The 271,951-nt window shown below is 47.9% G+C and overlaps 8 protein-coding genes and 2 long non-coding RNA genes across 24 annotated transcripts; 6 read left to right on the top strand and 4 right to left on the bottom strand.

Moving 5' to 3' along the window:
• The first annotated feature begins 9,566 nt into the window (after nt 1–9,566).
• Tmem120b (transmembrane protein 120B) lies at nt 9,567–52,418 on the top strand. 2 transcript variants are annotated; one of them, XM_046446130.2, is made up of 12 exons: nt 9,567–9,763; nt 25,595–25,713; nt 27,455–27,571; nt 31,864–31,923; nt 32,584–32,679; nt 38,120–38,209; nt 46,765–46,830; nt 47,299–47,360; nt 49,362–49,454; nt 50,720–50,784; nt 51,199–51,267; nt 51,740–52,418. In XM_046446130.2, the coding sequence occupies exons 1-12, from the start codon at nt 9,695–9,697 to the stop codon at nt 51,788–51,790; spliced, it is 957 nt and encodes a 318-aa protein (XP_046302086.1). In that variant the 5' UTR covers nt 9,567–9,694; the 3' UTR covers nt 51,791–52,418. The 2 variants fall into 2 exon arrangements, with proteins under 2 accessions (XP_046302086.1, XP_046302084.1); XM_046446128.2 differs by having other exon boundaries at nt 51,677–52,418.
• Nucleotides 52,419–54,529: 2,111 nt separating this feature from the next.
• Nucleotides 54,530–76,399, bottom strand: Rhof (ras homolog family member F, filopodia associated). Of its 4 annotated transcripts, none has more exons than XM_058579849.1 (8): nt 75,406–76,399; nt 74,485–74,590; nt 72,534–72,641; nt 66,418–68,757; nt 66,062–66,149; nt 57,331–57,440; nt 57,111–57,245; nt 54,530–56,044 (listed from the first exon to the last, which is right to left on the bottom strand). In XM_058579849.1, exons 4-8 carry the CDS (start codon nt 66,547–66,549, stop codon nt 55,880–55,882), a joined length of 630 nt encoding a protein of 209 aa, XP_058435832.1. In that variant the 5' UTR covers nt 66,550–68,757; nt 72,534–72,641; nt 74,485–74,590; nt 75,406–76,399; the 3' UTR covers nt 54,530–55,879. The 4 variants fall into 4 exon arrangements, with proteins under 4 accessions (XP_058435832.1, XP_058435833.1, XP_058435831.1 ...); XM_058579850.1 differs by having other exon boundaries at nt 66,418–72,641; nt 75,406–75,558; nt 75,656–76,399; XM_058579848.1 differs by having other exon boundaries at nt 66,418–72,641.
• Nucleotides 76,400–76,697: 298 nt separating this feature from the next.
• Nucleotides 76,698–102,051, top strand: Setd1b (SET domain containing 1B, histone lysine methyltransferase). 4 transcript variants are annotated; one of them, XM_046446124.2, is made up of 18 exons: nt 76,698–76,774; nt 77,479–77,666; nt 77,863–77,961; nt 78,557–78,827; nt 80,932–81,044; nt 81,926–83,158; nt 86,980–87,801; nt 88,045–88,125; nt 89,223–89,484; nt 89,581–89,960; nt 90,053–90,143; nt 90,853–91,368; nt 92,638–93,900; nt 94,675–94,841; nt 96,612–96,743; nt 96,830–96,949; nt 97,023–97,160; nt 99,516–102,051. In XM_046446124.2, the coding sequence occupies exons 2-18, from the start codon at nt 77,493–77,495 to the stop codon at nt 99,687–99,689; spliced, it is 6,036 nt and encodes a 2,011-aa protein (XP_046302080.1). In that variant the 5' UTR covers nt 76,698–76,774; nt 77,479–77,492; the 3' UTR covers nt 99,690–102,051. The 4 variants fall into 4 exon arrangements, with proteins under 4 accessions (XP_046302080.1, XP_046302079.1, XP_046302082.1 ...); XM_046446123.2 differs by lacking the exon at nt 76,698–76,774 and adding an exon at nt 76,895–77,026; XM_046446125.2 differs by lacking the exon at nt 76,698–76,774 and adding an exon at nt 77,273–77,376.
• A 3,047-nt stretch (nt 102,052–105,098) lies between these two features.
• LOC124093593 (4-hydroxyphenylpyruvate dioxygenase) lies at nt 105,099–113,891 on the bottom strand. Its single transcript, XM_046446116.2, has 14 exons — nt 113,764–113,891; nt 113,624–113,650; nt 113,134–113,196; nt 112,728–112,832; nt 112,258–112,300; nt 112,023–112,105; nt 110,774–110,863; nt 109,715–109,818; nt 109,235–109,312; nt 108,381–108,543; nt 108,188–108,259; nt 106,727–106,849; nt 105,476–105,592; nt 105,099–105,398 (listed from the first exon to the last, which is right to left on the bottom strand). The coding sequence occupies exons 1-14, from the start codon at nt 113,764–113,766 to the stop codon at nt 105,288–105,290; spliced, it is 1,182 nt and encodes a 393-aa protein (XP_046302072.1). The 5' UTR covers nt 113,767–113,891; the 3' UTR covers nt 105,099–105,287.
• A 41-nt stretch (nt 113,892–113,932) lies between these two features.
• LOC124093597 (uncharacterized) lies at nt 113,933–119,577 on the top strand. The gene is made up of 2 exons (XR_006852005.2): nt 113,933–116,500; nt 119,383–119,577. It is a non-coding gene; the product is annotated as an uncharacterized LOC124093597 (long non-coding RNA).
• Nucleotides 119,578–132,240: 12,663 nt separating this feature from the next.
• LOC124093596 (uncharacterized) lies at nt 132,241–159,575 on the top strand. Of its 2 annotated transcripts, none has more exons than XR_009226912.1 (3): nt 132,241–133,994; nt 156,524–156,582; nt 157,742–159,575. It is a non-coding gene; the product is annotated as an uncharacterized LOC124093596 (long non-coding RNA). The 2 variants fall into 2 exon arrangements; XR_006852004.2 differs by lacking the exon at nt 132,241–133,994 and adding an exon at nt 154,259–154,530.
• On the bottom strand, nt 135,398–145,559 carry LOC124093594 (4-hydroxyphenylpyruvate dioxygenase-like). Its single transcript, XM_046446118.2, has 14 exons — nt 145,484–145,559; nt 145,344–145,370; nt 144,854–144,916; nt 144,448–144,552; nt 143,980–144,022; nt 143,745–143,827; nt 142,336–142,425; nt 141,294–141,397; nt 140,823–140,900; nt 139,960–140,122; nt 139,767–139,838; nt 137,864–137,986; nt 135,766–135,882; nt 135,398–135,688 (listed from the first exon to the last, which is right to left on the bottom strand). Exons 1-14 carry the CDS (start codon nt 145,484–145,486, stop codon nt 135,605–135,607), a joined length of 1,155 nt encoding a protein of 384 aa, XP_046302074.1. The 5' UTR covers nt 145,487–145,559; the 3' UTR covers nt 135,398–135,604.
• LOC124093595 (4-hydroxyphenylpyruvate dioxygenase) lies at nt 159,295–170,233 on the bottom strand. 5 transcript variants are annotated; one of them, XM_046446121.2, is made up of 15 exons: nt 170,130–170,225; nt 169,990–170,016; nt 169,606–169,827; nt 169,433–169,495; nt 168,796–168,900; nt 168,314–168,356; nt 168,078–168,160; nt 166,836–166,925; nt 165,703–165,806; nt 165,244–165,321; nt 164,418–164,580; nt 164,225–164,296; nt 162,173–162,295; nt 159,667–159,783; nt 159,295–159,589 (listed from the first exon to the last, which is right to left on the bottom strand). In XM_046446121.2, the coding sequence occupies exons 5-15, from the start codon at nt 168,874–168,876 to the stop codon at nt 159,506–159,508; spliced, it is 1,038 nt and encodes a 345-aa protein (XP_046302077.1). In that variant the 5' UTR covers nt 168,877–168,900; nt 169,433–169,495; nt 169,606–169,827; nt 169,990–170,016; nt 170,130–170,225; the 3' UTR covers nt 159,295–159,505. The 5 variants fall into 5 exon arrangements, 4 of the variants coding, with proteins under 4 accessions (XP_046302077.1, XP_058435829.1, XP_046302075.1 ...); XM_058579846.1 differs by having other exon boundaries at nt 169,661–169,827; XM_046446119.2 differs by lacking the exon at nt 169,606–169,827 and having other exon boundaries at nt 170,130–170,229.
• A 7,784-nt stretch (nt 170,234–178,017) lies between these two features.
• Psmd9 (proteasome 26S subunit, non-ATPase 9) lies at nt 178,018–193,166 on the top strand. Its single transcript, XM_046446115.2, has 6 exons — nt 178,018–178,261; nt 182,479–182,581; nt 186,207–186,418; nt 188,076–188,177; nt 192,383–192,471; nt 192,790–193,166. The coding sequence occupies exons 1-6, from the start codon at nt 178,124–178,126 to the stop codon at nt 192,815–192,817; spliced, it is 672 nt and encodes a 223-aa protein (XP_046302071.1). The 5' UTR covers nt 178,018–178,123; the 3' UTR covers nt 192,818–193,166.
• Nucleotides 193,167–194,628: 1,462 nt separating this feature from the next.
• Nucleotides 194,629–266,868, top strand: Cfap251 (cilia and flagella associated protein 251). 3 transcript variants are annotated; one of them, XM_046446301.2, is made up of 22 exons: nt 194,629–194,905; nt 196,347–197,020; nt 197,846–198,229; nt 205,635–205,775; nt 208,571–208,680; nt 215,902–216,013; nt 216,271–216,351; nt 221,886–221,963; nt 223,496–223,546; nt 225,948–226,162; nt 228,632–228,826; nt 229,548–229,798; nt 230,122–230,273; nt 231,488–231,661; nt 232,749–232,933; nt 237,595–237,709; nt 238,479–238,642; nt 242,556–242,646; nt 242,847–242,990; nt 260,367–260,595; nt 261,471–261,572; nt 262,901–266,868. In XM_046446301.2, the coding sequence occupies exons 2-22, from the start codon at nt 196,367–196,369 to the stop codon at nt 262,999–263,001; spliced, it is 3,729 nt and encodes a 1,242-aa protein (XP_046302257.1). In that variant the 5' UTR covers nt 194,629–194,905; nt 196,347–196,366; the 3' UTR covers nt 263,002–266,868. The 3 variants fall into 3 exon arrangements, with proteins under 3 accessions (XP_046302257.1, XP_046302258.1, XP_058435827.1); XM_046446302.2 differs by having other exon boundaries at nt 194,629–194,918; XM_058579844.1 differs by lacking the exons at nt 242,556–242,646; nt 242,847–242,990; nt 261,471–261,572; nt 262,901–266,868 and having other exon boundaries at nt 260,367–260,557.
• The last annotated feature ends 5,083 nt before the right edge of the window (nt 266,869–271,951 follow it).

Below are 271,951 nucleotides of genomic sequence, written 5' to 3'. Positions count from 1 at the left end.
TAGATGGACAGAATGCCTTTATTTTATTTGTTTACTGTAATTTTTATGTGGTGCTGAGGATTGAACCCAGTGCCTCAAGCATGCTAGGCAAGTTCTCTGCTGCTGAGTTATAGCCCCAGCCCCTCTTTTTTTTTTTTTTAAGGAGACTTCATTGCATAGGCATGATTGCTGGTAGACTGGGTGGGAAAGCCCAGCAAAGCCTGCTGATTCAGATTCTTGGCCTCTCCATGGAACATGGAACATTCCTTCCTCCAGGGCATGAGGCAGGACCCCTCTGGAATGAAGGGGGTCTTATGACCTACTGTTGGAAGAGGTAGGTCAAAGAATTTCTTTACAACCAGCTCCAAGCCAGAAAGGCAAAAGATTAGTTTCATGACCTGCCTTGGGGTGGGGGGGAGGAGGAGGAGGAGGAAGATCTATTATTTACTTTATAAACCTGTGAACATATCAAGGTGGATTTTTTTTGTTGTTGTTATTGTTGTAGTTGGACACTTTATCCCCTCAAGGTGGGGGTTTTAAATTACCACTAAATATATGAATAAGTGGGGCTGGGGATGTGGCTCAAGTGGTAGCGCGCTCGCCTGGCATGCGTGCGGCCCGGGTTCGATCCTCAATACAAACAAAGATGTTGTGTCCACCGAAAAATAAATAAATAAATATTTAAAAAAATATATATATATATATGAATAAGTTTACCAAAAATGTTACCAATATTATGTTGCACTAAATTTACTCAGATGCATGAATTTCAGGGCACATGAATTATCATATAACTTTAATCAGTATGAACATGTTATATTTGGTCCTACTTTAAAAAAATTTAACCAAATGTGATTATTTTTTTTTAATGAGTCACATCCTAGTCCTTTTTATTTTTAATTTTTGAGATAGTGTCTCATTAAATTGCTTAGGGACTTGCCGAATTGCTGAAACTGACCTTAAACTTGTGCTCCTCCTGCTTTAACCTACCGAGTTACTCAGATTATAGTCTTATGCCACTGCACCTGGCCCAAATGTGATTTAATATATCTGTTTATAGGTATCCATTTAGTTCCCATAATTATCAGTTTAATAGCCATATAGCATTACATGATATAGGCAAACCATACAGGTAAAGCTTACTCAACCATTTCCCTAGAGCTGGGCATTTGGGATGACTTCAGTTTGTGGCTGATCTGAAAAGTGCTGCTATTATCTTTACATAAATTGCTTATTATAATCTTGTGGACTATTTTGAACAAGAACATTTGAGGAAAGAAGATGAAGGAAAAGTCTCTGTATTTTTTTTTCTTTTTTTCTTTTGGCAGTACTGGGGATTGAACCCAGGGTCTTATACATGCTGGGTAAATCCTCTACCACTGAGCTACATTTTCAGAAAGTCCCTGGAATTTTAACTTTGCCTTGGACAGGTGTACTTTTTTTTTTTTTTAAGAATTGGCACTAAGTATTTTTAGCCACGTATAAGTTAATTCAGCTATTTGTAGTTGGGTGATCTTGGGTAATTTCCTTTACCTAGTTATACCTTGGTCTGCAGCATTGTCTGGGAGTTTATAGAATTATAGGATCTTGGGCTTCTCCTAGAATCTTCTGAATCAGAATCTGTATTTTGTGGTACTGGGGATTGAACTCAGGGGCACGTTATCACTGTACCACTGGGTTTCATCCTCATCCCTGCCCCCCCCCCCCCAACTTTTTTGAGATATAGTCTTACTAAATTGCCTAGGTCAGCCTCCAAAATGTCCTTCTTTCTCAGCCTCCCTAGTGGCTGATATTATAGGCCTGTACCACCAGTGATGAGTCAGAATCTATATTCTAATAACATCCCCAGGAGGTGGCTTATGGGCACCTTAAAAGTTGGAGAAATTGGGCTGGGGATATAGCTCAGTTGGTCAAGTGATCATCTTGCATGCACTACTAGGCCCTGGGTTCGATCCCACAAAAAAAAAGGAGAAATCAACCTGGCATGGTGGTGCCCTAATCCCAGCAGCTTGGGATGCTGAGGCAGGAGGATCATGAGTTTAAAGGTAGCCTCAGCAAAAACTGAGGTGCTAAGCAACTCAGTGACCCTGTCTCTAAATAAAATACAAAATACGGTTGGGGATGTGGGGCTCAGTTGTCAAGTGCCTCTGAGTTCAATCCCTGGTACAAAACAACAACAACAACAAAAAAAGAACAAAAAAAAACAAAGTTGGAGAAATCAAACCTGGTGTGCACTGGCATACATCTGTAATCCTGGGTTCAACCTCCCAGGAACAACAGTAATAATAATAAGTTGGAGAAATTTTGCTTTAAGAGTACAGATAGTCCCCCACTAATTATGGTTAGGCTTTAGATTTTTTGACTCTCTGGTGGAGGGAAAGCAATATGCACTCAGTAGGAAACAGCTGACATGCTACAGTGTGCTATGTTGCTACACTGTAATGATTGGTAGATTAGGTGTATTAAATGCATTTTGGACTTAAAGTTGTTTTCACCCTATGAGGTGTTTATTAGGATGTAACCCTGCTGTAAATCAGTGAATGTCTGTGCTGTAAATAATTATGGTCCTTCCATATAAGGTTGTCATGAAGAGTTAATGCACATTATATGGTATATAGAGGAGCACAGCACATATCGCTATGCAACCTTTTTTATTTTTTTCTTTTCTTTTTGAGACAAGGTCTCACAAAGTTTCGGAGGCTGGCTTTGAACTGTAATCCTCGTACCTCAGTTTCCCAAGCTGATGGGAAACTTACAGGTGTGCCCTGCCATCCTGGACAGCTGCATACTGCTATGTGTGCTTCTTGTGACTCTCTGCAGTTGCTAAGTCCTCAGGCTGGTGGTCCTTAAGTGGAGTGCCTTATAAGAACAAATAGGGGGACTGGGAATGTAGCTCAGTGATAGTTTCCTTGCCTAGGCTTGTGAGGCCTTGGGTTCAACTCCCAGCACTGAAAAAAAGAAAGAACAAAGTGGCTTAATGGCGCATTCCTGCAATTCCAGAGACTCAGGAGGCTGAGGCATGAGGATCAAAAGTTTGAGGCCAGCCTGGGAAACTAGTGAAACCCTGTCTAAAAATTAAAAAATTAAAATTTACTGGCAGTGTTACTAAGTGGTAAAGCACTTGACTAGCATGTACAAGACTGTGGGTTTAATCCCCAGTACTGCAAAACAAAACAAAAGAAGACAAAAGAAACCAGGAACAAATACATGAGAATTCCCTTGGTAGTGTGGGCAAGGGGTGGAGGAGGATGGTCTTACTACATACTTTCTCACTCATCATAATCAAAGTCCCTAAGAAGAGTCAGATTCAGCCCCAGGTTATTTATGAGTAAGTCTGAAAGTGCCTGGGACAGGAACCCAGCCAGGGCAGCAGCCAGGTAAGACTTGATACTGCTGGCACCTGCGGAAGTTAATTTGATGGGAGTGTCCAGCCTGTGCTATCTATATCAAGGGCTCATGGATAGTGGCACATGGAGTTCTGATCCCACAGAGAGAACAGTCCCTCAGGTTTGCAACCTGACCTGCTGACTAGCCTGCCCCATGAGGTGGCATATTTCTAGATCTCTCTCTGGGGGACAAGGCCAGCCTCTACTGCCCAGGGGCAGTTTGTAGCCAAAGGACCTGTTCAGAATGTGCAGCTGCAAGGGGAGGCAAAGGGGCATCTTCCCAAGTCTTCTGTGGAGTAACATTTTATTCATCCTTTAGAACACTGTGTTTTCTTTTGATTCTGTTAATCCCAATTAAGTAAATCATTTCCTGCTTCCTGGTATTCCAGTGATGTAACTAGTTTTTGGAATCTTCATGACACATTAGTTCAATATCTTCAGGAATCTCTAATTCATTTATCTCCAGAGGCCAGAAGATAACATGAATACATGGAGTAGGCTGGGTCAAGACAATAGAGCTCAGTGGGGATGATGGCAAATGACAGGCCTTGTGTGAAGGGGCATCTGTTACTCCCTTCTTGAGGCCAGTGTGATCACATCTTTCAATTTATCAAAAGAGACTGAATAAACCCAGAGTGATGGTGCATGTCTATAATTCCAGCTACTCGGGAGACTCTGGCAGGAGGATTGCAAGTTTAAGGCCAGCCTCAATAATTTAGCAAGGTAAGCAGCTTAGCAAGACCCTTTCTCAAAATTAAAAATAAAAAGGTCTGGCAGTGTGGGTCAGTGGTAGAGTGCCTCTGGATTCAATCCCCAGTAACAACAACAATAAAAAAGAATGTCTAGATTTTTATATAAAATCTTTTTTTTTTAATTTAGAAACTCTTACATAAATATTTATAGCAACTTTATTAAAAATCAACCCAGCGGCTGGGGTTGTGGCTCAGTGGTAGAGCACTCGCTTAGCGCATGTGAGGCCCTGGGTTCGATCCTTAGCACCACATAAAAACAAATAAATAAAACAAAGGTATTGTGTCCAACTACAACTAGAAAATAAATATCTTAGAAAAAAAATCAACCCAAACTTGTAAGAACCCAAAGTCCCTCTACTGGCCATTAAACAAACTGTGACATACGCACATAATGAAATTGTGCTCAGGAAAAAAAAAAAGAAGAAGAAAGGAAAGAGAAGAAAAAAGGAATGAATGGCTAATATAGACAGGAGCATGGATGAATGGCAAATGCTTTATGCTGACCAATATGTAGTATCAGGAACCAGATTTACTTTCTTACTGGAAAGAATTCCCCAAACAGACAATGGACATCAGTCAATGAAGGACAGTGATCCCTGAAAGACTGGAAACAAATGGATTTAGCCCTACAATTGCCCCAGCTTCCTGGCTTGAGAATTTCCAGGCTATAGGCAAGAGTGGGGGATTCCAGGTGGAATCTGGCAGAGGCCCTGAATTGAGAAGACAGGGCTGAGAGTCTGGGAGGACCAAGGAGTCTGGAGTTCTAGAGAGGAGACGGCTGTATTCACATAATTCCCGAGGTCTGCAGTCAGCTCCTGACCAGCAGTCAGCTGAATACTGTCTGGCTCCTTCAAGTGAGGGCAGTGACCCAGGCCAGAAAAAAAAAAAAAAAAAAAAAAACATCTGAAAAGGGTAGAGGTATAAGTGTGTGATACTTATGCACATCAAGGAGAGTGCTTGTACAGCAGGCAGCCTGGAAAACTTTATGATTCATGGGACATCTGTCTTACCTCAGTAGTGGGGAAAAATTAGCTCTTAACTAGGCACTGTTTGGGTTGCACTTAAATTTTAAAACAAGATGTATGGGTGGTGACACACACCTGTAAGCCAGTTTCTTGGGACTTGCAATCTTCCTGCTCAGTCTCCTAAACCTGGGATTATAGGCATGTGCCTCTGTATCAGCCCATTTTTAGCTACTTGGGAGGCTGAGGCAGAAGGATCACAAGTTTGAGTCCAGACTTGGCTATTCAGCAAGACCTTGTCTCAAGAAACAAAAAGGGGGTTGGGGCTGGGGCTTAGCAGTAGAGCACCCACCTAGTGCGTGTGAGGCCCTGGGTTCAATCCTCAGCACCACATAAAAAGTAAATTAAATAAAGGTATTGTGTCAAACTACAACTAAAAAATTAAAAAAAAAAAAAAAAAAAGGACTGGGAATGTAATTAGTGGTTAAGTGCCCCTGGTATCCCACCTCACCAAAACAACAACAACAACAAAACCCAGAAACCAAAACTGGGAACTGGGGATGTAGCTCAGTGGTAAAGTGCCCCTAGGTTCGATTCCCAGTACCAAAACAAAACCCCAAACAGAATATGTTTAGAAATTCCAAAATACAAGAGAAGAAAGGAAGGATGAGGAAGGAAGGAGAAAGGAAAGGAAAAGATGAAGAGGAGGGAGAAGAATAAAAAGGAGAGAGGAAATACCTGAAAAGGAAAATTCACAGATTCCACAGTGTCTGACATACAGTCAATAATAACCAGACATTTTATCAAGAGAAAAATAGATTAATCAAAATCACACAGATTGCCAGGCATGGTGGTGCACGCCTGTAATCCCAGCAGCTCAGGAGGCTGAGATAGGAGGATCGTGAGTTAAAAGCCAACTTCAGCAACGGTGAGGCACTAAGCAACTCAGTGAGACCCTGTTTATAAATAAAATACAAAAATTGGGCTGGGGATGTGGCTCAGTGGTTGAGTGCCCCTGAGCTCAATCCCCAGTACCAAAACAAACAAACAAAAACAGAAAAACAACAAAAACAAACAAAACCTATAGATGTTAAAATTAGACAAGGAATTTAAAATAGTTACTGTGTTTCACATATTTACAAGATCAAGTAGTGGTATAGAAGATATAAAAAAAGATCCAAGTATAACTTCTAGTTGGGATAGGATTAATGGTGGATTAGATGTTTTTAGAAGAAAAGATTAACAAACTAGAAGACCACTAGGAAGTGAACACTAGGAACTGTCCTTTTTTGGTTTGTGATCACATACATAACTGTGTATTTATCAAAACTCATGCAACTGTACATCAAAAAGAGTGAATTTTATTATATATAAACTTTACTTCACTAAATCTTACAAAAAGTAATTCTTCGAATATGATGTCTGAAATTTACTTGAAAATAATACAAAAGGCAAACAAATGGGTAGAGATGTAGATAATATAAGATTGGCTATCAGTTGATGTGTTGAAACTGAGTGTTGGGCGCTGTTCTTTCTGCTTCTGGGTATGTCTGAAGTTTTCTCTATAAAGACAAAACAAAACACAGCACTGAGGATGTAGCTCTGAGGTAGAGTATTTGCCTAGTATTCCTGAGGCTGTGGGTTCAATCCTTTTCATTACAAAAACAAAAACAAACAAAAGCCCATAAATGCTTTAGGTTGGGTTTTTAGACTGTCTAGAATCTAAACTCTATGAGGACAGAAGTTTTTGTCTTGTTTTGTTAGTTGCTCTATCCCCAAAGCCTGGAACAGTGACAGCCACAGTAAATATTTTTAGAATAGATAAATGAGGGATTGTTTCTCTTCAGTTTCTCTCTCTCTTTCTTTCTAGTACTGGGGATTGAAAACTAGGGGTGCTTTACCACTGAGCTTATAACCCCAGCCATTTTTTTTGTTTTGTTTTGTTTTGAGACAGTGTCTAGCCCAGGATGACCCCAAATTTGGGATCATCCTGTCTCAGCCTCCTGACTGGCTGGGATTACCTATATTCACTGTGCCTAGCTCAGGTTTTCATTCCAGCATTGGATCCTGGAAAGTACTTATGGAAAGACAGCAACCAAACTTCATGAACTTTATGCACTACCCACCCTAGGGTCTGACACTCACTTGCAATACAATAAACAGTTTCTGAATATGATTGTCCATATCCCACCAATGAGCTTGGGGATATTTGATTTATTAATTGATATATTACTTGTTTGGGAGTCACATATTAGAACCTTAATTCAAAATTATTTATTATTTTTTATTATTATTTTTTTGTACCAGGGAATGAATCCATGGGTGCTAAACCATTGAGCCACATCCCTAGCCCTTTTTATACTTTATATTGAGACAGGGTCTTCCTAAATTGCTTAGGGCCTTGATAAATTGCTGAGGGTGGCTTTGAAATTGTGATCCTCTTGCCTCAGCCTCCTGAGCTGCTAGGATTACAGGTGTGTGCCACTGGTTAGATCTTAGGAAGATTGCATCCCTTTTTAGGCTCAATAAGGTTTCAAGTGCATATGTGTGCATATGTGCTTTTTTTGGGCAGTACTAGGGATTGAACTCAGTGGCACTCTATCACTGAGCCACATCCCTGGCCCTATTTTGTATTTTATTTAGAGACAGAGTCTCATTGAGTTGCTTAGCACATTACTTTGGCTTTGAACTCATGATCCTCCTGTCTCAGCCTCCTGAGCTGCTGGGATTATAAATGTGCGCCATCACACGTGGCTCATATGTACATTTTTTCTCATTCTTGGAGGCATCTATAAACCCAAAACATTGTGAGTCTTTCTTTTTCCTCCCCCTCCCCCTCCCCTCCCCGTCCCCCTCTTCCTCCTCCTCCTTTTTCTTTTTTGATACTAGGATTAAACTCAGAGGGGCCTACGCACTGAGCCACATCCCCAGTCCTTTTTATTTTTTATTTTGAGATAGGGCCTTGCTAAGTTGCAGAGACTGGTCTTGAATTTGCAATCCTCCTGTCCCGGCCTCTCGAATTGCTGGGATTACAGGCTTGCACCACCACACCTGGTAGCATTGTGAGCCTATGGTGGGTGATCTTTAAAGTTCATTCCTTCCATTCATTCAACAAATATTAATTGAGTGTCTACAATGGCTGAAAATGGAGATTCAATGACAACCAAGACAAAAATGAGTTCCCTGAGATCTCATGGAGATTATTCACGCAAACAGGAGATATACAAACAGGAGATACAGATTTGGGAACCAAAACACTTCATATAATGGTTAACTTGCATGAAGGAAATAAAGCAGGCAATATATCAAGTGACTTGGGGGGAAGTGTGAACTTATGGTGGTTCATGGAGGGTCTTTGCTCAGAGGTGATAATTCTAACCTCAGAATGTGACCTTATTTAGAAATGGAGTCTTTGCAGATGTGATTAGCTGAGATGACATACTAGAATAGATAACAGGAGAGGACACACCAAAGGCCATCTTACACAGATCTGAAATTGTAGTGGTGAAGCTACAAGCCAAGGCACACCTAGGATGGAAAGCCACCACCATAAACAAGGAAAGATTCTTCCCAGAGACTCAGAGGAAGCAAGGCCCAGCTGACACCTTGATTTCAAACTTTGAGCCTGAAATACACGTGAGAGAAATACATTTCTATGGTGTAGGCCACCTAGTTTGTGGTATTTAAATCATCCAGTTTGTAGTTACCGCAGCCCTAAGAAACTAATACAGGTTTCAACTGAACTGAGACTCTGGTCATGAGAAAGAGGGAACCATATGAGGATTTAGAGGGAAGAGCATTCCATGCAAGGCCAGGAGGACAAAAAACAATGGCTGGAGAGCAAGATCTGTCATCAAGGTAGGAGACGGGACTGAAAAGCCAGGTTGGGACAGATCTTGTAATTTTGCAGAGGAGGGAATGTAACTGGATTAAATTAGTTAGGAGGATGTTGTGTCAATCAGCGAGTGACAGAAACAGCTGTTAAGAGTCACCCAGTGTCTTAGAGGGCAGGAATCTAGAATGTATAGGTTGCAATAAATAATAATATGAAATGACAGGCTTCCCTGCCCTGTCCCCAACCTTGCTACTTGGTCAGTGTCAACTAGCATTCCAGGGCACTGGCCATGGGCCAGGTTAGCAATGTTAAAGGGTACTGGTGGTAGTAGTGAACTTTCATCTCTCCCCAAATCTTTTTAACCCCCACCAGCCACGCTTCCCAAATCACAACCTAAGTAATATTAGCTCTGTAAACGCAAAACTCCTCAGCCAGCCCGTCCGAGAAGGGAGGGATCCTGGAGGCGCCGAGATACTCCCAAGGAGGCAGCGGCAGACGCAGCCAAGCCCAGGAAAACGACTTAGTACCGGGCGGGCACTCTGAGCGCACTACGGAGCTGAGAGGCGTGTGCGCACGCGCGGAGCCCAGCCTCTCAGGCGAGGGGGTGGGGCGGGCGCCGGGGCGGGGACCGTGACGTCAGGTGTGCGCGTGGCTCTGGCTGCGCAGGAACAGCTGGTGCTTCTGAAGACGGCCGGCTGGTGGGCAGGCGTGAGGTGTTGGTGGTGGCGGGGCAACGCTGCGGGAGCAGCCTCGGCCGCCACCGCCTTGCACCATTGCACCATGTCGGGGCAGCTGGAGTGTTGCGAGCGCGAGTGGCACGAGCTGGAGGGAGAATTTCAGGAACTGCAGGTAGGGCCGGACCACCTAGTCCCGCAACTCTGCTACTTGCAGTGCCGTGTCTTCCCCTTCCCTCCCGCGGAGCCGGGGGGGTGGGGCGACTAGGGACCCGGAGTGCCCCTGGTTAGCCCCTGGGCGCTGATAGTCTGCATGGACCAACCCCCTCCCATCTCCCAGCGTTTCAGTTCTTTACCCTCCTGGGGCGCCCTTTCGAAGACCCCATTCTCCTTCCATCTCACCTGCTCTTTGCTCTGAGCACCTTATTCGCTTTAGAAAGTTGGTCAGTGGCCTCCGAGAGCAAATTCCAGGTTGTGCCCATGTGGATCAAGTCTGAGGAGGCCGGTAGGTGCTAGGGTTCAAAGGGAACAGCTCAGCACCCACTGCCGCAGGGGTCTCTCCTAATGCCACCCACCATATCTGCTTTCAGCAGCTTGATCACTCCTCTCCCTCTGGCAGGGCAGCTCTCTCCTTCTGCAGCTCCGTTTTGGGAGATGTGTTTCACCTTGAACCCCTAGACTGTGCTTGAGGATTAGGGATCCCCATTTCCTGTCTTTGGGAACTCTAGTTTGATGCCTGCCTCTCTAGGCTGCTGCAGGTTGTGTTTGTGTTGTGGTTGGCACTTGTCAGTTCTGACAGCTGGGCTGCCTCACCCAGTCATAGAGGCTGCACCCAACCTCACCTTTCTGGCCCAGAGCTGTACTCAGGTGGGGTGAGGGTGGGTGTATGATGCATCCTTAAGAGAAGGACATTGCTGTCAGGAGTCCCATCGGGAGCTTTGTTCCTGATAGAGGCCTCAGCTACCTACTTTGATGACTAAAGATGCCCCAGGAATCTTGGTGATAGACCAATAAGGACCCAGGGACTATATTTGATGTTCATTCCCCAGCCTCAGGGTTTTTTTCCCCCAGGGGTTATGCTTTGTTTGCATGAAATCACATCACACCCCTATTCCACTCCCCTCCTCTCTTCAGTTGGAGCACTGACATTTTTTCTGTCCATGTAGCTATTGTCTGTAGTTGGGTTACACTGTCCAGAGCAGGTGAGAGGAGGTTGCCAAGGGTGTGATGGGCCTTTCTAAACATGAAACTGTAGGTCCCAATCAGTGGATAGGGGGTGCTGGGAAGCCTGGGCAGGAAATGAGGTGCTGTTTCAGCCATGTGTAGAAGAGAAGGTACCCAGGACTGTCATCCCTTCTTGGCTTCCAGCATATGTGGATTGGTACCTTCTCTTCAGGTCTAGAGCTTGGATTCCTTCTGGTTCTTAGGGGACACTTTTGGTTCCACCTTCATGGAGAAGACTAATTCTGCTTTTTTAGAGATGTATATTGCCCAGTCTGGCCTTGAACTCTTGGGCTCAAGTGACCCTCCCACCTCAGCCTCCTCAGTAGCTGGGACTACAGGTACATGCCACCATGCCCAGCTCAGCAACAACAACTTCTTATTTTTTTGGTACTTGGGATTGAACCCAGGGCACTCGGTGGAGCTACATCCCTGGCTTTTTAAATTTTTATTTTGAGACAGGGTTTTGCTAAGTTGCTGAGGCTGGCCTCTAATTTTCGATCTTCTTGCCTCAGCCTCCAAGGCACTGCTATTACAGGCGTGCACCACCACGCCTGGCTCTCTTAGTCATGTCTTAAGGCTTTGTCCCACTGAACTCTAAGCTCATGTCCAGCCATGGAGTCACAGAGTAAATCTTAAGGTCAGGAGCAGAAAAGAAGAAGAGATGTGCTGTGTGGAGCTTTTGTTGTTGTAACTCCTTTCCTTTGCCCTGCCTCAGACTAGGAGGGGGTGGAGGGGAGGAGGAGAAGCCTTACACTTCAGAGCTATGCAATTATTGCAATTAACAGCAATTAGAAAGCAAGTCTTGGCAGGCAGAGGTTGCAAAGGAGTCCTTTGATTTGTTGTTATGTTCCTTTTGATGTCTTGGATGCTCAGGTGTGTCAGGGACAGAGGCATTGGGAACTGAGTCTGGACTTTATCCCTTGGTGTTCAGCAAGGGTTGTAGTGGAAAGAATGACAGCTGCTCAGTTCTGTAGAGATGGTAGACTGGATCTTACTTTGGGGAAGAGATTACAGCCTGGTTACAGGCTTTGGTGGTCAGCTGTTGGGTCAGAGGCTGGTGACAGATGGCTTCCTGGGGGTCCAGATCATTGACTGGCCAGGCATGGTGGCTCATGCCTGTAATCCCAGTAACTCAGGAGGCTGAGGCAGGAGGATCGTGAGTTCAAGGCCAGCCTCAGCAAATTAGTGAAGCCCTAAGCAACTCAGCGAGACCCTGTCTCAAAATAAAATACAAAAAAGGGCTGGGAATGTGGCTAAGTGGTTAAGTGCCTCTGGGTTCAATCTCTAGTACCAAAAAAAAAAAAATCATCGGAGCAAAGCACCATCTACATCTTTAATTCACAGATGAGGAAGCTGAAGCTTGGACATGCTCATTGACTGAGCTGGCCTCACACAGCTATTTAGAGGTAAAATTAGTTCTTCATATGTTGGGAGGCTCCTCTCTGTCTTCTATACTTCTGAGATCTCTGAACTCCTGGTCTGAAAGTCCCTGGAACTGCATGTAATGAGTCGCGTGTGTGTTGTGAATGTATTGGACAGAGACTCTGACCTGAGACAGTGATTGAGGAACAAGGAGGTAACACAGGGAAGGGTGAGGTTGGAGGTTACAACTAAGAAGGTAAACAATTAGAAAGGACTTTTTTTGCACCAGAAAATCCTGGTCGGTCTAAATTTTCCTACATCTGCCTGAGAATCTGGGATTTGGGGGTTTCATGTTTGCTTCTGTCTGATTTTGGTGTCTTTGTGTTTTATCTGTTTCTCTTTTTTGAAATGAAGGAAAGAGGAAGCCCAACTCTCAGACTCTGGAGGATTTGAAAGGTCTTTGGAACTCCCCCTCCTTCACAGAAAGCCCCAACAAGGTCTGGGACTTCTAGCGGAATGTTTTCTAGAGAATCAGTTTTCTTCAGGCTTAATTTGCATCTGGCCTTAACTGGATTCTGGGGAAAGTTGTTGCCATGATGATATAGTTTTTGAGCAGTTGGGTTTTGGCCAATCTGGTGAATTGATTATCAGCCTGAGAACCTGGCCTTCTGACCTATGGTGTGACCACAGAAGGTCACTTACCAACTCGTGGCAGGTAATTTAATGAGCAGTTCCTTTCTTATATCCCTGGAAACCTGACCCTGTCCCTCCCAGCATAGGAAGAAGTAGTCTAAAGTAGCCTTTCCTAAATCCCGACCTCACAGGGTGACAGGGACCTTATGAAGACCTTGACTTTTTACTGTCAGGTGAAGTGGGCATCTCTCTGGCTGCTGTGTATAGGATACACAGGGAAGGGCTGGGGTTATATCAGTGGGAGAGTACTTGCCTAGCATGCATGAGGCCCTAGATTTCATTCCCAGCACTGCCAAAAAAAAAAAAAAAAATACAGGGAGGTGGGCTAAAGGCAGGAAGTTCAGTACTATCTCATTAAAACCTCATAAAACAGATTCTATTACCCCACAGTTGCACTTTTTACTGTCAGTTGAAGTGGGCATCTCTCTGGCTGCTGTGTATAGAATACACAGGGAGGGGCTGGGGATGAATAGGGGAGTATATACCCCCACTTACTACTCCTATTACAGATATCACTAATCGATCCTAGCACATGACTCAGAACCTTTCTCAGTAGAGAATCAATATATTTCATGTGAACTCAACTTGCCAGCCCGGGTAGTGTTTCTGTGGTGACAGGTCCTAGATAAGTATAGACAGCATCCGAAAATCTATTCGAAGATGATTTCTTAGAAAGCAAGCTATATAAAAGTAATCTCATGAAAATTTACTACCAGCAAAAAGCACATCAGAAGGCACCACATTTTGGTGGTAGCCATGGCTCTGTTGTAATTTACCAGATTGCTACCTTCTAACACTCTTTGGCCAGAGCCCTGTTTGTAGATGCCATGAGATTCCTATCTGGCAATTCTTTTTTTTTTTTTTTTAATATTTTTATTAGTTATTGATGGACTTTATTGATTTATTTGTTTTATATGTGGTGCTGAGAATCAAACCCAGTGCCTCACACATGCTAGGTAAGTGCTCTACCACTCTACCACTGATCTACAACCCTAGCCCATGTCTGGCAATTCTTACAAGAAATGTTGACTCCAGAGGTTTGAGTCCCACGTTCTGGATCTCATGACTCAGCCTAGTTGTGTTAAGAAAGTGCTGCCAGATGTTTCACAGCCTTACTGGGACCTGGACTCATTAACCTCATCTTCCCTCTGGGGTGGAGTGTGGGACCTCAAAGGACAGGGGAGGTGGCAGAGCTCCCAACATCCTATGTTGGAAACTTGCTTGTTTGTGTTTCCTACATATGGAGAATGCTAATTAGACATGCAGGAAAGACGCAAGGGACATTGCAACTCACAGAGCTGATGTTAGCACAATTCCTTTTATTTTTTTTCCTAATCCAAATGGAATCCTGTCTACATTTTTATAAATAATATATATACATACAGTTGAAAACTTTGTAGCAGATCTGTACAATAATGTTTATGACTGAACATGCAGAGTAGAGGTATCAATAGAATAAACTGTATGTGTATATATATATATATATATATATATATATATATATATATAATTTTTTATAGTTGTAGATGAACAGCATGCCTTTATTATTTTATTTATTTATTTTTAATGTGGTGCTGAGAATTGAAAGTGCCTCATATGTGCGAGGCAAGCACTCTGCCACTGAGTTACAGCCCCAGCCCTGGACCTAGATATATTAATGTTGAACAAAAAGTTGCAGTTGTAGATAGGTATGTACAATATGCCTTTTATAATAAAGGTAAAAACATTCAAAACAACATTATGAATCAGGAAAGGTTGTGTTGCCTGTAATCCCAGTGATTTGGGAGGTGGAGGCAGGAGGATCCCAAGTTAGAGGCCAACCTCAGCAATGTAGCAAGATCCTGTCTCAAAAAAAGACTGGCAGTGTAACTTAGTGGTAAAGTGTTCCTGGGTTCAATTCCGAATACCCAGCAAAAACAAAAACAAAAAGCCAAAACAAAACAAAAAGTAACTATGTTTTATTTAATGATACATATGTATGTAGTACAAGTGTAAAGACTTCAGGGGAATGATAAAGACCAAATTTAGTGTAGCAAAGCCCTGGCAGGAAGCAAACAATTTTGTCAAAAGCATCTTACTGAAAAGAAAAAAATGATTTTCAGAGGTGTGGGCAGTTTAAGGGGGAGGCTCCTGTAGTTGGCCACAGCAGGGAGTCATTACTTGTCCTGTCCCTAAGAGGAGAGCACTGGGAAGGTGGAGTCATCTGAGCTGGCCATTGCTTGTCGCTGGGGAAGAGGAGCTGCAGTCAAAAGCTGTAGTGGTTGAAGGATATACTAGAACAGGAAGGAAGTAGGAGGAACAAATGTTCCAGCTTCTCTCTCCTCTCACCTTCCAGTCCTCTGCTTGAGACTCCCATCGGCTAAAGCCAGCTCAGGGGCAGAGCCAGAGCAATCCTTAGGGAGAAGGGAGCAATGCTTAGGGAGAAGGGAGCAATGCCTAGGTGTCAGAGAAAGAACCAGTATAGGGTGCAGAAGTGAGGTTGTGGCAGAGCATTTACTTAGCATGCACCATCCCCAGCACTGCCAAAAAAAAAAAAAAAAAAAAAAACCAGAAAAAAACCCCCATTTTTGTGGGTGGAGATAGGAATACTGTCTAGGAATAATATAGGTCCTTTCAACTCCCTTTGCACTACTCTTAAGGGTGAGAAGGTAGGTGTTAATTATGGGATTGTCTGTCTTTTTTGTATGCCTGAAATATTTCATAATAAAATAAGCAGTAGATTAAAAAATTATAAAGAAAAATAGCTCTGTAGGTTCAATGTCAGTCATTTGTGAATTAGGACCACAATAGGACATCATTTATGACAGAATCAAGTCGTGCATTAAGATTCTGTTTTTGTTCTTAGAAAACTAAACATGTTAGCATTTGCCTCATTGCTGGAAATGTTTTCTTTATAGTTAACCCCTTCACACACAACCCCAGCTCCATCTTTAGGTGTTCTATCAAGTGTTTATTTGTTTGGATTGGTCTTGAACTAGATAGATGGGGGACTGGGGCCTGTTTTGGGCTGCAGAATGGAGTCCTTTCCTCCATAGTTGTCTGTCTGCATTGTTGCACGGGGCACTCCGGGTTATTTTTAGAGGTAGCAACTTGATGTGGGAGTCAATCACATTTAATAAGCTGGTTTAAGAAGCAAATGCCTCTGTCTGCAGAGAGCTGACTCCCAGTTTGGGGTGAGTGTCTCCTAAGATCCAATCCAAATGCTTCCAAGGTTAGAAATAAAAATAACAGTTCAGCAGTTTTGAATTTTCTTTTAATTTTTTTCTTTTAAAATTGGTACATGGGGCATTTTACCACTGAGCTACATCTCTGTTCCTTTTTAATTTTTTTTTATTTTGAGACAGGGTCTTGCTAGGTTTCTAAGGCTTGCCTCAAACTTGTGATCTTTCTGTCTCAGCCTCCCACGTCACTTGGATTATAGGCGTGTGCCAGTGCACCAAGTTAGAAATTTACTGTACAAACCAGCAATTCCATTTTTAGGTATCTACCCAAAGAAATGAAAATACATGTCTGCACAAAACTGGTACATGAATGGGCATAGCAGCATTATTCACAATAAGCCAAGAGTAGAAATAAGCCAAATGTCCAACAACCAGTATATCTGCTGATTAGCAATAAAACAATACTGATATAATCTATCATAGAAAAACCTCAAAAATTATGCTAAGTCAGAGAATCCAGATGCAGAAACCACATATTATAATGATTCCAATTATATGATATATCCAGAAAAGTTACATTTATAGAGACAGAAGGGATTAGTGGTTGCCAGGGGCTCGGAAGAGGAGGAAATGGGGAATGACTGCTGATAGACATTCTAAATCTTATTGGGTGATGGCATGAATGTTCTAACACTAGATGTTGTGGTAGTTGTAAAAGTTGGTAACTGTATAAAAGTCCCTAAATTATACTCTTCGAATGGGTGAATTTTATGGTGTATAAGTTATCCACCCCTAGGTGGGAGTTCATAACCCACTTGAATCAAAGTGTGGAATATGATATGTCAAGAAATTTGTAATGTTTTGAACAACCCACAATAAAAAAATAAAAAAATAAATAAAAAAATGGAAGGGCCAATAAATATATGAGTAAATGCTCAACAACATTTAAAATTAAAGAAATAAAAATGAAAAAAAAAAAAGTTATCCACCCCTGAAGTTGTTTAAAATAATGCTTTAGAGTCTTAGTTGGTAGAAAAACCTGGTGTTGGGTGTTCAGAGATATGTATTTTGGGGTGTCTATTTAGTTGCTAGTTTGATGAAGGGATCATTCAAGCAGGCTTCAGGTCCTTGGTTTTGGTGTCTTTAAGTAGGAGTGCCTTGGGCAAGAGGTGGTAATAATGACTCCAGGGTTCTCAGCTTCTCTTCTTAACTAGCATGGTTAAGTTTGCCCAGAAGGAAACCTCCCTTCTTTGCCCGCTTTATCTGGATTCTGACACTTGCCTCTGCAGTGAAGACTCTAAACCCAAATTGGCAAAGCACCATGGGACAGAATGGAATATGCTTCTGCAATTGGGAAGTCGAGATGCACTGTCTAAAGATGGAAGCAGATTCAGGGACTCCAGGAAAATCACTAGGCTCAAGCTTCACCTCCCTCTCAGCCTCATTTTCCCAAGTTGGATTCATTCTCAGGCAAGGTCCCCAAATGTTGTCAAGACAGCCCCATTATGAGCTCTCGCCTCTAGCTTGCCACCTTCAAAACTACCAGGAACAGAGCTGCTGCTTCTCAGCAGTTCTCATACAGGCCCTGTACTGACTTTTCTTGGTCCGAATGTCATCCTTGAGTCAGCCAGCTGGGTCAGGAGGCTGATGTTTTGGTTGGCCAGGCCTGGTTCGTGTGCCTTCCTCTGGAGCCTGGGGCAGGGCCAGCCCCACCCTAGCTAGATCTTGTGGACAGAGTATGGGGAGCGATAAGTTTCTAAAGACACTGGGAATGTAAACCAGAGAGGAATAACTGCCTGTTAGCAAAAAACAACAGAAGGCCTCCATCTGGCCTGCCGGCTCCATCCGAGGAGGGCAGGGTGGTTTGGATGAGAGGCAGGCTTGGTTTGCTTTAGTTGGCTCATCTGCTTCTGAGAAAAGAAGCTCACAGAACAGGTCCCACTGAGGGTGTGACGGAGACACTCTTGTGTGCAGAGGGAATATGGGAATAGTTTCATCTGTACTTGCTAGGAATGCCCATGGACAATGTATCAAGAAACAATTAAAAAAGGGTGTTATCAGCTGGGGACCATGGCACATGCCCATATATTCCTAGCGCTCAGGAGGCTGAGGCAGAAGGATTGCAGGTTCAAGGTGAGTCTGGGCAACTCAGGAAGACCTTGTCTCAAAATAAGGAAGGGCTGGGGATGTAGTTTGGAGGTAGAGCACTCGCTCAGCATGTACAAAGCCCTAGGTTCAATCCCGGGCACTGAAAAAAAGAAAAAAAGGAAAAATCTAAAATAAACTGATGTAGCCATTGTGGAAAACGGGATTGTGATTGCTCAAAAAATTAAGTGTAGCATTACCATATGATCCAGGAGTCCCACTGCTGAGTATATACCTAAAAGAATTGAAGGCAGGATCTTGAAAAAAATTGTACATCCACACTCAGCGGCATTATTCACAACAGCCAAAAAAGTGGAAGCAGCCCAGGTGTCCATCAGTGTGATGCACCCTTACAAGGGGACATGGTTCAGCCTTAAGAAGAAAGGAAATTCTGATACATGCTGCAGCATGATGCACCTTGAACACATTATGCCAAGTGTAAATGAACCAGTCACAAAGGAAAAATGCTGCATGCGTCCACTCACATTGTGCCTGGAGGAGGCAGATTTGTAGAGACAGAACATAGAATGTCAGTTGATGGGGGCTGGAGAAGGGGCAGTGGAATTATTGTTTGGTGGGCTCATTGTTTCATTTTCACAGGAAGACAAGTTCTGGATGGTTGCACAACAGTGTGAATGTACTCAGTGCTACTGTATTGTATACTTAACAGTGGTCAAGATGATTAGTTCTGGGCTGGGGATGTGGCTCAAGCGGTAGCGCGCTCACCTGGCATGCGTGTGGCCCGGGTTCGATCCTCAGCACCACATACAAACAAAGATGTTGTGTCCGCCAAATACTAAAAAATAAATATTAAAATTTTCTCTCTCTCTCTCTCTCCCTCTCTCTCCCTCTCTCTCACTCTTTCTTTAAAAAAAAAAAGATGATCAGTTCTATGTTATGTGTGTTTTACACAATTAAAAAAATGAGAGGGCTGGACGTGGTGTATGCCTGTAATCCTAGCAACTCAGGAGGCTCAAGCAGGAAGATGGCAAATTGAGGCCAGCCTCAGCAATTCAGAAAGGTTTTAAACAACTTATTGAGACCTTGTCTCAAAAAAAAAAAAAAGAGTTGGGTATGTGGCTCATTGGTTGAGTGCCTCTGGGTTCAGTCTCTAGTATCAAAATAAATAAATAAATAAATAAAATAAAGACAACTCTCTGGAAAAAAGTAAGGTTACAAAACATTAATCAATAACTTTTTCTATTGCTTGCAAAACTAGCACAAGGGTGGAAACTACAAAGACTCGGTATAGGTAAGGAGTACTTTAGGGACAGAGTATTTCACATAAAGTTCTTTGTTTCTGACTCTCCCACCCAGTTTGCTATTTTTATGGCTAATAGATTCTGAGCCTTGGAGCCAAGACTTGGAGTGACCAAGTATGTGGCCCACGTGTGTGGTCTCCAGGATGGCATCTCCCTAGGAAGTAACTCTGGCCTTTGGCAGAGTGAGACAATTGCAGGGGAGTAGGAATGACCCCATATGCCAGAGGACAAAACTATGGGAAGGCCTGTGGACTTTCTGTCCCTATCCAGTCTAATGCTTTGGGGATGAGCTGAAAATATCAGTAGTGGAACATTAGAAAAATGGGAAAAATTAAATGTCGATAGTGTCGAGTGTTTGTGAGGTGTGTACAACTGTCACATGCTGTGATGGGAGTAGACATTGCTATAGCCAGCTACAGGGCTGTTAGATCTGTTAAAGCTAAAACAAGCCTGTTCTCTCTGGCCCAAGAACTCTATTTCTTTTCCCCAGAGATTATCTTCCCCAGAGAGATACTTGCTCGTACGCCTAGAGAAGCTATGCAAGGATATTATTCAATGCTGTGCTGATGGTTATAATCAAGAGCCCAGGAACAACAACAACATCCAACAGCAGGGGAATGACTAAATCAGCTATAGTGTACCCATATCTCGAAATACTTCATAACACTAATAAGAGTGAAGTATGTGCTTTAGGGTGTAAGCTATTCTGTTGTAAAGGAGATTCCCAAAATGAAACCACTTTAAGGAGGTAGTGTATTTGTTTCTTTCTTATTGACAACATAGAGGAAGGTGAGGTACAGGTGAGTGAGGTTTCAGTTGTCTGTTGCTGTGTAAAACAATAACTGTATCAAACTCTTTGATTTTTGTGGGTCAGGGATTTAGGGCACAGTAGGGGTGCTTAGCATGCTCTGTATAAATACCTGGGGTCTTAGCTGGGAAGACTTGAAAGTCTGGGAAAAACTCACCTGGTTGGGACTGGAATCCTCTGGAGGTTTCTTTACGCTCACATCTGGCACCTGGACCTCCATGACAGGAAGATTTGTCTTAGTATCATTGATTGGAGTGTCCACATGTGACTTCTCTATATTGTTATGGTTCCCACATGGCATGATGGCCTCAGGGTAGCTGGACTCTGCTCCAAGAGTGAATGTTCCTGTGAATAAAGTAGAAGCGATGTGACTGCTTGTGACTCTGAGAAGTCAAATGGTGTTTCTTTTCCCACATTCTACTGGTCAGATTGGTCACAGTCTATCTAGATTTGAGGGGTGGGAACAAAGACTTCTGTATGTGAGGAATGCTAAAGAATGGGTGGCCATGCTTTAAAACCATCATAGGTGGGAAGCTTTGTCACATGATGCCACTCTAGAACCCAGGATGGTTTGGTTGGAGAGGGCACAGTGTCTTCTGCCATTTTCATCATGTAGCTTTCATCTCTGGTTTCAAGATAAATTGACCCGTTGTTGCTGCATCACAGCCAGAGAACCAGAGTAGAAGGCAAGAAGTTCCATATAGAAAGTAGTCATTGGTGGAGTTTATACTTTGCATGTACAAGTCCTTGGGTTCAGTCCTCAGCACCATGAAAACAAAACAAAAGGAAAACCTTGAACATATTGCTCCTGCTTACATCTAACTCTTAGTTGTGCTGCTATACCTAGCTGCAAAGGAGGCTGGGAAATGTAGTCCCTAGCTGGATAGCCATGTGCCCAGCTACAGCTTGATGGAATACTGTTACTAAAAGGAAACAAAAGAGACCAAGTATTGGGGACAGTAATTTTTTTGCAACAGTATGTATTTTTTAATGTCTGAGTGTGTGTGTGTGTGTGTATGTGTGTATTTTTTTTCATGCATATAGAAACAGATCTATATAGAATATAGAATACAGGGAGTAGGGAGGTAAATCAAAGGGTACATTGTTTCAGTTGTACAAGATGAATAAGACCTGAGGCATAGTATAGTGCCTACAGTTAACTATACTGTATTATATACATACACATGTTCCAAGAGGATAGATCTTTTGTTATGTGCTCATATTACATAGAAGTGGTAATAAAGGGGCTGGGGTTGTGGCTTAGTGGTGGAGCGCTCACCTCGCACGTGCCAGGCCCTGGGTTCGATCCTCAGCACTACATATAAATTGATAAACTAAAGGTATTATGTCCAACTACAACTAAAAAAAAATAAATATTAAAAAAAACCCAGAAATACATGGACCATAGCTTGGCAGAGTACATAGAAGAAGGGCTAGCCAAGTGCGGCAGTGGACACCTGTTTTCTAGCTACTCAGAAGGCTACTCAGTAGGAGGATGGAGAGTTTGAGGCCAGCCTTGGCTACATAGTGAGATCTTGCAGAAAGAAAGAGAGAGAGAGAGAGAGAGAGAGAGAGAGAGAGAGAGAGAGAGAGAGAAAGAGATATGTTGGGGAGAGGGGGAGAGGAAGGAGGGAGAAAGAAGATCTAGAAGAATTTGATAACAATGGTTATTCTGGGAAAGAAGGATATTCAAAGAAGAACTTGCAGTTTTCTTGCCTCAGCTTCTTGAGTTGTTGGGATTATGTGTTCATTTTTTTCCACATGAAGCAATTTTTTTTTGTATTTTTTAATGAGCTCATGGAAGTGATGACAAGTCCTGGTTTTGTTCACAGCCTTGAAGGGAGTGTCTCTGTCCTGTCCCTCTAAAGCAAACACAGCTGGGCAGATGAGCATTTGGAGTTGATTACCAAGTCTTCCTGCTTTCTTGAAGCCAGAGAGGTTCTATGACATAGCGTTTTAATTTTTAACAAGGATAATGTCTTCATGTTTTACTTGTGAAATTAAATATTAATTCACATTGAGGAGGGCCTGGTGAGCATTTGGCTGCTGATTGTGTGGCCTTCACCTTATCTCTCCATGGTGGAACCCAACACCAGAGTGCTGGGAGGCAATGTGGCCCTTTATCTCCCTGGAGCTGCTCATCTGAAGGTCCCACCTTGTGGAAGATTTCTCTCTGTTCCAGTGATCCCTCTCCTGTTCTGGTGGGTTTCCTTTGTTACTAGCAGATGTTCCTTGCACTTGAGGGCTGTGTTTCACTGAAGAATTCAGAAGTGATTCACACATAATCTTTCTCCACACAGATAACTTATTTTATTTATGTATTTTTGGTGCAGGAAACTTGAACCCAGAGCTGGCACTTGTGAGGCAAGTGCTCTGCCACTGAGCCTCAGCCCTGAGATAACTTGCTAATTACAAATAGAGTTGGTCACTGTGAGGCTGGGGTATGTCTCAGTGGTACAGTGCTTGCCTAGCATGCATAAGTCCTGGGCAGCCCCGAAAAAAAATAAATAAAGAAAGAAAGTTGGTCAGTGTACAGTGAATACTCTGGTAGATGGACACCTTCACCGTGTAATCACAGTCAACATCACAGGCACCATGTCCCTTCTGACAGGAGGCTCTGGAGACACAGCATCATGGGAGTGGCATTCCAGCCCCAGTGTATAAGCATAATCTAATCAAGAGGAAACATCAGGCAAACCTGGGCTGAGGGTTGTTCTCCAAAGCTCCTGGACTGAACTCTCTAGACACATCAATTCCTGAGGCCTGGGGCTGTGGCTCAGAGGTAGAGCGCTCGCCTAGCATGTGTGAGGCACTAAGTTCCATCATTAGCACCATGTAAAATAAACTAAAGGTATTGTGTCCACCTATAACTAAAAAAATAAATATTTAAAACAAACAACCCCATCAATTCCTGAAAGACAAGATTGAGGCACCATCGCAGGTTAAAAGAAGCTGGAGACACTAGCAGTAATAATGAAAGGCACCAGACTGAGTTGGATCCAGGCTCTGGAGGGAAGTGCCATGAAAGAAAGCGATACCAGAATGTGAATTGGCATGGTCTTTGAGGTCACAGCATTGCACTGTATCAAGGTTGAATTTTCTGTATTTGATCATTGTATTCTGGACATATAAGATAATATCGTTGTTTCTAGAGACACATTGAAGTATTTAGAAGTAGAAATTGTGTTGTTTATAACTAAATCCCAAATATCTGAGATAACATGGGAGTGGGCAAAATTTTTGGTAAAAGACCAAAAGAAGAGTTTAGGCTTTGGGGGACATATGGTCTTTGTCATAGCCACTCACTCTGCTGTTTTAGTGCCAAAGCATCCATGACCATATGTAAATGAATGGGCGTGGCTGTGTGCCAGTAAAACTGGACATATGGATACTGCAATTCCAACTGCATATAATTTTCATGTGTCACAAGATATTCTTTTGATTTTTCTTTTTCAACCCTACACAACCCATTTCCTTACTGCCCATACAAAATTAGAGAGCCAAATTTGGCCCATGGGCTGTAGTTTACGGATGCCTGATATAGAAAGAGGACACACAGAGGTGATAAGCAAATGCAATGTAATGAAAATGAAAATAGTGGGTAAATGTGGGTCAAGAATATAGAGAAGTGTTTTTTATTCTTACGATTCTGCAAGTTTAAAATTATTTAAAATTTAAAACAAAAACAAGATTTCCTTCTTTGGGAGGCCCAGAGAGAGAGAGAGAGAGAGAGGCTACTGATTCTTCTGTCTTCCAGGTGGGTGGCCAGGGTGAATCACTCATCACTGGATTTCACTCCTAATTATCTGTCCACTTGACCGACTTCACTGCTTCCTCATTTTCTGGTTGAACCTTGTATCTAGAGACCCTGCCTGGTAGGTGTGGGAGTTTAGGCTCTGTCCCCATTAGCCAACCATCCCCACCTCTGCCTTTGTTAAAAATGTTTCCTCAACAGCCAAAAAAACAGCCATTTAAATTGTGTCCATTGGCTTATTGATTTTAATTTCATGTTCCACATTTCCTATTAGTTTCTTTCCTCAAAGCAGCAATTCAAGAAATTACTGTGTTACATTCTCTCAGCATTGGGATGAAGTCTCTGTGGCTCTGAATGGTTATCTCCAGATAGCAAGTTTATTGAATTAATGTGTCTGGGGGAGGGAGGGTGGCTTTAAGGGAGGAGGTATGTTCTTTTTCTAGTTGACTCAGCACTCTCTCCCCATTGCCAGGATCAGAAACTGAAGTCAAAGTGAGTAGTAAGTGAAGGGGAATTTATCAATTCATAGAACCCAGGGTATTGGATAACATGTCTTTGAGACTTGCCTAGACCCAAGAGCCAAAATTAATTTTCTGTCTCTATAACAAAATATCTAGTTTGGGTGCTTTATAAGGGAAACAAGTTTATTTTGGCTTATGATTTTGGAGGCTGAAAAGTCCAAGCTTAAGTGGTTACATCTTGCAAGGGCCTCTTGCTGTCTCATAACATGGAAAATGGCATCAAATGGTGGAGGCATGTGTGACGGTGGCCAGTGGGTACCTGTGGAAGAGCACATGTTTAAGTGAGAGTCAGGGGAAGGTCCAACCTTGCTTATAACAATCTGCCCTCATGAGTACTAACCCAACCCATTGAGACATTACTTACTCCTGCACAATAAGCTATCCCTTTCAAGGGTAGTATTCCCATGACCTAATTACCTCCTACTTGGTCCACCCTCTTAAAAGTCCTACCACCTCTCAGCACCATTACATTGGTGACCAAGCTTCCAGCACATAAACCTCTGGGAGACAAATCATATCCAAACCATAGCAGATGCTATGAGAATTCCATCTCTTACCATCTCTCAGTTCTGTTTTCTGTGTGACTTCATTTTTAGAAAGGCTCTCCCCTCTCAGAGTCCATGTGTAACTTCTACCAGATTAGCAAACCTAGGGGGAAAAGAACATCTCTAAGCCAGTCCTGCTAGCCAAAGTCCCAGGGTCGGCTCTCACTGGGTCAGCAGGAGCCATGTGTTCAACTCTGAACCCAGCAGTTGTTAGGGAACTGGAGGATACTGGTTGGCCAGGCCAGGGTCGCATGACCACCCTTAGAGTGGGACCTCAAGTTTTACCAAAGCATCTGGACAATGAATTGATTAGACGTAGCCCCTCAGTGGCATATTTAATTGATGTTAGCATCAGAACGAATAGAACCTGGGCAGGAAAAAGCAGCAGTTACTTATGACACAGGCACTGTGTCATGCTGCTTTTTGACAGCCTGTGACCTCTGTAGCCATGTCTCCTGACCACAAGCAAACTATAAAAAACGGCCTGTTAATGTTCCCCCACAAAACTACCCTGGCCACTCCATCCTTCAGGAGACCCACAGGATCTACAGGCAGAAGCTGGAGGAGCTGACAGCACTGCAGGCCTTGTGTAGCAGTTCCATCCACAAGCAGAAGAGGCGGCTCAAGGACTTGAAGCACACGCTCCAGAGGTAGGTGGGGCTGCAACTTAGTGGTTTCCTCATTGTTTAATGACAGAATACCATCTCAAAACTGGCTTAAACAGAGAATGGAAGTTCTAATGGGAAAAAAGCAGGAGTACCTTCAGACATTGCTGGATCCAGGGATCAAAGGGTATTTGTAGGAATCTGTGTTTTTCTCTAAATTCTGTCATCCTCCAGATTTGCTTTGCACTCAGGCTGACTGTCCCCTCCTGGTCACTGAGATGGCCACTTACAGTAACAAGTTTAGATCCTCTAGCCTTCTTTCCTACTGCATTGTTTCCACCCTCCAACAGAATGAAAACTTGTCTCCCCCAGAGCTTTAGCAGAAATCCTGGGATTGATCCTCATGGGCTAGGCTTGGTCATGTGCCCATCTTTGAACCAGTCCCTGAGACTGCTTGAGTAAGACTGTGTCATATGCTCAGTCTATGGACCTTGGTGAGTGGGAAAGCCCTGCTTGATCTAAATGGAGGGGGGAAAAGAATGAGAGGAGGTTTCTCAGATGAAAGCTGGGATGCAGTTGAAAGAAGTCTTGCTGGCCAGGTTTACAGCAGGTATTCTCACAGATGTGGGGTGCTGTCCCCACCAGGGTCTCTGGTTTTGGAGGTACTAGGTTGGAGTCCCAGGTTGCGGTCCCAAGAGTACCTGAGTTCAGTTCTTGAGCCTAGATCATGTTCACTTCTCAGTCCTCATGTCTTCATGGTTTGGGAAGCTCATCTCTTGTAGGTAAGGCATCCAATGGATGCCTTCATCCCCTGAGGCAGGCAGGGAAATTGAGGCTTTAAGTGACGTGACCAGGTCACTTATGTGGGCCTCTGTTTTCGTGCCTCCTGATCAATTCTCCCTTCCTTCGCGGGCAGTTGTTGGAGAAGGTGTTGATCAGATCCCTTGGCTTGGCTGCACATTTTGGAATCAGGGGCTCATAAGGGGTTGAGGAGTAAGGGGTCATGGATCATCATGTAGACACATCGTTACCATGGCAAAGCACAGCTTTCTGATGGCAGCCTCCAGAGTCCCATCTATTTTCAGCCCAGAGTTTTTCAGCCTCAACACCATTGATTATTCTGTGCTATGAAGGACTGTTCTGGGTGTTGTAGAAGGTTTAGCAGCATCCAGCCTCTACCCACTGGGTACCAGTGGGGCTCCTCACCCATGTTGTGACAACCAGAATGTCTCCAGACATTGCCCAGTGTCCCTAGTTGTGAAGCACTAGGTTGCAAGGTTGACCTGTGAGTTAGGGCCCTAGACCAAGGACCCCTCCCACCATCCTAAGGGTGCCATGTCTCCAGACTTTGTTTTTCTAGTTTTAAGAGTTACATCTCTCCAGATGGTGACAATCAGACTGTGATCACCTGCTTATACTTCTACACATTTTCCTGTAGAATAGTGAGGGAAAAAAAAGTTTTGCCAGCTGATTATTGAGATCCTACTGTGTGCCAAGTATCATTCTGGGCTTTATACTGTGTTTACTGAATCATTCTCAAAGGCTATTGTCTATAAGGAAGGGCCTGCTTCTATCCCTACTTTTCCAGTATGGAAAATAAGGCAAAGAAATTCAAGGACTTTTCCAAGGTCACAAGGCTACTGGGAGCCAGTGTCAAGCCCAGAGGGTACAGATGGAGAACTGAGGTTGCGAGAGGCCCTGCTTGGGGTGGACATGTGGAGAGGTCCCTGCTCTTCCTCCATCTCTGAGTAATGCCCTATCTCTATGCCCACACCTCCCATTGCAGGTACAAGCGCCATGCCAGCCAGGAGGAGGCAGAGCTGGTCCAGCAGATGAGTGCCCACATTAAGGAGCGGCAGAATGTCTTCTTTGACATGGAGGCCTACCTGCCCAAGAAGAATGGGTAGGAGCGGGACCCATCCCAGCCCTGTTGTGGGACTCTCACCTCCCTTCAGGGGCCTGAGGTTGAGAGGAAATGGGGAAGCGAGAAAGGAAGGAGAAGGACGCTTCCCTACATGTCTTCTGAGTCCAGAAGAGGCCATCAGCCCCTGCCAGATGGTAGTAATGTTCCTGGGAGGACTCTTACAAGGAACTAGTACCTGCTGCATGTGTGTGCCACCTGGGGTCAAGTGGGTTGGTGTTCTATACCAAGAGAACCAGTGTGTATTGTATGCCTGTTGCACGCCCAGCATTGCACTGGAAGCTCCTATGGTATCAGTCATTTTATTCTCAATAACCTGGTGCATCAGATCATGGTATCTCCATTTTCACAGGATTCAGAAACATTATGGAATATCTGGCCAAGGGGGCTCAGCCTAGGTTCAGCCAGCCCAGGATGTGAATGTGAGACATCCTGACCTTGACCCTGTCTCCTGGTTCCCTAGTGCTGAGTCAGAGCCTCCACCCTTTAGGCCCACAGTGGGATGGAAGGCAGCTCACTAGCCCTATTACATTTTGAACCATTCTCCTAGTGTCTCCTTTTTTGTTCTATGTGGATTAAAAACTTCCGTGAGTTAGGTGGCAGTCATTTTCTACAGGATGAAAAAGCAGCCCAGCATTCTTGACCTTTTTTTTTTTTTCCCCCTCTGTACTGGGGATGGGACCTAGGGCCCCACACATGCTAGGCAGATGCTCTACTAAGCTATGCCTCCAGACCTTTGATTTTTTTTTTTTTTTTTTTTTTTTTTTTTTTGCAGTGCTGGGATTTGAACTTAGGGCCTCACATATGCTGAGCAAGTACTTTACCACTGAGCCACATTCCTGGTCCCCAATTTTTTTTTGCTTTTCACACAGGGTCTTGTTATGTTACCCAGGCTAGCCTTGGACTTATGATCCCTGTGTCTCAGTCTCCCAAGTAGCAGGGATTACAGGAATGCACCATTGCTCCTGACTTCATGATCCTCTTTGCAGTGTTGCTCAAACTTCTGTCCTTGGTTTCTCTCTCCTCAGTTCTTTGTGCATTTGACACCAGATAGAAATTTTAATGCTACAAATGATAGAAAGCCCAACTCAAAGTTGCCTAAGAACAAGTGGAGGATTTATTGGCTCCTGTAACTGAAAAGTCCAGATATAACTTCAGATATTGCAAGATCCTGCTGCTCAAATGATACTCTTAGGACTTGTCTCTTATTTAGCTTTTTTTTAAAACTTTCTTTTCTAATGTGTATATTTCATTTATAGGCAGACTTTCTTTATAAACTGGTCCCCAGCAGCCCTGGGTTTATATCCTACCTCTTAAGTAGTTCTAGTAGAGACACTCTGTTTCTCAGTGCTTCTGGGAAAGAATCTCATTGGCCAAAATTGTAACACATGACCATTCTTAACCAATCATGAGGATGTATTGCTTTAACTGGCTGAGCCAAGGTCATGTACTTTCCCCTTGGGTCTAAGTGGGGTAGTGATTCTCTTGCTTTGCCCTTTAAGAAAATAGGGATTAAATGCTGGGCAGGAGAGAATGTCCTCATTATACTTTCGCTCCCATTATAGCCAGTTGGAAATGTCTTGAAAATCAACTCATAGCTAGGAAGATGGCTTTTCTGTTTTTTTTTTTTTTCTCCTCTCAAGCTTACTATTCAAAGCCTAATTCAAATGTCACCACCTCAGTGAAGCCTTTCCAAACCACTGTCCTTGTGTGGGATTTGTCCATCCTCCCTTGAGGTCCTGTTTGTGCTTTTGTTAGTGTATTAGAGAACAGGCTTTTTTGATGGAGGCCCAACCATAGGATGGCTCCACGAGAGAGAGCCTTTCCTCTCACATGTGCCACCCAGGGATGAATGGGTCAGAGCACTGGGCTGAGAGGTCATCTGAGGACTCAGCATCCTTTAACAGACGGCTTCTCCCTCATGGGGGGTTGTCCTGACATGCATGTACAAATCTGGCTCCCCCTGCCACCCTCCGCTCCAGTTAACTGGAAGGGGAAGGAGAGCAAGAAAGCAAGAAAATCCCCTTTTACAGAAAATGTTTGCCATTTCCTATGGAAGGTGAACACATACCTACATTATGACCCAGAAATTCTCTTCCTAGTCACATACCCAGGGAAAATGGGTGTTTATATCCTCCAGAAGACTGTATATGAACACTCTTAACAAATTAGTGAGACACAAAAGATCACGTATTGTATGACACTATTTATATGAAATGTCCAGAATAGGCAATACCATAGGGACAGAGTAGATGAGTGGTTGTCAGGGACTGGGGGAGGGAGAGTAGGGAAAGTCTGCTGATGGGTGCTGGGTCTCATTTGGTGGAAATGTTATGGAATTAGGTGATGGGGATGGGTGCACAGCATTGTAACTATGTTAGAAGTCACTAAATTGTATACTTTAAAAGGACAAAATTATATTATGTGAATTATGCCTTAATTTACAAAAAAGTATGTTCACAACTAGCCAATAACTAAAAGCATATGGATAAACCTGGAGGACATTATGGGCAGTGAAATAAGCCAGATGCAAAAAATACTGTATGATCTCACTTATATGTGGAGTTTTAAAAAGGTGAATATATAGAAAAAGAGAATGGAAAGATAGTTACCAATGACAGGGGTACAGGGCAATTGGGGAGATGTCAGTAGCAACAGACTTGTTACATAGCTTGACTAAGTTTTTGTTTGTTTTTTACAGGGGTGGGGATGAAACCCAAAGTCTTGTACATTCTAGGCAAGTGCCCTCTCAGTCTTGAGGACTGACCCACAACAGTAGGGGGACTGTTCTTAAAAATATTGTCTTACATGTTGGAAATTTACTGAAAGATTTTCAGTACTCTTGCAACACACTGAACAGCAACCAAAAACTGAAAATAAACCAAATGTTCATCAAAAGTAGAAGAAATGAATCAGTGGTGGTGTAGCCACCCATAGAATACTGCTTACCATGAAAAAGAAGGAAGGACCAAAACGCCCTCTCCACCATGCGGCCTGCACATTGGTTTCATTAATGAGGTTCTTGGCATAAAAGTTAGCTAGCAGAGATCGAAATAAAACACACAGACTCAGTTACCTTTTTCTATGACCAGGTCCAAGACGGCTCCCTTCTCTGGCTCCAACCTCGAACCACCCGTAGGGCAGCAAGGATTACTCAGGGCTAGCAGGAGAGAGAGAGAGCGAGCACGCCAGGGAGTAGCCTTTTATTGGGGAACAAGAAATTCAGGGGATAATTCCATCCAATGAAGGTTGAGGGGGGCCGCACTCCAAGGTCAGGGTCAGTGATTGGGCCCCCGGGGTCAGTGGTCAGTCACACCCCCACACGGACGGGTTCTCTCATCAGGAGAGGGTCGGGAAAATTCCGACACAGCCAGAAGCCTCAGACCCAAACCAGGAGTCACCCAGTCACGCGTGAGAATGGCTCCCCACAGCCCTCCACATGGATGTAGCTTGGAATATGGAGGGAAGGAAGCCAAGTTAAAAGATTCTACCCTCTGTACATATAGGTGAAGTTCAAAAATAGGCAAAATGAATCCATGGTGATAGAAAAAAAGACTGGGGGAAGCTGACCTGGTTGGGCATAAGGGAGCCTCCTGGGGCTGGAAATGTCTTATTCTTTGACCTGAGTGTTGGTTACCTGTACAAATACATAAAAATTCATCATGCTTGTGCTTAAGACATGTATACTTATGAAGGTTATGCCTTAATTTTAAAGACAATCCTAGCTGGGCATGGTGGTGCATGCCTGGAATCCCAGTGACTCTAGAGGCTGAGGCTGGAGGATTACAAGTTTGAGAACAGCCTCAGCAACTTAGGACAACCCTGCCCTATCCCCACCCCTGCAAAAAAAAAAAAAAAAAAAAAAAAATATATATATATATATATATATATGTATGTGTGTATAAAAAGGACTGGGGATGTAATTCAGTCGTAGAGCACCTCTGGGTTCAATCCTCAGTACCACTTAAAAAAACACTTTCTAAATTGATCTAGAGATTATACTTATGCCTTCACCTCACTTCATTGCCTGGAACTTAGTCACACGCTTACATCTGGCTGTACGGGAGAAGGGGCAATAGGTTCTCTAAGCCAGCTTTGATGGGGGAAATGAGCTAATAGACATCCATGTACAAGCTGCCATATTCTTGAATTAATCATTGTTCTCATTTGCTCTGGTGCCTATTTTCTCATATTAAGTGCTCAGTGCATAATTTTGGGTGGGACGACTCTCAAGGCTGTTCAGGAATGTGGCTCTCACAGGTCTTTCCTTCCAGGCTCTACTTGAATCTGGTCCTTGGTAATGTGAATGTGACCCTCCTCAGCAACCAGGCCAAGTAAGTATGCCTGGACCTGCCCCTCCACCCAACTATTGGCTCAAAATCCAGGCATCTTGCTCTTTTCACTCAGGGAAGATAGGTCCAAGCTAGAATTTTTACATAAATCAAAGCAGGTTAGCAGTTTGGGCTCTGGCTTTTGGTCTTTCTGGCCTGGTCCTCCTTAGTGGGTAGACACCTTGGGGAAGGTTTCCTTCCTTCTTTTCCCAGAGTCAATATGTTGGTGGATAAGGTTCCCCATTTCCCATGAGAGTGGCCCCTGCTCTGTTCCCTTCATATAACATTTATTACTTCCCTTGTTAGAGCATTTCCCATGGGAAATGGGTGCTCCTGTCCCCTGGAATCTCTCCATTTCTAGGCAAGAGTGACCCTTGTGTTTCTGCTGCACCACTTGGTTGAGGGAGAGACTCTATCTCTGCCCTGCCTCTTTGCATCATGGGCCCAAAGCTCTAACCAGGAGTCCAGGGACAGGGGGACCTTTTGTAGTTGGCCCTCTTTCCTTCATTGGTCACTGCTGACTCAAGGCCAGTGTCTCCTTTAGTGGAATGTGCAGGTCCTCATGGGTTGTAGCAGTGGTGGTAGTCCTGGAACTGGCAGGGCTGGGAGTGGAGTGGAATACTAATAGAATGTGACCTTTCTTGGGGGGTTATGTCATGGCAGGTTTGCCTACAAGGATGAGTATGAGAAGTTCAAGCTCTACCTGACTATAATCCTGCTCCTGGGAGCTGTGGCGTGTCGCTTTGTCCTTCACTACAGGTAGTGGGGCGTGGCAGTGTGTGCATGAGCACATGTGGTGTGAGGAGGGGGCCAGGAGAGAGAGGTGGCCAGATGGAGGCAAGGTCCCTTATGCTCCTGGAGTGTTTGGTGTGATAAGATATAGGGGGGAAGGACCATTTCTCATGGGAAACTGTAATGCTGATCACCTGTGGAGGGCCTACAGGGCTGCTGGAGGGCCCTCTGATGCAGTAGTTAAGACAGAGTCCAGTGTGGCACATCCATACAACAGGATGCTGTTCAGCCAAAAAGCAGAATAAAACACTGACACATGCTGCTAAGTGAAGAAGGCAGACCCAGAAAACCATGTTGCATGATTGCATGGATAGGAAATATCCACGGTAGGTCAATCTAGAGACAGCTCAGGTCAGAGCCTGCTGGAGGAGGGGCTGGAGGAGGGGCAACAGGGAGTGGCTGTTCATGGATTATAGGGTTTCTTTTTGGGGTGATAAGAAAGTTCTGAAATTAGGTAATGTCAGTTGCACACAGTTCTGTGAATATAACAAAACCCACTGAATACTTTAAAAGGTAAGTGGATTATATCTGAATTGCAAAAAAAGAAGAAAGAAATTTAAAAAATACAAAAAGAAAAAGATTTAGCCCAGAATGCCTGGGTTTAAACACTGGCTTTGAGACTAACTGGCTGTTACCATGGGTGGGTTCCCCCTGGGAGCCTTAGTCTCCCCATCTGTAAGACAAGGTGACAACAGGCCATACTTCACAGGGTGGGGAAGGTTCAGTGCATCCACATTCTGTGGTTGGCAAGCTCTCCAAGGAGGGAGGTGGGGCTGCGCTGCACTGCCCTGGGGTCCTTTCTTCCCTCTGGCCTTGGTTCTTCTGCCCTCAGGGGAGGCAGCCAAGTATGGTTTTGGATTTTGTCCATGTGTCAAGAGTTTATTTTCTGCCCTTGGCTGAGAGTCCAGCTGCTGATCTGGCACTCAGGTGACCCGACAGGCTCTCGCACGCCCTGGGCTCATGTCTGCCTGCTGCGTGGAGCCTGGCCCACTTCCCTGGGGGCAGAGGCTGTGCACACCAGTAATACCTGCTCACCCTCCCCTCTGGAAGTGGTAAAAGTTCTTGGTGTGCAACCATATTCCCTTGCATGGGGACCTCTAGGGCCCTCCAGGGGAAACCTGGACTGTGTTGTCAAGTTCTTCACCCAGGGCCTGGATGGATAGTCCCATTTCTCCCCCTCCCCTATGTTTCAGTCTCCTGGGGCTGCCATAAGACGTCCCACCAACTGGGGGAGCTTAAAACCACAGAAATCTGTCCTCTTCTCTGGTGGCTCGGGAGGCCAGAAATCAAGGTGTTGGCAGGCTCCAAGGCAGGTTCTTCCTTGGCTGTCCTCCCTGGTAGTCCGTAATGTTCCTTGGCTTTAAGTCCTTTTACCTCAGTCGCTGCATCTGTTGACACATGGTTCCATTCCTGAGTGTCTCCCTCATGGCCTTCTTGTAAGGACACCAGCCATTGGATTTAGGACTCACCCTAACCCAGTATGACTTCGTTTAAACTTCTCACATTTATAAAGACCCTATTTCCAAATGAGGTCACATGCTGAGGTCCCAGTGGATATAAGTTTTGGGGGCTGAAAAAGGGGCAGGGGGTGGGACTGGGCAGGCAGCTTCTCTCTCCTGGTGACCACAGGGGAGCTTGCTATGGAGCCATTAGTACTTGCTACTGTTATTGTCACTGTCACCTTGTTTTAGGACTGGGCTCTCAGGAAGATCACAGCCAGGCATGGTTGCATGCACCTGTAGTTCAGCTACAGGTGCATGCAACCATGAGTTGTTTGAGCCCATGAGTTTAAGATCAGCCTGAAAACATAGCCAGAATCTATCTTCCCATCTGCCCCCCAAAGATCACAGCTTAATATTCAGTGTGCCCAACTAGCAGGGTTATACTTTCCCCCTTGGCATAGTTTCCTTGCTGGGTGCTCCACCCAAATGCCCTCCTTGATACCTCTAAGCTTGCAGTTTGACAGCCAACAGCTTCAGAGCCCTGGGTCCTAAGCCCAACTCTACCACTCATAGGCTATGTGACCTTGAGTATAGCCCTTCACCACTCTGCTTCCTCGTCTTTCCCATGGTCCCTAGGACCCCTCTTTTCCATGCTGCCTGGTGTTTAGGAAGATTTTTCTGGGTATCTGAGGTACCTAGAAAGTTTGAGACTTCTCTCTGCAGTCTTCAAGCCAAGAAGCTGTCAGGTCAGAACTGCTTTATGGGATTTCAAGCCAGGTCTCAAGCCTTAGCCAGCTGCTAAGCGTTGGATCTCATTCCAAGGCTTAGCAGCTGTGTGATCCTGGGCAACTCACTCCCCCTCTCTGAACCTTTGTTTCCTCATCTGTAAAGTAGGAAGTAGTTCCATCCTTGGGTTTCCTTTAGAAGACAAATATATAATACCCCAAGACAAGTATTTCAGTCCCTATGATAGATGATCTTAGGAAACACGGGTAGCCGAACGAAAAGTGAAACAAAGAAGAGCCATCCCATAGGCATTTGGAGCTCAGTGCTGCAGAGAATCCAGGACAGTACAGAACAACCTGGGATGTCCCACCTGAGGGCCAGGCAGCTGGTGTCTCGTCCTCCCACTGCTGTCCATCAGGGAAGCTAGGGACTGCTCCTAGAGGGTACTAATTCCTCCACCTTCTGATCTGCTTTGTGCACCAGAAGAGTGGCTGTGGTGGCCCAAGAGAGCCCTGGGTACATCAAGAGTGGCAGGTTCTGGCAATTGGAAGTGATGCAGGCGTGAGCGTGGTACATGTATCTGCTTTGTGCAGGGCTTTTCAAGGATTCAGAGTGACCATCCGTGCAGAATGAGCGTAGCATAGCAAGTTTCCGGTTACCAGTGCTGACCAGTGTGAGAGGCTGAGTAGTGGTCCCGTCCTCGTCTCTGCAACCTGTGAACACACTCTCTTATATGGCAAGAGGGAATTCTGCAGATATGATTGGATTAAGGATCTGGAGATGTGCAGGTTAGCCTGGGTTATTCATATGGACCCAGGGTCATCATAAGAGTCCTCATAAGAGGGAGGCAGAAGAATCAGAGTCCCAGGAGGAGATGTGATGACAGAAACCAGGATAGGAATGGTACAAGGACAAGAAATACGGCAGCCTCTGGAAACTAGAAAAGGACAGGAAGCATATTCTCCCTGAGAGCCTCCAGCAGGGATCAGGCCTGCCAAAAGCTTGATTTTAGCCTGGTGAGATCCAGTTCAGACTTTTGACCTCCAGAATGGTAGGAGATTAAATGGTTTCTTTAAACCGTTTAGTTCAAGGTGATTTGTTACAGCAGCCATAGGAAACTCACACACTTTGCCAAGCAGATTGAGGCCAGCACCTGAAGCAAGTTAGAGCAAGTGCTGGAACCATAACATTTTGTTTTGACTCCTGTCTTCATCCAGAAGATTTAGGAAGGGATTAGCGAAAATGTCCTTGTATCCACAGCTGGCTATTGTGCTTTCCTCCTGCTGGAGGTGAGCAGGAAAACCTGCATTGAAAGTGACCCTCACCCAGCTGTGTGTAGTGGCACACGCCTATAAACCCAGCGGCTCAGGAGGCTGAGGCAGGAGCTAGTTCAAAGCCAGCCTCAATAATTTAGCAAGGCCCTCAGCCACTCAGTGAGACCCCGTCTCTAAATAAAATATAAAAAGGGATGGGGATGTGGCTCAGTGGTTGAGCACCCCTGGATTTTGGTACTAGACTCCCTAGTACCAAAAAAAAAAAAAAAAAAAGTGACCCTCTGTCCTGGGATACCTGTCTCTCGCCACCCTCACTTCTCGTCCAGTCCTGTGGGCCTCTGATTCCTCAGTGATAAGCTTCTGAACCTCATTTTGCAGACTGGATGGTCTGGTACTTCCAGAGTTTTAACCCAGGACATGCACAGCTCTGCTACACTGGGGACACTGTCTTAAGCACTCTGTATTAACTGAGCTCGTGAGCATGGCAGCCCTTCACAGCAGGTGCCATTACCCTCCCACATTACAGAGGGGAAGTGTGGGCTTCAAGGAGCGGCTCACTCATCCTCAGTCCCACAGCTGGGAAGTGACAGAACTGGGATTTGGACTCAGGCCTGGAATTCCAGAGTGAATTCAGGAATCCTGACCTTCCTGAGACTATCTTTGTGGGTGACAACAGTTCAGCCCTGGGGTCTGAGGGTAACTGTCATCTCACTCCACAAAACACAGTCACATAGCTTCAGAGACACACCTAATTTTATTCATTGTTGCCGAAGTTGCATCCTCCCTCCTTCCCTCTGAGGGAAGAGGGTCTCCCACTTCAGGGAAATTGGGGTGTTTTTCCTCCCTTATCTGCAGACAGCCCAGACCCATGGTCATTTCTCCTGGGAGAAGTCTTTCTGGCACTGGCAGGTGCAGAAGAGCTTCCCTGTCAGGGTCAAAGACAGAGCCCTCCACCAGAGCCTTTGCTGGCAGGGGTGCCTCAGAGGGCTGTTTGCCACTGGCTCTTTCCCAGGACCCTTTGCCCTGGGATGCTCTGGTAGGGGGCCAGCCTTCTCACTTTACAGATGGCAAGCTGAGGCCCACAGCCCCATGGGCATCAGCAGTCCATTCTGTCTGCATCTGAGACCTGCTCAGCTGGGTTCCAGGCTACAATCACAGTAGAAGAGGCAAAGGAGTATTTCTTCATTTAGCTTGATAGCTCACATAGGCCATTAAGACTCATTTCATATGTGTAACAAATGGTTTAACCAGGTGTGGTGGCACACACCTGTAATCTCAGTGAGTGTGGAGGCTGAGGCAGGAGGATCCTAAGTTGGAGGCCAGCCTCAGCAACTTAGTGAGAGACCCTGTCAAAAATTAAATTAAGGGGACTGGGGATATAGCTCAATTGGTAAAGTGGTTGCCTTGCATGCATAAAGCCCTGGGTTCAATCCCCAGCACCACACACACACACACACACACACACACACACACAAAATTAAACAAATGAAAAGGTCTTGGGATCTGTCTCAGTGGTAGAGACACCTAGATTCTATCCCCAGTAACCCCCACCCCAAAACTACCCGGTTTGAGAAGATGGGAGGAATTTGCATCTTACCATTGAAGACAAACAACCTAAAATAGAACAGTTCTTAAAGGTCCTTCTGTTGTCATCCAGAATCTTCCCAGACAGGAAGAGTTTAGAGATGGGTTGCCTTGGGCATTGGACCAGGGAGGAGGAGATCCTCAGCTAGAGCCTGGAGTGCAGGTAGGGCCCGGTAGAAGGAAGAGCAGTGGCCCTGGACATTACAGGGAGAGAGGAGACATCCAGGGTCCAGACTGCTGCTTGCCAAGGTGGAGTAGGGGTTTCCAGAGGTAGCGCCTGCCATGGGCAGCCCTTGCCCTGGTGCTGTCCTTTTGGGGTGAAGGGCTGGCTGTCCTGGTGCTCACGTTGCTCCCCTCCCTGGGGCTGTTTCTTCATGCCAGGGTGACGGATGAAGTTTTTAACTTCCTGCTGGTGTGGTATTACTGCACCCTGACGATCCGGGAGAGTATTCTCATCAGCAACGGCTCGAGGTAACTGGGAGCCCAGATTGTGGGGGGCGCAGAGGGAGCCAAAAGGAATTCTGTCATGAAGGGGAGTCAGGTGAGGATTGATACCCTCAACCTGCATTCCCTTTCCTCTTGGGGGCTCTGTGACCCAGAGAAGAGGGACACTGCATCTGATGCTGCTGGCGCAGTTTCATGTTCATGGTTATTCTGCAGAGGTGCAAGGAATCCTACTTCAAACTGGTTTAGTGTAACAGGAAATCTGTTGTCTCACAAAATGAGCAGGTTCATTGGTTCTGACTTCAGGTAAGGCCTAACCTAGGTGTTCTGACAGTGTCATCAGGACCCATTTCTCCATCTCTCAGCTCTGCCCTCTCCTGTGTTGTTTCACTCTCAGGCTCCACACCATCACTCTTGGCAAGCAGGACATATTTCTCTGTTCCATGGCTCAGCAACTGGGTCCCATTGGTTGGGTCCAGGAGCTGACTGGGTCTCTGAACTGCTGCCCACCAGTACACTGCTGTGACTGACTAGGCTGGAGCCTCCTGCCCACCCTGCAGCCATTGTTAGCAGCACAGAAACACTTGTCAGGAGGGGAAAAGTTCCTCAGAGGAATACTAGGATATTATTTCTAGGAGGGTGATGAGTTTTGGTGTCAAGAGTGGAAGGTCCTATACAAGGAGATGGGGAGAAGAATAGACAGGTTGGTGAGGGTCTTGGGCCAAACGTATCCTGTGTTAGGAATGAGAATTCCTGGGTTCTAGTACCAGTGCTGTCACTGAGCAGCTCTGTGGCCCTGGGCAAGCCATATCCCTCTTTGGGTGGTTTTCAGGTCCCTTGGGGGAAGCGATTGCGTTAGTGTCATGAGTGAATCTTGGCATGATTGGGTGTCCCCAACTTTCCCCATCTCTAAAAGGTTCTGAGTCTGAGAAACCTCACTGTTTTTCTCTTGGTCTCCTTTCTGTTCTACCTGCCCTTGAGCAGAGTCATGGGACCTAGTTAAGATCCATTACTTGGAGGTTGGGAGTAGAGTATGTTATAAGGCCCGGGATTTGATCCCCAGCATGGGGGGTAAATAAAAGACCCATGCCTTGCCACGTAGAGGACTCATTTTCTGAAGGTCTGATTCTTTGGGGGGTGACCATGGAACAGCCTCCCAACCCCTTCCTACTTCCTGCTTTCTGGGACTGGTAAGGATCAGCCAAGAAATGAACATCTGCCAAACCCCTGAAATTATTTGCCAGCTTCTCACTTTTTTGCCTGGTGGTCTCTCATGGCAGGTCCCTGCCCTGCCGGATCTCACCCTGAACAAAAAGCCAAGAGGTAAGGACCACCATATCCCTCCTGCCAGCCCATGGGGGTGGGCACAGTGACTCAGGAGCACAGCCTATAGCACAGCTGTTTAGACAGATCAGTGTTTCTCAGACTGCTCATTCTTGTCCTGTCCTCACCATTTTTGCCATATTCATGTACAACCTGGGTGATGATCTCCTTACATTTTAAATCAATCCTCCTTTTTTTTAAACTTAAATGTATATTGATTTATGATTATAGAAAACTTTATTTCACCATCATTCATGGAAAACAACCAGCAGTTGGAGAAGAGTTCTGTAAAAGTATCCTACTATTTTCCCTGTAGAGATCGTTGATGTCAGTTATTCTTGCTTCTTGAGCCCTTGGGCCTGAAGTTTGCTCTGTGTGTGTGTGTGTGTGTGTGTGTGTGTGTGTGTGTAGCAAAAGGGGGATGAGCAGATCTCAAGAGGCATTAAAGATATCCTAGCATGTAACCCAGACTCTCCTCGAGTTAATCGGGAAAGGAGAAGAACTAAACAGTGGACCTTTCCTTGAGGTTCATTACATTTGGTGTGATGCTCTCATGTCATCCTAAAACTGGGTGGCATGCACCTATGCTTTGGGGAACACTGAAGTAGAAGACCTTACCAAATAAGTAACATTCATAGTACAATTAATTTAATAAGTAAATTCATATTAACATTAAGTTATAAGTAACATTAATTTTAGAGTGAATAGTATCTATCTTTTTTGGGATGTGGTTGGAAAGAATCCAGATGATAGGGAAATGAGACCAGGGCAATTGGCAAGACACTTTTATCACTAATTCTTTTCTGTAGCTGTGGACTTGCCATCATCTTGCTGTTTCACCCATATGCTGAGCTTCTATTAAGAGAGCTTGGGTGGGGAGGCTGGGGTTGTGGCTCAGCAGTAGAGCGCTCACTTAGCATGTGCGAGGCCCTGAGTTCGATCCTCAGCACCACATAAAAATAAATAAATAAAGGTATAAAAAAATTAGGAGAGATAACTTGGGTGCATGCTTTAACTTTAACAGTCATCCACACTTTAGGAAGAGTTATTCTGTCCAGTTTTTTATTGTTGTTATTTGTTTTTACTATGTTGAGCTGTTGGTGGGGGAGTTACCAAAGAGAAGGAGAGAGAGTCCCTGAAATTGTGGAGCTCAGCGCCGGTACTAAGGGAGGGATGGAGTTCCAGAGACAAACCTCACTTGCCTAACAGTTTAGCAGGAGCTTTCCTGGCTCCTGGGTGTTGATGCTGAAGGAAGAGCAGGAGTGTTTTCTCTGGGCTTTCACAGCAAAGCTTTCTGTACATTTGCTCTTCCTGCCCCCAAGTATGTGCTGTTCATCACATATTTATTGAGCACCAGACACTGAGTTACAAGACTCCAAGATAACTCACACTACTTTTTGGGAGCACTCACAAATTTAAAAAGGCCCTGTCCTGGTAAGTGTGGCCCAAGAAATCTCAAGTTGTGATGGAACCATTCCTCCAGGCTGTCATCCCACACTGGCCTTGGGGAGGAGAGCCTGGAATGAGGCCAGTGGGCCCAAATGAGGGCCTCAGCTTCTAGAATGACGGCAATAAGCTGTGGCTGGCTTGTGGGGGAGGGGATGAGGCAGGTGGGCTGAATCTGGGTGACTCAAAACTTGTGACTCGTTTTCAACATCTGCTACAGATTTAGTCTCCATCCTCCTCCAGCTCCTTCTCAGAGCTGATTTATCCTGGGGCGGATGAAGAAAGATGTCCAGGAGGTTTCTCCTGCTCTGGCTTCTCACCAGGGAATAGCTAAGAAACCATTCCCAAAAAGCATGGGCGGAGGCAGCAGGAGGGCCCAAGTTGGGATGCGTGCTGCTTTTCTCATTTCTTAAGTAGCCCAGAGCCAGCTCAGGAGCTTAGGGCTGGTACCCAGCAAACACCCCATGGACTTTGTTGAAATGAATTGAAGCCAGGCTCTGCAGTGAGGAAAGGTCTTTGAGACCATACTGGTATTATGGGGACAGTAGAGCAGAACCAACCATATGCACCTCCTGCAGGCTTGTCTCCCAGAGACATTTTTTAAAAAGATTTTTATTTTTTATTCTTAGTTATACATGACAGTAGAATGGACTTTGGCAGAATATACATACATAAAGTGTAACTTATTCTATTTAGGGTCCTACTTTTGTGGTCATACGTGATGGGTCCCCGAGACTCTTGTCTGTTTCCTGGTTGTGTCTGAGACCTGAATTTGGACAGAAGGAGTTCTCTGGGAACAGGCTTGGGGTGTGGGTGTATTCCCATCACAAAATGGAGCCACCCCTGCTGTGCGGGCTCCCACCTGAGCTGTAGCTCTTTGGCTCAATAAGCAAGTCAGCTTCCCTTGCAAACTTGGCAAATGATGGAAACCCACCCAGGAGGGTCTAAATCTGAGGGGGCACTTATGAGCCCACATAACTGGGAAAAGGAGAAAAAAAGCTCCAACAGTGCCCCCCTCCAACACACCCCCGGTCCTGGGGATTGGATCCAGGGGTGCTGTCACTGAGCTACACCTCCAGCCCTTTCTTATTGTTTGAGACAGGGCCTCGTTAAGTTGCCAAGACTGGCTTCAAACTTGGTGATCTTCCTGCTTCAGTGTCCTGAGTTGCTGGGATTCTGGCCGTGTACACCAGCATGACCCACTCCCAACAATGTTAACAGCCCACTCTAACTCCCTAGTGTTCTCCCTGGGCTGGCTCCTCTAAGCCCAGGTTGGCCAGGAATCGGGTCAGCAGTTCCAGAGCTGAGAGCCCCTCCTGTATCCTCATAGATCCAGAGGGAATCTTCAAACTTCTGACTGGTTAAATTGGGATGACTTGCTGGCCCCTGAGCCAATCACTGTTGCCAAAGAGCTGCTGAACACCGATTGGCCAGTTCTAAGACACGTGCTGGATACAGTCCTCAGCTCTACCAAACCAGCTGATGGTGTGAGTGGGGTGATTTCCTATATACCTGAGGCCGCGGACCAGGATGGGTGGTGATTGGCAGATGGCAAAACAGCTGATATTGGGCTGGGGATGTGGCTCAAGCGGTAGCGCGCTCACCTGGCATGCGTGCGGCCCGGGTTCGATCCTCAGCACCACATACAAACAAAGATGTTGTGTCCGCCGAAAACTAAAAGATAAATATTAAAAATTCTAAAAAAAAAAAAAAAACAGCTGATATCCACTATAGTTAGTTCTATGCCCAAATCAATAGTGATGGCAATCCAACTGGGTTGGCTTTCCTAGAGAACCAGCTCACAGTGCTTGGATCTCTGGCTTTTTCAGGGGCCTATCCTTGGAACAAACATGTAGAGGGCTGCAGGCAAGGGAGGAGTAGAAGCCATTCCCCAGCTGTCCAGATTGCCCCAACCCCAAAGCCAGAAGCGCCTTGGGTTGAACAATGCCTGGTGTGCATCTCTTCTGCACACGCAGACGTTATCTAATGTGTCCTGAAGGGAGAAGGGGCAATCTCCCTGGCATGATCTACAGAGTCCAATGTGCTATCCCTCTGCTCTGGCCCACCTGCACCTGCTCTTCCTGAGTCCTATACCCTCTGCTTCTAAGAACAAGTCCACAGGCCTTGTTTTTATGGCAAACATGGCCCAGAAAGTGACTGCTATGGGGTTTTTGCAGAGTTCTTTTTGAGGTGATTCAAAGGTTCTGAATTGATTGTGATGGTTACACAGCTCTGAGAATATAATAAAAGCCACTGAATTGTATAACTGGATGAATTTGACGGTATCTGAGCTATATCACAATCAAACCTTTATATAAAAACACACAGACACAAAACCAGCCCCGAGCCCTGGGGTGAACAGATGGACGTAGGGCTCATGAATGCTAAGCTGGGGAAGATGCAGTTTCTAGCTTCACCCCATGGTGCTGAGCTGTGTTTATTGGTGGCATCTGTCAAAACTGGGCTCTGGGCACCACTAGCTCTGAAATTGAAAGCCGCTGCTCAGTCAAGCTTGTCCAGAGTGTGGGTTTGGCCCAGGGCATTTCTCAGGGAAACTTTGGGGAGTAGGACAAAAGAGTGTCTGGGGACAAGATCTGAGAGCTCCTGTGTGGCTTTGCAGAACTCTAGAGAGGTTGCAGTGACACCTCTTGGTTGCCCTTTGGTGGCGGGAGGTCCTGGGAATTGAACCAAGGGCCTCATGCATGCTGGACAAGTGCTCTTCCACTGAGCTGCACCCATAGCCCTTTTAATTTTAAGACAAGATCTCACTAAATTTTAGGTTGGCCTCAAACTTGTGATCCTCCTGCCTCAGCATCCTGAGCAGCTGAGATTATAGGCATGCACTGCCATGTCAGGCTCTTGGTTGATCTTCAAGCTGAAAGTCCGAGGATCTGGCCAGCTGAATTTACTATTAGGAAATTGGATTCAGGGGTCCTCTTAGACTCAGACAGGCAAGAAGAGGGTAGTAGAATTGGGGCAGTGCTGGGGACAAAGATTTGGATGAATGTGATCTCCTGTGGTGGTTGGCATACAGACTAGCTGCTGCTTTCACTCGCCACACCTCCTGGATATCACGTCATTCGTGACAACATTTATTGAATGCTTGTTGTTTACCTGGTACTGTTATTGCTAGGAATACAGAGCCTTGTAAAACCTAAATCTCTTACCATAATCCTTGAGTCACACATAGGCTGTTGCCTGAACAGCTAATTGATATCCAGAAATGTCTTATGGGCTGAAAAGAGAAGAGGAGGTGGTTAAGATTCAGCCCTCATTCTTGTGACGTGCACTTTCCAGTAGGAAGGTTTTAAGATGGATCCAACCCACCTATTAGGAAATGCAAGTTAGGATCCCAATGACAAACAGCTGGGCACAGTGGCACATGCCCAGCAGCTCAGGAGGCAGGAGGATTACGAGTTCACAGCCAGCCTCAGCAATTTAACAAAGTGCTAAGCAACTCAGCGAGACCCTGTCTCCAAATAAAATAGAAAATAGGGCTGGGGATGTGGCTTAGTGGTAGAGTGCCCCTGAGATCAATCCCTGGTTCCCCCGCCCTACCCCCTCCTGCTGCCAAAAAAAAAATCCCAATAACAGTGGCAGGGGTGTAGCTCCATGGTGCAGTGTTTGCCTGGCATGTATGAGGCCCTGGGTTCAATCCCCAGTGCCCCCCCCCCCACAAAAGACATAATGAGAGTGACAAAAATTTTAAATGTTGGGCTGGGGTTGTGGCTTAGCAGTAGAGCATTTGCCTAGCATGTGTAAGGCCCTGGGTTCGGTCCTCAGCACCACATAAAAATAAATAAAATAAAAGTATGGTGACCAGCTACAACTAAAAAAAAATTTAAATGTTGTCTCTAGTGTTTGTGAAGGTTTTGGGAAACAAATCTACTGCTGATGGGAGTGTAAATTGGGGAAGCTGTTTTGGAGGGTGATTTGATAGGTATCAAGACATAACCTGCCCCAGTCGTCCAGCTTCTGATAGCCACCATGGAGAAAGTGTCATGCAGGGGACTTCCACAAGGATGTCACAACAGTATTGAGAAGAGGCATGGTGACCATTTGTGGAAGAGCCAAGTAGACTATGGCAGAGCCACTCCTTGGAATGTTGTTTGCCACATCCCCAAATAGCAGGCCTGTAGCTGCCAGTTGGCCTGGTGGTGATGACAGGAGCGCAAGCTGCAGGCTGGTTTTCATTAAAAAGAAAGCCTCATGCAGCACCCTCTTCCCCAGCAGCAGGTTCTCGTGGTTCCTCTTCCTTATAAGAGACAGCATCTGGACATCTGCCTTCTCAGTACTCTGTTCTGGAAGAATTATGACAGAACAGAGGTGATTACTATTTCCATGGCCGTCACCCATTGCCCAGTCTTTGGGAGGAAGGAGCCCAGCTGTTCCCAGGGTGCATTTAGCAGAGCTCATTGCTCCATGTGTTTGGATTGCAGCTCCCAGAGAGGAGATGGGGAGGCCAGCAGAGACCCGAGACAGATGTGGACACATGTGGAGTCTGTCATCCCTGTGTCTGCACAGGATAGCATGGCTACGGCTCTTTGTGAGTGCATATACATTTGTGTGTTTATTCAACACAGTAACTGAGCAGCTGCTCTGATCTTGGTGTCACAGATACATCAGTGAGCAACATAGACAAGATCCCTGCTCTCCTGGGATTTACAGATGAGTGGGAAAGGGGGCTCAGTAACAGAGGAGTACATAATCTTAGATGGCAGTAAGTACCATGAAGAAAATTAAACAGGAATGTAATCCAGGGTTTTAGCAAGGTGGTCAGCGAAGGCCTTTGGCGGAGGCGAAAGTTAGTCTGAAACTTGAATTCAGACCCACCCCCAGCAGGCAGAAGACTTGGAACAGAGAGAGCAGCAGGTATAGAGGCCTTGTACTAGCTGCTGGACTGCCACAGGGACTACTGTATACTGGGCATCTCAAACTACATCTTTATTCTTTATGGTTCCATAAGCTGGAAGTCCAGGGTCAAGGTGCTAGCACGCTGGTCTCTGAGGTCTTTATTCCTTGGCTTGCAGAGGGCCACCTTCACAGTGTGTCCTTTCCTCTGTGCACACTTATCCCTGGTGCCTTTTCCTCTGTGTACAACGACACCAGTCACATTGGATTAGGTCACCTTTGTGACCTCTGTTAACTTCAGTTACCTCTTTAAAGACCCTCTCTGGGGCTAGGTTTGTAGCTCAGTGGGAGAGCGCTTGCCTAACACATGTAGGGCACTGAGTTTGATCTTCAGCACCACAGAAAAATAAATAAATAAAGGTATTGTGTTCACATACAACTAAAAATATTTTTTTAAAAAAAGACACTATCTGCAAATAGAGTCACATTCTAAGGTACTGGAGTAGATATCAACATAAGAATTCGGGGGGATGTAATTCAGTCCATAATCGCCCTGAGGCAGCAGCAGGCTTGGCAAATTCAAGAAAAGGCCAGGATGCTCAGAACATCTGGGTGCCCAGAGAGGACAGGGAGGTGGGCCTGAAGGCCAGGTGATGTTAGGGATGTGTTATGAGGGTCTCCAAAGCCCCTGGAACCTGAGGTGGGTCGCTGGGATAATCTGCAGGTAGTCAGCATAGGATTATTATCTCTGTAGGATCAAGAAGGGACAGAGTATGGTTTGTGCCCATTTCCAGGCAAGTGCTCTACCACAGGACCACATCTCAGCCCTTGGTTTTGTTGGTTTCTCACTCCAAGAAGCTGTTTCCAGCTGTAGAGCAGCCCCTGCTGCATAGGTTGGAAACAGAGGCCATCACCTGTGTTTCTGTCCCCACCTGAGCATCTTTCCTTCTTTTCTCCCCGAGAATTAAAGGCTGGTGGGTGTCTCACCATTATGTCTCTACGTTCCTGTCTGGAGTGATGCTGACCTGGTGAGTTGCCCCTTGCTGGGCCCCTAGAGTTTCCCCAGGGAGTTGGATGAATTGAGGCTGGTCAATGTGGAAGGGGCCCTTCTAGGGAAGACTTTTGGGTCAGGAAGGCAAGTATGAATTTACAACTGGGCTAGAGGCCTAGCTGCCAGGGCCCTGTCAGGCCAGTTGGGAATTTCCACAGCTGGGAATATTTCACAGTTGCCTGCTGTCTGGGGCAGAGGTGACAGGGAACATCAAGGCCAAAGGAATGAACGAGGTTTCAGAATGACTACCAAGCTCTCTTCATTTTAGAAAGAATGATGGGCATGACCTGGCCCAGTTCCAGGACACATAATGGCAGAGACCAGGGACTCTGGCTTAACTTTAAAACCTTTTCTTCTCTCTTGGTTGGAGTAGAGCTGGGACAGGGACCAATGTCAAGATTTCAGAGCACCTCATCTCTTTTTTTTTTTTCCTCTTTCTCTCCAGGCCCAATGGACTAATTTATCAGAAGTTTCGCAATCAGTTTTTAGCATTCTCAATTTTTCAGAGTGAGTGTCTGAGCCCAGCTTTGGGGGAGGGACTGATTTCTTGGGGCTCTCACTGAAGGGGTTCCCCCAGTGGACATCACTGCTGGCCTGTGTAGAGGGAGACCAGGGAGGGAGAGGACCCTGACCAGAAATCCAGAAAAGAACCATTCCCTGCCCTGCAGCTGAACTCCACCCTACCTCCCCACCCCCAGCCCTAGGAGAGGGACATCAGCCTGCACCTGCCCTTTGGAGCCCCAGCCTCTGCCCAGGAGTGCAACCTTTGGGAACTGAGTGGTGTTGGAGCCACAAACCTTGTTTCCCAGGTTTAAATAAGTCCTTAAAATGGATTTTTTTTTTTTTCATTTTAGAGTAGCTCTGAAGGCTGGATGTGGTGGTGCTCACCTGTAATCCTTGTGACTCTGGAGGCTGAGTCAGGAGGGTAGAGAGTTCTAAACAACCCAAACACCTTCATGAGACCCTGTTTCAAGATAGAATAAAAAGGGCTGGGGATGTAGCTCAGGGTTAAGGTCTTTCCATCCATCGTACTGAATTCAATCCCCAGTACCAGAAAAAAAAAAAAAAAAAAAAAAAGCAGAGATTAGCTCTGGATTGGTATACAGTGAATTGATTCTGAATTGGTTCTGAGGGGGTTGTCTCCTGCCTTTTTCTTCCTCCCTCCCTCCCTCCCTTCCTCCCTTCTTTGGTGCTAGGGCTTCAATCCCCAGCCTTGTGCATGCTGAGCATGTGCTCTACCACCAAGCTACACCCCTAAGACAGGTCTTGCTGTGTACTCCAGGCTGACCTCAAACTTCTGGGTTCAAGTGATCCTCCTGACTCAGCCCCAGTTTCTGGGACACAGGTGCAACCACCATACCTGTCTCTGTATTATCATTTTTTCTTTTTTCCTGAGGTACTGAGGATCAAACCCAGGGCTTGGCGCATGTTACACAAGTGCTCTAATACTGTGCTGTATCCCCAGCCCTCCATATTACTTGGATTTTAAATAAAAACCTGCTTGCAAACAACTATAAATATATAAATTCAACAATGAAAATTATACAATAATCCACCTTTAGGGGTGATCAACATTAAGATCTATGTCCTTTCAAATGTTGTTTTTTTTAAATATTTTTTTTTAGTTGTAGATGGATACAATGTCTTTATTTTTTTTCAATTTATGTGGTGCTGAGGATTGAACCCAGTGTCTTACATGTGCTCGGCAAAGTGCCCTACCACTGAGCCACAGCCCCCTCAAATGTTTATGTATATACACACACATACATATGTATGTATGTATATACATTTCATATGTACATTTTATAATTATGGACATAGAGCTTTACTATTATAACTTAATTTTATTTTTCCCACATTTTTTATTGTGCATTATAGATGTACATACTGATGGGATTTGTTACATATCTGTACATGAACACAATACACAATATAACAATATAATTTGGCCAATATCACTTCCCAGCATTTCTCCCTATAACTTTTAAAATTTTTATCTTAACTGTTATTTTGTTATGTCAGTACCTCCTCATGTTTAGCAACTAGGAATTATCCCCTTATACGGCATCATCTCTTGTGATCTTCCACTGTGTGCAGCCTCCAGCTTAGCACTGGCATCTTACGTTCCAGCAGGTGTCTCTCAAGCGTGTACTGCGTGCCTAGGAAAATTTCATAAGTTTCCAGTCTTACTCGGGTCCTCATATCTGAGCTGTCTTTGTATTCTGGATAGAGGATAAAGCAGATTCAGACTAGTGTGGGGAGGGTGGGGGAGAGAGAAAAAAGAGAGAGAGAGAGTGTGTGTGTGTGTGTGTGTGTGTGTGTTGGGATTGGGTGGGAGAGGATTGTAACCAGGGTGAATTTTCTGCCCTCTGGCTGGTGACGTCCCACCAGCCTGTGGTTTGGTAAGGTCTGCTGAACTTGGGGGCCTTAGGGCTTTGGGGGAGAGGCAAAGTTGTCCTGTCCTCAGGTTTGTCAGCCCTAAGCCCAGGTGCTGTGCTCCCCCTGCAGGCTGTGTCCAGTTCCTACAGTATTATTACCAGAGGGGCTGCCTCTACAGGTTGCGAGCCCTGGGTGAAAGGAATCACCTGGACCTCACTGTGGGTGAGTAGCCAGGCAAGGGCCAAACAAGCCTTGGCCTGCCCAGCTCCCCACACTGAAGCATGTCCTTGCAAGGACACAAGACCTTCCATTCAGCAAAGCCAGGGCTGCCATTCTTTATCTGAGTTGCTTTTTGTAATTCATTATGGATTCTGTTTCAGTTGCCCAGTGTGAGGCTGACTGAGTGCCAGGCCCTCAGAGCTGGGCCTTGACCTTATTCTTTTTAGATATCTATTCTTTGCCTGCATTTTATAATATTCAAAATATTAGGCAGGCATGATGGTATGTGCATGTAGTCCCAGCTGCTTGGGAGCCTGAGATGGGTAGATGGCTTGAGCCCAGGACAACCTGGGCAACATAGCGAGATCCCATCTCAAAAATACACACACACACACACACACTATTAGCCTAGTATTGGTTTGCATATAATTCATGTATGACACATATATGTATAAATATGTATAAATAGGGGTTGGAGGGATAGCTCAGTGGTAGAGTATTTGCTTAGATGTGCAAGGCCCTGGGTTCAATTCTTGGCACCAAAACAATTTAAAAAATGTATAAACATTGTACATTGGAGATATGAGCTTAACCCTTTTCATCCATGGCATGCTCAATCAAAAAAGAGTTTTCCCTCATTTAAACTTTAAGGGGAAGCTATTTCTAATAAAGCTGTGCTATCATTGGAGAAGGTCATTTCTACCTGAGTACTCTGCAAAATAGGCCCTATTTGCCCAGTGCTGTGGCACATGCCTGTAATCCTACCAAGTTTGGAGGCTGAGGCTGGAGGATTGCAAGTTCAAAGCCAGCCTCAGCAACTTAGCGAGGCTCTAAGCAACTCAGCATCTCTAATAAAACATAAACAAGGGCTGGAGATGTGGTTCAGGGGTTAAGCGCACCTGGGTTCAATCCCTGGTTTAAAAAAAAAAAAAAAGCCCTACTTTAATATGATTGAAGCGATATGTGCAAACGCCCATTCCAAAATGCAAACTCCTGCACCAATTAAGGAAATTAGTGAAAACACAGTGCCTGAAGCCTCATGAGTAGTGTCGGGCCTTGTCTCATGGTGACTTGAGAGAGCAGTTGGGTATGGTGACAGGGGCTCTGCAGGTCTCTGGGTTGTTACTGCGGTGGAGTGCTTACCCACCTATAGAAGGTGAACAGTGCCTGCCTGGTGTTAGTTGCTGGCTAATCTTAGCGTACATGGTGGGGCAGTGGCCCCTTGAGTCCCCTCATATGGGCGCTTGGCTCCTTGCTGCTTTCTACAGAAGGATTCCAGTCCTGGATGTGGCGAGGCCTCACCTTCCTCCTCCCTTTCCTCTTCTGTGGCCATGTGAGTTCCCCTGCTATTTTGAGGTGCCCCTGTCTGTGCTGATCCCAGGAATAGAAGGTCTTCAGGTCTCCCCCTTCTTCACCAGTTGTTTACAGGCAGCTGAAATGTGAAGCCCACCTCTCTTCTGTCCATAGTATTAGCCCACCCCAGCTTCCCCCAGATCTGAGGCCTTCCCTGCTGCTCTTAGCCAATGGCCAAGACCAAGTCAGTCTTCTTGAAGGAGCAAGAAGCCTCAGGGATGCCCTCTGGGTCCAGGGATACTAAGGAAAGAAGCCAGAATTGGTCCTCATACCCACCCTGCCTGGGGTGCAGTTTATCTGGGGGGTATGCCTCATGCAGGTGGGATTGGAAGCTGGGGTCTGGACATCTCCCTGACTTTTCAGTGGGTGAACAGTACTGTCTTCCTGTCTCCAGTTCTGGCAGCTCTACAATGCTGTCACACTGTTTGAGCTCTCCAGCCATGAAGAATGCAGAGAATGGCAGGTATGGCGTTTGTGTGGCATGTGTGTGAGTAGGGGTGAGGCCTTGCTGGTGCTGAGCTGGCTTAGGGACATTTCTGTCCTCAGCCACTTACTTTTCTCTGCCTTGGGGCCCTATTGCTCAGAAAACTCTGGGAGATAGTGGGAGGGATTTCATGGAGCCCCTCAGGGATCTAGGGGCTAAGGAGGCCCACCCAATCAAATGCTCCTTCAGGACCAGCCTGATGCTGGGAACTCATTGCCTTTACCGAGTTTACCTACCTCTGCACCTGGAAACCCCTGCAGCTTTGCTGGGGCCCTGGGGCCCCAGGTGAGGACCTACACTTCAGCAGGGGACTTGACCCAGCTTCTCTCTCCTCTCCACCCACCCTGCCCTCTGTGCTGCTGGGCGCTGCATCCCTGTGGGTCCACAGGTGTTCGTGCTGGCTCTCACCTTCCTCGTCCTCTTCCTTGGCAATTTCCTGACCACGCTCAAGGTCGTGCACGCCAAACTCCAGAAGAACAGAAACAAGACGAAGAAGCCATGAGCCTTGGACTTGTCTGCATTCAGGGTTGGGTGTGCCAAATTCCAGAACAGAAATGAGATGAAGAAGCTGTGAGCATCTCAACTTGTGTGCCCCTGGGGTCCCGGACTTTGAGACTACTGGGGATTCCTGTTGGCACCCTGGATGCCCGTCACTGGTGGCCAACAGCAGTAGCATCTCAGGGGCCAGTGGCATTGCTGGGAGCAGGGCTAAGGCCCCCTCCCAAGCAGGACATGAGGAATGTGAAGCCCACCTCTCTGCACAGTATTAGTCTCCCTATTTATGACATATTTAATACCGGGTCCTCCTAACTTCCCTGGAATCTGAGGCCTTCCCTGCTGCTCTCAGCAATAGCTGAGACTGGGTCAGTCTTCCTAGGGGTGGGGCCCAAATCCTCAGGGAGCCCCTTTGCCCCCACCCCTGTCATTTGAACCCCCTCACGAAGGGGTTTGGATGTGCCTCACAGGGGTTGGACTTATGCTGACTTGCTGCTTACCGCACCCCAGGCGCAGGGTGGAATGAAACCTTCCAGCATCCTGTGGAGCCCCCTCCCCTGGGCCCCTGCTGTAAGCCCCCTCCGCGGCCCCCCGCCCTCAGTGATGGGGGATTATTTAAGTTCTCAGAGAACCACTGCCTGTGTTTGTCTCAAGTCTTTTGTGCTTCCTGAGTCACCTGCCTGCTGGTCCTTGGGAAAGTGGCCTTGCCTCCCTGGGACCTGAGGGCTGTGCCCCCTTGGAGTCACTGGGAGGGCTAGTCCTAGTGTGGGAGGGTTTAAGAAGTTGGCCACTAGAGGGCGCACCAGCCTCTGGGTTGTTAGAGTGGCCCAGGTCGTTGATACTGGAAGTACCAGGCCATCCTTCAGGGTTTCCTGACCCCCTCCCTCAGTCCACCTTCCCAAGTGTACTACAAGTACTCAGGGCCTAGGAGCCACATACTCAGCCCTGGCTGGGACTTAAGCATCTCGGAGATGGCTCATTCCCCACCTCCCTCAGAGGTTCTGTAATATGTGAGAAAGGGGACAGTCTGAGCAGGCTCACTCCCAGAGGCCAGCCTGTGAGGCCAGAGCTGCTGTATGGGTACCCAGCCAGATCTGTAGTGGGGAGGGTGAAGAAGCCAGCAGGTTCAGTTCAGTGCCTGCCCCTGCCCACCTATGCACAGGCTTCAGCTGCCTTTGACCATTTCCCTACATATCCACCCAGACCAGACCACATAGCTGGTACCCACAGACATGCTTCCATTGGCTTTCAGAGGTTTGTCTGTGTGTCTTGTGTCTGTGTGTGTAAGGGGTTGAATCCAGTGCCTCACACATTCTAGGGTAGCACTCTACTACAGAGCCACATCCCCAGCCCTGCCTTTTTTAAAAAAAGAAAATTTAAATTTGTTCTAATTAGTTGTACATGATAGTAGAATGCATTTTGACACCTTGTACAGAAAGGGAACACAAATTCTCCTTCCTCTGTCACACCAGTAGTGTATTGATACCTGTATGTAGAGTAATAATGTCTGTCTCATTGTATATCATCTGTCCCATCCCCACAGCCCCACCCCTACCCTCACTCCCCTCTGCATAATACAAAGTTCCTTCATTCTCCCCCATGGATCAGCATCCGCTTGTCAGAGAAAATATTCAGACTTTGTTTTTTGGGAATTGTCTTTTTTCACTTAGGATGATATTCTCTAGTTCCATCCATTTACCTGAAAATGCCATAATTTCATTCTTCTTTAAGGCTGAGTAATATTCCATTGTGTATATGTACTCCATTTTCTTTATCCATTCATCTGTTGAAGGGGATCTAGGTTGGTTCCATAGTTTAGCTATTGTGAATTGAGCTGCTATAAACATTGATGTGGCTGTGTCCCTGTGGTAGGCTGATTTTAAATCCTTTGAGTATGAACTGAGGAGTAGGATAGCCATCCCCAGCCCTTTTTATTTTTTACTTTATGTCAGGGTCTGGCAAAGTTACCCAGGTTGGCCTCAAACTTGTGATACTCCTGCCTCAGCCTCCCAAGTAGCTGGGATTACAGGTGTCTGCCCCTGTGCCCTGCTCAAAGGGGTTTTAAATTATTTTAATTAGTTACATTTAAAAAACAATGCCCTCCCCACAGTGAGATTTCATATTAAAATCCAGATTTCTACTTCCTCTAGAAAAATGGAAAGAGCTGGACTCTGTGGTGCACACCTGTAATCCCAGGCACTCAGGAGGTTGAGACAGGAAGATCACAAGTTCAAAACCAGCCTGGGTAACTATAGCAAGAAAGTGTCTTGAAAAAAAAGGTTGGCAGCCGGGCAACAGTGAGGTGCTAAGCAGCTCAGTTGAACCCTGTCTCTAAATAAAATACAAAAAAGTGCTGTAGATGTGGCTCAGTGGTTGAGTGCCCCTGAGTTCAATCCCTGGTACCAAGGGAAAAAAGAAAAGGGCTGGGGATGTAGCTCAGTGGTAGAAAGCCCCTGAGATCAATCCCCAGTACCCACCCCCGACACACAAACAAAAGAAAAGATCCAACAGCATTCCCACAAGGTGAGATCAGGCACCTGCTCTCTGGTTTGGCAGTCCCGCCGTTCCCTTTACCCCTGCCCTACTCCCCTTGTTTGGATCTCTGTTCAGCCCTTTGTAGGCACCCAAGTTTGCCCAGCTGGGAGTTAGAAAACTCTTATCAAAGGCCAGACAAAAAATGTTTTACGTGGCCTCTCTGGCGACTAGTCTGAAGTTGTAGAGTAAAAGGAGCCAGTGCATACAAAAGTGGGTTTGGCGATGCCAATAAAACTTTATTTACAAAAATAGATGGTAGCCAGATGTAGCCTGCAGCCATAGTTTGCCGACCTCCACCCTAAACCATCATTTGTCCATAAGGCCTTGCATTCTGTGAGAACGAGAGGTCCGTGGATGACTCCCCAGGGGACAGCAGGGCCTTGGGGAACCTGGTGGGGTGGTTTTCAGAAGTCTCTTTCACTGGCACCCTGACTTCCCTGGAAGGGACTGAGGCAGGCAGCACTAGGGAGAACAGATGCCGGCCAAGATCATGGTACCATTTCAGGCAACACTGACTCTTAGGTTCACTCACAACCACACAGCTGTCTCAGGCATTAGAGCCACTGGGCACTTGTTTAAAAAGTCCTGGATGCCCAATCCCAGACCTTCTGAAAGGTTCAGGGTGTAGGCAGCTGGCTGGCAGGGACACAGGCAGGCTATGGGCCTGCGTGGACAGGGGTTTTGATGTCAGTACTCGAAGGAGACCAGGATGAGCAGTTCTGAGCTCCACATCCTGATACAAGCAGGCTGTGAGGGGCATGTGGAAAGCCTATTTAAATGGCCCCCTCCTGGGCCCTTGAAGATGGGAGACAATCCCAGGAGAGAACAGAGGTCTCCCCAGGCACTTTTCACCCCGAGTCCCTGGTGGGGTGTGAGTAGGGTCCAGAGGTAAGACCTGGAATAGGGGTCAGGGGGTGACCCAGGGCATCTGACCTTTTGAGAGATCACTTTTTTCTCCCCTGGGCATACATGATGGTGCCCAATCTAAAAGCCGAGTTCCGCTGTGTGGGACAGAGGAGGAAGAGGAAGAGGGAGGGTCTAGTGCCAGCCTCACTTCCAGGGCTGTTGCCTGTGTTCTCCTGATAGGCCCTGGCCCTGTGGTGGCCCTGGAGGTCTGGGGGAAAGAAGGAAGAGGCTGGAGGATGCAGCCATACCTATCTTGGGAGGCCAGGGAGGAGGGTGACATGGAAGCAGCAAGTTTGAGGGGCACCGTGTGGAGGGTGCCAAATCCCCACATACTCACATGAAGTCCTACGTTTTAAGCATGAATTAGGTGTGCAAAGGGGGACAAACAAGGGGGAGACCATGATAGGGCCCTCCTGAGTCTTGGGAACAAAAGCTGGTTCCAGGGTAGAGGGACATGTATCCGGCTCCCTCAATCACTGCTACACTCTTTGTGAACCCGAAGGTAAGTTCACAGAAAGGAGAGAGTTCCAGAATGTTCTAAGAGTGCAGCCTGAGGTCCCAGGTGCCACAGGGATAGGGACGGGGCAGAATCCTAGGAGTGGTCTAGGCCTGGGTCCCTGACCCTATTAGTCCTGTCTTGAGGCCTGTGCCTGTGTCACAGCAGCAGGCATACCCGGCGTTGTTTCCGCCGCTGTGCTTTCTTCAGAGCACTGAGGGCCACCTTGGCGGCTTCTCGAAAGACGTCTTCCACGTTCTCCTGGAACTTGGCAGAACACTCCAGGTAGCGCGCAGCTCGGATCTGCTCGCAAGCACTCAGGCCCTGAGTGGGGGAGGAGGCATTATTAGATGAGGAGCCTGGGGCCTCCTGATACCTTGTTAGAGATTCACAGGCTGGAGGCTGGCTCTGGGGACTCCTGTCCCTTCTCCATCCTAGGACCAGTCCTCACCAGTGTGTGTGGATGGACTTTAGGGCTCTCTGGTATCCCCACACTGACTACCACCCCTGGTAGAAGCCCTGTGTTAGCCTCCACCCCAGCCTCTCTCCAGCTCCAGGGAGAGCGGGCTGAACGCTAAGAACTGGGGCTGGGGCGGTGTTTCCCAGCCCGTGAGGAAAGGTGGGTGGCTCCAAGACAGAGACTACCTCCTCCTAGACACCTGTCTCCCTTCTCTTCTCTGACAGCACAATTTAAGCCACTGAGTTTTTTGAGTTAAAAACAAACAAACATTATTTTAAAAATAGTCATTATTAAGCTTATTCCTTTTATTAAAGTTTCTTTATTAAATTATTTTTGTGTTCCTTTTATTCTAACTATTTTCACATGCCTCATCCCTAAAACTGCAAGGCTTGGGTTTGCTGTGACTCTCAGAGGCTCCAGAGGACACCCAATTTCAAATGAGGACTGCACTCCTGGACGCCCTGGGTACAGGGCAGGATGGAGTTGATAGAGCAGACTCTTGGTCCTCAGTGACTGGGGCTGGATTTTGACTCCACTTTCAGGTTGCTGAACCTGAAACCATGGGCAAGTTGTTGAACCTCCCTGGGTCTCAGTTTCTCCCCTGTGAACTGAGGGAGGTTATTAGGACCCGTCTTAGAAACGTAAGAATCAAATGAGGGAAGTAATGTCAAGTGCTCAGATCCATAAGCTATCAGCTTTAAAATTATTCTTAGAATCCTGCTTGCTTCAGCTCCCAGAAAGGCCACTGAGGCACCCCAGTTACAGAGCTCAAAAGTCTGGAGGTCTTTCTGCCATGGTTATGTGCCATGGTGGGGGTGTTTTCAGAAGTCTCTTTTGCTGGCACCCTGACCTCCTTGGAAAGGGCTGAGGCAGGCAGCACTGGAGAGACCTTGGCCTATGGTTGTGGGTGGGGTTGAGGTCCTGGCCCACCTGTGTGTAGGTGATGGGCTCCAGCTGGGCCGCCCGGAGCTTCCGCAGCTGCTCCTTATCTTTTCTCAGGTCTGTCTTGCAGCCGATGAGCACCATGGGGGTCCCTCGGCAGAAATGTGTGACCTCAGGGAACCACTGTGGAAGGAGGAGGCAGAGTATCAGGACTGGGGCTGTCCTGATTCCATGGCCCCTACCCTCAAAGGCAGGCTGGGGGCCTCACCTTGATGAGGACATTGTCATAGCTGGTGGGGTTCATGACATCATAGCAGATGAGCACAAGGTGGGTGTTCTGGTAGGAGAGGGGCCGCAGCCGGTCGTAGTCTTCCTGCCCTGAAACCAGAGGGTGGCATCAGATAGGCACATATCTCTGTCTGCTGGAGCCCCCTTGTCTAGGCTTCCATGAGTGGAGTGGGGGTGCCCTCTGGGCCTCAGTTTTCTATAGAATGGGGCAGTAGATTACATGAAAACAAGCCCATGCACTGCTCAGAGTCAAGTGATGGCAGGTTAAGTGTTGGAAAAATTGCTAGTAACTCTGCAGACCTTGAGTGCACTTCCCCCGCCTGATGCTCGGGGTAAAAGCTCGAACTCTGGGGCCCCCACCCCTGAGATTCAGACCCATGGGGGCCCAGGAGGGTCCTCAAGGCCCAGAGCCTGTGTGGGCTTCAGCCTCTAGTCTCCTTGGTTCTGCCATGATTGGCTGGATTCCTCCTGCCCATGCTCACAGATGCCAGGAGGTGGGGGATTGCTGGAAAAAGCAGCAAGCAGCCCTTCTTGGCCCTGCAGCCTCCATCATCTCAGCTGTACATCAGGCCCACCTGGGAACAGGGAACAATCCTGGAGCCCACACTCCCTGACCATAGTGGGATCAGAACCCAGAAGCTGGGCTTCCACGTGGCTGGATTCTTAGGCTTTTATTTAAAAGTTTGGGGGGTAACTTTTTATGTTGACAGTTTCAACTTACAGAAAAATCGCAACAAAGAGTGTAAAGCACTCCCTACTCAGATTCACAGTGTTTATGTTTTACCCCACTTGCTTTTTATATATATAAACACCTTTTGTCTCAGAACCAGTGAGAGCTAATTGCAGATATTCTAGTCTTTACAGCTGAGAAATGATTTCCTAAGAACAGGGGCTTCTCTTACCTGCCACACTGCAATGTCAAACCCAGGAAGCCACGCAGACCCTGGACTCTGATCCAATCCCCAGGCCATGTTAGAGTTTGCCCATTTACCAATAATGTCCTTTATTTTTTTCCTAGTCCAGGATCTAGCCAGGATTGGACATCTTCCTTAGTCCCAATGCCTTGGTATTCTTCTAAAACTTCCACTGTGAGAAGTTTAAGCCTCATAAGCAACCCCCACAGCTACCTCTGCAGAAAGGCTCTGTGATGTCCTTCCACTGAACAAGGACATGGAGGCCCAGGAATCACCCCACCCTGCAGGTAGGAGTGCCCTAATGACACTAGTCTGCCCTCCGCTCCTTCCTGCCGAATTCCTCTCAGGACAAGTGGCCTCTGCGTGGAGCACAGCCAGGCCATGTCTCCACAGTTACTCTCTCCTGGCTCCCCCTCCATCCATGGACCCTGAAGGCCCTCAGCCAGCTCCACTGCACCACAGTGCTGAAGTTCACGGGCACTAGAGACAGACCAGACAGGAGTTCAAATCCCAGTTGCCTCTCACTTTCTATGTGACCTTGACTTTGGACACCCATGGGAGCCTGTTTCCCCACCTGGAAGAGATGTCTTAATAAAACCTGTTTCATGGGACTGACCCCAGCCAACGCACCCAGTGCATGGGGGTCATGAGAGTATGGACAAAAAGCCACAGCTATGACAATGATTAGGCCAGGATTGTCCCCGGGGTCCTTCAACCAAAGTTCCCCTAACCCTGGGAAAGGGGTGAAGACTCAGACCCATCACCCCTCCCCACCTGGAGGCTGGAGATTACCTGTGAGACATACCTCCAGCATGCTGCTCCACATGTGTCCCCAAACTGTTCCCTCTCTTAACCTCTGTCCATGTCTTTCTGGGCCTGTGCTGTCCTGTAGGGCAGTCAGTGGCCTGCTCCATCTGACTATTTAGATTCAAATTAGCATTTAAGAATTCAGTTCCTCAGTTGCACTAGCTACATTCCAAGTAACTGACTGCCACATGGGGACAGTGGCTACAGCAATGGGTAGCACAGGTATAGAGCACCCCTACCACTGTATAAAGTCCTTTGGACAGCTGGTTCTGAGACCCACCCCGCCCTGCCCCGCTTCTCCCCACCACCATCTCTTCCCTGGTCTCCTGTAGCCCTTGATGAATCCATTCTCCAACTCACTGTTGGAGTGATCTTGAAGCACCAATTAGATCCTACTCACCTCTCCACAGCAGAAACACCTCCAATGGCTCCCTACTGTCCTTTGTACAAAATCTAAACATCTCCCAATGGTCCACCGACTTGGTCTCCCTCTACACCTGCTTGCCCACTGCAGTTCACTCCAGGCTACCAGCTCCATTTCTCAAGCCCACCAAGCCCTTGTGCCTCAGAGCCTTTGTGCTCACTGTCCCCAATGCCTGGAATGTTCTTTCCTTATTGCTTAACCCCCCCCCCCCCGCTTTTCTTCATTGCATGTTTTTGGCACACATTCAGACTATATTATTTCCTTTTTTAGGTTTCCTGCCTACTTTCTACTTCTACTTTCATAAAATACCTTATATGTCCCCTAGCTTCTAGAGTGCTTCTGTCTATAAGTAATAAAGAAATCCTTACACTACAACTTCATATGTTAGGAAAACGATGAATACAGTCAGCCCTCCACAATGTCAGGTCCCGTATCCACAGAAACAACCTCAGTTAGAAACTAGGAAAAAAAAAAATTGCATCTGTATTGAATGTGTACAGATTTTTTTCTTGTCATTATTCCCTAAACAATAACAGCTATTTACAAGGCACTGACATTGTATGAAGTATTATAAGTAATTTAGAGATGATTTAAAGTCATGGGGGTTGGCCATAGGTTATATGCAAATACTTCCCTGTTTTATACCAGAGACTTGAGCATCAGTGAATTTAGGAATCTGTGGGTGGTCACAGATCCAGAAGGAGGACTATCTTCCCATTTCTTAGAAGATACAGAAGGGTTGTGCCCAAACTCCCTGAATCTGTGACTGAGCCAGGAGTCAATCCTAGTTTGTGAAATTCCAAGTGGAATATTCTTTCTGCTGATACAAATGAATGCTTTCTGGTTTTGTATTATGCAAAATCAGGCTCTGGAGCTGGGTATGGTGGTGCATGCCATTTAACTATGGAGGCTAAGGCAGGAGGAATGCAGGTTCCAGGCCAGCCTAGAAAATTTAGCGAGACCTTACCTCAAAATAAAAATTAAAAAGGGTTGGGGGTGTAGCTCAATGGTAGAGCCCTTCTGGGTCTAATCCCCAGTACAAAACAAAAACATTCTGGGCTTCTAGGATGTTAACAGTGGGTTCCAGAAATTCTGCATCAGGGAACCAGCCATTATAATATGGGGCCCAGGACACTCTGGCCATCTCCCCTCCATTCTCTCCTCCCCTTTTCTCCAGGGCAGACTCACCCTGGGCTTGAACACCACCTGCTCTGACTGGACTTCCTTCAGCCTGCTTTTCAAGGTTGTCTCTTACCAGGCTCCTGATGGCTTCTGTGGGCACACCCCCACCTCCGTCCTTAGAAACTGACTTGTTTACTGTCTCCCTGTAGACTGTGTGTACACGAGGGCAGGGACCATGTCTGTCTTTAAAAATAATTCCTGGCACCTAGAGGCATCGAGGAAATACTGGCTAACTACCGTGTTTAAGTTGTTCAGCTCTTGGCAAAGGCAACAGAGATGAGGGCTGAGATGTGCCCACTGTGTTTAGCAATTACAGGCTGCGGTGACAGAAGGAGTGGTCTCAGTGGAGATGTTGAGGGCAGCAGCCAGACTGCAGAGGACTGAAGGAGGAAGTCTCACCACGAGGGCTGAGAACAATTGCACCCAGCCTGCCCCCTACACAGGTGCTGCTCTGGCTGGCCCCTCTTCCAGAAGGCTCTTCCAACAGGTAGCAGCCTGGCTTGCTTCCCCCTTTCTTTCCTGGCTCCTCCAGGAGACCTTTGCTGACTGCCCTGAAACAGCAGCCTCCTTGGCAGTCTGGCCTGTGACAGAAGCTTTATTTTGCTTCACAGCACAAATGGCTACCTAATGTGCCAGTACTTTTCTCTTTTCTGTTTGTCTGTTCCTAAGCACGGGGGCTGTCTCTGCATTGTTCACTGTGGCATTCCCTGGAACACAGGTAAGCTCAATAAATGTTTGGTGACTTCAGGAACCAAGGGGGAGCTGTGCCCCCACACGCCCTCCAGCGCCTGCTCACAAGGGCATCTGGCTTCCTGGCCTGTGCTAATTCCAGCAGCGGCCCAGGGGGTAAGCCAGGCACGGAAAGCTCTTCCTGTTAAGGCTGAGGCGGCCTCTGTCAGGGTCAGAGGCAGACATCCTGTGAACTGGAGGACCAGCTCAGTCCCCAGGGCCCAGGTCAGCTGCCTGCAGGCCACTCAGAGCACTAGCTCTCCCTGGCAACCTTCCCCCCTAGGAATTAACTCCTGGCCCTCAGTTTCCTCATCTGCAAAATGACCATGTGAAAAGCAGATATGCTTCAATGACAGCAATCGTAAGGGTGGTTAATAACTACAGTAGTCATCATGAACACTTACCCCATCCAAAGCCCTTTCCCTGAATGAACTCAGCCTTTCTCACAACCCTACAAGGTAGACACTACCGTTGTCCCATTTTACAAATAGAGAAACTGAAGCACAAAGAGTGAAGTGACTTGCCAAAGTCACCCAGCTAATGGGAAGTTTTATAAATGACAGAGGACTATACAGGTGCCTTTCTCTCAACCCACCCCAGAAGGTACGGAACATGTGTCAACCCACACACTCCAGCCCTGACCAGGTGAGGAAACGTGGCTGCAGACACAGTCACCTCAAGAAAGAGGGACTCTGGGAGGAGACAAGCAGCCAGCCCAGACCCTAGCACCTCCTCCAGAGTGTCTTCCTGGCCTAAATTCACCAGTTTAGCTCTCCCTAGGATTTGCTCTGAGCCCCTCAGAAGGCCTAGGGCTGTAGACGAGGCACTTCTGTGTGCTGCTGACCCCTGCTTCCCTGGGAGGGGTGGACTGTATGTCCAGGCTGCACTGAAATGCACATTCCAGGACTTCGGCACCCTCCTTTCCTGGGCCTCATTTCTTTATCTGAGAAAGGGGGTGATACTGCCCTGAGTTGGGAAGTAAAAGGCCTGCAGGCCATGCAAGGCCAGGCAGAGGTGAGGGACTGCTGTGATGGTTCCTACGGAAACAGAAACTTCCAAGGGAAGTTACGAGCCTGGGTGGAGTTCCAGCCCAGGAATCTTTAGACCCATAGCATTAGGGGACTTCCCAGACATGAGGTGATACCACTGCCCTTCCCCATTTTGCCCACAATGATGCCAAGGCTTACAGGGGCCAAGTCACTTGCCCAACCATGTAGAGCTGCCACCTAGCCTCCATGATGGGCTTGGAGGTTAAAAACATCCCAGTGTCCTGTGCAAAAGGATGTATTTCTTTCTCATGAGGAAAGGTCTCTGGGCCCAAGCTCCCTTGAAGCCTCCCATTCTTCCTACAGTCAGTGTGGGGCAGGGCGGAAGTGAGGTTTTCACCCAACCTGGGGGTATTTCCTGCATGGGATGGAGCTCTGCCTCTGCAACCCTCTTTCTGGGGCAGGAGTCCCTAATGCCCAAAGCTGGGTTGAGGAGAGAAAGAGTGTCACTGTGCTACAGTGGTTGTCCCCAATTCTGCTGGAGGACATGCACAGAGCAGGTGGTTCCCAGCTCTGTCCAGGGCGTTGGACAGGGGAGGGGTGTAGGCGGCCTGAGAAGGGGAAGCTGCAAGAGGAGGAACCCACTCCTACTAGCTGTGCTGGGGCCCTCCCACCTGCATTTCCTCCCTAGGGAGAGGAGTAGCTGGGGCAGCCCGGATCCTCAGCCAGAACCATGTTCTGACTGGTCCTCAGCTTTGGCTGGCTCCAGGGCTCCACAGCACTCTCGCCTCTGATTCCTTGTCTTAGCAGCTCTTTTGCCCCCCTCTTTTCCTACTGTTCCCATCTCAGGCTCCCCACCCACTCTGTGCCCCTTTCACCCTGGATCCCATCCCCAGGCCTAAGAGTGCAGTCTCTAGTTGGTGCCACAGCCCCCTCCTCGCCTTGCCATCCTGCCCAGGAACCTTCAGGCCTCACCACAGCTTCCTGCCTCTGAGGATGTCAGGGTGGGGCCAAGCTACTAGAGCAATGGGTGCTCTGGGCCCCACCCTCTCTCCACCTCTGAGCAGAGGGTGCTCTGTCAGACCGCTGGGTGTCTGTAACTGCTTCCGCAGGATGGAGACAGGCAGCCAGACTGGCCTTGCACGCGGGCACTGTGGGCAAGGTCCCGGCACCGCCCACAGCTGTCACTTGGTCGGGTGTGTTGAGAAATTCAGCCACCCTGGGGCCACTCAATTCCCATAGCTCTGGTCACCACTGATGGGGAAGATGCCCCTCTCCCTCACCAGGGCTAACCCATCATTCTGAAACTTTCTACAACATTTACTAGACTCATCTCTACTTCATCCATTCCCCTCCCCTCCTTAGCCTCCTCCTTCCTCTCGATGATCACCTGGCCAGCCTTTTCTGCCCAGTTCTCCCAGTATCCATCCTCCCTCCCCACAGTAGAGCTGAATGGCCGCCAACATTCAGATGTATTATTCATTCATTCCACGGTCATTTCCTGAGTTGCCTCTACGACAAGCACTTGATACATAGGAGGAATGACCCGGGCTCATCCCCGCACTGCTTACCAACCAGGGAGTTTCCTCCCACCAGCAGGGCTTCCCCGGTCACAGTGGCTACTCTTGAGGGAGCAGCTAGATTCCTTCCCCACTGAGAATTCCTCCTTGATCTACTGTGCTGACTATGAGGACACCTCCCTGATACCCCACCCCCTCAAAACATACACACACACACACACACACACATATTCATGGAGGGCACAAACCCCAGCACTGCTTTTCTGCAGCTTGGAAGAGTCTTGCCAGGAAGATGGCTGTCTCCCGTACAGCCAGGCCTGGGGGCCAGCATAGAGCTCTTGGGCCCTGGATCCTAAAGCACAGGCTTGGGCTGGGTCCTGGGCCTTGAATGGCAGGAGGATTTAATTAAATCCCAGTGACAACATGTACCTTCCTCAGAGCCAGCTGCTGTGTGAAGTGCCACACATCATATTATTCTGATTTAATTCTCATAACCATTTTAGCCCTGATGGCAGATGAGAAAACTTGATGTTCCCAATGATACCCAGCCAGTAGAGCCTGGTTTAACTCCAAAACAGGTGGCAGGGAGCTGTGGCCAGGACCATCACTGCACAGCACTCACAAGCTTCTAATGACAGTTAACAGACACTCCCTCCATCCCTCTGGAAGGGCCTCTTATTACAAACTCTTCCACCAAGTAGCAACTTTCTGGAACCTTCACATGACAATCTACTCCGAGGTGTTCTTTGAGCATCTTTCTCTGGGTGAAGCCAGAAACCAGAAGTGATCTCTGTTTCTGGTCTGATGGGGGAGGTTGCCCTGAACAGAAAATTCTGGTATCTAACAGGAGAGGCCTGGCAGAGGGAGGAGGAGAGAGCAAACTCCCCTCTCCTCTCCCAGAGCCTCAAGTTGAAAGCAAGCTCTCTCCCCCTCCCCCCAGCACTCCACTCATAAAGCCCTGCCCATCCCTGGCTCCTGAACAAGAAATGTGAAAATAAAAGTGTCCCAGACATATTTGTACTGCCCTCTGGACCCTGCCTTGGGAGTTCCTTTGACTTTCCCAGCTCACCTAGGCCTGGAGGCACGGCTCTTCTCTGCAGGCAGCCCTGCAGGGCCCTCATCCAAAAGCAGGGATCTTCAGAGGCTACTGTAAGGGTGGGTCACTCCTACAAGCAAAGCCTGCTCATGGCAGGAATAGAGGAGAGGTCTGGGCCAGGGACAGCCCTTGTCCAAGGGGAATATCTAGATTAAGGCTTCATCTAGGAGGGTCAGAGACTTCACCTCACACGCACAAAGCTTGGTAGGCAGGGGAAGGGACACTTGGTGACACAGTTCCACCCAAGTCAATGATGACTGAGTCACAGAACTGGGTGAGGTTCCACCTGGGAATCCCAACCTTTGCTCTCCAACGTTGAGGTCACCCAGAAGCGAGCAGGGTCTTCCCACTGTGTTTCTCCCATCCCCCCAATTTAATTCTCATGCCTTTGGCCAGAAAACCATAAAACCCCCTGTGAGGAGCTGCAGGTGTTAGAGCCTTATTTGGGGCCTATGTTTCCTAGAGGTCTCCTCTTTCTTCCTCAGTTCATTTTCTTAAGCTGTCTGGTTTTTCCTCCAAACAAACCAGGAAAGCACAAAGTCAACTGTAGCTACAGATTTCCAGAACCAGGGACTGCAGTCCATGGAATCCCAGGAGCAAGGGACACAGACACAGAACTGCCAGCCACAGCATGCCAGTACCCAGCTTGGATGGGGAGCTGAGTATCCTAGAATCACAGGATTCAGAAAGGCAGCTCAGAGACTCCCCGGGGGCTCAAATCCGCAGCCCACAGAATCTTCAGAGACCACAGCAAGTAACGCATGAAATCCTGGAACCACGGAAGGCAGAAGCGCTGCCCACGTTTTCTAGAACCACAGGAGAGAAACAAGCCAGGCAGGGGGGAGGGGGGCTCTCAGCACAGACATGGGAGGGTGGCCCAGGAGTTCACCTTATCCTATCTCCTCCATTTACAGATGGGACGGTTCGGTTGGTGGTTTCGGAGCTAGCAGACCTGTGCTGCCTCCTGGTCTGATGGAGCAGCAAGGCTGCCAGACCGGGATGCCCCAGCGGGGAAACCCCTGGAGAGCAAACTGTGCCCATTGGGGCACTTACCGGCCGTGTCGTAGAGGTTCAGGGTCACCTCCTTGTTGCCCACTGTCACGCTGGCCGTGTACTTCTCAAACACTGACGGGGCGTACTGCTGTAGGAGGAAGAGCAGGGGTGGTCTTTAAGGGGTGCGGCGGGGGCCCAGGGTCCGGCTGAACCCCCACTGCCTACCAATTTCACCCCATCCAGCTCAGTGCTCCGCAGCCCCCTGGGCTCTGGAATTCCCATGGGATGCCCCGGAGTGGCAGCCGCCTCTAAAGGCTCAGGACCTCGGGACCTTCGAGTCGAGGCTTAGGCGCGGTCTGAGGATGTCCCTCACCCCCAGTGGTCCCAAGCCCCTCCCACCCACCAGCGGGCCTCACCTCGGGAAAGGAGCCCTGGCTGTACACCATGAGCAGCGACGTCTTACCGCAGCCGCCGTCACCCACGATTACGATCTTCAGCTCCTTCTTGCCCGGGCGCGGAGCCGCGGTCGGGGCCCCGGGGGTGTCCATAGCCCGGAGCCAGCTGCACTGGAGGCTGCGCGCCCGGCAAAGCCAGGCTAAGCAGTCGCTGCGGGGGCGGGGCTAAGGAGGCCCCGCCCCCAAGCCAGCACCACCTCCACCAGGCAGCCTCCCGAGCCCACCTCCGGCTGGTTTCCTTTCTATCAGGGTCCCGGCCCTGGGTCACTTCCAATTCCCAGGGAAACTGAGGCAGCTGAGAAACGGGGTGCTGGCTCGTAAGCGCAGTTCCCACTCCCATCCCGGCGCGTCAAGGCGCGCCCCCAGCGGGCAAGGCTGGATCGTTTCCGCCACTCCACTACCCGCACCCTTGATTGGCAGGCTCCGCCTTTCTGACCAGGACCCTCTGATTGGCCATCTCGGCCGTCCCCCTCGGACAGGAACTTATTGATTGGAGAATTGTACCCCTAGCAGCCGGGTTCTAGGAGCCCGAGTTTCAAGCTCTGGGGAAAGCCCCCATCTCTGGCTATGTAGCATGGCTTAAATCAGCCCCTGGCCTATTTCCCTATAAGATGTAGTGGTGCCGGGAGGCTATGGCACAGGAATCGTGTCTGCTCACCTAGGCTGGCCCTGACCCTCAGGGGACCTTGGTGCGCTTGCTGGCTAGCGGTGTGGAATGGCAGTTACCTACGTCCCTCCACTTCCCTAGGTCTGCAGGGAGGAAGCGTGGCGCCCTCTGTCGGGACCAGGCTTTGGAGTGGGCCGCAGGTGAAAGGCTTTCGAGGGTTAGTACCCAAACACGTGGCCAATAGCTTCCTTCCTGCAGGGGCCAGAGGCGTGAAACCAGCCAGACATCGTGGGGGAAGGGGCAAGCCAAGGGAGACCTACTTGGATGAATATGTCTCACCAAGAAATGTCATTAAGTGTTCTGCCCAGTAGCCTTACATCCATCACCCCAGGACTCCTCCTATCCCCTGCCCAAAACCACTGTTGGTTTGAGAGCTTACTTCCCTGCAGGTACTATCAGGCTAGCTGGCTGAGACCACTCGTGGCCATCCCTTCCCTGTGTTACTGTGGGCCGACTGTCCCCTACTCAAGCAAGGACTGGAGGGAGATGGCTATCCTCAGTAGTAACAAAGCATGGTCGAATGATGTGGTCCTCCCTGCTGGGGTAGGTAAAGCTGGTGTCTAAGAGAACTGGTATCATCATGGGGGATGTGTATGGCAAATTACATGGTTTCTTCAAGGAGGAGCTGGCAGAAATCAGGTTGTTTTTGCCCTTGACCATGTCTCCAAGACTCCTAATATTCAAGTTCTCAGGGAAGGTCAAGTAAATTTCACTTTGTGGAGGTAAATGGTAAATTGCCAACCTAGTAGCTCCTAAGTGCTAGCTCAGTTCCAGTAGGTGCTAGGCAAGTTCTGGCCACCAGGGAGCAGCAGCAACTACTGGTGGAAACCAAGACAACAGCCAGAGCCAGGGAGGGCGGTGCCGGCGCCAGCATCCACCCAGGGTGTTAGGTGGAAGACCTCTGGCCAGTCACCGGGCAGAGGAGCATCTTCTGTGTCAAGGACCCACAAGACAAATTTACAGAGACTCATCCGTTCCTTTTTTTTGCAACATGTTTATTGAGAGGCAATTGGGTTCCTGCCTCATAAGAGCTCAGTCTTGGGGAAGCAGTCTGATGGGGTTTGGGAGATGTGAGCAATTTAGAGAGCACAGTCAAGGTCCCAGGGAAAGCTGAGGTGGTTGGCATTTGAACTAAGCTGGGCAGTGCTGGATGGTAGGCTAGATACTCTGCCTGGGCAAATGCACTGTAACTAGGAAAGCCTCAGGTTCTGCAGTGGCCGGGGAGTGAGACAACCAGGTGAGGCTTTGGAGTGGGCCACAGGTGAACCATTTTCAAGGGTTAGTACCCAAACCACATGGACAAGTAACAGGGGTTCAATGCTGCAGGGCCTGACTGCCAGGCTCAAGGGGGATGTTGGAAGGAGGCTCCTGCACAAGGGAGGAGTCCAACCACAACTAGGCCTGAGTTATCCCAGGGTGACCAGGAAGGAGCCAGCTTGCTGGCAACGCAGGGCTGGATCTGGTGCCAGTCTCTCAGTGGCACCCTAAGGTTGTCAGGGGAAGAGGGGGCCAACCAAGGATGGAGTAACTGTGCCATGAACAGTGAGTTTGGGGAGTAGGGGGTGAGGTGAGAACCACTTACCTTTGCAGGGGCCCCAGGCTTCTCCCCTCCAGCTGCACCCAGCACCCTGAAGCTCAGGGAAAGATAGGGACAGGAAGAGAGAACTCACTTAGGCTCATAACACCTGGTTAACAATACACACCATGGAGGGCTGCTGACATTTCTCAACATCCTCAGACCTCAGTATCTTCATCCTTCATCCACTCTTTGTCCTAGAAATGTGGCTATGATCTCTGCAACAGAGCAAGCCTGCACAAAATGCAAGGGAGGAAAGGAGCAAATACCAGCATTCTCCTGCCTGGGCCCAGGGAGAACAGCTGCCACTGGCCTGAGACTGCCTGCCTACCCACCCACCCCTGCCTGGTCAGAAGGCTGGCAGAGCCCCAGCCCCATCCAGCCTGGAGCGTGTTTGATTTGGACCCAGGACTCATGGTAATGGTGGGGCTGGATATGTAGCTAAAAATACCCAGGAGCCTAGCCAGCTGCTCAGAACTTCCTAAGAGGAGGCCTGCCAGGCTAAGCCAGCTGCAGAGCTGGGCACACCCACCCAAGAGGCCTGCTCCTTCACCTGCAAGATGTTCTGAGGACCCAGACCCAAGTCAATCTCCCGCTCACCAAGAATTCCTGGAGAGTTTTAGGAGGGAAAGAAAAAAATCTTTAGGCTGATTCTTGCTGCAAGAGCTGGGGGACACAGAAGCCCCAAGGAGATACCAGGTGGCCTTTGTAGCCACAAGGAGGCCTCTGTAGGGTTGTGGAGGTTGCTGATCCACTTTGATCTTTCAGGGCAAAGTCCAGCCAGTCCAAGTTAGGATGGGGCACCCACTTCCCTGGGTGTTGAGGCACCATAAATTGTTTAACCACCCAATGATTAAATAACAATGGAAGATAAAGATCCCAGCACCCCCAGCCCAAAGACAGGAGCTTTAAGCTACTTCCGGAGGGCCCAGAGAATCCAGGTGGCCAAGCCAGGATACCTGGGAGAAGCAGGCTGTCTATCCACCTGGCTAAAGGACTCCCTCTAGGCCTCAGCAGCCTATAAGCATTAGAGGGCAGGTGGAGGATGGGTAGGTCACCTCTGGAGTACAAAATGCTCCCCTCATAAGCCAAGGTGGCATGTGCCTATGGTCCCAGCTACTTGGGAGGCTGAGGCAGAGGCTCACTTAAGCCCAGGAGTTTGAGGCCAGCCTGGGCAATGAAGTGAGATTCCCTCTCTTTAACAAAAATTTAGAAAGAACTCAGGTTACCTTCTAACTTCCTCCTTCCAGTTCACATAGGCAGGAAGTGAAAGGTAGTCACAAGTTGGCTGGAGAAAGCATTGGGGTCAAGAGATCCTATATGGTGGGATGTCATTCTCCCCAGTCCAGGCAGCTACATGTCATCGGTCTCTAAGGTGAGGGTCTAAAAGGTCATATTCAGCACTAGGGCTCCTGGTGCAGGGACCGGAAGAGGTGGGACACTATCCTCTCAGTAGTAAGGTTAGTCCAGCCTCCTCCCAGCCCCGGAAACCCTTCCGCTGGCGCTGGCGTGGCTTTCTCTCCGGCTTGCTTGGAGCAGGCCCGCCCCTAGCTCATTGGGTGACTGTGGGTGGAGCACCTCTCTTAGAGCCAGGAGAATGATAGGAGGACAGGCTGCCCCGCCCCTCCATGTCCCAGGGGAAGGGAGGTGGGGACAAAGAAAGAAGAGGGAGGTACTGGAAAGTCAGAAGCAGAGAGAGGCACAATCCTTCCACGTTGCTCTGAGCCATCTCTACCTTCCAAGAATCACATCCAGACTATAGTTTAGCACCTTCTTGCTTTGTGAGGGTCCAAGGGTAGGAGTGGAAGGACTGGCTGTTAGGCCAGCTGGAAGGGGAAGACATAAATCAATCATTTAGGCATCTGAATCAGGGGGAAGTAAAGACCCCAGTGAGTCAAGGGAATTCAGTGAGGTTATCATTTAAGTGACTATGGTATGGGCATCAATGGGAACTACAGCAAATTCGTCAAAGCACTTTTAGTCTCTTCCTTCACTAGGGCTGGGGGGTAGGACCAGTGGGGCACAGCCTGGTCCTTGCACTGGTCTCTTTAACAAAAATTTAGAATTAGAATGGGACCAGTGGGATACAGCCCCACTCCCAGCAAAGGAGAGGGATCAAGGGCAGCTCATCTGGGACTGGAGACCCACCCGACCCTCACCAGGAGAAGCCAACAGCACTGTGCTGGCTACTTCCAACCAGACAGCTCTTGGGCAGTGATGCCAGACAGCTGGCACCAGAGGGAGCCCAAAATAACCCAGACAGCTGGGGCGACAGGGTGCCATGGGCCCAAGCACTGGGCTGAGAGTCAAGACACCTGGAACCCCATCCTGGCTGAGCCAGTAGTGGCCTCCTGACCCTAGGCAAGTAAGTCACTTTTCTCTGGGCCATTGGTGGGTGACTCCAAATCATGATCCTATCAGAGGTTTCTACCAGCAGCCCGGCTCTACCAGAGACTAGCAGGCAGCCTTCCTAAGGAAAACATTTTTCACTCTGCCTGGAGGAGTCCCCACGTGCTTTAAAAGGTGGGCTGGCAGGGGAGGAGCTCTGGAGGCAGCCCAACCCCCACGAGGCAGCCACTCCCAGCAACAACCCAGATCACAATGGAGGCTGAATATTGTGAAGCTGGCTGGGGAGGACGGCCCCCTTTCCTCCCACTGACTGGCCTTTCCAGCATGCATCATTACTATCATTTCACAGGGGAGATGCTTGCTCAAGGTCACCCGCACCATCCAGATTCCAACCTACGGCTGTCTTAGAGCCTCCCCTGATTAAGTACCAAAATGCCTACAACTAAGTTCATAGGATTCCCCAAGTCAGTTTAGCCGGCACACAGGGGTGGGGGAAGGGCAGGGCTGCTTCAATTTGGAAGCCAGGGGCCAAGAGCAGAGGCACCTGGACCCAATCGGTTGGGTCATCACAGACTAAAGCAGGGGTCAGAGATCAGGAGCACACCATCTCCAGCCGTGGAGCTTCCAGGACGGTTAGGAGGGCTGACAACCAAGGTCAGCTGGTATTAGAATACAGCTGCACCCACTGAACAACTGCTACCTGCCAGGCACCTCAACACCCCAGGTGCTGCCTAGCACAGAGGGTCTCAAAACATGTTGGCTGAGAACTTGTTGGAAGTGCAAGTTCTCACACTCCACCTGAACCAGAAATCCAAAGACCGGGGACAGTTGGTTTTAATGAATCTCCTGCGGGATTCTGGCACCTTCGGAAAGTTTGAGAAGCCGTGATCTAGCCCCACTTTTGTGGAGGAGAAAATGGGACTCAGAGACCCTGTAACTCATGCAAGGTAACAGCTGGTAAATAGCCATAGAGGTTTCACACTAGAAATCAGGTTACACATGCCTGCCCATTGGGGAGCAAGGAGGATACCCTGGAAAGGGCAGGAAGAGTCACGGAAACCTCCGGGAAGGCTGGCCCAGATCTCATGCCTGTTTCTTCTTCATCTCACTAGCAACCAGACATCAGAGGTGGCTCATATTGAAGGCAGGAAGAGGGGGCTGCGGCCAGGACATCTCAGAAGCAAGAGGCATCCAAGGCCCTCCCCCCACCACAAACACACAACTGGGGAATACTTGCAAGTGCAGCCTCTAGTTAGCTGCTAAATTCAGCAGAGTTGCACGCCCCAAATGCCTGACAACAGAAGCTAACAGGAGGGGCTGGATAGACCCAGCAGGCCGCCCATTTCACACACAGTCGCCGCATCTGTGTGGGGGAGGGGCCGCAGAACCAGCCCAGCGGGTTTGGGGATCCCAACCCGCCCTCCCCGGGCGTCAGGCCAAAGCCCCCAAATCGCCCTCACAGCCTGGGAAAGGGTTCTCACCTACCTCAGTGGGAGGACTGTCAGTCACACTAGGCCTGCTCCTGCTGTCCAGAAGAAAGGATTGTCCACTCTGCTGGGGTACCAAGACATGGCCCCTTCTCCGGTCAAGAACCTGGGGGGAAGAATTTCGAGGGCCTGTTACGGCAATCCCCAACGCGTGCCAGAGAATTAACTGGCCAAATGCAAACCTACAGGGTCTTCAAGCCGGAAAGGGAACCTCACAAATGCTACCCCCGCTTCCCAGCTGCCAAGGCGGCCCTCACCCTGGAATAGATGGGGGGTGGGGGTGGCTGAGTCACCTAGGTTCAGCCCCGGCGCCGAGCAGCGGGAGGCAACTCATCTGCATTTCCAAAGGCCCGCCCAGTCGGCATCCCCTCCCCCAGGAAGGCCAAGATCTGAGGCTTTACCCCAGGGCCCAGGCGCTGGGGGGAACCCGGGGAGGCCCACTCGGCTTTCCCAGGCCCCAACCCCCACCTCCTGGCAAGAGAGCTGGGTCGGAGGGGTGTGCCCAGGGCGGCCAAATGGGGAGTCCGCGGCCACTGCGAAGGCCTTGATGTCCCTTGTGGGGACAAAAGGGGGAGACCCGCCCCTCTGGTTCGGCTATCAAAGGGCGACTGCGAGGCAGGGCCCCGACGCCAAGGCCCGGGTGGGCGGCGGGAGGTGGCCAGGGGTCAGGGCTGGGCCACGGGGAGGCCTCCGCGCCGGCTCCGTGGCCCTTTGCTACTGGCTCCCGCGCGCGAGGGAGGAAGGGCCGCGGCAGCCGGCCAGGTAGCTAGGCCGCCTCGTGCCCGCGTGGGCCTCCAAGTCCCGGGCCGCTGCGGAGAGCCGGGTCTCCGCCCCCGGCGGCCTGGAACGCGGGCGGCGGCTCGCCAGACCTTCCCTCCCCTCCTCCAGCCTGGCGCTCGGAGGCCGCCACCGCCCGAGCCTCAGGCGGCGCACGAAATGGCGCCCGCCTGGCCGCCGCGCCCTGAGGAGGCGAGCGCGGGAGCCGACGCGCGCGACGCCCCCGAGGCCCGCGTCCCCCGAAACGGGCCCCACGTGCCGGGCCCGCGTCCCCGGCGCCATGCCCTGCGGGATCTCGGGTCCGAGCGGGCCTCGGGCCCGCCACCCGCTCCAGGTGCCCAACGAGCTAGGAAGCAGGGGGAGGAAGGAAGAGAAGAGCGGCCGCCATTAGCCAGCGCAACCCTGCCCGCCCGGGCCCGCCCGCCCGCAGCCGCAGCCGCAGCCCGGCCCAGCCCGCGGCTCTGCTGCTCGAAACCTGAAAATAAAACTCGTGTTTGGGAGGGAGGAGCGAGCGCGGCCGGGAGGACAGGCAGCGCCGGGCTGCAGGCGGGAGAGATGCTGCGTCATGGTGCCAACATGGACGCCGGCCTTTTGTCCTTGCTCGCCTGGGAAGCACAGGCGCGCCCCGGAAAGCCGGCTTCGGGGTGCAAAACCCCCACAATCAAGAGGGAAAGAGCCCCTCGACCGGGTGGGGAGGTTTCCTCGTTTTTTGAGACCCTGTCTCCAAAGCACTTCGATGTCTTCTCCCCACCAAGGCTCGACCCTGGGAGAGCCCGGGGGACGAGCGCAGGCGGCTCCACGGATGCCCGAGCGTCGCTGGGGAGACCCTCTTCTGGCCTCTGGGGCCGGAGAGGCAAAGGGGTCTTAAGAACCCCCTTCGTCCCCGCACTCCGCTCTGGCTGCCAAACACAAAGCTCCAGAAACCTCCTTCTCCCCTCAGCTCCCAAACACTTGCAGCCCTTGGCCTGCTCAATAAAGGATTTCCTCGAAGGGGCAAAAGGCACTTTTTTTTTTTTTTTTTTTTTTTTTTTACTTACCCGCTCAGCCAGATGCCATGGAGTCTAGAAGAAGAAGCTGGGCGGTTGTTTTGGAGACATTATTATAAAAAACACTTTTTTTGATTGATTAGTTGGGAAAATTTGGGTTTATGGTATTGTCTTTTTTGCTGTTACCTTTTTGTAAGTTATACTCTCATGGCATTTTCTGCTTCCTTCCACGTCTGCATTTTCCAGTGTTGGGTTGGCAAAAAGTCGGCTTCGCAGAGGACTGTTTACTGCTCTGGATATAGCAATGGTGTGATCGTCATTAAGAGACAAAAGGCGAAAACACACAGTCAAACAAAAGGCAAAAGCGCAACAGCCATCCCAACCACCATAGAAAATACCACCGAGTTAACGTTGGTGTTTGGCTCGAACCAGCTAGGACTTGTTTTCCAGTTTTAATCTAGTTTCCTGTGACCGCTTTAGTCTTTCTACACAAAGAGAAGGTCTTCCTTTCTCTCCCTACCCCCCCCCACCCCACCAAGAAAAGAAAAAACAAGAGCTGTTTTTCTTCAAATATATCGATTTTCAAAGAAAGTGTACACGTTACTGGGAAGAAAGCTGACTAGCATTTATTGCTGTAAACATTTTCAAAAGCTTGAAGCTAAAAACCTTAGCTTTATAAAAGCAAAATCGTCTAAAAGCATTTTAACTGGCTTATATTAGACAAGAGAGACAAAGACATACATGCAGATGAAGGTTCGCAAAATTAAAGGACATCTCAGCCAACATTTACATGAAAACTGCACTGCGTAAGGACAGAATGGATTGGGTACTTACAATGTAAAAGGTTTTTAAAAACTTAAAAGAGTAACAACTGCTCACAATTTTTTGTTGTTGTTGCTGCCATTTCGCTAGTCCTAAAACTATACATTTAAAACATTACCTTGTTAAAAAGAGAGAAGGAGTTAATAAGATGGCCAGGTATAAGTGTTTAATAGAGGAAACTATATTTAAAAATTTATTGTTTAAAGAGAATACAGATTAAGACAGCTCCAAGCTCCCCCCACCCACCCAAGAAAAAAGAGGAAAAAAATTAAATATGTAATTTACTTAGGTTTTTTGGAATTCAAAACTGTTAACTGCTGACATTAATGGTGTGCTATGACCTAGTTATACAAGACAAAGATGGATTCCAAGTCATAAGGAAAAATCCAGATCTTTTTAAAAGGTCTTCTTCATTCTTCCAATAGTGAGTCCTTTAGCCTGTTGACAAATGTTAAACAACACATTCAGGCGTCCTGAACTGGATGGTGGAGTCAAAGGAAAAACATTCCCCACTTGCAACAAAGGAAAAACACACTTGGCCATTTAATTCCATTGCAGAAAAATGGCTCCCCTCATCTGTTGGCCTCTCCTTGGTGTCTGATGAAGGATGTTTTGAGATCAGCGTCTAATAACTCAAGCCCTATAGAAGCCACGCGCTGATTGGCTGCCGCGCCCTGCCGCCCTGCTCCAGCCAATTACCTACCCACGGCCAAATTACAAACCCCGAAAAGAGCCCCAATATGAAATACACGACCACGAAGCCCCAACGAGACGGTTCGTTCGCCTGAGCCGCCCGAGAGGAGAGGCAGAGGGGGCTGCAAACGCGTCCTCGCGAAGCCCTGGAGCCTCCGAGTTGAACTCACAAAATGGAAGCCGCGCTCTGATTGGTCACCACCACTCCCGGACCTTTAATAAAGAAAGGGGAAGGAAAAGATAAATGCAAAAAAGGGGGACTCTCTTTCGTTGGTGGCTGGAGCCGGGGGTGTGGGGCGAGAAGCATGTGTTCAGGACAATTACAGGGCGCTCCCCTCCAAAAATAAAAACAGAGAAAATAGCTTCTATCACTCAGGTCCAGACGAGGGCTGCATCCTCCCAGGAATGTGAATGCTAATGTGGTTAAAATCCTGGTTTCCCTTCCCCAGCTCAGCTCCGGGGGGAGGGGGTCGCCGGGCAGAAGAGGAAGCCGGAGCGGAGATACCTCGATTGCAACTCGTCTTAGGTCGACGTCTGCCTCCCCCCACGGCTCCCAGCGTCTAAACACACAATCGCCTCCCCCAAAACTCATCTTTTCTCCCCGAGTCCCCACGCGCCCACCTCCAGTCTTGGCAGTTTAGAAACAGTTTGGGAGGCCCGAGGCGCACGCCGTGGCAGCCGCGGCTCGGAGAGTAGCCCCAGCCGCGGGAGGTAGAGCCAAGGGAGACCCCCCTCCCCCGCCAGCCAAGCCCCCCACCTCAGTCCCAGCAGAATAAATAAATTAAAAGGCCTTCCCCCCCGGGAGGGGGGAGGCAGTGTGGGAGCGCGCGAGTGAGGGGTGGGGGGCCGCTGGGGCCCGGGGCTTTGGCGGCGCAGCTGCCGCCACCGGGAGAGTGCCTGGGGAAGCGGCGAGGAAGGAGAGGGGAGGAGGAAGAGCAGGAGGAGGAGGAAGAGGAGGAGGGTGAGCGCTCGGGTCGGGCTCCTTAGCGGTGTATTGTGGGATGTGCGGCTACTGGGAGCCGAGCCTCCGCCGCCAGCCGCCTCCCGGGCAGCAGCAGCAGCAGCAGCAGCGGCGGCGGCAGCTCCGGGCCCGGCAGCCGCGGCGGCGGCGACCCCCCCTCCCGGCCCCCGGTCCGGCCGCCCCGGCCTCGGCTCCCGCGGGGGACACCATGTACTGGCTGGCGGCGCAGGGAGGCCGGCGCCCGGCGGGGATGTAAGCGCGGCTGGGGAGGGAGAGGCCGCGGGCAGCAGCCGGGCGGCGCGAGCCCCCGGCCCGAGCGGGCGGGCGGCGCCAGGCCTGCCGCGAGCCCCGCTCCCGAGCCGGGCCGAGCGGGCGAGCGAGCGCCACGCCGGGCGGCCGGGCGGGCACCATGGGCCGGAGTCCGCGTCCTCCGGGCGCCCCGGGCCCCGCCAGCCCGCACCGGGGGCCCCCGGGAGCCCCTCGCTGCCTCCCGGAGACGGTGGCCGAGCGGGCGGGCGCGTAATTCTCCCGGAAGGGTTATTCTCTCGCTCCATTCTCGTTTTGGGGGGAGCCAGCGAGACAGCTCCTTTCGGGGCGCGCTGGTAAGGTGGGAGGGGGTGGGGGCCGGCCGATCTGATTCTTTCGCGTGTGTGTAGAAGCGGCCGCCGCCGCGGCGGAGACGACAACAACTTGCTGGTTTTCAGGTTGGGTTAACGGCATGGAGAACAGTCACCCCCCCCACCACCACCACCAGCAGCCCCCGCCGCAGCCCGGCCCTTCGGGCGAGAGGAGGAACCACCATTGGAGAAGTTACAAGTTGATGATTGACCCGGCTCTGAAAAAGGGGCATCATAAACTGTACCGCTACGATGGGCAGCATTTCAGCCTGGCGGTGAGTAGCCGGCGCGCCTCCCGCCGCCCCCACCGCCCCCCGGGGCCGAGCGGCCGGCACCCCGCTGCCCACCACCCGGCCAACTGTCAGCCGGGGCCCCACTCCTGGAGTTGGACCATGGCCTGGGGAAGGGGGTCTGCCTCTGCCCCTGGGGAGGGGACCAGCCCGCCCATTCCTCCCCCCATCCCCTCCGCAGATGTCCAGCAACCGCCCGGTGGAAATTGTCGAAGATCCCCGGGTCGTCGGGATCTGGACCAAAAACAAGGAGCTGGAGCTGTCGGTGCCCAAATTCAAGGTAGGACCCCTCCCCCTCCCTCCCCGAGTTCGAAAATAACGCCAGCCCTGACCAAGCCCAGCCGGATTCTGAGTTCCCGCCGTCCAGGGCTGGGAAGTTTTGGCGGGGAGGGGGAGTGGGGTGTCCCCCTCCCGGCCACTGTAAACAAAATAACACTCGGTGAAACTGTTATCACGGCGCTGATACAGTGTCCTGCACGCCCAGCTGGGGGCTCTGGGTCCCCACCTGGCTCCTGCCTACCCAGAGGCCTGGCCCCGGGACCCGCCCCCCTTCCCAGCCCAATGACTTTGGGGGGACAACTTCCTAGTCCAAGGGGTCGCCCCTGACCGGTGAGCAAGGAGGGGAGGCCAGAATGGGGGGGTGGGGAAAGAGAAACTGTTTCTTTTTCCCCTTTCCTTCCGAACCCAGAGGACTTCCACGTTCCAAACGATTTAATCCTCTGCTTCCCGGGCCCGCCCGCGTGCATTTTAAAAAAAAAAAAATTTTTTTAAATTTAACCCTTCGTTGTTTTTAAGCACTGGGGGAGTGGGAAATATTGTGTTTTTCCTTCGGTTTCAATGTTTTCCAAACTCCCTTCCCCCTCGGCCCCTGCCAGATCGATGAGTTCTACGTGGGCCCGGTGCCTCCTAAGCAGGTGACATTTGCCAAGCTGAATGATAACATCCGCGAAAACTTCCTGAGGGACATGTGCAAGAAGTATGGGGAGGTGGAGGAGGTGGAGATTTTGTACAACCCCAAGACCAAGAAGCACTTGGGCATTGCCAAGGTGGTCTTTGCCACAGTCAGGGGAGCCAAGGAGGCTGTTCAGCATTTGCACAGCACCTCGGTCATGGGCAACATCATCCACGTGGAGCTGGACACCAAAGGTTAGTGGGAGCCAGCTGGGGCCTGGGGGCAGAGATGAAGGCTTCCTGTAGGCTTGACCCCTTTCACCAGCTTCCTCTACACTGTTGGGGAAGCCTCTCATTCTTCCTTGGGATCCCTTCCCACAACTTTATATATATATGTGTATATATATATATTTGACCCCTCCTGAGAGTAGAGTCACATGGAGCTAAATGTGTTGTCTGTTGCTAAGAGACAGGCTATAATTTACCAAATGTGCTGGTTCTTGGCCACTGCACCCCTAGAGACTACCAAGAGGCTTCCCCACTGCTGACACCCCCCTTGTGGGCCCGTTTCAGAGTCCCGGTGGCCTGGGTTTAGCAGTCCCCAGTGTTGCTGCCTGTGTTAGGAGGAGGCATTTGTTTATTTGGTGTGTGTGTGTGGGAGAACTGAGGAAGAGCTGCTAAGGTACCTTTAAATACAGAAAAGAGAAGGTCCCTCAACTGAAAAGTGAATCCTTTAAGGATGGATACCCCCTCCCCCTTTACCCCTTCCCCTGAACCAATCTGAGCTAGAAGTGTTGTTTCATTGATAATGTTCCCGATAGGGCGAAGGGGGCGGGCTGCTCTGGGTGCTCAAGGGTTGACACTTTGTCTTCCCTCCTCTCTCTTAAAGAGACCGCAGCAACTTCGGAACAGAGTCCCGCTTGATTCACAGCCAGGCTGGGGAGCCACACCTCCCATCCCTGGGTTGCCTAGACTCCCCTGGATGCTGGCTGGAGGGTCTTACACGGCTCAGAGGGTGTCTCCCAAAATTTGCCTGTGACCTCTCTAAGAAGTTCCCACCTATATGAAAGGAGGTGCCAGCTGCTCTGGGACCAGATAGCCCTGTTAGATCCCCAGCTCTCTGGGGCCGCCTGGGAACCCTGCCTGGGAGGACTTAGGTGCAACAGCTCCGGGGGTTTTGTGAGCACAAGGTTTGGCAGGCATCTGAGTACACCAAACCAAAATAGGGAAATCTAAACCATTTTTGTTGTTGTTGTTTTGATTTTAATAATTAATACATATTAATTGAGTCTAAGATCATGCTGGGTATTTTGACTACCCCATCCACAATTGCTGACCCTATTTCTAGATGTACCTCTCCTCAGGGTACAAGCCTGAGGTTTTCATCCAATCCACAGCCCCTCCCCTCGTTTCCCTGGCTCCTCAGTCTCTGGGTGGGCAGGGGCCTATGGACTTTACCCCCTTGGGTGGCTGCAGTCTGATTTCCCCTTGAGAATCAAGTCAGCAGTCTGTTCCCATCACTTAAGGAGTCAGGTCTCACCATAATTCTATTTCTGAAAAAAATAAAAGTAAAAATAAAGAGGGGGAAAGAAACGGCCTGCAGAGACTGCCACCTAAGTTTGTATTTCAAGAGAGACCAGCAAAGAGTAAAGTGTAGCTCAAGGAATGTGTCTCCTTTGCATATGCAGCCAGCTGCCTCTGAGGTTCTATAAATATCAGTAATCTGGGGCCCTGGTCTGTGAAGACCTCTTTGCTGAGGGGTGGAAAGTTCCTCATGGGGTCCAGTGGGGCTCGGTTGGACAGTACCCTGCAGAGTCCCCAAGCAAACTCTGGTCCTGGGTCCTCAGCTAGTGGAAGTCAGTGCAAAGTTCACAGTAATATGCTACTAGAATGTGTTTTGCAAACTTGCTTGTCACCTGGCCCCAGATAGTTAACAAAGTATCACCTCTGTGTCACCGGACTTCCCCCATCCTTGCTATAAGCTCCGGCTGTTAAGTGGGAAGGTGAAAAAAGCAGGGGTGGGGGAGGAGGGTACTCTTTCTTTGGCACCATGGCCCAGGTAATGGGAAGGGACTTTGGCTGGGCTTGACAACTCTGAATTTGGAGGAGTCCTAGCCAGGGCATTAAATTCTGAGACTCAAGATAAGAAATATCAGTTTTGAAGCTTCATTGAACAGATGAGGATCTTGAGTGAGGTGCAAGGGGAGGGAGGATAGGAACTTGGTCAGGGGTCACGCAGCTTCCCCAGGCCTGGGATCCCAGACATACAGGACCCACAAGGATCCCAAATAGTTTAGAGACCTGTGGGGAGTGACCCATCCTGGAGCCTGGCTGAATGCCCCTGCCCTTTTCATCACAGGAGAAACCCGCATGCGCTTCTACGAACTGCTGGTTACCGGCCGATACACCCCCCAGACCCTCCCAGTGGGTGAGCTGGATGCTGTCTCTCCAATTGTGAATGAGACCCTACAGGTGGGTTTATCACAACCACTTCTCCCATCACCAGCTCCGTCATGTCCCCCCACCTCTGGAAGCTTTCAACTTCCTGATCAGACCCCCGCCTCAGCCCCCAGCTCACTATCACCAGTCTTGGAGACCAAGGCCTAGGAGGTAAATGAGCCTGCCACACCCACCACAGGTTCAGAGTGGGGTCTACAAGCCCCATTTTTCCAAGCTCATTCAGTGCAGCTCCCCTGGGTTCGGCCTTGTTCCTGTGGCTTTGAGCCCACTAGGCCCCTCCCTCCAGCCCTCCCCCAGCACAGGTGGGGTCCACAGGCTTGGGGATGCTTTTCCACACCAATGCTCAAACACTGCTGTGCCCAAGGCCCTGGTGGGTGCTGCCTGCATCCCCCTCTATCTTTGTCCCCAGAAAACAGAGTTCAGGCCCTGTTTCCCTGACCCCCACCTCCTAGAACACTCACTGGGCCATCCCAGCTCCTCCCTTGGATCAGCCAGTGCGGTCAGGAGGGCAGAGCTCAGTCAGCCAGAGTGTCCTTCAGGTGCTTTCCCCATGTCACACTGTTTCAACCCACAGTGTGGGACAGAACCAAGCCCACAGCCACTCAATCCCCAAACCCTAGTTCTCAATCATACTTCTGCCTAGAAGGTCCTCAGTGCCTGACAGCCGCCGACCAGAAGAACATCCCAGCCTATACCAAGATGGCAGGGTCTTCCTTTACTCTGCCTTTGGGAGTAGGAATAGTCCCCAAGATTTGCTAAGAATGAACAGAGTAACATTAAGACCCTCTTTCCTTGTGCCACAGAGCAACTTGGCTGTGGGTCCCAGCATAAGAAAGGAAGCCTACCCGCCCGAGCCCACGCCAGATCTCACCTTTCTCCCTCTCTCTTCCCAGCTGTCAGATGCCCTAAAGCGCCTCAAGGATGGCAGCCTGTCTGCGGGCTGTGGCTCTGGCTCCTCCTCCGTCACCCCCAATAGTGGCGGGACCCCCTTCTCCCAGGACACGGCTTACTCCAGCTGCCGCCTGGACACGCCTAACTCCTATGGGCAAGGCACCCCACTCACACCGCGCCTGGGCACCCCCTTCTCGCAGGACTCCAGCTACTCCAGCCGCCAGCCCACACCCTCCTACCTCTTCGGCCCAGACCCCACAGCGACCTTCAAGGCTCGGCGCCACGAGAGCAAGTTCACCGATGCTTACAATCGCCGCCACGAGCATCATTATGTTCACAACTCTGCTGCAGTGGCTGCAGTGGCCGGGGCCGCAGCTCCCTTTCGGGGCTCCTCGGACCTCCCATTTGGGGCAGTTGGCAGCAGTGGGGGCAGCAGTGGCCCTCCCTTCAAGGCCCAACCGCAGGATTCAGCCACATTTGCCCACACTCCACCGCCTGCCCAAGCAGCCCCCACTCCTGGATTCAAGTCGGCCTTCTCTCCATACCAGACCCCAGCACCCCCTTTCCCCCTGCCCCCCGAGGAGCCCACCACCACAGCCACCTTTGGGGCCCGTGACAGTGGGGAGTTCCGGAGGGCACCTGCACCTCCACCCCTGCCACCTGCTGAGCCTCTGGCCAAGGAGAAGCCAGGCACACCACCTGGCCCGCCGCCCCCCGACACCAACAGCATGGAGCTAGGCGGCCGGCCGACCTTTGGTTGGAGTCCTGAGCCCTGTGACAGCCCTGGCACACCCACGCTGGAGTCATCCCCTGCGGGGCCTGAGAAGCCCCATGACAGCCTGGACTCGCGCATCGAGATGCTGCTGAAGGAGCAGCGCACTAAGCTGCCCTTCCTGCGGGAGCAGGACTCGGACGCCGAGCTGCAGATGGAGGGCAGCCCCATCTCCTCCTCCTCCTCCCAGCTCTCCCCACTGGCCCCCTTCGGCACCAACTCCCAGCCGGGCTTCCGCGGCCCCTCACCCCCGTCCTCACGCCCCTCCAGCACGGGCCTAGAGGACATCAGCCCCACGCCTCTGCCTGACTCCGATGAGGATGATGAGCTGGACGTGGGCCTGGGGCCTCGACCCCCACCTGAGCCAGGCCCCCCAGACCCTACTGGTTTTCTGGGCCAGTCAGCTGAGGTGGCCTTGGATCTGGCTGGAGACGGGACCCCGACCTCAGAGAAGATGGATGAGGTACCACCATGTCTGTCCATCTATCTGGGATTGATTTGTCTATCTCTGTCCCACTTTTTCTCCCCTTAAAACATTTAGGATAACTAGTTAAGACCTGGAAGCAAAAGGGTTAGGAGGCCAATGCCTTCCCCAATAGAGAAGCCAATATAACAGATTGAATTTAGAAAATAAAAAAAGGATGGGAAAAGCTCCAGAGACTGATCAAGCAGCTGGTTTGGCTCTGAGCTCCCTAGCAGCCAGGGAGAAAAGGAGAACATGGTTGAGTTCTGTTGCTCTCTTTATAAGGGGAGTTAAGAGTTTTCCATGAGATAAATTTTCCCCTGAGCTGCCTCCCGCCCCCTCTCTCCCATACTGGGAATTAAACCCAGGGGCACTGAGTTACATCCCCAGACCTTTTTATTTTTTATTTTGAGAGAGGGCCTTACTAAGTTGCTGAGGCTGGCTTTGAACTCTCAATCCTATAGGCGTGTGCCACTGTGCCCTGCTGACCTGAGCTGCTTTGATGGAGTTTGCAGAGACCTCTAGAGGGTGTGAGCTGTGATGATGGTTGTGCTGATGGCTGTGATGATGGAATTGAACCCAGGGCCTTGTGCATGTGAGGCAAGCGCTCTACCAACTGAGCTATATCCCCAGTCCCTAGGCCCCCCTCTTTGTTTTGCGGCTTAGGAATGCTCAGGGCTGGTCCTGATGCTCAGGCAGCGAGGAGAGGGACTAGCCAGGGTACTGTGCTGAGCCAGGCCAGTGGAAGCTCTGGAGTACTGTCTTTTACAGCCTGTGCCCTCTTAAGAGATGGGGAAGCCTGCGAGGCAGGTGAGTTTCCCTGTCTCCTGGCCTCTTCAAGGGAAGGAGTTAAAGACTGGTTTAGGGGACAGTAGCCAGAAGTGTGCATAGTTGACTGTCCCCGCTGTCTCCTCACTTCACCTTGGTCTCATTTGCCCAAACTTCCAGCCCCAGAAAGTTCCACCCAGGGGTTGGGGTGAGGGTGCTGCCAGGTTAGGAGAGGGTTTGGTCACCCTCCTGGACTTGGCTCCGCCCTCTCCTCTCCTGGTGGAGGCCCATGCCTTGGCCCTCCTAGACACCTGTCTTGGAGTTTGTGGGCCAGGCAGGCATGAGCAGCCAGGGGCACAGTCGGAGCTCTGTACCCCTGTGGGCAGCAGGGAGGAGAGTCCCCCCTTCCTGGGCCCTTTGATGAGGCCGGTTTGGCTGCCTCAGGGAGGAACAGAGAGGAACTTGGCCTCCCCGGGAAGGGGCTGCAGGTGGCTGGGGCTCCAGGCAGTTCTGGGGAAGTGGTTTCTGGCAGTAAGTGGTCCAGGCAGGGGGAGTTGACAGGTGTGCAGAGGTGGAGAGCTGCTGGCCCTAACCCCTCCTTCTGGGCTGCCTGGAGCTGGGGCATTCGCCATGCTGACGAGCCGGTCCAGGGCTGAGAAGCCCAGAGTCACCAGTGGACAGGGTCTCTTCCACTGGGCTGCCTAAGGCAAGGAGAAAGTGAGAACCTGAGACCTGGAGTCTGGGGGGACTCTGGCGCCTGGGGACGGAAGTCCAGAGCACGGTTGAGCTCCAGGCTAGCCCTCGGGAGCCCCCTGCTGGCAGTGGGTAGAGCAGGATGGGGATCCTGGGGCTGGTGTGCTGTGTAGGAGAGCTAGGAGTGCTGTGCTCAGTCGCAGCCTAGGCTGGGGTTGAGGCTAGGGAGCAACCCAGAGGGGCCAGTGGGAGGGGAGGGTTCCTGCTTCCCAGAGGCTGCTGAAAAGCATGGGCTTCAGTTCTTAAACCTCGGTTCTGTCACTTATGGGTTATGTGACCTTGGAGAGGCACTTTCCCTCTCTGCATCTCAGTTTCATCATCTGTTAAATGGGCTGGTGAGAGCACCTGCCTCCGTCTCAGATTGAGAGAACCCTGCTGCTAGGAAGCAGCCCCAGCCCAGCTCAGCCAAGGGGCTGGGCAAGGGCTGGAGTTCTGCTGGGGCTCCTGTGATTGGCTGGCTGCAGTGGCCTGGGTTAACCCTCTGTGTGCTGCTCTGGCCTGGCTCACCTGCTCACTGCTGCCCAGGACTGATGTCCTGGGGAGCTATCTCCCGATATCTAGCCCAACCTGCCCGTCCTTTCCTCAAGTGCAAGGCTACTTTGAAGAGGGGGAGTGTGTGTGTGTGTGTGTGTGTGTGTGTGTGTGTCTGTGTGCGCGCATGTACGCGCGTACGTTTGTAGGGTGCCTAGTAAAATCCAGGGCTTCCTGCTTCTTATATAGGTTTGGTATTTCCCTCCCTCCCATTTTCTTTGGAGGCCTGAACAGGCCTGACCTCTGGCTTTGCATCCTACACAGACCGCATCCCCTCAGCCTTCCGATGCACGCCTTCTTTCAGCCTATAGAAGCCCAAGCTGGGGGCTGGGGACATGGCTCAGCAGTCACTAGATCTGCAAGGCACTGGGTTCCATCCCCAGCCTAACCAAAAAAAAAAAGCAAGTTCTGTTTCCTTTTCAGCCTGTTCATCCAAGCCAGGGCCTGAGCCACACAAGAGCCAGGGGTGGCCCCTCCCTCTCATCTCCACCCCTTCTCTAGCTTCTCACTCCACCTACACCAGGAGGAACCCAGTCTGGGGCCTCCCACTGGATCAAGCCTGTGCACTGGATCCTATAGTAAAGGGCCCTCCCTGGTCATCTGTGACCCCGATCATCCTTGCCCCCTCCCCCAATCCAGCCATTTCTGCATTCCAGCCATAGTCCCTGTGGGATGGGTGTCTGGAGGGTGGTCCTGGCCCTATTTCTGACAGACCGTGCCCCTGCTGGGTCTGTTTCCTCACTTGTCTGGAGGGATCCTAGTGGGCCCCCAGGTCACAAGGTTCTTGGGCTCTTCTTCATATAAGAAGTGAGATGTGGGGGGCCGGGGCTGTAACTCAGTGGTAGAGCACTTGCCTAGCACAAGTGAGGCCCTGGGTTCAATCCCCAGTACTGCAGGAGAAAAAAAGAATAGATGGGGAAGGGTGTAAGGTGCTCTCCACCCTGCAATGGGTGCATCCACAAAACTGGGTGCAGAGCAGATTCCTATTTACGAGTCCTTAATGCTGCTAAACCCACTCACTCACACACCCAAGCCTGGCTCACATGTCACCTTCTGCTCCAGACTCCTGGCCAGAGTGAGGACAGCAGTCTGACTGAGCCACTTCCTGGTTTGAATCCTGGCTTGTCTCTTACTGGCTGTGAAGCCTTGGGCAAGTTGCTTAAGCTCTCTGTGCCCCAATTTCCTCATTAGTAAAAATGGAGATAACATTTACTTTGTAGGTTTGTTCTAAGGATTAACTGAGTTAATATATGTAAAGTTACCTGGCACATAGGAAGCACTACAGAAGTGTTAACTCTTAATATCACCTTCTCTGAATACACATTGAAACAATCCCTCAAATTGAAACAGAAGCTATTTCCCTCTGTCTGCCCCCACCCTACCCCTTTCCTTTTCTCCATGATGTACTTCCTGCCTTCATTCTGGCTGTCTTCTGAATTCTAGAAATTCAGTGCCACAAGAGCAAGATTTATGTGTTGCGTGGTCACCTTTGTGTGTGTCCCTGCGTAGCAGAGGTGCCTGGCAGGCAGGTGCTGGGCATGTGTTAAATGAGTGACTGCTCAGATCCCCATGGTAACCCCAAGAGGCAGGTGCTCTCCTGTCCTTTATGCACATGGAGAAACTAGGCTTGGAGAGGCTGAGTGACTTGGGAGAGGTCACACTGCTGGGAGCCCATGTTGCTGATCCATCTTGCCTTTGGATACTCAGGAGGCCTTTGGAGCTGCTTGGCCACCCTCCCCTGCTCACTGCCCTCTCTGCTCTTTCCGCAGGGCCAGCAGTCCTCAGGCGAGGACATGGAGATCTCGGACGACGAGATGCCCTCAGCCCCCATCACCAGTGCCGATTGCCCCAAGCCCATGGTGGTGACCGCAGGGGGAGCAGCTGTGGCAGGCCCCAATGTGCTGGCCCCTACCCTGCCGCTGCCCCCGCCACCCGGCTTCCCACCACTGCCCCCACCCCCACCCCCGCCCCAGCCCGGCTTCCCCATGCCCCCACCTCTGCCTCCACCCCCACCACCGCCACCACCAGCCCATCCTGCAGTGACCGTGCCCCCACCACCCCTGCCAGCGCCACCGCCTGGCGTCCCCCCGCCACCTATCCTGCCGCCCCTGCCGCCCTTTCCACCAGGGCTGTTTCCTGTGATGCAGGTGGATATGAGCCACGTGCTGGGCGGCCAGTGGGGTGGCATGCCCATGTCCTTCCAGATGCAAACGCAGATGCTGAGCCGTCTGATGACAGGCCAGGGCGCTTGTCCCTACCCACCTTTCATGGCCGCTGCAGCCGCTGCCGCTTCAGCTGGGCTACAGTTTGTCAACCTGCCGCCCTACCGGGGCCCCTTCTCCCTAAGCAGCAGTGGCCCAAGCCGTGGGCAGCCCTGGCCACCCCTGCCCAAGTTTGACCCGTCAGTGCCGCCACCAGGCTATGTGCCACGTCAGGAGGACCCGCACAAGGCCACAGTGGATGGCGTCCTACTGGTGGTGCTCAAGGAGCTGAAGGCCATCATGAAGCGTGACCTGAATCGCAAGATGGTGGAGGTGGTGGCTTTCCGGGCCTTTGACGAGTGGTGGGACAAGAAGGAGCGGATGGCCAAGGTGGGTAGGTGGGTGCAGAGCACCCCAGGTGGCCAGTGGGGGTGGGGCAGGAGCCTGGCCAGGTGCCCCCTTCTGCAAGGTGTGTGACAGATACACTGCCATCTGCATCCCTGTGTGGGGCGATGGACTGGTTGGCACTTGGAGAGGGCCACTGACTACTGTCAACAGTGCCCACTAGTCCACTCGCTCGATTAGATTGGTTGAAATGAAAGTGTGAATTGGGTTCCTCGTTCCCCTCACCAGACTTCAAGTGCTCAGCACTCTCACGTGCCCAATGGCCACCTCCTGGGACAGCACAGAGGCACCATGTGCCCAGCAGCACAGGTGGGCCACACCAAAGCACACTGGGCTTGGCTCCCGCCTTATCCTGGGTGGCCTTTGGTAGAGACCTGTCTTGGTGGGAGAGCTTTTCCTCTCTACGCAGTGGATGTCCTTGGTGATCTCATAGACCAGCAGTAACTGTTGCCGCTCCTCTTTTCCTCTTTTTTTAGAGATGGGGTCTGGCTATGCTGCCCAGGCTGGCCCCAAACTCCTGGGCTCAGGCGATGCCCCTACCCCAGCCTCCCAAGAAGCTAGGGCCATAGCTGCATGCTGTCATGCGCAGCATCTCTCACTATCTTAAAATCCTCTCAGTCACTACCCTCAGGCCCAGTCCCCTCTACCCCCGTCCCCAGAGGTGACCAGGGTTATCACTTTTGCTATCCCCCTCCCGCCAAGCACGCTTTGGGAAATGCTGCTGTGACTAAGAGCCTGCTCTCTGCAGTCCAGGTAAGCACACTTGTCAGAGCCCGTTCCTCATCTGTAAGATGGAACAGTAAAATGAGAATGAGCCACCTGACATCTCTGATGTCTGATGCTTTGTGGTTCACCCTGATTACATTGGCCCTACCAGATGAGTCATAGTAACAGCTTCTAATAGCTACCAAGAACAATTTGAATGAAAGGAGCCACCATGCCTCGGTGACCTGCCCGATGTGAAGCTTTTAATATGGCTCATTTTAAAACGTCCCTCAAAGGCACAGCGTTTTGGAACTGCAGGGGCCAAGTAAAGTCCGTGGGTATTGTTTTTAATGCATTGGAAAAGAACAGAAAAATAAGGACAGTGTAAATCTTACTTATGAGACTTGCGTCCCCATGGTGTAGGTTACACACCTCCAGTGAGGATGTGTTGCTTTTGGAGTCTCGTCTCTAAATTTGGAGGCCTCTGTCCTGAGTAGCCCACCCTGCAGGTGAGGATGCGCAGGTCAGTGAGGCAGAGTGGGGCTCTGGTGCCTCCTGAGGAAGGTGAACTGCATGCCAGGAGTGCAGACAGGAGGCTCCCTGTCACCTGAGACTGCTGTCACTGCCACTCAGGGAGTGGGCCTCTGGGGTCAGCAGCAATGTTCCAACCATGGCAATTCCCTGCTTCTCTCCCATCCCAGGCTTCGCTGACCCCTGTGAAGTCAGGCGAGCACAAGGACGAGGACCGGCCAAAGCCCAAGGACCGAATTGCCTCATGTCTGCTGGAGTCATGGGGCAAAGGCGAAGGCCTGGGCTATGAGGGCCTGGGCCTGGGCATTGGGCTGCGAGGGGCCATTCGCCTGCCTTCCTTCAAGGTCAAGAGGAAGGAGCCACCAGACACAGCATCATCTGGTGACCAGAAGCGCCTTCGGCCCTCAACCTCTGTGGATGAAGAAGACGAAGGTTTGCGCCTGGTCACCTCTAACTTCTTACTGGGGGCTGGGGTTCCCTTTGCCCCCATTTCCCCTTCCTGGCTGAGACTGTCCTCTCTTCCTACAGAGTCTGAGCGGGAGCGGGACCGAGACATGGCAGATGCCCCCTGCGAGCTGGCCAAGCGGGACCCCAAGGGTGTGGGCGTGCGGCGGCGGCCAGCTCGGCCACTGGAGCTGGACAGTGGCGGGGAGGAGGATGAGAAGGAGTCTTTGTCAGTGTCCTCGTCCTCGTCTGGGTCCTCATCCTCTGGGTCCTCCACCACCTCACCCTCATCCTCAGCCTCTGACAAGGAGGAGGAGCGGGAAAGCACTGAGGAGGAAGCCGAGGAGGAAGAAGCCGAGGAGGAAGCGGACGAGGAGGAGGAGGAAGAAGAGGAGGAGGAGGAGGAGGAGGGCGGCCCCCGGAGCCAGGTGTCCTGCTCTTCCAGCTCAAGCACATCTGAGAAGGTCTGCCTCGGGAGGCCTGCCTCGGGGTTCTAGGCCCGTCAGGTAGCCCCAGGCCACCTGCTTACCTGTCCTCATCCTTCCCTGTCCCCCAGGATGACGATGAGGACAGCGATGACACCGAGAATGAGGGTGAAGATGCAGCCCTGTCAGGAGTGAGTGAGGACGAAGGAGACTCAGAAGGCGGTGAGCAGGCCGAGCAGCATGGCCAGCCCTGGGCCCTCTTTGCAGAGGTGTTGAGGACCTGGCAGGGTGCAAGGAGCCCCCCAAAGAGTGCTTTGGGGCAGGAAAGCACGTTTTTGAAATCTCTACTCATCAGAGTGCACAACAGTGTTTTCTGATTCCACTCGTTGCAATAGCCAGAAGGCCGAGGCCGCAGAGCTGCAGGGAGAGCCTGGTGTCCAGGGCCAGGACTGCGTGATGGTGGGTGGGCCAGGGAGGTGGCGAGAGTGTCGCACAGCTAGGCAGAGGAGGCATGGAACTGGGATTGCTCTCTTGAGTTATTATTTTTTAGTATCAGGGATGGAATGCAGAGGCTCACATATCCTAGGCAAGCAAGCTACCCCCCACCCCAGCCTTTTTACTTTTATACTGGGACTGGGTCTTGCCAAGTTGCCCATGCTGGCCTTGAATTTGCAGGCCTTTCCTCAGCCTCCCAGGTGGCTGGGATTATAGGCGTGCACCTCCGTGCTCAGTGGGATTATTCGCTTTAAAATGAACAATTGGTTTTGTGTTATGTTTTTAAAAATGAAGTGTAGTTATCAACCCTGCTCCACACATGCCTGCCTGAGGCTGTGCTCAGCCAGATGCCCCCAGTTCGTGGCCTCTGGGGAGGCATCTGGCCCGGGGCAGGAGCACCACAGATCACCAGACTCTCCCTTTGTCGCACATCCAGAGGAGACGGTGAGCATTGCCACCTCCAAGGCAGAGGCAGAGTCATCCAGCGAGAGTTCTGAGTCTTCTGAGTTTGAATCAAGCTCCGAGTCCTCATCCTCGTCCTCGGAGGACGAAGAGGAGATGGTGGCAGGGCCAGAGGAAGAAGAGGAGGAGGAAGAGGTGGAGGAGGAGGAGGAGGAGGCAGTGGCAGTGGCAGATGAGAGCATGCCACCTGCAGGTGCTGAGGACTTTGAGCAGGACAAGGAGGAGGTGTCTCTGGCCCCAGGGGCATCTGCAGTGGAGCCGCTGGGCACAGAAGAAGAGGTGGACATTGAAGCTGAGGATGAAGCCCCCAAGGAGCAGACTCCTCTCCTGGAGGAGCCCCCCTTGCCTGTGGATGTTGAGGAGCTGGTCGGGTGCAAGGAGCCCCTGGAAGAGGCTAGCCTGAACCAGGAAGAGGCCATGTTGCTGTCTCCAGAGCCCCCTGCCAGGGAGATGGAAGCTCAGCCCCCAATGTCCCCTGAACATGTTCCAGGTACCACATGCAGCCTCCTGGGAGGGCAGTGGAGGAGGCAAGATGTCCTTGCTGTCAGAATCAGCCCAGGCTCCCTTCACAAGTCTCAGTTTCCTCTGAAATGGCATCAGCAGATGTATCTCCTTCATGGGGTCGCATGGGCTCATAATGAGATGAGGTGCCTGAAGCAGGCACAGAACCATGAGGGACGAGCCCACCAGGGGCCAGGGCTGTTCTCTTCCATAGTACCAGGATTTCCCCTGTGGTTTAGTGCTTAGACCATTGGTCCTGTGAGTTGCTCCCAAAGGTAAGGTCATTTTAGTTCTAGGCAAGTGGGATGGCCTTGGGGTATGAGTCCAGGGAAAGGGGCTATGAGCTCTGCACCCTCCACTCCCTTGAGGGAGTTGCACAAAGCACATGAAAAGCTCTGATCACACCATCTGTAGAACTTCCTGCAATGGTGGAGATGCTGTCTTTGCGCTGACCAGTACCGTGGCCATCAGATGCAGTGTTGCTTACTGAGCTTCTGCAATGTGGCCAGAGCCACTGTGGAACCAGATGTGTGACGCTATTTAGTTTCAACATAGCCACTCGAGTTAATACCTGCCTTTACTCAGTCTTCAGGAAAGAAAACTGATGTATTTAGTTTAATGTATTTTGTTTTATTTACTTGCCCACAAACCACAGATCCTTGAATAGAGATTCGACATTAAGGTTCTATGGTCCCCAGTACTCTTTTAGGCACATAAAATACAAGAGTGGATCAGACAGACAAAAATACCTGTCCTCGTGGAGTTTATATTCTAGGGCAGGGTAAGAGGTGACAACAGACACATTAACCAGTGTGCTCTGTGACAGTAGGGAGGCATACCAGGATTCCTTGCAGGCTCTGACAAGTCTTGCCGAGGAGACTTGTTAGATTTTGTTCCATCACAGAGCAAGTTTTCTTGGCCACAGGAACACAGTTTTTTTTTGTTTGTGTTTTTGTGTGTTGCTGGGGTTGGAACCCAGGGCCTGTGCATGCTGGGCCAATGCTGCAGCCCAGTCCAGATTCATGGTCCTGAAGACACTGAAAGGCCAGCAACCATGTCTCCTATGTCTTCAACAAACCCCACCACCATTTAAATGAAGCACCCACTGTGTGCCTGGCTGGGGGCCAAGCGGTGTTTGGTTCAACTGCTCAGGAACCCTGGGCACTTAAGTATCCAGTGCGTAGTAGGGTGCGGGAACAATGTCCTGGGAGTTGTCTGGATCAAATAATGATGCTCTGGCTTTTGCTCTCCTCTGCAGAAGATCATCTGGAAGTGGAGCCCGAGCCCCTTCCAATGCTGTCCTTGCCTCTGCAGCCACCATTGCCGCCACCCCGGCCACCCCGGCCACCCAGCCCACCCCCAGAGCCTGAGACCCCAGAGCCCCTACACCCAACTGTCCCTCTGGAGCCTCCCTCTGAGGACCAGCCCCCACGTACTCCTGGCCTCTGTGGCAGCCTGGGCAAGTCTCAGAGTACGGAGACGGTGCCAGCCACACCAGGCGGGGAGCCCCCACTATCAGGGGGCAGCAGCGGCCTGTCCCTGAGCTCCCCACAGGTGCCTGGAAGTCCCTTCTCCTACCCATCCCAGTCCCCCAGCTTGAGCAGCGGGGGCCTCCCACGGACACCTGGCCGGGACTTCAGCTTCACACCCACCTTCCCAGAGCCCAGCGGGCCCCTGCTCCTACCTGTCTGCCCGCTCCCGGCTGGCCGGCGAGATGAGCGCTCTGGCCCTCTGGCCTCCCCGGTGCTCTTGGAGACGGGCCTCCCTCTCCCCTTGCCCCTGCCCCTGCCCCTGCCCCTGGCATTGCCTGTCCCCGTGCTGAGGGCCCAGGCTCGGGCCCCTGCCCAGCTGCCACCTCTGCTGCCTGCCACCCTGGCCCCCTGCCCACCCCCCATCAAGAGGAAGCCGGGCCGGCCCCGGCGATCCCCACCATCTATGCTGTCCTTGGATGGACCCTTGGTGCGGCCACCAGCGGGGGCTGCCCTTGGAAGGGACCTTCTGCTCCTGCCAGGCCAGCCACAGACCCCCATCTTTCCCAGCACCCATGATCCCCGGGCTGTGACTCTGGACTTCCGGAACGCAGGGATCCCGGCCCCCCCTCCTCCCCTTCCTCCCCAGCCTCCTCCACCCCCACCTCCACCACCTGTTGAGCCTGCCAAGCTGCCCTTTAAGGAGCTAGACAACCAGTGGCCCTGTGAGGCCATCCCCCTAGGCCCTCGTGGGCGAGATGAAGTCACTGAGGAGTTCATGGAGCTGGCCAAAGTACGGGGGCCGTGGCGCCGGCCACCTAAGAAGCGCCATGAGGACCTGGTGGCCCCCTCCGCCTCGCCCGAGCTCTCTCCACCCCAGCCCCTCTTCCGGCCCCGCTCAGAGTTTGAAGAGATGACCATCTTATATGACATCTGGAACGGTGGCATTGACGAGGAGGACATCCGCTTCCTGTGTGTCACCTATGAGCGGCTGCTGCAGCAGGACAATGGCATGGACTGGCTCAACGACACACTCTGGGTCTACCATCCCTATATCCTGTGGGACGTAGCCGTCCATGTCTTTTAGGACTTCCTCACCACCCTCTGGGCCCCTCCCAGTCTGTAGCAATCATCAGTGCCCATGAAGCCAAGGGCACTGGCCACTCTTGCCCCAGGTAGTGCCTGTGCTGGCACTGTGCCAGGTTCCCAACTGAATCATCCTTGGTGCTCTGTGGCCCACCTCATCCCCAGAGTTGGTGGGGATGAGACTGTAGAACTTAGCAGTGGCAGTGGACACCAACTGTGTGTCCACTCCTCCTGGTGCCTCCCCATCTAATCCCCACGACCCAGCGAGGCCAAGGCAGTCGGCCTTCCACTTCCTAGGTGAAGAAACTGAGACTCAGGGAGATGAGGTGATGTGCCCCAAGTCACTAGCTACAAAGTTGCAGAACTGGGACTTGAACTCGGGCAAGTCTGGCTCTGGAATCGAGCTGCTGGCCCCAATGCCTCATTGGAACTCTCTAGGGCTGGAGCTGTCAGTATCCCTGCTGTTCCAGACTAGTGAACCTTCACCCTGCCTCAGAGACCCTGCTAAGTATATGGCATCATTCACACCAGTTTACAGGGGAGACTGAGGCAGGGTACTTCCTGAACATGCCCAGGGCGTGGCCATCAGAGCTGGCGCTGTGTCCGGGGGTAGCTGGTGGGCAGCTGAGATAGGTATAGACACCCCCGTGAGATGGGTCTGGGGTTAGGAAGGCTGGACCTGCTGGGACAGGCCTCCTGAGGGGCTCTCTGAGAATGTATGACCCTTGACCCACACCCACCCACCAGCCTCTCTTCAGCTAAGAAAAAGAAACGCGATGATGGCATCCGTGAGCACGTGACAGGCTGTGCCCGCAGCGAGGGCTTCTACACCATTGACAAGAAGGACAAGCTCAGATACCTCAACAGTAGCCGCGCCAGCACCGATGAGCCCCCTGCAGACACCCAGGTACTGGCACCAGGGAGACCCCTTTGGCGCCTCAGGTGGGGCCATCCTGCAAGGGTTGCTGGTATGCAGACTGCGCCTCACCTGCCTGCTGGGGGCGGTGCCGAGGGGTGGGCGTGGCCTGTGGGCAGTGGAGAGCTTCCAAAGGTTTTTAATCAGGGACACGAGCAGAATTACACTTCCAGAGGTTAATTCATTCCCATTTTTTAAATGTTGACAGTACTAGGGATTGAACACAAGGGCTACCACTGAGCTACACTCCAGCCCTTTTTATTTTGAGACAGGGTCTAAGTTGTTGAGGTTGGCCTAGAACTTGTGATCCTCCTCCCTCAGCCTCCCCAGCAGCTGGACTTTCAGATGTGACCCAGCTCATCTCTTTTTTAATTCAGCAAATATTCCTTAGCTTCTGCTGAGTAGCAGGCACTGAGTGAGGGACTAAACGAGTGGACAATCCATTTCCTCATGGTATTTATATTTTAGTGGGATGGGGAGGAAATACGTGAGCAATAATTATGTGCTTCCAGGCAGAGCAAATGCGACGGAGAAGACAGGAGAGGAAGTTAGGGATTGGCAAGTTGGGAGGGTTCAGAGAAGGTCACATTTGAACCAGACCTGAGTGAAGTGAGGGGACCAGCTATGTGGAACAGAGAGAGGTCACAGAGAAGTAGAAAGACTGCAACAGAAAGTTGAGACAGGAGAGAGGCTCACAAGTCCAGGAGGTTGTGCATAAAGCAGGATGTGCAAAGGTCCTAAGGCAGGGGGAGCTCAGCAGCGTAAGTGGGACAGCTGTGGCTAGAGAGGTAGGGAACAGGTTGTCAGGGCCCTGGGGTCTGGGTTGACAAATTTAGACTTGTATTTTGTCAACTGGCAACCTGGGGGGTGTTGAGAGAGGTGGGGTCTTGCGGATCTCTCTGTGATGGTTGAAGCTCATGTGGGCTGCTGTGCAGAGATCCGGGGAGCTGCCAATACAGTTGCTGCAGTTTTGGGCCAGACATGAGGGTGGGTTGGACTCAGGGGGCCACAAGGGAAAGAGAACATGTGTTTGAGGTTGGTCAGGAAGTCAGATGGACAGAATTGGGCCTGGATTGGGGATTGGAAAGGAAGAAATTGGTTGGGCAGCTGAGGGTCTGGCTTGCAGCTTGGGCTGGATGCCAAGCCTGAGGTGGGCATGCAGATGGCACCTTCACTTTGGGACAACCTCAGTGTGGGGTTTGTGGGACACCAGGAAGGGAAGTGTAGCAGACAGTATAGACACCCAGGTAAGCAGCAGAGCTTGGGATCAGGGCTTCTGGTCTGGGATCCAAACAGCTGTCATCAGGATGGAGCAGGTTTTCTAAGAGCGTGCAGGAGGAGGGAGCCGGCCTGGCAGCTCGGGGTTCAGGGGTGCGGCAGAGGCTGAGACAGGCAAGGAGGGAGCTGTGTGGGACACTGGGGGCCTTGCTGGGGTTCTCAGGGGTTAGGGCAGACACCTCGCATACTGCAAAACTTAGCTGAGGTCAGGAAAAGTGGCAAGGGTTGAAGTGAAGTTGTGATGTTGTTTTTAAGGTAGGAGAAACTTGGACACATACAGATGCTGATGGGAAGGAGGAGGCAGAGAGCCTGATGATTAGGGGTGGACAGGCCAGAGGAGCCCAGAGGAAGGAACCTGGGGAGTGGGGACAACAAAGAAGCAGAGCTTAGGGAGGGGCTGCCTCAGGTCCCAGGATGTGGGCTGCCCACCGAGCCCCAGCAGCCAAGTCCCGGGCTGACCTGTGTCTGTGCTGCGCTTGGCAGGGCATGAGCATCCCGGCGCAGCCTCATGCCTCCACTCGGGCAGGCTCGGAGCGGCGTTCAGAGCAGCGCCGCCTGTTGTCCTCCTTCACTGGCAGCTGTGACAGCGACCTACTCAAGTTCAACCAGCTCAAGGTGAGGCTGGGCCCCACCCAGGGCAGCTGGGGCTGAGGCAGGACCTGAGGCCAGAGCCTCACCCCTCCTCTCACTCCCTCCCCCAGTTCCGGAAGAAAAAACTCAAATTCTGCAAGAGCCACATTCATGACTGGGGCCTGTTTGCCATGGAACCCATTGCGGCTGATGAGATGGTCATCGAGTATGTGGGCCAGAACATCCGCCAGGTAGGTGCTGCCTGGCAGGATGGGTAAATGGTGGGCCCCGGGTCCACCCAGACTGACATCCTTTTGTGGCCAGGTGATCGCAGACATGCGGGAGAAACGGTATGAGGACGAGGGCATCGGCAGCAGCTACATGTTCCGAGTAGACCACGACACCATCATCGATGCCACCAAGTGCGGCAACTTTGCACGCTTCATTAACCACAGTTGCAATGTGAGTGTCCAATAAGGGGTGTCTGTGCCCAACCGAAGTGCTGGGCACCTAGGAGTCCCAAGCACAGGAATCACCTCAGCTTCCTTTCACACTTAGGTCAACTGGGGGTGTGGGGAGCTGTGGCCTGTAGGAGGCACTTTTCTCATCCAAGCCTCAGTGTCTCATCAGTAAAATGAGCGCAGTGAGACTTGTGTTGCTGTGTGAGGACTAATGGTGCTCAAGAAATGGTTGATTCACTGGGCGTGGTGGCACATGCCTGTAATCCCAGCACCTTGGGAGGCTGAGGTAGGAGGATTGCAAGTTTGAGACCAGCCTCAGCAACTTAGCAAGACCCTGTCTCAAAATAAAAGGGGCTGGGGATGTAGCTCAGTGGTAGAAACCCCAGTGGGTTCAATCCCTACTCAAAAAGAAAGAGAAAGGCTGGTTCAGTTCTGTGTGTTCTGGGATCGCTCCTCTGTCTGGGGCCTTTTCTGTGGCTCTGTTGGCTCCGCGCAGCCCTAGAGGCTCATGCTCTGGACAGAGTCTCCCAAAAGAACTGTCTTTTTTTTTTTTTTTTTTTTTATTGGTACTGGGATTGGAACTCAGGGCCTCACACATGCCAGACAAGTGCTCCACCTCTGAGCTACGTCCCAGTCCCAGAACTTTCCACAGTGGTGTGACATCGACCGCACTGTCCTCTGGTGTGGGCCAGCTGTGTGTGGTTGGAGCACTTGAGTGGCCGGTGCAACTGAGAAACTGAGTTTCAATTTTATTTAGTCCTATCGAGCCTAACAGTAGATGGTGCTCGGGACTGGGTAGGGAGTGTGGCCCCAGCTCCCCTCAGCAGCAGGCTGGCCCAGGCTGCTGTGGCAGTGCTGCCTAGTGAGCTGCCCCGGGACAGCTGCTCCACGTCTCACTGCCTCAGTTCCTTCATCTGTGAACAGGGACTGTGACAGTCCCTTCTTATGTAGGCTGTTGGGAGAGTCCAGTGTGCTACTGCATGTGGCCCGTGGAAAGTGCTGACAGTGACGAGTCCTCTGCGTGTACTGGCCCTCCTGATGGTGCTTTAACCGCTGTTGGGCTGGAGGCCAATAGAGCCTTTTCTGTGACTGTCCTGTGAGATCTGAGGGATAAGGGGACATCGCCTTATGTAGGGCAACATGTGGCCAGCGGCCCTGGGGCGGGCATGTGGAAAACACCTGTTTGAGGGGCAGCAAGGGGACAGTGGGTAGAGGAGGGAGAGAGGACAAGGGGGAAGGTCTATATGCCGGGTCACAGGCTTGTTGGTTGAACTGAGGAGTTTCTCTAGAAGCCAAATCGGGTCCTGAGTTCAATCTGTAGCACACAGAAAAAAGGCCTAGCAGGCCACTAGAGGGTATGGAGCCATGGGGTGACAGAATCTGCCATCCCTTGGGAAAACTGTCCCTGGCTGCCGATTCTCTGAGTGGCAGCAAGGGCTGTTGTGGTCCAGGTGAGCAGTGAGTGGTGATGGGAGCCCAACTGTGACTGGTGGCATCAGGGACAGGGAGCAACAGGGAGCAGCAGTCAAGACTCCAGAGGTCATTAGGCAACAGAATTCCCTAGACGTGGTGGAAGGGCAGAGCTGGCACTGATGGAGGACACCAGGAGCTGGGTGCTCAGGGGCCAGAGCAGGAGCCCATCAGGAATCAGCTATGAGCCAATGCATGTGCCCTGAGCAGGTAGCTGGGTTTCCCACTGTGGGTGGAGGCTGGCATGCCTCTTCCATAAAGGGTCAGGTGGTCAATATTCTTGTCTTTGAGCCCCAAACGACCTCTGTAGCAGGCTTAACTGCACCCTTGTAACAATAGTAACCATGGGTGATAAGCAAATGATGGGTGAGTGTGGCTGTGTGCCAATAAAGGTTTATTCACAAAAAAAAAAACAGGTAGCTGAGGCCTATAGTTTGCTGACCTTGTTTAGAGCTCAGAAAAGTAAGGCCTGGTCATGTTTATAATCCCAGCAACCAGGAAGATGAGACAGGAGGATCACAAGTTCAAGGCCAACCTGGGCAATTTAGCAAGACCCCTGTCTCAGAATTTAAAAATTAATAAATAAATAAAACAGGGCTTGGGATGTAGCTCCATGGTAGAGCACCCTGGGTTCAATCCCTAATGTCCCACACATAAAAGAAGTAGTGAGGCCTGGGCCAGAGAGATTTTTAGGAGTCACCTATAGCACAAATGGAAAAGGAAGTAGAAGCTCATCGTCATCATTATCATTTTTATTTACTATCAGGGGCAAGGGGTTCCTGTCACCCAGAGAGGGGGAGGGCTGAGCCTGGAGCAGCTGGCCCGTGGGCAGGGCCATACTGGGTTTGAGAGGCTGGGGGCCTCACCGTGCTGCCCCTCCCTACAGCCCAACTGCTATGCCAAGGTGATCACGGTAGAGTCACAGAAGAAGATCGTCATCTACTCCAAGCAGCACATCAACGTGAACGAGGAGATCACCTACGACTACAAGTTCCCCATCGAGGACGTCAAGATCCCTTGCCTCTGTGGCTCGGAGAACTGCCGGGGGACCCTCAACTAGGCCCCCCAGCGCCAAACTCGAAGGATGTTCGCTGCCACCTGGGCCGGACCCCAGGCCCCAGGGCCGGCCCCTCCCGCCCCATTTCAGGTGCTGTCCCTCGCCCCTGCGGCCATCAGGGCCTGGCGCCCCCAACACTACCCCAGGACCCGCCCGCAGCTCCAGCCCCGCAGCGGGAAAGGGCTTCTCTGTTTTTCCATCGTGTCTCTCTCATTGTTGAAGAAATGCTCCTTTCTAGATGTGCGTTTAGCCAGATGCCATTTCTGTCTCCCTCGGTGTCCCCATCCCCGTGGCTCTCTTGTGCTCCTTCCCACCCCATCCTCGGCCTCTCCCGTCAATTTGCTGCTATGTGGTTTTGTCTTCTTTTTATTTCCCTCCCTGTCATAAGAAAAGACATTTGAACCGTTGAAATGTGAAGGCAGAACAGAGAGGGGGGACCCGGTGGGGCCAGAGGCCTCCAAGACGAAGGGTCCCTGCACCCTCTGGGCAGACCAGGCCAGGTGCTGGGGGGAAGGGCCGGGCCAGTGGCCTTGACCTCGACACTACAATGCCGAAAGGCCCCCTCTCTGCCCGTGAACGCAGTGAGGAGACCCCACCTCTTCCCCTGAGCTGCTCCCCAGTCTGTCCCTTCCCTGGGGCCTGGGAGAGCCAAGCTGGTCCCAGGCAGGAAGGTCCCCTGGGCACTCCCTGCCCCCCAAATCCTTGGGCTCAATGTTTACTTTCTCATTCGGATGCCAGCAATGAGGGGGCTTCCCTGGGGCCCAGCGTGGGCGGCACTGGCAAGGGGGGTCTCCACTCTCCACTGCCCTCAACCCGTGCAGGCTAAGGGGGCTCCCAGGGCAGGGGTCCACCTCCACCATTACGGGCTGTCTGACCGTATGCATGTGGCATTTTTCGTTCATAAGCTTCACCCGCCGCCCAGCCCACATCCACCTCCCCGCCTCCCACCCCTGGCCACCCCTCAAGGCCAGAGCATATTTATTTTCGGAGTGAGCAGGTTATTTCTCCCAGAGAAAGAAAAATCTTGGGAAAGATTTTAAAACTCGGATCTAAGTCTTTGACAGTGGTTTTTTTTTTTTTTTTTTTTTCCTTTTTACCCTTTCTCCCCCTCCCTTCTCATCCTTTTCAGGGTTTATTTCCATGAATTTTTTTTTCTAGTGCGTGTATAAAATCAAAACGAAGGGAAAAAAATAGGTTTTTGAAGTTCAGAACCAACTTTGTATATAGACTGCCATAAAGGACTTTTTCTCGGGAACTTGTTTCTTGTAGAAACATGTGGGAAGACTTTTGCTCATTTCTTTGTACTTCCAAAAAAAAAAAAAGACACGAATGCAAGTCCCCCGCCCCCTGGAAAGCAGAGCAGGCGTGTAAATAATCTCTGGAACTGACTGTTGTGACCCAGGTGCTCACCAAGGGGAGCGCTGGGTGGGAGCCGCGCCCACCGCGGCCCAGGCTGCCAGCCTCTGGTATCTCAGCTTGTGTCAAGCTTGTTATCATGTAAATTCTGTACAAAGAATTGTTATTTTTCTCTTTTTTGTCGTTGTGGTTTTGTTGTGTGTGTGTGTGTGTGTGTGGTTTCTTTTTTTTTTAATTTCTTCACCGCAGGCCCTCTGTTTGAGACTGTGCCCACCGGTTCCAAGGTCAAGGAAATCGATGGCATTAAGACAGGGGGGCACCTGGACACAGCGGCGACCTTCTCTTCCGTTTGCAGTTTTCTGCCTAATGGTGCAACCGAGGAAATATTTATTTTTCACATGAGGAAATGTGTAGTTTGTAGAGAGAGCCGATTTAAGTTACTTGTGCAGCCCCCAAGGGGCTGCCTCCATTCTCCCCTCCGCCTCCATAAAAGAAAAGTGGGGGATGTGAGGAATCCAGGGAGGGCCCACCTCGGCCCTTGCTGTGCCTCCCCTCGCCCAGCAAGGAGGCTGTGTTAATGCTTGGCCAGCCTTGACCAATGGCGAGGGACTGGGCCCCCATCTTCCCCAGGACCCCCACCCCACACCAGGATGCTTTGCAATAATCCACATGTGTGTTGGCCCATTTTTCTCTCAAAGCCTTTGTTTTCATTGAACAGATTCTCTGCTTTTGAAGTGTTGGGGGTTTCTGCTTTTTTTTTCCTTTTCTCTGCCTTCTCCCCTCTTTCTTCTTTCCCTCCCCCCGCAAAGAGAATAAGTTTTAGAGATGTTTGTACGTATAGACTCTGTCATCCATCAGTATGTAACTTGTTTTGAAGAGAAGTGTTTCCGTTGTGGGTGTGTCTTGCTGTAAATATTTGTTCATATTTTTGTGAATTCAATACTATGTACCATTGTATTATAGTAACTTTTATAAAGCAAACCATAAATATACTGACTTTTCTTACAGATACGCCGTCTCTCTTGCTCTCCTCTCTCTCCCTATCCTCCTCATTTTTTTTCTATCTGTTGGGAGTACACCCTTCTCACAAGGAGGGCAGGCTGGCCAGGAACTGGAGGAGGGTATGGTGTGGTTCATTCAGACCATCGTTCTTAAACTCTGAGCCTGTAAGTGGAGTCTATAAACTGGACCAAATTACAGTCAGATAAGACCTTACACATATTTTAAGTTTTTCTTGTAGATTTTTTTCTTAGGTGTTTTTCAATTTTAGTATACATGCTGCCAAAACAAGCAGAATAACTCCTGTATCTAATGCTGCTAATAGTCTGCAGCTAAGGAAACAAGATCAAGTATCTTACTATCACCAGAAGTACCTGGAAAGGTGGTTCCTCAACCATGTTTTAACACTTGGGAGACATCCCTCTGGACTGCAACTGAGAGGAAGAAGAGACAGATAAAATACCACAAGTTGAGAAGAGAGTGTTTGTGGTATTCCAGGGCCACTGCTTGATCCCCCGACAGGGTGAAGAGGGGCCTGTGGTGTTTGTTAGATGGTGTCCAGGGTATTTCCATGAAGGAAAGTCTTGGAATCTTAGCAAAAGCAACCTGACTGAAAAGATGTGGGGCCTCTCTTACTAGAGAAGTGTGGACAGCACTCTTTTTCCCTGACAAGCTGGCCAGACTTGGAAATTGCAAAATACCCCATGGCAGTTGGCACAAGGCAAGGAGACTGGGGCATCATTGTGGAAATGTTAACTGTTGTAACCTTTAAGAGGAAACATTAAGATTGACATCAGGGATTTAAAAGGCACATAAGCCCTGGGCCCAAGTGTGCACTGTCAGAAGTTAAGCCTGACATGAAAGGGGGTAAAAAAATAAATCTGAGAGGTATCAAGTAGGTGAGGCAGACAGCGCTGGGCCTTACAGGGGAATGTAAGGGTAACACAGGGGTCCAGCCCTAGGTACATGGAGGAAACTCATCTGAATACAAAAAAAAAAAAAAAAAAAAAAAATAGATAATACCTTGCATTCTGAAACTGTTCCTCCTGCCAAATTTTCCAGCTTAGTCAATGGCACTTCTGTGTCCTGCTTCACTCACGTTATGCTGCTGTCTTAAGCTCAAAGTCCAGCCATCCTGGATTCTACCTTCCCCCTCCTCTCCCCTCCCAGATCTGGTGGTGGTTCTCTGTTATTCCTCAGATCTATCCACTTTCCCTCTGATTTCCCATAATCCTGCTGAGTAAGGCTCTTCCACTGGTTCCATAGCAGGGGGCTAAAAGGAGAACCCCAACTTGAGATGTGTGTATATCTGACCGAGGGAGAGGTGGGTGGGGGTTCCAGGCAGAGTTGGGCAGGAGTCATTCACCCAGTCCCTTTTCCAGGAATAAAAACACATATATTTCCTCACTGTGCAAGCCATACCTTTGATATGAAACTCGGCAGCTCTCAGCACTGTTCAAGAGATGAAGAAACACAGGCACTGAGAAGCCAGGTAGCATGCCAAGGTCATACAGCTAGCGATGATCAGGATGTGAACCCGGCAGTCTGGTTCCCTAGTCTGAGCCCAGCTAACCGGGGATTACTCTGCCCAGAACCCAAGCCTTCAGATGAATCTAAAGAGGCACCTACACTTAGCACCAGCTGCCTGTTGCTGCATAGGAAGGCAAGCCTGAGTCCTCTGACTGCTCCAGAAAGAACCAGAGTCTGTATATAAAAGCACAACTTTCTACAATATTGTTGCAAACTTGTTTGAAACCATGCAGACAACATAAAATACATCTATGGGCCAGATTTAGCCTAGAAGCCACCAATCTGCCGCCTTCTGGGTTATAGAATTTCCCTTTGCATAAGTCATGGGAGAATAGAGGGAGACTATTTTTGCATGGGCCTGGCACCTGTTCATCTTGATTCTCTCCCATGTTCTTTTCATTTTTGAATTTCATGATCCCAGAAACCCTGATATTTTCTCTAATCTGAAAAAAAAAAAAAATCTCAATTTCCCCCTTAATACCATCACAGATTTTTTTCCCCTTCCTGGAGATCCATCCACCTGTACCTAGTTTTGAGTTGACCCTTATTCAGGGAGGGATGTCAGCATGTAAAGCAGAAGGAAGAGACCAAATTTGCCCCCCACCCATCTCTTCTTTGCCGCCTGATTTTTTGTTTGTTTGTTTGTCTGTTTTTGCTGTGCTGGGGACTGACAGCACCCAGAGCCTTGCACACACATTCTAGGCAAACTCTTTACTGCTGAGCTACTCCCCTAACCCCCTCTTCTTTGATTTTGAAGAAATATTTGCCTCTCAAGGGTTTCAGGACCAGTTGCCTCATTCTTTTGCAAGGGTCGCTGGTGGCTGAGTATGAAGAACCCCTTTCTAAAAGTATTTTTCACTGGGGACAAGGGCGGGTGTAGTGGCATTGGGTGGGGCATCGTGAACTGTCACGTGAGGGTGCAGGGCAGAAGCTGAGAGGCTCAGATCCCTTCTACCTGTCCTGTGTTCTTTGGTTGCCCAGCAAGGATAGCGCCCCTAAAGTACCTTGGCTAACTCTCCCCTCTCACTTGTTCAGAGGTTTGGACGCCCGGTAACCAAATCCAAGACAGCGCATCTTTAGCAGTCATAAAGCCACCAGTCTGGATGCTGCCACCTTCTGTCCCACTTCAGGACCTTATCTCTTGCCGCTGTCTTTACCCGAGAAACGCTTTCCCCTATTTCCCTCGGCGGCTCCCCAAAGTCACCTTCTCAGAGGGGCTTTCCCTTGATTGAATTAGTCCTCCTCCCACCTCCATCGCCTCTCAACCTCAGACCTGCTTGACTGTTTTCTAGGAAACGGTATTACCGGTCCTTTCTCTAGATTGTAGGCTCCCGGTCCCCATGTTCCAGAAATCCCCCAGACCAGCGCAGTCCCGCTTAGCAAAGCGCTTGCACCCCACCCCACGCTGGCTTGGGTCGCAGGGCGCAGGGATCCTAAGGAGATGCCTCCGAAATGCCGTGGCTCTGGCCTCCCCCTCGTGGCGAAGGGGCGCCACTGCTCCTCCCGGGCACAAACTCCACACACCGCCTTGGACCAGGTCCACTTTAATCACAAGAGTAGCTCAACCAGGGGGGCGTGGTCAGTGGTGGGCGGAGCCTTGGATCCCGAAGTCGATTGGGGTCTAAATGGGGAAGCGTGACCCGGCGGATCTGACTTTGAGGGCGGGGAAGGTGGGCGTGTCCCAGTACTAGGGGCTTGGCCTTCGGTGGGCGGGGCCTACATGCCGGACACCTCCCCGTTGGTCTCCAGATCTGTGAGGTTGCCTCGGATCGCCTGCTCCTCCTCGAAAGCCTTGAACAGCGAGTTGAAGTTGCCGGCTCCAAAACCCTGGAGTGGGAGACAGCAGGTGAGCTGGGGACCCAGAAAGCAGATGATGCTCCCTGCAGGCCCTGCTCAGGGCCTACCTGGTGGTTGTGGCGCTGGATGACTTCCAGGAAGAGTGTAGGCCTGTCCTGCATGGGTTTGGTGAAGATCTGCAGGAGGTAGCCTTTCTCGTCATAATCCACCAGGATTTTCAGCTCCTGGGCGAGAGACAGGGAGTTCCGTTAGAAGGATTGCTTAGCATGTGCGAGGTCCTGGGTTCAATCCCCAGCACTCCACACACAAAAAGAAATGAAGTACTGACTTAGGCTAAAACTGGATGAACCTTGAAGACTTTATACTAAGTGAAAAAAACCTAGTCATAACAGATCACATGTTGTATGGTTTCATTTATATGAAATTCCAGACTAGGCAAATCTGTAAGACCAAAGGGAGTCTAGTGGTTGCCTAAAGTTGGGGCAGGAGGAGTGAAGTGGAGGGTTTGGGAGGTAACAACTAAGAGGATCAGGGTTTCTTTGGGGGAAAATGAAAATGTTCTTAAATTGAGCTGGGCATGGTGGCATACGCCTGTAATCCCAGCATCTTGGAGGTTGAGGCAGGAAGATCACGAGTTCAAATCCAGCTTCAGCAACTTAGCAAGGTCCTAAGCAACACAGTGAGACTCTGTCTGTAAATAAAATATAGAAAGGGCTGGAGGTGTAGCTCAGTGGTGAAGCACTCCTGGGTTCAATACCTTGTACAAAAAAAAAAAATCTAAAATTCATTTTGATTTTAACATATAGATAATGGGTAACATTTAATGTGACTTCTATGCCCCAAAAAACCTGCTAAAAAGCAAAAACAAAAAAAAAAAACCAAAAAAAACAAAAACAAACAAAAAAAAAACCTTCAATGCTTTGTGGCTAAAGAAGTGCAAAATCTTGTCTTAAGAGCCCCCAAGTGGAACCGCCTACCTGCCTTGGTACACCTCTTCTCAGATGCTGTCTTCAATCCACATGAGCCTTCTTCCTGCTCCTCAAGCACTTGGAGCTTGCTCCCACCCCATCACCTTTGCACCTGCTCTTCCCTCTGCTGGGATGCTCTTCCTAGCTCTCTTCTTGGCCAGGTCCCTCTTATTATATAGCTTTCAATTAAAGTCACCTTCTCAGAAAGTTCGCCACTTCCTGTAAAGTAGCCCTAGGTTGCTTGTTTTAACTTTATATGGCACCGACACACACACACTCTGTTTCTTTCTGGTTTTCCCTCTGTGTGCCTGTGTCTGCTGCAGGGTGGGGGAGGCCAGATGGAACTCAGGGCTCACATTGCCTGTGGCCTAGCATCCCTCTGGGCCTCACCTCCAGCACATCAATGCTCTCCTTCACCCGGATCTTGGCTGTCTTGAGATTCTCCCGAAGTTGCTTGTAGTAGGTTGACGGAACACTCAAGAACTCCAGGCCTCGGTCTCTCAGGCTACGAATCTGTCGCAGAGCAGGTTGAGGTCAGCCTCTGTGTTTCCAGGCTCAGTGTCCCTAAGCCAGGTGGAGCTGCTGGGCCATGAGGAGGCAGGATCCCTGTCCTTGCTCTACTGAGTGCCAGGATGCAGTGTGGCTTCAGCCCCTTCTGTCCTTGTCTGAGTCCCATTAGAGCAGGGATCCCTGACATTCACAGAGCACCCATTATGTGCCTGTCTTTCTAGTCTTGCCTCCTCCTGTCCCTGAAGCAATCCTGCTCTGTGCATTTCATAACTGGGAAACTGAGGCATGGAGAGATTTAAGTATCTGTTCTCAGCAGAGAAGCCAGAGTGGATTTTATTCAAACACAGGCCAAATCATGTCATTCAGTGTTTACTTCATAGTGGTGCCTCATCTCAGAGTCCAATTCCAGGTTCTTGCCAGGCCCTCACCAGCTGCCCCCACTTCCACCTTAGACTCCATCTCCCACCTCTCTTTCCCTTGCTCATTCTGTTCCAGTCACACTGATGATCTCCTTGCTGTTCCTGCAACCTTCCTGGAAGATGTCCATCTCAGGGCCTTTGCCTGGGCCATCCCTCCTGCCCGGGGTCCTTCTTAGAGATTTCCACGGGCTTCTGTCCTTCCAACCCTTTGCATTCTCAAAAGTCTCCTTCCCCATGTGACCTTCCTTCACCCACTTTAAAGGTGAAAAGCCCCCACCCTTGCTCCCCTATATCCCACCTGTTCTTCCAGACCTCTCACACCACCTATTTATTTAATTTGCTTTTTTTCTCCATAAGAGCAGAAACTGTTACTAATGTGTCCCACATACCTAAAATAGCACCTAGCACATGGCAGGGCCTCAACAGACATGATACAAATGAAGTTCCACAGAATTGGATGGGACAGTCCAGGCTCTTCCCCTTAAGGCCTAGGCAGGACCCGCCTCCCCAAGGGCTAGAGCTACAGACACAGGGTGCTTGATTTGGAGGAAAGCACAAGTCTGATCTTATAGTATAATATCCTCATTTTCAAGGTGAGGCAGCTGAAGCCCAGGAAGGCTGCTGAGTGCCCCAGAGACAAATGGCAAGGGACTTGCAGATCTGGGAGCAGGATGCAGTCTTCCTTATCCTCTAGCATCTGTCACCACTAAAGCCAGAGTGTTCTAGAGACACCAAACTCTTCCAAGTAAGATGGGTAGGGATTACTTGCACAGGAGTTGCAGGAACCAGGCAGGGAACCCTGTCAGCCCTCCAGGCTGGAGAAGGGGACCCCAGACTGCCACTGTCCCCTCCCTTCCCATTCTGCAGAGACCATCCCTGGAGCTGAAGGGAGGGGGCTTAAGACCAGGGATGGTGTTCTCACCGCTGTGATGATGTCCTGGGTCTTCAGGGCAATGTGCTGGACTCCAGCTCCCCCATTATAGTCCACATATTCCTGGGAAAGGCGAACAGGAGGCCACTGTCATTGCTTCCATTCCCCACACCCCTGCCCTGCCCTGCCGGAGGCCTCAAGCCTCTTCCCTCCTCTCTCCTTCCCCAGCCAGGCAGGGCCGCACCTGGATCTGGGATTTCTTCCTGCCCATTGCAGGCTCATTAATGGGCATCTTGATGGTCTCCTCATAGTTGGTCACCACAATGGAGCGCAGAGAGCTGTACTCTGTGTGCACTTGTGTGTCATCCACAGACCAGAAGCGGTGGAACTGTAGGTTCCTCAGGTACCTGCAGGTGGCAGGCAGGACACATCTGCTCTGAGTTCTGGCCTGGGACTGGCTTCCCCTGCTCCCACTTCCACCCTCCAGAACATGTCCCCAAGGGGGCTCCAGAAGGGAGATGACAATCACATCATACATGCTGTAGGTCTTTACCCTTGTTGTGACAGTTTTTCTCAAGGTGGAAATAAAGTGTCTCATATCAGAAGCCACATAGGAGGCCATGCTCAGGTAGGGGGACTGGGTGGTGCAGGGGGCTCCTGTGCCTCCTGCTGGCCTTTAACTGCTAGTGCAATGGTATTAGGGAACCTTCAGAGGTGATTAGGTCACCCAGGGCTCTGCCTCAGGAGTATGTTAATGTCATGGTCAGAGCCAGTCAGTTCCCATGATTGGGTTTGTTCTAAAGGGAGCTCAGACCTCTGCTCTGGTCTCTCCCCACTTCCCGCTGTGGGAAGTCAGCAGGAAGCAGACCAAGTCAGGTAGAGGCATCTGCCCCCCACTGACTGGAAGGAACACCCTTGCAGTTCCTCATGGGGGGGGATGTGGATTGCAGTAGGCCCTGAACCCCTCGTTCTTCAGGGGACAATGTATGGGGAATAACTGAAGGGCTGGCCCAGGTTCACCTCCCACCCACCTGTGCTCCTTTCCACCTGGTACAAGGACTAGGGCAAGGGCCCTTGTGGGGGAGGGACAGGGCTCACCATTCTGAGGCAGACAACATCTCCTGATCAGGCTGATTTCCTACAACGTGATCGATGATCTCGAGACCACACTTGGGCCTAGGAAAAGGACAGTATTGAGGGGCAAGGAGAAGGCTGCCCCCCAAATCTCACCAATCCCACTGCCCCCGTAATAACCACAGCCCCCACCTCTGCAGCTCTTACAGGGGACCAAAGCGCTTAATTAACTCATTAGTGCAACCCCTACTTTATAGATGAAGACCCAGGGCCATGGAAAACTGCAGCGCCCTGGCCAAGGTCCAGTGGTTGAGGAGGGAGGAAGCTGGGATGGGACCTGGGGCCCTCAGGTGTTGTGGCCTGTGTATTCTGTGCCCTCAGAGGGTTCCAGTAGCCACCAGGAGCTCTGTCCCATCACAGAAGCCCAGTCCACATGGAGGAGGGGGACAGGCTCTCCACCCGCCTCAGGGCTCTCCACCCGACTCCTGCAGCATGGGCACTCACAGCTTGGGAAGCAGGGAGTCCTTGAGCAGGGGGGCCTCGAATCCAGGTAAGAACCGGCCGGTGTAGTTCTTCTTCTCCACCAGAGTGTGTGTGGTGTCGCCATACTGCGGGTGGGAAGCAGACTGGCTCAGCCCTAGGACCCCACCCATGCTCAGGCAGGGAGACAAGGTTGGGCAGGGCTGGGTCTTTTCATGGCCCTGACCCAGCCTGAGTTCCTAAATCAATCCTGGGAAAGTCACTTCCCCTGACTGACATGTGTTGCCTTCTATCATTCACTTAGGAGTTTCAATCTCAATCTAACTGCCTCAGGGGACCAGAAGCCCTGTGAGGACAGGGATGCTGTTTTACTCATCATGCTGTCTTTGGATCCTAGGCAGTGCCTGGCGCATAGCAGGTGCTCAGTGAAACTGTGTTGATGATGATAACCATGGAGGCATCAGCTCTAATCATGCTGAAGGGTGATCAATAGGATTAATGCCTGATGTGATCTTGAGGAGGTGGGACCTCGGGCCCTCTCTGTCCTACAGCAACAAGGGCTGCAGAATCAGTCATCTCTGCTAAGTGCCTATGGTGTGCCAGGCTCTGCTCTTCTAAGTGTTCTACGCCAATGGTCACACTCGGCACTCACAATGGCCCTGATTAGGGTTCCAGCTGAAGGATCTGAGGCACAGAATGGTGCATTAGTGTGCCCCAGGTCACACAGGAGTCCAGTTCCACCTTATTTAAACTGAGTTGCAGAGAGGGAAGTAGGTCTCACAGCTAGTGTGGGGTATGGCTTCCCAGGCCCACCCTTCTCTCCTTTTGAACAAGTCCCTGCACAAAGCTGATGCCCCGCAAGCTGTCACCTCCCACTGGGGGGGCCAGGGGAACCTGGGAAGGGTGGCTGGTGGCCCCAGCCACCTCTGCACTCTGGCCAGGCACTTTGAGAGGTCAGATCCCAGGGGAAGTCCATGTTCTGAGGCCCAAGGGTGGGATGGTATAATGGGGTGAATTAGGAGCATCCTGGCATCTCAGTGGGTTCTGGCAGCAGGAGGGGCAGGGACATCAAAGGGAACTCACCGTCTGCAGCACAGCAAACTTCACCTTCCCAAACTTGTCTTCCTCCACCCAGGGCTCCCGCACTATCTTGGCCCCCTGTTCTCGGGCTTTCTGCAGGGAGATGGAGCAGGGGGAGGCAGTGAGGGCTGGGGCCCCCGAGTCCTGGCCTGCTCCTCTGGCTGGGTTGGTTTCTATGTGGTTCAGAAATGGCAATGTCACCTGTCCCCCCTCCAAAGTGTGCCTAGTCCCCATTGAGCAAGAAGGGAAACTGAGGCCCAGGCTCAGAGTTGGGGCTTGGGAGACAAGGCGGTGGGTGTGTCTGCTTCTCCTAACTCACTCTGTGGCCCTCCTCCCCCTCCAGTCCTCAGCATCCCTCCCTGTACAAAGAGTGGAGGATAAGAAGAATGGGGGTAGACATTTCTAAAGTGACCTCTGTGTGTCGGGCCCTGTGCCACGAGCCCTGCATGCCAAGTCTGTGCCTTAATTTAGCAAGCCCTTGCTTACTGCAGGCCAATGCGACACCCAGGCCAGGCTTGTTCTGGGGATGCACTCGGCAGTCCTCACAGCAGCCCTGTCTGCCTTCTACAGCGAGGAACACGAACTCACCCAGACCCAGTCATGCTAGCTCTGAAATCTACTCTGAACCTCCAATCCATCTTTTTTTTTTTTTCTCCTTCAGTGCTGGGGATTGAACCCAGGGCCTCACCATTCTTTAGGACTGCATTTGGTTCAGAGTCATAGTCCAGAAATTGTAATTTCCACTCTCCCCACCCCCCTCTCTCTCTCTCTCTCTCTCTCTCTCTCTCTCTCTCTCTCTCTCTCTCTCTCTCTCTCTCTCCCTCTCTTTCTCTGGTACCCGTGTTTGAAACCCAGGGACACTTAATCATTGAGCCATATCCCCAGCCCTTTCTAGTGTTACTTTGAGGCAGGTTCTCCCTAAGTTGCTTAGAGCATCACTAAGTTGCTGACTCTGCCCTTGAACTTTTGATCCTCTTGCCTCAGTCTCCTGAGCTACTAGATTACAGGCATGTGCCACCATGTCTGGCTCCATTTCCTCTTTTAAAACTTAGTGAGGTACAGGCTATGATTATCCCCATTTTCCATGTGTGGGAACATGAAAGCGAGGACACACAGTAAGGGCCAGGCTTCTGTCACTAGGACTTAGGTATGTCATGCCAACATCCAGCCATGACTGACAGGGTCCCTGTGGCCCACGGAGAGCCAGATACGCCTAAGGCCTCTTCCCAGGCCAGCCCAGGTGCATTCTCACCTGCACAATGTAGTCACAGTCTTCCACCTCGAAAGCCACGTCCTTCACGCCATCCCCGTGTTTCACCAGGTGGTCGCCCATCTCTGTGGTCGGCAGGGAACGCTGGCACTGGAGTTCAAGGCCCCTGGACAGGCTCTCAGCCTTCTGGGCTCAGCCCCCCTCGTGCCCTTCCCAGGCCCTGCCCTCTGACCCCTGGCCCCTCCAACAGCCCTGCTGCCACCCCGGGGCCCCTCACCTTTGTTCCAGGGGTTGAGTGCAGAGGAGAAGACAAACACAATCTACCATGGTAGAGAAGAGGGTGTGACTGGTGGCTCAGGGGAGCGTGGGCAGGTGCACCTCCCCTCCGTCCTGCTCACCCCTGGTGGAGCAGGGGGCAGCCATGCAGGACTCCTGAATCACAGCTTCTAGCTCCTTCTCTGCCTTGCCTCTCCCCCTGGTCATAAGGGCTGGGGACTTTCTCCTGTGCCACCCTTGGGACCCATTATCAGCTTTTGGGTCCCCTGGGGGAGAACTCCCAGAACCCCATGGGCCACAACTCTGCTGAAACTCCCTACACCTATGGCCTTGGCTTGCTGAACTTGTGGGGCCAGCACTGGACCAGGCTGAGGAGACTCGCCTGGGAAGGTCCCTGTTGCAAAGGTGCCGACCACGTTAGAGCCCCCAAGAGAGCTCTGAGAGCAAGGGGTCCCTGGGGTGTGGACGTACCTTTCCTTGCTTGACCACATGGCTGACCACCTCCCGGGAGCCCGTCTCCAGGCCCCTGTAGGCTAGTGGCTCAAAGCCCATCTTGCTGCAGTAGAAGGAGGCAGCCTAAAGACAGAGAGGTGACAGTGTTTGTGAGGGTGGAGAACCTGCCTGGGGCCCAGATGAGAGTCCCTGTCCCCTGCCTGCCCTCTTGCTCAGAAGCAGAGACTGCACTGGGGAAAAGGCTGCTCTTGGGTACATTGTGCCCTCCCAGAAGTTTCCAGCTGGGGTTCAAAGTGTTGGATCCCTACTGGGCCCCCATTTCCCCATTCCAGGATTCAATCCCAGACCAGCTGGGGGCCTGCCCTGTCCAGGGGACCCTCTTGCCTGTCCTCTGCCCACTCCAACACCTTGCCCTGGTTTATACCTGCTTGGCGTTTCCAACCCAGAAGGTCACGGAGTGGAAGTGAAGGAATCGGCCTCTCACAGGCTGCAGGAGGAGAGAAGGAGGGAGGCTGACTCAGCTCCAGCACCTAGGAGAGGCCAAACCCCACCGAGCTCTGCCTGGCCTCAGGAGACACTGCTCATTTAGAAATTGAGCCCCTGGAGTGTGCAGGAGTATTTGGGACTGGGAAGGCCCCTCAGGAGGCAGCCCAGCTTTCCCAGGAGGAACAGCCACAGCAGCAGGGATTGAAGGGAGACTTAGCCAGAGCTTCCAGATGAGATGAAGAGTTCAGCAGGTAAATGAAGAAGAGGTGACAGTTTTTCAGGAGGGTGCAAGTGAGTCCAGCCAGTCTGGGGGAGCCCAGGTATTAACAGACCCCCAATCTTGTTCCTCTCCACTTTGTGCTCACATGCTGGTCTCCCCAGCCCAGACTCCCTTCTAGACCCAGGTCCCCCATTCCCTTCCTGCTCACCTTTGCTCCTTTGTCACTATAGGTCGTCTAAGGAGAAAGAAAAAGACAGTGAGGCTCTGCCAGGGGGACAGGCACTGCTGAAGTCTTATGGCAGGTCCTCATCCCCCAGGGAGCCACCATGGCCCTAGGCAGACCCTCACCATGGCTGATCTGGGTCAAGCTTCCTGCCAGGAAGACCGGGACACGCAGCTTGGGAGTGCTGGACAGTCGTATTTACCAGGGGGCAGGGCCTTCCCCTACCTCCCTGGCCCGCCTGGGGGTGGGGAGGTGAGCTCAGCTCCAAAGGCCTTGAGCCTCACAGGACAAGGCAATGCTGCCAGGCTCAGAGGGGGAGTGACTTACCCTGGTCCACTAGGCAGTGGGGGCAGAGCCAGGGCAAGGAGCCCAGGGTACATTTCCGCCAGGACCCCAGGGTGGGACTGTGATCTTTGCCATCCAGAGTCAAAGCTCAGAAGCGAAGGCCAGCTTGAGGGCAGTGGTAGCTTGAGAACTTCTTACTCCAGGAATTTGCAGGCTGGTCTTGAATTCCTCTTGGCAGAACAAACACTTAGACTGTCTTTGGGATAAAAGGGTTTATCCATGGCAGTTGGAGCACGTGTTCAGGGGTTTGCTTTCTGGTTCTGCTATATACTGTTTACTGGGGAACACCACAGACCCTCTGACCTCAATTTTTCCATCTATAAAATGAGAACCATAATAGCATGGAAGGACTTCTGTGAGATACAGTGTCAGTCTTTGGAGTTGGACCTGCACAGTGCACAGAATACAGGCTCAATAGCTGTTTCTTTGTGATTTGGGGGGCCCTGATGGGGGTTGAGTCCTTGACATTGCTATGGCCCGAGTATTGAAAGAGAGCATTGGCCTTGCCCCTGCCCAGTCTCCAGCACCCACCAGGCTCTGGGTCCATGCCAGTCTCCTGAAACTCTCTTCATTGCTTTGATGATGGAAACCCTGGCCAGCAACCCTGGGGGTTGGAGTACAGGACACACAGAGGACTCTCCCAGGCTGTGCCCTTGGCAAGTGGCTGCACAGAACTGGAGTGTGAACCAGGGCTTCTACCTCTGGGGCCCACAGTTTAAATTGCATCGAAATGGGAGATATTGATGTCCCCAGGAAACTGAGGCCAGAGTGGCAAATGCATTTCCCCAAGGTCACAGAGCTGGTGACCTTGGGGTCAGAACAGAACTCTGCCCTGCAGCCCATTGGACTCTGCAGCTGGATCTCATCCACCCATCCCCTCCCTGCCTTTCTCTGTCTTCTGGGCTATTCTATGGGCAGGCGAGTTGGTCCCACCCCCTCATTCTTTACCTCCTAGATGGCTCTCCAGGCTTCCTGCCTCCCCACCACCCACATCCACCTCAGCTCCCTGAGTCTATTTTCCATTTGAGAAAACTAGAGTGGAGCTCACAGGCCTAGAAGGTTCCACTGGGGGAGAAGAGCTCAGTGCAGCCCACCCATCCCCCCAAGCCAGCAGGAACACCTTGTCCCCTGCACACTGTGGCCAATTCAAACCCTTATTCCTGGAGCCTGGCCTGGCTAATATGCTGGGCACAAGGTCAAAGTTTGCTGAATCCAGGAAGCACGTCATCAGCAGCCCTGGGAGCCAAAGGCTGGTGTCCAGTTCAACTGAGCAGGGGTTGTGACTATGTTCTTCCTCCCCTCTGGACTTTGCTTCCAGAAACATTGTGTGTCTGAGTCCCATCTGGATGCCTACAGGTGCCACTGCCATCTGTGGGCAGAGCCCTGGGAGGGGAACGTGTGTAGCCCTGTGTCTGGAGCACCCTTGTTCCTCCCTGATGCCACTAGCTCAGACTGGGCTCAGGTGATAACAGATTAGCAGCAGTGGGATGTGGCCGTTACTCTCTGTGCCCAGCCTGGGCCAAGAGGTGGGTTCCAGGGACCTTGCTCAACGGTCACTCTAAACAGATGGGCCAACCTGCACCACACCCTGAGGGGCAGAAAGGGTACACACTGGGGGCTGGGCTGGCACCCTGGAACCTGGATTTCAGAAATGATAACAGTGGTTATGCCCAGAGGTTTGCACAAGTGGCGGGTGGAGGTGGAGCTGGGTGGTAGAGCACTTGCCTACATGTGTGAGGCCCTAGGTTTGATCCTTGGCACCACAGCGGGGAGAAACACACACACACACACACACACACACACACAGTGTTTTTCCCTTCCCTGGGATTTGGGCTGTTCTCTGCAGAGGGTGCCAACAACCCACCCCTGGCAAAATCTTGGTGGACTCTGACTTGATCCAGCGTCCCTCGCAGAGACCACTTCACAGGCTGCTGCAGGAATGAGCATGTGACCCCATGGGCCTGAGGACTGGGAGCTTTGCTGGCTTCCTGTGACTTCACCTGGTGTACCTTTCCCTTTGCTCACTTGGCTCTGCATTTTGGCTGTCGTGAATCCCAGCGTGCGTGTGGCTGTAACCAGGACTGCAAGTGCTCCTAGCAAGTCACTGAACTGGGGCTGCTCTTGGGGACTTCTGGCGCTGTTATGGCAGCCATGGCATCTCTACTCAGCCTGACACACTGGCGATGACCCCGCCTGGTTCTACTGCTTCACAAGGCAGAAGCTTTGTTTGGGGAATGAAAGGCTGAAAGTCAAGCAGCAGCTTCCCTTGGGTGGAGTGTGAGCGTCCCAGCGGCCGCAGCCCTGGCGCCCTGGCGCCCTCCTCCTTGGCACCCTGATGGCCCAGGTGCCTGACACTGACTCCAAGCCGAAGTCAGGCACAGTTGCTTTGCCCAGTGAGTCAGATCCTGACTCCATGATGGTGGCAGATTGGAGTCACCCCTCTGTGGAGCCACATAGGGCGAAAACACCTTGGAGCTGCTGGATCACCTGGGTCACTTACAGAAGTCTTGATGAAAGGTTTGCTCTTGCTCATCCAAGATCAGCCTGCTCTTCCCACCCTGCCTGCCCTCCTTCCTTCCCTATCAGTGCTGGGGATGGAACCCAGGGCCTGGCACATGGGAGTTTACATGCCACACCCCAGTTCCAGCTCCATCTTTCTGTGGTCCGTTCCTTTAACTCAGGATCCCCACCCACAGCAGCATGTTGGGGAGGCCACGTCACAGGGCCTGGACCCCTCCAGCCTCTCTTGCTTGTTCCTGGTCCCTTGCATTTTGCAACTGTGGTCTGAACCTGATTCCACTTCACTCAGTTTCTCCCAGTGGGCACCCACAGTAAGTACTAGGTCAAATGCAGAGCAGACCCAGTGAGACTTTTTTCATCTAGGCTGCTCAGCAGCTCAGGACCAACAGGGTAGGTTTTTATTTTTTATTTTTTGTACCAGGACCAGGGATTGAGCCCTGGGGCACTCACCCACTGAGCCATACCCCTAGCCCCCCCTTTTTTCCGTAATATTTTGCCTTTTTTTTTAGTTGTAGTCAGACACAATACCTTTATTTCATTTTATTTTTTATGTGGTGGTGAGGATCGAACCCAAGGCCTCGCATGTGCTAGGTGAGTGCTCTACCACTGAGCCACAACTCCAGCCCTGACCCCCAGCCCTTTTTATATTTTATTTAGAGACAGTTGCTTAGAGTTGCTTAGAGCCTTGCTAAGTTTCTGAGGGTGGCTTTAAACTTGGGATCCTCTTGCCTCCTCCTCCTGAGCCACTGAGATTACAAGCATACGCCACCGCACCTGGCTGGGAAATTATATATATATATATATATATATATATATATATATATATATATATATGTAGAAAATATATATGTATGTGTGTGTATATGTTTATATACACACATACAAATAAATTTTCTATGTAATATATATATGTATTACATGTTATTTATTTATAAATATGTATACACATATATAATCTATATAATATCTGTAACACACACATATATATATATATTTTTTTAATATTTGTTTATTTTAGTTGTAGTTGGGCACAATACCTTTATTTTTATTTATCTTTATGTGATGCTGAGGATTGAACCCAGGGCCTTGCACGTGCTAGGTGACTGCTGTACCTGGGGCTCTACTGAGCCCCAGCCCCAGCCCATGTATTGTTTTTTAAATTTGATTACTTTATTGTTTTACAGTGTCAGAGGTCAGACCCAAGGCGTCACCTGCTAGGCAAACCCTTGACCACTGGAGCATCACCAGCTTTGGTGGTCTGTTATATAAAACTTTCTTTCTTTCTTTTTTTTTTTTTGGTACTAGGGATTGAACCCAGGTATGCTCTGCCATTGAGCTAACTCCCCAGCCCTTTAAAAAAAACTTTTTTAGGGCTGGGGTTGCTCAGTGGTAGAGCACTTGCCTAGCATGTGTGAGGCACTGGGTTCAATCCTCAGCACCACATAACAATACAAAAATAAAAATAAAGGCATTGTATCCATCTACAACCAAAAAAGTATTTTTTAAATTTTATTATGTTTTTTTAAAAATATTTATTTTTTTAGTTGCAGTTGTACACAATACCTTTATTTTATTTATTTATTTTTATGTAGTGCTGAGGATCGAACCAAGGGCCTTGCCCATGCTAGGCGAGTGCTCTACTGCTGAGCCACAACCCCAGTCCCGAATTTTGAAACAGGTTGTTTAAACTTGATGAGGCTAGCCTCAAACTTGCAATCCTCCTACCTGAGCCTCCTGAGTTGCTGGGATTACAGGTATGTACTACCATGCCAGGCTGTGTATACCCATTTTGGAAATTTGTGAAAAATCAGGCTTTTTTTTTCCTGAACCCCTTCTTGAATCTAATGAATCTTTCTGGTTAAGTTTTATAAAAATATTTCTGTAAAAATGCCCTTTTTCCCCTATCTGATACAAAGCCCATCTGGACAAAAGGTCTGGGGTTACTGAAAAAATTTGAAGATTTAATTACTGAGTGGGTCCATTCATCAACTTTATGTCACTATAACAAATACCTGAGATAAATAAATTTACAAGAACAAAAGTTTGTTTTGGCTCCCAGTTTTGGGGTTTCCAGCCCATGGTCCATTGGCCCCGTGGCTTTGGGCCTGAAGTGAGGCAGCGCATCATGGTGGAGGCTCTTGATGCAACAAAACCACTTACTTCATGGCCAGGAAGTGAAGGGACAGAGGAGGAAGGGGCTGGGCTCTCACTATCCCTTGGAGGGCACGCCCCCAATCACCTGAGGACCTTCCCCTAGGTCCCACCTCTTAAGTTCCCACTTCTTCCAGAAGCAACCAGACCAATCCTTTAACACGTGGGCTTGGGGGATGTTCCAGATCCAAACAGATTTTTTTTTTTTTTAATAATACAAAAAGCCTGGGAGGCTCAGCACAGGAGGAAAGGACATTTGTGATGTTTCTGGAAGCTCTCCCTTCTTCCTGGAGGAAAACACCCCCTGCTGCCTTGGCAAGCTGATTCAATCTTTGAATTCTGAATCCAGTCCCCACTGGTTGTTGGCTGGCAAAGGGGTTTAGAACAAGATGCCTCTAGCGGTCCATTTGCAACCTGCACGAAACTGAATAATTTGGACTCTAGTGAGAGCCTTAGGTCCCTCAGTGGGGGTCACCTTGGGAGTCCTGATATTCTGATGACCTGGCCCATGCATACCCTGCCCTGACACCGTAGACTCTGTTCCCAGTGGACAACACGTGTGTCCTGTGGAATTATACCCCTCGTGTGTGTGTGTGAGCTCCAGGGTACATTCAGTTAAAAACACAACAACAAAAAGGCACAGTGTATGTGATAAGTTACCATTTGTGTAAAAACAAAACCTTATTTACAGGTGGTTTTTATTTTGTTCTTGTCATTATTTTCCGCAGTGCTAAACATGCCACCTATTCTCACGACTTGATGGAGGGTTAAAGGAAGAGGAACCAGTGCAGTCTTGTCGCTTGGAACCTTCAGCTTTTCCGAGTATGGACTGCACAGTGTCTTCATGCTGATTTCCTTTTCAGTGCATCTAATTGCCCTTCCTGGTTCTGCAGCAAATTGTATTTACACGATTTTCATCATAATTTACAATTTTGCAAATCAAGACTTCAGGGAGGGGTTATATTGATTGAGGTATGATTTACACGGAGCGGAAGTCACTTTGTTCAGTGTACCTTGGAAAACATCTACAGTTGTGTCACCATCACCCCAATCAAGATAAAGAACAATCCCTCAAATGTACCCACCCACCTTCACACTCCCTCCATCCCTTACCCCCTTGGGGCTCTGGCCCCTCAGACCTACTTTCTGACCCTACCGTTTTGCCTTCTCCAGAATATCAATATAAATGGGTCAGTCTTGTGGGTGTTTTATAGCAGGGAGATTGAACTCAGGGATTTGCTCATGCTAGGCAAGCGCTCTACCATTGAGCCCCCAAAACAGTCCTTATTTCTTATTTTGAGACAGGGCTTCACTAAGTTGTTGAGGTTGGTCTTGAACTCACAATCCTCCTGCCTCAGCCTCCTGAGTTCCTGGGATCACAGGCATGGCCACTCTGCCTTTGGAGCACCAAAATTTTTAATTTTTGAATAGTTTAACTTATCTCCTTTTTCTTACATCCCTATGTTTTGGGTGTTCTAAGAAGTGAGCTGACATTTTAATGTAAAAGAAAAGAGTCTTCAACACAAGGGTTGTGATCCACCAAGCAGTCACCTCTGGAGGCAGAGCGCTTACTCAAAACAGTCATGTTGGCAGTAACATGAACTCCCCCCATTTTCTGGTCACTCTGTTTTACTTGGCAGGGACTGTGGTAAGCATGCAACATGCCCTGCCCTTTCCTCATCCAACCCCTCATCAATCCTCTGAGGTGGTTTTATCACCACATTTTACAGACTAGAAAGTGGAGGCTCAGAGAAGTGCCTCAGGACACACAGCTAGAAAGTCGACATCCGCAAATGGAACCCAGGCCCGCCTCTCACCAAAGTCCACGCTCTCAGTTGATCTCACCATGCTGTAGCTGACCAGAAATAACCTCCACAGGGGGGCTGGGGTTGTGGCTCAGCGGTAGAGTGCTCACATGGTACGTGAGACGCCCTGAGTTCGATCCTCAGCACCACATACAAATAAATAAAATAAAGGTATTGTGTCCAACTACAACTAAAAAAAAAAAAATAAAAGAAAGAAAGAAAGAATCTCCATGTCATCTTCTAGCAGCAGACAAATTCTGCTCTCCTGGTGCTTCCCACTAAGATCCTGGAGAAAGTACCACTTCCTTTGGCCCATGGCTGAGTGGAAAGGGCAAGCTTGGCACAGAGGTCAAGTAGTCAGGGATGGTGGTGGCAGCAGAATGAGGGGACTCAGCAGCTCCCAGGGTAGAGCAAAGCCTCTGCATAGACAGAGACTTGTGCTCCTGTGTCCGTCACTAGCAGAGTGGCCTGGGGCAATTCACTTGCCCCCTCTGAGCCTCAGTTTGCTTGTCTGTACAATGGGAAGGTTAATAAGACCTTCCTCACAGGGTTGCTATGAGGACCATCAGATCTAATGTATGCAGCGAGCTTTGCTTGATGCCTGGCATGTGGCAGGCACTCAGTGAATGATCATAATATGGATTTATTGTTATAAGGGAGGAAGGAGGGTTCTCAAATGTCAAGTTAAGGAATTTGGATTTTACTTTGAGGCAGTGGGGTCTATTGACTGTTTTATAGCAGAGTTGCAACATGATCAGAACTTTAAAGCCTGCTCTGCTCAAGGTCAGCAGAGGGAAGAGGCTGAGCAGACACACACCCATTGTCCACCTGCTGTGCTTGCACAGTGTGGCTCAGCAGCTGCATTGTGACTCTTTGGTATGTTTGGGAAACAAATAAACCAAGAGGCTTTAGTTACAGTTTAAAAGCAGACCTAAGCCAGGTGCAATGGCACCTGCTTTAGTCCCAGCTACTCAGGAGGCTGAGGCAGGAGGATCAATTGATCTCAAGAGTTTGAGATGGGCCTGGGCAATATAGGGAGACCCCAACATTTTTTCTTTTTTAATGGGTCTAAAAACAACGAATAGCCTGAGCTCTGCTTCCTGGAATCCACAACTACAGACAGTAATGAGGATTCTAAGGTGTAAGACTGTGAACAGGATGTCCCTCCTCCCCATCCAGGCTGCACAGTCACCAAGCAAGTGCTGAGATCTCAGTTGGGTGCCGAGGGGGTGAGGGCCGGCCAGGGTGCCCAGCTGGTCCTGTTATCAGGGCTGGTGCAGTTGGGCAGGCATCGGGGTGGGACTGCTCTTTATCTTTTGAGGCACAGAGCTGTGAGCCTGAGCATTGGGGTGACAGGCAGCTGTTTCATCAGGTATCGGTGACAGCCTGAAGGGTCCAGAAAGTTGATGGCACAGGATATAAGATCTCTGGACACTGGACCCGGTGATCTTAGGCCACTCTCAGCTCCGCTCTTGAATATTAGTACCCCAAACCCTGCAAATGGGGGCACTGGATCTGACCTGGTTTGAAGCCTGTCCTCTGTGCTTGGCACTGGGGATATCGAGCAGATTCCTGGCTACTTGTTCTTGTCTCTCCAGTATCCATTCCTCTTTTGACAGCTTCTCCCTTTTCTTCTGGGGGACCCTTTCCCTAGTGTTAGGGGTGGGGCATGTGAGCTAGAATTGCCCCATGAGAATCCCTGTGGTTGGATCAGGATGATCACAGGACCAGAAGAGGCCAATGTGGGTTTGCCCTGGGACTTCCACTTGAGAAGGGGCTGCCTCTGAACTTGGGGTTTGCCAACCCAATTGAATGGTTCTACGGTGGCTATATTGAAGCCCCCTGAGGGAAGGTGTGTCTGTGGTCTAAGGCAGCACAGGAAGTTATAGCTGAGAGGGGCAGGTTCCTGAGCCTCGAGGCTCATTCCCAGCTTCTGCAGGAACCCAACATTTCCCTATCAGCTTTAGCTAGATGGAGTTGTTTCTAGCATTTGCCACTGCTAGTCCTGACAAACCGGAGGAGAATAATAATAACAGTAACAACAACAGTATCTCTAAGCAGGTATTCACAGTCACGGGGAGGGGTGTGTGTGTGGAGGGAGTGGATTCAGCAGGGAAGAATATGTCATTATCAACATTGTTTAGGTTTGCTGGCACAAAATGATAAAATCAACAGACGTTAGCTGTTTTTATTTTTATTTTATATTCTCTAAAGTCAATGCACCCTTGGTGGTAGAGTAGACATGCCTACTCCTTTACCAGGAAGGACTCACTTGCTGCTCAGCTATGGGGAGAGAGGCCAGATGTCACCTCCTATAGGGTCAGCCTCAGCTGCAGAGGCTGCTTGAGGCCACATTCTTCCTGGGCAGACCCTATGTGGTAGCTGAGCAAGAGCATGGGAAGATTGGGCCATTTGAGTGGAATGGGGCACAAGTCTGCCTGGTAGGTCTGTTTCTAGCGCTCCTGGGAGGATTCGCCAAATCCCAGTTAGGTCTGCACCATGACTTCTCCCCAGTGCAGCTCCCCCCTTTCCTTTCACCCATGTGGTTTTCTAAGTCACCTTTCACTTTGAGGTCTGTTTCTAGGGACCAGCCCTAATCCCCTACCCCCTGTGCCATGGATGGACAGCACACACCACCTCCCCCGCTCATTATAGTGTCTACTTAATCCTCTGGAATCACTGCTGTTTCCCATTCTACAGACAAAACTGAACCTCAGCAAGAGGAAGTCACCCAAATCCACTGTCCACTGTGGCTAGCAAATGCTGAGCCAAGCCCCCTACGGGGCGCACCCTGAAGTTCCAGCTCTTCAGAAGGCTGAGGCGGGAGGCTGGCAAGTTCAAAGCCAGCCTCAGCAACTTAGTGAGACCAGTCTCAAATAAAAAAATAAATAAAAAAGTACTGGGGATGGTAAAGCATCCCTGAATCCAATCCCCAATGCCAAAAAAAAAAAAAAAGCCATGTGCAATAACACATCACATGGTTGTTATAGATGTAAACAAGCTCAGGAGTATATGTTATTATAAAAATGAGTGAAATAATTCAGAAGTTATGAGATTTGAACATTTATTAGCTTTAATTTAATCATTTAGTTGTGGGGTGTTTTTGCTGCTTTTAAACTTGATTTTTTTTAATATTTATTTTTTAGGTGTAGATGGACACAACACAATGCCTTTATTTTTATATGGTGCTGAGGATCGAACCCAGGTCCCACCCGTGCTAGGCGAGTGCTCTACCGCTGAGCCACAATCCCAGCCTTAAACTTGATTTTTAAACGTAACTTAATTTCTAGTAATATTTTTTAAAATCAGGCTCACAGGCTTCCTGAGGAATTGAAGGGACGTTCTTCTGAGTCCCTGCAGCTCTCCCTCCACTGCAGTTGCCTGAGGGTTGGGGTGGGAGGTCCCCATGACTGGGGGATAAAAGGAGAAAATCAAAATCGGTGGCCCCCGGGGAGGTGGCAGCAAAGCCCAGGGCATATCAAAGGGGTTTTCCTTCCCTTCTGTCCAAACTACCATCACGTCAGTGCTCTGTTACTTGCATAAGCCATGGGTGGAGTTACTCAAGACCAGCCATTGATCCCTTCCAGCCTGTACCCTTGCCACCCACAGTCCCCAGGCTTGCGAATGTCTCCCACCTTTCACTGTGGAGTGCTGACTTTTACTTTTGGCAGAAGCCAAAGGGGAGTTCACTTTGGCTTCTGATTTGCTCAGTTGCCTTCAATATATTGCTTAAGCTCTCTGGATCCCCTATCCCCATTTCCAAATATTAGGGAGAGTTGTGGTGTGTCTCCGTTACCTACAGGGACAGAGGTGGCGATGTGTTCAATGCAATGCACCTGCATTCAACATAACCCTGTGAGGTCTGTCGTATTGTAGCCCTGTTGCAGAGAAGCTAAGCGGTTCATACCAGCAGGTGGAGTTGGGATTCCTTTCTCCTTCCCCCCAGTCCTAGTTTCTCAGCTTTCATGGCGCACCTCACTGCCTCTGGAGACCCAAAGGATTTCTTAGAAATGGAAGAGGTGTGAGAGGCCAGTGGCAGGGACTTGAACCCCCACTGCTCCAGGAGCCTGGAGAATGGCAGAGAGCAGAGCTGATGGCGTGGTGGGGAATTGCTTCCCACAGTGTGTCAAAAAGGACAATGACAGTTCCAGCCAGTTGCCTGTGGGGACAGACATGGGCCCAGCGTGGCCAGATTTTGTTCAAGAGAACTTAGACATTTGTATTTTTATGTGAAACCATTGGCTTGAAAATTGTATTCTTTTGAATTTCATTTCCATGACATTATCCAGAACAGACAGGTCCACAGAGACAAGGTGTGGACTGGTGCTTGCTGGGGGGTTAGGGAAACCGGGGACTGCTCATGGGTACAGAGTTTTCCTTACAGCTGGTGGAAAGAAATGTTCTGGAACTAGACCAAGGTGAGAGCTGCCCAACATTGAGAATGTGCTTACTGTCACTGAATTTTTCACTTTAAAATGGCTAATTTTATGTTATCTGAATCTTGTTTCAATAAGATGAATTGGACTGGCTTTTAAATTTTTCTTTTCCTTTTAAACAAAATTTATTTATTTATTTATTTATTTATTTATTTATATTTGGTACCAGGAATTGAATTCAGGGGCACTCCACCATTTAGCCACATCTCCAGCCCTATTTTTTAATTTATTTAGAGACAGGGTCTCACTGAGTTGCTTAGGGCCTCATTGTTACTGATGCTGGCTTTGAACTTGTGATTCTCCTGCCTCAGCCTCCTGAGCTGCTGGGATTACAGGCGTGTGCCTTTGTGCCTGGCTCCTTTGTTTTTTTCCTTCACTCTTGAGGATTGAGACCAGGGCCTTGCACATGCCAGGCAAGTGCTCTACCACTGAGCCACATCCCAGCTCTTTTTGTTTTATTTGGGACAGGGTCTCACTAAGTTGCCCGTGCTGGCCTCAAACTTGCTATCCTCCTGCTTCAGACTCCTGAGAGCTAGGATTACAGGCAAAGTTTCTTTATAATTTTGTGCACTTTAAAAAAAGTCAGGGGGGGCTGGGGATGTGGCTCAAGCGGTAGCGCGCTCACCTGGCATGAGTGCCGCCCGGGTTTGATCCTCGGCACCACATACAAATAAAGATGTTGTGTCTGCCAAAAACTAAAATAAATAAATAAAAAAATAAAAATTTAATAAGTCAGGGCCTGGGGTTGTGGCTCAGTGGTAGAGCGCTTGCCTAGCATGTGTGAGGTTCTGGATTTGGTTCTCTGCACTGTGTATAAATAAATGAATAAAATAAAGGTTCAACAGCATCTAAAATAACAATAATTAAAAAGAGTCAGGTTCTTGCTATGTTGCCCAGGCTGGTTCGAAACTCTTGGGCTCAAGTAATTCTCATGCTTCAGCCTCCCAAGTCACAGGGACTACTACACGAGGGTATACCATGCCTGCCATGCATTTTTTAAAATTGGAAAATCATATTTTTATTGAATATGACTAGAAGTGTATAGTTAATTAAACAAAAAAGAGGAAAAAATAAAGAAAGCAAACCACTAATAACCTTTATCTATAAACAACCTTGGTGGACCTTTTGGTAATATCTATACAGACTACTTTCTAAAAGTAGATCCACATGTATGGATATGATACTTTTCTGTAGATAATTTTTACATATACTTTGTAACACTTTTTTCATGGTAATAAGTATACATGTTTGTACTCATGCCTCTGTGTGTATGTGTGTGTGTGTGTATGTGTTTCCATTGAAAGACTGTATCACAATTTCTTTAACCATTTCCTAGAACAAAACATTTAAATTGTTGCTAAGTCTTACCATTACAAACTGCATCCAGGGTGATCCAGCTCACCTGAATGGAGCTTCACTGTCTGTAACAATTCCTTCTTGCCTTTCCGGGTGGTGAGGCCCAAGTCCAAGGCTTCCTCATGCTAGCTAGGCAAGCATTCTACCACTGGACTATGCTCCATCCCAAACAATTTCTTTCTTGTTATTACTTTATTGTTTTGGTTCTTGGTATTGAACCCAGAACACCATTCATGTTAAGCACCCCCCCCCCGTTACTTTAAAAAATTATTGTGAATTAGCATTAATAAATATTCTTAAGTTACTTTCTCCCCTGCCCCACACTTTGCGGAGGAACTAAATATTAACAACTTCACCATATTAGTCAGGGTACTCTAGAGGAACAAAATCAACAGAAAGTATGATTATAAAAAGATGATTGATTAGCTTGCCTTACATGACCAGAAGCTGGATAGTCCACGTGGCTATCTGAAGGCTAAAAAACTGGAGGAACCAATAGCTTCGAAGTCCAAGATGTTGACAGCTCAGAACAAGAGGGATCAACAGTGCTACACCAGTTGGAGACCAAAAGCTTCTGGAAACTTCCTGAAGAATCACTGGCAGAGTGAAGGAGGGAGGGTCTGCTATCCCCAGGTGCTCACAGCAGCAATCAAGAACCCATTCAAGAAGAATCAAACTTGCACCTGCAGCTGTTTTTTTTTTTTTCTTTAAACTTTTACTCCATTCAAGCCTCCATCTTATTGGATGGTGCTGCCCTTGCTGAGGGAGGGTCTCCACTCTGATTTGCTGTCCCACATGCGAATCATTCCTAGATGCACCCTCATGGACACACTCAGAACCCTTTTAATCTTCCGCATCTCTTAATCTAATCAGGTTGACAATTCAAATTAATTGTTACATTCACCTACGTAACTACCTTTATCCATTCTCATGCAATCATTTTGAGTATACAGGGGAGCTGACTTTGTGTATAAAAATATGATTGTTTATTGTATGGTTCTCTGACTTATTTTTCCAAATGCTTAAATATTGGCAACTGTGATTGGTATCCCTTTTACTTCCTCTCTACATGTTGTTTTAGCATAGCAGGGTTCCCCTACAGAAGGCCACTGTCCTAGGGGATGGCTACATTTCCTTCTAGATTCCCTAAGAGCTGCCTACCTGTCTTAGTCTGTTTTATGTTGCTATAACAAAATACCTGAGACTGGGTGCTTTATGAAGAATAAAGACTTATGCAGCTCATGGCTCTGGAGATTGAGAGATCCAAAGTTGAGGGCAATGCCTTTTCTTGCTGGTGAGACTTCCTGCAGAATCCTGAGGCATGACTTGTTGACAATACCGGGTAGGAAAGTGCAGAAAATCGTCCACTTTGAGGTGGGTCAGAGAATGATTCCCAGGGCCAGGAACGTTGGAGCTGGATATTGGAGGAGGAGCTGGAGTCTGGCCTGGGATGCACGAGGGGAGAGACAAGCAGGCACTGAGACCCAGGGCTCAGAGGGAGTGCACAGTCCATGTGCCAGCAACTATTGGAAGTTCATAGTGGGGGAAAGAGGGAGTGGAGGGTGTGGGGCAGGGGGCCTAAAAGCAAGCAGCCATCAGAAGGACTTGAAGGACAAGAAAAGTGCCAGAAAGCCATTGAAGTCCTTTAAGCAGCAGAGTGACCATGTCCTCTTTGGAAAGGTTCTTCTGGTTGCTGTGGGGAACGGGTTAATGGAGACCAGTTCAGAGGCTGCTGCAATCAGGGAAAGACTGGGGTCAGGGATGAGAGTGGAGATGGAGAGGATAATGGATTTGAAACTATGACAGCAGTACAAGGGACAGGGTCTAGGTTTCCCATAATAATCACAACCACAATGACAATGACAAAAGTCATAGTGATGCACAATAGCTCTGGTTTTAGTTGGCCCTGGTGAGAATCTTCTCTCCCTACATTTTACTTGGAAAAATTTAAAACCTCAGAGGCTTGCAAGACAGTTTCCACAGGGGCTGGGGATGTGGCTCAAGCGGTAGCACACTCGCCTGGCATGCGTGCGGCCCGGGTTCGATCCTCAGCACCACATACAAACAAAGATGTTGTGTCTGCCGAAAACTAAAAAATAAATATTAAAATTCTCTCTCTCTTTAAAAAAAAAAAAAAAAAAAGACAGTTTCCACAGACATTGGTATACCTTTCACTTAGATTTACAAATTGTTACATTTTGCTTTTCCCCACTTGCTTGTATTTTTTTTTCTTGAGCCACTTGGTTGTTGCAGAAATCACTAATCACTTTTAATAAGGAGATTCTTTTATGTAATTGCTATGCCATGATCTTATTAAAAATATTTAATGTTGATATACTAGAATTTAACATAAAGTCTATATTCAAATCTCACTAATTGGCCCCAAAATATCTAAAAGCTACTGCTTTTCACTAAAAGAAAATATCCACTATACACTCAAGGAATGGGTATCAATATAGGAGGCCTACTGAAATAAGTTTTCTTTCTACTCTTCTGTTTAAATATTTTTTAACTTTCTATTTTGAAAATGATTTCCAACTTATAAAAATTTGCAAAAGTAGTATAAAACCATTTACATTTTCACCCAGTCATCGATTATTTGTTTTCCTGCATTTATTTTGTTGTTCAATTGTGTACAAATATATATTCATATATATAATATTTTTTCTGATGCATGAAAATAAGTCTTCTCTCTTGTGTACTTCCTAAGGATATTATATAACCACAGTACAAGCACTGAAATCTACAAATTTAACATCAACAATATTTCTCCAGCAGTCCCAAGATATTGTTTATAGCTTTTTTTTTCAGGGGAGGGACACAGGATCCAATCAATAAATACACATTGTACATTCTTGCATCTCTGTATTTTTCTTTAGGCAATCATCCAGGTAATCCCATCTCTCTCTCTCTCTCTCTCTCTCTCTCTCTCTCTCTCTCTCTCTGTGTGTGTGTGTGTGTGTGTGTGTATTTCACAACATTGACCTTTATTTTGAAAAAAAAAAAAAAAAGTACCCTTGCTTTGCATTTGTCTGTGTGTTTTTCCATGACTAGATTCAGGCCAAACATGTTCGAATACTTCATAGGTGATGTGTCTTGCTCCGTGCAGAATATTAGGGACACATGTGAAGATGTACATTTGGTTACTTTTTTTTTTATGTCACTGTTTAAAATGTTAGTTTATTTAAAAGAGAGGACTGAAGAACATATAGGAGGACTAGTGTAGAGTTCTATTTCTTTTGCAAACTGTTGGTTGCACCTGTTAAGTCTGTTTGGTTCAGCTGGATTGGAACGCGGGCTTCCCGTTTTGCTAGTTGGACAAGTGGGTTATTGCGATGGTCTCTTGAGCTGTCAAGTGGGGATAATAATGCTCCTGGCTTCATGGGGTTGGTGAATTGATACATTTTGGACACTGATTTCAGAACAATATCTTGGCATAACGTAAGTATTTGATAAATAATTATTATCCCCCCCCAACCACCCCGTGCTGGAGCAAGCTAGGCAAGTCTCTACCCTTGATCTATGCCCCCAGCTCCTCATGGCTAGTATTTTTACAATTTATAGAGGACGTAATACCTACTGCACAGACCTTCACCACTCCAGACCTAGGACAGCATGTGCAGATAGGAAGCGTTCAGAATAATTGTTGGCAGGACAACCCTGTGATATAGAGTGCTATCGACGCACTATACCGTTTTACAGTGAGGAAACTGAGGCTTAGAGGGGCGAGGTAGTTTAACCTAAGGTCACACAGATCACTGTAAGTGTCAAGAGAGTGGATTTGAACTTGCTTGAGGGGTGGGGAAAAACCTGGATGTATTTTGTAAATCCTTAAGGGCTCTGAAGACATGAAAAATTGAATTGGAGCGCCAGGGCAGAGTTCTGTGGCACATACATACAGCAGGCGCTCAAAAATGTTTGTTGCATGAATGACAAACGAAAATGAGACACCTGATGTGAGCTCACCTCCAATGCCTGCGCGCATTTCTTCAGAGCTGCACCAGAACCCAGGCCTCCACGTGTTAGGGCTAAGACCATAGGTTCATAGTGGGTGTGGCTTCTGATAGCCCCGCCCGTCGCCTCTTCCGGCGTTCTCTGATGGCCGAAGAGATTTGACCCACGGACGGAGCCGTAGCCCTTGTCTCCTCCGGGGTCCGTAACCCGGAAGCTGGGAGTCCTGGATCCTTGACAGTGGCCCGCGTTGTCGGATAGGGACGCAGGGCAGAGTGGAGGCTCGTCGGGGCCCGAGCGGCGACTGTCAGCGACATCCACGAGCTGATGCGTCACAAGGAGGAGACCGAGGCGCAGATCAAGGCCAATCACGAAGTGCTGGAGGGCGTGAGTGGGGGCTCGGAGTGCGGCGGGCTTGGGCCTGGGAGGGCCGGGGGCCGGGGGCCGGGAGGTCGGGAGGCCGGAGCCCCGCTCGGGCGCTGGCCGTGGGTCTTCCGCCCCCGGGGCGGCCCGTGGGCAGCAGGCAGTGCGGGCACCGGCAACCCTTGTTGCAAACAGGAAAGAAAAGGCAGGAAGAGGTGGGGAGGTCCAGCGCCAGCAGCACCCCCTCTCCAGGATCTTTCCTGCAAGTCCCGCCTCCTGCCCATTGTGTCAACTTCTCCTTCCCCTCATAGGCCCTTCTGCCCATCAGGAAAGCTGGGGAACAAGCGCCACCGAAGGCGCATCACTGTCCTGAAAGAAATCTTTTTTGCATTCATTTGCTTTTAGCTAAGGGACTGGGAGAGAGCAGAGGCTGGGTGCTGGTTTTCTGTTTCTGTTGTAACAAATGCCCACGGACTTCCTGCCTTAAAACCCATATACATTGAGCCTACTGTTCTGGAGGTGAGAATTGCAGATGGGTCTCACTGGACTAAACTTAGGGTGACTGCAGGGCTGGCTCCCTGTGGAAGTTCAGGGAAGGTTCCATTTCCTTGCCTCTTCCGGCATCGGGAGGCCACCTGTATTTCCCGTCCCCTGGACATCTCCGTCTTGAAGGCTATCGCATCTCCCCTGCCTCTGATTCTGTCTTCGCCTCTTTCTCTCACCCTCCCGAATCCTCTTTCACTTGTCAAGACCACTGTGATAAAAGGGCTATCTCCCCGACTCAGGGTCCTTAACCACGTCTACCAAGTTCCTTTTGCCATGGCAGGTCACGTCTCCAGAGATGAGGCCGTGGGCACTGTGGAGGCCATTCCTCACCCTGCCCTGGTAGGCAGCGGTTGGTCTCGACCATGGACTCTCATTACAAGGGAATTTATCATCTATGCTTTTCGCTGAAGGACTTCCATTTAATCTGTTTGAACCCTGGTTTCATCTGCAGCATGTTTTGGTATAAATTCATTCTTTTGGGAAGCCCTGGTGGGACAAGGAACCCCGGGGGTTCACAGAGCTGAATTCTGCACAGCCACATTAAGATAGTAGGGCATCTTTTAAGAGTGTCACTTGACCCTAAAGATTTTGGTAAAAGAAGAACTTCATTTGTAGATTAAAATAAATAGGAAATAGGAAGACACAGAGAAGGGGAAAGCCATGTTAATATGACCAGGCTTGAGGGAAGTTTGGGGACTCTGTCTAAACCTTTAGAGTTCCTGGGATGTGGCAGTGTGCCTCTACATTAGGAGGACTCTGGGGAGATTGCAGGGGGACTTAGCTACTGGGGACCTGCTGACTTCTTTTTCTCCAGATGATTAGTTTGATATTCTAACCATTTATTAATAGTCCCCTCTTTCCCTCTAATTTAAAATGCAGGTGACAGTGCAGGTGTGCCTAGGCCCTCTTTGCCACATACCACATTCTCACTCACGCTTAGGTCTATTCTTGGTCTTTTTTCATTTTCACTGTCCTATTGATCTATTCTTTGGGTGCCCTATGGTGCCATCTTAATGACTTTATTATACATAAGAATCTGTTGAGCAATTCTTCCTCATTGGTCTTCTTTTGAAAAACTGTTCTCACAAGTTTTTTTTTTTTTTTTTTTTTTTTTTTTTTTTAAAGTACTGGGGATTGAAAAGGGACACTTTACCAATGAACTTTATCCCCAGCCTTTTTTTTTTTTTTTAATTCTGAGACAGGTATTTGCTATGTTGCTGAGGTTGGCCTTGAACTTGAGATCCTTCTGCCTCAGTCTTCTGAGTAACTGGGATTATAGACATGTGCCACCTTGCCCAGCTCTGTGAGATATAATGTTACATTTTGTTTTGGTTCTTGGAACCACTGAGCCATATCCTTAGTCTTTAATTTTAATTTTTAAGACAGGATCTGGCTAAATTGCCCAGATTGTCCTCAAACTTGCAATCCTCCTATCTCACCCTCCTGAGTTGCTTGGCTTACAGGTTTGTGCCACTGGGCCTGGCTATTGTTATTTGTTTTGTTTTGATTTTGGAGACAGGTCTCACACATTGTTTCTGTTTGTTTTGTTTTGGTACCAGAGGCTCCTGGAGGGTGACAGGCTGTGTCCCACAGATGCCAGATGCAGGTGACATTGCAGGTATGCCTAGGCCCTCTTTGAAACTCTTCAGAGGGATTTGTGTGAGCAGTTTGGCTTGACCAAAGAAGTGGAATACAGAGCTGTAGGATAAGTTGTTTTGAGGTTAAGAAACAGTTATCAAAATGCCAGTGCTATGCTGGACTAGCCTAATGGCAGGACTTGTTTGGCCTGGCTATTATTTTGAATTAGCCTTTTGTATTATAAAATCAGAGGATTTTCCCCACAAGCACTCGGTTTCCTATTTTTCTAGAAAAATCAAAGCTGGCAACAGGATGATTGGGGCTGTGAACCCTGTCAGTCTGGCTTCATAGCCTGAGCCCAGCTAATGTGGGACTGCTCTGCCCAGAGTTAAGATCCTTCATATGGGTCTGAAGAGGCTTTTACACTTAGCACTGGCTGCCTGTTGCTCCACAGGAAGACAAGCCCAGAGTTCTCTGATTGTTCCACAAAGAAGCAGAATTTGTATATGGAATAGCACAGCTTTCTTTCTTTCTTTCTTTTTTTTTTTTTGGTTTTTGTTTTTGGTAAAAGTGATTGAACCTAGGGGTGCCTAACCACTGAGCCACATCCCCAGCCCTTTTTGTATTTTAGAGACAGTGTCTCACTGAATTGCTCATGCTTTGCCAAATTGCTGGGGCCGGCTTTGAACTTGAGATCCTCCTGCCTTAGCCTCCTGAGCAGCCCAGTTGAAATAGCACAACTTATTTTCTTTTTTGTGTGTGTAATTCTGGGAATTGAACCCAGGGCCTTGTACATACAAGGCAAGCACTCTACCAACTGAGCTACATCTCCAGCCATGAAATGGCACAATTTTCTACAATGTTGTTGCAAACTTGTTTGAAACCATGCAGGCAAAATAAAGTACATCCGTGGGCCATATTTGGCCTATAAACCACCAAATTGTGGGTTATAGAATTTCCCTTTGCACAAGCTGTGGGGATAAAGGAAACTATTTTTGCATGGGCCTGGCCCTGTTCATCTTGATTCTCTCTCATGTTCTTTTCATTTTTGAATTTTATGATCCCAGAAACCTTGGTATTTTCTTAATCTGAAAACAGAATACCTCAAATTTCCCCCATAATATTAACTCGGATTATTTTCTTTACATAGAGATCCACCTGTACTAATTCTGAGGTTACTCATCCTCAGGGAGGGATGTCAAGCATTTAAAGCAAAAGGATGGGGCGTATGGTGAATGCCTGTAATTCCAGCAGCTTGGGAGGCTGAGGCAAGAGGATCACGAATTCCAAGCTGGCCTCAGCAAGGTGAGGTGCTAAGCAACTTGTAAAAAAAAAAAGTAAAAGGGGGGTGGAAGGGAGGGGCCATGGGTTAGAAATGATGGTGGAAGGTGATGATCATTATTATCTAAAGTACATGTATAAAGACATGAATTCATGTAAATATACTTTGTATACAACCAGAGATAGGAAAAATTGTGCTCTATATGTGTAACAAGAATTGTAATGCATTTTGCTGTCATATATAAATTAAAAAAATTAAAAAAAAAAAAAAAAAACACCAAAAAACGAAGCCCAGCTGGGGATGTGTTTCAGTGGTTGAATGCCCCTGAGTCCAATGCTTGGAACAACAACAACAACAACAACAACAAAAAAAAGGCAGAAGGATCGAATGTGTCCCCTGAACACCTCTCCTTTGCTGTATGATTTTTTTTGTCTGTTTTTGCTGTGCTTGGGTTTGATGGCACCCAGGGCCTTGCGCGGGCCCATTCTCGGCAAACCCTCTACTGCTGAGCTATTCCCCTAACACTGCCCCCCACCTTTTTTTTTGACGAAATATTTGCCTTTCAAGGGTTTTTAGGACCAGTTGCCTCAGTCTTTTGCAAGGGTTGCTGGTGTCTGAGTATGAAGAGCCCCTTTCTAAGGGGATTTCTTACTGGGACAAGGGCGGGTGCAGTGGCATTGGGTGGGACATTGTGGAGTGTCACGTGAGGATGCAGGGCAGAAGCTGAGTGGCTCAGATCCCTCCTACCAGTCCTGTGTCCTCTGGGTGCCCTGCAAGGATGGCGCCCTGAAAGTCCCTTCCGAAAGTCCTTTGGCTAATTCTCCCCTCTCACATATTCAGAGGTTTGGACGCCAAGTAACCAAATCCAAGACAGGCATCTTTAGAGTCATAAAGCCACCAGTCATGATGCTGCCACCTTCTGTCACACCTAGGGACTTATCTCTTGCTACTTTTTTTTTTTTTGTATGGTGCTGGGGATTGAACTCAGGGCCTTGTGCATGCAAAGCAAGCACTCTGCCTACTGAGCTGTATCCCCAGCCCTCTTGCTGCTATCTTTACCCAAGAAACGCTTTCCCCGGATTTCCCTTGGCTGCTCCCCAAAGTCACCTTCTCAGAGGGGCTTTCCCTCGATTGAATTAGTCCTCCTCCCACCTCCACTGCCTCAGACCTACTTGACTGTCTTCTAGGAAACGTTATTACCTGTACTTTCCTCTAGATTGTAGGCTCCTGGTCCCCATGTTCCAGAAATCCCCATGACCAGCGCAGTCCCACTTAGCAAAGCGCTTGCATCCCACCCCACGCTGGCTTGGGTCGCAGGGCGCAGGGATCCCCTAAGGCAGATGCCTCCGAAACGCCACGGCGCTGGCCTCCCCCTGGCCGCAAAGGGGCGCCACTGCTCCTCCCGGGCACAAACTCCTGCACCACGTAGTACTGGGTGTGCTTTACTCCTTACTCAGGAGGGCAGGAACAGATCAAGCAAGAGGGCGTGGTCGTGGGATAGGCGGAGGCGTGGGCCAGGAAGTCGGGTGGTGAGCAGGGTCTAAAGAGATGCCAGTGGGAGGGTTGAGCATATTCCAGGTTAGGGGCTTGACGTGTGGTGGGCGGGCCTACGTGCTGACCATCATCCCTTGATCTACAAATCGGTGAGGTTGCGTCGGATCGCCTGCTCATTCTCCACAGCCTTGAACAGCGAGTTGAAGTTGCCTGCTCCAAAACCCTGGAGTGGGAGACAGCAGGTGAGCTGGGGACCCAGAAAGCAGATGATGCTCCCTACAGGCCTGGATCAGGGCCTACCTGGTGGTTGTGGCGCTGAATGACTTCCAGGAAGAGTGTAGGCCTGTCCTGCATAGGTTTGGTGAAGATCTGCAGGAGGTAGCCTTTCTCGTCATAATCCATCAGGATTTGCAGCTCCTGGACGAGAGACAGGGAGCTCCATTAGCAGAAAAACTAGCCTGCCTTCTAGCCTGGCACGGTGGGAGAAAGTCCAGGGGACCTCTGTGCCCCCAGCACCAAGAAAAAATATTTTTCCAGCAATTCCTGGCCCCCCCAAATATATCCCCAAACTGTTGTGTTACCACCCTTCTGCTGCAGCCCTTGCTAAGTAATCATCCAGCCTGGCCTGCTGCTGGGTTTGCCTCCTTACACTCCATTCTCCCTGCAGTCCTCAGATTAGATTGTTTCACTCATCTGTTTAAAATGAGGCCTTGGCTTCAGTCTCCACTACCCCTTCCCAAAACCAAAAACCCTCCTGTGGAAATGGGAACCCTTGCCTATTGCTGCTGTGAATGTAAAATGGTACACCCACTTTGGAAGAGAGCCTGACTCTTTCTCAAAAGGTTAAACATAAAGTTAGCCTGTGACCCAGCAGTGCCACTCCCAGGCACATACTGAAGGGAAATGAGAACATACATCCACACAATACCTTGCACATGAGTGTTCATAGCAGAGTCATTCCTAATTGCCACAAAATAAAATTATATTATTCTCTTATGTACATATGTGAATATGTAAGCTTGAATTGCATTATTTTTAATTTTATTTTTTAGATGTTGATGGACCTTTATTTTATTCATTTATTTATATATAGTGCTGAGAATCAAACCCAGGGCCTCATACATGCTAGGCATGTGCTCTACCTACTGAACCACAACTCCAGCCCCATTAATTGCATATGTATAATTATAATGTGCCAATAAAAAATCATGGATTGAACTACCTAATTTGTGAAAATAAAAATAATAATAGCCCCAAGTTAGAAATAACCCAAATATCCACCAACTGATGAATGGATAAGCAAAATGTGATCCATCAATACAATGGGATACTATTCAATGAAAAAAAGGAATGAAGTAGAGCTGGGGGTGTAGCTTAGTATGCTTGAGGTCCTGGGGTCAATGCTCAGCACTATACACTCAAAAAGGAATGAAGTACTGACATAGGCTAAAAGTAGATGAACCTTGAAAACATTATGCAAGTGAAAAAGAAAACCAGTCATGCTGGGCACCCTAGTGCAGCTTCTTGGGAGACTGAAACAGGAGGATCACAAGTTCAAAGCTAGCCACAGCGACTTACAGTGACTTTGTCTCAAAAGATAAAAAAGGCTGGGGATGTGGCTCAATGGTTCATTCCCTGGAATCAAAACAAACAAACCCTAGTCATAACAGACCCCATGCTGTATCATTTTATTTATGTGAAATTCCAGACTAGGCATTTCTGTAAGACCAAAGGTAGTTTAATGGTTGCCAAGGGTTACGGTGGAATGGGAGGAAGGAAGTGGAGGGGTTGGGAGGTAATGACTAAGAGGATCAAGGTTTCTTTCCAGGGTGTTGAAGATATTCTAAAATTGATGTTGATTTTGATTTTAGCAAATAGCTAGAGATAACCATTTAATATGAGTTCTGTGCCAATTAGCTGTTAAAAAGTAAAGCCAAAAAACCTTCAATGCTTTGTGGCTAAAGAAGTACAAAACCCCCATCGTAAGAGCCTCCAAGTGGAACCGGCCCCCGCCTACCTGCCTTGGTACACCTCTTCTCAGATGCTGTCTCCAATCCACATGAGCCTTCCTCCTGCTCCTCAGGCACTTGGAGCTTGCTCCCACCCCATCACCTTTGCACCTGCTCTTCCCTCTGCTGGGAATGCTCTTCATAGCACTCCTCTTGGCCAGGTCCCTCTTATTATATAGCTTTCAATTAAAGTCACCTTCTCAGAAAGTTCGCCACTTCCTGTAACGTAGCCCTAGGTTGCCTGTTTTAACTTTATATGGCTCCGACACACACACACTTGTTTCTTTCTGGTTTTCCCTCTGTGTGCCTGTGTCTGCTGCAGGATGGGAGAGGCCAGATAGAACTCAGGGCTCACATTGCCTGTGGCCTAGCATCCCGCTGAGCCTCACCTCCAGCACGTCAATGCTCTCCTTCACCCGGATCTTGGCTGTCTTGAGATTCTCCCGAAGTTGCTTGTAATAGGTTGATGGTACAGTCAGGAACTCCATGCCTCTCTCTTGCAAGTTGCGAATCTGTCGCAGAGCAGGTTGAGGTCAGCCTCTGTGTTTCCAGGCTCAATGTCCCTAAGCCAGGTGGACCTCCTGGGCCACAAGGAGGCAGGATCCCTGTCTTTGCTCTCCTGAGTGCCAAGATGCAAGTGGCCTCAGCCCCTTCTGTCCTTGTCTGAATCCCATTAGAGTAGGGATCCATGACGTTCACAGAGCACCCATTATGTGCCTGTCTTTCTAGTCTTGCCTCATCCTGTCCCTGAAGCAATCCTGCTCTGTGCATTTCATAGCTGGGAAATTGAGGCATGGAGAGATTTAAGTATCTGTTCTCAGCAGAGAAGCCAGAGTGGATTTTATTCAAACACAGGCCAAATCATGCCACTCAGTGCTTACCTCGGGGTGGTGCCTCATCTCAGAGTCCAATTCCAGGTTCTTGCCAGGCCCTCACCAGCTGCCCCCACTTCCACCTTAGACTCCATCTCCCACCTCTCTTTCCCTTGCTCATTCTGTTCCAGTCACACTGATGATCTCCTTGCTGTTCCTGCAACCTTCCTGGAAGATGTCCATCTCAGGGCCTTTGCCTGGGCCATCCCTCCTGCCCGGGGTCCTTCTTAGAGATTTCCACGGGCTTCTGTCCTTCCAACCCTTTGAATTCTCAAAAGTCTCCTTCCCCATGTGACCTTCCTTCACCCACTTTAAAGGTGAAAAGCCCCCACCCTTGCTCCCCCATATCCCACCTGTTCTTCCAGACCTCTCACACCACCTATTTATTTAATTTGCTTTTTTTCTCCATAAGAGCAGAAACTGTTACTAATGTGTCCCACATATCTAAAATAGCACCTAGCACATGGCAGGGCCCCAACAGACATGATACAAATGAAGTTCCACAGAATTGGATGGGACAGTACAGGCTCTTCCCCTTAAGGCCTAGGCAGGACTAGCCTCCCAAAGGTCTGGAGCCACAGACACAGGGTGCTTGATTTGGAGGAAAGGACAAGTCAGATCTTATAGAATAATATCCTCATTTTCGAGGTGAGGCAGCAGAAGCCCAGGAAGGCTGCTGAGTGCCCCAGAGACAATGGCAAGGGACTTGCAGATCTGGGAGAAGGATGCAGTCTTCCTTATCCTCTGGCATCTGCCACTTTAAAGCCCAGAATGTTCTAGAGACTCCAAACTCTTCTGAGTGAGGTGGGTAGGGATTACTTGCACAGGTGTGGGGAGCCACTTTGAATGACCACACCTTCCAGTCCTAAAGCATGTGGCTCTGACCAATCACTACATTTCATAGTGTCTTGGGCCTTGTCCCAGCTCAGATAGCAAGGCCGGTCTTCAGGTGTAGGCATACTGCTGAGGTTGAGTTATACTCACCTGCCCCCTTGTAATTCTACACTTTCTGATCTTTTGGGGGTGGAACTTTCTAAGAACAGTGCTCCCCCAAATAAAAGCTCACTTCCCAATGTGCTCTCTCTCTCTCTCTCATCAGCCTCTCCTGACTTTCTCTTGCTCTCCCTTCTGGAGCCTGAGGCCCATAGCCTGGGGAAGCCATCCTGAAGCTTGTGTAAATGTAAATTGTGTCTGTGTTTTATTTTGCTTCACCACAAATTTACACACACAAACCTAGGTCAGCTGCCCATGCTGGACGGGGGTGGCAGTAGGACTTGCAGGAACCAGGCAGGGAACCCTGTCAGCCCTCTAGGCTGGAGAAGGGGACTCCAGACTGCCACTGTCCCCTCCCTTCCCATTCTGCAGAAACCATCCCTGGAGCCGAAGGGAGGGGGCTTAAGACCAGGGATGGTGTTCTCACCGCTGTGATGATGTCCTGGGTCTCGAGACCAACATGCTGGACTCCAGCTCCCCCATTATAGTCCACATATTCCTGGGAAAGACAAACAGGAGGCCACTGTCATTGCTTCCGTTCCCCACACCCCTGCCCTGCCCTGCCGGAGGCCTCAAGCCTCTTCCCTCCTCTCTCCTTCCCCAGCCAGGCAGGGCCGCACCTGGATCTGGGATTTCTTCCTGCCCATTGCGGGCTCATTAATGGCTATCTTGATGGTCTCCTCATAGTTGGTCACCACAATGGAGCGCAGAGAGCTGTACTCTGTGTGCACTTGTGTGTCATCCGCAGACCAGAAGCGGTGGAACTGTAGGTTCTTCAGGTACCTGCAGGTGGCAGGCAGGACACATCTGCTCTGAGTTCTGGCCTGGGACTGGCTTCCCCTGCTCCCACTTCCACCCTCCAGAACATGTCCCCAAGGGGGCTCCAGAAGGGAGATGAGAATCACATCATACATGCTGTAGGTCTTTACCCTTGTTGTGACAGTTTTTCTCAAGGTGGAAATAAAGTGTCTCATATCAGAAGCCACATAGGAGGCCATGCTCAGGCAGGGGGACTGGGTGGTGCAGGGGGCTCCTGTGCCTCCTGCTGGCCTTTAACTGCTAGTGCAATGGTATTAGGGAACCTTGAGAGGTGATTAGGTCACCCAGGGCTCTGCCTCATGAGTATGTTAATGTTATGGTCAGAGCCAGTCAGTTCCCATGATTGGGTTTGTTCTAAAGGGAGTTCAGGCCTCTGCTCTCTGCTCTAGTCTGTCCCCACTTCCCACAGTGGGAGGCCAGCAGGCAGCAGACCAAGTCAGGTAGAGGCATCTGTCCCCCATGCTGACTGGAAGGGACACCCCTGCAGTTCCTCATGGGGGAGATGTGGATTGCAGTAGGCCCTGATCCTCTCATTCTTCAGGGAACAATGTATGGGGAATAAATGGAGGGCTGGCCCCAGGTTCATCTCCCACCCACCTGTGCTCCTTTCCACCTGGTACAAGGACTAGGGTGAGGGCCCTTGTGGGGGAGGGACAGGGCTCACCATTCTGAGGCAGACAACATCTCCTGATCAGGCTGATTTCCTACAACGTGATCAATGATCTCGAGACCACACTTGGGCCTAGGAAAAGGACAGCACTGAGGGGCATTGAGAAGGCTGCCCCCCAAATATCAGCACCCCACATAATAGCCACATCCCCCACCTCTGCAGCTCTTACAGGGGGCCAAAGCGCTTAATTAATTCATTAGTGCAAACCCGACTTTATAGATGAAGACCCAGGGCCATCGAAAACTGCAGCGCCCTGGCCAAGGTCCACTGGTTGAGGAGGGAGGAGGCTGGGATGGGACCTGGGGCCCTCAGGTGTTTGGGCCATGTGCTCTGTGCTCTAAGAGGGCTCCAGCAGCTACCAGGAGCTCGGTCCCATCACAGAAGCCCAGTCCACATGGAGGAGGGGGATAGGCTCTCCACCAGCCTCAGGGCTCTCCACCCGACTCCTGCAGCATGGGCACTCACAGCTTGGGAAGCAGGGAGTCCTTGAGCAGGGGGGCCTCGAATCCAGGCAGGAACCGGCCGGTGTAGTTCATCTTCTCTACCAGAGTGTGTGTGGTGTCCCCAAACTAGGGGAGGGAAACAGACTGGCTCAGCCCCAGGACCCCACCCACCATGGCTGGGTCTTTTCTGCCCCAACCCAGCCCTGAGTTCCTAAGACGACATGTGATCTTGGGAAAGTCACTTCCCCTGACTGACATGTATTGCCATCTGTCATTCTCTTAGGAGTTTCACCATCGCAGTCTACCTGCCTCAGGGGACCAGAAGCCCTGTGAGGACAGGGATGCTGTTTTGCCCATTATGGTGTCTCTTGCTCCTAGGCAGTGCCTGGCGCATAGCAGATGCTCAGTGAAACTGTGTTGATGATGATAACCATGGAGGCATCGGCTCTAATCATGCTGAAGGGTGATCAATGGGATTAATGCCTGATGTGATCTTGAGGAGGTGGGACCTCGGGCCGTCTCTGTCCTACAGCAACAAGGGCTGCAGAATCAGTCATCTCTGCTAAGTGCCTACGGTGTGCCAGGCTCTGCTCTTCTAAGTGTTCTACGCCAATGGTCACACTCGGCACACACAATGGCCCTGATTAGGGTTCCAGCTGAAGGATCCGAGGCACAGAATGGTTCATTAGTGTGCCCCAGGTCACACAGGAGTCCAGTTCCACCTTATTTAAACTGAGTTGCAGAGAGGGAAGTAGGTCTCACAGCTAGTGTGGAGTATGGCTTCCCAGGCCCACCCTTCTCTCCTTTTGAACAAGTCCCTGCACAAAGCTGATGCCCCGCAAGCTGTCACCTCCCACTGGGGGGGCCAGGGGAACCTGGGAAGGGTGGCTGGTGGCCCCTGCCACCTCTGCACTCTGGCCAGGCATTTTGAGAGGTCAGATCCCAGGGGAAGCCCATGTTCTGAGGCCCATGAGTGGGATGGTGTAATGGGGTGAATTAGGAGCATCCTGGCATCTCAGTGGGTTCTGGCAGCAGGAGGGGCAGGGACATCAAAGGGAACTCACCGTCTGCAGCACAGCAAACTTCACCTTCCCAAACTTGTCTTCCTCCACCCAGGGCTCCCGCACTATCTTGGCCCCCTGTTCTCGGGCTTTCTGCAGGGACATGGAGCAGGGGAAGGCAGTGAGGGCTGGGGTCCCCGAGTCCTGGCCTGCTGCTCTGGCTGGGTTGGTTTCTATGTGGTTCAGAAATGGCAATGTCACCTGTCTCCCCCACCAAAGTGTGACTCATCCCCGTTGAGCAAGAAGGGAAACTGAGGCCCAGGCTCAGAGTTGGGGCTTGGGAGACAAGGCGGTGTGTGTGTCTGCTTCTCCTAACTCACTCTGTGGCCCTCCTCCCCCTCCAGTCCTCAGCATCCCTCCCTGTACAAAGAGTGGAGGATAAGAAGAATGGGGGTAGACATTTCTAAAGTGACCTCTGTGTGTCGGGCCCTGTGCCAGGAGCCCTGCATGCCAAGTCTGTGCCTTAATTTAGCAAGCCCTTGCTTACTGCAGGCCAATGCGACACCCAGGCCAGGCTTGTTCTGGGGATGCACTCGGCAGTCCTCACAGCAGCCCTGTCTGCCTTCTAAAGCGAGGAACACGAACTCACCCAGACCCAGTCATGCTAGCTCTGAAATCTACTCTGAACCTCCAATCCATCTTTTTTTTTTTTTTTCTCCTTCAGTGCTGGGGATTGAACCCAGGGCCTCACCATTCTTTAGGACTGCATTTGGTTCAGAGTCATAGTCCAGAAATTGTAATTTCCACTCTCCCCCCATCTCTCTCTCTCTCTCTCTCTCTCTCTCTCTCTCTCTCTCTCTCTCTCTCTCTCTCTCTCTCTCTGGTACCCATGTTTGAAACCCAGGGGCACTTAATCATTGAGCCATATCCCCAGCCCTTTCTAGTGTTACTTTAAGGCAGGTTCTCCCTAAGTTGCTTAGAGCATCACTAAGTTGCTGACTCTGCCCTTGAACTTTTGATCCTCTTGCCTCAGTCTCCTGAGCTACTAGATTACAGGCATGTGCCACCATGTCTGGCTCCAATTCTTCTTTTAAAACTCAGTGAGGTACAGGCTATGATTATCCCCATTTTCCATGTGTGGGAACATGAAAGCGAGGACACACAGTAAGGGCCAGGCTTCTGTCACTAGGACTTAGATATGTCATACCAACATCCAGCCCTGACTGACAGGGTCCCTGTGCCCACGGAGAGCCAGATACGCCTAAGGCCTCTTCCCAGGCCAGCCCAGGTGCATTCTCTCTCTCTCTCTCTCTCTCTCTCTTTTTTTTAATATTTATTCTTAAGTTTTAGGTAAACACAATATCTTCATTTTACATTTATGTGGTGCTGAGGATCGAACCCAGTGCCTCGTGCATGCTAGGCGAGCACTCTACCACTGAGCCACAACACCAGCCCCCCAGGTGCATTCTCACCTGTACAGTGTAGTCACAGTCTTCCACCTCGAAAGCCACGTCCTTCACGCCATCCCCGTGTTTCACCAGGTGGTCGCCCATCTCTGTGGTCGGCAGGGAGCGCTGGCACTGGAGTTCAAGGCCCCTGGACAGGCTCTCAGCCTTCTGGGCTCAGCCCCCCTCGTGCCCTTCCCAGGCCCTGCCCTCTGACCCCTGGCCCCTCCAACAGCCCTGCTGCCACCCCGGGGCCCCTCACCTTTGTTCCAGGGGTTGAGTGCAGAGGAGAAGACAAACACAATCTACCATGGTGGAGAAGGGGGTGTGACCGGTGGCTCAGGGGAGCGTTGGTAGGTGCACCTCCCCTCCGTCCTGCTCACCCCTGGTGGAGCAGGGGGCAGCCATGCAGGACTCCTGAATCCCGGCTTCTAGCTCCTTCTCTGCCTTGCCTCTCCCCCGTCCTGAGGGCTGGGGACTTTCTCCCGTGCCACCCCTGGGACCCATGATCAGCTGTTGGGTCCCCTGGGAGAGAACTCCCAGAACCCCATGGGCCACAACTCTGCTGAAACTTCCTACACCTATGGCCTTGGCTTGCTGAACTTGTGGGGCCAGCACTGGACGAGGCTGAGGAGACCCGCCTGGGAAGGTCCCTGTTGCAAAGGTGCCGACCACGTTAGAGCCCCCAAGAGAGCCCTGAGAGCAAGGGGTCCCTGGGGTGTGGACGTACCTTTCCTTGCTTGACCACATGGCTGACCACCTCCCGGGAGCCCGTCTCCAGGCCCCTGTAGGCTAGTGGCTCAAAGCCCATCTTGCTGCAGTAGAAGGAGGCAGCCTAAAGACAGAGAGGTGACAGTGTTTGTGAGGGTGGAGAACCTGCCTGGGGCCCAGATGAGAGTCCCTGTCCCCTGCCTGCCCTCTTGCTCAGAAGCAGAGACTGCACTGGGGAAAAGGCTGCTCTTGGGTACATTGTGCCCTCCCAGAAGTTTCCAGCTGGGGTTCAAAGTGTTGGATCCCTACTGGGCCCCCATTTCCCCATTCCAGGATTCAATCCCAGACCAGCTGGGGGCCTGCCCTGTCCAGGGGACCCTCTTGCCTGTCCTCTGCCCACTCCAACACCTTGCCCTGGTTTATACCTGCTTGGCGTTTCCAACCCAGAAGGTCACGGAGTGGAAGTGAAGGAATCGGCCTCTCACAGGCTGCAGGAGGAGAGAAGGAGGGAGGCTGACTCAGCTCCAGCACCTAGGAGAGGCCAAACCCCACCGAGCTCTGCCTGGCCTCAGGAGACACTGCTCATTTAGAAATTGAGCCCCTGGAGTGTGCAGGAGTATTTGGGACTGGGAAGGCCCCTCAGGAGGCAGCCCAGCTTTCCCAGGAGGAACAGCCACAGCAGCAGGGATTGAGGGGAGACTTAGCCAGAGCTTCCAGATGAGATGAAGAGTTCAGCAGGTAAATGAAGAAGAGGTGACAGTTTTTCAGGAGGGTGCAAGTGAGTCCAGCCAGTCTGGGGGAGCCCAGGTATTAACAGACCCCCAATCTTGTTCCTCTCCACTTTGTGCTCACATGCTGGTCTCCCCAGCCCAGACTCCCTTCTAGACCCAGGTCCCCCATTCCCTTCCTGCTCACCTTTGCTCCTTTGTCACTATAGGTCGTCTAAGGAGAAAGAAAAAGACAGTGAGGCTCTGCCAGGAGACCAGGCACTGCTGAAGTCTCATGGCAGGTCCTCATCCCCCAGGGAGCCACCATGGCCCTAGGCAGACCCTCACCATGGCTGATCTGGGTTAAGCTTCCTGCCAGGAAGACAGGGATGTGCACTTTGGGGAGTGATGGACACAGGTATTTACCAGGGGGCAGGGCCTGCCCCTACCTCCCTGACCGTCTGGGGGTGGGGAGGTGGGCTCAGCTCCAAAGGCCTTGGGTCTGAGAGCCTCTGAGCCTCAATGTCAAGGCAATGCTGCCAGGCTCAGAAGGGGAGTGACTTACCCTGGTCCACTAGGCAGTGGGGGCAGAGCCAGGGCAAGGAGCCAGGTTACATTTCCACCAGGACCCCAGGGTGGGACTTGTGATCTTTGCCATCCAGAGTCAAAGCTCAGAAGCCAAGGCCAGCTTGAGGGCAGTGGTAGCTTGAGAACTTCTTACTCCAGGAATTTGCAGGCTGGTCTTGAATTCCTCTTGGCAGAACAAACACTTAGACTGTCTTTGGGATAAAAGGGTTTATCCATGGCAGTTGGAGCACGTGTACAGGGGTTTGCTTTCTAGTTCTGCTCTAAGTTCTGCTCTGTACTGTGTGACTGGGGAACACCTCAGTTTTTGCATCTATAAAATGAGAACCATAATAGCATGGAAGGACTTCTGTGAGATACAGTGCCAGTCTTTGGAGTTGGACCTGCACAGTGCACAGAATACAGGCTCAATAGCTGTTTCTTTGTGATTTGGGGGGCCCTGATGGGGGCTGAGTCCTTGACATTGCTATGGCCTGAGTATTGAAAGAGAGCATTGGCCTTGCCCCTGCCCAGTCTCCATCACCCACCAGGCTCTGGGTCCATGCCAGTCCCCTGAAACTCTCTTCATTGCTTTGATGATGGAAACCCTGGCCAGCAACCCTGGGGGTTGGAGTACAGGACACACAGAGGACTCTCCCAGGCTGTGCCCTTGGCAAGTGGCTGCACAGAACTGGAGTGTGAACCAGGGCTTCTACCTCTGGGGCCCACAGTTTAAATTGCATCGAAATGGGAGAAATTGATGTCCCCAGGAAACTGAGGCCAGAGTGGCAAATGCATTTCCCCAAGGTCACAGAGCTGGTGACCTTGGGGTCAGAACAGAACTCTGCCCTGCAGCCCATTGGATTTTGCAGCTGGGTCTCATATACCCATCCACCCATCCCCTCCCTGCCTTTCTCTGTCTTCTGGGCTATTCTGTAGGCAGGCAAGGTGGTCCCACCCCCTCATTCTTTACCTCCTAGATGGCTCTCCAGGCTTCCTGCCTCCCCACCACCCACATCCACCTCAGCTCCCTGAGTCTATTTTCCATTTGAGAAAACTAGAGTGGAGCTCACAGGCCTAGAAGGTTCCCCTGGGGGAGAAGGGGTCATTGCAACCCATCCATCCTTCCAGGCCAGCAGGAATATCTAGTCCCCTGCACAGTGTGGCCAACTCAAACCCTTAATCCTGGAGCTTGGCCTGGCTAATATCCTGGGCACAAGGTCAGTGTTTGCTGTCCAGTCATCACATTTTGAGCAACCCCAGGGGCCAACGGCTGCTGTCCAGTTCAGCTGAACAGGGTTGGTGACTGACTGTGTTCCTACTCCACTCTGGACTTTGCTTCCAGAAACATTGTGGTTCTGAGTCTCACTCTGGATCCCTGCAGGTGCCACTGACATCTGTGGGCAGAGCCTAGGGTAAGGACCCTGTAGGTGCCAATGTCTTGAACACTCTTGTCCCTCTTTGATGCCGCTGGGCTTGGGCTGGACTCGGGCTGGACTCGGACTGGGCTCAGGTGATAACAGATTAGCAGCAGTGGGATGTGGCCGTTGCTCTCTGTGCCCAGCCTGGGCCAAGAGGTGGGTTCCAGGGACCTTGCTCAACGGTCACTCTAAACAGATGGGCACCTGAGATCCAGCCTGCACCACACCCTGAGGGGCAGAAAGGGTACACACTAGGGGCTGGGCTGGCACCCTGGAATCTGGATTTCAGAAATGACAACAGTGGTTATGCCCAGAGGGTTTGCACAAATGGCGGGTGGAAGTGGAGCTGGATGATAGAGCACTTGCCTACATGTGTGAGGCCCTAGGTTTGATCCTTGGCACCACAGTGGGGAGAAACACACACACACACAGTGTTTTCCCCTTCCCTGGGATTTGGGCTGTTCTCTGTAGAGAGAGCCTACAACCCACACCTGGCAGAACCCTGGACTCTGACTTGGTCCAGCGTTCCTCGAAGAAACCATGTCACAGGCTGCTGCAGGAATGAGCATGTGACCCCACGGGCCTGAGGACTGGGAGCTTCGCTGGCTTCCTGTGACTTCACCTGGTGTACCTTTCCCTTTGCTCACTTGGCTCTGCATTTTGGCTGTCGTGAATCCCAGCGTGCGTGTGGCTGTAACCAGGACTGCGAGTGCTCCTAGCAAGTCACTGAACTGGGGCTGCTCTTGGGGACTTCTGGTGCTGTGCTGGCAGCCATGGCATCTCTACTCAGCCTGACACACTGGCGATGACCCCGCCTGGTTCTACTGCTTCACAAGGCAGAAGCTTTGTTTGGGGAATGAAAGGCTGAAAGTCAAGCAGCAGCTTCCCTGGGGTGGAGTGTGAGCGTCCCAGTCCCAGCAGCAGCAGCCCTGGCGCCCTCCTCCATGGCACCCTGATGGCCCCACCAGGCAGCCTGGCCCTGCATTCCTGGCTGCGCAGACCCCAGGTGCCTGACACTGACTCCAAGCCGAAGTCAGGCACAGCTGCTTTGCCCAGTGATTCAGATCCTGACTCCATGATGGTGGCAGATTGGAGTCACCCCTCTGTGGGGCCACATAGGGCGAAAACCCCATGGATCTGTTGGACCACCTGGGTCACTTACAGAAGCCTATGATGAAAGGTTTGCTCTTGCTCATTCAAGATCAGCCTGCTCTTCCCGCCCTGCCTGCCTGCCTTCCTTCCCTACCAGTGCTAGGGATGGAACCCAGGGCCTGGCACATGGGAGTTAAGTGTTTCATCTTTCTCCTGTGAATTCTTTAATGCATCATCCCCACACAGAGCAGGATGTGGGGAGGCCACGTCACAGGGCCTGGACCCCTCCAGCCTCTCTTGCTTGTTTCTGGTCCCTTGCATTTTGCAGCTGTGGTCTGAACCTGATTCCACTTCACTCAGTTTCTCCCAGTGGGCACCCGCCCGAAGTACTGTGTTAAATGCAGAGCAGACCCAGTGAGACTTTGTTCCTCTAGGCTGCTCAGAGCTCAGGACCAACAGGGTAGGGAAATTACACACACACACACACACACACACATTTTCTACATAATTTAACTTTTATTTATAATTTTGTTTACCTATTATAATCTATAATTACCTATATATGATCTATATAATTTCTATAATACACACACACACACACACATATATATATATATATATATATATATTTTTTTTTTTTCAGTTTGATTTCTTATTTTACAGTGGTTAAGGTCAAACCCAAGGCCCAACCACTAGGGAAATCCTCTATCATTGAAGCAGTATCCCCAGCCCTGGGTGATCAATTATATGAGCCTTTTTTTTTTTTCTGTGCTAGGGATTGAACCCAGGTGTGCTCTGCCACTCAGCTACATCCTAAGCTCTATTTTTTTTTTGGGGGGGGCAGGGATGGGTGGGTACTGGGGATTGAACTTTGGGGCACTCAGCCACTAGCCCCATCCCCAGCCCTATTTTGTATTTTATTTAGAGACAGGGTCTCACTGAGTTGTTTAGCCCCTCGCTTTTCCTGATGCTGGCTTTGAACTCATGGTCCTCCTGCCTCAGCCTCCTGAGCTGCTGGAATTACAGGCATGCACCACCAAGCCTGGCCCGATATGAGTTTTATATTGTTATTTACAACAAAAATACAGCTAATTCAAGGAAAAAAGAAAATATGCATAATTAAGTTTAAACTAAAAAGATGGAAAAGACAAAGAAAACAAACCCACTGATAATGTTTTATCCATAAACAACCATGGTGGATGGTTTGGTCATACATAGACCCACATGTATGGATATATTTTCTGTAGATAATTTTTACATATACTTTGTATATACCTTCATGGCAATATGTATACATATTTGTACACATGCTTCTGCATGTATGTGTGTGTGTGTGTGTTTGTGTATATGTGTGTGTTTTCCATTGAAAGACTGTATCATAATTTCTTTAACCATTTCCTAGAAGAAAACATTTAAATTGTTGCTAAGTCTTGCCATCCAGGGTGATCCAGCTCACCTGAATGCAGCTTCTCAATCTGTAACTATTCCTTCTTTCCTTTCCAGGTGGTGGGGACCAAGTCCAAGGCTTCCCCATGCTAGGCAAGTATTCTACCACTGGACTATGCCCCAGCACAAACAGTTTCTTTCTTTCTTATATATATATATATATATATATATATATATATATATATATATATATATATATTTTTTTTTTTTTTTTTTTCAGTTGTAGATGGACACAATATCTTTCTTTTTCTTTTTCTTTTTTTTTTTTAATGTGGTGCTGGGGAATGAACCAGGGCCTCATGGGTGTGAGGCAAGTGCTCTCTCTACCACTGAGCTACAACCCCATCCCCAAAATTTCTTTCTTGTTATTCATTAATTATTTTGGTGCTGAGCTTGAACCTGAGGGCCATTTATGTTAAGCATACCCACAGCCCTGTTACTTTTTAATAATTACTGTGAACTAGCATTAATAAATAATCTATTCTTAAAAGTTATTTTCTCCCCTGCCCCACACTTTGCTGAGGAACTAAATGTTAACAATTTAACATACATAACCACCCACTTTCTCCATTCTCATGCAGTCATTTCAAGCATACTCTGTACCCTGCATACAGGGGAGTTGACTTTGTAGTATAAAAATACAATTGTTTATTGTGTGGTTCCCTGACTTATTTTTCCAAATGCTTAAATATTGGCAACTGTGGTTGGTATCCCTTTTACTTCCTCTCTGCATGTTGTTTTAGTACAGCGGGGTTCCCCTACTAAAGGCCACTTTCCTATGGGGTGGCTACAGTTCCCTCTAGATTCCCCAAGGCTGCCTACCTGTCTTAGTCTGTTTGATGTTGCTATAAAAAATACCTGAGACTGGATACTTTATGAAGAATAAAGATTTATTCATCTTGTGGCTCTGCAGGCTGGGAGATTCAAAGTTTTGATTCCCTGCAGAGTCCTGAGGTGACTCTGGTCATGACGTGGTCAGAGGGTTACATGTGAGACAGAACTAAGCTGGGGTTTGTAACAGCTCTTGAGATGACCCATTAATCCAGGAATCGCGTCTCCATGCATGAAGGCTCAGTACTTAGTCAGCTCTTTCAACTCCCACCTCTGGATGTCTCGTGATGGGCATTAAAGTTCAGCATTAGGATTGGTGGGGTCATTCAAACCATAGCGCCTCCCTTGTCCCCCTTGCTACCTGGTGGTGATGAACCCCCAAGCTGGCCACCCCAGGCAGCTTCATCCTTTTTGCTCCCTTAACATGGCCTATGCTTGGTAAGTAGCCCCTGCATTAAACACCCCTCTGACTTCCTTCTGAGCACCAGCTGCTTTGTGATGAGGCCTCATGCTGATTCTGCAACAAGTTGAAATTTCTTAGAAACTCTTCACAAGCCACTCACACAAACCTGCCACCCTTTTGGACCACAAACTCCAGCCCCTCGTTTTTTAGACAGAGGAAGTGAGGAGAGGAGAAGAAAATGGACTTGTCAGTTCACCTGACACCCAGGCTAGGGCTGAGAGGAAATATGAACTATCTGGTGAGTCCCGGAGTCGGGCCATGTGGATTATGACAGGCCAGGTCTTCCTAGGGGAACCCCAGGTCCCTGGCTCTGCCTCCCAGCCCCTCCACTCTTGGAGGCCTCCTTGTTCCAAAATGAAGGTGAGCAAGACCAGGATGTTTGGAGGAGGCCAACAGTCCAGGTGCTCCTGGGTCTGTGGGCTTTCTAGACACAAGCCCTGTTGGGGAATGAAAGGTGGGAAAGCAGCCCAAAATGTGAAGGGCCATATGTTTCTCTCCACCTTTCCCTTAGAATTCTCAGAACATTCAGGCAAATATTTGAAGATAAACAAGCCTATGTCCACATCCTCTGAGAGTCCCCAGTGCCTGGGACACACAAGTAAACGTGCTGACAACACTGGGTAAGAAAGTGCAGAAAACAGTCCACTTTGAGGTGGGTCAGAGAATGATTCCCAGGGCCAGGAACTTTGGAGCAGGATATTGGAGGAGGAACTGGAGTCTGGCCTGGGATGCACGAGGGGAGAGACAAGCAGGCACTGAGACCCAGGGCTCAGAGGGAGTGCACAGTCCATGTGCCAGCAACTGTTGGAAGTTCAGAGTGGGGGAAGGAGGGAGTGGAGGGTGTGGGGCAGGGGGCCTAAAAGCAAGCAGCCATCAGAAGGACTTGAAGGACAAGAAAAGTGCCAGAAAGCCATTGAAGTCCTTTAAGCAGCAGAGTGACCATGTCCTCTTTGGAAAGGTTCCTCTGGTTGCTGTGGGGAATGGGTTAATGGAGACCAGTTCAGAGGCTGCTGCAATCAGGGAAAGACTGGGGTCAGGGATGAGAGTGGAGATGGAGAGGATAATGGATTTGAAACTATGACAGCAGTACAAGGGACAGGGTCTAGGTTTCCCATAATAATCACAACCACAATGACAATGACAAAAGTCATAGTGACGCACAATAGCTCTGGTTTTAGTTGGCCCTGGTGAGAATCTTCTCTCCCTACATTTTACTTAGAAAATTTAAAACCTCAGAGGCTTGCAAGACAGTTTCCACAGACATTGGTATACCTTTCACTCAGATTTACAAATTCTTGCATTTTGCTTTTCCCCACTTGCCTGTGTGTTTTTCTTTTCCTGCTGAGCCACTTAGAATTTGTTGCAGAAATCACTAATCACTTTTAATAAGGAGATTCTTTTATGTAATTGCTATGTCATGACCTTATTTAAAATATATAATGTTGATATACTAGAATTTAACATAAAGTCCAATTGGCCCAAATAATAAAAGCTACTTCTTTTCACTAAAAAAAAAAAAAGAATGAATGAAAGAAAGAAAGAAAAGTAAAATCCACTATGCCACAAGGAATAGGCATTGTATTTAGTTGTTCTCTTTTTCATCATCCTGCCCCTTTCTTTGTGGTCAAGGTTTGAAGAACTTTTTTAAAAAAAGTGATGATCAAACAAAATATAGGAGGCCTTCTGTAATCAGTTCTACTGTTTTCTTTTTTTACTTGTTTAAAGATTTTTTAACTTTTTATTTGAAATTATTTTAAACTTAAATATATTTGCAAAAAATAGTAAAAAGACCATTTGTATTTTCCTCTAGTGATCAATTATTTACATTTTGCTGCATTTATTTTGTTGTTCAATTGTGTACAAATATATACTCATCTATTTTTTTTTCTGACCCATGCAGTAAGTCTCCCCTCTTGTGCATTAATACTACAGGATATTATCTTATATAACCACAGTGCAAGCACTGAAATCTAGAAATTCAACATCAACAATATACTATTCATATTCAAATTTATTTAACAGAATATTGTTTATAGCTTTGGAGGGGGGAGACACAGAATCCAGTCAATAAATACACATTGTACTTAGTTCTTGCATCTCTTATTTTTTTTTAATCTAGGCAAACACCTAGTTAATCCCATCCCATCTCTCTCTCTCTCTCTCTCTCTCTCTCTCTCTCTGTATGTGTGTGTGTGTGTATTTCACAACATTGACCTTTCTGAAGCTTTCAGGCCAGTTGTTTTGAAAAATGTCCCCTTGCTTTGCATTTGTCTGGGTGTTTTTCCATGAGTAGATTCAGGCCAAACTTGTTTGAATACTTCATATGTGATGTGTCTTGCTCAGTGCAGAATATTAGGGACACATGCGAAAATGTGCACTTAGTATGCTCTCTCTTTTTCTTTTTAGTCACTGTTTTAAATGTTAGTTTTTTTTTTGTAGGAGATGATTACATAAAATAGAGGAGGACTAGTATAGAGTTCTATTTCTTTTGCAAACTGTTGGGCGCAGCTGTTAAGTCTGATTGTTTGGTTCAGCTGGATTGGAACGCGGGCTTCCTTTTTTGCTAATTGGCTAAGTGGGTTATTGAGATGGTCTTCTCAGCTGTCAAGCGGGGATAATAATGTTCCTGGCTTCATGAGGTTGTTAAATTGATACGTTTAAGACAGATTTCAAAAAAGTATCTGGCATACTTTAAGTATTTGAAAAATAATTATTATCATCCCCCCCCCCCCCAGTGCTGGCACAAGCTAGTCAAGTCTCTACCCTTGAACTATGCCCCCAGCTCCTCATGGCTAGTATTTTTACCACAATTTATAGAGGACGTAATACCTACTGCACAGACCTTCACCACTCCAGACCTAGGGCAGCGTGTGCAGATAGGAAGCGTTCAGAATAAGCGTTCAGCCCTGTGATATAGAGTGCTATCGACGCAGTGTACCGTTTTACAAGATGAGCAAACTGAGGCTTAGAGAGGCGAAGAAGGTCATACAGATCACTGTAAGTGTCAAGAGAGTGGATTTGAACTGGATTGAGGGGAGAGGAAGAAACCTGGATGTATTTTGTAAAATCCTTAAGGGCTCTGAAGGCATGAAGAATTGAATTGGAGCGCCAGGGCAGAGTTCTGTGGCACATACATAACAGCAGGCGCTCAAAAACGTTTATTGCGTGAATGACGAACGAAAATAAGTCACCTGGCGTGAGCTCCTGTCCAACGTATGGGTGCGCTTCGGCGTAGCGGCATCAGAACCTATCCTCCCAGTGCTAGGACTAAGACCACGAGTTCATATGGGGATGTGGCTTGGGCTAACCCCGCCCCTCGCCTCTCCTGGCCTTCTCTGAAGGTCGAGGTGTTTTGGCCCGCGGGTGGAGCCGTAGCCCCCGTCTCCTCCAGGGTCCGTAACCCGGAAGCCGGAGTCCTGGATCCCTGAGAGTGCTCTGCGATGTCGGATAGGGGCGCGGGGCAGAGTGGAGGTTTGTCGGGGGCCCGAGCGGCGACTGTCAGCGACATCCAAGTGCTGATGCGTCGCAAGGAGGAGATCGAGGGGCAGATCAAGGCCAATCACGAAGTGCTGGAGGGCGTGAGTGGGGGCTCGGAGCGCAGCGGGCGTGGGCCCGGGAGGGCCGGGAGACCGGGAGGCGGGAGCCCCGCTCTGGCGCTGGCCGTGGGTCTTCCGCTCCCGGGGCGGCCCGTGGGCAGCAGGCAGTGCGGGCACCGGCAGCCCATGTTACAAACAGGAAAGAAAAGGCAGGAAGAGGTGGGGAGGTCCAGCGCCAGCAGCACCCCCTCTCCAGGATCTTTCCTACAAGTCCCGCCTCCTGCCCATTGTGTCAACTTCTCCTTCCCCTCATGGGTCCTTCTGCCCATCAGGAAAGCTGGGGACCAACCGCAGGCGCAGGCGCATCACTGTCCTGAATGAATTATTTTATGCATTCATTTGCTTTTAGCTAAGGGACTGGGAGAGAGCAGAGGCTGGGTGCTGGTTTTCTGTTTCTCTTATAACAAATGCCCACGGACTTCCTGCCTTAAAAGCACACAATTTGAGCCTACTGTTCTGGAGGTGAGAAGTGCAGATGGGTCTCACTAAACTCAAGGTGACTGCAGGGCTGGCTCCCTGTGGAAGTTCAGGGAAGGTCCCATTTCCTTGCCTGTTCCCGCATCAGGAGGCCACCTCTATTTCCCAGCCCCTGGACGTCTCCGTCTTGAAGACGTCGCATCTCCCCAGCCTCTGATTCTGTCTTCGCGTCTTTCTCTCGCCCTGCTGTCTCCTCTTTCACTTGTCAAGACCCCTGGATAAAGGGCTATCTCCCCGACTCAGGATCCATAACCATGTCTGCCAAGTTCCTTTTGCCATGGCAGGTCACGTGTTCACCGTCTCCAGGGATGAGGCAGTGAGCACTGTGGAGGCCATTCCTCACCCTGCCCCTGGTAGGCAGCGGTCGGTCTCTACCATGGACTCTCATTACAAGGGAATTTATCATCTATGCTTTTCACTGAAGGATTGCCCTTTAATCTGTTTGAACCCTGGTTTCATCTGCAGTATGCCCTGGTGGGACATGGAACCCCAGGGCTTGACAGAGCTGAAGACCCCAGTTCCCCACAGCCAAAGTAAGATAATGGGACATCTTTTAAGAGTGTCACTTGACTCTAAAGATTTTGGTAAAAGAAGAACTTCATTTGTAGATTAAAATAAATAGGAAATAGGAAGACACAGAGAAGGGGAAAGCCATGTTAATATGACCAGGCTTGAGGGAAGTTTGGGGACTTTGTCTAAACCTTTAGAGTTCCTGGGTTGTGGCAGTGTGCCTCTACATTAGGAGGACCCTGGGGAGATTGCAGGGGGACTGAGCTACTGAGCACCTGCTGACTTCTTTTTCTCCAGATGATTAGTTTGATATTCTAACCATTTATTAATAGTCCCCTCTTTCCTTCTAATTTAAAATGCTAGTGTTGCTACATACCACATTCTCACTCACGCTTAGGTCTATTCTTGGTCTTTTTTTCACTCTCCTATTGATCTATTCTTTGGGTGCCCTATGGTGCCATCTTAATGACTTTATTACACGTAAGAATCTGTTGAGCAATTCTTCCTCATTGGTTTTCTTTTGAAAAACTCTTCTCATAATTTTTTTTTTTTAAATAGTACTGGGGATTGAAAAGGGACACTTCACCAATGAACTATATCCCCAGCCTTTTTTTTTTAAATTCTGAGACAGGTATTTGCTATGTTGCTGTGGTTGGCCTTGTACTTGAGATCCTTCTGCCTCAGCCTTCTGAGTAACTGGGATTATAGACATGTGCCACCTTGCCCAGCTCTGTGAGATATAATGTTTCATTTTGTTTTGGTTCTAGGAACCACTGAGCCATATACTTAGTCTTTAATTTTTAATTTTAAGACAGGATCTTGCTAAATTGCCCAGACTGTCCTCAAACTTGCAATCCTCCTATCTCACCCTCCTGAGTTGCTTGGCTTACAGGTTTGTGCCACTGGGCCTGGCTATTGTTATTTGTTTTGTTTTGATTTTGGAGACAGGTCTCACACATTGTTTCTGTTTGTTTTGTTTTGGTACCAGAGGCTCCTGGAGGGTGACAGGCTGTGTCCCACAGATGCCAGATGCAGGTGACATTGCAGGTATGCCTAGGCCCTCTTTGAAACTCTTCAGAGGGATTTGTGTGAGCAGTTTGGCTTGACCAAAGAAGTGGAATACAGAGCTGTAGGATAAGTTGTTTTGAGGTTAAGAAACAGTTATCAAAATGCCAGTGCTATGCTGGACTAGCCTAATGGCAGGACTTGTTTGGCCTGGCTATTATTTTGAATTAGCCTTTTGTATTATAAAATCAGAGGATTTTCCCCACAAGCACTCGGTTTCCTGTTTTTCTAGAAAAATCAAAGCTGGCAACAGGATGATTGGGGCTGTGAACCCTGTCAGTCTGGCTTCATAGCCTGAGCCCAGCTAATGTGGGACTGCTCTGCCCAGAGTTAAGATCCTTCATATGGGTCTGAAGAGGTTTTTACACTTAGCACTGGCTGCCTGTTGCTCCACAGGAAGACAAGCCCAGAGTTCTCTGATTGTTCCACAAAGAAGCAGAATTTGTATATGGAATAGCACAGCTTTCTTGCTTTCTTTCTTTCTTTTTTTTTTTTTTTGGTTTTTGTTTTTGGTAAAAGTGATTGAACCTAGGGGTGCCTAACCACTGAGCCACATCCCCAGCCCTTTTTGTATTTTAGAGACAGTGTCTCACTGAATTGCTCAGGTTTTGCCAAATTGCTGAGGCTGGCTTTGAACTTGAGATCCTCCTGCCTTAGCCTCCTGAGCAGCCCAGCTGAAATAGCACAACTTATTTTCTTTTTTGTGTGTGTAATGCTGGGGATTGAACCCAGGGCCTTGTACATGCAAGGCAAGCACTCTACCAACTGAGCTACATCCCCAGCCGTGAAATGGCACAATTTTCTACAATGTTGTTGCAAACTTGTTTGAAACCATGCAGGCAAAATAAAGTACATCCGTGGGCCATATTTGGCCTATAAACCACCAAATTGTGGGTTTTAGAACTTCCCTTTGCATAAGCTGTGGGGATAGAAGGAGACTATTTTTGCATGGGCCTGGCCCCTGTCCATCTTGATTCTCTCCCATGTTCTTTTCATTTTTGAATTTCATGATCCCAGAAACCTTGGTTATTTTCTCTAATCTGAAAACAGAATACCTCAAATTTCCCCCATAATATTAACTCAGATTATTTTCCTTACACAGAGATCCACCTGTACTAATTCTGAGGTTACATGTTCTCAGGGAGGAATGTCAAGCATTTAAAGCAGAAGGATCGGGTGTATGGCGAATGCCTGTAATTCCAGCAGCTTGGGAGGCTGAGGCAAGAGGATCACGAATTCCAAGCTGGCCTCAGCAAGGTGAGGTGCTAAGCAACTTGTTGAGACCCTGTGTTAAAAAAAAAAAAAAAAAAGTAAAAGGTGGGGCGGAAGGGAGGGGGCATGGGTTAGAAATGATGGTGGAAGGTGATGATCATTATTATCCAAAGTATATGTATGAAGACATGAATTCATGTAAATATACTTTGTATACAACCAGAGATAGGAAAAATTGTGCTCTATATGTGTAATAATTGTAATGCATTCCACTGTCATATATAAATAAAAAAAAATTTAAAAAAAACACCAAAAAATGAAGCCCATCTAGGGATGTGTTTCAGTGGTTGAGTGCCCCTGAGTCCAATGCTTGGAACAACAACAACAAAAAAAGGCAGAAGGAAAAGGGACCCAATGCGTCCCCTGAACATCTCTTCTTTGCTGTGTGATTTTTTTGTTTGTTTTTGCTGTGCTTGGGTTTGATGGCACCCAGGGCCTTGTCCAGCACATTCTAGGCAAACCCTCTACTGCTGAGCTATTCCTCTAACACTGCCCCCCACCTTTTTTTTTTTTTTTTTCTTTTGACGAAATACTTGCCTTTCAAGGGTTTTAGGACCAATTGCCTCATTCTTTTGGAAGGGTTGCTGGTGGCTGAGTATGAAGATTTCTTACTGGGGACAAGGGCGGATGCAGTGGCATTGTGTGGGACATTGTGGACTGTCATGTGAGGGTGCAGGGTAGAAGCTGAGTGGCTCAGATCCCTCCTACCTGTCCTGTGTCCTCTGGTTGCCCTACAAGGATGGCGCCCTGAAAGTCCCTTCTGAAAGTCCCTTCTGAAAGTCCCTTGGCTAATTCTCCCCTCTCCCTTGTTCAGAGGTTTGGACACCAGGTAACCAAATCCAAGACGGTGCATCTTTAGCAGTCATAAAGCCACCAGTCATGATGCTGCCATCTTCTGTCCCACCTAGGGACCTTATCTCTTGCTGCTATCATTTTTTTTTTTTTTTTTTTTTGGTGTGTGTGTGGTGCTGGGGATTGAACTCAGGGCCTTGTGCATGCAAGGCAAAGCACTCGGCCAACTGAGCTGTATCCCCAGCCCTCTTGCAGCTGCCTTTACTTTCCATGGATTTCCCTGAGCGGCTCCCCATAGTCACCTTCTCAGAGGGGCTTTCCCTTGATTGAATTAGTCCTCCTCCCAACTCCACCGCCTCTCAATCTCAGACCTGCTTGATTGTCTTCTAGGAAACGGTACTACCGTCCTTTCCTCTAGATTGTAGGCTCCCCGTCCCCACGTTCCAGAAATCTCCCCACCCCTGCCACCCGACCAGCGCAGTCCCGCTTAGCAAAGCGCTTGCACCCTACCCCACGCTGGCTTGGGTCGCAGGGCGCAGGGATCCCCTAAGGCAGATGCCTCCAAGACGCCTCGGTGCTGGCGGCAAAGGGGCGCCACTGCTCCTCCCGGGCGCAAACTCCCGCACTGCATAGTACTGAGTGTGCTTTACTCCTTACTCATAAGGGCAGGAACAGATCAAGTAAGAGGGCGTGGTCGTGGGATAGGTGGAGCCTTGCTCCAGGAAGTCGTTTGGTGGACGGGGTCTGAAGGGAGATGCCAGTGGGAGGGTTGAGCATATTCCAGGTTAGGGGCATGACTTGTGGTGGGCGGGTCCTGTGTGCTGACCAACATCCCCGCGAACTACAAATTGGTGAGGTTGCCTCGGAGCTCCTGCGCATCCTCCAAAGCCTTGAACAGCGAGTTGAAGTTGCCGGCTCCAAAACCCTGGAGCGGGAGACAGCAGGTGAGCTGGGGACCCAGAAAGCCGATGATGCTCCCTGCAGTCCCTGCTCAGGGCCTACCTGGTGGTTGTGGCGCTGAATGACTTCCAGGAAGAGTGTAGGCCTGTCCTGCATAGGTTTGGTGAAGATCTGCAGGATGTAGCCTTTCTCGTCATAATCCATCAGGATTTGCAGCTCCTGGGCGAGAGACAGGGCAGAAAGCTAGCCTTTCCTTCTAGCCTGGCACGGTGGGATCCTTAGAAAGTCCAAGGGACCTGGGTGCCCCAAGCACCAAGAAAAACTTTTTTTCCAGCAATTCCTGGCCCCTTCAAATATATCCCCAAACTGTTGTGTTACCACCCTTCTGCTGCAGCACTTGCTAAGTAATCATCCAGCCAGGCCTGCTGCTGGGTTTGTCTCCTTACAACTCCATTCTTCCTGCAGTCCTCAGATTAGATTGTTTCACTCATCTGTTTAAAATGAGGCCCTGGCTTCAGTCCCCACTACCTCTTCCAAAACCCAAAAATCCTCCGTGGAAATGGGAACCCTTGCCTATTGCTGCGTGAATGTAAAATGGTGTTGAGTCAGGATGGTGCCTGGCATTTTGCCAGAAGGAGCGATTGAGAGGTGAAGCCAGGGAGCCATTAAGATGATGATAATTAAGTTAAGCTGTGTATAATTGCTGTGACTGGATGATGCTGGATTGAAACAGGCTGTGTATTCAGTTGTATATAGGTCCCTGCTGTCTGGCAATAGGGTGGCTCCTGCTGTCTCAGGCACCCGCTACTTTTGAGTTCTAGCGGAGTTCCCTGAGTTCCCATTGAGTTCTCAAGGAGCCGGTTGAGGGCGGGGAGAGTTCCTGGGGAGTGCGCATAGAGTGCCAGTGAGAGTACGGGCAATAAAGTATTTCCTGTTTGAACCTACAAGTGCCTCCTGTGGGCCAGACTGCGGCAAAATGGTACACCTATTTGAAACAGAGCCTGACTCTCTCTCAAAAGGTTAAACATAAAGTTAGCCTGTGACCCAGCAGCGCCACTCCCAGGCACATACTGAAGGGAAATGAGAACATACATCCACACAATACCTTGCACATGAGTGTTCATAGCAGAGTCATTCCTAATTGCCACAAAATAAAATTATATTATTCTCTTATGTGCATATGTGAATATGTAAACTTGAATTGCATTATTTTTTAATTTTATTTTTTAGATGTTGATGGACCTTTATTTTATTCATTTATTTATATTTTATTCATTTATTTATATGTATGGCCTCATACATGCTAGTCAAGTGCTCTATCTTCTGAGCCACAATTCCAGCCCCATGAATTGCATTTGTATAATTATAATGTGCCAATAAAAAATCATGGACTGAACTACCTAATTTGTGAAAATAAAACTAAGAATAGCCCCAAATTAGAAATAACCCAAATATCCACCAACTGATGAATGGATAAGCAAAATGTGATCCATCAGTGCAGTGGGATACTATTCAACCAAAAAAAAAGGAATGAAGTAGAGCTGGGGGTGTAGCTTAGTATGTTTGAGGTCCTGGGGTCAATGCTCAGCACTATACACTCAAAAAGGAATGAAGTACTGACATAGGCTAAAAGTAGATAAATCTTGAAAACATTATGCAAGTGAAAAAGAAAACCAGTCATGCTGGGCCCCCTAGTGCAGCTTCTTGGGAGACTTAGGCACAAGGATCACAAATTCAAAGCCAGCCTCGGGACTTAGTGGGTCCCTAAGCAACTTACAGTGACTTTGTCTCAAAATAAAAGATAAAAAAGGCTGGGGATGTGGCTCAATGGTTCATTCCCTGGTACCAAAACAAACAAACCCTAGTCATAACAGACCACATGCTGTATCATTATATTTATGTGAAATTCCAGACTAGGTAAATCTGCAAGACCGAAGGTAGTTTAGTGGTTGCCTAGGGTTACGGTGGCATGGGAGGAAGGAAGTGGAGGGGTTGGGAGGTAATGACTAAGAGGATCAAGGTTTCTTTCCAGGGTGTTGAAAATATTCTAAAATTGATGTTGATTTTGATTTTAGCAAATAGCGAGAGATAACCATTTAATATGAGTTCTGTACCAATTAGCTGTTAAAAAAGTAAAACCAAAAAACCTTCAATGCTTTGTGGCTAAAGAAGTACAAAACTGCATCCTAAGAGCCCCCAAGAGGAACCGGACCCCGCCTACTCTGCCTTGGTACACCTCTTCTCAGATGCTGTCTTCAATCCACAGGAGCCTTCCTCCTGCTCCTCAGGCACTTGGAGCTTGCTCCCACCCCATCACCTTTGCATCTGCTCTTCCCTCTGCTGGGATGCTCTTCCTAGCTTACCTCTTGGCCAGGTCCCTCTTATTATATAGCTTTCCATTAAAGTCACCTTCTCAAAAGTTCGCCACTTCCTGTAACGTAGCCCTAGGTTGCCTGTTTTAACTTTACATGGCACTGACACACACACACACACACTCTGTTCCTTTCTGGTTTTCCCTCTGTGTGCCTGTGTCTGCTGCAGGATGGGGGAGGCCAGATGGAACTCAGGGCTCACATTGCCTGTGGCCTAGCATCTTGCTGGGCCTCACCTCCAACACGTCAATGCTCTCCTTCACCCGGATCTTGGCTGTCTTGAGATTCTCCCGAAGTTGCTTGTAATAGGTTGATGGTACAGTCAGGAACTCCATGCCTCTCTCTTGCAAGTTGCGAATCTGTCGCAGAGCAGGTTGAGATTAGCCTTTGTCTTTCCAGGCTCAATGTCCCTAAGCCAGGTGGAGCTGCTGGGCCATGAGGAGGCAGGATCCCTGTCCTTGCTCTCCTGAGTGCCAAGATGCAAGTGGCCTCAGCCCCTTCTGTCCTTGTCTGAGTCCCATTAGAGTAGGGATCCATGATGTTCACAGAGCACCCATTATGTGCCTGTCTTTCTAGTCTTGCTTCATCCTGTCCCTGAAGCAATCCTGCTCTGTGCATTTCATAGCTGGGAAACAGGCATCGAGAGATTTAAGTATCTGTTCTCAGCAGAGAAGCCAGAGTGGATTTTATTCAAACACAGGCCAAATCATGCCACTCAGTGCTTACCTCGGGGTGGTGCCTCATCTCAGAGTCCAATTCCAGGTTCTTGCCAGGCCCTCACCAGCTGCCCCCACTTCCACCTTAGACTCCATCTCCCACCTCTCTTTCCCTTGCTCATTCTGTTCCAGTCACACTGATGATCTCCTTGCTGTTCCTGCAACCTTCCTGGAAGATGTCCATCTCAGGGCCTTTGCCTGGGCCATCCCTCCTGCCCGGGGTCCTTCTTAGAGATTTCCACGGGCTTCTGTCCTTCCAACCCTTTGCATTCTCAAAAGTCTCCTTCCGTATGTGACCTTCCTTCACCCACTTTAAAGGTGAAAATCCCCCACCCTTGTTCCCCCATATCCCACCTGGATTCTTCCAGACCTCTCACACCACCTATTTATTTAATTTGCTTTTTTTCTCCATAAGAGCAGAAACTGTTACTAATGTGTCCCACATACCTAAAATAGCACCTAGCACATGGCAGAGCCTCAACAGGCATGATACAAATGAAGTTCCAAAGGATTGGATGGGACAGTCCAGGCTCTTCCCCTTAAGGACTAGGCAGGACCCGCCTCCCCAAGGGACAGAGCCACAGACACAGGGTGCTTAATTTGGAGGAAAGCACAAGTCTGATCTTGTAGTATAATATCCATATTTTCAAGGTGAAGCAGCTGAAGCCCAAGAAGGCTGCTGAGTGCCCCAGAGACAAATGGGGACTTGCAGATCTGGGAGCAGGATGCAGTCTTCCTTATCCTCTGGCATCTGCCACCATTAAAGCCCAGAATGTTCTAGAGACACCAAACTCTTCCAAGTGAGGTGGGTAGGGATTACTTACACAGGTGTGGGGACCCGCTTTGAATGATCACATCTTCCAGTCCTGAAGCACGAGGCTCTGACCAATCACTACATTTTGTAGTGACTTGGGCCTTGTCCCAGCTCAGATAGCAAGGTCTTCAGGTGTAGGCATACTTCTGAGGTTGAGTTACACTCACCTGCCCCCTTGTAATTCTACACTTTCTGCTCTTTTTTTGGGGGGTGGAACTTTCTAAGAACAGTGCTCCCCCAAATAAAAGCTCACTTCCCAACATGCTCTCTCTCTCATCAGCCTCTCCTGACTTTGTCTTTCTCTGCCTTCTGGAGCCTGAGGCCCAGAGCCTGGGGAAGCCATCCTGAAGCTTGTGTAAATGTAAATTGTGTCTGTGTTTTATTTTGCTTCACCACAAATTCACACTCGTAAACCTAGGTCAGCTGCCCATGCTGGATGGGGGTGGCAGCAGGAGTTGCAGGAACCAGGCAAGGAACCCTGTCAGCCCTCTAGGCTGGAGAAGGGAACCCCAGACTGCCACTGCCCCCTCCCTCCCCATTCTGCAGAGAATTTCCCTGGAGCTGAAGAGAGGAGTCTTAAGACCAGGGATGGTGGGCTGGGGTTGTGACTCAGTGGTAGAGCGCTCGCCTCCCACATGCGAGACTCTGGGTTTTATCTTCAGCACCACATAAAAAAAAAAAATAAACAAGTGAAATAAAGGTGTTGTGTCCAACTACAACTAAAAAAAAAAAAAAAAGACCGGGGATGTTGTTCTAACCGTTGTGATGATGTCCTGGGTCTTGAGACCGACGTGCTGGACTCCAGCTCCCCCATTATAGTCCACATATTCCTGGGAAAGGCGAACAGGAGGCCCCTTTCATTGCTTCTGTTCCCCACACCCCTGCCCTGCCCTGCCGGAGGCCTCAAGCCTCTTCCCTCCTCTCTCCTTCTCCACCCAGGCAGGGCCGCACCTGGATCGAGGACTTCTTCATGCCCATTGCGGGCTCATTAATGGGCATCTTGATGGTCTCCTCATAGTTGGTCACCACAATGGAGCGCAGAGAGCTGTACTCTGTGTGCACTTGTGTGTCATCCACAGACCAGAAGCGGTGGAACTGTAGGTTCCTCAGGTACCTGCAGGTGGCAGGCGGGACACATCTGCTCTGAGTTCTGGCCTGGGACTGGCTTCCCCTGCTCCCACTTCCACCCTCCAGAACATGTCCCCAAGGGGGCTCCAGAAGGGAGATGACAATCTGTAGGTCTTTACCCTTGTTGTGACAGTTTTCCTCAAGGTGGAAATAAAGTGTCTTATATCAGAAGCCACATAGGAGGCCATGCTCAGGTAGGGGGACTGGGTGGGGCAGGGGGCTCCTGTGCCTCCTGCTGGCCTTTAACTGCCACTGCCATGGTCACCCAGGGCTCTGCCTCAGGAGTATGTTAATGTTATGGTCAGAGCCAGTCAGTTGGGATTGTTTTTTTTCTAAAAGGAGCTCAGGTCTCTGCTCTCTGCTCTGGTCTGTCCCCACCTCCCGCTGTAGGAGGCCAGCAGGAAGCAGACCAAGTCAGGTAGAGGCAGTCTGCCCCCCCCCCCCCACTCACTGGAAGGGACACCCCTGCAGTTCCTCATGGGCGGAGGCTGTGGATTGCTGTAGTCCCTGGTCCTCTCATTCTTCAGGGGACAGATGTATGGGGAATAACTGAAGGGCTGGCCCTGGTTCACCTCCCACCTACCTGTGCTCCTTTCCACCTGGTACAAGGACTGGGGCCAGGGCCCTTGTGGGGAGGGACAGGGCTCACCATTCTGAGGCAGACGACATCTCATGATCAAGCAGATTTCCGACAACATGATCGATGATCTCGAGACCACACCTGGGCCTAGGAAAAGGACAGCACTGAGGGGCATTGAGAAGGCTGCCCCCCCAAATCTCACCACTGCCCCCCCATCATAGCCACAGCTCACACCTATGCAGCTCTTACTGGGGAGGAAAGTGCTTAACTAACTCATTAGTGCAACCCCTACTTTATAGATGAAGATGCGGGGCCATCGAAAACTCCAGTGCCCTGCCCAAGGTCCAATGGCTGAGGAGGGAGGAGGCTGGGATGGGACCTGGGGCCCTCAGGTGTTGGGGCCCGTTTGCTCTCTGCCCTCAGAGGGTTCCAGCGGCCGCCAGGAGCTTGGCCCCATCCCAGAAGCCCAGTCCACATGGAGGAGGGGGACAGGCTCTCCACCCCACTCCTGTAGCTTGGGGCACTCACAGCTTGGGAAGCAGGGAGTCCTTGAGCAGGGGGGCCTTGAATCCAGGCAGGAACCGGCCGCTGTAGTTCGTCTTCTCTACCAGAGTGTGGGTGGTGTCCCCAAACTAGGGGTGGGAAGCAGACTGGCTCAGCCCTGTGCCCCCACCCACCACTGATGGGCCTTTTCATGGCCCCAACCCAGCCCTGGGTTCCTAAGTCAACTTGTGATCCTGGGAAAGTCATTTCTCCTGGCCTGGGGCTGTGGCTCATTGGTAGAGTGCTCACCTTGCATGCGTGAGGCACTGGGTTTGATCCTCAGCACCACATAAAAGTAAAATAAAAATACTGTGTCAACCTATAACTAAAAAACAAGTGTTAAAAAAAAAAAAAAGAAATTCACTTCCCCTGACTGGCATTTGTTGCCATCTGTCATTCACTTAGGAGTTTCCATCACAGTCTACCTGCCTCAGCGGACCAGAAGCCCTGTGAGGACAGGGATGCTGTGTCGCTCATCATGGTGTCTGTGGAGGCATCAGCTCTAATGCTGAAGGGTGTTCAACAGGCATAATGCTCTTCCTACCCAAGGTGATCGTCTCTGTCCTACAGCAGCATGGGGCTGCAGAATCAGTCATCTCTGCCAAGTGCCTACGGTGTGCCAGGCTCTGCTCTTCTAAGTGTTCTACGCCAATGGTCACACTCAGCCCTCACAATGGCCCTGGGAGGGGTTCTAGCTGAAAAATCTGAGCCACAGGATGGTTCACTAGTGTGCCCCAGGTCACACAGGAGTCCAATTCCACCCTTGCTTATTTAAACTGAATCGCAGAGAGGGAAGTTGGTCTGTCCATGGACTCACAGCTAGTGTGGGGCGTGGCTTCCCAGGCCCACCCTTCTCTCCTTTCGAACAATCCCCTGCACAAAACTGATGCCCCCATGCCGTCACCTCCCACTGGGGGGGGCAGGGGAACCTGGGAAGGGTGGCTGGTGGCCCCTGCCACCTCTGCACTCTTGCCAGGCACTTTGGGAGGACAGAGCCCAGGGGGAAGCCCATGTTCTGAGGCCCATGAGTGGATGGTGTAATGGGGTGAATTAGGAGCATCCTGGCATCTCAGTGGGTTCTGGCAGCAGGAGGGGCAGGGACATCAAAGGGAACTCACCGTCTGCAGCACAGCAAATTTCACCTTCCCAAACTTGTCTTCCTCCACCCAGGGCTCCCGCACTATCTTGGCCCCCTGTTCTCTGGCTTTCTGCAGGGAGATGGAGCAGTGGGAGCTGGTGAGGGCTGGGGCCCCTGAGTCCTGGCCTGCTGCTCTGGCTGGGTTGGTTTCTATGTGGTTCTGACATGGCAATGTCACCTGTCTCCCCCACCAAAGTGTGCCTCATCCCCGTTGAGCAAGAAGGGAAACTGAGGACCAGGCTCAGAGTTGGGGCTTGGGAGACAAAGCTGGTGGGTGTGTCTGCTTCTCCTAACTCACTCTGTGGCCCTCCTCCCCCTCCAGGCCTCAGCTTCCCTCCCTGTACAAAGAAGAATGGGGGTGAGAATGGGGGTGGACATTTCTGAAGTGACCTCTGTGTGTTGGGCCCTGTGCCACGAGCCCTGCATGCCAGGTCTGTGCCTTAATTTAGCAAGCCCTTGCTTACTGCAGGCCAGTGCGACACCCAGGCCAGGCTTGTTCTGGGGATGCACCTTGGCAGTTCTCACAGCAGCCCTGTCTGCCTTCTACAGCAAGGAACACGAACTCACACAGTTGGGAAGACCCAGACCCAGTCATGCTAGCTCTGGAATCTACTCTGAACCTCCAATCCACCATTTTTTTCTTTTTCCTTCAGTGCTGGGGATTGAACCCAGGCCTCAATTGTCTTTAGGGCTGCATTTGGTTCAGAGTCATAATCCAGAAATGGTAATTGTGATCTCTCTCTCTCTCTTATTTATTTATTTGTTGGTTGGTTGTTTTAGTTTTGGGGCACCAGGGATTGGACCCAGGGGTTCTTAATCAGTGAGCCACATCCCCAGCACTTTTTATTTTATTTTTTATTTTAAGGCAAGGTCTCCCTAAGTTGCTTAGAGCTTCACTAAATTGCTGAATCTGCCCTTGAACTTGGTACCCTCATACTCCTGGCCTCAGCCTCCTAAGCTGCTAGGATTACAGGCATATGCCACCACGCCTGACTCCATTTCCTCTTTTAAAACTCAGTGAGGTGCAGGCTATGACTATCCCCATTACAGGTGTGGAAAATGAACATGAAAGTGAGTATACACAGTAAGGGGCAGGGTTTCTGTCACTAGGACTTAGGTATGTCACGCCAACATCCAGCCCTGACTGACAGGGTCCCTGGGACCCACAGAGAGCGGGCTGCGCCTAAGGCCTCTTCCCAGGCCAGCCCAGGTACATTCTCACCTGCACAATGTAGTCACAGTCTTCCACCTCGAAAGCCACGTCCTTCACGCCATCCCCGTGTTTCACCAGGTGGTCGCCCATCTCTGTGGTCGGCAGGGAGCGCTGGCACTGGAGTTCAAGGCCCCTGGACAGGCTCTCTGCCTTCTGGGTTCAGCCCCCCTCGTGCCCTTCCCAGGCTCTGCCCTCTGACCCCTGACCCCCTCCAACAGCCCTGCTGCCACCCCGGGGCCCCTCACCTTTGTTCCAGGGGTTGAGTGCAGAGGAGAAGACAAACACAATCTACCATGGTGGAGAAGGGGGTGTGACTGGTGGCTAAGGGGAGTGTGGGCAGGTGCACCTCCCCTCCATCCTGCTCACCCCCACAAATCCCTGGTGGAGCAGGGGGCTAGCCATGCAGGACTCCTGAATCCCGGCTTCTAGCTTCTTCTCTGCCTTGGCCTCTCCCCCTGGTCCTGAGGGTTGGGGACTTTCTCCTGTGCCACCCCTAGGACCCATGATCAGCTATTGGGTCCCCTGGGGAAGAACTCCCAGGACCTCATGGGCCACAACTCTGCTGAAACTCCCTACACCTATGGCCTTGGCTTGCTGAACTTGTGGGGCCAGCACTGGACCAGGCTGAGGAGACTCGCCTGGGAAGGTCCCTGTTGCAAAGGTGCCGACCACGTTAGAGCCCCCAAGAGAGCTCTAAGAACAAGGGGTCCCTGGGGTGTAGATGCACCTTTCCTTGCTTGACCACATGGCTGACCACCTCCCGGGAGCCCGTCTCCAGGCCCCTGTAGGCTAGTGGCTCGAAGCCCATCTTGCTGCAGTAGAAGGAGGCAGCCTAAAGACAGAGAGGTGACAGTGTTCGTGAGGGTGGAGAACCTGCCTGGGGCCCAGATGAGAGTCCCTGTCCCCTGCCTGCCCTCTTGCTCAGGAGCTGAGACTGCACTGGGGAAAAGGCTGCTCTGTAGTATATTCTGTCTTCAAAGGAGTTTCCTTTTTTTTTTTTTTCTTTTTGGGGTACCGGGGATTGAACTAAGGGACACTCAACCACTGAGCCCCATTCTCAGCCCTATTTTGTATTTTATTTACAGACAGGGTCTCATAGAGTTGCTTAGCACTTTACCATTGCTGAGACTGTCTTTGAATTCATGATTCTTCTGCCTCAGACTCCCTATTCACTGGGATTACAGGCGTGTGCCACCATGCCTGGCTCCAAAGAAGTTTTCTGCTGGGGTCCAAAGTGTTGGGTCCCAACTGGGCCCTGATCCTGCCCTTTCAAGAGCCAATTTCAGACCAGCTGGGGGCTTTCCCTGGTCCAGGAGGCCCCTCTTGCGTGTCCTCTGCCCACTTCAACACCTTGTCCTGGTTACCTGCTTGGCATTGCCAACCCAGAAGGTCACAGAGTGGAAGTGAAGGAATCGGCCTCTCTCCGGCTGCAGGAGGAGAGAAGGAGGGAGGCTGAGTCCCTGGAAGGAGGTCTAGAGAAGTGCAGGTGGAGAGGTTTCCCCTGCCCTCTCCCTCGCCCAGACTCAGCCCCCAGCACCTAGGAGAGGCCAAAACCCTCCGAGCTCTGCCTGGCCTCAGGAGACACTGCTCACGTAGAAATTGAGTCCCTGGAGTGTGCAGGAGTGTCCGGGACTGGGAAGGCCCCTCAGGAGGCAGCCCAGCTTTCCCAGGAGGAACAGCCACAGCAGCAGGGATTGAAGGGAGACTTAGCCAGAGCTTCCAGATGACGTTAAGAGGTCAGCAGATGAATTAAGAAGAGCTGACAGTTTTTCAGGAGGGTGCAAGTGAGTCCAGCCAGTCTCGGGGAGTCCAGGTATTATCAGACCCCCAATCTTGTTCCTCTCCACTTTGTGCTCACATGCTGGTCTCCCCAGCCCAGACACCCTTCTGGACCCAGGTCCCCCATTCCCTTCCTGCTCACCTTTGCTCCTTTGTCACTATAGGTCGTCTAAGGAGAAAGAAAAAGACAGTGAGGCTCTGCCAGGGGGACAGGCATTGCTGAAGTCTCATGGCAGGTCCTCATCCCCCGGGGAGCCACCATGGCCCTAGGCAGACCCTCACCATGGCTGATCTGGGTCAAGCTTCCTGCCAGGAAGACAGGGACGCACAGCTCTTGGGAGTGCTGGACAGAGCTCTGTATTTACCAGGGCGCAGGGCCTGCCCCTGACCTCCCTGGGGGTGGGGAGCTGAGGTCATCCCATGGTATAGTCTCTCCAGGACCCCAGAATGGGACTGTGATCTTTGCCAACCAAATCCATAGTTCAGAAGCCAAGGCCAGCTTGAGGGCAGGTGTAGCTTTAGAACTTCTTCTTCTTTTTTTTTAATGTTTATTTTTTAGTTGTAGTTGGACACAGCTTATTTATTTTTATGTGGTGCTGAGGCTCGAACCCAGGGTCTCGCACGTACCACTGAGCGCTTTACCACTGAGCCACAACCCCAGCCACCCCAGCCACCCCCTCCCCCCAACCCCCTTCAGAACTTCTTACTCAGGGAATTTGCGGGCTGATCTTGAAGCCCTCTTTGCAGAACAAACATATAGACTGTATTTGGAATAAAAAGTAATAAAGTAGTAAAAATAAAAAGTAATACAATTCCATGGCAGTTGGGGCACGTGGACAGGGATTTGCTTACTGGTTCTGCTATGTACCATGTGACTGGGGCAGGCACAGACCTTGTGAGCCTCAGTTTCTCCATCAATAAAATGGGAACCATAATAATATGAGGGGATTCTGAGAGCATGGTTCAACGCTTTGGAGTTGGACCTGCACATAGCCCTATATATAGCACGAAGGGACAAGAGCTATTTCTTTGAGATTTGAAGGAGTCCTAAAGGGGGTTGAGTCCTTGGCATTACTGTGGCCTGAGTATTGGAAGAGAGCATTGGTCTTGCCCCTGCCCAGTCTACAGCACCCACCAGGCTCTGGGTCCATGCCAGTCCCCTGAAACTCTCTTCATTGCTTTGATGATGGAAACCCTAGCCAGCAACCCTGAGGGTTGGAGTACAGGACAGAGGACTCTCCCAGGCTATGCCCTTGGCAAGTGGCTGCACAGAACTGGAGTGTGAACCAGGGCTTCTACCTCTGGGGCCCACAGTTTAAATTGCATCGAAATGGGAGATATTGATGTCCCCAGGAAACGGAGGCCAGAGTGGCAAACACATTTCCCCAAGGTCACAGAGCTGGTGACCTTGGGGTCAGAACAGAACTCTGCCCTGCAGCCCATTGGACTCTGCAGCTGGGTCTCACCCACCCATCCACCCATCCCCTCCCTGCCTTTCTCTGTCTTCTGGGCTATTCTATAGGCAGTGGAGGTGGCCCCACCCCCTCATTCTCCTCTCCCAGATGGCTCTCCAGGCTTCCTGCCCCTCCCTTACCCGCAACATCCACCTCAGCTCCCTGAGTCTATTTTCCATTTGAGAAAACTAGAGTGGAGCTCACAGGCCTAGAAGGTTCCCCTGGGGGAGAAGGGATCAGTGCAGCCCATCCATCCCTCCAGGCCAGCAGGAATATCTAGTCCCCTGCTTGCTATGGCCAAATCAAACCCCTATTCCTGGATCTTGGCCTGGCTAATATGCTGGCACAAGATCAATGTTTTCAGTCCAGTCATCACATCTTGAGCAGCTCCAGAGGCCAATGGCTGGTGTCCAGTTCAGCTGAACAGGGTTGGTGACTATGTTCCTCCTCCACTCTGGAATTTGTTTTCAGAAGCATTGTGGGTTTGAGTCTCACTCTGGATCCCTGCAGGTGCCACTGCCATCTGTGGGCAGAGCCTAGGGACTCTGTGAGTCCCAGTGTCTGGAGCACCCTGTTCCTCCCTGATGCAACTAGCTTGGGCTGGGCTCAGGTGATAACAGATTAGCAGCAGTGGGATATGTCCATTGCTCTCTGTGCCCAGCCTGTGCCAGGAGGTGGGTTCCAGAAGCCTTGCTCAACCGTCACTCTAAACAGATGGGCACCTGAGATTCAGCCTGCACCACACCCTGAGGGGCAGAAAGGGTACACACTGGGGGCTCGGCTGGCACCCTGGAACCTGGATTTCAGAAATGACAAGAGTGGTTATGCACAGAGGTTTGCACAAGTGGCTGGTGGAGGTGGAGCTGGATGATAGAGCACTTGCCTACATGTGTGAGGCCCTGGGTTTGATCCTTGGCACCACAGGGGGGGAAAGACACACACACACACACACACACACACACACACACACATATATATATATATATATATATTTTTTTTTTTCAGTTTGATTTCTTATTTTACAGTGGTTAAGGTCAAACCCAAGGCTCAACCGCTAGGGAAATCCTCTATCATTGAAGCAGTATCCCCAGCGCTGGGTGATCAATTATATAAGCCTTTTTTTTTTTCTGTGCTAGGGATTGAACCCAAGTGTGCTCTGCCACTGAGCTACATCCTAAGCTCTATTTTTTTGGTGGGGGGCAGGGATGGGTGGGTACTGGGGATTGAACTTTGGGGCACTCAGCCACTAGCCCCATCCCCAGCCCTATTTTGTATTTTATTTAGAGACAGGGTCTCACTGAGTTGTTTAGCCCCTCGCTTTTCCTGATGCTGGCTTTGAACTCATGGTTCTCCTGCCTCAGCCTCCTGAGCTGCTGGAATTACAGGCATGCACCACCAAGCCTGGCCCGATGTGAGTTTTATATTGCTATTTACAACAAAAATACAGCTAATTCAAGGAAAAAAGAAAATATGCATAACTAAGTTTAAACTAAAAGATGGAAAACATTATCAGTGGGAAAACAAACCCACTGATAATGTTTTATCCATAAACAACCATGGTGGATGGTTTGGTCATACATAGACCCACATGTATGGATATATTTTCTGTAGATAATTTTTACATATACTTTGTATATACTTTCATGGCAATATGTATACATATTTGTACACATGCTTCTGCATGTATGTGTGTGTGTGTGTGTTTGTGTATATGTGTGTGTTTTCCATTGAAAGACTGTATCATAATTTCTTTAACCATTTCCTAGAAGAAAACATTTAAATTGTTGCTAAGTCTTGCCATCCAGGGTGATCCAGCTCACCTGAATGCAGCTTCTCAATCTGTAACTATTCCTTCTTTCCTTTCCAGGTGGTGGGGACCAAGTCCAAGGCTTCCCCATGCTAGGCAAGTATTCTACCACTGGACTATGCCCCAGCACAAACAGTTTCTTTCTTTCTTTTATATATATATATATATATATATATATATATATATATTTTTTTTTTTTTTTTTTTCAGTTGTAGATGGACACAATATCTTTCTTTTTCTTTTTCTTTTTTTTTTTTTAATGTGGTGCTGGGGAATGAACCAGGGCCTCATGGGTGTGAGGCAAGTGCTCTCTCTACCACTGAGCTACAACCCCATCCCCAAAATTTCTTTCTTGTTATTCATTAATTATTTTGGTGCTGAGCTTGAACCTGAGGGCCATTTATGTTAAGCATACCCACAGCCCTGTTACTTTTTAATAATTACTGTGAACTAGCATTAATAAATAATCTATTCTTAAAAGTTATTTTCTCCCCTGCCCCACACTTTGCTGAGGAACTAAATGTTAACAATTTAACATACATAACCACCCACTTTCTCCATTCTCATGCAGTCATTTCAAGCATACTCTGTACCCTGCATACAGGGGAGTTGACTTTGTAGTATAAAAATACAATTGTTTATTGTGTGGTTCCCTGACTTATTTTTCCAAATGCTTAAATATTGGCAACTGTGATTGGTATCCCTTTTACTTCCTCTCTGCTACATGTTGTTTTAGTACAGCGGGGTTCCCCTACTAAAGGCCACTTTCCTATGGGGTGGCTACAGTTCCCTCTAGATTCCCCACGAGCTGCCTACCTGTCTTAGTCTGTTTGATGTTGCTATAACAAAATACCTGAGACTGGATACTTTATGCAGAATAAAGATTTATTCATCCTGTGGCTCTGCAGGCTGGGAGGTTCAAAGTTTGATTCCCTGCAGAGTCCTGAGGTGACTCTGGGCATGATGTGGTCAGAGGGTTACTCTTGAGAGCCACAGTTTAGTCAGAATGATGCCTGGCATTTTTGCCAGAGGGAATGGTTGAAAGGTGACCCTGATCCGGGATTAGGGAGGATCCTGCTGGGATTAAGGCGGATCCTGCTGCCCTAATCCCACTACTTTGGAGTTCCCATTGAGTTCTCTCAGGGTTCCTCGCTGAGCCGGTGGAGGGAGTGTGTTCCTGGGAAGTGGGTGTAGAGTGCTGGTGAGAGTTCGGGAATAAAGGTTGCTGTTTGAAACTACAAGGTGGTGTGGCGGCTTGGTTATTTTGTGCCCAGCCAGACTGCGGCAGGTTACATGTGAGACAGAACCAAGCTGGGGTTTGTAACAGCTCTTGAGATGACCCATTAATCCAGGAATCGCTTCTCCATGCATGAAGGCTCAGTACTTAGTCAGCTCTTTCAACTCCCACCTCTGGATATCTCGTGATGGGCATTAAAGTTCAGCATTAGGTTTGGTGGGGTCATTCAAACCATAGCGCCTCCCTTGTCCCCCTTGGTACCTGGTGGTGATGAACCCCCAAGCTGGCCACCCCAGGCAGCTTCATCCTTTTTGCTCCCTTAACATGGCCTATGCTTGGTAAGTAGCCCCTGCATTAAACACCCCTCTGACTTCCTTCTGAGCACCAGCTGCTTTGTGATGAGGCCTCATGCTGATTCTGCAACAAGTTGAAATTTCTTAGAAACTCTTCACAAGCCACTCACACAAACCTGCCACCCTTTTGGACCACAAACTCCAGCCCCTCGTTTTTTAGACAGAGGAAGTGAGGAGAGGAGAAGAAAATGGACTTGTCAGTTCACCTGACACCCAGGCTAGGGCTGAGAGGAAATATGAACTATCTGGTGAGTCCCGGAGTCGGGCCATGTGGATTATGACGGGCCAGGTCTTCCTAGGGGAACCCCAGGTCCCTGGCTCTGCCTCCCAGCCCCTCCACTCTTGGAGGCCTCCTTGTTCCAAAATGAAGGTGAGCAAGACCAGGATGTTTGGAGGAGGCCAACAGTCCAGGTGCTCCTGGGTCTGTGGGCTTCCTAGACACAAGCCCTGTTGGGGAATGAAAGGTGGGAAAGCAGCCCAAAATGTGAAGGGCCATGTGTTTCTCTCCACCTTTCCCTTAGAATTCTCAGAACATTCAGGCAAATATTTGAAGATAAACAAGCCTATGTCCACATCCTCTGAGAGTCCCCAGTGCCTGGGACACACAAGTAAACGTGCTGACAACACAGGGTAAGAAAGTGCAGAAAACAGTCCACTTTGAGGTGGGTCAGAGAATGATTCCCAGGGCCAGGAACTTTGGAGCAGGATATTGGAGGAGGAGCTGGAGTCTGGCCTGGGATGCACAAGGGGAGAGACAAGCAGGCACTGAGACCCAGGGCTCAGAGGGAGTGCACAGTCCATGTGCCAGCAACTGTTGGAAGTTCAGAGTGGGGGAAGGAGGGAGTGGAGGGTGTGGGGCTGGGGGCCTAAAAGCAAGCAGCCATCAGAAGGACTTGAAGGACAAGAAAAGTGCACCAGAAAGCCATCGAAATCCCTTTAAGCAGCAGAGTGACAATGTCTTCTTTGGAAAGGTTCCTCTGGTTGCTGTGGGGAACGGGTTAATGGAGACCAGTTCAGAGGCTGCTGCAATCAGGGAAAGACTGGGGTCAGGGATGAGAGTGGAGATGGAGAGGATAATGGATTTGAAACTATGACAGCAGTACAAGGGACAGGGTCTAGGTTTCCCATAATAATCACAACCACAATGACAATGACAAAAGTCATAGTGACGCACAATAGTTCTGGTTTTAGTTGGCCCTGGTGAGAATCTTCTCTCCCTACATTTTACTTGGAAAAATTTAAAACCTCAGAAGCTTGCAAGACAGTTTCCACAGACATTGGTATACCTTTCACTCAGATTTACATATTGTTACATTTTGCTTTTCCCCACTTGCTTGTATCACTTTTTTCCTTAGCTACTTGGATGTTGTTGCAGAAATCACTAATCACTGTGAATAAGGAGATTCTTTTATGTAATTGTCATGTCATGATCTTATTTAAAATATTTAATATTGATATACTAGAAGTTAACATAAAGTCCAATTGGCCCAAATAATAAAAGCTACTTCTTTTCACTGAGAGAGAGAGAGAGAGAGAGAGAGAGAGAGAGAGAGAGAGAGAGAGAGAGAGAGAGAGAGATCCACTATCCAACCAAGGAATAGGCATTTTACTTAGTTGTTCTCTTTTTCATCACCCTGCCCCTTTCTTTCTTGTCAAGGTTTGAAGAACATTTTTAAAAAAGAGATGATCAAACAAAATATAGGAGGCCTACTGCAATCAGTTCCACTGTTTTCTTTTTCTACTTGTTTAAAGATTTTTTAACTTTTTATTTGAAATCATTTTAAACTTAAATACACTTGCAAAAATAGTAAAAAGACCAATTATTTACATTTTGCTGCATTAATTTTGCTGTTCAATTGTGTACAAATATATACTCATCTATATTTTTTTTCTGACCCATGCAGTAAGTCTCCCCTCTTGTGCATTAATACTACAGGATATTATCTTGTATAACCACAGTGCAAACACTATAATCTAGAAATTTAACATCAACAATATACTATTCATATTCAAATTTATTTAACAGAATATTGTTTATAGCTTTTTTTGGGGGGAAGACACAGAATCCAGTCAATAAATACACATTGTATTTAGTTCTTGCATCTCTGTATTTTTCTTTGATCTAGGCAAACACCTAGTTAATCCCATCCCATCTGTGTGTGTGTGTGTGTGTGTGTGTATTTCACAACATTGACCTTTCTGAAGCATTCAGGCCAGTTGTTTCGAAAATGTCCCCTTGCTTTGCATTTGTCTGGGTGTTTTTCCATGACTAGATTCAGGCCAAACATGTTTGAATACTTCATAGGTGATGTGTCTTGCTCAGTGCAGAATATTAGGCATACATGTGATGATGTGCACTTAGTTATGCTCTCTCATTTTCTTTTTGGTCATTGTTTAAAATGTTAGTTTTTTTTTTTTTTTTTTTAAGAATTGATTACATAAAATAGAGGAGGACTAGTGTAGAGTTCTATTTCTTTTGTAAACTGTTGGTTGCACCTGTTAAGTCTGATTGTTTGGTTCAGCTGGATTGGAACGCGGGCTTCCTGTTTTGCTAGTTGGCTAAGTGGGTTATTGCGATGGTCTCCTCAGCTGTCAAGTGGGGATAATAATGATCCTGGCTTCATTGGGTTGGTGAATTGATACATTTTGGACACTGATTTCAGATCAGTATCTTGGCATAAGTATTTGATAAATAATTATTATCATCCTCCCCACCAAGTGCTGGCACAAGCTAGTCAAGTCTCTACCCTTGATCTATGCCCCCAGCTCTTCATGGCTAGTATTTTTACCACAATTTATAGAGGACGTAATACCTACTGCACAGACCTTCACCACTCCAGAACTAGGGCAGCGTGTGCAGATAGGAAGAGTTCAGAATAATTGTTGGCAGGACAGCCCCGTGATATAGAGTGCTATCGATGCACTATACCGTTTTACAGTGAGGAAACTGAGGCTTAGAGAGGCGAAGTAGCTTACCTAAGGTCACACAGATCACTGTAAGTGTCAAGAGAGTGGATTTGAACTGGATTGAGGGGTGGGGAAGAAACCTGAATGTATTTTGTAAATCTTTAAGGGCTCTGAAGGCATGAAGAATCGAATTGGAGCGCCAGGGCAGAGTTATGTGGCACATACATACAGCAGGCGCTTAAAAATGTTTGTTGCGTGAATGAGAACGAAAATGAGTCACCTGACGCCTGCCTGCGTGAGCCTCTGCGTAGCGGCATGAGAACCCAGTCCTTCCTGTGTTAGGGCTAAGACCACGGGTTCATACGGGGGTGTGGCTTCTGATAGGTCCGCCCCTCGCCTCTCCTGGCGTTCTCTGACCGCCGAGGTGTTTTGGCTCGCAGGTGGAGCCGTAGCCCCTGTCTCCTCCGGGGTCCGTGACCGGGAAGCCGGGCGTCCAGGATCCCTGACAGCGGTCCGCTATGTCGGATAGGGACGTGGGGCAGAGTGGAAGCTCGTCGGGGGCCCGAGCGGCGACTGTCAGCGACATCCACGAGCTGATGCGTCGCAAGGAGGAGATCGAGGCGCAGATCAAGGCCAATTACGAAGTGCTGGAGGGCGTGAGTGGGGGCTCGGAGCGCGGCGGGCGTGGGCCCGGGAGGGCCGGGAGGCCGGAGCCCCGCTCGGGCGCGGTTCGTGGGTCTTCCGCTCCCGGGGAGGCCCGTGGGCAGCAGGCAGTGCGGGCACCGGCGACGGCAGCTTCAGCCGCTGGGTTGGCAGTTCCAACACGCATTTGTGGCGTCTTCTCTCTGTGCCGGGCGCTGTTGTTTGCCTGCCCGCTTAATCTTCGTGGCGACCCTTGAGGTGGGAGCTGTTCTGTCCCCACCTTAGGGAAGGGGTCGCCGCGGCGTTCCTTCGACCTGCCTGGAGCCACAGAGCTGCAATATTAGCAGAGGCAGGGGCGGTAGTCAGTGTCGACAGGTGAAGTTGGCTTCGCTGATGTTTTACATCAGCGTCCACTGAGTCTCAGTACAGGTGAGAATCACCTGGCATCTGGTTGATGCTGACGCTGATAGTGTAAGGACTACGTTTTGACTGACAAGGCCTGATATCCTTTTTGTCCAAGGAAGAAACAGAGACCCAGAGTGGGGCAAAAGCTTGTCTAGTTCCGCAATGGCAGGAGTGGAGTGCTTCCCAGGTCTGTCTGACTCCAAAGGAGGGAGTGTTCCTTAGGCCACTTGTTGTAAGACCACAAATCACTTTGCAGTGGAAGAGGAGGCTAATTATATCCAAATAGGTGTGATGGGAAAAGATGTATCCCGTGGAGGCCAAGGTACCTTTACTGGGTGCACACCTGACCCCTGAAGGGTACTGGGTTGTGGGTTTTATCAGGAACCCCGACAACTACACCATGAAGTTGGAAGTGCCCCTGAAGCTCGGAAAAGGGAAGTCACTTGCTCAAAGTCTTGTGTGGGATTCAGACCACAGATCTGTTCAGTCCAGAACTTTCAAGAAGATTGCCTGCAATTTCTCCAATCTTACTTACTTTTTCTACCGCAGACAGAACTATCCACACCTTATACAATTATTACATTGATATTGATATTACTCAGATATTTTTATTTTAAAATAAAAATCTGTAATTCCCCTGTATATGAAAAATTTTGATTTCTTCCCTCAAATATAAGGTACATATTAAGGTGATACTGTACATCAATTGCTTCTACCTGTGCTTGGTTGCCTGCTGAAGGCTTTATGCCTCAAGTCCTACTCTATGTTTGATTTTCCTTTAATGGAGAGTTAAAAGTCTAACTTTTTTTTTTTTTTTTTTTGGTACCAGGGATGAACCCAGGGATGCTTAATCAGTGAGCCACGTTCCCAGCCCTTTTTATTTTTTTTATCTTGAGACAGGGTCTCATTAAGTTGCTTATGGCCTAATTGACTTTGAACTTCCAATCCTCCTACCTCAGCCACACGAGCCCCTGGGATTATAGGCGTGTGCCAGGTGTCCAGCTCATTTGAATTTCTTAGAATAAAGCATAGGCATAAATCTAAGTGAACTTGAGTTAGTTAAAACCTTCTTAGATATGACACCAAGAGCACAAGATATGAAAGCAAAAATGATAAATTGGATTTCAAAATTAAAATCATGTTTCAAAGCATATAATCAAGAAGATGAAAAGACAAGCCATAAAATGGGAAAATCCTTAGAAAATATCTGGTAAGGGTAGCATCTAGAATTTAGTAAGTGCACTTCCAACTCTATAGTAAAAAGACAATTCAAAATATAAGCAAAGAATCTGAATAGACATTTTCCAAAGAAAAATATAGTAAATACAAATGGCCAATAAGCACATGAAACAGTGCTGACTGTGAGTAGCTGTTGGTGAAATGCAAATCAAAACTATGGTGAGAAGCCACCCTCAGCCACTGGGATGTCTCTCATAGAAAGACAAGTAATAACAAGTATTTCAGAGTTAGTGTTGTTTAGACCTATGTGTGAGCTGCCACTGGTGTAGGTCCCACCCTTTAGGAAGCAGTGTCTTATGTAGTATTGATTCTGTGAGGCCAGTCCCTCCTGGTGTTTGTGGGAAGATAGGAGACACGTACCAGAGCCCTCTGTGTTGAGAGTGAGTGTTGAACCCTCTCCCTCAACAGGGAACTGGTCTGGGGGTACACAGAGGCTTCCAGAGAAGAGGTGAGGAAAGTGAACAGGTAGCTCTGTCAGTGCCGTGCACACTGGGCAGCTTGTCTCTGGAGTGACAAATAATTACAGACTCCATTTATTATTTTCTATGCATGGTAGTTTCCTGGGGCCTCTCTGACAAATTGCCACAAAGTTGGTGGCTTAAAAAGAATTTATTCTGGGGCTGGGGATGTGGCTCAAGCGGTAGCACGCTTTCCTGGCATGCGTGCGGCCCGGGTTCGATCCTCAGCACCACATACAAACAAAGATGTTGTGTCTGCCGAAAACTAAAAAATAAATATTAAAAAAAAATTTTTTTTCTCTCTCTCTCTCTCCTCTCTCACTCTGTCTTTAAAAAAAAAAAAAAGAAGGGGGGAGGGTGGAGGATGGGAAAGGCAGCGGAGCACAACAGACACTAGTATGGCAATATGTAAATCAATGGATGTGTAACTGATGTGATTCTGCAATCTGTGTATGGGGTGAAGGTGGGAGTTCATAACCCACTTGAATCAAAGTGTGGAATATGATATGTCAAGAAATTTGTAATGTTTTGAACAACCCACAATAAAAAATTAAAAAAAAAAAACTACAAAAAAAAAAAAAGAATTTATTCTTGGGGCTGGGGATGTGGCTCAAGCAGTAGCGCGCTCGCCTGGCATGCGTGGGGCACTGGGTTTCCATCCTGAGCACCACATAAAAATAAAAAAATAAAGATGTTGTGTCCCCCGAAAACTAAAAAATAAATATTTTAAAAAATTCTCTCTTTCTCTTAAAAAAAAAAAAAGAATTTATTCTCTCTCAATTTTAGAGGCTGAAGTCTAAAATCAAGGTGTGTCAGTAGGATTGGTCCCGTCTGGAGGCTCTCGGTTCCGGTCCTGTGTCCTGTGCCCCCTCAGTTTCCAGTCACACCTGCAGTCCTTGGCTTGCAGCTGTGTGACCTCAGTCCCTGCCTTTATTTCCACCTGGCCTTCTGTCCAGCTGTGTCCAGCTCCCCCTTTGCCTTTCTGTTTCAAGGACACCGTCACTGGTTTTAGGCCCATGAGGAATCCAGGATGATCTTGTCTCAAGAGCCTAAGCTTAATCACATCTGCAAAGACCTTTTCCCAGATAACGTCACATTCAGAGGTTCTGGGGGTGAGGATGTGGTCATATCTTTGGGGGGGGCACTATTTAGCCCTCTACACTATGGATATGCCTGGCTCTGTGCTGAGTGTCCACAGAGATCAGGTCATTAGTTCTTGCAGCAGGAAGGAAGGGGCGTGTCTGTTCCCGTCATGCAGTGAGGAAACTGAGGCATAGAGAGGGGAGGGCAAGGCACAGGCGCCAGCAGCTCCTTGGCAGAACAGGAACTCAAGTTGTCTAACCAGGTACAAAGCCCCTGCCTTACACTGTGTGACATGTTTGGTTATTTTAATGCACTGTCCCTTGACTTATGTAGGAAGAGACTTTAAAATGGTAAGGCAAGTTGTGTGTGGTGGCACATACCTCTTCCTGTAGTCCCAGCTTCTTGGGAGGCTGATGCAGGGAGATCACTTGAGCCCAGAGGTTAGAAGCCATCCTAGGAAAACTAGTGAGACCCTGTCTCAAAATAAAATGTTAAAATAAATGTGTTATTTTGAATAGGGAATACATTCCCATTGTCAAAATTTGAAGCCTGCAAAAAGATGAAAGAACCACCAATGCCCCTCCTTGGAGGTCACTAGTAATGTCTTTATCCTTCCAAGGACAAAAAGCATCTTGGAAAGCCCTTGTAGAGCTTTTAATTTTCAGAAGACTGGAAACCCAGCCACAGCTGGGAGCTCGGTGGGGTTTTCACCCCCCCTCCAACTTCAGGGTGATCAGCTGGGTGCCAGCTGTCTGGGGGAAGGAGGATTTGGGGGAGTCAGTGGAGAGGTGGGCTCATGGTGATGCTCGGGGGGAACCTCAGTTTTGTGTTCCCTGTTTTAACTTCAGAACAGAACATGTTCATGCATTATGGTGTTTAAATATTAAAGATGAAAGGCTAGTCCCACCTCACAGGTAGTTATGAGGTCATGAGATAAGCACCTCTCCTGCACCTGTATTACAGTTCAGAAGGGCAAGGGTCTGGGGAATGGCTTATGGAGAACGCTCCACCTGTGACATCTTTTTGACCACGTGTTTTTCCTCCAGCAAAAAGGAGTTGGGATGAACGAGCCACTGGTGGACTTCGAGGGCTACCCCCGGGCAGACGTGGATGTGTACCAGGTCCGCACCGCGAGGCACAACATCATCTGTGAGTGGCCCTCATGGGTTCCTTGCTACATGGCAAGATGCTAAAAGCCCACAAATGGAATGGCCTATATTCAGGATATCTGCTGACCCCTTTCCTTGATGCGATTATCTCACTGCCCCCACCAAGGGACAGACTGAAGGGAGCAAATTAGACTCGAGGGTTCTACATGTAGGCTTTCGATTTTTTTTTGTTTTGTTCTTAAGAAAACTTTGTTGATCTACAGAAGCCCAAGTCCAGTGCTGCTTAAAGTCCTGGTCAAATCCATTGTGTGTGTGTTAGGGAACATGTTTGGCTGTTTAGGGTAGTGACCTGACTATGGTCACTCCAACAAAAGACATGAAATGTGTACACTGGGCTGCTGAGCACAAGTCCAGGTTCTGCATCTCCTTTGGGGTCAGTAGCCCATGTTGCAAGCAGGAAAGAAAAGGCAAGAAGAGGTGGGGAGGTCCAGCGCCAGCCAGCACCCCCTCTCCAGGATCTTTTCTGCAAGTCCCACCTCCTGCCCATTCTGTCAACTTCTCCTTCCCCTCATAGACCCTTCTGCCCATCAGAAAAGCTGGGGACCAACCGCAGGAGCAGGCGCAGGCGCAGGTGCATCACTGTCCTGAATGAATTCTTTTATGCATTCATTTGCTTTTAGCTAAGGGACTGGGAGAGAGCAGAGGCTGGGTGCTGGTTTTCTGTTTCTTTTGTAACAAATGCCCACGGACTTCCTGCCTTAAAACCACACACATTGAGCCTACTGTTCTGGAGGTGAGAAGTGTAGATGGGTCTCACTGGACTAAACTCAAAGAGCCCGCAGGACTGGCTCCCTGTGGAAGCTCAGACAAGGTCCCATTTCCTTGCCTGTTCCTGCATCGGGAGGCCACCTGTATTTCCCAGCCCCTGGACATCTCCATCTTGAAGGCCGTTGCATCTCCCCAGCCTCTGATTCTGTCTTCGCCTCTTTCTCTCACTCTCCCGTCTCCTCTTTCACTTCTCAAGACCACTGTGATAAAGGGCCATCTCCCTATCTCAGGGTCCTTAACCACGTCTGCCAAATTCCTTTTGCCATGGCAGGTCAGGTGTTCACCGACTCCAGAGATGAGGCCGTGGGCACTGTGGAGGCCATTCCTCACCCTGCCCTTGGTAGGCAGCGGTGGGTCTTGACCATGGACTCTCATTACAAGGGAATTTATTATCTGTGCTTTTCACTGAAGGAATGCCATTTAATCTGTTTGAACCCTGGTTTCACCTGCAGCATGCCCTGGTGGGACATGGAACCCCAGGGTTGACAGAGCTGAAGTTCCCCATGCCACAGTAAGATAATGGGACACCTTTTAAGAGTGTCACTTGACCCTAAAGATTTTGGTAAAAGAAGAACTTCATTTGTAGATTAAAATAAATAGGAAATAGGAAGACACAGAGAAGGGGAAAGCCATGTTAATATGACCAGGCTTGAGGGAAGTTTGGGGACTTTGTCTAAACCTTTAGAGTTCCTGGGATGTGGCAGTGTGCCTCTACATTAGGAGGACCCTGGGGAGATTGCAGGGGGACTGAGCTACTGAGCACCTGCTGACTTCTTTTTCTCCAGATGATTAGTTTGATATTCTAACCATTTATTAATAGTCTCCTCTTTCCCTCTAATTTAAAATGCTAGTGTTGCCACATACCACATTCCCACTCATGCTTAGGTCTATTCTTGGTCTTTTTTCACTGTCCTATTGATCTATTCTTTGGGTGTCCTATGGTGCCATCTTAATGACTTTATTACACGTAAGAGTCTGTTGAGCAATTCTTCCTCATTGGTCTTCTTTTGAAAAACTATTCTCACAAGTTTATTTTTTAGTTTTTAAAAAATTTTTGTAGTACTGGGGATTTGAAGGGGCACTTTACTGCTGAGCTCCATCCCCAGCCTTTTTTATTTAATTCTGAGGCGAGGTTTTGCTAAATTGTTGAGATTGGCCTTGAACTTGTGATCCTTCTGCCTCAGCTTCCTGAGCTGCTGGGATTATTGGCATGGCCATGGGCTCACATTTTGTTTTTGTGTTTGTGTATTAATTGTGTAGAGTAAAGGCTGTATTGTGGCATGTTTGTACATATGTGTAATGTACTTTGATCATATCCGCCCTTTACCCTCTCTTACCCTCCCCTTTCCTCACTAATCTATTGTATTTTTAAAGCGGGCTTTATTTTTTAGAACAGTTCAGATTTATGTAAAAATTGGGAAATTAATATAGAAAGGTCCCACATATTTTGTACCCAGTTTCCCCTGATTAGCAGCTTGTTAGCCTGGTATATTATTGTAAATGCAAATTTGGTTTTTGAAATCTACTGCAGAAAGATTTATCAAAATTTTTTTTTCAATTCTGATAGAATTGTAATATATTGTGAATAAAGGCATTTATTCTGTTACCCAGTAGTTGTGTATTAAGTATTGACTAGGTGCTGGGCATTGATGGGGATTCTTGGGACCCTCATGGACCTCACCACATGGTGGTGGACTTTTTGTTTTTAGCCTTCCTGCCAGGATATGTCTCCATTTGCTCAGTTCTGGGTTCTTTCCTCCCGCCTGCTCCTGTGGGTTGAGTACTTGAGTCCTGGAATATCTGAGGACCTTGCCTTTGCTCCATAATGACAGGGATGGGGTTAAGCCCACAGTCGAAGGCCCCTTGGAAGTCTGACGGGCCTTCTTTGAAACTCTGAAGAGGGATTTGTGTGGGCAAAGAGGTGGAATCCAGAGCAGCAGGATAAGTTGTTTTGAGGTTAAAAAACAGTTATCAAAATGCCAGTGCTATGCTGGACTAACCTAGGCAGGACTTGTTTGACTGGCATGGTGATTATTTTGAATTAGCCTTTTGTACCAGAAAATCAGAGAATTTCATCCATAAGCTCTCAGTTTCCGTTTTTTTTTTTTTTTTTTTTTCTTTCTTGGAAAACCAAGGATTTGCCTCCCAATTGCTCTAGTTAGATAGAGCCCAGTAGCAAGGAGCCTTTAGCTAACAACTGTGGCCTCTCCCAGACAGGGTAGAGCGCCCCAGCATGTATTATGAGGCTTATGCCTCAATTTTCTTTCTCAAACTATCAGGAGCAAAGTGACATCTTTCTTGTGCAGAGCCCGCCTTACTCAATTGCTTGAGCACCGTGCTTGCCCCTCACTCACAATTTTTTTTTTTTTTAAAGAGTGTGAGAGAGAGAGAGAGAATTTTTTAATATTTATTTTTTTTTTTTAGTTCTCGGCGGACACAACATCTTTGTATGTGGTGCTGAGGATCGAACCCGGGCCGCACGCATGCCAGGCGAGCGTGCTACCGCTTGAGCCACATCCCCAGCCCCCTCACTCACAATTGAGGTCTACTTCCGCTCTCCCTTAGGTCTCCGCCAGGGCTGCCCTGCCTTTGGGAAACCCTACCTGATGTCCTCGACTGGCTGGGCCCACACGGGGGTCGCTGCATGTTATTGTGGTGACTGTTCCACAGCTGCTTTCTCTCTAGCCAGCACACTTCAGGAGGGAAGGTCCTTTTGTCTTGTTCGAGATTTGTCCTCAGCCTCTGTCCCTAGGTCTGGCATGTAACAGGCACTTTCCAAATGCTCAGTGAGTGAGTGCAGGTGTCCTGTGCCCCTGATGTGACGGTTCTCCCCCCAGGCCTGCAGAATGATCACAAAGCGGTGATGAAGCAGGTGGAAGAGGCCCTACACCAGCTGCATGCTCACGACAAGGAGAAGCAGGCACGGGACTTGGCTGAGGCCCACGAGGAGGCCATGAGCCGCAGGATGAGCCACAATGAGGGCCACAGCCTGTCACAGGCCTTTGCCAAAGTGAACAGCATCAGCCCTGGCTCTCCAGCCAGCATTGCGGTAATCCAGCCCAGCCCCAAATCCATACCCAGGGAGGAGCACTGTGGGTGGGTGGTCATGGGCTCTGGCAGGGCAGGCTGTGAGGACCCGACCCTATCTCTTTGTGCTGCAGCTCTGACTTCCTTCACACTTCAACAAGCACTGGTCAAGGTCTACTGTGTATAGGAGGTCAGGATTTTGGAGAGGGGTCAAACCCTGCTGCTCACCAAACTGGGTGGGGGGGGGGAGAGACCTGTTCCCAGTGACAGCTGGGACACAAGATGGAAGGTGAGAAATGTCCCCAGAGACAGAAAGGGACTTTCTTCTTGGGGCTCATTTTATCTTGGTATTGAAGAGTAGTTGAGAATGCTGAGCTACCTTTGCTCAAGGCATGAGTTGTATATCTTACAGGGTTTGTTTGCTGTTTTAATTTAACAGCATTATTGAGATAGTATTCACACATCATAAATTACCTATCTAAGCACACAATTAAGAGACTTCTAGTGTTTTCACAGAGCATTGTGCATCCATCACCACAGTCAGTTTAAAAACATTCTCAGGAGAATGAATCAGGCATGACTTTCCTGTGATCACACATGAATACAAGATCAGAAATAAAAAACATTCTCATCATCCTAAAAATAAGCCCTGTGGTCCCAGGTAGCTGCCTCCGATTTGGCAACCTCCAATCCGCCTTTTGTTTTGTGGATTTGCCTGTCCTGGGCCTTTAATAGAAAGGGAGTGGTCGATGTAGTGGGTCTTCTGTGTCCGGCTTCTTTTGGTCAGCATCAGGCTTTCCAGGTTCCTCTGCATTGCAGTAGGTGTCCATTCTCCCTCCCTTTTTGTGGCTGAATAATATTCCCCTGCATGGCTGTGCCAGATTGTGTTTATCCATTTGTCAGCTAATAGTCATTTGGAATTTTCCACTTTAGAGTTGTTAGGAAGAGTGCTGCTGTGGACATTCGTGTCCAGCTTAGCATGTAGACTTGTAGTTAAGTTTAACTCCACAGCCCACCCTCTGGGATAGATGCTAATCTTTACTCTGTTTGACCCATGAGGAAAAGCTTTGAAGACCTGAGGTAACCTGTGCTGGCATAGATAGCTCCCAAGAGGAAGAACTGGGTCCTGAATCCAAGACCTGCCAATCATCTTGTGATTACCAATATCACAGGACTCTAAGTTGTGCACAAGCTCTGTTTTATTCACAGCCGTATCCACAGCCTCAAGTACGGTGCTATAGTTGGTTCACAACCAGTATTTGTTAAGGGTGAATGAGTGGTGATCTTCCTTCTTGGGACCGAGAACAAAGGATCACTCTCCTCCTGGTCATCCTCAGGCCTGTGACAGCTTGTTTGGTCTTTGAGTGCAAATATCTAACTCATCTGAATCTTGACCTAAGACTGGCTTGCCTTTTCCTGCCTTTGAACCTGGGGTTGGGCCCCAGAAAGAAGCATTTTTCTGGAGAGACCTAGAAGGAACCCTGGGGAGGAAGTGGCCCGGTTGCCTACTGTCCCTTCCTGCATGAGGTATTTAAATCCCTGATGTCCTCTTTCAGCCTGCTGTTCTCCCTTATAGGAAATCTCCTCTTGACCTTGGCTTGAATTGGGTCTTGAAGGGTGGAGAACTCCAGGAGCACATGTCCCTTAGCCTTGGTCTTCATTTCCTCTTCTCTCTTTAGGGTCTTCAGGTGGATGATGAGATTGTGGAGTTTGGCTCTGTGAACACCCAGAACTTCCAGTCGCTGCACAACATTGGCAGTGTGGTGCAGCACAGCGAGGGGGTGAGTTGGGGAGTCGGGGGCTCCCTGGCAGGTTGGCAGCTACATATACTGGGGCTACAAGCAGCAGGAGCATACAGCTCACTGTTCTGGAGGCTGGGAAGCTCAGGAGCAAGGCCCTGCAGACTCAGGGTCTGGTGCAGGCTGCTTCCTAGTCCACCGACACCACCTTGCCACTGCGTCTTCATGAGTCTCAGCATGAGGGCTCCACTTTCATGGCCTGATGCCAACCAGAGGTCCCACCTCTTGGTACCTTCTCACTGGGGATCAGGATTTCCGAGTATGAATTGGAGGAGGGGACCCAGATATTCTGACGGTAGCGGGCGGCATCTGTGGGTAGCCTGGAAGCAGTGATGGGGCCCTGGCTGCCTCACAGCTGTTGCTCAGCGCAGTCCCTGTTTAGAGCCTGTGCACTTGCTGTTCCCTCTACCCCAAGGCTTTTCCTTCCTCACTTCCCTCCTCTTTACACTACTGACACCTTCTCAGCAAGGCCTTTCCTAGCCAACCTACCTCAAATCCCCCTCCTGTTTCCTGTTCCTGTTTTCATGTAACAGTGTTTCTGGAAGTCTGTTCACTTGGGCTCATGCCTTGCTCTTTTTCACTGCCTCGTAGTACTCTGTTGTTGATACTGGGGATGTTTAGGTATTGCCAGCTCTGTGCCAGTGTGAAGAGTAGGGCACACTGTATGTGACTGTACATGTGTGTGCTTCTCTCCATGGATACTAACAAGTAGGTTCATAAGCTTGAAGAGTATGCATGTTTAAGGTAATTTGATAAGGTTTTACTAATTTACACCCTGATCAATATGTGTATTGATCTTTGAAAATTTTTGTGAAGTTGACATTTTGTTTTAATTTGTATTGTCTTGACTACTGGAAAAAGTTGAATATCTGTTTTCATATGTTCAAAAAAAATTTCCATGGTGCTGAATGTTAACGTTAACAGCGTTCTGTTTTATCCATTTAGATAGTTTTCAAGTTTATGGAAGTATGGAGATAAATCTTGTAGATAAATCTCTGTTTCTTCAGATAACTTACTTAAGGTGCAGTTTCTGGATCAAGTGTATATATTTTCTTTTTTTTAGAGAGAGAGAGAATTTTAATATTTTTTTTTTAGTTTTCAGCGGACACAACATCTTTGTTTGTATGTGATGCTGAGGATCGAACCTGGGCCGCACGCATGCCAGGCGAGCACACTACCGCTTGAGCCACATCCCTAGCCCCTAGTGCATATATTTTCAAAAAAGTAAATCTTCAGTTAAAAACATTATTGTCTGGCTAGGGTGTGACTCAGTGATAGAGCATATGCCTAGCTCTGGATTCAGTTCCCTGCATTACAAAAATAAATAAATAGTCTTTATTATAAAAACAATGCATATTTTATTCAGTCATAAAATGGAATGAGCCAGGGCCTGAGGTTGTGGCTCAGTGGTAGCCACTTGCCTAGCACGTGAGGCACTGGGTTTGATCCTCAGTACCACATAAAAAAATAAACCAATAAAATAAAGGTATTGTGTCCAAAAAAAAAAAAAAAAAAAGGAATGAGCCAAAGCAGTCCTTAGCCAGAAGGAGGCATCACAATACCTGGCATTAAATTATACTACAGAATTATAGTAACTAAAACAGCATGGCATTGCACCAAAACAGGAAGACGACCAACAGAATAGAAGACATAGAGACAAACTCACATAAATACAGTTGTCTCATACCAGACAAAGGCACCAAAAACATACATTGGAGAAAAGATAGTCTCTTCAACAAATGGCGCTACAAAAACTGGAAACCTGTATGTAGTAGAATGAAATTTAACCCCTGTCTCTCACCCTACAACAAAACTCAAAGTGGATCAAAGACCTACATATCAGACCAGAAACCCTGCACCTATTAGAAGAAAATGCAGGGCCAGCGCTCTAATATGTCACCATAGAAACTGACCTCATCAGTAAGACTCCTAAAGTGCAAGAAATAAAATCAACAAATGGGATGATATGAAACTGAGAAGCTTCTTCCCAGCAAAGAAAACAATTAGGAGTGTGAAGAGAGAGCCTACTGAATGGGAGAAAATCTTTGCCACCTATACCTCAGATAAGGCATTAATTTCCAGGATACAAAGAACTCAAAAAGCTTAACACCAAAAAACTACAAATAACCCAAATAATCAGTAAATGGGCAAAGGAATTAAACAGATGCTTTTCAAAAGAAGAAAAATGTTCAACAATACATGAAATACATGAAAAAATGTTCACCATCTCTAGCAATTAGAGAAATGCAAATTAAAACTACACTGAGATTTCATCTTACTCCATTCAGAATGACAATTATCAAGAATATAAGTAACTATAAATGTTGGTGAGGATGTGGGGGAAAAGGTACACTCATACATTGCTGGTGGGACTGCAAATTGGTGCAACCAACTCTGTAAAGCAATATGAAGATTCCTAAAAAACTAGGAATAGAACCACTATTTGACTCAGTTATGCCACTTCTCGGTATATATCGAAAGAATTTAAGATCAGCATACTACAATGACACAGCCACATTAATGTTTACAGCAGCACAATTCACAATAGCTAAACTATGGAACCAAACTAGGTGCCCTTCAACAGATGAATGGATAAAGAAAATGTGGTATATATGTACAATGGAATATTACTTAGACATAAAGAAGAATGAGTTTGTGACATTTGCTGGTAAATAAGTGGAACTGGAGACTACCATGCTAAGTGAAATAAGCCAATCCCCCCAAACCAAAGGGTGAATGTTCTCTTTGATTTCTTGATGTTATCACACACAAGGGGGTGAGGGGAAGAATAGAAATTCAATAGATTAGACAAAGGGGAATGAAGGAGGTAGAGAGTGGGGATGGGAATAGTAAAGACAGTGGAATGAATCAGACATAACTTTCCCTGTGTACATATATGAATACCCCAGTCAATCTCAACATTGTGTACATCCACATGACTGGGATCCTAATTAGAATAAGGTATTCCATGTTTGTAAGAATGTCAAAATGGACTCTACTGTCATGTATAACTAAAAAGAACAAATAAAATTAAAAAAAAAAGGAATAAAACACATCGGTGAACCATGAAAACCTGGTGCTAAATGAAGAACCTGATGCAAAAGCCCACATATTATATGACCCACTCGTATGAAATTGTCCAAAAGGCAAATCCAGAGGTTCAAGGTCCTGAGGTGGGAGGAGCAGAGCACCCAAAGGAAGGAGGTTGAATCCCAGAACCAAGGAAAGTGAAAGGGGGAGGAGGCCTTGAACTTGTGGGATTATAGACATGCCAGCGCACCTGACTGGATGTAACTCTGGACAGTTTTGTTCTTTTTATTCCTCCTCCTCCTTTTTTTTTTTTTTAATGTGGTCATGGGGATTGAACCTGGGACTTGGTGAATGCTAGGCAAGTGTTCTGTCACGGAGCTGCATCCCCAGCCCTTTTTAAAATTATTATTATTAGTAGTAGTAGTAGTAGTAGTAGTACTGGGGATGAACCCAGGGATGCTTAACCACTGAGCCACATCTCCAGCCTTTTTTTTATATATATTTTATTTAGACAGAGAGTCCTGCCAAGTTACTGAGGCTGGCCTCAAACATGCAATCCTCCCATCTCATCCTCCTGAATTTCTGTGATTATAGACGTGCACCACTGTGCCTAGCTGAACAATATCTTATAGATGGATATTTTGAGTATTCTCAGTTTTTGAATATATATATATACACACACACACACACACACACACACACACACACACAGAGTCCTGGAATGAACGCTTTATTTGCGTATCTTCTTATGCTTTTGTAAAATGTATTTTACATGTACCCTGTAAATATTTTTGAGGGGAACACATTTCTCCAGCAAGATGGCACAACTGGTGTATTCCCACTGGCCCCAAGGGCCCACACTGTTGCCAACTGCAGGGTTTTGCTTTAAAATACAAATCTTAGGGGCTGGGGCTCAGTGGTAGAGCACTCGCCTAGCATGTGCAAGGAGCTGGGTTCAAGCCTCAGCACCACATAAAAATAAATAAATAAAATAAAAGTATTGTGTCCAACTACAACTAAAAAAAAAATTAAATAAATATATAAAATAAAATACAAATCTTGGTCAACTCGGTGGGCACAAAATGACATGTCAATGTTTGAACCTGAATCCTTTTGAATATTAAGTTGAACCTGAAACAATCTTATTTTTCTCGCAGAAACCCCTGAATGTGACAGTAATCCGCAGAGGGGAGAGACACCAGCTCAGGCTTGTTCCAACACGCTGGGCCGGGAAAGGTCTGCTGGGGTAAGGTATCTGCCTCACTCATGCACACTGCAGCGTGAGTGGAGTGTTAGCCATAAAGTGGGGAATTCCAGGGGGCTTGCTGAATTGTGGGAATCCCCAGAATATGTAGAAACTGAGACAAAGGCTTATAGTAGCAAGGAGGCTCTAGGTGTAGAGGCAGAGAGAGCCTCAGGGTCTCCTGAGGGTCTCTGGGCCTTTCATCAGCTGGGCATTTGCTTTGAGAGAATGAAAGGGTGTCGGTGAGGAGCTCCCAAGGGCTCACCTGCTCGCCCTCCCAGTGGGCCACCAGACTGATGCCATTCCTCTTCTTCCTTGTAGCTGCAACATCATTCCTCTGCAAAGATGACTGTCCCTGGGAAACAGTATCAGGAAAGCTTCTTCCCTTGCCCTGCCCGAGGGCCTGGTGGGGATTTCCTCATTCTCTTCACTCCCAAAGAGTAAGGATCTGGAAGAGGCTGGAAGCCGGACGTCTAGGTGGTGGAGATGCTGTGGCCTCCCAATGTATCTCTCTGGATTAAGGCATTAAAAACGAGATTTGTGCTTGGCATCTTTGGCACATTGGGCCATGTCACAAAATGGGAATTCTCTGGATTGTGGGCAAGTGGGCGGGAGTTATTCTGGCAGGTGCCCATGTGACTTTATTCCTTTAGGAATTTTGTTTTTCAAATAAACACTGTTTTGCAGTTCTGATATGACTGTGTTGTCACCCAAGCTGAATTTATTAGGAACCTCTCAAAACCTAAGCTCGGATGGGGTTGAAATATTCTTAAAGTTGGGCAAAACAAAACAAAACAAAAAAAACAGCAATTGGGCTGAAGTCAAGATTTTTCCAGCAACTTTCTTTGCATTGAACCATTGCTACTCTGGACACAGAAGTTTGGTATCCTTAGCCTCTGAGCCTCTACAGCCACCATAGCTCCCTTTGGAGAATGAGGAAAGCCAGGAGGTTCCCTGGGTGGCCCAGTGTGTGCCAGCTTCCTCTTCAGTAACTCACCAGAGGGCAGCAAGCTCCCTTCACTTCTAGAATAAAAACTCCTGCAAATTTGCTTCTAAATTGACTTTTTACCCTCGTACTTTCCAGCCATGTCCTAAGAACAACAGTTTTGTGAACTAAGGTATGCTCAAAATTGTGTTTACAGATCTGACTGTTGAAGATGCTGCTGCTTTCTGCCTTTCATTCTCTCTCTTAAGATGTCAGATGGGTTTCAGTGATTCCTGGGACTCTGCATCTTAATTTCTTGTTCCAGTGTTTATTTCCCCAGCTCTTGCAGACCACTTTGTGTTTTGGGGGAGGTCTGGCACATTCTGCCAGGAAGCCTGCATTACTTAGGATTGGATTTTCTGGAGTTAGATGCAGATACCAGCTTCCCCTGATGGCAGTCGATATTGGTGTGTGCTTCCATGGTGGGTTTTCATGCTCAATTTGAAAGGCATCGTAGGAACATCTTCCCACAACTGTCCTGCCGTACAGCCTCACATCTTCCCTCTTATAGCCACAGACATGCTGTGTACCAGTGGATGCTGTATAAATTCCATGTTCTGATTCCAAGTATTTTCCAGTCTCTTTTTGTAAGTCCCAGACTATAATAAACAGCTTGCACCATTCAGTTTATCCCTTGGTATCTCCTTTGTTCCTTTGAGCTGTGTGCATATGAATCAGCTTAGCAGCAGTGGGGGCATGGTGGGAGGTGGGAGTGGGGAAGAATCATTCACCTTCTAAAATGATAGCAGCAGAGAGTCTTCTGTGGCAGTACCTTGGCTGGTTTCCTGCAGGCCTCCCCTTGGAAAGCCCAGAATAGCCACCTGTTGCACTCTCCTGTGCAGTTCTGGCTGGGAGTCAGTTTGACCCTAAATGATTTAACCACGCTGGTTTTGCAGAATTTTTGTGATAAGAACAACAAGATCCTGCAACCTGGATAATATTCAATCCCTGCTAGCCAAAATTCTCTGTACCTTCAATGTCCCAGCCAGAGGCAGGTGATAGATTTGTGTTGTATTCGTGAGACTAGGAAGTTCAGTTTGCTTTTGGCAAGAGGAATTTTATCAAATAGTTCATTCCACTTCACATAATCATGGCCAGCCTTGGGAAAGTCAGAATTGCCAGTGTTGGTCGTGGCAGTTTCTCCGGGGATGACACCATGGGGAAAGCCAGGGAGAGTTCCTGGAGTGTCAAAGAGCAAGGGGAGTAAGAGCTGCTACCACAGTGGCCGGCAGGGGGCGCGCGGGCCCGGCTCGCAGCCTCTTTCTGGGCACGTGACCATGGCCCTGACCTCTCGCTTTACGGTCGGATGCCCCGGCAGGCGGCAGCCGTTGCCATGGGGATGGAGCTTGGGTGGCAACCGTATCTAGGGAGCTGGTGAAGAAGGTGCCTGCTGAAAGTCCAAAACCAGCTGAGGGCTGCAGGAGGCAGGACCCCGGCTTTTTGAGGAGCAAGGTGGGCGCGCTCTGTGAGTCTGGGGCAGAGTCCAGGGGCCGGTGGGGGTCGCGGCCTCGGGTGGCTGGGGGCGCAGGAGGAGGCTGGGCTCTGCCCCCACAGACCCGCACACCTGTCCCCTCCCCAAGCCCCATGTCTCCAAGCGGGCCAAGGTGCCTGGCAGTTTGGAGAGTCAGCTGCTGCTAGCTTTCCCAGTGGCTTCGCCTCCAACTCGTGTTTGTTGTAAGGAAAAAATGAAAAGAGTATGTCAGAGGGCTTTTAAAGTGTTCATTTCTTTGCAAAATTAGGGTTGCTTTTATCCTCATAATGACCATTACCTTTTTTTCCCCTGCGCTGTGTGCCGGAACTGTGTTGAGCACTTGGCGCCTTATCTAATCTTCACAAGCCCTGAATTTAGTATTATCATTTTGATTTTGCCTGTGAGCAAATTTAGATTCTGAGGGGTAAAGCGACTTGCCTAAGGTCATGGAGCAGGTGAGGCAAAGAAATGGAATTCAATGCAAGGCTTTGACTACAAAACCCATGCTTTAACCACAAAGCTACACTGCTTATTCTCTTATTTGTGTCCTTGGAGTCATTGCTAATGCCTAGGTTATGAATTTTGCTGCCTGTGGGAATGCGAATATATTTTAAATGAGTTAGAAGGCTCTAAGCATATTCCTAGAAAGATGAGAGGGCATGGAATCAATATTTTTAAGATTCAGGCTGGACTTTCCCAAGAATATGACATTCTTGCTGGGTGTGGTGGCACACACCTGTAATCCCAGTTACTTGGGAGGATGAGGCAGGAGGACTGCAATTTCGCGGCCAACCTGGACAACTCGGCAAAACCTTATCTCAGTTTTTTTAAAAAAATGGGTGAGGGAGCTGGGAACATTAGCCCATGCCTATCACTTGGGAGGCTGAGGCAGGAGGATCATGAGTTCAAAGCCAGCCTCAGCAACCTAGCAAGGCCCTCAGCACCTTAGCAAGATCCTGTCTCTAAATTTAAAAATATAGGGCTGGGGTTGTAGCTCAGTGGCAGAGCTTTTGCCTAGTGCGTGTGAGGCACTGGGTTCGATCCTCAGTACCACATAAAAATAAATAAATAAAAATAAAGGTATTATGTCTGTCTACAACTAAAACATTTTTTAAAAAAAAGACTTAAATTTTAAAATATATTTTTAAAAAGAGGGCTGGGGATGTGGCCTTGTAGTTAAGGCCCCTGGGTTCAATCCCTGGTACCTACCCACTCTCCCCCACTAAAAAAAGGGCTAGGGATATAGCTCAGTGGTAGAGCACCCTGGATGGCCTCCATCCCCAGTAACACACAAAAAAATATGATATTCCTCTTATTCCTGTGTAAAGAAACCAGAGCTGGTGTTGCACATTTCATCAATAGGATAGTACACCCAGGAATCAAAATGGGGCTTGCTGATTATTATGATCAATATCTCTCTAGAGGAACCTCTACAGAGAAAAATGTCGGATGCAGAAGAAAATGCCCTGGAAGAAGCAGAAGAAAGTGAAGAAACAGATGTGGAAGAAGAAGAATACAATTTGAATTATAAAGAGGTAGAAAATATGGAGCAAAAATCAAAAGAAGATGACACATCAGTATGGAGAGAATCTCAGGAGGAGGAGGAGGGGGAAGTGATGGAGGAGGAGAAGGAGGAGGAGGAGGTGGAAGGAGAAGAGATGGAGGAGGAGGAGGAAGAGGTGGAAGGGGAAGAGATGGAGGAGGAGGAGGAGGAGGAGAAGGAAGGGGAAGAGATAGAGGAGGAGGAGGAGGAGGAGGAGGAGGAGGAGGAGGAAGAAGAAGAAAAGGAGGGGAAAAGGGATAAGGAGAAGGAGTGGAGAGAAGAAACAAAAGAGGAGAAGGGAGATGAGGGAGAGGAGAAGGAAGAAGAAGAGGGTGAAGGTGAGGAGGAAGGAGAGGCAGAGGAAGAGGAGGTGGTGGTGAAGGAGGAAGAGGCTGTTGTAAAAGAAACCGAGGACAAGTTTGGAAAAACTGAGGAAGAGGTGGCTGCAGGAGTCCAGGAGGACATCACAGTGATACCTTCAGAAATCATGTCCATGATCAGTTTGGAGAAAGAATTTTCTAGTTCTCAGTCATCCATTTCAGGAGCTTTCCTGGTAAGTAGAATTGTAATTCATTCCTCCATTCATTCAAAATCATTAATTGAATACTCAATATACACCAGGCTCTGGGGATACAAAACCAAATAAGACACAATCCATTTAATTAAGGAGCTCTAGGGTATGTCTGGAGGCAGACCCACAACTGCATACGTAACACAACATGGAGGTGCAGGGATTGTGAGATGCACAGGAGATTAAAAAAAAAAAAGTCAATTTAACCCATTTAGGAGGATGATCAGGACAAGTTCCCTGGAGGGAGGTGTGCACTCAGCTGACTTTAAAGGGCAGTAGGGGTTAGCGGAAGTGGGCTCATCTTAGCATCAGTGCAATAACAGTGGTATTGGCCTCCCCAGTCTGTTCCTAGTGGGGGAGAACTCAGCCCTGGCCCAACATAAATAACTTTGTGTCTAGCAGGCTTTTGGAAACCACCAATGACACTTAAAAGAATGATTTTACTGTCGTTGCCTGCTGGTAGGCTGAGAATAAATCCAGACTCACCCAGGACTCATTTTTTTTTCTATTAGTTATTGATGGACCTTTATTCATTTATTTGTTTATATGCGGTGCTGACAATCGAACCCAGTGCCTCCCACATGCTAGGCAAGCCATCTACCACTGAGCCACAACCCCAGCCCCTTGGACTCATTTCTTAAGCACAAAATGTGCCAGGCTCCTGACACATTATGAAAAACATCTCATAATTCCAAGGTGAGGCTAACACCAAGACTGGCTGGTGAAGAATAGAGGGAACAATAAATAGGAGAATGTGCAGGAGGCACTGTGTTTAGAATCACGATCTCCTTTTATTTCTTTTTAAAGGAAACCCAAGGAGATAAGTCTTCCTTACCATCAGGCAATTCTGAAATAAATGAAATTTTAAGAGATCTCAGCTCACAACATTCATTTCTGGATTTGGAGCAAATCAATAATGAGATTGATCAGACAGATTGGCAGTTCCCAGAAGAGCTTGAGGAGAAACCTGGAGAAGCTCCCCAAGACACAGTGGAACAAGCAAAAGGGGATTTGATATCAGAACAGGAAGCCACAGAATCAGAAGAGGATGAAAGGACACATGAAAAGAAAGAGTCATACAACCTCACTGAAAAAGGAGAAAAAGAAAGGGTCTCCAAGGAGTCCCTGGTGTCCACCACCACAGAGGATTCCTTGTTCCAAAAGGATGAGAGCACCCCTGTGTACCCCTTGGTAAGCATAAAGTGCACCTTCATTTCCCTGGTGCTTGGAGAGTATGAGAAAACAGGAGAATTGCATGTGTGTCTGGAGAACGTCCTACCAGAAAGATGCTTTTTAAGCTAAGAACTCTGGTTGGACATGTGTGATGAACGGGAACATGAACGCTCCATCTGGGTTCAATACTGTTGCTCAACGGGCAGGAAATTCCATGCATAGTTTGTTGCATAGGGTGCTGTTTTGAGCAAGAGACTCAAAATCTCGTCCTCCCTCTCTCCCCTTGACTTTTCTCCCTCTCCTCCCACCCTCTTTCCTTTTCTTCTCCTTTCCCACCTTCTTCTCCCTCCTCCCTCTTTCCTTTCCACCTGCCATGTTGTAACCTCCCGGGTCCCTTCAGTTCTTTCCCTTCCCCTTCTTGCCTCACCTCTCCGCCCTCCACTGGGTTGATGCCTTTATGGACTCCCCAAATCCTGGCCAGAAAAGTGACAGGTGTGATGAAAGTGGAGACTGCTTTGCAAAGCACCAGCCTGTCCCAAGGACTCTGCCTCTGCTGATGATATTCCAGGGAAGCACCATCTGGGAGGCATAAAAATATTGTCATGTACTCAGAGAAGGAAAAGCAGGGTTTTTTTTTTTCTTTTTCCCCTTCTTCTTCCTCCATCTGCTACTTTCAGAAAATCATTTCCTAGGATTTGCCTTGTTTTTCTTTTTTCCTGTAGTCTTATGCCTGTGGAAAGTTTGGCAGCAATCGATGGCATATAAAGTACCCAACATAGCTCCTAACACAGTGACCCACCATGGGTGTTCTACACTGTATGATGCAGAGGACAAGGACGATGGGGAGTGGAGTCATCCAGTGGGGAAGGCAGACTGCTACAAACCTCCTTTCTAGAGATTTGACCTTCTTTGAGCAGGGGTCTCCCACAGCCTGCAGTTGTTCAGCCTGAGCTGTAGACTAATGGGGCTGTGGGCCCATCCAGACTTTGGTCTTATTTCTCCAGCTCACCAGAGCTCAGGTAGGATGGCCGCAAGAGCGAGGAATCCATGCCCGGCCTGCCGCTGGCCTCCAGGAGAGCCATTCCCCAATTCTGGTTCCAGTCGGCTTTGGTCTCGCTGAAGGACCAAAACTTTCCTGGATCTTTGCAAGTTTCTTTAGCTTTTTGAAAGTACCTTTCTCCTTTATTATTTTTCTTTTGTTTAAACCAATCAGTGCTCTTTGTAAAGACGTCATACAACATAGACATGTCTGAAGGAAGAGCCCTCTCCCACACCCACTCCCATCCATCTCGCTTCCCTGGGAACTCCTGCTCCATCTGGGAGACTGTGTCTTTCCTGATCTTTCTCCTGACGAACACCAACATACTGTGTGTTCATAGGGTGCACACACACACACAGCTCACATTTGGTTTAATTTTTTTTCTTTTTTAACCACTGAGATATCCTGCATTTGTGCAAGATGTGGAAAACTCGGTATGTCTTGGAAGGTTTCTGATATCGGTGCCTGTAGCTCCATTTTTTCTTTTTAAATGTAACTGCTCACTTCTCTGTAGCCATTTATGTTTCTTCTAATTCCTTCTTCCCTCTCACAAAAGTTGCCATGGGGAATGTGCTCCTCCTTCTCTCTTGTGCCTCCGGTGGCCACCTTTTTCTTTTGAGGTCCCCTGAGAGAAGTCACAATGCTACTGGCAAAAGACATAACCATGAATTCCACCCAGCCAGGAAACAAAGTAATCATGTTCTTATGGGCAGGATCTCAGAATATCACACACAGAGAAGTTCAGGTTTGACAATAAAATTTTATTTTTCACATCAGCATGTTTTAGGAAAAGGCTGAGGTAAGAGGTGGCTCCCTCCTGGTCATTTGTCCCCCACGTTAGAGCTGATATAGAATATAGGGATTAACACTCTGCTAGGTGACGAGTCCCATCATCACTGGGTGAAGGCAGCCCAGTTGACCTGGGAAGAGCTGCTGTAGCTGAGGAGAGAGTCTGTCCAGAAATGTTTGCTTTTTATAACTAATTTACAAAATGGAAAAATTAATTTTCAGGATTAATATGATGATCCTTTTAGGATTAGCGACTTTCCAAAAGAACAATTTCATTTTGCATGAATCAGTTTTTAAGAACCAAATATTAAATAATTCTGTTCCTAGAAGTTGCAGTTTGAGACAATTATGATTCCATCGTTCTACCACTCACGCCCACACAATAAAAGATCTAAATAGAAATATAAATTATAAGGAACAGGCACATGGAAACAGAACAGGACAGAGAATGAAGAATGAAGGAGAGGGAAATTGGCCATGTTACCTGCTATGTCTGTCTTGGGGAAAAATGTATGGTATATCCATTTAACTTTATAAGTACTTAGTTCATAGATAAGAAAGGAAACTTTCCCGATTTTGTTTCTATAGTCCAATATAATTCCCTGATTTTTAACGTCTCATCATTCAAACATCACTTTCTACATTCTTCCATGTTTAATTAATTGTCCCTAATTTTTTAAAAAGAATTTTAACTTATTTTACTTATCTATTTTTTTTAATGTGTGCTGAGGATTGAACCCAGTGCCTCATCCATGCTAGGCAAGTGCTCTACCACTGAGCTATAGCCCCAGCCCCCTGGTTAAAAAAAAAAAAAAAAAAAAAAATATATATATATATATATATATATATATATATATTTCTTTTTTATTTATTTATTTTAAGAAGTTGATGGACCTTTATTTTTTTAAAATTTATTTGTATGTGGTGCTGAGAATCGAACCCAGTGCCTCATGCATGCTAGGCAAGCGTGCTACCACTGAACCACAGCCCCAGCCCCATGGTTAATTTTTAATAGACCTTATTTTTGAGCAGTTTAAGCTTATTGAAAATTGAGCCCAGGGGCTGGGGATGTGGCTCAATCGGTAGCGCGCTTGCCTGGTATGCGTGTGACCCGGGTTCGATCCTCAGCACCACATACAAACAAAGATGTTGTGTCCGCCGATAACTAAAAAATAAATATAAAAAGAAAAAAAAGAAAAGAAAATTGAGCCCAGAGTTACAGAGTCCCATCGGTTCCCTTGCACCTCCCTCTTCCCCAGGTGACCCTTTTATTAACATCCTGCAAGAGCAGTACATTTGTTGGCCTCCGTGGGCCAACATTGACAAATCATTGTTAACTAAAGTCCTTGGTTCACATTAGGGGGTCACTCTGTGCTGTATGCTGTGTGGGCTTTGACAAGCACGGAATGATGTGTATCCACCATTTCAGGATCTTTCAGGAGAGATTCACTACCCTCAGGATCCTCATGCTCCACCTATTCCCTCTTCTTCCTCCTGCTGGGCCCTGGCTGCCGCTGGAGTTGTCACTGTCTCTGTCATTTTGCCTTTTCTAGAATGTATGGAGCCCTTTTAGATGAGCTTCTTTTACTTAGCAATATGCATGTAAGGGTTCTCCATGTCCTGCTGTGGCTCAGCAGGCCATTTCTTTTTATCATTGAATTGCATCCCATTGTACGGATACACCACAATCTGTATGGATACACAAAAGATTACTACAAAAACAAGCTGTCATTGAATTAAAAGCAGTAGACTTTAAACATAAAATTATAATAAAAAAGCTTTTCTATTCAATTAAAAGTAATAGATTTAGCTGGGTTCAATGGTATATATGTGTAATCCCAGCAATTTGGGAGGCTGAGGCAGGAGAATCCTACGTTCAAAGCCAGCTCTTCAGCAACTTTGCAAAGCCCTAAGCAATTTAGCAAGACCCTTTCTGAAAATGAAAAATAAAAAGGTCTGGGAATGTGGCTCAGTGTTTAAACACCCCTGGTTTCATACCTCATATCCGCCCCCCCCAAAATGTAATAGGTTTTAGTACTTATAATTTTTTATTTAATGAAATTTTTATTTTTGGATTTATTCCTAGAAATGTGGAACTTTTAATTCTTCTAAGAGAATTTTGTCTTTTTATCTTTTATCCTTCCAGGAAAAAATGGTATATAAGAACCAAATCTTAGGTTGAATACTTGCCTTTCTTGTTACTTATTGACTTTATTATCACCTGACTGTTCACTGTGCTTTCAGGAAGTAGTGGAATTTCACCATGTTAACTGCTCACTGTGGGTTGGTGCCTAGTGAGGTCTGGGTCTTGGGGAATGGAAGAGTAGGGAATGGTTTCTATTTACTGTTAAAGGCTTTTTCTTTTCTTTCTTTCTTTTTCTTTTTTTTTTTTTTTCTAACTGGGATTGAACCCAGAGGTGCTTAACCACTGAGGCACATCCCAGTCCTTTCTTGTATTTATTTAGAGATTGGTCTCAGTTGCTTAGGGCCTTGCTAAGTTGCTGAGGCATCCATCCATCCCACTGCCTTTCCATTTTCATTTGCAAAACCGAAACTCTGCACCCATTTAACCAAATCTCTCCTTCCTTTCCTCCCTCAGCCGCCGGCTCTTGCTGTTCTCCTTTCTCTCTCTGAATTTGGAACCATAGCAGTGCTTGTCCTCTCATGACAGGCTTATTTCCCTTCATGTTTTCAAGGTTCATCCATGTAGCCTGGGTCAGAACTTTCTTCCTTTGAAAGACTGAATAATATTCCGCTGTAGGGAAAGACGGCAGTCTGTTCATCCATTCATTCACCAGTGGACACTGGGGTTGCTTTTGCTCTTATGAATCGTGCTGCTATGGACATGAGTGTACAAATATCTTTTGAGTCTTTCCTTTCAACGGTTTTGGATTTATACTCAGAAATTTAATTGCTAGATCAAATTGTAATTTTTTCTCCAGCACTGGGGATTGTACCCTGGGCACTCTACCACTGAGCTACATCCCTAGTTGCTGCCCTTCCACCTCCCCCACTCCTACCCTGCTTTTTCTTTCTTATTTTGACACAAGGTCCTGTTAATTACCCAGACCACCCTTGAACTTGTGATCCTGCTGCTTCAGCCTTCTGAGTAGCTGTGATGTCAGGCACGTGCCACCATTCTTGGTGTGATAATGCTATTTTTAATTTTTTTGATCTTTGATTTCATTTTTAATTATCTCAAATTTTATGATCACATAATTTGCAAATTTGTGCTGATGGGATATCTCTTCTACTTTAATCCTTCTAGTGAGTTGGCAAAAGCACCATTACCCAATCACACTTCCACAGTTTTCCCACAGTTTTTGTGTTTTTGAATAGCTGTTTAAGAACAATCTTGCATTATAACTTAGTCTGATACAGAAAGTATTCAAAAGTATAATCTAGTTTGCTATTGTATCATGCTGACTTTAAAACATCTGAACTTGCAAAAATGTGTTACATATTCTTTGTTTGATATTTTACACATAAGTAAAAGACAGCATTTTATTTTATTTTGGGTACTGGGGATTGAACTCAGGGACACTTGACAACTGAGCCACATCCCCAGCCCTATTTTGTATTTTATTTAGAGACAGGGTCTCACTGAGTTACTTAGCACCTTGCTTTTGCTGAGGCTGGCTTTGAACTTGCAATCCTCCTGCCTCAGCCTCCCAAGCCACTGGCATTACAGGTATGTACCAATGCACCTGGCAAAGGCAGCATTTTAGATATGAGGAATTCTAATTAAATTGGATTGGTCAACAAAAATATAAAGTAGACCAGACTGCTTCCTTGTCCTCAGCCACGGTCCTTAACAGGCTGATGAACACAAATTGAAACGCGTGTGAGTCTTGTTGGGCTCAGAGACAGTGAAGGGATCTCCTCCAGGATTTAAACTTGTTCACAGAACCAGTCATGTAATCTAAGTATAAAACCAGCCTTCAGTAGGCTTTAAATGGCCTTCACTACCCTGTGAAAGGTTGGACATTACTAATGAATTCTAACCATATCTCTGGAAAGGAAAAATGGTGATCATACTTACTGAACTGGGATTATCATCAAAACTTTTTTAAAAATCATGTCCATTGAACTACAAATCAATTTTATTTGAACCAAGCCTGTCCAAAAAAATATTCTGCCAGGGCTGGGATTGTAGCTCAGTGGTGGAGTGCTTGCCTTGCATGTGTGAGGCACTGGGTTTGATCTTCAACACCACATAAATAAATTAAAAATAAAGCTATAGTGTTCATTTACAACTAAAAAAAAATCTGCCAGCCATTCCTGATCTGAATTCTGGTGTCTGTCATCAAGTAAATGATGGTGCATGCAAGAAAGCCATGAGGCATTCTGTTTTGTAATAAACAAGCCTGTGGCTATTACTCGTTAGTAGCTTTTCTGAGTTTTTCAGATAGTTTTTGTTCTGGGAGGTTCCTTTTTGAGATTCTCCAGATACTCTATCAGTGCTCCCTGTCCCCAGGTGACACCTGTATTCCTGTTGGGGAACCCAGGCCTGACATGCCTTCCACCCAAGCAGTCCAAGGCTCAGCCCAGTCTTGCACTGGCTGCTCTTCCCTTGGTGTGGCCCTGGGCACACTTCTGAACAAGAACCTTCTTGTCTTTCTCTACATCACCCATTTTTATCTTGCAGCAATTTCTCTGCCCTGTGCACCTCTTATCAGCTTATAAGACTTCTTCTTATAAGCTACTCTCCATTCTCTTCTGTTCTTAATTTTTTGGGGGGATGGGTACAAGGGATTGAGTCCAGGGATGCTTACCACTGAGCAACATCCCTAGCCCTTTTTATTTGTTTGAGACAGCATCTTCCTAAGTTGCTGAGGCTGGCTTTAAACTTGTGATCATCCTGCCTCAGCCTCCCGAGCTGCTGGGACTACAGGTGTGTACCACCTGCCCATCTAATGTAGGGTTTTTTTTTTTGTTGTTGTTTTTTTTTTTGTGTGTGTGTGTGAGGTTTCTTTCACTTAGTGTCCCCTCTTCAAAGATTCTTTCATATTGTAGCATGTAGAGCCTTTCTTTTTCTTTTTTCTTTTTGAGTCGGGTGGGTACCAGGGATTGAACTCAGAAGCACTTGACAACTGAGCCACATATTTAGCCCTATTTTTTTTGTGGGGACAGGTACCAGGGATTGAACTTGGGGGCACTAGGCCACTGAGCCACATCCTCAGCCCTATTTTGTATTTTATTTAAAGACAGGGTCTCACTGAGTTGCTTAGCGCCTCACCATTGCTGAGACTGGCTTTGAACTCATGATCCTCCTGCTTCAGCCTCCCAAGCTGTTGGGATTAAAGGTGTGGGCTACCCCACTGGGCTTTTTTTTTTTTCTTTCTTGAGATGGTGTCTTGCTGTCATCCAGGCTGGCATCAAAATTCTGGACTCCCACGATTGTTCCTACCTCAGCCTTATGAGTTCTGAAACTGTTGTCCTGTACCATGTACCCGGCTCACTGCTGAGAATTTTCTTAAAGTGATTTTTCTCTGTGGCACTGGTGCTGTGGAATTCTTCTCTGGGTATTGGTGCAGGAGCGTGGCTCTGGGCTCTGCACACTAGCATCCTGCTGGTTTTGCTTTTGTCTTCTAGAACTTGACCTGGTCGTTTGGATGGAACAGTTCCCTCCCTGTCTTCTATGTCCGTGAGAAGAACCATAGAGTCCTTCTGTACGTGTCTTCTCACAATGCCGTCATCTATAATATCTTCAGGAATAGCCAGTACCACCTGCAGGTATGTGGGGCTTTTCCTGCTTGTAAAGGGCTCTAACTTGTGGGTAGTGTTTTGCTTTGGACTTTCAGGCTGACTTCACTGTATCATTATCATACTTTCCTGCCTCTCCTTTGAACTACAGCAAATCCTGCTATTTTTTTTAAAGAGAGAGAGAGAATTTTTTAATATTTATTTTTTAGTTATGGGTGGACACAACATCTTTGTTTGTATGTGGTGCTGAGGATTGAACCCGGGCCGCACGCATGCCAGGCGAGCGCGCTACTGCTTGAGCCACATCCTCAGCCCAAATCCTGCTTTTAGAAACATGTTATTGTTCACTGTTTCTATGATTCTAATCAGCATCAGTTGACAAATAGCAGTGGATATTAATTTTATCCTTGCAAGAATTTAAAACATCTGTATTTTTTACATTTCTGCAAAAATGTGGACAATGTAGACCATGATGTCTCCAGAGAACCACAGTGAACACAAGGACATCTGTTCACCAGGGAGTCAGGCCTAATGAATACTTAGACTCCTTTCCAGTTTCCAATGAGCTTGGATCCTCATAACCAAGCTGAGATGTAGGTATTAACATACCCATTTTACAGAAAAAGAAACTGAGGCTCAGAATAGTTTAAGTGACTTGCCCAAGACTGTGGGTGGTAAACAGTGACTGGAGTTCTCCTGACCTGAATATATTTAGGAGGTCAGTGGGCCTCCTGTCCCTCCCTCCCTACAGTAGCTCTCTTAGTTCAACCCTGCCTTCCTCCTGTGCGTCCTCCATGCTGTCTTCCTCCTACCACTCTGTTTCCTTCATTCTTAACATTTTACCCCTCTCATTGTCATCACTCATCTACCTAACTGTCCTGTTTCTTGGTGTCTGACATGCCCTGGTTGACCTGGTGAACAGTTCTGTGTTATATTTTCATTGACTTGCTTTGTTATAGGACCCTCCTTAGTCAATACCTAGTTCAAAACCTTCACAAAGTATTTACCAAGAACCCGGACAATGTTGAGCACTGAGCCAGGAGTCCAAGGCACACACACGCAGCTCCAGGAGTTTCCTTCCTGGAAGCACAGAAACACTGACATCAATCAGCAGGCAGCCGCCTTGGAGCTTGGTTGAGTGTGCAGCACAGAGGGCAGAAGCTCCAGCTGAAGGGAAGGGAGCTTGTAGACAGGCTCGGCTGAGCTGGGAGAGGGAAAGGAGGGTCATGCTCCACAGAGTCCAGCCTCACCAGAGTCAATGGCTGGGAATGGCCTTGACCATTCATCATATCACAAACGTGAATCATGACCACTGCGTTTCTGATTGTGGGTCTGCAGTCGTGAACAAAGCAGGTGTAGTCCCTGCCCTAGTGAGCATCCAGACTAGTGTGGAAAGACATCAGATAGGTGAACGCATGACGACATGGTCACACTGTAACAGAGCAAAAATACTCCAAGAAAAATCGGGGTGAGAGAGAATTACTTTAACTTTTTAAAAAATTGAACCCAGGGATGCTTACCACTGAGTTCCATCACCAGCCCTCTTTATTTAATTTAATTACTTAATTTATTTATTTACTAATTTATCTTTTGTACTGGGGATTGAACGTAGGGGCATTTTACCAGTCCTTTTTTAATTAAAAATTTTAAATGTTTTATTATTATTATCATTGTTATTATTATTATTTAACTATTTTAAAACTAGTTAATAGACCTTTATTTTATTCATTTATTTATATGTGGTGCTGAAAACCGAACCCAGTGTCTCACATGTGCTAGGCAAATGCTCTACCACTGAGCCATAACCACAGCCCCTGTTTTATTATTTTTAACATTAATGTTTTGGTATTGGAGATTGGACCCAGGGGCTCTTTACCACTTTACCAGTCATTTTACTCTTTACCAGTCCCATCCCCAGTCCTTTTTTGTTTAAATATTTTTTTATTTGTTGATGGACCTTTATTTTATTAATTTATTTATATACTGTGCTGAGAATTGAACCCAGTGCCTCACACATGCTAGGCAAGTGCTCTACCACTGAGCCACAACTCCAGCCCCGCAGTTCTTTTTATTTTTTGTTTTGAGACAGGGTCTCACTCAATCTGAGGGCCTTGCTAAATTGCTGAGGCTACCTCCTGCCTCAGCCTTCGGAGCCCTGGGATTATGGGCGTGGCCACTGCAGCCTGCACTTAGAAAGTCTGTTTCTGCTGAGACCTGAGGGATGAGAATGAGCCAACAGGGACAGTTTAAGGGAAAGAACTTTCCAAATTGAGGGAGCTCCACGTGCTCGTGTTTGAGGCTCAGAGAGAAGGCCAGGTGGCTGGTGCAGAGCCAGGAGGGAGTGAGGGAGCCGAAGGACACAGGGCTCCCTGTGCTGCGCTTTCAGACGTTCACATGCTTCCGCAGGATGCCTCTGTTGTGCGGGGCCACCCTAGGAACATAAGAGAGACCAGGAGGATTGTCTCTCTCCAGAGGGGAACTGTGTCCCAGGAGGTGGGCTGCGGGGAGCCCCGTGAGTGGGTGGGAGATCCCAGGCATCATCTTTTTCTCAACCTGGGTTGGGGGGTTGGGTAATGCCCCCACTCCCAGGGAGCCACCGTTCCTGTGGGGAGTGTGGCTTATTCTTCAGGTGTTTGAGGAGAGGAATTCTGAAAAAAACCCACCACGAGATGGAGGAAATCATGGGCAGGCCCACGGGAAAAGTTCCTACCCAGAGGAGCCTTGAAGGGAGCTCAGATCTCTCTGCGGGTCCCCAGTCTTCTCTGAGGTGCGTGAGGCTGGGCCCATCCTGGGTGCTTCAGAGCAGTTTCTCCTTATTTCCACAGGGCCACCCCAACCTCATCTCCTGCCTCTGCATCAGTGAAGACAGGCGGTGGGTTGCCACAGCGGACAAAGGGCCAGACTGCCTGATAATTATATGGGACACCTTCACAGGGTAGGCTTGTTCGGTCCCTCCTCCCCCTCCTCTTCCTCCTCCTCCTCCTCTTCGTCTTCCTCCTCCTCCTCTTCGTCCTCCTTCTCCTCTACTCCTCCTCCTTTCCTCCTCCTCCTCTTCCTCCTCTCCTCCTCCTCCTCCTCATTTAATTCCCAAGTGGTTTTGTTCAAAAGAAACATTTAAGTCAACTTTTTCATTGCTGTAACAAAAAGACCTAACAAGAATAATTAGAGGAAGAAAAGTTTATTTGGGGGCTCATGGTTTAGAGGCCTTAGTCCATCAATAGCCAGCTTCATACCTTGGGGCTCCAGGAGGGCAGAACCTCATGGTGGAAGGGTGTGGTAGAGGAAAGCAGGTCAGGACATGGCCACCAAGAAGCAGAGAGAGCGTGTAGTCGCTTCTTTTCCCCCTGATTTCTGTACAGTGTCTGCCATCCAGTAAGCAAAGAACGAGTAACACTGAGGCCCCGAAACTTGGTTAGTTGGTGGCCCCAAGTAGCCTGGGCTGGGAGGGGCTGACTCACAGTATCCCACCACACATAAGCTCAAAGGATAAACCAGAAGTCAAATCGGCCACTTGCAATAAAAACCATTGCTTTCATAAAGACAGATTTTCTAGTCCCGGGTCAGCCTACCTTTTCTGGGGAAAAAAAATATTTTTCAGTGCTGGGCAAGGAACCCAGGGCCTCATACTAGCTAGGCAAGGCTGTACCACTGAACTCCACCTAGCCTCCCTGGGAAGTCCTAAGTGGTCATCCCCAAGTGCTCCCTTGCCCCAGCATGCCATATGTGTTCCATGCTGCCTGGCCTCCCGGCTGCGGCACATTTCCTGGTGGGTGTGCTTTATTATGTTCCATGTGTTTGCCTGCCACAGAGGCTCTCCCATGCGCTGTTCCTTGGCAGCCCCTCCACTTCTGACAGCTCACCCTGCTCACAACCTTCAGTTGACCTTTCCCTCCTTTAAAATTAGTAGGCTTTCACTTTTTTAGAGCAGTTTTAGATTAATAGGAAAATCGAGAGGATAGTAGAGAAGGTTCCCTGTATCTGTTATTTACATCTTACACTAGCGTAGTACATTGTTGAATTAAGGAACATTGTCATTATTTACATAGGAGTATACCTAGATTTCCTTCCTTTCATCCTAATGTCCCTATTCTGTTCTGGGATCCCATCCAGGTGACCACCTTAGATTGACTTGTCATGTCCCCTAGGCTCCTCTGGGCTGTGGCGTCCCCAGCCTTCCCTGGTTTGGGGATGACCTTCGCAGTTTTAGGGACCAGGGCTTCTAGGGAGCCCTCCATGGGAATGGGTCTGGCGTTCTTCTCATGGTAGGACCCAGAGCCCTTGACCCACTGCAACATCTGAGACGTGAACCACAGTAGGCGTTGTCTCCTGGGTAGATGGCAAGTCCTTTCAGTCCAGTGTCGCAGAAACCAGCCCAGGGCCTAGAGAGGAGGTCAGCAAGTCCAGGCTCAGACATGGGAGCCTGGGCCCAGGCGGTGGGATTCTGCACCCTCCAGGTCTGCTTGGCAGCTCATGCCCCTCTTGCTGGTGACGCTGGAAGGGAGTCTGCAGGAATCAAGGTGGCCACCCTTCAGTGCCCTTCTTCCTAATCATGAAGCTCAGCATTTGTGCCCCCCTCAGCATCAGCTGAGGAATTGAGGGACTTCTAGGGGCCAGCGCAGCACTGCTCAACGCGTGACACACAGGCTGAGCTGGCCCGTGCTGAACAGGAAGCAGAGAAAGTGAGAGGAAGCTTCTGGGAACTCAGTGGCCATCTGACCTCGCCACAGTGTTTTTACTTTATGAAAGCATTTGTCTGCAGTAGAGTGACAAATTTAGAAAGAGTCCTTCACCTCAGGTAGTTTGGGAAATGCTAGGCAAGAAGCTGCGTGGGCAGCTGGGTGTGGGCAGACTGCTGTATTGCTTGGGGCAACAGCTGCCAAGCAGGAGGCTGGCTTAGCTGGGAATGGGACTGGGAATTTGGAAACGCGAGTGCAGCTCGGTTTAATCACTGGGAATACAGTAGATGTCCACCAAAGTGGAGGGAAAGAGCCCTGGAGTTCCAGAAAGCAAAACCGCAGCGTGTGGTGACGCCTACATGCTGACTTGGTGGATTCCTGAGTGACATGATAGCCACGTGGCCAGGAGGAAGAGCGCGCAGGCTTTGGGGCCACCTGGCTTCCATCCCAGTCCTGCTGTATGCTTCCTGTGAGGATTGGAGGCCTAAAGAAACCAAGTGACTTTTCCATTTGTGGAAAAAATGAGGCTAATACCTACTGTTTGACTTCTTGAGGCTGCTGTAACAAATTACCACAAGTTGGGTGGCTTAAAATAGCAAAAGTTTACTCTCTCATAGTTCTGGAAGCCAAAAGCCCAAAATCAAGGTGTTAGCAGGTTGGTTCCTGCTGGGGTCCCTCCCCTGGCTTCCACAGCTTGTCGCACCCCTCGGCATTCCTTGGCTGTGGACGCAGCCCCCCAGCCTTTGCCTCCATCTTCGCAGGTGTTTCCCACCCCCCACCCCGTGTCTCTCAGTCTTCATTCTTCCCTGGGTGTCGGGCCGTCCTCATCCAGTATGATTTCATCTTGACTAATTCCATCTGCAAGACCCTGTTTCCAATGAGTCACATCCTGAGGTTCTGGGTGGACAGGAATTTGGGGGCACACTGTTCAGCTGACTCTCACAGGACTGTTGTGAAAATCAGGTGAATCCACACCTGGCCCAAGATAGATGCTCATAGCGGGGTTTTCTTTTGTAATCCCTGCCCTAGAGGCAGAGAGCAGCTCTAGATTCTCCAGCAGGAGCTTAAGGCCCTGGTTGGGTGTGTGGGGAAGGGAGTGGCAAGTCCAGGGGAATGAGAAGGTTAGGCAGAAGTCCTGTTAATATCCTGGAGCGAGGGTCTGGAGCGAGGGTCGGGTCCCCCAGCTTCCTGGAGATCTCCACAGGCCACGCCACCCAGTCTCCGCCCTTACCTTACTTGGGTCTCAGTGGCATCTGACACTGCATTTCCTGTGGCTTCTCTGACACCACAGCCCCCTAGTTCCCTTCTGCTATGGCCCTTCCTTCTAGTCTCTTCTCAGGATCCCCTTCCCGGCCATCCCTTGAACACCACCCATGGTGACAAGGCCACCAGCACCATTGTTCCCCAGATAGGAGAGTCTAATCTCAACAAGGGCTCTCTCAGCATCCCCTCTTCTTCCTGATGAGGAAGTGCTAGAGGACTCTCCACCTGGATGTCCCCGGGCCTCTCCTGCTGAAGGAGGAGTTTTGGGAGGGATCTCCCAAACTGCCTTGGTGACCTCCCCACTGCCTGGCCTCTCCTGTCTCCTCTTCTCTCCCCTCTCCCCTCCGCTCTCTCACCTGGGCTATTGCAACAAGCTCCTGGCTGATCTCCCTCCCAGCGGTTCACTGTGTGACTCATTCTCCATGACACAGATCTTATTTCATTGTGATAAAATATACACAACTTAAGGGATTGTGGCTGGGTGGTAGAGTGCTTGAGAGGGCCTGGGTTTGATCCTCAGCACCACATAAAAATAAATAAATAAAATAAAGATATTTGTGTCTAACTACAACTAAAAGAAATAAAAATAAAATATATGTATATACGCAACTTAAAATTTACCACTTTAACCATTTAAAAATGTGTAATTCAATGGTATCAATTATAGCCACCATGTGCAACCATCACCGCTATTTCCACAAACTGAGTGGCATTTTTATCACTCAAATAGAAACTCTGGACTCATGAACTCCGCATGCTGTCTTGCCCAGGCCCTGCCTTCTGCCTCTGTACATGTGTCTACTTTGGACATTCATAAAATCACGCAATATATGGCCTTTTGTGTCTGGCTTCTTTTACTGAGCATGTTTCAAGATTCATCTGTGTCATAGCATGTGTCAATGCCTCATTCCTTTTGATGACTGAATCAACATTCCATTATATGGATAAATCACATATTTATTTATTTGTTTATACATTATTTTTGCAGTATTGGGTGTTGAATCTAGGGATGCTCTACCATTGAACTATATCCCTATCCCTTTTTTTTTTTTTTTGTATTTTTTATTTTGAGACAGGGTCTTGCTTAGTTGCTGAGGCTGACCTTGAACTTATGATCCTCCTGCCTTAGCCTCCCCAGTAACTGGGATTAGAGGTATGCACCACTGTACCTGGCTTATCTGTGGATTTTGATGAAAACCCAATTATGTTAATCCGCTTCAACTGAAAGCTAAAGTCTTGGCTAGCTTTCATCTCCAGTCCTAGTGCTCTCTCCAACCTGGCCACAAGGGAAAGTCACCACCTCATGCAGCAGGATGTCCACAGAACCTGTCTCAGAGGCCTGTCAGCTGTGCCTCTTCCCCTGGACAGAGCTCGGCCTGTTATGAGCAGTTCTGGCCTGTTGATCTTTTATTCATGATGAAGCTGTTCCCCTGCTAGATGCAGCATCTTGAAGGGAGTGACATTTTTTTTTCCTAAATCGAAAATAAAGCATATCTGTGATCAACAATTCAAATGTCACGTGGATACAAGTTTTATGATCTCCCAAATGGTGACTCTGGGACCCAGAAAAGATTACTCAGAGAATGTTTTGGCTTTAGAATTAATATCCTCTGTATTGAAGTGACAGATTACAAACAAAATGCTTCCTTAAACATTTTGTTCACTTTCTCATTTATAAATCTAGCATATTTTTGTAATCACTTTTGAGAAAGCTTGGATTAATGTTTGGCTTCACAAATTTGATTATTAGCTCTTTTTAAGCATTTCAAACTGCATTTATAAATTTAATATATTCAGTTTTACATGTTTTTAGTAGTCTAACAAATTCTTCACTGGTACTTAAGTAATTCTTAGAAATCTAATAAATTTAGTCACAAATATGGCAAATCTTAAGTTGTCTTAAGTGTTATAACATTGTACAACTTAATAGGATTTCAATTTAAAATCATAAGTCTAAATCCACTATGTGTTTTAAATTAGAATCAAATCTAATCTGGTAGAAACTTTGATATGTGAAATTCTCTTAAACATTATGCATTCCTTAAAAAAGAAGAACAAATTTTCTTATCATAAATATGTTACTTCTATGGATTTGACTGACTTCTCCATGTTTAATTCTAAATGTCTTCAGAGATGAGATACATTTTCCCACTGAGAACTCCACTGTGTCACTCCCAAGAATTTGAGGGTTGCCTTTCAAGTGAATTGTGAAATGACAGAACCTGAGTAGGCCTCAGCTAAGACACGGACTTGATTAAGACAGTTGGGGTGCCAACGTGACAAACTTAGGCCCATTTAAATTCACTGGGAACAGGACACCATAGTGGAACAAAGTGGGGCGCAGCCTGCCTGGCTCCCATCCTTTTTTAAAAAATATTTTTTTAGTTGTTGATGGACCTTTATTTTATTTATTTGTATGCGGTGCTGAGGATTGAACCCAGTGCCTCACACATGCTAAGGCAAGTGCTCTACCACTGAGATACAGCCCCAGCCTCTGGCTTCCATCTTACTGCCACCCACTCTCCCCTCACAAGAGAAGCACGTGGACCCCCAACCCCATGTTACAGCCCACCTGCTCCAGTGCTGCTGGGGTTTCTTGCTTTCTTTGTCTGTCTCAGGTATGTCAAGGTCATCTGCTTAAATTCTGCACACGTCAAGCTCCACCTGAGCTGTACAGTTGTAAGTCCTTACCAGGGACACATACAGAAGCGTGCAGGTAGAAAAGGAAAGTCCCTTCTCTGCCAGACCATCTCCAGACTGCAACCACCGTGGACAGTCTGCAGTCACTCCTACAGGCCTTTCTCGTACATATAAATGCCCTCACACCCTGAGGTTCTGGGTGGACAGGAATTTGGGGGCACAATGTCCGTCTGAATCTCACAGGATTGTTGTGAAAATCAGGTGAATCCACACTGTGTGCCACAGTCAAAATGACACTATGGATTTGTTTCGTGATATGCTCTTCTCACAAAGTTCTCGGTCACTCTCTCAGATCTATCCCATTCTTTTTGTGGCAGCCAAGTTTTTCCACTCGATGGCTTTGCCATAATAGTTTAAAATAATTCTTATTTTAACAGGTTTGTTTTGCTTTTTTAAATTTTGCTGTTAACACAGCATCACCAAGAAGATGCATCTTGGTTTATTTTGTTTAATTTTCCTATTATTTCTCTAGAAAAGTCACAGGAGTTGCAATTGCTGGACCTTAGAGTACAGATAGGGTTTAAAATTCAGATAGTCAGAGCTACATTGCTCCCAGGAAGGTGGTGCTTATTTGTTCTCTGTGTGCAGGGGGCACCCATTTTCCTGAGCTGGGCACCTCCTAGTTGTGGTTTTTATATTTGCATCCTTCATGCCTGGTGAAGCGCCTCATGCTGAATTGGCACCTGGGAACAGGTGACAGGGCCACTAGAGCTCGTGCAGGGTGAGCTCTAACACACAGCATTCGTGTCCTCTTCCCTGTTAGGCTGTTGGTTGTTACTGAGGCAAATTCACAAAACATAAGATTGGCCATTTGGATGTGTGCAGGTGGTTGGGCATTTAGTACATTCCCAATGTTGTGCACTCATCCTTCTGTCTAGTTCCAAAATATTCTCATCCCCTCAGAAGGAGACCCTGTACCCAGTAGGAGCAGAAGCCTCCCATCTGCTCTCCAGCCTCTGGCAACCACATCTGCTCTCTGTCTCTGGATTTGCCTGCTCTGGACATTTCATATCAATGGAACCACAGAATGCATGGCCTTTGTGTTTGTCTTCTTTCACTAGCATGTATTTTTGTGGGGCAGGAGAGGGATACTGGGGATTGAACTCGGGGGTACTTGACCACTGAGCCCCAGCCCCAGCCTATTTTGTATTTTATCTAAAGACAGGGTCTCACTGAGTTGCTCAATGCCTCACTTTTGTGGAGGCTGGCTTTGAGATCCTCCTGCCTCAGCCTCCCAAACTGCTGGGATCACAGGCGTGCACCACCGCACCCAGATAGCATCATGCTTTTAAGTTTTGTCTGCGTTGTAGCCTGTGTCAGGGCTTCACTCCATTTTATGGAATAGTGAGTAATAATGAATAAATTAACTAGACACAGATATTCTTATGTTGTTATTAGTGATTAATAATGAGTCAATTAAACATAAATATCCTATTGTGTAGATAGACCACATTTTGCTGTGGTTTTGGAAGGTTTGAGCTGAGCTGGACGCTGTTCCTCCCTGTCCTGTTTTGCAGGATTCCTGTGCACACCATATTTGACAGCTGCCCAGAAGGTAATGGCATTAGGGCAATAGCCATTACCCGTGACGCCAAGTATCTGGCAACCATCTCAGACGCTGACGTCCAGGTAAAGGGCCCTCTGGGTTGGCCTCAGCAAGCTGGTCAACCTGTCAGGTGTCCCCACAGTCAGCTCTGCTCCAGCCAGCTGGCCTCTGAAGTATTCCCAGGAGATGACCAGACTCCATGGTGCAGAGTTGGTGCTTCCTGCTTTGTGGCTTGGCTTGTGGTCCATTGCTTAGTTGCCTGATGTTACCATGTCACCACAAGGGACATAGCTCTCTGCAGCAGCCCTCAGAGGCCTTCTCACTGTGCTCTCCTTTGTAGAAAGTGTGCATCTGGAAGTGGACTTTGGCAGTGGAGACGCCGGCGTGCAGTCTCCTTCTCCCCAAGGAGTATGGTTTCCAGGTAGGTCAGTCTGGTCCTATAACCCTCAGCCTGACCTCACACTGAAGCCAGGTCAGAGCCTACCTTTTGCTTTGGTGGAATTCTGCTGTGGTGCAGCAGCACTTTTAAAAGTACTTTCATATCCCAGGCCTTGTTTATCTTTGCTTAGAAAAGCTAATATAGTTCAAGCACTTATTATGTGCCAGATTTGGCTAAATTCTTTACTTTCGTGATCTCACATAATCCAGGCAAACATGCTAGCAAGGAGATATTAATGTCTGTGGACTATTAGTAATTATTCAATAATCGGTCTGAAGTCACCCAGCTAGCAGACTTTCCTCTTCTAGACACGTGCTCTTAACTGCTTCTAACCTTATCAGAAGCTCATTGAAGTATGGAGAGAAATTATCATTATTCTTCTCAGTTTACATGAGGTGACTTGCCAAGGTCACCTACAGCATTTCTGCACAGTCTCTTGCTTTCCTGTGTCACTCCTGTCTGCCATGTTGTCACAATGTCCCTCGGATCCTTCATTCGTTATACATCTGTTGAGGATGTGCCCTGTGCCGGGCACCTATCCGGCTCACAGGGTCTAAAACCCCCAAAATGGGTTTGGGTCACTAGACTCAGCAAGATACATGTCTTTATGTAGTCCTTATGCTCTGATTCCCTCCTTTCCCTTCTGAAAAAAATGTCCTTATTTCTTAAAGTGGCACTAATACATAGTCAGGTGTGTGTGGTGACTTGGCATGGGTTTTCCTATTGCTGCGGAAAGTGCCTTCAGGGCTCTGTAGAGACTGCACTGGTCTGTGGGTCACTCTGGGTGCTGGTGTCTTCTTAATAATATTATTTTCCAGTCCTTGAGCACCAGATGTCTTGTATTTATTTATATCTTCTTTAATTTTTTTCAGCAGTGTTTTAGTTTCCTTTGTACAAATCTTCCACATCCTGGATTAAATTTATCCCTGTGTATTTGATTCTTATTTATGCTCTTATAATTGTAATTGTTTTCTTAACTCCCTTTTCAGATCATTCGTTGCTAGTATACAGAAATGCAGGAGAATTTTGCATCCTGTGACTTTTCTGAATGCACTATTTAAATTTACATTGATTATGATTAAATAGAACTTCAGTTATCCTCAGTATTGCTAGCTGCCCTGGAAGCGCTCACATGTGGCTGTTAGGTACTATATTTGGCATCACAGATCACACGGAGCGTTTCTATCATTGCAGACAGTTCTGTTGGGCATCTCATACCCCCTCCCCTAGTGAACTCTGCCTTCTTGGTACCCTAGCTGAGCAGGGGATGTGGCCGGAGAAAGCCACCCAGAGAGCTAATTCAGGTGACATTGAGTTCAGCCATTAAGAGCAAAAGAACTCTCTGCTGTTCTGGTGGCTGGCTAGCCTGCTTCCCACCTCACCGTGCACACACACACACACACACATATTGTTGTTGTTGTTGTTGTTAAATAAAGCACAAATGCAAAATATGTATATTTTAAAGAAGAAAACAAAATGTACCTGTGTACTTACCACTGATCAAGATATGGAACATGAACCAACCCTAGAAGCCCACTGTGTGTGTGTGTATGTGTGTGTGTGTATGTGTGTGTTTGGATGTTTGGTTTGGTACTGGAGATTGAACCCAGGGGTGATCTTCCACTGAGTTACACCTTCTACACCTTCAGCCCTTTTTATTTTTTATTTGATTCAGCATCTCACTAAATTGCCCAGGATGGCCTCAAACTTTTGATCCTTCTGTCAAGGTCTCCTGAGGAGCTGGCATGACAAGCATGTGCCATCGCTTCTCTCTTTGATCCCTGTCCCCAATCTCATTTGCTTTCTTTTCTCCCTGCAGTGAACCACTATCCCAAGTTTTGTGTTATACATTCCCTGTTTTCTTTATACTTTTCTCTATTTATGTATCCCTCAATTCCATCTTATTTAGTTTGACCTGCTTTTGACCTTGATATATTTGAAGTATATTTTATTGCTTCATCTGCTCAGCATTGCTTCTGGGACTCATCCTTGTTGGTTGCCGAGCTGTGATTCTTTCATCCTCACTGTTGCTCTGAGTGTAACACAACTTACGCTGGTGATGGGCGTTGGGCTCCTTTCATTCCTCTTCCACTCTTCCCACCCCGTGGCTCCATCCAAACCATGCTTGTTGTGGTCTCCGGCATGCCAGTGGGATGACCATGTTAGATCTCTTTACTCTTCGTCTGTGAGCAGCTCCATCCATGGCTTACAAGACACTTTTTGTGCTATTGCAGAGACCAGTCTTTCTCTGGCTCCTTTGTGGATTTTTTTCTTTCATTTGCATACATTATAAATATTGGTGTTCCTCAGATTTAGTTCTAAGCCATCCTCTTTCTCCTCCTCCTCCTGCACCTTCTTCATCTGTTTTAATTCGACTTCCTCTTTCTCTATTCTCTTTCCTCCTCCCCCCCCTTCTCCTCCTCCTCCTCCCCCTCCTCCCCCTTCTCCTCCTTCTGTTCTCTGTAGCTTTCTTGAGTGTTCTCATCCATTCTAAAGATGCCCTGAAGTTGTTCCTCTTTCCTGCATCTCTCCTGCCATCCTGTCCAGGCCGTAGTCACCTCTACCTCGTGACTACAGCTCCTTACCCTGGGGCTCTGAGCTCACTCTGGCCTCACCCCTGAACACTCTACCCCTGCAGGCACATGATGTTCTTTAAATGAGTAAAATATATATGTCTCTCTTACTTAAACCCTTGTATGATTTCTCATTACCCTTAAAATAAAAACAAAACACCATATTATGGCCTCCAAGGTCTGATCTGGTCCATTAATCAATCTTCCAACACCGAATTCTATATAAGTGAACTTGTTTTTTTTTTTTTTTTGCTGTGGGCTTTGGCTTCTTTAAAAAACTCAATCATTTTGTTCCATGCATCAATAGTTTATTCCTCTTTATTGCTGAATAGTGGCACATGGTTATGTTACAATTTGTTTATTCACTGTTGGTGGACATGAGTTGAGGCTATTAAAAATTAAGTTGCTATGAATGTTCATGTACAAGCCTTTGCATAAATATATGCTTTCATTTTCATGGTAGTTTTCTTTTTCTGCTTTCCTTCCCCTTTCTTTGTTTCTTGGAACTCTACCACTGAGCTATATCTCCAGCCCTTTTGTATTTCTTTGAGACAGTCTAAGTTGCTTAGGGCCTCACTAAATTGCTGAGACTGTCCTTGAATCTCGATCCTCCTGCCTTAGCCTCCCAAGCCACTGGGATTACAGGTGCATGCCACCATACCCGACAATTGTTTTTATTTTTGAAGGATATTTTCTCAGGTAAAGAATTCTATTTTCTTTCAGCATTTTGAAGATAAGATTCCATTGTCTTCTGACTTCTTCCATTTCTCTTGAGAAATCAGCCATCAATCTGTATTTCTTTAAAAATTTTTTTTAGTTGTTGATGGACCTTTTAATTAATTAATTATATGTGGTGCTGAGAATCAAACCCACTGCCTTATGCTAGGCAAGTGCTCGAGCACTTGATTCCCAGCCCCAATCTGTATTTTCAAAGTTATCTGGATACTTAGAAATTTCTCTTATTTTTCAGTGATGTATCTGTTTGTATATGGGTATGTTGTTGATTTTTTAAAGCTTACTTTTGGGGGGTTTCTTGGACCTGGGATGCTTATACCTTTCCTCAGTTTTGGAAAATTCTTAGCCATTGTTTCTTTAAATATTCCTTCTGCTATATTCTTCTCCTTCTGGGACTCTAAGTACAAATGTGTTGGGCCTTTTGTGTCCAGTTGGTCTTTTGTTCTCTTTTTTGTTTTTATATCCTTTTGTCTCTTTATGATCTAGTCTGGATATTTTCTGCTATAATTTATCTTTCTTTTCTACTGGCTAATCATCTCTTTGGCTATATCTAATTTCCTTTTAAAACATCTTTTTGAGTTTTTTAATCTCCTTTTTTTTCGGATTTAAAATTTCCATTTGCTTCTTTTTTTAAAAAATAGCAGTATCTGCTGAGATCTTCTTATCCTAGCTTTCTTGAGCCTATTAATCACAGTTTTCAGGCTGCGTCTGTTAATCTCACACCTGGACTCCTGTTGGCCTCTTGCTTCACCCCCTTGGTTTTCAGTCATTTGCATCTGCCCCTTTCATATGTCTGGTTATGTTTCATTGAATTCTCAGTGTTCTATTTTAAAAAGTATAGAAATAATTTGAAGCTTGGGATGATGACTTCCTTCAAAGAAAACTTGTTTTCCCTTAGAACTGGGGATTGAACCCAGGGGCCTCACATATGCTAGGCAAGCGTTGTACCACTAAGCCCTCTCTCCAGTCCTTTTTATTTTTATTTTGAGATGGGGTCTTGCTAAGTCGCCCAGGCTGGCCTTGAACTTGTTTGTGATCCTTCTACCTCGGCCTCCCAAGTTGCTGGGGTTACAGATGTAGCCACCATGCCCACAAAGACTCGGCAAAGTAGTCAGTCTTGGAAGGTTCTGGTCCGTGCACTTGCTTTTATCAGGTCCTCCCTCCCCCAGGCCTCTGGCCTGGATGGTTTAAGCAGTAGGCAAAGGAATGGGTTTGGAGCTGGGGTGAAAGCGACGAGCCTGGAACATAAACAGCTTTCCCCTGTCTCAGCGCTGCCCCCTGTAGCCCGATATCTCTAGCTGTAGCTGCCCACCTCCGGTGCACATTTCCAGATACAGGCCTTCTGGCTCCCCGGGGGAATTTCTCGCTCTGTTGTTGTTGTTTTGTTTCTGCATTTAATGTTTCCCTTACTTCTGTAGTTTCTGCAGAAGTGATTTTGGGGAAGGAAGCCAGCAACTCAAACTATGCACTATCTTGGCAGGAATCAAACTCTTCTTCCAACATCTTGCTTTCGTTCCAAGATCTCTTGTGGCCCTGTCAATTTTAGAAATGTGAATGCAGAAGTCCTTGTCCACAAGGACACAGAATAGAAGTCATTGGAGAGGGGCTGGGGATATATAGCTCAGTGGTAGAATGTGTGCTCAGCATGCATGAGGCCCTGTCCCTAGGACCAAAAAAAAAGGTATTTTGAATGTTGGCTTACTTTCTTTCACTTATTCTAGTTTATAGAATTGTAATAAGTAAGACTTGAAAATGAACACACTTTCTACTGTATTCCTTAACAACCAGCATTTAAATGGTATTCTCATTGCCCACCACATGCCATGTCTTCTGTTTTATATTCCTTCTTTGTTATGTATTTTAATTAAAATTATTATTTAGCTGGACACGGTGGCACACACCTGTAATCCCAGTGGCTCGGGAGGCTGAGGCAGGAGGATCTTGAATTCAAAGCCAGTCTCAGCAATTTAGTGAGGCACTAAGCAACTCAGTGAGACCCTGTCTCTAAATAAAATACAAAAAGGATTGGGGATGTGATTGGGGATTAGTGGCTCAGTGGTTAAGTGCCCCTGAGTTAAATCCCTGGTACCAAAATTATACATATTATTAACATATATTATTTAACATTAATATGTATTTTTAACATTCAATTTAATCAGAGAGAAACAAAATATATCATGTAATATATTTTCATACTTCATATTTCAGAACTACCTTACTTTTAATCCAACAAATAATAAAGAATTGGTGAGCAATAGTAAAACACAGGCAATATATTATTCATGGGTAAGTAGAAATATTTTGATTTCTTTAAATATGGGTCAAGTTTATTCTTTGGATACAGACATTTTAGTAATATAATAATACTGTATTTAGGGAGCAATGACTATATATCAAAATGTTGATTTAATTATAGTCTTTGTTTTAGTCCCATTGGAAATTAGCATATTAAGTCAGAAACATAATTAAATTTCTTTAAGTAATAAAGCAAATGTTTATTTGAATATAGTTACAGGTCTAAAAGTATATTTTGAGATCATGGACTTTATTTCCTTTCAGAAAGGAATTAGCAAACAGATCGGTAGTAGCATATATACCAACACAGGAAAAAAGAATGACATTAAAGAACAAAGTTAGGGCCTGGGGAGATAGCTCAGTTGATAGAGTGCTTGCCTAGCACGCACACACCCTGGGTTCAAACCCCAGCATCACTAAACAAATGGTGGGGCTGGGTGGGCTAGGGTTGTGGCTCAGCGGTAGAGCTCTTGCCTAGCAGGAGGTACTGGGTTTGATCCCCAGCATCACATTAAAAAAAACTAAAACTAAATAAACAAAATAAAGGTTAAAAAAAAAAAGATGGGGCTGGGGATGTGCCTCAGAGGCAGAGCCCTTGCCTACCTTGTTCAATTCCCAGCCCTACACAAAAAATTAAACGTAGAATTGCCATATGACTCAGCAATTCTAAGGTATATGCCTGAAAGAATTGAAAACAGGCATTCAGACAAATAGTGCTACACAAACAAATACTCATTGGAGCAGCATCTCCACCATAATCAAAAGGTCAAAACAAGCCATATGTCCATCGACTGTCAATCAGCTGATGAATAGGTAAACAATGAGACAGATTCATACAATGGAATATTATTGAATGAAGTACTAGCACTTGCTATGATGTGAATGAACATCAAAAACATTTTTTCTAAATGAAAGAAGCCGAATACAGAAAGTCACACATTGTCTGATTCCATTTATGTGAAATGCAGGAATCGGCAAATCCATAGACAGGGTGGTTATAAGGGGCTTGGTGGGAGAGTTGGTTACAGGGTCTTTTTGGGGTGATGAAAATGTGATAGTGGGAAAAAAGAGAAAATATGATAGCGGTAGTTGCACCGCATTTTAAATATAATAAATACCACTGAATTATACACTTTAAAATAGTTAGCAGTTAATTTCATGTTAAGTGCATTTTGCCTCAATTTAAAAAATGCAAAACAAAAGCACATTGACTTGTTAATTGTCAGTAATATTCATTGCTTCAGCTGTTTATTTTAGCTTTAAAGGCTTATTAATGCAGAATTAAAATTCTTATTAAGTACCATTTAAAGTCTCAGTCACTCTGGCATTTTCTGTGTATTCGCTTTTCTTTGAGAATGTTTTTAGAGGTTCCTTAAGATGGTAGGTTCTCTTAGCTGTAGAGATTGCAAATCTCTGACCCTGTTTAGATGTGTTTGTTTTGATTTTGCTATTATGTAGTTCCTATTTTGGAAATTGGGCCTTTTTTTTTTTGGTAGTGATTATTTTCTTCCTTTGCTTATCAGTGTGAAGAGAAAAATATACTTGCTCACAGTGCCCCACTCTTAACAGAAAAAGTGAGTATGCCTGTTGCATTTTTATATACCAGATTCCATGGAGAAGGATTGTGTATGTGCAAGCTCAGTTGTTTCGGATCATGTTTGAATGTCTTAATATTGAACCACTGAGAAATAATTGGAAAAGTTTTACTTGGGTCCTTTGCCCTTACCAAATTGTCAGTTGAAAATAACAGAAATATTGTTAAAAGTAAATGCCTTGGGCTGAGGATGTGGCTCAAGCAGTAACACGTTTGTGTGGCATGAGTGCGGCCTAGGTTCGATCCTCAGCACCACATACAAACAAAGATGTTGTGTCCGCCGAAAACTAAGAAAAATAAATAAATAAATATTAAAATTCTCTCTCTCTCTCTCAAAAAAAAGTAAAATGCCATATAAGAAAATATCCAAAAAGCAATGGATTTTATAATGACATATTGACAAAGAATGAGAATTAATTAGAAGTCATGCCAGTGGAGTAGCCGGACATGAGTAGATCTCTTAGGAAGCTGCTCAGTTTCAGAATAATTTTTTAAAGAGTGTGTTCAGCTATTTAAGAAGGTAGGGAACCAGATGTGGAGAAAGTGTTTCTTCTCACCTTCTTACTTCAAGCCCCCTGCACCAGAGCTGGAACTGGGCTTCTGTCTACTACAGCATTTCCTCCCTTTGATGCCCACGTAATCTGCCCTCAGGGAACACTTTATGGTGACTTTACTGCTCCTGTTCTTTCTTAGTATGATTTGTAAAAATTACTTTCAAAGAGGATATGCCAAAAGAAAAAAATAAAGATGGAATGAATGGACATAAGGAAAGATGGTTCTGTGTGCAAACTTATTTTCCAGAAATGAGAGTATAAAAAGTAGTCAGCTCTCCTTAATCAAGGTAGCTATGTTCTATAAAGTCCCTGCAAGTACTGAATTAGTGAATAGTGACCCATCACTCCCAGGGGAAATACAGTGGGTTCCTGTGAGCCCCTGGTCACATCTTTAACACTCAGCATCATTTTATGTATGTTTCTGCTTAAAGACACCATTAATATACAACACTGATTTATTAACAGGGGGCTCATGATGAATAGCACTAGAACTTTTCATGCCTGAATGAAGCTCATCTGACATGCATTTCCTCCACAGAACACATCACAGCCTTCTTGTACTTAGGACTCTAGGTAGCACTTCAGCATTAAGTTTGAGGGCTGGTTTAAATACTGAAATCACCAACAAAAAACACCAAAAAATGTGTGCCACACAGCACTAAATGGAAAGAACATTTTTTTATAGTATGAGAACTGAAATAAGAAGGCAGAACCCTGGACTGGGGCTGTGGCTCAGTGGTACAGCACTTGCCTAGCATGTGTGAGGCACTGGGTTCAATTCTCAGCACCACATATAAATAAATAAATAAAGGTCCATCAACAAGGTGGTGGCAGAACCCTTCCTTGTTTGACTTTCAGCTGGGAAAGTACGTGTCATGTAAGTCAAGTTTTGTTTTGTTTTGTTTTGTTTTGCCATACTGTAAATACACATATATGCAAATGACTGTGAAAGTACTATATTGATTTAGGGTTACAAATAAATTCTAGCAAGTAGATGAAATTCGCAAGTACAGAATCAGCAAATAATGAGCATGTACTGCAAATTGAAATGGTAAAAATGCCTTATGTTGAAACAGTGCTACTCTTAGAAAGAACTTGGTGCTCTTGTTTGGCCAATTTTTCTTTACTGATCCTCTTGGGTTGGGTCAGAGGACACAACCCCACAATCTTCTTGGCATACTTAGAGAACTAGGCAGCAGACTTGCTTTATCACATTGCTGAGTTTCATTTATTTCATGAACATTCACTAAAAAGGCTTTTATCGTTGTTCTGTATTCTTTCTATACTTCATCTCTGAGACACTGCCTAAGAAGAATGGCCTAGTGCCTTATTTTGTAGTACAGATTTAATAAGGAGTCTTATTTAGGGCATTTCTATATGAGTGTTTAAATAATTTTTACTGATGTGAAAATATCTCATGATCAAAGGAAACTGGGGTAATTATTTTATGATATGTTACAACCAGAGCATGCTTTTGCTCATGAAGGACGTCAATTTCTTTATCAGCCTCTGAAACCTCTGTAGAAGTTGGCCTGGTATAAACAGTGATTACCTACTCTTTCATTTGCTTTAAACAAGCAGTTTAATTGAACGCAGTACATAACCCATCATTTGCTCTTAGTAAACTTTAGGAGGTTCAGGACTGTCAGGACCATGGCAAGAGCCATGGGAGAAGGCCTTTAGTGATTCTTTATGTTTTTTTCCCCTTTCTTTTTTTTTTCTCACTTTATTTCAGCACAGTTTTATAAAAATGTTACATTTTTTGACAAATGCTTTGTTTTGTATCTATTACCAATAATAACTCATACTCTGTCTTTTGAAACACAGACATTCAACAAGCTTGTGGGAAAATTTAGCCAGTCCGTCTTTCACTTGAATTTAACACAAATACTCTCGGCGACGATGGAAGGGAAGCTGGTCGTCTGGGATGTACACCGTCCCCCGGAGTCTTCCTCCACCCTCTTTAGCTTTCCCTACATCAAGCCCTGTAAACTGGTACATCTGCAGAGGGAGGGCATCACCGTGCTCACCACAGTTGATAAGTAATTAATCTAGTTAAAAAGTAGCTATAGATGATTGTAAAAATGCTTTAGAACTCTTTCTGTACACATGTTTAGTATATGCATAGAATATTTCTGGGGAGACTCATAATTAACTGAGAACATTGGTTGCCTCTGAGGAAAAGAAGTGAGAACAAGAACTAAGGGTGGGGGTGGAGTTACTTCTTTTTATAGTCCCATTTGTACTAATTGGATTTTTTTAAGATCACAGGCCTGTGTTATGTTTTAAAAAATCCCTTTGTGTTGGTGAAACAAAAAGTAACTGAAGTTTTTTCTTTGGTGCTAATTACACTTGTTTTGCACCCCAAATTTTGCATACTTTACATTTAAAAAAATAACTCAAAGAGCTGTCTTGTTTCCATCTGATTGAAAAATGACATTTATGCATTGTGTGAAGATCAAATGCATCAGAAATTTATAGAATTCACTAACTTCATTTTGAGGGACTGTGGAGGCTCACAGATGATCTAAAACCTTGCTTAGAACAGAGTTCACATTCCAGCTGCAACTCTTCCCGGCTGGATGACCTTGAGCAAGAAACTTAATCTTGCTAAACCTACATCTCTCCATCCACAGAGTGGGCACCACAGCACTGTCTCTCTGTGAGTTATTTTATGAGGCTTTCATGAGACAAGTGTGCAGAACTCTGCACACTGCTTAGCCTAGAGGTGCCCCTAGGTAAGTGATAGCCATCATTAGTGTGCTAGAGAAGTTCCCAGAAGTGTGGAGGAAATACCCAATGATGAGGACCTACCCATATGGTTGGAGTCACAGTACCATCTGCTTTTAAAAGACCCATTAGCTTTCCTTTGCCTTCCCTCTGATACAGGGGAATAGTGAGGTCCTGGTGTGGTTTCACAAAGAGAGGTGCAAATTGTCATCTTCACCCAGCAGTGCATAAAACATAGGAGATCTGTGATTGATGACGTAGTCAACTCAATTAGTTGGGGCTTAGGGCCCAAAGAAGACCATGCCTAGGTTCCCCTCTTTCTGTGTTAGAACCAGCCAGGACCTGGGAACCCTTGAAGGAAAACACTTGGCCAGTTTTGCTGCTTCTGTCCAGCAGAGGGCAGTGAAATAAGTTCTAGCCCATTACTCTGCCCACCTGCCTTGCTTGTTAACCAGAAACCTCATTTAATCACTGTGTATAATATATGAGAAAATTTATTCCCCTTCCCCATCACAATAATTGTGTCACAGTCTTTAAAAAAAAAAAGCTCATTTGGGGTGGATCCAAGGACTGGAAATAAAAGCCATTTTGTCATGCGACACTGCCTTTGACTGTGATGACTGGACAGGGGTTTATGATCACTCTTACAACAGTGCCCTCCTTGGAAGCAGCTAGTATCCCATTGCCAGCCTGTGTGGTTTTTGGAGGGGTGGTTAATTGACTTGGTTGTCATCTATAATGGTATAGCAAATGTAAATCACTGTCCCTCTATGCGTATGGTTGACGTTGGAGATCAGGAAAGAGTGCATGAACTTTACTTCAGATACACCTGGATTCTCTGTGTGGTCTAGCCAGACGGTTGCAGGGCATATGTATGTCCCTTGGGATATTTGGGATATACTTACTCAGAAGATTATTCATCAGCATGCAGTGGTGTATAACTGTATCCCAGCTACTAAGGAGGCTAAGGTAAGAGGATTGCCTAAGCAGCTTAGTGAGACCCTTCCTCAAAATTAAATTTAAAATGAGCTGGGGGTATAATTCAGTGGTAGAACACTTGCTTAGCATGTGCAAGACCCTGGGTTTGATCCCCAATACTGGGGGAAAAAAGTCCGGTACGATGGCACATGCCTGTAATCCCAGTGACTCCAGAGGCTGAGGCAGGAGGAGCACAACTTCAAGGCCAGCCTCAGCAACTTAGTGAGTTCTAAGCAACTTAGCAAAACTTTTTTTCAAAATAAAAAGGGCTGGGAATATGGCTCATTGGTAAAGTGTCCCTGGGTTCAATCTCCAGTTTCCTACCCACCACCAAAAAAATCATTGCTTATCTTAGATTCAGATTTATCTGGGCATCCTGTGTTGTTGTTTGCTAAATCCAATAATCCTAGGTCTTGAGCAAATTTTTCAATTTTTCTGAGCTTAATTTCTTAGTTGTAAAGTGGGGCAACCTCATACTTTTCCTAGATATAAATCAGACAAGATTCAATGAAGTGGGCTGGGGATGTGGCTCAAGTGGTAGCGCGCTCGCCTGGCATGCGTGCGGCCCAGGTTCAATCCTCAGCACCACATACAAACAAAGATGTTGTGCCTGCTGATAACTAAAAAATAAATATTAAAATTCTCTCTCTCTCTACCTCCCTCTCTCTCTTAAAAAAAAAAAAAAAGATTCAATGAAGTTTTTCTTATCATGCCCAGAGCCCAGAATGCAACATAGTCAGGTATTCAATAGATGGTACTTGCTATTACTGCTATTAACAAACCCATGTTATTCTCTGTTTCAGCTACCTTGTCACAGGTGACATTAAGGGTAACATTAAGTTCTATGACAGCACCCTGTCCATTGTTAACTGGTACAGTCACTTCAAACTGAGTCCCATAAGGAGTCTATCCTTTTCAAATATCCCAGCAAATCCTCCTACTGAGGAATCAAACTTCCTTCCGGACTGTACTTTAAAAGGTGACTTTTTCATTGTCAGGTAAGTTGTTGATAAATCTAGTCATCTGGAATGTCAAATAATGTCTGGGGTCATCTTTTGTTTGCAAGTAGTGGAACATTCCCCTTGTTCCTCAGATGTGAAATGAAGAGGCCTAGCCTTTCTCCTCAGCCCTTTACCTGCTTACAGATGGTCTCCTTTGCTGATTGCGAAGGATCATTGGATCATTTTTTTAATATAAGGAACCTTGAATAACTAGAAGCTGGGAAGTCCTTATGCTGTGCTCTCTCACCTCTGTTGAGCCTTGAGTCCTTGGCCACAGTTGCTCTCTTGCTCTGAGCTGAGCTTGTCCCAGCCACTGTGGTTAAAGGCGCTAGATAATTAATAGCCATAACATTTCAAGACCGAATTATCTGTGAGTCTGCTTAATTACCCTTGCAGTCTTTACAGGCACATCTGTATATGTGCACCCAGCTCCATATTTGCATACACAAATGAATATTTGCATGTGCAGATTAGCTAATTGTACAACTGACTGTCCATCTGCATACTTAATGACTCAATTTACATGTAGAAAAGTGGGCTTTTTTCACTTGCAAATGGAGGCTGTTGGGTATTGGTGGTGTATTTTTGGAGATGTTGGGTTAATAATGTCACTAAATTACAGATGACAGAGGCGTTTCGTGTGCAATTAGAGGCAGAATGGCTGGCGTGCCCCATTCCCTGCAAACACTGATACTGTTGGTCTCTCCTTGGCAAACAGGAATTTTATCATTGGAACATCTGATGCCTCGGTGTACCACTTAACAACAGATGGCACCAAACTTGAGAAGTTATTCGTAGAGCCCAAGGATGCCATTTATGCCATCTCCTGCCACCCATACCAACCTCTAATCGCCATTGGGAGTGTCTGTGGGATAATTAAAGTGTGGGATTATGAAAAGAAGAAGTATCTTTTCAGCAGGGTCTTTGAGAAAGGGCTTGGAATCCAGAGTCTGACCTACAACCCTGAAGGTATGTTCACCTCTCCAATCTATCACGGGTTCCAAGTCCAAAACACGTCCACAGGGGCTATGCCCGTAGCTGCCAGGGCTCCAGGAAGTTGCCCCCGATAGAGGAGACGCCTTCTCTCTGAGAATGCTGTGGCCCTCTGGACCTCCTGCTCTCTGAGAGCTCATGCCAAGTGTCCAGCTTTTCAGTTTATTTCTCTTATAGAGACTTTGTCTGTTGTGCTGGTCGCTGTCTGCTCCGCACATAGGACCAAGCCTGGCTCAGACTCCTGTTTCTAATGGAATAAAGTCCTTTTTCCATCAGGGTTCTCTGGCTTGTCATTTCAGGAGCTCTGCTTGGAGCTGGCTTCACAGAGGGGACAGTTTATATTCTTGACGCAATGTCCTTAGTAAATGAAACCCCACAGGCTTTCAAGTATTCCAGGACCAGCGTGACTCACGTCAGCTTCTCTCATGACTCCCAGTATATGGCGACTGCTGTAAGTATCTTCACTGACTGCTGGCGGGTAGCTTAGCACCCTTACTGAAGATCAAAAGAGGGCCCGTCGGGGAAAGAGGGGGTGACGGCACGTGCGAACGTTGCAATGATGGATGCACAACTCTGTGGCTGCACTAAAAACCACTGCACCTTGCACATTAAATGGGTGAGCTGTGTGGTATGTAAATTATATCTCAATAGGCTGTTTCCAGCAAGGGGTGGGGGAGGTAGAAGGCCTTTTGCCTGTGCACAAAATTAGGCCTCAGAACTTCCAGACGTGACTTCTTCTGTGATGGCACCTATTCTTTTAATCTTTGCCTCTCATTGTTGACAAGATGAAATCTCCTTGATTTCAGAGCAGCATCCTGTACCCAGCATTTTGTATTCTGTTCCTTCCTCTATTCTTAGGGCTCATGGTCTCAGGAAGGATATTCTAGACCTTTGACCTCTCCCTCCTGCCTGTACCACTGGTCTGCTTTTCTTGGGGGAGCAGTACCTTCCCTGGCCCCCCGCCTCTGAGCGCCTCTACTGCTGCACAAGTCGCCTCTCCTCTGAGGTGCTTTCGCCAGGGCAAAGGCATTGGGGCACACAGCTTGGGAATATGTGTCCCTCCAGACCGTGCTCTCCCACCGCGGCCTCTGTCATACCTTTTCTATTTTCTGCAGCTGAACAAAGAGAAGGGAGGACAAAAACAAAGGGTCAGGCTCTTGGTTTTCTGAGGAGAATGGGGGGGCGGGGCAGGACTTGGAAAGAAGAGTAAGACTCCAGTGTCAGATGAACTCTTTTTCTCCCGTCCACCTTTGTCTGCTTGTAACTGTAATTTTCTCATCTGTGAAATTATTTTACTGCATGTTCTGACAGAGTAAGATTTTTTTGGATAAGATATTCTGAGTTTTTTTTTTTTTTTTTTGGTACCAGGGAATGAACCCAGGGGTACTTAACCACTGATCCACATCCCCATCTGTTTTTATATTTTATTTAGAGACAGGGTCTCGCTAAGTTGCGTAGAGCATGGTAAGTTTCCAAGGCTGGCTTTGAACTTGAGATCCTCCTGCCTCAGCCTTCCAAACCTCTGGGATTACAGACGTGTGGCACTGTGCCTGGGTGGATAAGATATTCTAAAAGCAAAATTGTTGTGAAGAACATAAACATGATTCTTAAGTCATAACATGAAAAAAAATAATAAATGACTTCTGCTCCTGTGCTTGTATCCAGGATATAAATTTCACTGTGGCTGTGTACATGGTGGTAGTTAAAAGTGGACAAAGGGTCTGGGAATATTTAGCAAGACTCCGCTCTCACCGCAAAAGCATCCAAAGCCTCCTATTTGGGGTTCACCTGGACAGCAACGAGCCTAGGCTGCTGAGCCTGGGTTCAGACAGACTCTTGGTGAGCTGTTTAGTTTTGTTTTCCTGGTCTCCAGGACTGTGTCTTATTCTCGTTACAATATCCCTGGCATCTTGCATAGAACAGGCCCGCAATGTGTGTTGGAGACAAGGAGTACCCAGCACAGTGTTAGATCCTCCCCGAGTCAGCATCTTGCCTTAACACAGCTGTGACACTGTATTGGGATTTGGGGCCTGAAGGAGGGGGCTCCTGGAAAGGGGCAAGTGGGAAGGCAAGGGAATAGGGTATCCCCCACAGCATGGAAGACTCAGGCTGGGGATGCAGCTCCATGGTAGAGCACTTACTTAGCATGTATGACACCCGGGTTGAACCCTCCAAGCTCCTAGAGGACAGGAGATAAAAAGAGAGACAATGCAAGCACAATATTAAGGGATGAAGTCAAAAGGATTCCAAAGCATTCAGTGTATCCATCTGTGGTTTCTTCCTCCCTCCTTTCATCTTCTCTCTCTACTCCCCCTCTGCCTTCCTTTTCTGCTTTTCTTTATTCTATCCATTCATCCTGGAGTACCCACTAAAACATATCTATGGGAAAATGCAGCAGGTTACTAATTTGTGATCATTAAATGCTGAGATTTAGATATGAATTAGTTCCTGCTCTTAAAGAGTTTGCAAGATAATATTAAGGGTGCAGAATAACATAACTGTAAGAGTTCAAGTTGGGGTCATTTGGACCTGAATTTGAAGTTTCCCTCTACCATTTCTTAACTGCGTGGCCTTGGGCAAGCAGCTGTGAACATATATTTGACCCTCTGTGAAATGGACACAGCTACTACTCTGAAGGGAGTTGGAATTAAACTACCCAGGGCCTTACTCATACTAGGCAAGGGCTCCACCACCACGTCACATCCCCAGCCCAAACAGTTGGCCCTGTTTCTCAGGGGAGTACTCAGTATGGTAACTTCTTCCCTAGGAGATCTAAGTGATTTACCTAGATCTCAAGTTCCCAGAGCCAACACTGTCTCCCTGTGGGCTGAGGATTAGAAAGGCCAGCACCCAGAACTTGAGGCTCCTTGAGTGAGCTCTTCATCCAGCTCAGTCCTCACATGTGTCTTCCTGGGTTCTTCTGCAGATAGAGTATAATCTCATCAAGAGCTACAAAGACAACCTGGAAGTCCTGGACATACACCGAACTGACCAGGGCAATTACCCAACCTGTATGGTCTGGTACCCGCCACTCATCAAGGAGCAATTCTTGCTTATTTGCAACAGTGGCTACAAAATGAAACTTTTTAATTCGACCACCAAAATGTGCAGGTGAGTGCAAGGTTCGCCTGGATCAGCTCCTCCGCCCCCAGTCTGTTTCAGGTCTCCGCCCAAGGGCCCATGACATTTTGGCTACTGTAATCATCCTCCTCACTTTGCAGAGGAAACTCAGGCACAGAAACACAAGTAGTTTTCATGCAAGGTCACACAGCCCGGCAGGCTAGTACAGCTTAGAGGTAGGATGCCCAGAGCTTGATGCTTATGAATCAATGAATGAGACAGAGTCTGGGGCCCAGGAAAGGTTGCTGATGCTCTCCAGTGCCTGGCTCTTCTATGTGAAGAAAGCCATATTTTCACCAGACTGCTCCCAGCTTTTTTAAAAAAAATTTCTCACCCTGGCTCTCAAAGGTGGCATCATTTGTCCCCTGTCTGCATGAGCCAGCCTCTGTTCCAGGTGCTGAAGGGGGGAGGGGTAAAAGCCAAACAGCAGGCTGTGGCTGGGGCTCAGTGGTAGAGCGCTCACCTGGCACGCGTGAGGCACTGGGTTCGATCCTCAGCACCACGTAAAAATAAAATAAAGGTATTGTGTCCACTTACAACTAAAGAAATGCATATTAAACAAAATAAACATTTCTCCATAGTGGGGCTTACACTTGCAGTAAATGCAGAAATTGACCAGGTGGTGAGGGAGCAGGTGCCAGGGAGTGGTGGCATGCAAAATGACCCCAAGAGGTGGGGTCCTGGGAAAGAGGAGCTGCTGTTTTCAAAGGGTAGCAGGGGATACCTCAGAGTAGGTGACATTAGGCAGAGACTTGAAGGAGGTGAGGGGGCAGGCTAGGGCATTGGAGGAAAAGACCTCCAGACAGGATCTGCACATGAAGAGAACTGAAGACAGAAAGCATCTGGGTTTGATAAATGCCAGGAAGTCTTGGTTGGAGTGGAGTGGGCAGGGGAGAGTATGGGAGAGCTCAGCCTGGGCCGGGCACCTGACACCTGGCCTCTGTCCGGGTTCTGGACTCTGGGGTACAGAGGGCAAAGGTAGAGCAAGGTCAGGAGGCTATTGTAAGAGATGATGGTGGCCCCAAGGGGTGACAGGGAAGGAGTTAGGTTCTGGGTACATCGTGCAAGCAATGCTAACAAGGTTTGCTGGTCGTCATTCTGCATGCCACCACTCAGCAGCACCTGCTCTCTCACCGTGTGGTCATTTACTGCATTTACTCTGAGTGAGAGGAATGTGTCAGGCCCCCAGGGTTCTGGCCTGAGCAGCCAGAGCAGCAGGACTGACCTCAAATCAGATGAGGAAGGACAGGTCTGAGACAGTCAGGACTGGAAGTTTAGACCAGGTAAGTTTGAGATTCTACTCATCATCCACGTAGGAATACCCGGCTTAGGTGCTTGAGTCCAGAGGTCATGAAGTAAGCTGGGCTGGAGGTCAAGAGGAAAGAAGGGTGGTTTAAAGCCACAGATACGAGATGTCGAGGGAAGAGTAGATGAAGGTTGAAGGCCAAGCCTAGGGCATGCACAGCTGGTGTCTGAGTGCAGCACCTTTCCTGCAGAAGTGGTCCTGCAGCCAGGGGTGGCCGCAGGGTTTGCTGGACCTGCAGACTTTGGGCTTGCACCTCCCCATGGGCACAGATGTGTGTCAGCTCTGTCCAGACCTGCACTCATTATCCATTTCACCCTCAAAACCCTGTGTCCTGCTGAGGTTCAGGTCTTCCCAGTGACACAGCTGGGCAGGACAGGCAAGACTTGATCTTCAAACCTCGCTCTGACTCTGACCTCTACTACAGACTGCACAGACCTGTGCAGCCTGGCTTTGGGTCCTGCCTGGACAGAACTGGAGGGGATTTTCTGCCTCTCAGGTTTAGCTAGAAAGAGGCAGAGCCAAGCAAAATTGGGAGCGACAGCATTTCCCGGGAGCAGGTAGGTGGAGAGCTCGCAGCAGCAACTGTGTTAGAGGACAACCGCTGTTGTGACGAATGTCTCAGATGAGATAAGGCCTGCAAGCCCCGGTCATGGGGTCTTTTTTTCTTCCTTAAAAGTTTTTTTTTTTTTCTAGAAAGCATAAAGAAAAATAAGAAATTCCACATTATATGGTAGGAAGAGAAATCCAGTACAATTTAGCGGGGAAAAATCTATTAAAACACTTGAAGAATGTATAAAGAAGAGTTTTAGGAAGATTTTAGAATCTCTGTGCATCATCTCTAATGGATGCACACTTCTAGGGCAAAGACTATCCCACAGATACTCTGCATTTGCAGGGCAGGAGAGTTAGGGATGGCATGCCTCAGGCTTGACATTCCTGCTAACAACTATCAACAAGAGAGACTTCTAGCCACACATTTAGCAGTTTTGCCTATTGGAGATCAATCTGAAATTAGCATAAGTCGTCTTTTTTTAAAAAAAATATTTTTTTAGTTGTAGATGGACACAATATCTTCATTTGTTTATTTTTTATGTGGTGCTGAGGATCGAACCCAGGGCCTCACACTTGCAAAGCAAGTGCTCTGCCACTGAGCTACAGCCCCAGCCTCGCATGAGTCATCTTTTAAGAAGATAATTTATAAAGATAAAATTCACATAACGTGAATCTCAGCATTTAAAAATGAACAATGCAGTGAAGTCCCACACAGCCACAGTACTGTGCAGCCGCCACTCTTGTTTCTAACGTCTGTGTCCTTCCGAAATAAAACCCCTTGCAGGAGACATCTTCCATTTGTAGGAGAAGTAAAGCCTCATAACCCCAGCTTAATGGGGAAGGAGTTGCTTTTTCTGATAAATCCAAAATAATTTTAAAACACATTTTTAAAATACTTGAAAGAACATGAAAAGGCAGTTCACAGAAAAAGGCCAATAAACATGAGCAGATGCTCAGCAGTCTATCAAAGATGCAAATGAAAACAAGATATCATTTTTTACAAATCATATTAGCAAAGATAAAAATGATCGATAGTGCCAAGTGCTGGCAAGGGTATGGGAGTCGGACGCTCTCTCCCGCTACGGTGGGGGTGCAAATTGGTGCAACCTTTTGGGAAAGCAATTTGTCACCCTCTATTAAATTTTATCATATCTTCTGAATTCTAGGAATGGAGCCCACAGACGTACTCACACAGTTATGCCAAGACATAAGTAAAAGGATCTCTTGTTTGAAAATATGTTTTAAAATGGAAACAATCCAAATGTCCATTAATAGGGGGTTAGTTAAATGATGGATTGTCAGTACACTGGAACACGGTGCCGCTTTTAGAAAAGAAAAAAAAAGAAAGTAAGACAGTTCTCTATGTGATAACAAGGAAATATCTCTAAGACATAAGATTAGATAGAGCAACTTGCCAAATACGCATAAACAGTATACTTCTAACTTCATATGAGATCATAATTACAAAGGAAATTCTCAAATCATGTACATCTATTTCCCAGGCTTATCTTGGGACAGGGTGCAGCAATGTGGTGTTATAGGTTTATGTGTCTAAATGTTTGAAAATTTTCACAATTAGTATACAATATTTTTTTTGGTTAGAAGAAAAAGATAATTAATTTACAAGATTGTCTGATAGGCTTAACAATACAGTTATGTGGTGGCAGTTAGGTGGCTGTGTGCCAGAAACCATTCTGAGGGCTTCATACATATTGAGTAATTTGACGTCCAGTACAGCCAGTGTAGGGGCCAGTGCTGTCCTTATCCCTATCTTACTAATAAGGAACCGGAAGCACAGATAGCACCTAAACTTTTCTTTTTTTTAAAGAGAGAGAGAGAGAGAGAGAGAGAGAGAGAGAGAGAGAGAGAGAGAGAATTTTTTAAATATTTATTTTTTAGTTTTCGGCGGACACAACATCTTTGTTTGTATGTGGTGCTGAGGATCGAACCCGGGCCGCACGCATGCCAGGCGAGCGCGCTACCGCTTGAGCCACATCCCCAGCCCCCCTTTTCTTTACTTTGAAATTTATTATTAATAATGATGACCCATGAAATCATCCTAATTCTGTTAGAAGCCCTCAGGGCTCACTGGGTACAAATAAGGGGTCCTGAGCTTATGTGCTGCCGGCCCCAGGGAACATCTAGCCCTGGCCTGGAGTGAGCCCTAGTTATAAAACAGTCTGAATTAGAGGAGTCTAAGCCAGGAGTAGCCACACACACCTGAAGTACCAGCTCCTCAGGAGGCTGAGGAGGAGGATTGCTGACGCCCAGGAGTTTAAGGCAACATAGCAAGACCCCGTTTCAAAAAAGAAAAGTTGAATTAGAGAAGTGTCACCAATACCGTTGCAATTTGATGCATGAGCACAGATGGGCTTTGGAAATCTGTGTGTAGCACGCACCTGTATAAATCAGACACATGGAACAAAGCGTAGATGTCATCCTCATCTTGAGGCCTCACAGTGGGACTGGGGTGCTCTCTGTGTCCTGCCAGTGAGCGTCCTTTCCTTGCAGCTTCTTTCTTGTTTCTTGTTCACGTGTGCTTTAAGTCGTTGACACTTCCGCAAGCACTCTTCACAGCCAGGCTCCCCAGAGCGTTTGCTGTTTGGAGTTGTTGCCTCTTATTTACAGCAACCGTTCGCAGGGACTGGGAAGGGCTCTTACATCCCAGCTGAGCTGAGTGACAAGACAGGAAATTCAGAATCAAAAAATGCATAAGATCATCATGACCAAAGAGTCCCAAAGCCTGTGTTTAGATTTGTGGAATTTAAAAATCCATTCCTTTTTTCCCATCCAGAAAGACGCTTCTTGGGCCAACTTACGGATCTCCTATCAAGCAGACGCAGGTCCTCCCGGTGAAAACCACCCTGGATCTACAGAGGCGCTACCTGGTGTTCATTAACAAAGACAAGGTAGCAGCCCTCTGCTCTCTACCTCTACTCTCTATCTCTCACCCGTGGGCGGCAGTCAGTCCCAAGGACTGACAGACTCAAGGACACCTGGTCTGCTGGCCACATGTAACCACTTCCGTCCAGGGTGATGTGATAGTAAAAATTGCTAGATTAGTGAGCAAGACTCTGGACCAGTATCTGTAGGTGGACCTGCTGTATTTTCTGTATCTCCAGTGAAGACATGTGGCCCTCTTTTTCCAAAGGATGGAAAAAAGTCTTTTTTTTTTTAATCTTTTTCTTTTTTTTAAGTTACAGATGGACACATTACCTTTATTTATTTTTATGTAGTTCTGAGGATCAAACCCAGTGCCTCACATGTGCTAGGCCAGTGCTCTACCATTAAGCCACAACCCCAGCCCTTGGAAAAGTCTTTTTAAAGACATGAAAATTAGTTATACCTAGTTGTACATTTCACAAATCATCTATGTAGGAAAGTAGAAAGTCATAGATTGTAAGAATTATTCTGGAAACCCCTGGACATCTGATTGCTAGGATAGGGAGGAAGGCTCCCCGTCTCTCATGTGCGAAGCTGTGAGGGGCGCCCATCTCCCCCAGCAAGGGCCAGTAAATGGATGCTCTGCTACAGTCCACATGCCTCCCACACCCTGAGATGGTTCTGGACACACAGGTTCTTGCAGCTCATGGATCAGGAGGTGACATGCAGCCGGCCAGGCCTGGGTTGGGATCCGGTTGCCTGAGACTGAATGTCCTATTACATATTCCTTCCTAGGTTGGACTTCAGATCTTGCCAGTTGATGGAAATCCACACAAGACATGCGCTATTGTCTGCCACCCGGATGGGGTGGCCGGGATGGCTCTTTCCTATGACGGCTCTTATGCCTTCACAGCAGGAGGACGGGACCGCTCAGTGGTGCAGTGGGAAGTCAACTTAAGGTGCGTGACAGGACACCTTGGCCTCTGAAGGAGGTGTCAAGGGTAGACCCCTTCTTTTCACTCAATAGCAGCTGACAGCTGTGGAGCCCTACCATATGGCAGACACCTTGCTAGGATGTCCCAGAGCCTGGAAGGATGCCCCTTGTAACACCTGTTTACTGTATAGACCAAGAGTTGCCGTGCAGTCTCGCGGGCCATGGGACTGAATTGATGCTTTAGGTTATTCGAGTCCACCTCGACTCACCCGTGCTCCATGAATACCCCTCATTGTCACATCCACACCAGCCAGAAAGATCTAGGCTGAATCTCCAAAGTGTACATTACAGAATTAGAGTATTATTTGAAATGTGTACTTTCAGTCTCCTCTTCTCACCCTTCCTGCCCTGAACTGAGAACCTCTACCTAAGGTGATTCTGGAGGATTCTAGGGTTGAACATCAGAGAGTACAGGGACATGGGTTTGAATATGGAGCCTACTCTGCTGGCTGTGGGACCTAGGGCAGTTTCTTAATATCTCTGATATTTAGATTTCTCATCTGGGAATGAGGGTAACAATAGAAACCTTTACAGGTACTTGTAAGGATAATATATGTGAAGTACCTAATGTAGCTAGATTACACCTGTAATCCCAGCAATTTGGGATGCTGAGGCAGAGGGATCACAATTTCAAGGCCAGCCTCAGCAATGTAGCAAGACTCTGTCTCAAAAAAAAAAAAAAAAGTATTATTTAGTGCAAAGCTACGTATGCAGCAATGAATGATCACCTTCCCTTTTCTTGATGAGAGCATTCACTTATGAGCTCAGGATCTTTCTCACTGAGAGAAGGGAGAAGCACTAAAATGATCCCATCAGCTACTCAAATCCAGTCAACTGCAACAGGGATGGAACAAACCACTCAGCAGCAAGTTCCCAGTTGAGAACACCCTCTCGGTGTCCCCGCTCTGCCTCTGTTTCAGACCTTTCCCAATAGTGTGACTTTAGGGGTAAATAGAGACAGCTTGGAGGCACCTTCCTTCCTCAAAAACACAACTTGATTCATGGCTCCCCGTGAAGTCCTCCTCCTGCCAAGCACACACCTTCCTCTTTACAGCGGACACTCAGGCTTCTCCTCTTAACACAAATTTGAGTGAAAATAGCCTGTGGAGTCCACTCTGGTGCTCAGGTGGCTTGAGATGGCAGCTGCAGCTCTGACTTTAATCTGAGCCTTCACCCAAGAGAGCAGGGCCGGGGCGTGGGGCATTAGCAGCCGGAGGTGAGCGCTTCCATTGAAAAGCCCTTCCTGAGCATGTCCTGTGTGAGGTACTTGATTCCGTGCCACCTCACCTGCCACCTGTAACCTTAGTGCAGGTGATACCCTGGTGGGAAAGCAGTCTTCCCTTTTTCATTCTTGTCCTCTTCTCAGCCATCCCGGGATCTAGAAGGGTAGGGATTAATAAAAACAAAACCAAAAGACCTGCTTTCCAGTAGCTTTCCCATGCCTGGCCAGAGTCCAGGCTTCTGAGAATTTCAATTTAATCTGTTGTGGGGACAAAGGATCATTATAAACTAATTAGCACTTTATTGCTGCTTCTGGTGACTTAATATGTTCGGCGCTTCACTAATGGAAAGAAATGTAAAAACCCTAAACAAGGAAACAAACAGATTTCCTACTAGATGGCAGAATTTTAGGGTGAAAGGAAGATGACAGATCCCCTCGTGTTCCGATGCTTCTAATTAGCACGTGTCCAGGCCCATACGCTGGGGTTTCGGCATTCAGAGCTTTTTCTCCAGCACCCCTTCTGCCACCCTCCCGGTGCTTGTCCCACATTCCCCTTCCTGCTCGCCGCCTTTGCTAGCGTGCTTCCCTTTTCCTCTCCCTGGCATGTGTTTTAAAATCCCCCATTCCCTTTTTATGCTCACCCTGGCTGTCTCCTCTTCTCCTGCCGCCCTATTCAGATAAAAGCAGAAACTTTGATTCAAGTCTTAACTTCACCATTTATTTACTGGATGACATCAGGCAAGTCTCGTAACTTCTCTCAGTTCCTCCGTTAAATGGGAGCATCATCATTGAGTTCAGACTGGCTTTGAGGGTAACGATTACCACCATTGTTATTGCTCTGCCTTCTCCAACTTAGGCAGAAAGGTGGGGGGGTTATGAGAAGGTCATCAGGATCCTGTGTAGCTGTGTGGCAGTAGGAGCAGGGACAGTGACACTTGCCACTGTCCCCATCCCTGTCTGCCTGGCTCTGCGGTTGGCTTCTCTCTGCAGAGCTAGGTTTGGTTTCTCAGTAGGAGTGTGGCCACTGACAGTTCCTCAGTTTCACAAATTGTAGTTCTCATCAGAGGGGGAGAGAGTCTCTCTCCCTCTTTCCCTGGTGGGAGAAATCCTGATACAGTCCTTGGCCCCGCTGGGTCAGCTGACCACGGTCAGGAAGCAGGGCATGTGGTCAGTCCTGACCAGCATAGCCCAGAGTGTTGGGCTGTCCAGGAGAGCCAGGAGCTCGTGCAGCCTCCCATCTGGGTTCCTTGGTAGTAATGGGCTCCTCTGGGTCCCTGCCGTGCTCCAGGACCACATGGCTGAAGGTGGGGGAACCCTGAGGGCTGAAACCTCCTCCACAGCCCAGTGTCAGAGCCAGGAATTGGGGTGAGGACCAGGCCCTGCAAGAGGGGACCTTGAGCCTATTTGGAGAAGGCACCAGGTGCCCAAGCCCTGGCACTGCCTACTGAGCTTGGGCAGAGCCCTGACAGCAAGACAGTTTTGTGGGTATCTCTTTGTAAGAGAGGGTAGGGGCATGGCGGTTCTGTTTCCATGGTATCAGTGATCTTAAGCACTTTGTTTGGAGTCTTTCTTCTGGGCCAGGCCTGTACAGAGTGCTTTTCACATGTCCCTCCTGCTGTCCTGTCCTGTGAGGTGGGCACTGTTGTTATCCCCACATAGAGGTGAAGAAGCTCACTGTGTGGGGTACATCGACGGCTCAAATGGAGTAAATGGAATACGTGCGGCTGGGATCCTGCAAAGCCAGGCTTGCTGCCCTGATCCCCACTTCCAAACACACTCCACAGGAAGAGACCAAGGACCTGGCAGCAAATCCTCCCTGAACACTCACTTTTCAGATCCTTCCAGCAACCTTTGTGCACCTTCCCACCTCACAGATGAGGAAACAGAGGCTGGGGTCAAGTTTCATGCCCACAGTCAGTCCACAGCTTGCAAGCATCCCTGTGGCTCTACATTCCAGACGTGGAGCCCCTTCCCCACAGTGTGCCGCATTGCAGTGTTTTACTGTCCCAGCGGAGGGGCCAATCACCAGTTAGCAGAAGCCCAGTTCATGGACTGGAGTATTATAAAGATTTCAGCTTATTAGCCTTTTATATGAGACAAAGTCAGTCTTATACCAAAGTAGGTTTTCTTACCACTTAAAGGACCTATTTTTGGAAATCTGACCCTGTGTTAGAGAGCAGAGGGTTATTCTTGTCTGACTGGCATGGGTCCCTGTGGTCTCCTGAGTTTTTGTGTAAGCAATTAGAGTTGGCGGTCCACCTGCACGGTTTCCCAACCTTTTGGTGTCTAAAGTTACCGGTAAAGCTGCTCTGCTTGGGAGTATGTGGTTTCAGAATACAAGCACCCACCTACCCTCCCTTAAGAAAGATGTGGTCCCCAAAGACTGCAAGCAAATTACCAAGCACCTGCCCTGTTATCAGCTAAAGAACACAACCATACTTAAGGTGGGTGCCCTGTACCACCGAGTCCCACACTTGACATTGAATTTTCTGTCTCTGGCTTCATTACAGAGGGACTTCTCTGACGGAGTTGGCAGAGACCTGCACTGGACTGGTGGCTCAGTGCCCTTCAGAGGGCCCTGCTCCAGGCAGAGCCCTGCCTGGGCCGTGTTGGAGCATGAGTGCCTCCTAATTGTGACTTTCTGTTGCTGTTCCAGTGCCCTGGAGGCTGCGGTTTCTCTTGGGGGTGAAGACTTGACCCCGTTCTATGGTCTGGTGTCTGGTGGCAGGGAAGGAAAGTTCTACAGGGTAATTGTCCTCAGAATAAATACTTCCTGCTGCATCTAGTTAAGTCTGTAGAAGAGACACGCCTGGGCTTGGCCCTTGTTGTTTTTCTCCCAAACTCCTTTCCCTGCTAAGCTCAAAACATACTTTGTAGAGAATGTACTTGAACTCTTAACACCCTTGCCTAAGCCAGAATGCCGTGTTTCCATTTCATCTCCACACAGGAGCTGGAGGATTATTTTTACTACTCTCAGCTCCGCAGTCAAGGTATTGATACAATGGAGACCAGGAAGGTGTCGGAACATATTTGCCTGTCAGAGGTTCCTTATGTCATGAGAGCAATTGGCTTTTACCCATCCGAAGAGAAGGTAGGTAGGACAGAAACAAGAACGGGGTGGATGCGCTATTTATAACAACTACCTCTGAGAAGATAATTATAGGTCAGAGTAGAAGTTTAACATTTTTCTTACATAAATGGATCAGAAAGAAGGTTGTGAGCATTTCAGATGCACTCCTGAGTAACTGATTTACAATAAAGACACGATCCCAGCTACTCTAGAGGCTGCGGCAGGGGAACTGTGAGGCCAACCTGTGCAACACGGCGAGACCCCCAACTCCAAAACCAAACAAATAGAAAGATGCGTGTCATTCCCCAAAGATGTGTTCCTTATGGAAGTTCCATGTTGGGGAACCCGGGACTTACAATATGGGTTCTGGAACTGGACAGACAGCACCCTGCTGCGCCCTGGCAGGAAGAGGTCTGGCCTTCTCAGATTTGAGGGGACGCCTGGGGGGCCCTGGGCATGGAGGAAGAACTCGGCATTTCAATCACTTTTATTGTCACTGTAGAGTGCGTGTGTTAATGGGGCACCTCTGGGAGGTGGGGACCCTTCTGAACTGAGGAGGAGCCCAGTCAGTCATTTGTCACGCGGCGGAGATAGGCAGAGACACCCCCACTGCAAGAGCTCCCATCAGGGACAAGAAACAGCCCAGGGGGGCATCCTCAAGTGAACTGTTTTTTTTGGTACTGGGGATTGAACCCAGGGGCACTTCACCAATAAGCTAATCTCCTGTTCTTTTTTCCTTTATTTTTGAGATAAGATCTCATTAAGTTGCTGAGGCTGGCCTCACACTTGCAATCCTCCTACCTCAGCCTGGCATGTACCCTGTACCCACCTTACACATACATGCATAGTTTTAAAAGGCTTTTTGAAATAATTTTTTAGTTTTAAAAAATTGGTACTAAATTGAATATATATTTCTATCTTATTTTTTACTTAATATTATATCATAAACACTTTCCATTTTACCATAAAATCTGTGAAAACATGCTCTCTAAAGGATATATTTTAATTTTATAACTTTTTCTGATTTGAAAAATAGAACTGTAAAGAGGAAAATAGAAACTAGAGATGATCACTGTTATTAATTGGTGGATATATATGTATATATATACACACTATATAAAGAAAGATATGTTTATATTTTTAAACAAAGAATTGGCATTCAATGGTGTAAATATGTATGTGTGTGTGTGTGTATATATATATACACACACACACACATCAACATTATACAGTCCGTATATGTGTAAGTACTTGGCGTACGTATGTATGTGTGTACATGTATCGGCATTCTCAGTAACGACTGGTTGGTGAGGTTGATGGTGAAAGTCCCTTGATGGCCTGCCTTTAGAGGCTTGTACCCAAATGAACAGTCCCCCAGCTGGTGGACACAGAGGTGGTCTGAGTATTTGGCCAGCAGACACAGCTGTGATGAGCGTCTCTGAGCAGGGGTTTTGCTTACTTTTCCAGTTATTTTCTTGGGTCATTCTGAGAAGCAGAATGACTGAGTCAGAGAACATGAACTTGTCGGCCCCCATGTTGCCTGGCTGCTGTCCAACACTGTGGCCTGTTACCCACCTGCCATCAGGCACACACAACCCCTGAAGCCCAGTGGAGTCTTGATGTTCATATTAGGTGACAGAGCTCCAGGGGCCTACCCAGAATCATGTATTGTGTGTGCTTGAAGGTGGCTTTTATTTTCAAGTAGCATCTGGAGAGAGAAATGAGTCATTGGAGCCCACAGCCCATGGCTGAGTCCTAAATGAGGACCTTGAACACCAGGTGTTCTCTAAGCGCCACAGAGGGGGTTCCTGATGTGCATTTTGTAAACACAAGACTGGTACCACACTGCTACCAAGAAGGGGTATGCGGCCTACGTAGTGGTTTTCTTTAAGCTGGTGTTGTGTCTATAGTCCCTGGTACATGGGAGGCTGAGGCCAGAGGGGCACTTGAGCCCAGGAATTCAAGGATATTCTGGGCAACATAGCAAGACCTCATCTTAAAAACAACAAACAAACAAACAACAACAACAACAACAAAATAGTATTCCTTAGAGCTATATTTTCCAGACCTAACCTTCCAATGCTGGTTCCCAAACTGGTCAGCCACATCAGAATTATCTGGAGAATGTCCTCAAATTTCCAATTCCTGGGTCACATCCCTGATGGAACTAATCCGTCTCCAAGTACAGGGCCTGGCACTCTGTATTTTCACCTCCCTGGGTTCAATCCCCAGCACCACGTGGCAGGGGCGGGGGGTGGGTATTGCATAGGATAAAAAAAAATGGGTCCACTATTCAGAACTTTAAAAGGTCCCTGGGCTCTGGAATCTGTAAGTGATGAACACTAGAGCATTCCCCAAGCTCATTCCATTATGGAAACCTTCTCATTTCCTGAGGAAAGCCCAGCTCACACCTTACTGCCCCCACTCCATTGCATTTCACCTTCATGGTTGTATCTGTGGTTCTTTTTTTTTAGCTAAACGTGTATCTTAAACTGATACCCATCTTCTCTGGGTGATTGCTTGGCACAATGCCTGGTGCTTCAAGATTGAGGAAAGAAAAGGAGCCGATCTTGGTGGGAAGTGCAGGGGACTCAGAATTAGTTGACCTGATGGCCATTCCTAGCTGCTGGATCTGCAAGTCATTTCAAAGATAGTCTGAGTTCCTGGATCCTTGACTCTAAGATGAGGCTGGAAAAACCTGAAACCTCAGTGTTGCCATGAGACTAAAGAACAAAGGCCAGGCAGCACCCAGCACAGAGTAGACACTTACTCAGTGGGATGCTTCTGCCAGGCACGGTGGTACAGGCCTATAATCCCAGCAACTCAGGAGGCTGAGGCAGGAGGATTAAAAATTCCAGGCCAACCTTAGCAACTTAGCATGACCCTGTCTCAAAATAAAAATTTTAAAAAAGGCTAGGGTCTAGCTCAGTGGTAGAGCTCCCCTGGGTTTAATCCCTGGTATCCCCACACCAATACTTCTTCATCCTGCATTTCTCATCAAAATGGCATGTTCTTTTTAAGAGGTTGATGGGATGGTGATTTTTTTCTCATTTTTTACTTTTTATGGTAGAAAATTCCAAAAATCCACAATAGTAGACATTTATCCTATCCTTGGCCAAAAAAAAAAAAAAATAATAATAATAATGTATAAAAACCTACCAAAATCTTGCTGATGAATAATAGGTATCTAAAAAATAATTTTTTAAAGATGGACACAATATCTTTATTTATTTTTACTTATTTTTATGTGGTGCTGAGGATCAAACCCAGTGCCTCGCATGTATGAGGCAAGGGCTCTACCGCTGAGCTATAATCCCAGCTCCTAGAAAAATAATTTTTAGTCTATAGCAAATGTTTATAAAGTGACATTGATAATTATTTACAAACTAAAAACTAAAAAAAAATGGAATAAAACAGCAGTGTGAAGTCTCCACTGGCGCCTGCATCCGCCCATCCCCAACCCAAATGGGGAGTTTCAGGGCTGACGTCAGCATCTTCATAAATCCCTTGGACTGGGGTTTTAAATCCACTTTAAAGAATATATTTACTCTTTGGAGACACTTTCTGAAGGCCCTGGGATCCAGATGTGCCCCATACCAGTGTGCAGGCTTTGTGAGCTGATGAGTTACTTTATATCTGAAGCTGCACAGGGAGAAGTTTCTGATCTTTTGTTTTTCATGTCAGATTTATAGAGATTAAAAAAAAATCTTTTCAAGGCTTTGAAACTTCTCAACTTTGGCTTTTCTGTGGTTAATGGAACACATCCATCCTATTAAGATGCAATGGTCCCCCGTACCCAAGAAGCTGCACAAAGAAGTTGGCCTAGCTAATAGTGTTTTAACACTTGGGCACATTAAAGGCTCAAGCACAGAGATTCAAAGCAGCCCCGCTAAGACTATATCGTATTTATATTTTTCTTACATCATAGTAATTGCCTCAGGGATTTGAAGCTAGTCAGCGTGGTAAATTGAAGCCAAATTATACAAGAATATAACCCTCCCCAAAGAATTCCTAGCCCTTCCCTTGTTTTGCAGGAAGCTACTCACAGAATACAGCTAAAGCAGTCAGAGGGGGCAGTTCTTATAAACCATGTTTTTAAATGAACGATTAGTAAAGTGTACAATGTTATCGAAGGAGCCAGGACCTAGGTGTCCAGTTTATATAGCTGATGATGTCGAGAATGTTTCATCTCCCATCTTTATAAATGCATCAGGTCTTCCAGGACATTGGAGCATCGTGTTGGAGTGGCCCCTGTGCAAGGTTCCTTGGCTATCACTCCCAGCCTCTCTTCTGTTTAACCTGTGCAGCATTGTATAATCCTGACCAGTTTTTGTAGTGAATTAACACCGTGCAACCACTTAGTTCCATAAATTTAAGGCGAATCCCAGCAGATACATGTGTGCCTGCAAAGTGCCCCCAAAGTGAACACTCCACAAGTGTTACCTGAGTGAGTAAATGAGTGAATGGTGCCCACGGGCCACATTTGACTGCAAGGACAGTGAGGAAGGAAGAATCCCTGACTTTATGATTTGACCTCTGAGTGATCATCAGGTACCCCTAATGTGTCCGCTGTGTTCAGGAGTAGTGGCATTGTTTAGGAGTGTTCGGAGAGGAAATAAAGGACTACTTGTCTTCTTAAATGTGTATATCTTTGGACTCAACAAATTTACTTTTTTTGTGTCTGTGTGGTACTGGGGAGCTTTGCTACTGAACGACTTACCCAGTCCTTTTTAATTTTGAGACAGGGTCTTGCTAAATTGATGACAACCTCAGTAACTTGTTGAGGTTGGCCTCAAACTTTCAATCCTTCTGCCTCAGCCCCCTGAGTGCTGGAGTTATAGCTGTGTGCCATCTTCCTTACCCAACAAATCTACTTTTAAGGGTATATCCTACAGGAAAAGTCTCACAGTGTACAATAATACACATAGGGAAGGGACAATTATTGCAGGATAGTTTCTAGCAGCAAAAATTAAAACAACCCTAATGTCCATTGACAGGAGATGGGATCAATAAAATAGGGCACCCCTACATTTAGTAACCATTAAAAAGTGAGATTGAGCTGACATATCTGTAGCTGTCTATAATCCCAGGAACTCGAGAGGCTACAGGAGGATCACAAGTTTGAGGCCAGCCTCAGCAACTATCTCAAAATAAAAAATAGAAAGAAGTTAGGATGTGTTTCACTGATAGAGCACCCCATGGGTTCAATTGCTAGCACCCTCCCCCGCCAAAAAAAAAAGTGGGATTGACGCATGCTTCCTGATTCAGAAAGAATGTACAGGATTTGTTACTAAAAGGAAAAAGGCAAGTTTCTTTATTATATGGGTTTATATATGCCTGGGAAAACATGAAGGAACATGTTCTAAGCCTCTTTTTTGCGGGGGAGGGGGTACTGGAGATGGAATCCAGGGGTGCTCTACCACTAAGCTGAATCCCCAGCCCTTTTTATTTTTATTTTGAGACAGGGTCTCACTGAGCTAATGAGTTCCAAACCCTTAACGATACCATTTCTGGGGGATGGGATTTGGGAGGATGTTGCTTCCTGCTTTATACATATAACCTGATTTAAACTGGGGCCTCCAAAACCAGCTGGAACCCTGGCCTCAGCCAGCCAGAGTTTTGTGGTTGCTCTAGGGGCTCGTGCCCTCCCTATCTCAGGGTTCTGCCTGTGCACGTGCAGGTTCTGTGCACCCCCGTTACCCCAGGCCTGACACCTTCCCTCCCCCACTTTCCACATAGAGCCCACTCCCACAAGAGGACTTTCTTGAAATTTTGGGAGTCATCAGGTAAGGTCACACAAAGCCACATTCACCTCAAGCTCCTGTTAGACATTCTTTTTCTCAGTCCTTATGACCTGCCACCATGGGGGCCTCCTCTCTGGCCTCCATCCCACTCAGCCCTCCCCTACCCTGGCTCCTCCGGCCTCCTTCCTGGAAGGCCCCAGAAGCTCCAGGTTCTTCTTCCTCTGTGAGCCATGGAATTTCAGCTCTTCTTAACTTCTGTTTCCCAGTGTACACTGTACACCCTCCCAGGGGTCTGTAAATGAAGACCACTACCCTTCTTGGAAGACACTCAGGTTACAAATGCAGGGGATGAGGAACTTCAAACCTACATTTTCATATTACTCAGTTTTTCTTAACTGCAGCCCATAGTTTGTGATGCTTTTGTATTCAGAACAAAACTCAGAAAGACAAACACACAGATCCTCCTAAAGCCTTGTGCACGAATCCTTACAGCTAAAATGTGGTCCCAGCTGGGGTGGAGAGACCTAGCCAAGTAGTCCAGCCTCACCCATAATGAGGGGGAGAAATTTGAGCCAGGAATCATGGGCACAATTTCTGCTCTGATAAAGATCCCAGGGGAATTTGGAAATTTGCACATTGAAGAGAGGCTGTCAGTATGTTGGGTCTTGCTTTGAAACATAAATATTGGGAGGCATTTCCATCCTGAAGGTAAGAGAAATGGCCCACTGTTCTAGGGGAGGCCTACCTGGTCCGCTGAGAGCCTCCAGGCTGGGCCCTTACCCAACAAACAGCTTCCTGCAGAAAAACCAGAGCAGGACAAGACTTTCACACTTAACACATTAAAGAAATAAATCCTGGGATACCATGAGCCACTGGAAAAAGGAATGTAGGTGATGATACTGTAGCGACCACCAACTACAGCAGCAGTGGCTCTTCTCTCTGGAGCTGTGCTTTGAGCTGCTGAACCCCTGGGGCCCTTGGTCCTCTTGGGTCATTTAATCCTCAGGGTGACTGCAGGAGGCACAGCTGGCTGTACCCTCTCCATTGCACAGGTGGAGACAGTGAGCACAGAGCCTTGGGAGGATTGCAGTCACTCAGGTCCAGAGTCTAGGACTAAGCTGGCCCACACCAGACCCTGGCTCTGATCCTACAGGTATTAGGTACAAAGGAGGAAGAAAACTCTGAAAGTCCAGACGGCCACCCTAGCTATTGTTGTGGGATGGGGATTCACAGGACATTTATATCTCCATTGTTGGAATTTTTCACAACAAACATGTATTAATCTTTACAGTTTTTATGGGGGCTGGGGTTGTGGCTCAGTGGTAGAGCGCTTGCCTAGCATGTATGAGGCACTGGGTTCAATTCTCAGCACCACATATAAATAAATGAATAAAATAAAGATCCATCAACATCTAAAATTTTTTTTAAAAAAGTGTAGTGCAATGATGGTGGAAAAAGGGCTGGGGATGTGGCTCAAGTGGTAGCGCGCTCGCCTGGCATGCGTGTGGCCCGGGTTCGATCCTTAGCACCACCTACAAACAAAGATGTTGTGTCTGCCGAAAACTAAAAAATTAATATTAAAAAATTCTCTCTCTCTCTTTAAAAAAAATTCTCTCTCTCTCTCTTTAAAAAAAAATGATGGTGGAAAAAATATATATCTTATATATTTTGGGGGATTGAACCCAGGGGTGCTTAACCACTAAGCCACATCCCTGGCCCCCTGCTTTTTTAAAAATATTTTTTTAGTTGTCAATGGATCTTTTGTTTTATTTATTTATATGTGGTGCTGAGGATTGAACCCAGTGCCTCACACATGCCAGGCAAGCACTGAGCTCCAACCCCAGCCCACCCTGGCCCTTTTTTAAAAAAATATTTTTAGGGGCTGGGGTTGTGGCTCAAGTGGTAGAGTGCTCGCCTAGCATGGAGCACTGGGTTTGATCCTCAGCACCACATAAAAATAAAATAAAGATATTGTGTCCACCTAAAACTGAAAAAATAAATACTTAAAAAATATTTTTAGTTGTAGATGGACACAACACCTTTATTTATTTTTATGTAGTACTGAGCATGGAACCCAGTGCTTCACATGTGCTAGGCAAGTGCTCTACCACTGAGCCATAGCCACAGCCCTTTTTAATTTTTGTTTTTATTTAGAGATAGATTCTTACTAAGTTGCTCAGGGCCTCACCAACTTGCTGAGGTTGGCTTTAAACTCGTGATCCTCCTCCCCAGCCTCCCGAGTGGTTAAGCACCACCACACCCAGCAAATTTTAAAGTACTAATGTCCTTGGATCTGAAGTTTACTTGCTCCTGCCATGTCTTTACCTCCATATTACTTCTTTTCTTTTCATTCTTTTTTTTTTCCCAGGGGGAGTGGTACCAGGGATTGAACCCAGGAGCACATGGTCATTGAGCCACATCCCTAGCTTTATTTTGTATTTTATTTAGAGACAGGGTCTCACTGAGTTGCTTAGCGCCTCACTGCTGCTGAGGCTGACTTTGAACTCTCGATCCTTCTGTCTCAGCCTCTCAAGCCGCTGGGATGACAGGCACATGCCACCATGCTTGGCTTCTTTCTTTTCTTAGTAACTTTACTGTGATGCAACACACACTATACCATCCATCCATTTGGAGTGTGCAATTCAGTGGCTTTTGCATGTTTGCAGAGTTATGTGGCTGTCTGCCCCATGTAATCCCAAGTGTTTTTATCACCCCAGAATAAACCTCAGGCCCATTAACAGTCACTTTCCTTTCCCCCTCCCCCAGCGCCTGGCAACCACCCATCTGTTTTCTGTTCTGAGGATTTGCTTCTTCTGGCATTTCATATAAATGAGAGTGTATAATATGTGATATTTTATGTCTGGCTTCCTTCACTTGGGATGATGTTTTCAAGGTTCATCCGGGTTGTGGTGTGTGTTAGTGCTTCATTCTTTTTTATGGCTGAATAAGATTCTATTCCTTCATGTGAATATGCTGCATTTTATTTATTCATTCATGAACTGATCGACACTCGGGTTGCCCCTGCTCTTGGCTATTATGAAAAATTTTGCTATGAGCCTTCCTGTGTAATTTTTTGGGTGAATGTGTGTTTTCATTTATCTTGCATATGTACCTAGGAGTGGATTGCTACCTCAAATGGTGACTCCATGTCCAACTGTTTGAGGAACTGCCAAACTGAGTTCCATCCATATTATTTCTTGACTTGAACCAGAATCCATCTGGTGCTTCACGGTGCACAAGGCAAGATCAGAATTTCAGAGAGCTGTGGGCACCTGACAAACCCTCAGTTGTGGTTTTGGGATAGGGTGCAGAACTTGTCATTCAGATAGCAATGTCCCTTTGAAACTCTTGAAAAACATTCACAGAGGTGGGGAAGAGTCCCTGAAAGTGTTTGAGGCCTGGGCTCTGATGAGGGAATGAGTGAAGGTTATCATAAGAGGCCTTCTGGTTGGCGTTGTCCACACGGGGTATAAAACAGCTGGGAGAAAGCTCTGTGGCCAAGTGGCCCAACTGCCCAGGGGGCAGAACCTGACCATGGGGTTCACCACTCCAGGATAAAGAGGCAGTTGTTCAGATATAGTAGCACCCCCTTGTCCATAGGTTTGCTTTCTGTGATTTCAGTTACCCTGAGTCACCTGGATCCAGAATCCATTGAATGGAAAATTCCAGAAATAATTCATAAGTTTTAAATTGTTTTTCTGAGTAACATGATGAAATATTGTGCCATCCTTTTCCATCCCACCCAAGACAACTATCTCTTTACCCATTGTATCTACTCTGTATACACTACCCGCCTGTTAGTTACTTCATAACCAGCTCTGTAGTCAGGTCAACCACTGTAGTATTACAGTACTTGTGTTCAGTTAACTGTTAATTTACCTACTGGCCCCAAAGTGCAAGCATAGTGATGTTGGCAATTGGATATGCCAAAGAGAAACTGAAAAGTGCTTCCTTTAATGAAAAAGGCAAAAGTGCTCTTTTTAATAATAATTTTTAAAAAGGCCAGGCATAATGGCACACACCTGCAATCCCAGCAATATAGAAAGCTGAGGCAGGAGGATCCCAAGTTTGAGGCCAGCCTCAGCAACTTAGCAAAACCCTGTTTCAAAATTAAAAATAAAATAAAAAGGACCAGGGAGGTAGCTCAGTGGTAAAGAACCCTTGGTTTCAATCCCTAGTAACTGCGCTCCCCACTCCAAGAAAAAGTCATATGCTCAGGTTACTAAGATCTATAGTAAGAACAAATCCTCTGTGAAATCATGAGGAAAGGAAATGAAATGTATACTAGTTTTGCTATTGCACCTAAAATCACAAAAATTATGACCAACCACTATCCATGTTCAGAGCTTAGTTAATATCGAAAAAATGATGATACAGGGTTCTATACTATCTGTGGTTTCAGGCATCCACTAGAGGTCTTGGAATATATCCCCAAGGATAAGGGAGGACCACTGTATGGTTCCAGAGGAGACCCAGGGCAGCTGTGAGGCCAAGGGGGATCAGAGGTGTCTGCAGACAGGGCCATATCGTGAAACTGCCCAGCCCCAAATCCTCTTTGCCTGACTTATTCCCTGAGCTGGGCCAGGGAGGCAGGGCTGGAGTGAGCAACTGGGAGGAGGCGTGGGAGATGAGCTGTGACCAGGGCTGCCTCTCGCTTCATTGAGGATGTTCTAGAGAGCATTGAATGTGGAGAGGAGGATGTGAGCAAGAGGGAGAGTGCTCCAGCCTGGGAGTCTGTGAAACCATCACAAAAGGAAGCCAACCCCATCTGCAGCCTTCTTACAAGAACACCGAGTGGCCTCAGTTCAAATGTATCAGGTTCCTCTTCATTAAACAGGGAGCTTATAAAACTTAATTATAAAACGTAATTCAGAAGCCCTCTGTGTGCAGCTGACAGCAGGAACCACAAACCAAAGGCCTACCTGGGTCAGTGACAGGCAGAAGTAAAAATCCCGCATGAGGGACTCTAGCCCACCAAGGGCAGGCCGCCCTCAGGTCACAGGGGCTAGGTCAGCCGTACCAGCAGAGGCCCCAATCCCTAAAAGTTGTAAATCAAGTGACAGATCATTAAATAATATCCCACCTTGGCCAAACCAATGCACAGTAACTACTAGAAACTGAGTTCGTGAACCAGGGCAGTGAGTGGTCATTCCAAGGAAGCCTGTGTGAGTTCTCAGAAATTCTTTCATGGCCCCATATTGTCCACTTCTCCATGCGGCACTTCCCTGAGCCCCTGCAACACCAGGCTAAGGCTGACTGAGCTGCTGTGAAGGTAGACAGCTCAACACAGGAGCCGGGCGTGGACCCGAAGCACCCACACTCAGCCCACAGTTGCCCCCCATCATCGTGCTACTGAAAATCACAAGGCTGGCGCTGGTTCCTTTTGACATGAGCATCACCTCCATGAACCCCTGTGTCCCAAGACAGTGGTTCTCAAAGGTGGGCCCCCAGGCAGCCGCCCTGGCATCACTTGGACTTGTAAGAAATGCAGATTCTCAGCCCCATCGCGGGCTTGCTGAATCAGACACTCTGGGGTGGGACCAGCAGTCTCTGTTTTACCCAGGCCTACATGGTTGTGTTGGTGCCTGATGCGGTTTGAGAGTCCTTTGCCTTCAAACTGGACATCCTGGCCATGGCCACACATTCAAATCACTGGGAGCTCTTAGACACTGTGACTGCTCAGACTCCACGCCAGACTACTTAAATGGGGATCTGGGAGTGGGACTGACCCTCTGAATCTTTAAAGCTCCCCAGGTGACTGGACTGAAACGCTGCCTTAGCAGATGATGGGCTAGCCTACGATAAATGCCCGGATGAGGACAACCAGTCTTCTGTACAGGCCGGCGTGGCCTCCTGTTCCTCCAAAACCATCTTCATGCCGGGGTATTATGAAGGTGCTCAGCATGCCATTTCCATCTCAGAGGTTCCTCTTCCAAACATGGGCTTTGTTTAGACAAGTGGCAGCACCTGCCTTTGCAACCAACATTTGCAGAGGTGACTCAGGAAGGAGCTGTCAGGGATGCCAAAGCTGCCAGCTTCCTGCTTGTTGAGCAGCCATTCCTGGTCCATCACCAGGAAGAAGAGAGGAAGGAGTGGGTCACCTACTGAGTGGTTTGTGCTGAGAATGTTCCCTGAGATCTTTGGAACTCTGGGGTGGATGAACTCAGGCACTATTCTATTGGATTCCATTTTGTCATCCTAGTTTCCTGCTTCTGAACTAAGTTCAATTGTATATTACATTAATAATTTATATATATATTACAATTTTATAGTTATAAATTACTATATCTAATTAATATGATATATAATTATATATTGTCACTTGTAATTACCTATGTTCTAATTAGCAATTGCATGGAAAATATAATAATCATAGAATAATTACTGTTTGTTGAGTGCTTACTATGTGTTAGGCTTTGTGTAAGCATTTTACATATATTATCTCAAGAACCCACTGTGTTAACCCCTCCTTCAAGGACATTGAGGCCAGGAATGTGAAGTAATTGCTCAAGGTCCCATGCATAGAAAATGGCAGTGCCAAAGTTGGAACCTAAGTCTCTCATCAAAGATTATACTTTCAGGGGCTGGAGTTGTACCTCAGCAGTAGAGCTCTTGCTTGTACGTATGAGGCACTGTGTCTGATTCCCAGCACCACATATAAATAAGCAAATAAAATAAAGGTCCATCAACAACTAAAAAAATAAATAAAAATGATTATACATTTAGTTTCTATTGGTTCATAGTAAATAGTGGCATACAATATATGAATACAGTTAAAATTATATAATATTAAGATACTGTAGTATGTAAGTATGATACTGGGTGTTGTTTTATTTGTACAAAACTTTACACACATAATAACATGCAGTTGTATAAAACTTAATACGAAACAGTGTTATCCCTTACAGCTACTAATATAGTGTCAGTTATATTTAATTTGTATCCATAACCAATAATGTTATTTCAAAAGACCATTTCTAAAATGTTGCATTGAGAATTTGTGGCTGCTTTGAAAATACTGGGTGACAGGCTGAGGGTGTAGCTCAGCGGTGGAGCACTTGCCTAGCACGTGGCAAGGTCCTAGGTTCCATCCCCAGCAGTGGGAAAAAAAAAGTCCCTCCTGTGGGCCTGGGTGGGTTGCCATGGGCTGCCCAGGTGATGGTGGTGGTGGCATAATCATGTGTCCTGTGCTAATGGCCAAAATGAAACCCTTATCAGAATGGCACTTAGGGCCTGAGGCATGATGTTTATCTCTGAGGAGGTGGCATTCCTGATCAAAAGGTAAGGAGGCCGAAGCAGCCCTGCAGAGTACCGTAAAGTTCTTGGGATCAGACAGCCAGCATCTGACAGTTCTTTTCTCACACAGATGGAGTGAAAAATGTCATGTTTTCTGTTTGCTTCATGCAGATGTGCGAGTCTAAGCAGCAAATGTCTGCAGGTGAACTTGCTGAAGCAAAGGGAGCTAGCAGGCTGTGGTGGTGCCAGGGCCACTCAGCAACCGTGGCCGGGGTTGCAGTGATCCAAGGGTCTTCAGAGTAAAAGGAAGCAGTCTGTGGGCTGGGGATGTGAGCTCACGAATGAAGCTGTCTCAACCAGTGGAGAGCGGCAAATGGAAAATTCAAAGGATGGTTTCGTGGGGCAGGAGGTGGGAGGTGGCCCCGGGAAAGAGGCACCTGAGTAGATGCAAGGCACTGGTGACTTTCTTCTTTAGTTGGGTGATGGCTTCTTGGAAAAAAAATATTGAGATGGAATTCACTGACCACACACCCTTTTAAAATGTGTAATTCAGTGGATTTTATCATATTCACAGTTGTGTGAACAGCATCACAATCCACTTGTATAACATTTTCATCCTCCAAAAAGGAAACCCCAGACCCATTACCAGTCACTCCCCATTTCCTCCAAACCTCCTCCCCAGCCATAGGCAACCACTTTTACTTTCTTTCACTATGGATTCACCAAATCTGGGTATTTCATGTAAATGGACTCTTACAGTAGTGGGGGGGAAGGAGACTGGTTTCTTTCACTTAGCAGCATAATCTCTTATAATGCATATTTTCAAGATTCGTCTATGCTGCAGCAGGTATCTGTGGTTCATTCCTTTTTATGACAGAATAATGCCCCACTGCACGGATGGGCCACCTCTCATTTCTCATTTGTCAGTTGATAGACATTTGGGTTGTTTCCATTGCACAGCATTATGACAATGCTGCTATGAATATGAATATTCTTGTCCAAATTTTCATGTGAACATAAGCTTTTGTTTCTCCCAGGCATGTACCAGGAGAGGGATTCCTGGGTCCCGCAGGGGCTCCATGTTTCATCTGGGGAACATCTAGACTGGTTTCCACAGCAGCCGTGCCGGGTTACGTTCTTAGCAGAAGCACATCAGCATTCCCATTTCTCCTCATGCTTGCCAACGCCTGTCTTTTTGTTTTTAGCCATCCTGGTAGATACGAAGTGGCATCTCGATGTGGTTTTAATTTGCATTTCCCTAGTGGCTAATGACAAGTGAGCATCTTTCCATGTGCCTCTTGACCATTCATATGTCTTCTTGGAGAAATGTCTATTCAGATCATTTGCCCACTTTCTCATTGGTTTTGTCCATCTTTTTTTTTTTAATTGTGTTAGAAGAGTTCTTGGTGTTTACTGGCTACAAGTCCCTTGCTTGTCACATACCCAATCATCTACACATATGTCTCCCTTTCTGTGGGTTGTCATTTTGGTTTCTTGATGGTATCCTAGGAAGTAAAAATATTTTTATTTTTGGTAGACTTTAATTTTCTCTCCATTTTTCTTTGGTTGTTTTGTGCTTTGGTGTCACATCTGTGAATTCTGCCTAAACCAAAGATTCACCCTGATGTTTTCTTTAGGAATTTCATAGTCTGGGCTTATACATTTAGACCTGATGAATTTAGAGCTCATTTCTGTGTGTGGTCATCCTGTTGTCTCAGCACCATTTGTAGAAAAGACTATTTTTGCCTATTGAATTGACATGCTGCCCTTGTCAAAAATCAATTGATAATGAAGGTGAGGGTTTATTTCTGGACTCCTAATTCCATTTCATTGAACCTCACGTCTGTCAGTCATGCTGTGTCTTGATTTCTAAAGCTTTCTCATAAGTTTCAAAATTGGGAAGTATGAGTCCTTCAGCTTTGTTCTTTTTCAAGGTTGTTTTTGACTATACTTGGTACCTTGCAATTTGGATTTTAGGATCAGCTTGCCAATTTCTGTGGGGGAGGGAGCCAGATGGCATTTTGATAGGGATTCTGCTGAATGCAAAAATTAATTTGTAGAGTCTTGTCACCTTAACAGTATTAAATCTTCTAAGCCCTGAATACGGGAGGTCTTTCCCCTTCTTTAGGTTTTCTTTAACTTCTTTCAATAATATTCTGGAGTTTTTCAGAGCACAAGTTTATGTTTCTTTTGTTAAATTTATTCCTATTTATTCTTTTGGATGCTATTAGAAATGGATTGTTTTCTTCCATTTTTGTGGTGTTTGTTGCTAATGTGTAGAAAAACACAATGTTTTAACATATTGACCTCATATCCTGTAAAGTTGCTGAACTTAGTTAACAGTTCTGGTAGATTCTAGTGGGTTCCTTAGAATTTTTTATGTATAAGATCATGTCAGCTGCATAGAAATAGCTTTACTTCTTCCTTTCAAATCTAGATACTTTTTATCTCTTTTCTCCTGACCTGCCTTCCAGGTAATTTCCTTGGCTAGAACTTTCAGTAAAGTATTGAGTAGAAGTGGTGCGAGCAGGCATCTTTCTCTTGTCTTGGCCTAGGGGGACAGTTTAGCTGTGAGGTTTTCATACCTGCCCATTACCAGCTGAGGAATTGTCCTGAGCCTTGTGTGTGGAGTGTTTCTATGATGTGAAGCATTAGAGTTTTTGTCAAATGCTCTTTCGGGCACTTAATGAAAACATCATATTTTTTTTGTCCTTTATTCTATTAATAATCATGTTTAACATTACTTTGGGATTCAAATGTTAAACCAATTTTGCATTCTTGGGATAAACCCCACGTGGTCCTTGTGCATAGTTGTTTTTGTATGTTGCTAGGTTCAGTGTGCTTGTGTTCTATTGAGAATGTTTGCATCTAAAATCATAAGAGATTTTGGTCTATGGTTTTCTTTTCTTGTGAAGTATTTGCTCTATGTTTGGTTTCAGGGTAATACTGTCCATTATGGAATGAATTGGAAAGTAGTCCCTTTTATTTTGGGTGAGAGTTTGTAGAAAAGTTGATATTCTTCTATAAATATTTGGTGGAAACCAGTGAAGCTATCTGGCCCTTGATTTTTCTTTGTGGAGAATTAAAAAATTAATGCAGTCTCTTGCTGTACGGTTTCTTCTTGAGTAAGTTTTGGTCATTTGTATCTTTCTAGGCTTTTATTTATTTCACCTCAGTTCTCTAATTTGTTAACACCCGATTGTCCAGCCTGTTCCCTTAGGCTTGTTTTTATTTCTGTAGAATCAGTAGTGATGTCATCTCCTTCAATCCTTTTCTCTTTTTTCTTGGTTAATTTGGCTAATATTTGTCAATTTTATTGACCCTTTCTATGACTAACACTGGTGTTTGTTCTAAAAAATCACACCATGTAAGTTACACATATGTTACATATAATCTGTTGTATACATAAAATATTGCACAGTAAAATTAGAAAAGTGATGAAGAGGGAATTGTGGAGCAATTATTTATCTTAAGTTTACTAGGGATGGAGTCCTATAGTTGAGCTCCCTACTGAATTATTGGCTTATTCAACTAAATTCATTTCCAATTTATTGAGGATTCTAACTTTAAAATAAGACTACTATCTGCTTCCCATGGCAAAGAAGTAGTTGATACAGCATGAGATCCTTAGTTGAAAGGAGTGAAAAAGCGCTCATACCAGTCCTTGCAGTATTGACAAGCCTGACGGGGCTAGGGCAATAAGTACCACAAACAGGGTGGCTTAAAACAACAGAGATTTTAATTAATTAATTTGGGTGCTGAGCATTGCACCCAGGGCCCAGAGCCTGCTAAGACAACAGAAATCGATTATTCTCTCAGAATCCCAAATCAAGGTTTCGGCAGGGCCACACTCTTCCCTGGGAAACCCTCGGGGAGAATCCTTCTTTGCCCTTTCTAGTTTCTAGTGGTTGCTTGAAGCCCTTGCAATTCCTTGGCGTAAAGCTTTCCCAGTCCAATCTCTGCCTCACAGGACCGCCCTGGGTGTTTCTTGTGTACTCCAGTGTGGCCTCATCTTTGTGCATCTGTGTGTGTGTACGGGAGTGTCCCACCACTGAGTTACATACACCCCAGGCCTTTGTATTTTTTATTTTAGGAAAGAGTCTCACTTAGTTGCCAGGACTGGCTACCAACTTATGATCCTCCTGCCTGAGCCTCCCAAGTAGCTGGGATTACAGGCGTGTGCCACAATGTCTGAATGACCTCGTCTTACTAATTACATCTGCAAAACCTGTATTTCCAATAAGGTCCTGAAGGTTAGGACTTCAACATATCTTTCTGGGGGGCACAATTTTACCCTAACAGACTTGTTCCAAGTTGACTGTGAACATCAGTCTCTTCCTTTTCAGTTTTTAGAAGTATAACAACAAAGTGTCTTTCCTGTTTACCATGATCTTTTTTTCTTAAATTTCTTCCCTAGATTGATGACATGTTTAATGAAATCAAATTTAGTAAATACGTGGACACTGGAAAGCTAATTGACAAGATCAACCTACCAGATTTCTTCAAAATTTACCTTAACCACAGGCCACCTTTCGGTAACACCATGAGTGGCATCCAGGAGAGCTTTAAAGTTCTTGGTTATACCAATTCCAAAGGAGAAAAGGCTATTCAGAGAGAAGATTTCCTGGAACTGCTCCTAACTAAAGGTAGATACATGAAGGGGGTCTCTGGTAACATCCTTGGGTTGTTCTAAGTAGGGAGAACCAACCTAGGCGAGACAGACCCCTGGGATCTCCATCCATCGTGAAAGAATAGTAATTTGAGAGCCTTTCAACCATGAAGGATGCTGCAACTGTATTCCATATCCAGCAAGTTGGGGTGAGGGGAGGGACCCTACATGGTTCATGTCCCAGCCTCCGGAAACTGCCAATTTCATCATCCTCACTTATAAAATGGGGATTCAAATGCCAGCTTATCACTCTCACAGGGCTAGCATCAGATTGGGATATATTCGGGAAATAAAACTTCACCAAAGTAAGCTTTTATGTTTACCTGCTGTCTTCCACATTATTTTATGTGGGGGGTCAAGTCAGCTTTCTCTCAGAGGAAGGGGAGGTTCCTGTGAGTCTAATTAGGGGGTTCTGGTGAAGGGAACTTGAAGATAAAGCTGGGCAGTCCCTTATTTCCTCTCTACAAGCCCCAGCATATCTCCCTGATGGGAGCACACTTTTATTTTTTTTTTTTTTTTAGTATTTATTTTTTAGTTTTTGGCAGACACAACATCTTTGTTTTATATGTGGTGCTGAGGATCAAACCCGGGCCGCACACATGCCAGGTGAGCGCGCTACCGCTTGAGCCACATCCCCAGCCCCTGGGAGCACACTTTTAACATCACTTGAGGAAGTGCTCTGACAGTGAATGGGACTCTCCTAAGTGTTTTGTGTGTAAAGAGAAGGGAATAGCAGAATAACTGAACACCTTGAAGAGTGGAAGCTGAGACCTTTGGCTTGATGACCCCAAACTCAGATCTCATGCTTGGCCCCCAGAGCTGAAAAGCCTCCTTTTGCTCTTTGATGCCCAGGTGAGCACATGACAGAAGAGGAGATGCATGACTGCTTTGCCACACTGTTTGGCCTGAATCCTGAGGGGTGGAAATCGGAGCCTGCGGCCTCGTCTGTCAAAGGTACTGGGGCCGGCTCTGTCTGGGCATGCAGCTGTGGCTTACTAATTTGTTGTAGACTTAAGTGTGTTTATCTCTCCTGACTGGCGCAAGCCACTCTCCTTAAGACTGTGCACTCCACAAAGTCGGCCTGCTGGGAGTCCCACCTGAATAAATTATGAGGAGCCCTGTGCAGGGGCTCTTGCTGCCAACGAGAGCTTCTGCCCCTGCCCTCTGCTGTCCTTTTGTGTCTCCTGGCCTTGCTCTTTCCTTTAGTTCACCAACCTGATCTTCATCCCATTAGTCAAGGGTTTTTGCGTTAAGCGGGTGAACACCAGCCACTAGTAGAGGGTGCATTGTGGCAACGGCTTCAAGACAAGAGTATTGACAGGGAGACACAGATAAGGAGAGACAACAGCTTGGTGGCGGCACAAGCCCAGCTTCAAGCTGTGAGAACATTAGAGTGCTTCGGGACGGTCCTGGGCTGGGGTGTAGCTCCATGGTAGAGCCCTGGCCTAGTGTCACCTGGCATACTAGAGCCTGCTCCCCCAGGACTCAGAAAATAAATTAACAAGTACATAAATAAATAAGTAAATGGGATCCTCCTTCTTGGCCTTCCCGGATTCTCCACCCTCTCCTTTTAGTCCACTAGCCTGAAACGCTGCTTGAACTTATACTCAGGAGGAACCAATCCAAACAGCCCTTCTGGGCCTTCTTAGGCTGGAATGTCTCCAACAACACGTCCCAGTGGTCAGGGCTGCTACCTACTGTGACAAAGTTTCCCTGCCTATCTCCCTAATTCCACTCCTTCTTTTATTGTCCATTCCCAGAATCTAAATTTTTAAAAATATTTATTTTTAAGTTTTAGGTGGACACAGTATCTTTATTTTACATTTATGTGGTGCTGAGGTTCGAACCCAGTGCCTCATGCATGCTTGGCGAGCGCTCTACCACTGAGCCACAACCCCAGCCCCCCTCCCCCAGAATCTAATTAAACAAAGTTCCTGAACTCAGAAAATTCTGGAATTCGGTATCTGATGGCTACCCATTCCTTTGTGTACTTTGGATCTCAGAACATGGCTTTCCTGATCATTAGATATTTACCTTTTGTTTCTAGGAATCTTGAAACAGTCAATGATGGTCAAGGGTTTCTAGCAAAGATTGCAGAGATTTGGGTAAAGTAGAGATTTGAACTGGTTTCCACCCAGTGGTTTTCAAAGGGTCAAAGTCAAACCACAGCACAGAGCACCTCTTGCTCTTGTTTGGTGTCTCCCCTTGTGTTTTTGGAACGTCCTCTGTGTTAGAAGCCTCATTAGTGGAAGGCATTTGGTTTTCTCCTCTTGTTTGGCCAGGCTCAAAAATTTGCCTCAAAGAAGAACTTCCAGACGAAATCACTGCGGAAATATTCGCGACTGAAATTCTTGGCTTAACCATTGCAGAAGATTCTGGATGATATGGTCAGTGAAGCTGTGAGGAATGTTTGAAGCACAAAGGACTTGTGCGTGCATTTTCCAAGAAGCATTACTTTTTCTGCATTTGTTTCTCTACCCCCACTATAATCTTCAGAACATTTAGACATTAAAAGAAAATTTCTTTTAAGCTTTGGAATTTGCTAAGTTGGACATTCCAGTGTTTCTGAAATAGAAAAGTGGGCGGAGACAAGAACAGCCCTAGCAGCTGGGTGTACATGGCGGCTGGACACCCGGGACTGTCTTCGTGCCTCATCTAAGGCAGTTCTTCCTGGACAGGTTTGCATAGCATACAGCGGGTCTCAGCCAGCAACAGACCTTCCTGTTGACATAAGTGGTCCAGGGAAATGATAGTCAGTGGCCCTATTCCCTTCCCCTGGAGTGTCACCTGGGCCCTTGGCCTAATGTGACTCAGTATGGATCAGCTCTGCCTGTTGTGAAGCTGGCGAGGAGGTGCTGGGTGCTCTGGGCTCCTGAGAGTCACCATCTGTGGCTTTTTCTCAGCAAAAACCCAAGCAGTTGTGTGTGGCTGTTAAGATGAGCACCACTGGCCATGCTTAACCCTGGTGGCAACTGCCAGAGGGAATACAGAAGCAGCTGGAGCCCTGGTGCTGCACCTGGGCCAGAGCCCCGTGCAGCCCCACCCCTATGGGCCAGTACCTCCCCTTGCACCGCAGACTAACCAGCAGGGTTGTGGTCGCTTCACCACCTCACACTCTGCTTGACTTCCGGACAGATAGTGGGCAAAAGCAGGGGCTAGTTCCTCAGCTCCAAGGACATGTAGGGGACATCATCACTAAGTTCACAGTGGTATTTTGGCCTCAGAAATAGCATAGCATCACAGTGTGAGCAGAGGAAGGTTAGGATCTGATCTTAGAGCTTTGTCATCATTTCTGAGGCCTTGGTCAGGCAAACATGTCCAGTGCTTCCATCCAGCATGCTCAGTCCAGCACACCCACACCTCAACCTACGCATTTCCCAGAGAAACCAGCACCAAGATAAAGTGCCACTCTCCTAAGGAGCAGTCCCCAGGAGATAAATCCAGCAGGAGCAGCCGCCGCTTCCTGTGTTGAGCCTTCTCACTGCCTCATGTCCAGTTGGAAATTTGGCATAGTGAGAGTCTTTGGAACACCCTGGAACATGGAACGGAAGAAACCATCTGCCCCAAACCAGGCTGTGTCACAGCGACCTTGGGGCAGATGGTGCGAGCCAAGGTTCTGTAGGCGCCCGCTTGTTGGAGCGTCACCAGGGCTCTGCAACCTCGTTTACATTTTGTTCTTTAAAAAAAGCACAAAAATAAAAACAAGCTTTATACATCAATTTTACAGCTGCTAAGGACTTAGGAGATATATTACCAAGCCAGATAAAAAAGTTTCCGGGGACGTTTTAGGGAACAGGAAACTCACGAATGACTTGTTGTTCTCTTTAAAAAATAATTCAGAATTGGACAAGCGTGGACACCAATCAGGGGCTTCTTTCATTAAATCTGGTGCCCTTCCATTTTGATCTTATCAACTACATATATTGGAACAGCTGTCTTAAGCAGAGCTGACCGGGATCAGTTGGACCCGGTAGAGTTTGGGACCACTGTGAAACCCAGGCCGCGATGCTCTTTCTGGGCTGATCCAGCCGTGGTGGAGGGAGGCGAAGTCCTGGTTATGTTTGTTCATCCAGGAAGACCAAAATAGCTGCGACTGTAGGATGGGTATCAGTGACGTTCCCAGCCCACTTCCAGCCTAGCCTGGCAGGGCCCTTCCCACCTTGAGACCTCTATCAGTAGAGGCCTTGGTTATATTGTCTCTTGACTTCTTTGACAGAGGCGGAGTTAGACAGTGTCCCCTTTTAACCCCTTGAAGGTCCCTGCACTTCCCACCCCAGACAGGCCCAGCCTCAGAGAAGAGCCTGGGCACCAGCACCCTGGCCCAAGAGAGGGGATAGGCAGCACAGAGAGCTCAGAGTCTCCAACAATGGGAATGGCAGAGCGGGAACAACAGCAGGAGACAACAAAGAGACAAAAGACAGTGTCACTGAGCTTGTGTATCAAGACTTAGGGACCAACCACTAATTACCACCCAAAAGCACATTGTGATGTTTTTATAAAGTGACCACTGTTGACAGCAGGGCCTCTGGGTAGTTGTTACTTGAAGGTCAGGAACACGGGGACTAGCAGTGGCCTTCCATAAGCACTGAGAGCCTCCCCCAGCCCCAGGCCTCTCCCCTCACCCCAGGCCCCTCTGGAGGGTGGCCACTGTGGAGGCTGCCGACTTACAGACTCGAAGACTCGGCTGGGCTCCTGTTCTGTGTCGTTCATGGCTCCCTGTGCACCGTGCGGGTGGCCGAGCCCTTCGACCTCAGTTTCCTCCTGAACAACTCCTGGGTGGTTGTGAGGATTAAAAGAGACAGTGCAAATAAAGCAATACTGGCACAGGGTAGTGCTCCAAATCTGACAGCAGCTATTCTTATCACAGGCAGAGACTGTTCTGGAGAGCGGGGAAGACATTTGGAGAGAATTGCTTCACACCTGCTCAAAACTCTCCTAGTTTTGACCATGGGCCCTGAGTAAGTTCCTCTGAAATCATTATATGAGTGAACTTGAAACTTCAGTCCTCTTTTAACAACTGACTTAGCTTTTGAATCAAAGTGAATTTCAGGTCCTCACAGGGCCCTCTGCACCAGGATTGGCAAGCTCTCTATAAGGGGCTTGAGAGTCAATATTGAGGCTCTTTGAGCCAAATGGTCTCTGTCACAATTTCCTAGTCCTGCAGTCATGGCAAAAATGTCACTTAGATACTACAGGAAAGAGTAACTGTGGCTGCTTTCCAATCCAGCTTTATTTATGGTCACTGAAATTTGGATTTCATGATGATTTCCATGTATCATGACATATGCTTCTTTGGATTTATTAATTTTTTTTTTGTTGGTTTTAGTTTTGCAGTACTGGGGATTGAACCCAGGGGCACTCTCTCACTGAGCTACATCCTCAGAACCCCCCAGAACTTTCTGACAAGAGCTTGTTGAATTGCTGAGGCTGGCCTCAAAGTTGTGATCCCCCTGCCTCAGCCTCCTAAGTTGCTCAAATTACAGATGTGTGCCACCACCAACAGCTAGATTTTTCAACCACTTTAAAAATGTGAAAGCCATTCTTAGCTTGAGGGCTGCACAAAACCAGACCACAGCCCGGATTTGTCCCAGAAGCTATAATTCACCCACCCGTGCCCTCTGACAAATTTTTACAAATACAATAAATCTGTATAAAATATCTGGCCTCTACTCTTCAAAAAGTGTCAAGGTCAGGGCTGGGGTTGTGGCTCAGCGGTCGAGCACTAGCCTAGCACGTGTGAGGCCCTGGGTTCAAGCCTCAGCACCACATAAAAATAAATAAGTAGAATAAAGGTATCGTGGCAACTACAACTAAAAAATAAGATATTTTTTTAAAAAAGTGTCAAGATCATGATGAAGATAAAAGATTGAGAACCAGTAAAGACAACATGGCAGCTAAACATAACCTGGGAACCCAGATGTGTTCCTGAAACAGAGAAAGGACATTGTTGGGAAAACCAGTGAAATGCAGATCTGCACTGGTGTTGATTTCTTGGTTTTGGTAAATGCACCATGTTTCTGTGAGACCTGTTCACCTTGGGAGAGCTGGCGGAGGGCAGGTGGGAACACTGTGCTATCTTGGCACTTTTCTGGAAATCTAAAAGTACTCCAAAGCTGAGTACCGGGGCGCACACCTGTAATCTCAGAAGACTGAGGCAGGCAGGTCGCAGCTTCCAGGCCAGCCTGGGCCACTTAGCAACCCCCTGTCTCACAATAAGCAATAAAAGAACTGGGGAAGTAGCTCAGTAGTAGAGGGCCCCTGGGTTCAATTCCCAGTACAGCAAAATAAATAAAATAAAATAAAATAATTCCAAAATAAGAAGGGTGAAATCTGTGCCACTTTTCTAACTCAGTTCCCCCAGATTTTTCTCCACCTCTTCCCGCGCCTTTGCTCTCCTGCAAACACTCCAGAAAAAGCTGACGCCACGGACCCCCTCGCTGCCTGTTCTGAACAAACCTGGCCTTTGTGGGCTTCAAGGTGATGCAAACCAAAAGCATCCCCCTCTAAGCACGTGTCCTCAGGCTGAACCAGCTTGGTGTTTTCTGCTTGATCATGTCCTTTAGGGATTTGGCCCGCAGTTCCCCATGTGCAGCTGTTTCACAATTGACTGTCACAAACAGACACAGGGCCCTGGGAGTCAACGGCACCTTGCCACCTACTCAATGTCATGTGACCACCCTCCTCTACCTCAGCCGGAAGGAATATGAAGGAAAAGAGAAAGGATGGACAGAAAGGAGGGAGGAGAAAAGGAAACGGTAGAAAGAGAGAAAAAACAGAGAAGCTGGGGACACAGAGTGCGTGCTCAGCACGTGTGAGGCCCTGGGTTCAATCCTAGCACCCACAACAAAAAGACGTGTGGACTCAGTATCTTCCATGTGACCTTAACGGGTGCTTCCACCAAGGCAGCCCTCGCCTTTGGTGAGTCACAATGGATGTTTCTCCACGCCCAGGTGAGACTCTTTAGGCCCAGGCAGATAATTGTCCAGCTGGGGTCTCACGCAGTGGGAGAGGGCTGCCTGGCACGTGCAAAGCCTTGCCTCAATCCCAACGCCGTAGAAAAGGAAAAATAATTGAAAAAAGTAAGACCACTGTCCACCAGTGACCTCATTTTCCTTGAGAGTTTGAAATTGGTGGTGCCAAGAGGTAGCAATGGGGAGGCCCAGGACCCACATCTCCCTGACAGGAAAGGGTCAAACCACTCTCTCTCCCCTCTTCTCATGGATTCTACTTTCATAGTTTGGAAACCACAAAACACATCCCCATAAATGTGATATTTGGTTTTGTGTATTCTCACTCTTTTAAGCAAGTTGGGGTGTTTTCCTTGGTGAGGGGGGTGGGTTGAGTTTAATTGCGACAACTTGCACTGGCTCCTGATGAACCCTTTGTACAGCATGGATGTGCCTGGCACCCAGCCGTGGCTCAGCGTGTTTGCTCTGGGCCCCCAGGTCCCCGGCAAGGCTCTGGAGCTGAGCAGATACAGATGCTGGTGTCACACCCAGAGAAGATGGGGAGAGGGGCACACATTCTGCTTGGGGACAGCCGCTGCCCCTCTCATTTCTTCATCTATCATCCAAGAGCAACTGAATTTACTCATGGTTTGCTCACAGCTGCTGGGCATCACGCAGGGCTGGTCAGCTCTCATGGAGCTTGTGCTAATCACTGATCCTCACGTTGGGGTTCCATAGGCTCCAGAGGCGGCCTGAAGGGTCCACAGTGATCTCTAATCTCTCTGCTTCCTTCATCACCCCCTCCGTGTGCTTCTTCCCCATGAGTCTGAATGTTTTCATGTGTGAAATGGGCAGCAAGAAAGGAGGCGGCCAAGTTCTCTGAGAGGAAAAGCCGGCCATTCTCATTTTCTTATAGGCAAAGAGCCTTGATGTGGGATAGGCTGTCACTCGGAGAATCCCAGGAAAAACCACAAATGAGTCGCAGGCGGTGCCAGCCCTGTCTGGTGTGTTCTTCCAGTGTGGATAGGAGGTGTCCCCAGTGCTCCTGTGTTAGTGCAGGCATGTTCAGAAGCAAAAGGATTAGATTATGGGGCTGCAATGTACTGGGCCCATTCTAGTTTGAAGAACTGACTGGGTGGTAACTGCAGGCAGGTGGGGTGTGGCTGGAGAAGGTGGGTCCCTGGGGGCGTGCACTGGAAGGGTGCATCTTCCCTATGGCTCCTCCCCCTTTCTCTCCACTTTTCTGGCTGCCTTGAGTGGAGCAGCCTTCCTCCACCACACCCGCCCACCATGATGTCCTCCTACCTCACCTTGGGCCCAGAGCAAAGGAGTCGCCCCACCACAGACTCAACCTCAGCAACCATGAGTCAAAATAAACTTTTCCTCTTCTAAAAGTTGTCATTGTCAGGTATTTTGATGAAAAACTGACTAACATGCTGGCCGAAGGTAAAGGAGCTCACATTTTGTTTGTCCCAGGCATGTGCTTAATGTCCTTGAGGGGATGTCTTTTCACCCCTCTGAGTTTCCCTGGGACTGCAGCTATAGGTGAGGTGGGCGTGCTGGGACTAAACTTAGGCTCCACGTGTGCTAAATACATGCTCTATGCTGAGCTACACCCCAGCCACGGCATTTTTTGAAAAATGGAATCAACAGCAGTTTTCTCAGTAGGTGTGTATCAGGTCAGAGTCACCGGTGATTGCCAGGCGCAGCTGCAACAGATGCCTGCAGCTTACCACCACCATCACCCCCCGCCAAGGTCCTGTTGGTCACCTCTACCTCTTTGTGCTAGGAGAAATGACAAGATGGCAATAACTTGTGTCTACAGATACCCGAACAGTGACTGAGTGTCAGCTGTCTGTGTGCTGCTTGGTGTGCTGAACCCTGAGACAATATGACACAGAGCATGGTCCTTGACTTTGGAAGGTTACATTGTACAAAGGGAAGCAGGCCTGTCAATCATCACTACAGTATCTTGCAATATGATACAGGGACAGAGCTGGTGGGGTAGGGAAGAGGAGAAGATCACAGACGGGAGTGGAGAAATTACAGAAATGAAGGAGTGAAGATGGGAGGGAATAAGAGATACTTGAGGCATCCCAAGCCAATCTGAGGGGTGCCCAAGGAGCAAACCAAAGGAGCCAATGGTTACATTATGGATGTCCTGAAGAACTAAATCAAGGAGGTTAAACTGGATTCAAGTGAAGGGGGAGATGAGGATCAAATATGCATCTTAGGGGTAAAGGGCTAGGTGATGGGCTTTTGGGGGCTGGCGGGGGAAAGTGGGAAATAGTGAAGAATCTATTTTGTAGTTCAGGGGAAGGCAAGGATTGCAGCAGAAGTAGCATTTGGGAAGAGTAAGACTAATGAAGATGAAGAGGCAGCTTAAATATGATATTGATCATAATCTTTGGTTGGCAGTAATAGAAGTTGGCTCTGATTAGCTCAAGTGGAAAGGGGCTTTATTTGAAGACTATCAGGTCGTTCAAAGATTCAGTGGAGAGTCTAAAGAGACAAGCTCTCTAATGGGCAGGAGCCAGAGAAGCCTGGGGTGGCAATAGTACCCCCTCCATATGCACTCAACCCTCCAGTCCCCTTAGGCTCCCCAGTGGCCACTTCTGTCTCCCCAGTGGAGAGTTCCTTCTCCATGGCCCCTGCATTCCCTCAAAAATGAAAATGAAAATCAAAACCACTTCACCTCCACCAGGATGGCTAAATAAAAAAAGACTGACAATAATAAGTGTTAACGAGGATGTGGGAAAGTTGGAAGCCTCTCATTTCTTGCTTCTGGGAATGTGAAATGATGACACTTTGGAAAGCAGTTTGGCAGATCCTCAAAATGTTAAACAGAATCGCCATATGATCCAGCAATTCCCTCCCTAGGTATGCAGCCAAGAGAAAGGAAATACACATTCACACAGAAACCTCAGAAACCTGTACATTAATGTTGACAAGAGCATTATTCTTAATAGCCAAAATGTCCATAATAGCCATAATGTCCATCAACGAATGGAAAGATAAACTGTGGTGTGTCTGTATAATGGAATATCACTCAGCCGTGAAAAGAAATGAAGAAATGGTACGTGCTACAACAAGGATGATCTTGAAAACATGCTAAGTGAAGGCAGTCAGATGCAGGAGGCCACACAGGTGATCCCATTTATATGGAACATCTAGGCTACAGTTTGGATCTGGATCATTCCCCAAGACCATGTGGTAAAGGCTTGGTCACCAGCCTGTGGCGCTTCTGAGAAGTGGTGGAACCTTTAAAAGGTGAAGCCTAGTGGGGGAAGTGAGGTCACGGAGACATGCCCTTGAAAAGGATATTGGGAACCCAGCTCCTTCCTTTCTCTCTCCTTTGCTTCCTGGCCACCATGAGGGGAACAGGTTTTCCTCTGCTACGTGCTTCCACCATGATGTGCTAACTCATCACAGACACAATAGCAATGGGGCCAAGTGACCGTGGACTGAAACTGTGAACTAAGTAAACCTTCCCTTATTTTAAGTTGTTTATGTCAGGTATTTTGTCACAGTGACAGAAAGCTAACACAATCCAAGAGAGAGACAGAAAGTCGATTATTGGTTGACAAGGGCTAGAAGGGAGGGAGAAGGTGAGTGACTGCTTAATGGGTACAAGGTTTCATTGATGAATTATGAAAATGCTCTAAAATTGCTGTTGGTGATGATTGTATAATTCCGTGAATACACTAAAAACCACCAAATTACATAATTTAAAAGGATACACTTTATGAAGTGCTCAATAAAACTGTTACTTTAAAAAATCAACTAGCAGCTGGGCACCTGTAATCCCAGAGACTTGGGAAGCTGAGGTAGGACAATTGAAAGTTGGAGACCAGCCTTGGAAATTTAACAAGACTCTAATCAGCTTAGCAGGACTCTGTCTCAAAATAAAAGTAAAAAGGGCTGGGGATGTAGCTCAGTGGTAGGTGCCCCTAGGTTCAATCCCCAGTATAAAAAAAAAAAAAACTGGTTAGCTGGGTATGATGATGCACACCTGTAACCCCAGTTACTCAGGAAGCGGAGGCAGAAGGATTGCAAGTTCAAAGCCAGCCTGGGTAACTCCACGAGACCCTGTCTCAAAATGAACAATTACAAGGGCTGGGGATGTAGCTGAGTGGTAGAGCACCCCTAATTTCAATTCCCAATACTGGAAAAATAAAATCAACTAGCTAGACATCCAACCATAGCCATCCCTGCGTGAAAATACAGATGGGCCCCTTTAGCTCTGTAGTGTGGCTTGTCCCCATCGCCAAAGGCTCACCCAGAACTAGGAAGGGCATTTGTGTGCTGGAGAGTCTAAACACCTGCACATGTGGCGAGTAAGGGAGAGAGATGCAGGCAGCTCCTAGATTCCTGACCTGAGAACTC

Source organism: Marmota monax, unplaced genomic scaffold (genome assembly GCF_021218885.2).
Source record: "Marmota monax isolate L192 unplaced genomic scaffold, Marmota_monax_Labrador192_F-V1.1 WCK01_AAM20220418_F8-fsc00092, whole genome shotgun sequence".
In the NCBI taxonomy this organism is placed as follows: domain Eukaryota; kingdom Metazoa; phylum Chordata; class Mammalia; order Rodentia; family Sciuridae; genus Marmota; species Marmota monax.
This window is presented reverse-complemented; position numbering and strand designations above follow the sequence as displayed.

Bases quoted from the DNA above. Each gene is read 5' to 3' on its own strand.
- Tmem120b (XM_046446128.2), top strand. From the start codon at position 9,695: ATGTCGGGGCAGCTGGAGTGTTGCGAGCGCGAGTGGCACGAGCTGGAG. The intron at 27,572-31,863 runs GTAGGAGCGGGA...CTTTCCTTCCAG, and splicing joins TACCTGCCCAAGAAGAATGG to GCTCTACTTGAATCTGGTCC. The intron at 32,680-38,119 runs GTAGTGGGGCGT...TCTTCATGCCAG, and splicing joins CGCTTTGTCCTTCACTACAG to GGTGACGGATGAAGTTTTTA.
- Rhof (XM_058579848.1), bottom strand. From the start codon at position 66,549: ATGGACACCCCCGGGGCCCCGACCGCGGCTCCGCGCCCGGGCAAGAAG. The intron at 66,150-66,417 runs GTGAGGCCCGCT...TTCCTCCTACAG, and splicing joins GCCAGGGCTCCTTTCCCGAG to CAGTACGCCCCGTCAGTGTT. The intron at 56,045-57,110 runs GTGGGCCAGGAC...TCCCCCACTCAG, and splicing joins AGCCCATCACCTACACACAG to GGCCTGAGTGCTTGCGAGCA.
- Setd1b (XM_046446124.2), top strand. From the start codon at position 77,493: ATGGAGAACAGTCACCCCCCCCACCACCACCACCAGCAGCCCCCGCCG. The intron at 88,126-89,222 runs GTGGGCCACACC...CTCCCATCCCAG, and splicing joins CCATGTGCCCAGCAGCACAG to GCTTCGCTGACCCCTGTGAA. The intron at 97,161-99,515 runs GTGAGTGTCCAA...CCCTCCCTACAG, and splicing joins TCATTAACCACAGTTGCAAT to CCCAACTGCTATGCCAAGGT.
- Psmd9 (XM_046446115.2), top strand. From the start codon at position 178,124: ATGTCGGATAGGGACGTGGGGCAGAGTGGAAGCTCGTCGGGGGCCCGA. The intron at 188,178-192,382 runs GTGAGTTGGGGA...TTTTTCTCGCAG, and splicing joins TGGTGCAGCACAGCGAGGGG to AAACCCCTGAATGTGACAGT. The intron at 192,472-192,789 runs GTAAGGTATCTG...TCTTCCTTGTAG, and splicing joins GCCGGGAAAGGTCTGCTGGG to CTGCAACATCATTCCTCTGC.
- LOC124093595 (XM_046446119.2), bottom strand. The intron at 166,926-168,077 runs GTGAGAATGTAC...ATCTCCCTGCAG, and splicing joins ACTGTGACTACATTGTGCAG to AAAGCCAGAGAACAGGGGGC. The intron at 162,296-164,224 runs GTTAGAACAACA...GCTCTGCGACAG, and splicing joins CCCAGGACATCATCACAACG to ATTCGCAACTTGCAAGAGAG.
- LOC124093594 (XM_046446118.2), bottom strand. The intron at 137,987-139,766 runs GTGAGAACACCA...GCTCTGCGACAG, and splicing joins CCCAGGACATCATCACAGCG to ATTCGCAACTTGCAAGAGAG. The intron at 135,883-137,863 runs GTGAGGCTCAGC...TCTCTCGTCCAG, and splicing joins AGAGCATTGACGTGCTGGAG to GAGCTGCAAATCCTGATGGA.
- LOC124093593 (XM_046446116.2), bottom strand. The intron at 113,197-113,623 runs GTGAGCAGGAAG...CTCCTCCTGCAG, and splicing joins ATAGTGACAAAGGAGCAAAG to CCTGTGAGAGGCCGATTCCT. The intron at 106,850-108,187 runs GTGAGAACACCA...GCTCTGCGACAG, and splicing joins CCCAGGACATCATCACAGCG to ATTCGTAGCCTGAGAGACCG.
- Cfap251 (XM_046446301.2), top strand. From the start codon at position 196,367: ATGTCGGATGCAGAAGAAAATGCCCTGGAAGAAGCAGAAGAAAGTGAA. The intron at 230,274-231,487 runs GTAAGTATCTTC...GCTTGTATCCAG, and splicing joins CCCAGTATATGGCGACTGCT to GATATAAATTTCACTGTGGC. The intron at 237,710-238,478 runs GTAGCAGCCCTC...ATTCCTTCCTAG, and splicing joins TGTTCATTAACAAAGACAAG to GTTGGACTTCAGATCTTGCC.